At 46.2% G+C, this 288,358-nt stretch overlaps 1 protein-coding gene across 1 annotated transcript; it reads right to left on the bottom strand.

The window, feature by feature from the left end:
• Positions 1–55,465: 55,465 nt before the first annotated feature.
• Positions 55,466–274,255, bottom strand: CHMP1B (charged multivesicular body protein 1B). Its single transcript, XM_078688513.1, has 8 exons — positions 274,074–274,255; positions 201,308–201,405; positions 119,994–120,140; positions 101,200–101,268; positions 101,000–101,107; positions 95,137–95,180; positions 94,855–94,927; positions 55,466–56,798 (listed from the first exon to the last, which is right to left on the bottom strand). Exons 1-8 carry the CDS (start codon positions 274,087–274,089, stop codon positions 56,754–56,756), a joined length of 600 nt encoding a protein of 199 aa, XP_078544639.1. The 5' UTR covers positions 274,090–274,255; the 3' UTR covers positions 55,466–56,753.
• Positions 274,256–288,358: the final 14,103 nt, after the last annotated feature.

Here is a 288,358-nt window from a genome sequence, read left to right as displayed (position 1 = left end):
TTCGAGACCAGACGATCCCTGGCAAGACACGGTACAACCTAAAGCCTAGGTTGACAAAAGACAATTGAATTTTTTCCTTTTTCTACTTTCCTGGTTATGCCTTTTTTTATTTTTTGAAAAGACATTTCCTTTTCACTATCCATCAAGTTGCAGGGTCACGGTATGAGTCTTAGGCTGTGAACTGAGTAGTGACCTAGGTCAGCAGGACTTGTAGTGTCATAGGACGGCTAATGACGACAACTAAGTGATCCAGGAAGATTACCGTGAGCAACGCTTTAGAGAATGGATAATAAAATGGAAAGGAATGATAAGAAAGTTACAATGAAAATTAAGTACAAGAAGTTATTGTTTAGTCGATGTGGCATAGCATTGTGTATTTTAGTATGTTTATGTATTTTATTAGCCTGTGTGTGTTGGGGTATCCACGCTATGCAGCAAGCACCTGCTCCAACTTCTGTTTCTTCGCCTTCTTCTACCACTACCTCCCCGCATAAGTTCTATACACTCCCAGATCACGAGCAAATTAGGAGAACAGAATACTTCAACAATTCATTCATCCAGTTGCTACATCAGCATCAACTTTGCAAAACTGAATGGTTTTAGACATTGTCCTTGCAGACAGAGGAGGAGTCTGTAAATTGATTGGGTCTAGTTGCTGCATTTACATTCCTGATAATGCCCCTACAGTATACCAAGCCATTTCTAAGTTACACGTCATTTCCGAGTCCATTCACCAGGACACAGGAGATTGGTCTGTGATGGGATGGTTTTGGGGACTACTGTCCACATTGGGATGGAAAGTGTTAACTTTCCTCGGAATGATTTTGGCCATCATTTTCTCTTGCTGTCTTTGTTTGCAGTGCGGCCCCCGCCATCTGTGGTCTTTGTGCCACCTTGTGTGTCCCAAAGCCTGTGTCAAAGAAAACAGAGAACATTAAAATGATGTTGCGCCATGCCTACACCATGCCCTGAAGCGAAGAATCTAGGGATATGGATGGACCCCAAACTCTCTTTTGAAACACACATCAACCGCTTAGTAGGCAAGTGTTTTGGAGTCCTAAGGACTCTCAATAAAACCTTGGACCTCCTTCCTTTGGAGGCTCGGCGTACTATGGCCCAGGCATTGATTACGTCACGCCTCGACTATGGGAACGTCCTCTTCTTGGGAGCCTCGAGTAAAAGCATAGGACGACTCCAGATACTGCAAAATGCCGCAGCCCGCCTAGTGCCTAGACTCCCAAAAAGAGCCAACTCTAGAACCGCCCTCCACTGGCTCCCAGTGAATAAAAGAATAATGTACAAAGCCCTCCTAATATGTCATCGGATCCTTTGGAACAAAGCTCCCAGCTATCTGACAGGTCTGGTTACCTGGTATGAACCACGCAGATCGCTTAGATCGGGCGGCATGGGCAAGCTTGTAACCCACCGCTACAGGAGAGAAAAAATGGGAGGTCGGTCCTTTAGAGTGGCGGCTGCCATAGGATGGAACAAACTTCCCATCAGTCTCCGCCTTGAGCCTTCGGAAACCATCTTCCGACGTCAACTGAAAACTCACTTGTTCTCCTTATAACTTTACTTATACCCACTGCCTTATACTCTCCTCTCCTCTGGCGAGCTTTTCTTCTCTTTTTAGCGCGGGGACACGCCGAGATGGCGCAATCCATGCGCTCTATAAATGTCTTTATTATTATTATTGGTAGTCAACACTACTGACTGTTGGGTTTGTGGGCTTATGCCCCATAACACTGAGAAAGGAATGCCATATTTAGTCCTCCCGTTTTCTTATGAAGGTTCCACTTGGGCTTATTTGTCTATGTTTTCTAATGCATACCAGAATCAACTTCGACATCCTCTTGGTGGTCCATATAATGGTGGAGCAGATTTTAGTCATAGTTCTTTAATAAAGGGAATAGTGACTATGACTAAATTTGCCGAAATTGGTAAGATTCCCGTTGATGAGAAACGAGCATATGATGGTTGGAATGTGACTCGTTACGTTACTAGTCTCACTGATAAGGCTAGACAAAGAAGATATTTGCCAATTTGGACCATACCTCATAAAGGTAATTTATGTCTGCAGATAAATGGTCAGAATAATAAGAATAAACAGGAAAAGAGTTTTTGTTCCCATACATACATCTATTCACCCCTCATTTTTGTCACCGTTGGTACCATCTCAAGGTACATATTTTGTTTGTCATGATAGAGCCTATACATGGCTTCCCATCTATTTTTCAGGAACATGTTATGTGGCTTTCCTTCTTCCCCCTACATACACTGCTCCTTCAGGTCATCACAGAAAAAGATATGGCAGAGGGGTTATTGATTCTAAAGACACAGCTGGACAAGAGGGAGGAGACTTTATCAAAGGGTTTCTTCCCTTTTGGGGCCCAATGGCCAATAGCAGAAACATTAGACAACTAGTTCGTGTTGTCGAGGCTACGATAAATGTGACTTCCGGAGCCTTGAGTAATTTGACAGCCGAACTTCAGGCGGATCATCTTATGACTTTGCAAAACCGAATGGTTTTAGACATTGTCCTTGCAGACAGAGGAGGAGTCTGTAAATTGATTGGGTCTAGTTGCTGCATTTACATTCCTGATAATGCCCCTACAGTATACCAAGCCATTTCTAAGTTACACGTGATTTCCGAGTCCATTCACCAGGACACAGGAGATTGGTCTGTGATGGGATGGTTTTGGGGACTACTGTCCACATGGGGATGGAAAGTGTTAACTTTCCTCGGAATGATTGCCATCATTTTCTCTTGCTGTCTTTGTTTGCAGTGCGCCCCCGCCATCTGTGGTCTTTGTGCCACCTTGTGTGTCCCAAAGCCTGTGTCACAGAAAACAGAGAACATTAAAATGATGTTGCAGCAACAGCTCAATGACCTCATGATCATTGACATTGACTCAGACTAACTTGAGTCCTTTGTGTTTTGCCTGAGTAATGGCAAAAGGAGGGTCTGAGGTTCTGTGGTTTTCGACTACGCTACGTATTTAGCCGCCATCTTATGACCGTCGCCATTTTGTGTTGCCTTTACTCAGGCAGCACGGTGAACGCAGTGTTTTTGCTTTTCTCGCTGTTATGTGTCTCTTCTGTTAAAAAGTAACCCTATGTGCTTGTTTACGAAACCGTTGTCAGGGTCTGGCCGAGTTTGTTAATCCATGTCTAGACTGATTGATCCATGTCTTAGTTGACTGTTTGGGTCCCACCATTCTTTCTTACTTTATCTTATTTGACTGGCCTTCGCTATTCTCTCCTTGTATTCTCCTATTACACAACTATCCTTTGAGGCACGTAGATACGTCCTGCCACCTGCAAATTGGATTACATGCACTAGCATTGATTAACTTGAGGGGAGGGAAAAACACGGGGTCTGAAAGGAGGGCGTATTCGAGATACTTGATAGCTTGTTTTCAAACTTTTCCTATTTGTCAGCTTTGTATGTTTTCGGAGTAGACATTGTAAATATGTGTACTATATAAGATTGTGCGCCACGGAATTAAGTGGCAGTCTCCTAAGAATATACTTTCCTTGTACTTCTTGGATAACTGTGCGTAGCTGCAGCTAATAAACCTGATTTTTTACGCCTAACAGAGCGTCCTGTGTCTCTGTCTGACAATGAAACGTTCAAACATTATTCATTTTTATTTACGCCAACAATAACAAAAGCATTAAAGCATACCACTGTAAACTAATCACAATAGGCAAGATCTACAATATCTAAAAATATGATAACAGTGCCCCAAGAGAAAGGGGGAAGGGGAAATAGCGTGATGCTGTGAAGGAAAAAAGGAATAGATAAGGAATGATAATAGTTGTGACAAACAGATGTTTCAAAATTATTTACAAGCTAAATTGGCTTCAGATCCCTGAGCCAACATATGGAATCACAAATTTCCCAAAACTTGTCAAGAAACATCTAATTGACGCTGGCATACTATATCCAGACAAATGAGGGCGGCGTCAACTGAAAAGAAGGTAGCCGTCGACGTTTCGACCCCACGCTACGACAGTAGGTGCACTTGAGGCCTTTCATCCGGGTCTTCATCAGGACAAGGGTGTAACCAAGGGTGCACTACAATTTCTGTCAGAATATAAAGAAATAATGATACATAAATACATTGTTCTCCATAAAATTAGGAGAAATTGAGATGGCATCATCCACAACGCAAAAAGAATTAAAATGTTACCATGGTGCGTGAAGAAATTAATTTCACACGGTGGTAAGTTGGAATATTTCTGTCTTTTCAAATTCGTCAGTATCTGAAACAATAGAGATAAAGTTTCAGATCGGCTGTATTATGCCACTTCGTCAGCATCCTTAAAAATGGAATAGGGAAATTATGAACAAGATGACTAAATTTCTCTACTAGCACTCTTGCCAATTACTTGCAAAGAGTCGCTTGTCTATCCCTCGAAAACTCATAAAAAACACTTCTGTGTAGGACCAAAACAAACCAACCTCTACCAAGATAGGTTAAACTATATTAACAGGTCTATTTCACTCCTAACATAACAGTAGATCAGAGATTAGTGTGACAAAGCAATCTCTGAAATCTCATGCATACTGCGGAGTCAGACATGACTGCCAAAATATCCAATGTGCACAATCCAAAGTATTCTCTGGTAGACAAAACTCTCAAAAAAGTCACTTTTTGGTAGTGGCATGCTTCTTTCTCTTACATTTTTTTTCTTTTTTCACGTTCTTTCTCAGCTCCTCCTTCCTTGTGTGATTTTCTCTTCCCAGTACCTTTCATATCCATTGTGGAAATCTAAAATGATAGACAAGAGGGGTTTCAAGGCGGAAGCAAACTGATAACAAATTTGGAACAAGACATCCCACACCTAATGCATGGGGCTTGGTTATATGGTATCCAGAAACTGTTGTGTCAGGTCGTGTGCGTAGAGCATGCTTTGCACAATTTCATTTCCTAAACAGGGAATCCTACAGATTCAGGAAGCTAAAACATGGTAAAGGATGGGAGTGGTGGTGTCCAAGACAGAGTAAGAGGCTACTCTCCAGTGCAGTTTAAGAAATAGCATACTATAGTGAGGGATCATGTTTCACGAGTAGACTGCATAATGTTGAGTGATCATAACTCTTCAAGAGAGTGTTTCCCAGGACATACTCAGAGAAACTCTATAGAAGCTAAAATCGCAACAGAAATAGAAACTGCGTCATTGAACAGAGTCAGATGAGGTATGGTGTGAAACAGAATAAGATGACAAGCAAAGAAGAGAGTCAAAAGACCACTCCCTAGGACATGCTCAGAGATCGCACAGTACAGACAGGGTGAAATCACAACCTACAGACTCCCTGGGTAGGTGTAAAAGTGAGTAGTTTACTCACAATGCAAGAAAAAAAAAGAAGGAAAAATACAAGCCATTTATTTTATATTGTCGGACTTGCCAAACGATCACAATTTGACTTGTGTGTCTCGTCGGATCAAAGTGAATTGGCAAAAACAGGCTCACCCCTGCAGTAAGGACGGGGCATGCTGGGGTATTCATTACATGTACAAGGTTCCTTCAGATATGCGGCAGGTGCGGCAGGGAGAGAGTGGCCCCCTCCTCCTGTGCCACAATTACAGACATCGAAAGGTGGATGGGTCAGTCAGATCTCGTGCAGGCTGGAGGTTCGGCATTTTAAGCCATCTTTTGTAGTGGGCAGAGTCTGTGGCACGGGGATTTGTACTGGCAGGTGTGAGGGTGCTTGCGTTCAGTTTACACCTTTGAATGTGTCCGCAGTACCGTGTGCCAAGGAGATACGCATGACAGCAGACCTGCCAGCCTGCAGCAGGGCATGGCCCCTGCATTCCAAGGGCACTTGTGTTTCTATACATGTAGTAGGCAGTGCGAATGAGCTCCCCCTCCACCCCCTCTCCCAGTGTGCTCTTTCACCAGAAGTTTGGTTGGGCGGCGTTCACAGCAAAAAAAGCACTTGCAGCAGGTAGAAGGTAGAATGTGTAGGCGGGGCGCTGGATTTGTTGGGAAGGCAGTTCTCTCACCCATATGCCTGCCAGTCAGTAACATTTTGTGGTTTCTCTGATAGAAACGGGTACTCACAGCAAACAAGACATGTCACAAAGACTACATACATAGGCAATCACATGCATGGCCACTCTGTTATGGCATAGTTGTTCTAGAAGCAAGGATAAGTACATATGTGCAGCTGCTTTGAGTGACGAGTCATGACTGCATGTTTGGGGGCATGTCTGGCTGCTAAACGTTTTCATATCAAAATGGTGAGCACTGCATGCAGTCTCATGGAGTGCACCATGTTAGTGAACATTCTCTGGTCATTTTCACTCCTGCAGTGTGTGCATTGTCTGGTGGCACGACCTCCCAGGAAGACCCACACACATGCACTTCACATTTGGGGACTGTGGCTGTCGAAGCGTTTTATGCAGCTGTGTGTAACAATAAACAAACACTGCTTGTAGGTTCATGTGTTGCACTATTTTAAGGGTATGGCCACACTTTTCAATACCACCTGAGGCAGAATGTGGAAGGTGACATACATTCGCCGTCCTCTTTCCCTCTCATACCTTCATTTCCCTGGCCTTCTTTACTCACTCGGCTCAAACCTTGAGGCGCTATCTCTACCCTCGCGCATCTCCTCTTTCGCTTACCACTTTGACAGTTTTTTCGCTCCAGTGCCTCTTGACTAACCAGTTACCATGGTTACGGCCATGCCGGTCCCGACTACCTAGTCTTCCACACATGCGCACTACTCCCTTCTCTCCTCTAAGCACACCAACATGGTGGTCTCCTTCCCCGGGACTGCGCTAGTCATTGCTGCGCGGTCTAGATCTTTGGCAGGCAGGCCGGCATAAGTACACGCCTCACTTCCTTTCATTCCCACCCGGGTTACCCAGACGGCTCCAGTGTCTTCCGGCCTCGACCGTACCAGAGTACAGGTAAACTTCCTCACCGCAACCCATCACTTCCCTGTTCCGTTATTGCCCTTTCCATGGTTTTTGCGGCATTTATTTCCCCTCTCCTTTCCTTGTACTCATACAGGCGCACCCGCCTCTTAGTACTCATATGCTTCGTGGATCGCCACAGTTTTTCTGCTCCTGGGGTAAGTCCTTTTCCTTACATTTCCACCCGTGCCTGCCAGCTCCAGGGCCCCCCTTCCTTACGCTTCTGCCCCTTCATTTCCAGCACTCCACAGTCCACCGCCACCCATAGTTTTGACCCAGTCTCTCCGCCAGACACTGGATTCATACTTATTCAGCTTTTGGGGTGAGTCCACCTCAATTGTAGTCCAGCACCGTTAGCTTCTCGGTTTCCTCCCCCTCATCGCTTATTTACATTTTGCAGCATTATACGTCAACCCGCCGCTCCGGCGCACCTACCTTGGCCAATCTAATGGATCCCACAACGTATGTCTCAGTACTAGCCTGGTAAGGAGCTGCTTCACCTGTGCTCTCCCTGACTTACTTAGGTTGCCTTCACATCTAACCTTTTGCTCTCTCCTACAGAGGCCCCAACCACCCACTCGTATCTCCAACCCAACGCAGTGCACCTTTTAGTGCCTACCCCTCCATCACTTCGAGTCCAACTCACACCCCAGACCGGGTTGGAATTATCATTGGTTGCATGGTGAGCTTTTTCTTGTTAGATCCACCCGCCACCTCTCAGTAGAATCCTCTTACCTGGTGTCCTTGTCCTTGGACCAACCCCTGTTCCACTCATTTCTCTTTTACACAGGGGCCTGCTCTCCTTACTCCTTCAAACACGAAACAGGTAATAACTCCACCTTGTGCGCTCTGCTGACCCAGCACTTCAAGTATGCCTCGTTTTTCTGGTGGTCTCAGTATCCCATACCCATTCCTCTCCCTAGGGTCTCTCTGTCCTCCAATACAGTTCTCTTTCCACAGTAGGATCCTTTCCCTCATCGTAATGTGATGTCAATTGCTGCTGATGTGTGTTTGCATACATTGTCAACTTAGTTTTTTCCAGGAACTGACTTACCTGTTTGAGTCAGTATTAGATACCGTTCATGCCACTGTTTGCATTAGGGTTGTGTACATCATATATACGTACCACCTACCACCGCTGATCTGTGCATCTTTCTATTGTCCACTTGGTTGATTTTGGCATCTTAGTGACCACTAGACACCACTCCTGCCACTCACATACAACTGCTCACACTTGTATACCATGTCACATCACTTCATGTAACGAGTTTTACCACACTTTTTTCATGATGTCCAACCCATGAGAGTGGCACACTCACAACAGTCACTCTTCACCATACGCTGTGTGTAATGCAATTCTCTTCAGATGCACCAAGTGTGATCCCTTTCCCACTGCTACCTGTGTATGACAATGACTAGGTTACCTTCTGTCTACCCTTTTTCCCTCACCCAATGTTTTGCATCCTTCTCAGCCCTGAAGAGTCACAGGACCACTCCTAGTGACAAAACACGTGTTGGCTGGTTGTTTGGTACAATAGAGTCGTTGCTTCATGATAAAAACGTTTCAAACGTATACTGGTGTCGACCACTGCATTTATAGAACGTACAAGACTTACATTAACATTATGATATCCCCACCACGTGTGCCCAGGACTGTGCCTATTTTCCAGTGTGGATCCTTTGATTCACACAATTCCGGGGGTTATCGGGTAATTTCCCCGACCTGGCAGCACCGTACCTACACAGTTCCAGAGAAGACATCACACTAATTAGTCTGGGCGCCATTCTTCCTGACTTCACTAAAAACCCCACCCCTAGCCTTCATGTCTTAACAATAGTAAGCGGGAGACATTAAACTCTAAGGTATGTTCTGTAGCCGTATAATGCCTGTTAATGAGAAAATGACACCTTGTTGCTCGTTAATTTCCTACATTCCCTAATGCCGCACTATATTTAAGCATTGCATAACAGAGCGCCACCTTTGAAACAAATCTCACAGTTTGCCGAGAACTCACAGTGAAAAGAGGCAGCAAAAATCACACCTGCCTCAATCAGTCTGCTCGATCACTGTGCCACTTTCCCCTCTCCCACCATTCAAAACAAACCAATGAAACGGAGCAATGGTTTCTTCTCTTGGTCTCTAGTAAGCTCGTCCCGAACAAGCAGTGTCGAAGCAGTAACACTTCTTTTCTCCCCTTGGTTCAACTGCAAGCTAACTTGACTTCCTCTTCCGAGGGAGAGTCAATATAGTGCAATGTGAGAAACAGAAAATGGACCATAAAACAATGTAACGTGGCAGCCAACAATCATTGGCAATCACAACTATGTCCCAGAGACATAGACCCGGCCCTGAGAGATATGTGCTGCTACTAAGCACCGGCCCAAATTAAGCACTGAATGTATGTTTGTCTTTAGGACATAACAGTTTGGAAACCATAACGTCAGTAACAAAGCTTGGCAAACAGCTCAGACAAGGATGCCAAATTGGCCCCCGCGTTTCTTACGAAACCATGGGATAAACCTAAACAGCAACAGAAAGGTAGACAAAGTGGAAGCACCCAAACCCTGGTGTCCTCTGAAAGACAAAACGATTTTCGTGATCACATTATTAAAACAAATCGTTATCAGTCTTCTCGTAAATGTTCTCCTTGTTCCTTTAAGGAATAGCCAGACTAACATTATGACAGAGGAGGGTAATCTGGCTGCAGACAAGAAGATTATGCGAAACTAAAAAGGGAGACACAACGCTCATCTGACGGGAAGATTTTCAGAAAAAGAAAGTTGCAGCCTTAACTGCAAACTGTGCCACAGACGGTGAGAACCCCCCTCCTGAACAGGAGTTGGGCAGCGACACTTTTTGACAGCACAGCAGAACTCACCATAGTAAGCCAGATCTGCCAATTTCTGGTAGCAAAAGCAACTGAAACATTTATTACGGTTGAAACCGCGGACACCCGCGTTGTCCCTCCAGACGGATTATATCTTTTGGATATTAACATTGAAGGTGACATCAAATGCACCATTACAGCAGTATTCTGGGACAACTTAGGTACTTCCTGTGACATTCTCTTGTCAGAGGTCATTCGGCCATCACCTTTTGTTAAGGATGTCCTTCTCCCTGCTTTCTCACATCTTGTCCCCGATGGCATCAAACAGGCTTATGCATCAGAATGGGCCTTTGCATTGGCCCCTGCACTTCATCGTAATCACACTGGAGGTTATAAGGATTCTTCTTATCATGATATTACTAAAAGATCCACGCCTCAGGTACAACCACAGTATCCTTTTTACCGAGATGTAAAAGCACTCATTACATGGATTCTTTCCCAACTAGAGTACCAGGGGAAGTTGAACCCTGTGTCTGTCAAATGAATAATCCTCTTTTACCTGTTCTGAAACCAGACAATTACTATTGTATTGCCTTAGATTATAGACATGTGAATAGTCATACAAGCACATTTGCGGTGCAAAATACCCATAGCATGGCACTTAATAATAATGTGGTCTGTAAGAAATATAAAACCACTTTGGACATTTGGATAAATTACTTACCTGTAATCCTAGTTCTCTTCCAGGGGTATCCTCATCAAAGTCATAAGCACTGAATATTCCCGCCCATGTGCGAGGACCCCGGAAATATTATAAAAATATATATGTAAATTACATATAAATAGCTCCACAAATATGTATGCACATATATCATTTTTTCTCACACCAATGCAGCCCCAAAAATGAGGATAAACAATGTAAATAATCATACAATTAGCAATGAAACAAAAACACATTAGGCCAAATAGCCCTTGAACTCTGTTTTAATGAGCAAAAGACTCATAAATCTTGTAAATTGCCAATAAATATACATTGTTAGCCAAAGGCTACATTGAACAGCAATGGCATAGAAAATTAAACAATTTTCAACAAAAACTGGCACAGTGCCTTTAAGGCAGCCTTGACCCCTGGCTTCCCATCATGCCTCAGGGGTGACAGTTAGGTCAGTTGTTCTTTGCATAACCTTGAAGTCAGGGCTCAACCACAAGTCATAGAACAGACCACTCTCATTTACCTGGGGAGGCGGGTGGTGTGCTCATGACTTTGATGAGGATACCCTTGGAAGAGAACTAGGATTACCGGTAAATAACTTATCCTTCTCTTCCAGGGGATCCTCATCAATAGTCATAAGCACTGAATAGAATAACAAGCCCAAACACCACCTGCAGGTAAATGAGCAATACATGACCCAACCAAAAAAACATTTATAACAGCCGAGCACTCAGCTGCTAAACAGATTCCGCAAGGAGGCCTGGCTTACCTGGTATCTGCTGTGGTGTCAGAACCTAGACAGTAATGTCTGGTAAATGTATGGACGGACCTCCAGGTCGTCGCCTTACAGAGCTCAGACATGGGCACATTATGGAGAAAAGCCGCAGTCGCAGCTCTACCCCTGGTAGAATGCGCTTTGGGGGAAAACCCAAGAGTTTTCTGCGCCAACTGGTAAGCAAGCTTGATACACGAAATGATCCATCTCGAAATAGAACATTTCGAGGCTGCAGGGGGTCCGGTTTGGAGGTCACAACTAGGTTGACCAGCGGGTCGGGAGCGCTGAGGGCGATGTGCCAGGTCGCTCCGACCCCCTCCCGAGACCCATGGTGCTAGTAGCGCCCCTTTTGAAAGTGCAGTGACACTCCAAATTTACGGAGTATTTTTTGGAATCGAGTATTTTACTCTTCCACTAATTTTTATGCACTTTTTTCACTTCTTATTTTTTCACTTTCACGTCCCCAGGTCAGGGTGGGTGATTAGAGAGCCCATACCACCGGGGTATAGTCCTGATGAATGCCACGGTAATATACCACCCTTATGGCTGAAACATGTTGACTGGAAGGAATTGAGTATATTCTGTATTTTACCAACCTTGAACCTTGGCATATAAATACAGACACGTAATACTCTTTATTTTGTGCCTCAGGGATCATTTATTAAATATATTTTTTCGATACCCTTTTGTTAGGCACTTTTAATATTTCACTGTAAACAAGAGCACGCCCTCCATACACAAAAACCTGCTCCGCAGTCTTTCTGGCGTCGTAGCACACCGCAGAGGCATTCGGCCTCTGTCGGTGGGGCCCGATGATGAAGCATGACACTGACTAGGTCAGTGTGTGAGGGCTTTCTTTATCACCCAAATCGGATGTGATAATCTAATCTTGTGTTGACAGAATGACGTATAGCCTTGGACCTATCCAGATAGAATTTTAAAACCCTTTTCAGGTCCAAAGAGTGCAAAGGCCTCTCAGCTGGAGAAGAGGGATTGGTAAAGAAAGTGGGCAGAGAAATGGTCTGATTGACATGGAAATCTGACACCACTTTAGGAAGAAAGGACGGATGTGTCCTTAGTTGTTGTAATACTTTATTCGAAAAATATATCATAAACGTACAGACATACACAAATACATAAGACAGTTTATCAAGTATTACAATTTCATTAAAAAAGTCATCATTAGAAACAATTTAAGAGATAGAGGGGGACATTATTAAAAGTTCCTTCTTATGGTGTGTCTGGACAGGCATTGGATAGCAGCTTTGACCGGATAAACCAAGCGCTAGCCAAATATTTAGCGACCCCACAAACAATGTACATAGAGGAAGTGTTGGTTAAAATAATACGCAGAGCTGATCTATGATCCCTAACTCCTAACTCCCTGCACACAGGTTTCAACCATTTTGCTCTAGCCTGCTTATAGGCGTTGCATGCAAACAGAAAGTGGCCAAGAGATTCTTCCGGACATGTCAAGTCAAGTCAAGTCAAATAATTTATATAGCGCGCTACATACCCAGAGGGTCTCAAGGCATGAACAACATGGGCATTTTAAGTCATGATCCCTCCTGACCTTCCACCCTTCCTTGAATTTTTTGAAGGGGAGGGTGCCATATCTTAATTTCAAGAACAAGGTTCTATCACGGGGAGTCTGGATGAAGTTCAGGAATGGCTCTAACTTTCTGAAGGGCTTATGTTCAAGAAAGTTGTTCGCCAAGGGTCCCCAGCTTGAATCTTTAGGTCCTTGGCCTCTACCCAATCCCAGTATAGTTTTTTGACAATTTGTTTGGGTGGGGGGGGGGGATTGTGAGGCCCAAAACTCAGCCAAACCTATAGACTCCACCAACTTCTTTAGATTATTAAGCCACTTTATTTTGTTGGATACATTCAAACTAATTATCTCATCCAACACTAGAGCATATTTTGCTAGTTCAGGGGTCCTTCTGAGACGCACCCAAAATAGCAAAGGGCGAAGTTGAACTATTTCAGAAATCGATCTTTTACCCATGTCAAAGAATAGTGGTTTCAAAGGGGTCGGGGGGAAGCGAAACTATATCTCTCATGAACTTATTCTCTGCAACTACCAATGCCTTAGTATTCTCAGCACCCCACATTTCAGAGCCATAAACTGCCGAGGCTAAAGCTTTCCCCTCATAAACTGCCAGGGCGGGGGCTATTGGTCTGCTGATAGAGAGGCGCTGATTCTTTAGTATCGCTCCAGAGACCCTTTTAAGATTTAGAACCATTTTAGACAAGTGGGAGTCCCATCTCCTGTTGTTACAGAGCCTGACCCCAAGGTAGTCAAATTCATCCACTACCTCTAAAGGGGTCCCATTCAGAGAGAGATAAGCCTTCCTGAGCTTTCTTTTGGCAGATAATACCATCAGCTTCGTTTTCATGGTGTTAACCGTTAACCCACGGTCTTTACAGAAAACACTGAAGCGGTCAAGCAGTTTTTGCAAACCCCTAGGGGTTTTGGACATCAGGAGGGTTTCATCCGCAAAGAGGAGTGTGGGGGTTTTCTCACCGGCAAGGACAGGGGCATCCGCAGGGTCCTCCCTCAAATGATCCACCACCCCATTTATAAAGAGGGAGAACAGTGTCGGAGCCATCACACATCCCTGCCGCACCCCTCTATTGACTGGTACCCTCCCTGTCAATTGGCCCTGACTCCCCCAGCGAATCCTTGCATAATTGTCTTCGTGGAGTTTGATGATGAACTGCAACAAATAACTAGGGAAACCCATATCCAGTAGGACCTCCCAGAGTTTGGCACGTGGAATTACATCGAATGCTGTTTTCAAGTCTATGAAAGCCAGGTACAAACTACCCTTGGTGATAGACATTGACTTCCAATAGACTGCACAGAACCGAAAAACCTGATCCATCGCACCGACATTACGCCTAAACCCCGCCTGAAAGTGGGTCAAAATGTCATCATCTATAAGCCATGACTCTATTCGGTTTATGATGACCCTGCCAACTACCTTTTGGATGGTGTCGATTAAACTTATTGGTCTGTAGTTGGCAGGGTCCTCTCTATCACCTTTCTTGTATATAGTGATAACCTCCGCACCCTTCCAGGATTCAGGGACAGGGTGGCCGTGCTGGATAAATTCATTAAACAGGCTATAAGATCTGCCCATAATTTGGGGTCGTGCAGTAGCAAATCCCCCGGCAGGCCATCTGGGCCAGCCCTCTTCCCTGGTAATATTTTTAGGATGGCATCCTGGACTTCTCGCTGGGAAAACGGCTCTTCCTTGGTACCTATCTCCATGCAGGGTTCACTTTGGAGTTCCGTAGCTGGAGATGTTGTTTGACCTTCAACACTATCCTCGCAGTACAATTTTAAAAAATGGGAATACCAATGATGTTCGTTTATATGATTTAAAATTGGCTCTGCCCCCCTTCTATCAAGAGCATTAATCAATTTCCAAAAAGTAATAGAATTTTTCCCACAGGCTGCGGCCTTGAGCAGCTGCCAGTGCTCCTCCTCCCAATCTTTCTTAGCTGATGTTATACTTCTGTGATACTCCTTTCTGGCTAGTCGGACTGCTATAGGATCCTTACTTTTTATAGCTAGCGTGATAGCTTTCCTCTTTTTCCTGCAATTTGCCGTGTACCAGGGGTTACTCTAAAGGGATTTTTGGTTTAACGTGGGTATCCCCTGTGACCTCTTGGTGAAAAATTCTCCTATTTTATCTGTTAAGTTCTAATACAAGACTGGCAGGTTTGACCTGGGAGAGTTGGGTGCTGCTAGAGCGACGGCTGCAAGGCTACAAGTGTCAGCTAAAACTAGCACTTTAATGCTATTAAGTTTCTCCTCTTCACACCTAACCACATTCCATTTTAATTTCCGGTTACAATTGGTGGGATAGACCTCTTTAGTAATCATCTCTGGACTTTCACTATTGCCCATCCCATTTGCCCAGTGGATTTCCATACACAATGGATTATGATCACTATCTGTTGATTGCCTAACCTCCATGTCAACTAGGCTTGACCATGATTGACTGTCCAGAAGGATATAATCAATTCGAGATGGGCAGCCTAACCTATTATAAGTCATTGCCCCATCACGATCTGAGACAGTCCACCCATTGAGAGCCCGTAAATTGTGTTCTAGAGCCAGAGCATTCAGCTGGATTGCTCTGGCAGTCCATTTCTTAATGGGAGCAAGGACTAGGGGAGGTATAGTCTGCCTCCAATCCTCCGAATTAAAACTCAGTACCTCTTCATCATCCAGGGGTTCAAAAGTGCAATTAAAATCCCCCCCCACTAGTATTTTAGATCTAGGTGGAAGATCTGATAACTTCATATCTAACAACTCTATTGTGGGCGAGATTAAACCACCCTGTAGGCCTCTTGCGTAAACACAAAAGAGTTCAAAGATGATACCCCCAGACGGGCTCTTTAGGGAGATGTGCAAAATGTCAATAGAATCAACTTTATGGGTGGCAACAACACAATTCAAATTCACCTTTACCCAAATATGCAGGCCACCAGACGGGCGACCTTTCCCCACCGTGACTGCAGGAGTAAAATAAGTTGAGTACCCATTTTTATATTGCGGGGTCAGGCACCAGGTTTCTTGGAACATGCATATGTGGAAAGTGTTAATAAAATCGTTCCAATCGGGGTTAACGAGATTTTTTTTTTAATCCTGCTATGTTCCAAGACAAAATATTAATGGAGATAGGGGCTACGGATGATTCCTTGATTGTAACTGGAAAACTGTGTTCCTTTTCTCCTAAACCAAGACTAGTAGTTCCTAAACTGGCTATACCATTCCTACCAATTTCAGATCCTTCCCCAGGGGTAACTAACACCTCCCTCTTTCCGATTTGTCCAGAAGACTGGGTTGGAAGTCAGTCAACTCCCTCCAATCCACTGTAACGATTGTAACAGGGGATTAGGAGATAATTGAGCTGTGGACCAAGCCATTCCCCGCTAAACTGATTACCACCTGGGGTGGGCCTCCCTGCTCTTCTTCGTACTATGTTCCAACCTTCGTCGTCGCCCTCACACCAATTAAAAATATTCTGATCCCTTAAGGGCTCGAACCTCATCCCCCCCTCCCATAATTAGAAACCCTCAACCAGCTCCACCTATTGTCATGATGTTCCGTAGACATATAGAAATATGACAGGGGTTTAACCATGATCGTGGAGTTGTTGTTACATGGGGGCCCAGAGCAAATATGCTCCACCAATCACGGGTCCTCAAATGTTACCACAACACAGTCTCCCTGTAGGCTATTCTTGTTCTCTCCTACCCATGGAGCTCTCTCCACCATAAGCATTTTGTTGTTAATATTAGGAGGAGGAATATTTCTGTCTAACCAGTGGCATACTTTGTTTTTGAGTGCCCAAAAGGGTTCAGAAGTGGCAGGGGCAAGCTCAGGGACACCTGTTAAAACTATCACATATGGACAGGCGTCAGGTGGTAAACTGATGTTCCGACGTATCTTCGGTTTCTCGAAGTGGGATAAAGAGGGTTTAGAGACTAAAGTGGTAGGGCCAGCTACATACTGGGGTTTAATAGGTACGTTAGTGGCTGGCTGATTGGAACAAACTTTATTACCCTTAGGGGTGGGAGTTTTAGGAGGGCGGGACTTGGGGGTGGGGTTATCCCTTACAGCTTGATTCTTAGTCATGGGCGGAAGACTACGGGTGGGAGCCGGTGCATTGGAAACCCTTTGGACGTGGTTATTTTGCCGGGATTTTAATTCCTGGAGAAGAGCCTGGAGCTGATGCCCTGCAGTCTAGTCTCCAGGGGCCAAAGTAGAGACCTGATAAGGTCGGTTAGGGAACTTATGGGTGGAGCATTCTTGTCCTCCACAGCTTCTGAGGATTCGTCAAGGCTACTATCGTCAAGAATACTGACCAAACTACTATTCGAAACTGTATCATCTGGGATACCCATTGGTAAAGGGTGGGATACATACTGTGCCTTTTCTCTCCCTGTGTTGGGACCCGAAGGAACCCTCCCCTCCTCAGTGCTGCCACTGGCGCTAGCCACATCACTGGTGCATCCCAACATATCTTGATTGGCTATGTTGTCACCATTGACCTTGGGGGTTGTTTGTTTTGATTTGGGAATTGCACCTTCCAATATACCCCTTTCGGTATAGATGTTCTCATGGTGGACAATAGCTGGTATGGATATTAAATTATTAACCAAAGAAGTCGATGTTAAGGAGGACACAGGAGATGGGTCCAAAAAAGTTAAATGGGTACTGGTAGTAGTGTGAGTCATGGCATCAACCTGCGTAGGATGGGGATCGGAATTGCTTAAAGCTTTCATTGGGGTGCGCGCAGAGGCTATATTGCCTAATGACGACCTTTTAGCATGCGCGAGGTCCTGTGAAACCCTTCTTTCCATAAGGACTATTCCCTGGTCAATTAGGGAATTGGTATGAAGGAGAAAACTGTCCAGTGTGCCTGTCAAATTATTATTTTTTTGCACCTGCCGCAGCCTGGCTGCGGGTTTCACGGGTGGACATAGCCTTTAGCAAGAATAGCGGCTGACAATAAGATACGCAATCAGATTACTAACAAAATAAGAAACAAATAGACAAGATACTCGACGTTACTAGGACCCACAATAAGTACCAACTAGCACAAACAAAGAAAGGATAAAAACTAAAAAGGTACCAGTACAAAACTAATAAGGCACGACAATAGAGATATACTTGCTATGTGGCAGACTTTAAATAATAGGTCAATCAGGGGTCCTGGCCCAGTCCAGTCCCTGCAGGCCTCAGAGGGACCGCCCTTTGCCCGGGCTTAGCCCCGGGCTGAGTCCCGCGCGCGTCCCGCGATGCGCGTTGGGAGTTCGATTAAGTACCAAAAGAGGAGTAGGCGGAGCACGCCCGGGAAGAGGCACCAGCTGTGGATGAAAGGGAGAATGCTGGTCCTCGCAGTCCCGGGCGCCTGCACTGGCTCCTCGCAGTCTGGAACTTTCCCCGTACAATATCAGCCTCACCGTGTCCAAAGTTAGATAGCTCGAAAGGAGTTTAAAGTACCACCAGGAAGGGAAACAAAATCCAGGAATCCGGCAACTGCTGCGAGCGGCGTCCTTAGTACCACTCTATTCAAATGAAACACAGTATAGGGTTCCTTGGAACAGAGAGCTTGGATCTCGCTCACCCTACGAGCTGACGTGATTGCTACCAAAAAAGCCGCCTTCCAGGAAAGGTGCTGCAAAGTAGCTTTATGAATGGGTTCAAAGGGCGGACCCATTAACTTTGATAGTACCAGGTACAGCTGCCAGGGAGGAGAAGGCGGACGCACTGGAGGGTACACCTTTTTCAACCCCTGCAGGAAGTCCTTTACTGCCGGTAACTGGAAAAAAAGAAGGTTGTAATGGTGACCGCCTATACGCTGTTATAGCGGCTAGATGCACCTTAATAGAATTAAACTTTAAACCTGCTTTTGCCAGATATAACAAATAAGGAAGAACAACTTCTTCCTGACCCTTGATAGGATGATGACCATTTTGCATGCACCACAGATAGAAGCGCTTCCATTTAGAGGCATAAGAATGTCTCGAGGAAGGTCGTTTCGCTTCCTTCAGTATGGACATGCATTCCTGTGGCAATCCTAGATGGCCTTATTGTATGACCTCAGGAGCCATGCTGTCAAGTTCAGTGACGGAAGGTTGGTATGATGAATCCTCCCATTCATTTTGGATAACAGGTCCGGCCTGCATGGCAGTCTCTTGTGAGGAGCCACTGACAGATGAAGCAGGTCCGTGTACCACCATTGTCTCGGCCAGTCGGGGGCAATGAGGATCATTGTTGTGCACGAGTGTGTCAGCTCGCTCACCAGCTTCGGGATCAGCGGAAGTGGTGGAAAGGCGTACAAAAATTCCCCTGACCAGTCTATCAAAACGGCATTCCCTCTTGTTCCTGGACGGTAAAACCGCGAGGCGAAGTTGTGTCATTTGGTGTTTTCGTCGTCCGCGAACAGATCTAAGAAGGGACGACTCAAGACTGGAAGATTCCTTCGAGCACCTCGTCGTTTAGAACCCAGTCCTATCTGTCTTCGAAATGCCGACTCAGCACGTCCGCCCTCGCATTCTGTTCTCCTGGGAGGTGGACCGCCGTTACCGACAATTTGCGAGCCAGAAGCCAATGCCAGATGCGCTGGGCCTCCAGTGACAGAGTCCGTGAGCGCGTTCCCCCTGCTTGTTTAAGTAGTACATTGTGGTGGTGTTGTCCGTTTGTACTAATATTGATGTTTCCTGTAGCGGGGGGAGGAACGCTTTGAGAGCTAGGTGGACTGCTCTCAACTCCAGCATGTTGATCTGATACGTACATTCCTTGGGAGACCACAAACCTTGCACTTGGAGGTGCCCCATGCGCCCCCCAGCCTTGAGGAGAAGCATCGGTGATCAAGGTTTTTGCAGGAGGAGGTTGATGGAACAGAATTCCCACCTGCATGTTCTGTTTCTTTGTCCACCATGGAATGGAAGCTCGAGCAGCCTCTGACAGAATAATCCGATCGTCCCAGCGAGCTGACTGTTGGTCTCACTTGTCTTCCAGATCCTGCTGAAGAGGACGCATCCGAAGCCTGGCATTCGGGACTAGAAAGATGCATGACGCCATTGAACCTAGCAGGGAGGCAATCTTTCACACTTTCTGAACCTTGTGGCGAAGTACCAGCTGACACTTTTGGGTTATAGAACACTGTCTCTCCTACGAAGGAAACACTTTTCCTACCTCGGAGTCTAGAAGAGCTCCTAGGAAGTGAATCTTCTGGGTGGGTTGAGAGACTGATTTGCTGAAGTTGACATGTAATCCCAACCGATGACAGAGTTGGATGCAGGTTTGGAATTGATTCCTGACCGCGTCTGGCGAAGGACTTTTCAATAGCCAATCGTCCAGATACGGGTACACGAAGACTCCCTTGCGGCGTAGAGCGGCCGCTACTACTGCCACACACTTTGTGAATACCCAGGGAGCTGACTTCAACCCGAAGGGAAGGACCTTGAATTGGTAGTGAGAGGTCCCTACCTGGAACCGCAGGAATCTTCTATGTTTGTTATGCACTGGGACATGGAAGTAGGCATCTTGGAGGTCCATCGAACACATCCAATCTCCCTTCCTGAGATTCGGATATATTTGGTGAAGTGCCAACATGCCAACTTTTCTTTTTTGATGTGCAGGTTGTGCTTTCTTAAGTCGAGAATGGGCCTGAATCCTGCCTTTTGTCCCTTTTTTCTGACCAAGAAATATCGGGAGTACGTTCCCCCTCTGAGCGATTGGAACCCTCTCGATGGCTGATTTTGCGAGAAGTATCGCTACTTCCTTTTTCAAAAGGATGAGTTGAAGACTTAAGGTTGGCCTTGGAGGGACAGGTGAAGGAAGGTGTTTGAAACAAAGACTGTACCCATTCTGAAGTGTAGTCAACACCCATCTGTCCTGAGTAATGCTTTCCCACTCTGACATATGATGCGCAATGCTTCCCCCCACTGGAGTGGTCAACGGCACTGGAGGAAGGAAGTAATCATTGCTTCCGCTGGGACTTGTTGGAATTATTGCCCGGGCGTTGATTTCCACCTTGTTAGAACTGGCTATTTCTGGTAGGCTAAGGCTGACGCCAAAGCCAGGCAGAAACCACCATTCTAGTCAGGGCAAGGGAGTCACACGCCAAGATAACCCCTGCTCACCCCCTTGGTAGCTTGGCACGAGCAGTAAGGCTAAACATGGAGGCAATGTGTAAAGCATTTGCGCCAGCACACAACAGCAACAACATCCTAGGCACACCACAAAAGGAACTCCACACAAGGTTATATTAAAATAACTTTTGTATTGTCAAAACACATCAGATAGGAATCACACATGTACATTGTGCCAACTGGCACGGGCAATATTCACAAGGGATTATTCACAAGACAGGGCCACATGGGCCACTGTCAGGATCAATTCTTTTAGAAATAGAAATACTGTCAGAAATTAGAATAAAAGGATATAAAATCACTGTAGCACAAATTAGCAAGAATAGCACACAACCAGTAACTACTGGTAACAGGTAAGTACCACCTACGCAACCCTAACCACCTTAGGAAAATGTCACGCAGGGGACCAGGACCTCACTAGGACCACCTGTACTGGAAAGAACAACCACCTAAGAATAAAATACATTTAGGGGTATCAGCAAGAACACATTACACATGATGCATCACAACATTCAGAGGCGTAGGGAAAAAGGTAAACACATGATGTATAAAAACACATTCAGCGGTGTAATAATAAGGCCCATGATGCATCATAAACACATTCAGAGGTGCAGGGAAGGAAATACACATGATGCATAAATCAACACATTCAGAGGTGTAAAATCAAGGAAGACACATGATGCATATTAACATTCAGAGGTGCCAGAACATAACTCAATAGCGCAAAAACACATGATGCCCAAAAACATTCAGAGGTGTAAGATCAAGGTGCGTAATCATATTAAATGCATTACATTTCCTAGCACCACATCACATTGCGCAAAACTCACATTAGCCACTACTTGTGGCAGTCCCTAGGCCAACTGGCCTTGTTGGGGCTAGGACGCCCTGTGTCTCAATGTCTGGGCCTAAACTGTGCAGCTGCCCACTAATTGCTGGGCAGCTGGGATAAAAAGCAAACTAGGGCATGGGCTCTCACTAGCCCTTGAACAGTACTGCGCCAAACGGCAGGAGCCCCATGGGCTCTTGAACCAATATGCCCCTATGAACCTCCCTGGTTCATCTGCACCTGTATTATCAAGTTCTTGTCATCCAAGAATAGTCTCTAGTCTCTTAAATCAGTGTTAATGATAATGCTACTGATTTAGTTAAAAAATGCTCTTAATATGCTCTGCTAAAGTAATGCCCGCGTGTTGTCTACTTCAAAGGTCAGCCCCTCGGACTGAATAGCCACAACCAATACCAGCGCGCCTCACCGTCGACTTCCGCGCATTCGCGCCAAGCAGTGCAGACTTTCTCCCCGCCCAGGCCGGTCCCAGCAGCCCTCCACCCGCTCTCAGATCCTCGGGGAGCCGTGGGGAGCTGGCTCGCCGCTCCTGCGCAGGGACAACAGGCCAGTGGCAGAGAGCACACACGGCGCTCCCTCGGCGAGGTCGGGGCAGTCTCCCCCGGCTTCGGAGCGTCCCATACGGCTCTCGGCGGCTTCCGCAGAGGTCCCGGGCACGAGGACCAATCGTTGCGCGGCTCGGTAGACGAGCCCCTCGATGACGTGGCACAGCTTCCAGCAGTCAGCCACTCACAGCGCGGCTCCTGGGCCAGGCCCCTGTGACGCGTAGAGCTTGCAGGGTGACTCGGCCAATCATAGCGCGACTCTCGGGGCAGGCCGACGGCAAAGGCCAATCAGAGCGCGGCTCCTCTCGTGGCTCGGCCAATCAGGTTGCGGCCTTTTCGTGATCTTCGCCGCAGCTCTTGGAAACCACGCTGATCAATTTCAAGCCCCTGGGCCGCGGCGGTGAATTGCGGGCAGATGAATTTAACGCGCCCAGGGTCAGCAGGGCGATCTGTGTATCGTAAATCCTCACAGGGATTTCTTCGTCCTGGGGATGCCTTCGGGCTCACTGCCACCACTTCCCACGTGCCGACGAACACGTCAATAATGCGGTACAACAGCTGGTGGTCAGGCGATGCTCAGCGTGGCGCACTCAAGCCAAACAGAGGGCAGCCAGCGCTCTACACGGGGAGATGATCGACGGTCTAGGCAAACAGCACACGATCTCTGCAGCACACAGCAGAGCTTTGTAGTCCTTGGTAACCTTTCTGTCCCTGAGTTACCAAACAGGAGGCCAGCTCTTCCCAGGCCCTTGGAGATTCAATTTAGGAGACACAGCACACAGCAAAGTCTCAGGAGATCAAGTAAGCAGGGTCACAGCACACAGCAAAGTCCCTCTTCTCCTCAGCTTCAGCTGGTCAGTAGAACAGGTCAGCCCTTAGAGCACACAGCAAGGCAATCTTCCTTCAGTTCTCCAGCAGTCCTTCTTCCAGCAGAGGTTCCTCTTGATTGTAGAATCTAATCTTCTGTTGTCAGGGGTCCTTCTCTTATACCCCTAAAAGTCTTTGAAGTTCTTTGAAGTCTTTGTGCCAGTGGGCCCTGAGCCCGGTCTAAACCAGTTCTGGGTGTTGATGGAGTACTGGGGCTTTCCTGGCTTCCTTCTTCCTTTTCAGTATCAGGGACAGAGGTGACAGTCGCCCAGCGGGAGGTGTAGCCAGTATTATGGTCAGGCAGGCACAGCACTATTCACTCCTAGGTGCTATCTCCTCCCACTTCCCTGGCAGCAGATGCAGCCTTTCATCCACGGGCTGACTCAGACAACCTCCTGGGGGCTCTGCAGCCCCTGTCACCCTCAAACCAGACAGTCAATCCACAAGCAGGCCCAGGCACTCTGGGCCAGGCTCACCAGCCAATCACACGCCAGGCACAAATTACACAAATATGCCAACTTCTAGAAGTGGCACTTCTCCACTAGACACAATCATGCCGCATATACCATTGCGCAGTATTCAATCTCACGAGTTCGCACATACCAAACTCGACCCTGCACTCTCCACACATCAGGAACTACCATGGACATACATATTCCCCATTCATTCCTATGGGAGGGCAGGTCACTCTCACCACACATACACAGAGAGCTCACGCACTTTACACTGTACCACAGTGAAAAAGTGCGCAGAGGCCTAAAATCACCACCACCAGGTTCCAGAAACAGGCTAGGAAAAAGCAAAAAGTCTCGGGGTGAACCTGCCAAAAGGGCCGGGTCCAACACACCTCCTCTGAAATTTCGCTTGCCTCTGAATTGGGGCTTCTGTTGCCCCTGTTGGTCCTGATCCTTCTGCCATTGAGGGGTTTAAACCCTCCTAAACCAAGACTAGTAGTTCCTAAACTGGCTATACCATTCCTACCAATTTCAGATCCTTCCCCAGGGGTAACTAACACCTCCCTCTTTCCGATTTGTCCAGAAGACTGGGTTGGAAGTCAGTCAACTCCCTCCAATCCACTGTAACGATTGTAACAGGGGATTAGGAGATAATTGAGCTGTGGACCAAGCCATTCCCCGCTAAACTGATTACCACCTGGGGTGGGCCTCCCTGCTCTTCTTCGTACTATGTTCCAACCTCCGTCGTCGCCCTCACACCAATTAAAAATATTCTGATCCCTTAAGGGCTCGAACCTCATCCCCCCCTCCCATAATTAGAAACCCTCAACCAGCTCCACCTATTGTCATGATGTTCCGTAGACATATAGAAATATGACAGGGGTTTAACCATGATCGTGGAGTTGTTGTTACATGGGGGCCCAGAGCAAATATGCTCCACCAATCACGGGTCCTCAAATGTTACCACAACACAGTCTCCCTGTAGGCTATTCTTGTTCTCTCCTACCCATGGAGCTCTCTCCACCATAAGCATTTTGTTGTTAATATTAGGAGGAGGAATATTTCTGTCTAACCAGTGGCATACTTTGTTTTTGAGTGCCCAAAAGGGTTCAGAAGTGGCAGGGGCAAGCTCAGGGACACCTGTTAAAACTATCACATATGGACAGGCGTCAGGTGGTAAACTGATGTTCCGACGTATCTTCGGTTTCTCGAAGTGGGATAAAGAGGGTTTAGAGACTAAAGTGGTAGGGCCAGCTACATACTGGGGTTTAATAGGTACGTTAGTGGCTGGCTGATTGGAACAAACTTTATTACCCTTAGGGGTGGGAGTTTTAGGAGGGCGGGACTTGGGGGTGGGGTTATCCCTTACAGCTTGATTCTTAGTCATGGGCGGAAGACTACGGGTGGGAGCCGGTGCATTGGAAACCCTTTGGACGTGGTTATTTTGCCGGGATTTTAATTCCTGGAGAAGAGCCTGGAGCTGATGCCCTGCAGTCTAGTCTCCAGGGGCCAAAGTAGAGACCTGATAAGGTCGGTTAGGGAACTTATGGGTGGAGCATTCTTGTCCTCCACAGCTTCTGAGGATTCGTCAAGGCTACTATCGTCAAGAATACTGACCAAACTACTATTCGAAACTGTATCATCTGGGATACCCATTGGTAAAGGGTGGGATACATACTGTGCCTTTTCTCTCCCTGTGTTGGGACCCGAAGGAACCCTCCCCTCCTCAGTGCTGCCACTGGCGCTAGCCACATCACTGGTGCATCCCAACATATCTTGATTGGCTATGTTGTCACCATTGACCTTGGGGGTTGTTTGTTTTGATTTGGGAATTGCACCTTCCAATATACCCCTTTCGGTATAGATGTTCTCATGGTGGACAATAGCTGGTATGGATATTAAATTATTAACCAAAGAAGTCGATGTTAAGGAGGACACAGGAGATGGGTCCAAAAAAGTTAAATGGGTACTGGTAGTAGTGTGAGTCATGGCATCAACCTGCGTAGGATGGGGATCGGAATTGCTTAAAGCTTTCATTGGGGTGCGCGCAGAGGCTATATTGCCTAATGACGACCTTTTAGCATGCGCGAGGTCCTGTGAAACCCTTCTTTCCATAAGGACTATTCCCTGGTCAATTAGGGAATTGGTATGAAGGAGAAAACTGTCCAGTGTGCCTGTCAAATTATTATTTTTTTGCACCTGCCGCAGCCTGGCTGCGGGTTTCACGGGTGGACATAGCCTTTAGCAAGAATAGCGGCTGACAATAAGATACGCAATCAGATTACTAACAAAATAAGAAACAAATAGACAAGATACTCGACGTTACTAGGACCCACAATAAGTACCAACTAGCACAAACAAAGAAAGGATAAAAACTAAAAAGGTACCAGTACAAAACTAATAAGGCACGACAATAGAGATATACTTGCTATGTGGCAGACTTTAAATAATAGGTCAATCAGGGGTCCTGGCCCAGTCCAGTCCCTGCAGGCCTCAGAGGGACCGCCCTTTGCCCGGGCTTAGCCCCGGGCTGAGTCCCGCGCGCGTCCCGCGATGCGCGTTGGGAGTTCGATTAAGTACCAAAAGAGGAGTAGGCGGAGCACGCCCGGGAAGAGGCACCAGCTGTGGATGAAAGGGAGAATGCTGGTCCTCGCAGTCCCGGGCGCCTGCACTGGCTCCTCGCAGTCTGGAACTTTCCCCGTACAATATCAGCCTCACCGTGTCCAAAGTTAGATAGCTCGAAAGGAGTTTAAAGTACCACCAGGAAGGGAAACAAAATCCAGGAATCCGGCAACTGCTGCGAGCGGCGTCCTTAGTACCACTCTATTCAAATGAAACACAGTATAGGGTTCCTTGGAACAGAGAGCTTGGATCTCGCTCACCCTACGAGCTGACGTGATTGCTACCAAAAAAGCCGCCTTCCAGGAAAGGTGCTGCAAAGTAGCTTTATGAATGGGTTCAAAGGGCGGACCCATTAACTTTGATAGTACCAGGTACAGCTGCCAGGGAGGAGAAGGCGGACGCACTGGAGGGTACACCTTTTTCAACCCCTGCAGGAAGTCCTTTACTGCCGGTAACTGGAAAAAAAGAAGGTTGTAATGGTGACCGCCTATACGCTGTTATAGCGGCTAGATGCACCTTAATAGAATTAAACTTTAAACCTGCTTTTGCCAGATATAACAAATAAGGAAGAACAACTTCTTCCTGACCCTTGATAGGATGATGACCATTTTGCATGCACCACAGATAGAAGCGCTTCCATTTAGAGGCATAAGAATGTCTCGAGGAAGGTCGTTTCGCTTCCTTCAGTATGGACATGCATTCCTGTGGCAATCCTAGATGGCCTTATTGTATGACCTCAGGAGCCATGCTGTCAAGTTCAGTGACGGAAGGTTGGTATGATGAATCCTCCCATTCATTTTGGATAACAGGTCCGGCCTGCATGGCAGTCTCTTGTGAGGAGCCACTGACAGATGAAGCAGGTCCGTGTACCACCATTGTCTCGGCCAGTCGGGGGCAATGAGAATCATTGTTGTGCACGAGTGTGTCAGCTCGCTCACCAGCTTCGGGATCAGCGGAAGTGGTGGAAAGGCGTACAAAAATTCCCCTGACCAGTCTATCAAAACGGCATTCCCTCTTGTTCCTGGACGGTAAAACCGCGAGGCGAAGTTGTGTCATTTGGTGTTTTCGTCGTCCGCGAACAGATCTAAGAAGGGACGACTCAAGACTGGAAGATTCCTTCGAGCACCTCGTCGTTTAGAACCCAGTCCTATCTGTCTTCGAAATGCCGACTCAGCACGTCCGCCCTCGCATTCTGTTCTCCTGGGAGGTGGACCGCCGTTACCGACAATTTGCGAGCCAGAAGCCAATGCCAGATGCGCTGGGCCTCCAGTGACAGAGTCCGTGAGCGCGTTCCCCCTGCTTGTTTAAGTAGTACATTGTGGTGGTGTTGTCCGTTTGTACTAATATTGATGTTTCCTGTAGCGGGGGGAGGAACGCTTTGAGAGCTAGGTGGACTGCTCTCAACTCCAGCATGTTGATCTGATACGTACATTCCTTGGGAGACCACAAACCTTGCACTTGGAGGTGCCCCATGCGCCCCCCAGCCTTGAGGAGAAGCATCGGTGATCAAGGTTTTTGCAGGAGGAGGTTGATGGAACAGAATTCCCACCTGCATGTTCTGTTTCTTTGTCCACCATGGAATGGAAGCTCGAGCAGCCTCTGACAGAATAATCCGATCGTCCCAGCGAGCTGACTGTTGGTCTCACTTGTCTTCCAGATCCTGCTGAAGAGGACGCATCCGAAGCCTGGCATTCGGGACTAGAAAGATGCATGACGCCATTGAACCTAGCAGGGAGGCAATCTTTCACACTTTCTGAACCTTGTGGCGAAGTACCAGCTGACACTTTTGGGTTATAGAACACTGTCTCTCCTACGAAGGAAACACTTTTCCTACTTCGGAGTCTAGAAGAGCTCCTAGGAAGTGAATCTTCTGGGTGGGTTGAGAGACTGATTTGCTGAAGTTGACATGTAATCCCAACCGATGACAGAGTTGGATGCAGGTTTGGAATTGATTCCTGACCGCGTCTGGCGAAGGACTTTTCAATAGCCAATCGTCCAGATACGGGTACACGAAGACTCCCTTGCGGCGTAGAGCGGCCGCTACTACTGCCACACACTTTGTGAATACCCAGGGAGCTGACTTCAACCCGAAGGGAAGGACCTTGAATTGGTAGTGAGAGGTCCCTACCTGGAACCGCAGGAATCTTCTATGTTTGTTATGCACTGGGACATGGAAGTAGGCATCTTGGAGGTCCATCGAACACATCCAATCTCCCTTCCTGAGATTCGGATATATTTGGTGAAGTGCCAACATGCCAACTTTTCTTTTTTGATGTGCAGGTTGTGCTTTCTTAAGTCGAGAATGGGCCTGAATCCTGCCTTTTGTCCCTTTTTTCTGACCAAGAAATATCGGGAGTACGTTCCCCCTCTGAGCGATTGGAACCCTCTCGATGGCTGATTTTGCGAGAAGTATCGCTACTTCCTTTTTCAAAAGGATGAGTTGAAGACTTAAGGTTGGCCTTGGAGGGACAGGTGAAGGAAGGTGTTTGAAACAAAGACTGTACCCATTCTGAAGTGTAGTCAACACCCATCTGTCCTGAGTAATGCTTTCCCACTCTGACATATGATGCGCAATGCTTCCCCCCACTGGAGTGGTCAACGGCACTGGAGGAAGGAAGTAATCATTGCTTCCGCTGGGACTTGTTGGAATTATTGCCCGGGCGTTGATTTCCACCTTGTTAGAACTGGCTATTTCTGGTAGGCTAAGGCTGACGCCAAAGCCAGGCAGAAACCACCATTCTAGTCAGGGCAAGGGAGTCACACGCCAAGATAACCCCTGCTCACCCCCTTGGTAGCTTGGCACGAGCAGTAAGGCTAAACATGGAGGCAATGTGTAAAGCATTTGCGCCAGCACACAACAGCAACAACATCCTAGGCACACCACAAAAGGAACTCCACACAAGGTTATATTAAAATAACTTTTGTATTGTCAAAACACATCAGATAGGAATCACACATGTACATTGTGCCAACTGGCACGGGCAATATTCACAAGGGATTATTCACAAGACAGGGCCACATGGGCCACTGTCAGGATCAATTCTTTTAGAAATAGAAATACTGTCAGAAATTAGAATAAAAGGATATAAAATCACTGTAGCACAAATTAGCAAGAATAGCACACAACCAGTAACTACTGGTAACAGGTAAGTACCACCTACGCAACCCTAACCACCTTAGGAAAATGTCACGCAGGGGACCAGGACCTCACTAGGACCACCTGTACTGGAAAGAACAACCACCTAAGAATAAAATACATTTAGGGGTATCAGCAAGAACACATTACACATGATGCATCACAACATTCAGAGGCGTAGGGAAAAAGGTAAACACATGATGTATAAAAACACATTCAGCGGTGTAATAATAAGGCCCATGATGCATCATAAACACATTCAGAGGTGCAGGGAAGGAAATACACATGATGCATAAATCAACACATTCAGAGGTGTAAAATCAAGGAAGACACATGATGCATATTAACATTCAGAGGTGCCAGAACATAACTCAATAGCGCAAAAACACATGATGCCCAAAAACATTCAGAGGTGTAAGATCAAGGTGCGTAATCATATTAAATGCATTACATTTCCTAGCACCACATCACATTGCGCAAAACTCACATTAGCCACTACTTGTGGCAGTCCCTAGGCCAACTGGCCTTGTTGGGGCTAGGACGCCCTGTGTCTCAATGTCTGGGCCTAAACTGTGCAGCTGCCCACTAATTGCTGGGCAGCTGGGATAAAAAGCAAACTAGGGCATGGGCTCTCACTAGCCCTTGAACAGTACTGCGCCAAACGGCAGGAGCCCCATGGGCTCTTGAACCAATATGCCCCTATGAACCTCCCTGGTTCATCTGCACCTGTATTATCAAGTTCTTGTCATCCAAGAATAGTCTCTAGTCTCTTAAATCAGTGTTAATGATAATGCTACTGATTTAGTTAAAAAATGCTCTTAATATGCTCTGCTAAAGTAATGCCCGCGTGTTGTCTACTTCAAAGGTCAGCCCCTCGGACTGACTAGCCACAACCAATACCAGCGCGCCTCACCGTCGACTTCCGCGCATTCGCGCCAAGCAGTGCAGACTTTCTCCCCGCCCAGGCCGGTCCCAGCAGCCCTCCACCCGCTCTCAGATCCTCGGGGAGCCGTGGGGAGCTGGCTCGCCGCTCCTGCGCAGGGACAACAGGCCAGTGGCAGAGAGCACACACGGCGCTCCCTCGGCGAGGTCGGGGCAGTCTCCCCCGGCTTCGGAGCGTCCCATACGGCTCTCGGCGGCTTCCGCAGAGGTCCCGGGCACGAGGACCAATCGTTGCGCGGCTCGGTAGACGAGCCCCTCGATGACGTGGCACAGCTTCCAGCAGTCAGCCACTCACAGCGCGGCTCCTGGGCCAGGCCCCTGTGACGCGTAGAGCTTGCAGGGTGACTCGGCCAATCATAGCGCGACTCTCGGGGCAGGCCGACGGCAAAGGCCAATCAGAGCGCGGCTCCTCTCGTGGCTCGGCCAATCAGGTTGCGGCCTTTTCGTGATCTTCGCCGCAGCTCTTGGAAACCACGCTGATCAATTTCAAGCCCCTGGGCCGCGGCGGTGAATTGCGGGCAGATGAATTTAACGCGCCCAGGGTCAGCAGGGCGATCTGTGTATCGTAAATCCTCACAGGGATTTCTTCGTCCTGGGGATGCCTTCGGGCTCACTGCCACCACTTCCCACGTGCCGACGAACACGTCAATAATGCGGTACAACAGCTGGTGGTCAGGCGATGCTCAGCGTGGCGCACTCAAGCCAAACAGAGGGCAGCCAGCGCTCTACACGGGGAGATGATCGACGGTCTAGGCAAACAGCACACGATCTCTGCAGCACACAGCAGAGCTTTGTAGTCCTTGGTAACCTTTCTGTCCCTGAGTTACCAAACAGGAGGCCAGCTCTTCCCAGGCCCTTGGAGATTCAATTTAGGAGACACAGCACACAGCAAAGTCTCAGGAGATCAAGTAAGCAGGGTCACAGCACACAGCAAAGTCCCTCTTCTCCTCAGCTTCAGCTGGTCAGTAGAACAGGTCAGCCCTTAGAGCACACAGCAAGGCAATCTTCCTTCAGTTCTCCAGCAGTCCTTCTTCCAGCAGAGGTTCCTCTTGATTGTAGAATCTAATCTTCTGTTGTCAGGGGTCCTTCTCTTATACCCCTAAAAGTCTTTGAAGTTCTTTGAAGTCTTTGTGCCAGTGGGCCCTGAGCCCGGTCTAAACCAGTTCTGGGTGTTGATGGAGTACTGGGGCTTTCCTGGCTTCCTTCTTCCTTTTCAGTATCAGGGACAGAGGTGACAGTCGCCCAGCGGGAGGTGGAGCCAGTATTATGGTCAGGCAGGCACAGCACTATTCACTCCTAGGTGCTATCTCCTCCCACTTCCCTGGCAGCAGATGCAGCCTTTCATCCACGGGCTGACTCAGACAACCTCCTGGGGGCTCTGCAGCCCCTGTCACCCTCAAACCAGACAGTCAATCCACAAGCAGGCCCAGGCACTCTGGGCCAGGCTCACCAGCCAATCACACGCCAGGCACAAATTACACAAATATGCCAACTTCTAGAAGTGGCACTTCTCCACTAGACACAATCATGCCGCATATACCATTGCGCAGTATTCAATCTCACGAGTTCGCACATACCAAACTCGACCCTGCACTCTCCACACATCAGGAACTACCATGGACATACATATTCCCCATTCATTCCTATGGGAGGGCAGGTCACTCTCACCACACATACACAGAGAGCTCACGCACTTTACACTGTACCACAGTGAAAAAGTGCGCAGAGGCCTAAAATCACCACCACCAGGTTCCAGAAACAGGCTAGGAAAAAGCAAAAAGTCTCGGGGTGAACCTGCCAAAAGGGCCGGGTCCAACACACCTCCTCTGGAATTTCGCTTGCCTCTGAATTGGGGCTTCTGTTGCCCCTGTTGGTCCTGATCCTTCTGCCATTGAGGGGTTTAAACCCTCTGTTTGGAAGGGCCTTTGTTGTAGGAGCGGTACTTCCTCCGAAATTCCTTCTTTTCAAGCGCTACGGCCTTAACACTGTCCAATTCTGACTTCATGGGTTGCTTTTCCTCATCCGTGCTTTCCCCAAACAGTGATGTACCCGAAAAGGGCCAGTTCAAGATCCTAGCCTGAGCCTCAGGTTTTAAGGCTGTCAGGCGCAACCATGAAGATCTCCTCGCCGTCACTCCATGCCCATAGCCATGCGCTGCAACGGTAGCTCCATCCGCCGCGGCGCCTATGATCTGATTGGAGACCTGGCTGACCTCTAAAAGAATCTCCTCAAAATCTTTACAGTCCTCTTGAGGGAGCTTCTCAATGAACCTTTGGAGAGAATCCCACAGGGATCTGTCATACCTCCTCAAAAGGGCTTCTGCATTAGAGACTTTGAGAAAAGAGGCTGAGGTGTTGCAGACTCTTCTTCCCCACGAATCCTGTATTTTGCTATCCTTATCCGGTGGCACTGTGGATGAGAAAGCTACAGCACTGGATTTCTTCGCTGCCGCAATGATCACAGAGTCTGGTGGTGGGTTAGATCTGAGGAAGAGTGGATCCTCTTCTGGCGAGCGATACATTTTAAGAATCTTTGTTGGGGCAGCCTTTATAGTCGCTGGAGTAAGGAAGACCTCATTCACGGGATCTATGATTCCAAGTACCAAAGGCAGCAGAGGCTTGGGTACCTTTCTGAGATGTAAGGTCTCAAAGATCACAGAAATTTTGACCTGTGGAGTAGTCATGGGCACTCCCAGTTTCAAAGCACCCCTGCCCAAAATGTCCTGAAAAGTGAAAATGTCATCTATAGGGGATATTCTTGATGGAGGACTGTCCGTCAGAGTCGGAGAATAATCTCTAAGAGAACGGGTCGTAGATGAAGAAGTAGTCGGAGATCTGCGAGCCCGTCTCCTGCTCCTAGACCTCGATCTTCGCCTATTGGAGCGCACTCGGGAGCGCGATCTCTCCCTGGGTCGGGAGACTTGTTGGTCCAGATGAGCTTGCAACCTGGTTGCTGTCTCTTTGTCTGGAGCCCAGTGATGCAGAGGCATACACCATCTTGGAGATAGCCTGATGGAAGGAGACTTCTGGGTGCGCTCTCTCACTGGCAAACGCGCTGGAGGAGGCAAATCCATTTGCCCATGCTGCGAACTAGCAGGAGAATATCTGGACCTCTCACTACCCGAAGAGTAGAGGCTCACATCTGAAGATCGTCCACGGTGAGACCGGGAGCCCGAAGAGGATGATGACAACTCACCGGAGAACTATATGAATATCGTGGGGGGTTGCACCGCTTAATTTGAGACTTAATCACAAAAAGTTTTTGATTCTGAGATAGAAAAAAGTTGTTGAAGTAGGTAGGGTGCTCCTTCAGGTGACGTGTCCGCCTAGACATGTCAATAGTAATTGAATAGAACGTGCAGACACTCAACATGAAGGCATCCCTGGGTAGGGCACACCATAGGTTCTCCAAATGATGACTCCACTAGTAGTATCCTTGAGATATTGTATTTAATTTAGATAATGCTTAGTATTCTTGATATTAGATGCATATCAAAGGTTCATGTACTCAATTCTTTCATAATTCATCATCTTTTCACAAACATGTGTCACTTCCTAAATGTTCCGATGCATTTCGGGCAGACCGCCCTTTGTCCAGGAGCTCTAAAACATAAGGATAAAGCAATCAACAGCACAGCATAATATGGCATTTTATCAAATACATAGCAGTACATGTGAATGATTGTAATGTAACATGCATTCTGATGTGTCCCCATGCGATGTGAATGATGTAGCGTGATGAACGCGGTGCGAAATCGGGTGAAAAAACAAAAAGTGAAAAAACACACGGTTGAAAACACTTACAGAGTCATGCGCTCCGGCTTGTGAAAGGCAAGAACTGGAAAATAAGGGACTATCGGTTAGAGTTCCTATAAGCCATAAAGGCGTGTGAAACCCAAAATTCCTGTGCAAAAATGTCAGAACTTACTGAGAAAACGAGAAGAAGTTTGTGGCGGTTGTTCATTCCCGAAATGTGCGCGATGTTCTGTTCACTAAGAGCTGAAGATTCAACTATGGCGGCAGCGTTCGGTAGAAATAAGTGAAGGACACCAGGTGCCAAGCTTGCGGTGGCCATATTGAGTGTACCGGTTGAATTTAACGTGTGAACTCAGCCGGTGATGGTGTGACGGCGACGGAGGATGGCTCGACGTCGAACGCCGATGGCCGGGCGTCGACAGAGGATGTCTCGACGTCGAATGCCAATGACTAAGGCGTCGACGGAGGAAGGCGCAACGTCGAAGACTGGTGATGATGCTTCGACGCCGGCTTTCTCGACGTCGAGCTCCTATGCTCCAACGGAGATCTTTTTCTCAACGCTGCACACCCCATAGACTGCAGCGGAGGTACCTTGCTTCTCGACGCTGAAGTCTTCATCGTCTTCGTCGACGGCCTCTTCGACGCCGATCCCGACGCCGAAGGAGAACAAGTTGGGACTTCTCTCGACGTTGATCGCGTCCTGCGCTTCTTCTGCCTCTTAGGAGACCTACCTCTCTCAGAGAGACCATAAATATGAATTCTCTCCCTTTCTTTGAGAGTTCTCCTTGATAAAGTCTTGCAGTGTTCACAAGAACTCGCAGAATGAGAATCAGGGAGGCAGAAGATACACACAGGATGTGTGTCAGTCTTGGCCTTCTTCTTCCCACAGGAAGGGCAGTTGTCAAAGAGAGAAGGCATTTTTGACAGAAAAATTCCTTTTTTCGGATTCAAAAAAGGTAGCACTAACAATCTATGCCCAAAAGACGTTGAGTGAAAGTAAAAATTGTAGAAATTCTCTAGTATTTTTTGACAGAAAGTCAAAAAGAAAGGGAGCTGTTGAACCAGGGTCCTGACTGAAGGAGCCGGAAAGAACAACTGACCTAACTGTCACCCCTGAGCCATGATGGGAAGCCAGGGGTCATGGGTGCCTTAAAGGCACAGTGCCAGTTTTTGTTGAAAATGGTTCAATTTTCTATGCTATTGCTGTTCAATGCAGCCTGTGGCTAACAATGTATATTTATTGGCAATTTACAAGATTTATGAGTCTTTTGCTCATTAAAACACAGAGTTCAAGGGCTATTTGGCCAAATGTGTTTTTTGTTTCATTGCTAATTCAGTATATGTATGATTATTGACATTGTTTAGCCTCATTTTTGGGGCTGAATTGGTGTGAGAAGAAATGATATATGTGCATACATATTTGTGGAGCTATTTATATGTAATTTACATATATATTTTTATAATATTTCCGGGGTCCCCGCACGTGGGCAGGAATATTCAGTGCTTAGGACTATTGATGAGGATCCCCTGGAAGAGAACTAATGTTTTTTTCAGTCACAATTTAGCTCCCGAGAGCCAAGACGTGTCCACTTTTTGTACATCAGGCTTTCAAATTCGCTACACCAGCCTTGCTCAGGGCTATAAAAACAGCTCAGGAGTTTTTGCAGCTTGAACTGTCTCAATTCTTTATGAAATTGACCCTAATATGCTCTGTCCTATGCAGATGATATATACTTGATGTACAAAGAATGAAACCCTCATTTGATGAGCTGATCGCATTTTAGTACGATTGGTTTAACTTGGCTTTAAGTTTATAAAAATAATCGACCATTGCTTTTTTGAGTGTCCATTTCTTGGATTATGAACTTACAAATGAAGGTATAAATCTGGCCCCTCTCTTCATTTACTGGCGAAGTGTGCACAATTGCAATCTCCAAGTATACTTAAAAAGTTACAGTCCCTGCTGGGATGTTTTAATTATGGCAGAACATATATACCCGATTATGCACAATGTATTAAACCACTTTATGCATTAGTACGGCCTAATTTTTCTGCTTCCATCTGGACATCGTAACACACTGAAACTCTCGGATCTTTACAATCTAACTTACTTGAAATACGACACTTACACATGTCTCAATACCACAAACTTGGTCGTCGGTTCTACTGGGTGCATTGGGTTTACGTGTGCCACTTTTGATAAAGGTAAAACAGTACCTATAGCATATAAATAGCATTTATATTCGGCTGCAGAAATGTGTTTTGCTTCTACTGAAAAAATACTGGCTGCTGTACAAATGGCCATTCTAAAGGAATGTCCACTTGCTCGTGGAAGACGAATTATTGATGTTTGCCCAGTGCCAGCCTTAGAGGGTGTCACTAAACTTAGCATTCCTAACACAAAAGCCCTTCACCCTTGATGGATACAATAGGCTACATCCTTAACAGCCGTAGATGAAGACTTTGTCTTTGACCCTTCCTTGCAGACACAAGAATTTTTGCAATTTAAGCATGTTTATCCTTTACCTTCTTCGGTTCTGCCTCTTGATCAATATAAATATATAATTTAACCACCACCACCACCATCAATACCACCACCACCATCAATACCACCACCACCATCAATACCACCACCTCCATCAATACCACCACCTCCATCAATACCACCACCTCCACCAATACCACCACTGGCAATACCACCACCACCGGCAAAACCACCACCACCAATACCAAAATCCATACCACCACCACCACAACCACCACAACCAATAACAATACCACCACCAATACCAACACCACCACTACTACTACTAACACCACTACTACTACTAACACCACTACTACTACCACCACCACTACCCCCACCACAACTACCACTGCCAGCACCATCACCACCGCCTCCACCAATACCACCACCACCAATACCACCACTGGCAATACCACCAACACCACCATCACACCACCACCATCAAAACCACCAATTCCAACAGCGCCAATACCAAAAGCACCAACACCGCCAATACCACCACTACTACCACTACCACCATCACCAATACCCCCACCGTCAATACCAACACCAATACCACCATGACCACCAATACCAATACCACCACCACTACCACCAACAATACCACCACCACCAATACCACTGACAATACCAACAGCATAAATACCACCACCAATAATACCACCACCACCAATACCACCACCTCCACCAATACCACCACCACCAATACTAGTACCACCACCAATACCACCACCACCAGCAATACCACCACCACCAATACCACCACCATCAATACCACCAATACCAGTACCAATACCAATACCAATACCAGTACCAATACCAACAGCGCCAATACCACCAGCTGTCAAGGATTGTTTTATATTGAACATGATCTTGTCTTTCTGTGATTTTTGGAATTAAAATCAAAAGATTTTTACTACAAATTGGAACCTGGCCTGTCGATTGTTCTTTGGACTTGGGTCTACTACAGGCTGATATAATTAAGGATACCGGGAAGACGCTCCTTTCATTGAAATTATATGTGTATATTGTGTAATAGTGGCCTGTAGCGTTGGACCGCTGAGAGTAGAGCGCAACATCAAATATTGTATTTAACATACAATTGTGACTAGTACACATGTGCTATGCCCTCATCGCTCAAGTTATATTAGTTTACAGTTAGTTATAGATTTCTTACCTTAGAATTACCCCTAGGCGTCAGACTGGATCTGGAGAATTTTTCATCAGCAGTACCCCTGCACGTCAAAAGGTGGTGTCGGTCAGCTCCGCATTCGTCATTGGCGTCATGGTCGCCGGGATGATGTCGCAGTAGCTACTTAGTTGTCACAGTAGCTACTTAGACGCCGCCCTTGCGTGGCTGACATCAGCTCTTTTACACAAAATTCCACGCCAGAAGCGCAGAGCCTTCCAAGACACTGACCACTGGTGCAAAAAATATGGTCCTGAAAGGGATTCCCTGACCCTAGAAGTCAGTTCGCAGAATGGGGAGGATGGGTGGGGCGTTAAGGAATCTATAACTAACCTATGTTTCTTACAGATATATCGTTACCGAAGGTAAGTAACTTGTTCATCTGAAAGAAACAGTTAGTTATAGATTTCTTACCTTAGAATAGATACCCCAGCAATACCAACCCTGGAGGGGGGTCTGCGAACCAAGTTCACACCAGAAAGTCCTGGAGAAAAGAACAGCCAAAAAAGCAGTCTCTCCAGACTTGGCTGTCCAGGCAGTAGTGTCTAGTGAACGTTTGCAGAGATGCCCACATAGCTGCCCGACAGATGTCATTGAGGGCTACCCCTTGTCCCAAAGCAGTAGTAGCTGAAGTAGCCCAGGTGGAATGGGCACGCAGCGCCACTGGAGGCTCCTTCTTCGCCAAGTAATAGCAAGCCTTAATGCACAAAACGACCCACCTAGAGATGGTCCGTTTGTGCACAGCCCAACCTGTTTGGTGCAATCCAAATAATAGGAAAGGACTTCTTTTGGATCCAGACGGTGGAGCTGCTCTTCTTCTTTTGAAGGATACGGACACGGAAAGAAGGTGGGCAAAGAAATGGTTTGGCCTATGTGGAAAGAAGTAACACCTTGGGAAGAAAGGAAGGCCTGGTTCTTAGTACAACCTTTTCCGGATGAACAGCCAGGAAAGGAGGTTTTTAAGAAAGAGCCTGGAGCTCACTGACACTGCAAGCAGAGGTGATGGCAACCAGAAAGGCAGTCTTTAAAGTAAGAAGTCTGAGAGGACAGTTATCAAGCAAATCAAAGGGTGCGCACATAAGGTAAGTCAGAACCAAGTAAAGTCCCACTGAGGCATTATGAAGGGAACAGAAGGATAAAGAAGAGTAATGCCCTTGAGGAAGCGAATTACAACAGGGTACTTGAAAAGAGAAGGCTGATCAGGTACCTAAGAAAGGCTGAAATGACCGAGAGGTAGCCCTAATGAGTGCCCAGAGCAGAGCCCTGCTGGGCAAAAGAAAGAAGGAACAAGAGAACCTCAGAAAGAGGGGCACAAAGGGGACCCACAGCCTTTGGTGTGCACCATGCCACAAATGTGTTCCATCTACAGGCTGATACCATCTTAGTGGAGGGACGCCTGGCTGCCAAGTCCGGGGGCAGCGCCAGCACCAGACGCGGAACACGTGTATCCGTGCAGCCTGAGACTAGTAGTCTTTTTACCCCCGAAGCGGCAATCCTTCGTTTCAGACCGAGGTAATTTAAACCTCAAAACTAAACAAATTTGTGGATAAGAAATACCACTACTAAATACTACACAAGAGGTGTGAGTATATTTTTTATATTGTTCTGTCCTGACGAAAGCCCCACAGACCCGGCTGGGCCATAAGGGGCTGAAACATGTTGACTGTATGTATGTTTAAAGTGATATACTGAGATCGAGTAACGTGATCAAAGAGTATACCCAATTGATTTTAAATAACAAACCACACCTTTTCAGAATAAAAGTAATTATAGGTGAGGTTTGTTCCTAACAATTAACCTTCAGTGTGGTGATATCTATACCGCATCTCTGCACACTGCCACGTTGTTCCAGAGTAGCCCTCAGGTTTGAGACTGGCATAACGCACTATAGATCACCCGATGATACTTGCCACAAACGTTTATGTGGGGCGGAGAACATAATACACCGCATTTTCGAACAAACATAACGTTTATGAGGGTTTTCTATACTACTTGGCATAACGTAGTTACAAGTGTCCTAGTCTATTTTGAATTGACATACTTCTTGGGGAACCGACTAGACACATAATTCTCCTCCCTAATCCTGATTATTTCTTGCCAAGAGAACATCACAGACTTCAGGAGGCAGGTCAAAAGACGTCAACTGCAGCCGCTCATTCTCCACACAAGGAGATGGAGGCTGGACAGGTTCAGGTGGAGGACCGTCCCCAGCTGCCTCAAAAGAAGATCCTCACAAAGAGGCTATCTGATCGGAAGATCAATGGCCATGTGTAGCAGCTCGGGATGACAGACTCTTTGTGCCCAAATCCGGAGCCACAAGAATGACTTGGGGCCCAGTCATGCTTGATCTTCTTCAGCACTCTGGGCAGAAGTGGTATAGGCGGAAAGGCGAATAGAATACTGCAACTGCACTTGCGGCGAAAAGCGTCGCCTCACGAGTGCCGCCTTGGAAATTCCACCGCGCAGAATTACTGACATTGCACGTTCTCTTCGGTGGCGAATAGATTGAACCAAGACTCTCCCCACTACTGAAAGAGACCTTGCGCCACCTCAGAGTGAAGACGCCATTTGTGATCCATCATGCACCTGCGGCTGAGTTCGTTCGCCCTGGCGTTCAGGGAACCTGACAGGTGTTGAACCACCAGGAATATGCCCTGTTATTCCTGCCATGTCCATAGAAGGAGAGCCTCTTGACATAGGGTCCACGACCCCACCCCGCCCTGTCTAATGCAGTACCACATGACGGTGGTGTTGTCTGTGAACACCCCCACTACTCTTGCCTGAACAGAGGGAAGGATTGCTTTTAGTGCAATACGGATCATCCGAAGCTCCAGAAAGTTGATGTGGAGCTCGGACTCCGCCGGAGACCAGAGGCTTCTGATCTCTGCCTCCCCCATGTGACCACCCCATCCCAGAGGTGATGCATCGTCACCACTGTGAACTCTGGTTGGGGAAGGGAGAGGACCTGCCGTCAACCAAATCCTGGTTTATTAGCCACCACTGCAATTGGTGTGCAGTGCCCTTCGAGATCTGGAAGCAATTGGGCAGGTTCGCGTAATGTTGAGCCCACTGGAACTTCAGGTCCCACTGCAGAGCCTGCATATGCCATCAGGCATCGTCCACCAGCAGGATGCCATCAGGCCCAGTAGCCGGAGGGTCATCCTGACTGAAACCCAGGATAGAGGCTGAAAGGTCGGAATCATAGCCCGAATATTCCAAAATCGGATAGACCTGAAACTGCATCGTGTCCAGAACCGCTCCGATGAAGAGGAGCTTCTGAGAGGGAGTCACGTGCGACTTCGGCACGTTGATGGAGTACCCCAGCGAATGCAGGAGGTCGGCCGTAGTCTGAAGGTAGGAGACGACAGCCAGTGGCGAACCCACCTTTGACAGCCAGTCGTCGAGATAGGGGAAGACTGGGACCTCGGATCCCCGCAGATGAGCTGCGACCACCGCCATAACTTTCGTTAATACCAGAGGGGCGCTGATAAGGCCAAAGGGGAGCATGGTAAACTGAAAGTGCTTGTGGACTACCGTGAACCGCAGGTAACGCCGGTGGGCAGGCAGAACAGGGATGTGAAAATAAGCATCCTGCAAGTCCAACACTACCATCCAGTCACCAGGTTCGAGGCAGACAGGACCTGAACTAGCGTCAACATTTTGAACTTCTCCTTCCGGAGGAAGCGGTTGATGTTCCTGAGATAACAGATAGGATACAGGCCTTTGTCCTTCTTGGGCACCAGAAAGTAGTGGGAATAACAACCACGACCAACTTCTGGGACAGGAACTCGCTTGATTGCTCCCTTGCCCATGAGTGCCAAAACTTCCTGTTGGAGAAGGGCCAGATGATGCTCCGACATGCAATAGTACTGAGGTGGTATTGATGAAAGGGTAGTCTCTAATGGAGGGAGTAGCCCCTTCGGACTCTTTGCAAAACCCACCTGTCAGACGGGATGGTGTGCCAATGGGGAGGTGATGGTAACTCCTGCCAGCCACTGGCGATTGGTGGCCCTGAAAGGTCAGCCTAGGAGTGTTTGGAGGCTGCTGCAGGGGGAGCTGTGGTTGACTGGCCTGCCCGCAGACCCCGGCAGTGGTTCCCACATCCACGGGCGCGCAGGGGCTGAACAGCTTACGCAGGCATGTGGCTCTGAGCAGGACATGGCTGGGCACCCCTTTCGTAGCCACGAAAGAGGCGAAAAGCAGAGTGTGCAGGGCAAGTGGAGGAGAGGCCCAAGGACCTGGCCGTAGCCCGAGAGTCCTTAAAGTGCTCCAGCATGTTGTCTGCCTTGTCGCCGAATAGGCAACAGCCATCAAAGGGTAGGTCCATACGAGTGGATTGGACATCCCCTGAAAAAACAGTTGACCCCAACCAGGCTTAGCGTCAAAGGGCTACCGACGTGGAAATCATCCTGCCTAGTGAGTCGGCGGTATCCAGCGCACAGTGGATGGTAAACTTTGCTGCGTCTCTCACTTCGGCAACTACACAAGAGAGTACGGACCAGGCATCCTCCAGGCACTGCGGCAGCCCTTACGCCACCATATCCCACACGGAGTGGGTATAACGGCCCAACAGACAGGCAGTGTTTACTGACTGCAGTCCCAAGCTGAAGGAAGAACACATCTTCCCAAGATGGTCCAGCTTTTTGGATGTGCTATCAGGTGGTGCTTTAGGGAATGCTCCTTTGGAGGTCGGGGCTTGGACCACCAAGCTCTCAAGGGTGGGGTGTTGAGAGAGGAAAAAGGGGTCACACCGGGCCGCGCGGCGGCGTTGGGCAATCCTCCCATCCACAGGAGGACCTGTGCTGGGCCTGGACCAGGTGCCCAAAAGGATGTCGGTGAGGGCTTCATTAAACGGTAGCAGGGGCTCCAAAGAGCTTGCTGCCCGTTGAAGCACCTTCCAGGAGGTTAGTCTGGACTGCCACCATAGGTAGCTCGAGGTTGAGAGCCTCGGCCGCCCTACGCCACACCACGGCATACGACACTCCCTACAACGTAGCCATGGCAGGAGGAGACAACAAGCCAAGGTCTGGTGAGATATCCAGACAACTGGGTTCCCCCAGTTCCTCTCTCCAGTCCGGTTCATAAACCAACTGGTCAGGTAAAGGGTCTCCACCCTCCTCCCAGTCCTACTCACCCTCCTCTGGCTGCCAATCTGGTTTAAAAGATCCAGGGTAGAACAAGGGCACAAAAGTACCCATCGGCACCGGATCCTGTGTCGATTGACGCCGGTCCAGCTTTGTGTCTACATCGAGGTGGAGGCCGGGGTTAACGCCGGCTGGGGACACAACTGGCGTCGGCTGCGAACGTGATGAATGTGGATTTGGCGCCGGGTGAGGTGTAATCAGGTCAACCCACGCCGATCCTGATCCATGCCTGGATCCTAGGGGACCCTGCGCTGCTGGGGCCAGAGCCGCCAGTGTCGAAGCCCAAGGGCCCTTAGTAGTGTCCGTGGGGCCGAAGGTGCTTTTAGTGCAATACGGATCATCTGAAGCTCCAGAAAGTTGATGTGGAGCTCGGACTCCGCCGGAGACCAGAGGCCTCTGATCTCTGCCTCCCCCATGTGACCGCCCCATCCCAGAAGTGATGCATCGTCACCACTGTGAACTCTGGTTGGGGAAGGCAGAGGACCTGCCGTCAACCCAATCCTGGTTTATTAGCCACCACTGCAATTGGTGTGCAGTGCCCTTCGAGATCTGGACGCAATCGGACAGGTTTGCGTAATGTTGAGCCCACTGGAACTTCAGGTCCCACTGCAGAGCCTGCATATGCCATCTGGCGTCGTCCATCAGCAGGATGCCATCAGGCCCAGTAGCCTGAGGGTTATCCTGACTGAAACCCAGGATAGAGGCTGAAAGGTTGGAATCATAGCCCGAATATTCCAAAATCGGATAGACCTGAAACTGCATCGTGTCCAGAACCGCTCCGATGAAGAGGAGCTTCTGAGAGGGAGTCACGAGCGACTTCGGCACGTTGATGGAGTACCCCAGTGAATGCAGGAGGTCGGCCGTAGTCTGAAGGTAGGAGATGACAGCCAGTGGCGAGCCCACCTTTGACAGCCAGTCGTCGAGATAGGGGAAGACTGGGACCTCTGATCCCCGCAGATGAGCTGCGTCCACCGCCATAACTTTCGTTAATACCAGAGGGGCGCTGATAAGGCCAAAGGGGAGCATGGTAAACTGAAAGTGCTTGTGGACTACCGTGAACCGCAGGTAACGCCGGTGGGCAGGCAGGACAGGGATGTGAAAATGAGCATCCTGCAAGTCCAACACTACCATCCAGTCTCCAGGTTCGAGGGCAGACAGGACCTGAACTAGCGTCAACATTTTGAACTTCTCCTTCCGGAGGAAGCGGTTGATGTTCCTGAGATAACAGATAGGATACAGGCCTTTGTCCTTCTTGGGCACCAGAAAGTAGTGGGAATAACAACCACGACCAACTTCTGGGACAGGAACTCGCTTGATTGCTCCCTTGGCCATGAGTGCCAAAACTTCCTGTTGGAGAAGGGCCAGATGATGCTCCGACATGCAATAGTACTGAGGTGGTATTGATGAAAGGGTAGTCTCTAAGGGGAGGGAGTAGCCCCTTCGGACTATTTGCAAAACCCACCTGTCAGACGTGATGGTGTGCCAATGGGGAGGTGATGGTGACTCCTGCCAGCCACTGGCGATTGGTGGCCCTGAAAGGTCAGCCTATGAGTGTTTGGAGGCTGCTGCAGGGGGAGCTGTGGTTGACTGGCCTGCCCGCAGACCCCGGCAGTGGTTCCCACATCCCTGGGCGCGCAGGGGCTGAACAGCTCACGCAGGCCTGTGGCTCGGAGCGGGACATGGCTGGGCACCCCTTTCGTAGCCACGAAAGAGGCGAAAAGCAGACTGTGCAGGGCGGGTGGTGGAGAGGCCCAAGGACCTGGCCGTAGACCGAGAGTCCTTAAAGTGCTCCAACATGTTGCCTGCCTTGTCGCCGAATAGGCAACAGCCATCAAAGGGTATGTACATACGAGTGGATTGGACATCCCCTGTAAAAACAGTTGACCCCAACCAGGCTTAGCGTCAAAGGGCTACCAACGTGGAAATCATCCTGCCTAGTGAGTCGGCGGTATCCAGCGCACAGTGGATGGTAAACTTTGCTGCGTCTCTCACTTCGGCAACTACACAAGAGAGTACGGCCCAGGCATCCTCCAGGCACTGCGGCAGCCCTTACGCCACCATATCCCACACGGAGTGGGTGTAACGGCCCAACAGACATGCAGTATTACTGACTGCAGTCCCAAGCTGGAGGAAGAACACATCTTCCCAAGATGGTCCAGCTTTTTGGATGTGCTATCAGATGGTGCTTTAGGGAATGCTCCTTTGGAGGTGGGGGCAATCCTCCTATCCACAGGAGGACCTGTGCTGGGCCTGGACCAGGTGCCCAAAAGGATGTTGGTGAGGGCTTCATTAAACGGTAGCAGGGGCTTCGAAGAAGCGCCTTTCAGGAGGTTAGTTTGGACTGCCACCATAGGTAGCACGAGGTTGAGAGCCTCGGCCGCCCTACGCCTCACCACGGCGTACGACACTCCCTACAACGTAGCCATAGCAGGAGGAGACAACATGCCAAAGTCTGGTGAGATATCCAGACAACTGGGTTCCCCCAGTTCCTCTCTCCAGTCCGGTTCATAACCCAACTGGTCAGGTAAAGGTCTCCATACTCCTCCCAGTCCTACTCACCCTCCTCTGGCTGCCAATCTGGTTTAAAAGATCCAGGGTAGAACAAGGGCACAAACGTACCCATCAACACTGGATCCTGTGTCGATTGACGCCGGTCCAGCTTTGTGTCTACATCGAGGTGGAGGCCGGGGTTAACGCCGGCTGGGGACACAACTGGCGTCGGCTGCGAACATGATGAATGTGGATTTGGCGCCGGGGGAGGTGTAATCAGGTCAACCCACGCCGATCCCGATCCATGCCTGGATCCTAGGGGACCCTGCGGTGCTGGGGCCAGAGCCACCAGTGTCGAAGACCCAGGGCCCTCAGTAGAGTCCGCGGGGCCCGAAGGTGCGCCGGCCGAGTCGGAGTGCCCAAAGATGGCATGCATCGCTTTGTAGCTGGGCAGGGGTCGCTTCAGGTCCCTGGAAGGGAAGGAAACTCTGAGTCAACCCTACAGGCTCTGCATGCGGAGCCGCGGGAGGGGCACTTCCCGCATCCCTCATCATGTTGGCTGGCCGACCGACAGGGAGAAGTCGAAGAGCGACGATGCTTCTTCAACTTCTTCTTGTGCTTCAACTAACCTGGGGAATGTGAAGACTTGGAAGAAGACTGGTGGTGGTGGCTCAGCTACCGGTCCCTTGACCGCCCACGTGACCGGGACCTCGAACGGCACGGAGCCAACTGCCGTGCCTCGAGAAGCTTTCGGGACATTTCCAGCAAAGATTTCAGATTTCAGATTCATGGTCCGGCAGTCGGTGCACGACTTGGGGTCATGGTCATGCTGCAGGCAGAACAGGCACACGTGGTGCGGATCCGTCACCGACATCAATTGGCTACAGGGGCCGCAGGCCTTGAAACCGGGCATTCCTCATGCACCAGGAGTCGGAGACTCCAAAACGGTGTCGACAAAAGTAGCTAGAAAGTCAGTCAAGAAGTGACTGTAAATACCGCTCTCTCCAGATCTGCACTGGCTGGCGTGGAAAAAGAAGGAACTGACATCAGCGCGCAAGGGCGGCGTCTAAGTAGCTACCGCGACGTCATCCCGGGGACCACGATGCCAACGACGAATGTGGAGCCGACCGAAGCCACCTTTCGATGCGCAGGGGTACTGCGGATGAAAAATTCTCCGGATCTAGTCTGATGCCTGGAGGTAATTCTAAGGTAAGGAATCTATAACTGTTTCTTTCAGATAATACCACCACCACCAATACCAATACCACCACCTTAGCGCCTCTCGCTCATTAGTAATAGCAGAGGCACTGTAGGAGGCTGGAGCTGCAGCCAAGACCATCCCTCCCTCCCTCCCTCTCTCTCTCTCTCTCTCTCTCTCTCTCTCCAAGACTGCCATAAAGCACATCCTGCCCTGCACCAGGAGGTAAAGCCAGGCCCTACTACAACTGGAGTGCTTTTTATTAGGCCAAAAATAGCAATGACATTCTGCAATGCCCCACTGCACATTCAAATCACGGAGAGGGTAGGAACTAGCCCCCCCCCGCTCTTCCTCCTGAGCTGCGACAGAGTAATCACAGAGTGAAAAGGTGTTGGAGCGCTTTGTTAGTGTTTATAGCTCAGATCATATGTAATTCTCACTTCACACTTTGTGTCTGTAATTTACAACACTTGCACATCTTCTTTACACTATTTATCACTACTTTGAAGATGTCGCAGGCCGGTCTATTCCTCTGATATTTACAATCTAACAAGCAGTTGAGAAGGCCCGTTATTGCAAAGCAATAGGTCTCGCATTTGTGAGAGTTTTAGCTAGTAGTATTGTAAATGACAATGCCTTTTATTTATGTTTTAAATACCAAAACATAAATAAAAGGCATAGTCATTTACAATTCCAATAGCTCAAACTTGCGTCAATGCGACACCTATTGCATTGCAAATGCTTGTTTGATTAAAGTCCTTGGTGGGATTTCTGGTATTGCTTTATTGTGACAAAAGTTCTTTTGTGTCAACAAGATCTTTTCAAGCTGCCTCAGAACTGAATGTCATGTTTCTTCTTATCTATTTAAAGTTTTTCTTTTTCCTGGGTGCAACCGATGAAAAGGGGCAAAACATTTTAATATCTTGTTGGAAGGGATGGAATGCACACCAATTTAATCATTCATCAATTCCTGTGGCTGATGCTCTTTCTGGCAAAGCTGTTGTGTGCAGACTGGTTCATGCTTTTATCATTTATCACAATAACACATTTAGTGTTATTGGCCTCACCAAAGGGAGGGTGTCATGTTTCTCCCTCATGGCCTGTTGTGGTTTTCCCTATGCTAGCTAAAATGTGCACGTTGTAGACCATATTTTCTTTGGCACAAGTCTCCATGTAGACATATTGGCGTTGTACCACATTGTACTTTCACACAGAACCTGTGTATGTTTTCCTGTTCTATTCTTTGCCTGGGATTTAGTTTGAACACACTAGACAAGGTCAAACAACAATGCCCCTTGTTATGTTCTTTGGTGAGACACTAGCACCTAGCCATAGCACGAGAACGCAGCTGCGGTTTGTAAGCACACCTGTTTTGTCATATAACTGAGCACAAGCACATAAACACACACACTGAGCGAGGGTGCTGAAACAAGATGAATACTGCATTTTGGGACATGATAGTTTGAATAAATATTCTAAACTTCCCTTGTGTCTCTTGTTCATATTATTGTGGACTAGTACGAGTGAGAAGCAAAAGGGTGTGTCTTGTTACCGTGATCCCTGAGAAGATCGAGAGTGTTGTGTTCTGGGGTGCCAATTCACTTGTTTCTATGGTAAAGTTAGGAGAGCAAGTGAGGTACTAGTCGGACTCTGGCTCATGGATACTGAGGTGGTATGCGGACTCAGTCCCTACATGCTGATGTTCTATGGTCCTAAGCATAGTTCTGTTCCTGAGCAGAATCCCTGCAACCCTCCTAGCAAACTAACACCCATAATAAATAGTTGTATGGTCTACACTATGAGAGCATGGAGAAGCTAATTTGCCGCTAGATTTTCTTGGGATTCAGAGCACTGCATACCTATTCAAAGCGGAGGAGCTGTGGTTATCAGAATTCAGTTGGGAGAGTGTCCCCATGGAGGAAAACAAAAATAAGCTTGGCTCAGCTCCTCGCCTCTGAATTGGCTCTTAGCAAACAAATGGATGTTGCTGCAGTATGTCAGTCTGGCAGGACCTATTGCAATAACCTGGGGCAAAGACCTCTCTGCCTCTTGGTCACTTTATGGGGTTTTTCATAGGGTTGACCACTGACTTTTACAGTACTTTGGGGACTTTCCACCCACTTCAAGACATAACCATTATGAACCAGTATGACAAACATACTTCCATTCAGACTACATTTTTATATGGCACGTTCACTGTCAATTCTTCAAATGTAGATATCAGCGTATGTATTGAAGATGTGTACTGCCCTAAGTGTTAGTAAGTCATTATTTGGATGAATCCAAACCTATCACAAGTTCTGTGAAAGATAATGACATGCTGCATTTGGGCAAAAAGCAGACATGCTAACAAGCTACTAAGAATTAAATCTGGCTTTGGGATCTTTACGACACTAGTGCCAAAGCAACTGCTTTGAGTTCCAACACACTGATAGATATGGAAACCTCCTTCCAGGATCTACTGGATGTGTATGGAGAGCTTGTTTGCACCAGTTTTCAAGCACAATCTATAAGCCTTTTCTGCATGTTTTCAAAAGTGCTACCGCTACCAAAAAAGTCATTACCAATAGACCCTTCACTTTCTACACTGTCAGAAAAGATAATTTTTAGTATGGAGTAGGCCTGTTCGAAAATACTTGCACCCAATTACTCCATGTGATGGAAGTTTTGCTACATAGGAACGGAGTGTTCCCCCAAAAAATGTATTTATTGTGAATGCAAATAGGATTTTGGCAGACCGATACAGTACCCTAGGTTGTGAAGCAACTGTATGGTTAGACTAGTTTAATGAACAAATTACTTACCTTCGGTAACAATATATCAGTAAGAAACATTAGTAGTGATAGATTCCTTACCTTAAAAATTACCCCAGGCGTCAGACTGGATCCGGAAAGTTTTCCTCAGCAGTACCCCAGCGCATTGGTAGGTGGCGTTGTGCGGCTCCGCGTCCGTCGCTGGCGGCGTGGTTGCTGGGATGACGTCGCAGGTGCTGCTTAGATGCCGCCCACGTGCGCCGATGTCTGTTCTGTACACGACTTTCCACTACAGGAACACAGAGCCATGCAAGAAACTGACCACTGGTGCATTGAAACTAGGGCCCTGAAAGGGATGACCTTAACCCTAGAAATCAGTTTGCAGAACGGGGAGGATGGGTGGGGCGGTAAGGAATCGGTCACTACTAATGTTTCTTACAGATATATCGTTACCGAATGCGAGTAACTTGTTCATCTGAAAGAAACACATAGTGATAGATTCCTTACCTTAGAATAGATACCCCAGCAATACCAACCCCAGTGGTGGGTCTGCAAACCAAGATCACACCAGAAAGTCCCATAGAACAGAACGACCAAAGAAGCAGTCTCTCCAGGCAGTAATTCTTAGTAAACTTGTGCAGCGAGGCCCACATGGCTGCCTGACAAATGTCTTGCAGGGGGACACCACGTCCCAATGCAGTAGTGCCTGCAGTTGCTCTAGCGGAATGAGCATGCAGCTCCACTGGAGGTTCCTTGTTAGCCAAAGAACACCAGGCTTTGATACATCAGACGACCCAGCGGGAGATAGCTCTCATATTCACGCCCCGACCTTTCTTGGTGCCAACGTAGCCAACAAAGAGTTGGTCATCAACCCGGAACTGCTGTGTGCGGTTGACATAAAATGAAACCACATGTTTCGGGTCCAGACAGTGGAGCCTCTCTTCCACTCTGGAAGGATGCAGAGGCGGAAAGAAGGTGGGCAAGGTAATGGTCTGCCCAATGCGAAAGGCCGTAACAACTTTTGGCAAAAAAGAAGGATGGGGCCTGAGCACAACCTTGTCCGGATGGACTGACAGAAAAGGAGGCTTACAAGAAAGAGCCTGGAGCTCACTCACTCGCCTAGCGAAGGTGATGGCAACCAGAAATTCAGTCTTCAAGGTCAAGAGACTAAGAGGACAGTAATGAAGGGGCTCAAAAGGAACACACATGAGATAAGTAAGAACCAGATTCAAGTCCCACTGCGGCATCACAAAAGGAATAGGAGGGAAAAGGTGTGTAATGCCTTTGAGAAATCTATTTGCAACAGGGGCCTTGAAAAGAGAAGGCTGATCAGGGAGCCTGAGAAAGGCAGAAAGATAACCTTTGATAGTGCCCAGAGCACAGCCCTGCCGGGCTAAAGAGAGAAGGAACAAAAGGACCTCAGAAGGAGGAGAGGCAGAAAGGGGATCCACAGCCTTTGCTGTGCACCATGCAACAAATATGTTCCACCTGCACGCATATACCACCTTAGTGGAGGGACTCCTGGCTGCCAGAATGACATCACAAACTTCAGGAGGCAAGTTGAAAGGATTCAACTGCCGCCGCTCAATCTCCACGCAAAGAGATGAAGGCTAGACAGGTTAGAGTGGAGGACTGTCCCCTGCTGCTGCAACAGAAGATCCTCCTGAAGAGGCAGTCTGATCGGAGGATCGAACCTCATATTGAGAAGCTCGGGATACCAAACTCTTAGACCCCAGTCCGGGGCCACAAAAAAGAGGGGCCCGGTCCCGCCTAATCTTCTTCTACCCAGAGGGCTGAAGTGTGGTATAGGCGGAAAGGCCTGCAACAGTCCGCAAATCCACTTGCGACGAAAAGCGTCGCCGAGCGACTGCCGCCTTGGAAATTCCAACATGCAGAACTGATGACATTGCGCGTTCTCTTCGGTGGCGAATAGATCTAACCAAGGCTCTCCCCACTGCCGCAAGAGACCTTGCGCCATGTCCGAGTGAAGACGCCATTCGTGATTCATCATGCACCTGCATCTGAGTTTGTCCGCCCTAGCGTTCAGAGAATCTGCCAGGTGTTGAACCACCAGGAAAATGCCCTGATGTTCCAGCCATGTCCAGAGGTGAAGGGCCTCCTGACATAGGGTCCACGACCCTACCCCGCCTTGTTTGTTGCAGTACCACATGGTGGTGGTGTTGACGGTGAACACCTGCACTACTCTCCCTTTGACAGAGGAAGTAATGCCTTCAGTGCAAGTCGGATCGTCCGAAGCTCCAGAAGGTTGATATGGAGCTTGGACTCCATCGGAGACTAGAGGCCTCAGATCTCCACCTCTCCCATGTGGCCGCCCCATCACAGGAGGGACGCATCCATCACTACTGTAAACTCTGGTTGGGAGAGGGATCTGCAGTCGACCCAATGCCGGTTCGTGAGCCACAACTGCAACTATTGTGCAGTGCCCTCCGAGATCTGGATGTGATTGGACAGGTTCCCCTGATGCTGCGCCCACTGGAACTTCAGGTCCCACTGCAGAGCCTGCATATGCCATCTGGCATGATTGATCCTCAGAATGCAGGCGGCCATGAGGTCCAGCAGCCTCAGGGTAACTCTGCCCGAAACCCGGGATACAGGCTGAAAGATAGGATCATAGCCTGAATATCCCAGACTCGCTGTTCGGGAGGATAGACCCGAAACTGCGCCGTGTCCAGAACCGCTCCAATGAAGAGAAGCTTCTGAGAGGGAATCGGGTGTGACTTCGGCACATTGATGGAGAACCACAGCAAATGCAGGAGGTCGGCCGTAGTCTGGAGGTGGGAGACGACTGTCTGGGGCGAGCCCGCCTTCAACAACCGGTTGTTGAGATAGGGGAAGACTGAAACCCCTGATCTGCGCAGATAAGCTACGACCACCGCCATCACTTTCGTGAACACCCGAGGGGCGCTGGTAAGGCCAAAAGGGAGCACAGTGAACTGAAAGTGCTCGTGGCCTACCGTGAACCGCAGGTAATGCCGGTGGGCTCGCAGGACTAGGATGTGGAAGTAAGTATCCTGCAAGTCAAGCGCTACCACCCAGTCTTGTGGATCGAGAGCAGACAAGACCTTTGCCAAAGTCAGCATCTTAAACTTTTCTTTGCGGAGCAAGCAATTGACGTTCCGGAGATGTAAGATAGAATGCAGGCCCTTGTCCTTCTTTGGCACCAGAAAGTAGTGGGAATAGCAACCACGACCTACTTCTGGCGTCGGAACACGCTCGATGGCCCCCTTGGCCAAGAGGGCTGCAACTTCCTGCTGAAGAAGCACCAAGTGATCCCCCAACATGCGGTGGTATTGAGGTGGCATGACTGGAGGGGCAGTCTTGAAGGGGAGGAAGTAGTCCCTTTGGACTATTTCTAAAACCCACCTGACCGATGTGATGATGCACCAGTGGGGGAGGTGAAGGAGAAGCCTGCCACCCACTGGCGTCTGATGGGCCTGAAAGCTCGGACGAGGAAGGTTTGGAGACAGTGGTGGAGGTGGACTGACACGCCTGCTGGCCCCTTAATTCGCCACAGTGGAACCCGCGGCTGCCCTGGGATGGTTGCTGCGCAGGCTTGTGGCTCTTTTCCGAACGCTGCGGATGCCCCTTCCGGTGCCACAAAAGGAGCAAAAAGCAGCAGTCGGAGGAGGGCGGACTGCGGAGAGTCCCAAGGACTTGGCCGTAGCCCGTGAGTCCTTAAACCGCTCCAACGCATTGTCTGCTTTGTCGCTGAAGAGGCGACGGCCATCAAAGGGCATGTCCATAAGTGTGTTTTGGACATCCCCCGAGAATCTACTTGTCCTCAAGCAGGCGTGGCACCGAACCACCACCGTCGTTGCAATCGATCTGCCCAGTGAGTCGGCAGTGTCTAGGCCACAACGAATCATGAACTTCGCTGCGTCTCTCCCCTCTGCAACAGCCTGGGAGAGAGCTGTGTGGGCCTCCTTCAGACACTGAGGCAGCACTTGTGCCACCGTATCCCACAGAGAGTGGGAATAACGGCCCAAGAGGCATGCAGTGTTCACAGACAGCAGCGCAGAAGCGGTGGAAGAAAAAATCTTCTTTCCGAACTGATCTAGTTTGTTGGATTTCCTATCCGGTGGTGCAGAAGAGAAGGCAAGCTCTCTGGGGTGGGGTGTTCGGAGAGGAAAATGGGGTCACCCGGAGCAGGGCAATGGCGTCGGGCCTCGTTCCTATCCACAGGAGCCCCTGTGGTGGGCCTGGACCAAGTGCCCAAAAGAACGTCAGTAAGTGCTTTGTTGAAGGAAAGCAGGGGCTCCGCAGAGGTAGCTGCTGGCTGAAGCACTTCCGTCAGGAGGTAAGTCCTGACGGCCACAGTAGGGAGCACGAAGTGTAGGGCCTCGGCCGCCCTACGCAACACCATGGCATAACTAGCGCCCTCCTCTGTAGCCACGGTAGGAGGAGACAGCATGCCATGGTATGGTGAGATATCCAGACTACTGGTGTCCCCCAACTCCTCTGCCCAGACCTGTTCAAACTTGCAAGGAGCTGCGAGAGGGTCCTCAGACCTCTCCCAGTCCTTTCCTTTCTCCTCAGGCTGGTGTACAGGCCGAAAATAAGAAGTAGGGACATGGGGATAGAAATCTCCGAGCGGAGTCAAAAACGGCAACGAGCAACTCCGGGCCGACGCAGCGTCCACTTTAGGGGTAAAACCGGGGTTGAAGTAGTCCCGAGGAGCAGGCGACGTCGGAAGTGGTGCCGGCGGGGTGGACATCGTTGGAGGTGTTATAAGGTCTGGAGCAGACAGCAACGCCAGGGCCGGAGCCACCGGCGGTGAAAGGCGAGGACCCCCCCCTCAGGACCGTGGGGTCCAAGGGTGCACAGGCGGGACCCGACGGCCCAAAGAGGTGAGCCAATGCCGTCAGGAATTCCTGTATCTGGGCCGCCAACGAACCCAGAAAGGGCAGGTAGGCCGCCGGCGCATGCATAGGCTCCGCCGGAGTCGCACGGAAGGCACCACCCGCACCCTGAGCCGCGTCGGGCGACCATCGAGGGGAAGTCGGAGAACGATGTTGTTTCTTCGACTTCTTGTGCTACGCCTTACCTGACCCAGAGTGCGAAGACTTTGATCCCGAAGACCGATGGTGATGACTCCGAGCACGGTCCCTCAACCTCCCACGGGACCGGGACCTCGAATGGCACAGAGCAGATTGCTGGGCTTCCAGTAACTTTCGGAACTGCTCCTGCAAAGTTTTCGGCGCCATGGCCCGGCAGTCAAGCCACGACTTGGGGTTGTGGTCGTGCCCCAGAAAGAAAAGACACACTTGGTGTGGGTCCATCACCGACATCTTACGGTGACTGTCCTCGAAGGACTTAAAGCTGGGCATCCTAACTGCACCTTTGGAGTTGTAGACAAAAAGCCTGAAAAAGTCAGTCAAAAATTGACTTGGAGTTCCTGCTCTTACCGGATCTGCGCTTGCTGGCGCGGAAAAATAAAGAACTAACGTCAGCGTGCGTGGGCGGCATCCAAGTAGCACGCGCAATGTCATCTTAGCGACCACAACGCCACCGACGGACGCGGAGCCACACGACGCCACCTACCGACACGCACGGGTACTGCTGACAAAAACTTTCCGGATCCAGTCTGAAGCCTGGGGAAAATTCTAAGGTAAGGAATGTATCACTATGTGTTTCTTTCAGATACTACAACTTACTGTCTTTCCCTGTGGCGATCCCACCATTAAGAAAGAGAAACACTGGAACAGCATGACGGCACAAGTGTCCTGTTTCCACAGACCCGCTTTTATTAAAGACTATGGAGGCAGACTATTTCCCCCAAAGAGAGATTCAGTGAAGCAATACTGGTTACCTCTCACCACAAGTCCCAAGTAGTGCAGGTGTGCTGGATGCACAAATGAGTATATTTCTGGTCAAACATTACCATGAAGCCTCCTTGTGACAGGGTGATGAATTCTCACTACAGTGATAATTTAAAATGTACGGTTAATCATATAAATTGAGCATCTGGAAATTCAAAATGCATCTTCATGGTCCTTCATTATCATATGGCGAATAAGGGAAAAGGAATAAACACCTCTTCAGCTTTCTGTGTTTGGAACTTCTTTTATTGCATCCTTGCACAACAACGAGGAGGCTTCCTCCATGAGGCACAATTAATCATTATGATTGCAGTATTGACCTGTTGTGGTGGGTGGAGAAGTAGCATTTCCTTGAACTCAATGCAATAATTAAATACCACCCATTTTAGGTTGTCAAGATAAAAGAAAATAATGAAACAATTCAGAATCTTAAAAGGATAAAGCAAAATGTAGCATTTCAAATTACAAAATGTATTCCAGATTTCCATAACAAAGGGATTTTATTTTAACAAATCAATGAGGTAAGACCTTCAAAACTAATCTGCGGCAGTGCTTTTCTTCCTATGTACAGGCACTTACCATAGCGGCGAAAAAGAGATACTTTTATAAATACACATACCTACCACATGGATGCGTCATCCTGCATCCAATATGTGGTATCAAGATAGAAAACCTTTCGGAAAGGTGCAAATTTGTGGTTATTAAAAAAGAGCTTAATAGGGTGTACGCGCCCTAGTTAACCTCCAGGACCCATAGATTGCGATACGGTTTTCTCCCAAACAGAGTCTATGTACTCAGTCTTGAAGAACATTTTTTCTTTCATTGTATAAAATAACAAGAACTATTTTAACATTTTTGTGGGTGAACAAAAAACAGTTCAGAATTAGGTTAACATATTAAAGGCATATAGTGAAAAATGCTTCCTTGCTCATTAATGTTTGAAAAGTTTCTTTTGATTTTAATACAAACAGGTAAACATGCTGCAAATAAAACGTCTGCCATTACATTTTCACTGAGCTCTGTAGAAAGTACATTATACAAATGGAAACGCACAAGTTTATTATCCCGTTTAATGCTTGGTGTACAATCCCTTCAATGCGCATACATTATTTTGTTTTTTAATGCGTACATCACACACAAAACTCAAACACTGCCAAAAAAAATGAAAACACTCCAATATAAACCCTCATTCATAATTTAAAATGACACTAACTAATGAAATAAAAGAATGAGCAATTTAGAATTCTCAAACAAGGACTTGACAGGCTGTAATTAAACTACCTCTGAAAACATATTTTGCTCAATATGAAATGTAATGTACAGAATTGCAGAGTTCACGTTAGGGTTACCTTACAAAGGACTTGTGGGCATGGAAAGGGACAGAGCCCAAAAGTTAGAATTTTATATAACATATTTTGCATTCGAGGCATGATCTGTGTTACAGGTACATGTGTAGATACATACAGAGAACGGCATAGAGAGATTTGAAAGAACCGTTTACATGTTTCTTCCTTACACTTGATCACGCAGGCGAGCAAGTCTTTGTGAGAGTTCATCCTGCATAAATGAAACGGCAAATACATATGATTAGCGTAGTACATATACTTAAAAGGAAGACAGAATTTAAGTTTATTCAATAACTTGCCATTACAATATGAATTTCCTATCGATGACAGAACCATTTAATTTAAATGCAGTGTATACATGTACCTCATAAGACAGCAATGACTGTAAGCCCTCTAAACATACAATTACTCAAGGAAGAAAAGTACCGACTGCTTTTAGGAAATAACGAAGGGAATGTTTTAGTTATTAATTCTAGGAGCAATTACTTTCAATGTTTAGGATCGAGTATTCATAAAGTCCTGTTCTGTCTCTATGGCAGTACTTTGTTTGAAGACAGACAAATGTTCCCAGAGTTTACAGGCCTGGCTAACAGGTGTGGAGATGAGCTTCTGCTGAAAACAGACCAGTGTGGCTCTCAGTTAATATACACATTCAAGACGATGCATTTTGGAGTCAGTGCAAGGATTTAGGACCTTGGGAAATGCTGTCAACTTTCCTAATATTTAAGGGCAATATTACTACAAAACTCTGTACCTGTTGTGAACGGATTTAAATTGAGTTTAGTTCTCATAGATGGATATTAGCATAGCCAACTTTTTAAATGATCACGAAGTGAATGATGTATTTGTGACTATTGTATCTAGGAGGTAAAGCTTGATTTAGCGTAAACAATGCAGACTTAACTGCAGTACCACACCTATTTTAACAATTTTTCTAACGGAAAGCGGACCATAAGAGCAACATAACGCTTCACAAGTTACAGAAAGCAAAAGTAAAGAAACAGTGCCGCTTAGGGATACAATATTAACAGCATTTTTAGATGGATATGTACATTCTGAAAAGAGAAGTATTTAGGCTCGAGTCTGAAGTGTTCAGGCAGCTGGATTCATAATCTTGGCAAGAGACTACTATTAAAGTGTTTTGGTTCTTTTGATTTTAGGCATCTTCTGTAGGAGGCTAGATTTGCCTCAAGTCAATTTCGCTTATTGTCATTTACAGTACCAGTCTTAAAATATTAGCCAAAATCTACCAAAAATAAAACTTAATACAGGTTTCCGAAAAGTAAACCAATCTAACAAGAGTAAAGAATGACTTGCAACTCCTCAGCTGGCATTAGCAACAGATTCGTAAATGGTGGTAGCACCATGGCATTCAAACAGAAAAGTAAAACAAAAGTTAGTAATGGCCAATTTGCTTGACCCAATCAAATAATTTACTGCATTTTACCCCCTTTTATTCAAGTATCTCTCTCATTTTCTTACGAGCATAGGTTTTTTAGGTAGGTGGGGAGACCAATGAATCCTACTTTATGGGCAAAGCTGCCCATTTAATGGCGATCCTCGCTTAACAAGGTAAGCCAGTAAATGGTCCCTTAGAAGTAAACACGTAAGGAGAGGGTAGTGGGATATAAGTTGTGCAAGGTTAAGTGAACCTGAGATTAACACCAATGTATTCCTCCTACTAGGACAGAGCTCAAAAGGAAATTGGGCAATGACCACCCAACGTTGTCAATGGTGTAAACAAAGTCCACACACTTAGAACAGAATACAGAATTTCCTTAGCTACAGTCATTTCATTTCAGCCACAATTAGTCGAATAACTAGCCTTCTCAGTGTATTCTTTATTCCGTTTCTTGTGCAAAACAATTCGCATTTCAGTTCTTCAACAACAAAACAGATAGCCACAGATTGTGCTAACACGTGTTTCGTCCTCTGGAATTCAAATCAAAGACTTCCTCAGGAGGCCAACTGCGATATCTGCTACACAATTGGAATGGATATGCCAGGATTGGACTCGGAGCGCTCTCCATATCGAGTATGAGGTTTTTAAGGACAAATACCACTTTTATATATGCTGTTTATGATTGATGACAACAAACTGATATCCTCCCGACATCGCCTCAGATGGATGCACTTTGAACCTTGACCCTATGAAATTTGATAATGGCGATAGCCATCAATTCCAATTGTGTACTAGATATCGCAGTTGGCGCCCTGAGGAAGTCTTTGGTTATTTCTAGAGGACAAACCACGTGTTCGCACAATCTGTGGCTATCTGTTCTGTTGCGGAAGAACTGAAATGCAAATTGTTTTGCACAAGATACAGAATAAATAATAAAGAAGAAGTACACTGAGAAGACTAATGCGTGGACTAATTGTGGCTGAAATGAAATGACTGTAGCTCAGGAAATTGATTCCGTATTCTGTCTCTTAGAAGTAAGTTATGTAGTCTGAATTTAAGCGCCTTTTATTAGGTACACCCACACATGAAGAATGGCTTTAAACAGGTTTGTGAAGGCATACAAGTAAGGTATTGCCAACTACAAGGAGTGAGTGGACCAGGACCTGCATTACTTTTGGGAAGTGAGAAGTGGGTAATAGAAGGTTTAAGGTTGTTTTTAATAGAAAGTCAGATAGAGGCAGGTCTTCTCAGGTTTAGTGCTGTGAGGTAACACTTGAGAGATTCTGGCCAATAATAAAAGCCAGGTATTCAGCAATGAGATCCGGTTTTTCTGTAATATTTGGATCACAGGGTTGAAGAAGCCAATTCCAGACTGGAAAAGAGGCTTCTATGGAGCAGAGGAGAAGGAATTAAATATTTAGCTATATTCAATTTCAGGGAAAAATAACGTATTCAATGTAATACCTTTCCAAGTACAGATTTTAAAGTTAGGAAGTCCAATGAGTTGAATTCTTCATGATGAAGTGGGGGGTTTGCATAAACGTGTAAGTGACTCTCTTCTTAATGGAGCATCGAGCCAAACAGCTCCATGTTGAAAATGAATGTTATGGGGAAGTGGTAGAGCCATCAGGGACTGCACATTTTACATGAAGGGTGTTTTAATCCGATACAATCCAGTTTTACAAACTGAGACCTAGATGAGTGGAAATATATGAACTAGTTCCACACTTGTCTTCTATCCTCGTCCTGTTAAATAAGATAGTGAGAAGAGTTTGAAGGTCAATGGTATTATATACAGCAGGTTAAACAAGTAGCAGCAAGAGACTTGCATCACCAACGGCAGTTGAATGAAGAATGGCATCCATTATTTGTGGTCAAAATGAGACTGGAAGGTATTTTGGATGTCATTGTTGGGACACACAAGATTGGAGATATATTATAACCGCCATATCAATGATCTTGGCAAGCAATTCTGGAAGCTATTCTGGATGATGCCAGGTCTAGTTTCTGTTTACTAAGCGAGAGAGTTATCTGGCAAGATTTAACACAGAAGTGAATATTCCATCTTCTAGGGGGTGGAGTGATAAATTTGAAAACTAAAGGGACAACATCTTGAGTGCAAAGGAATATTAAGTTTGCTGCAATGGAAAATCTGTGCCGAATGAGATACACTAATTCAGAGTATGGATTGATTGACACGATTTTTGAACAAAGACCATGTGATGTGGGCATTAATGCTTATTTTAGAATGTAAAATGACTTGCATCCCATCTTGCAGACCAAAGAGATACAGATAAATCTCTGCATTCCCAGCCTCAAAGTGAGGTACTGGTCATATCACATTAAACACTAGCTAGCTAGAAATGATACAGGGAAGTGGAATCCGTGGAGAGTCTAAGGCAACAACCCTACCCCCAAGGGTGCTTGCTTGAAAAGAAAGAAGTTAGTTGAGACACATGGTTCTTTCCGGAATTGAATAGAAGCATCAGAGTCCAGATGCCGATATAAGTGGCTCAAGTTTTAAGAAGATCAGTAACAGGTCAACAGTGCCAATGTCAAATGCTGCGGACATTGATCACTGTTGCGTTATTCCGACTGGGAATAACGTCCCCAAATGCGCCCAGAAATGATTTCCTTAAACGTTTGTTATATTTGCAATAAAGTTTTATTGAGTTTCTGTCGAAAATCATTGATATTCCTTTGATGTTGTTTTCACATCTGTTTTATACATGATCATTATACTCGTTTTGACATAGCCCAATGCAAAAAATGTCGCAAGCGTAACGATCTCATGAACTTATAGATACATATTTGAGTATCCAAGAGATTGGAATGAAAGGTGGAAACAAAAGTAGTACCTTTTTGTAGCACATTAATTTCAGAATGTGATATTTGATATTTTGAAAGGTTAATAACTAAGTTCTTTGACGATGGTAGTGGCAATACTCCCCCCACTGGATGTGGTTGGTTGCTCACTTGATTTAGCGATTGCTTGTTTTGATGGCGGAGGCTGTCTTCTGTGTTGTGATTCGTCTGATGAGGAAGTTTCATCAGATGTTCTGTTAGAATTTGGTTTTTCCTGTCTTCTTCTAGCATAAATGTCAGCCCAGTTATAAACTTCGCCAAGCTTGTAGCGACATATTTTTTACAAATATCATTCCAGTTGCTCAAGAACCACCAAAAGACACCCTCAAGGGATTAAGAAACAAAAGCAAATGTATACCACCAGTGAGTCATAAGGTACTCGATGCATTTGAAAAGGTGATTTCCAAAGACATAGAAAAGATCTACAAACAACCAAAATCTAAAATTACCAATCTTTCAACCAAAGAACAACAAATTTTGAAAAACCTGGCTAACAATTCGGATATTGTGATTCGACAAGCAGATAAGGGTGGAGCCTTAGTTATAATGGACATTGACTTTTACAATGACCGCGTGAATGAACATGTCAACGATACCAACACATACTACAAAGTGGAACAAGATCCAACAAAGCAATTCACTAAAATTCTTTCCACCATTATTGACCAAACCATCAGTCAGGGAACAATTGGACAAAAAGAAAACCAATATCTCATCAAATCAAACCCAGCGGTACCATATATATATATATGATTCCGAAATTACACAAACATCCAACTCATCCGCCATGCAGACCAATTGTATCCACGGTCAATTCTATTCATGAACCAATCGGAAGATATTTGGACAGACATTTGCAACCCAAGGTACAATCAATGACGACTTATATCAAAGACACCACCAACTTTTTAACAATTTTGGAAGACCACAAGTCAACATTTTCGACAGAGATGATTCAATGGCGACGATTGACGTTCAATCATTATATACCTCAATCCCTCACAATCTCGGATTGGTAGCTACAGCATCTTTTTTGATGCTCACTGAAATGGAAGACCTAAAGGTATAAATAATGGAATTATTGAACTTCACATTATATCACAGCTACTCTCAGTGGCAAGACCATTATTACATTCAGAGCTCTGGTACATCAATGGGCAATTGTGCGGCTCCCGCATACGCGAATCACTTTATGTACAGGTTTGGACAAGACAACATTCTATGCAAAGACAAATGGTCCAAGAATCTTTTATTGTATAAAAGATATATCGATGATATATTTATCTTATGGAAAGGATCAAAGGATGAACTACTTCAAGCCATAGCGGATTTAAACCAAGTAAATGACAGAATCAAATTCACTCATAATATACAGACAAAGCAGATACTTTTTCTTGACGTAATGGTACAGAACATTGGAGGAAAATTGGAAACCAGTGTTTTCACAAAGAGTACAGATAGGAACAATTTGTTACATTTCCACAGCTTTCATCAGTACTCACTGAAAAAACATTTACCTTACTCCCAATTGCTGAGAATAAAGAGGATTTCCTCCACGGAAGATTCATTCAAAGAAAGTGCTCAAACCTTTATTAACAAATTTGAAGAGCAAGGATACCCGACTGGAATCCTTGAGGAAGCAGTGTTGAAAACATCAAAAATGAACCGATTATCTTTGTTGCAAACTCAAATAAAACCAGCTAGTGAAGAAAGAATGGTATTTATTTCAATATACTCGACAGAAAGTACAAAGATCAAGCGAATCATATTAAAACATTGGTCGTTATTAACATTGGAAGAACATTTTAATGGCATATATCGTAATCCTCCTAGATTCACATTTCAGCGTTCCAAGAACATCAAAGAATTACTAAACAAAAACAAAAAAGAGAAAGTAGAAACACATAAGGGTACGCTACCCTGCCATAACTGTGGGAACTGCAATGCAATAATAAAAGGAAAAGATCTTAAACATCCCAGTTGTGGTTTGACGATCACATTAAGAGTAACAGCAACATGCGACAGCCAGAATGTCATTTATTTGATTAAATGCCCTTGCGGTTTGGCATACGTGGGGATAACTGAAAGAAAAATAAAGACAAGAAATATCGAACACAAAAGCAACATATGGACAAAAAATTCCAAATCCCCACTGTCACCTCACTTCAACAATTATAATCATACCCCAAGTCAATTAAGATTCCTCGTCTTGGAACAAGTACCAATTTTACCCGGGAGAGACAATACCCAATATCTCCTGCGGAGAGAAATATTTTGGATAAACCATTTAAATACCACTCATCCTAAGGGTTTAAATGATCGGATTGATTTGAACTGCTTTTTGTAATCCAAATTGATGTGTGAACAATTTCAAGACTGTAATTATGAATTTTATTCATTTCAGCATATGTAATTTGAAATAGTTCGAATTAAGGAATTTCTGACTGTTCCTTCGACATATTAATGAGGTTGTTGCTTCTAATTATATACCTTAATCACACACCTATGACCCCCTCCCCTTTTTTAAATATATTTTCAACAAAAAAAAAGGAATTTTTGATTACGATTTACTTAGAATAAATCAGTAGGGAAGTTCACCGACCCACACAGTATTTGTTCTGTTCCCATGATTGTGGAACAGTGTATTTTTTACTTACGGTTCACTACTGTGTAAACAATAATACACGTAAATGGACGCCCGCATATCACTTCCGAGTGCAACCCGGAAGCCACACTCACCCGACCGAAGTCGCGTATCTAAACTGAACGGTAAGCCTTTTTTCTTGCATAAGCGTATGTCCGCACGATTTACTACAGCATCGCTAATCTTTGCCAGTAACTTTTGCTATATTGACATTTCCGTGACGGTTCTTTTTCTTTAGAACACGGATACCAAACCATACTGTGAACCGCAAGCTAACACGTGACCACAGCAAGGTACGCCAAACTTTTCGCAACGTATGGTGCGATATCATAGTTTGAATGTTTACATTGATTAATACATATGTTTCATAACTATTTTAAGGAAACAGAGGATCTTGATTCTATCTGTTTTTTTGAACTGTTGACATACGAACCCGCTTCCGTCTGGAAGGTAGGATACTGTTTTGACCGCGTCGGCATGTTACACGCGACACTTTTCACTCGGTGTCAAAACACCATCAAAACACGGTTATTTTTTGTGAAACACAGGTGTTTAAGTGCATCACACACCCAACGGGTCACAAACCAGCGAACAATTGCTCATCTAATACGAGTTGAGTTGTGTTGATTTAAGTAAACCCCCATGTTATATCACCAGGATAAACTCACAAGTGTATATAGGGTTATAAGGTTTTTTGAATTTAATTGCTTTTGAGATCCGAACGATGTATCAACGTTCAGAATGTTTTACAGTTGTGTATATTTTCCTCAACAGTGGCAAAATGCCCCTGATGAAGGGCGAACTGCCCGAAATGCATTGGGCTATGTCAAAACGAGTATAATGATCATGTATAAAACAGATGTGAAAACAACATCAAAGGAATATCAATGATTTTCGACAGAAAACTCAATAAAACTTTATTGCAAATATAACAAACGTTTAAGGAAATCATTTCTGTGTGCATTTGGGGACGTTATTCCCAGTTGGAATAACGCAACAGTGATCAATTTTTAACTTTCTTCACTCAGAAGTAAGCTCTCAAATAGCACCAACACACTTTGGATATACTGGAACACCATTGGATTCACTAAGGAGTGCGACCGTTCTTTTCTTTTCTTTTTCCTTTCAATGCTGCGGACAGCCAGAAGAAACAAATGTGAAATCTCCCCTTCGTGCATGGTGGCTAGGATACCATCATTTAAGGATATTAATACCACAGGCATCTTGTTCACCAAGGTCTCCTAAAAGTACTTCTTAGAACGCTCAGAAAGCACCCAGGTTTCAACCCCCAATTAAAGCCATGTTTCAGTAATTCCTCTTGGAAACTACCTCCCAGCAGTGCCATATTTATCTATTGCCAATGACTGCCCCCTAGTTTTAGGCCATGAGGTATTTCTGCTATTGGTTGTGCCTTGGCTAATAGAAGTCAAAGCAACGGCGATTCACAGAGGACTCCTTCCCTGAAGAAAAATGGCAGCTTCTTAGGTCGCCCCTTTGGGCCTGGTAGTGACTTGTATTATCAGGTTATATAGCTTGTTGCAAGTTGTTACCTTGTCCTTGACACGTGCCTTCAGCGAGTTCCATGAAGCATTCACAAAATCCTACGATTACTGTTTTTGGTGGAGTCCCTGAAGCTCTTTAGAGACTTCAAAGAGTCAGCCCACACTGCCTCAACAGAATACTTTCACTGGGAGTGTACCGTTTGTAGAGTGCCTAATCTATGGTTGAAAATTAAGACCAACTTATTTTATTTTCAGGCAAGGACTGCTATTTTCGTAATCGGTTCTTGGCCACAGCTTCTAAGTCCAAGAGTTCTTTCTTCAGATCACCCTTTTTGTCAGATCTATTTTGCCTTGCCAATCACATATCCTCCTTAGTAAACTCCTATCTTATTCCACCTTCTCTATCCAGCAACATTTTATTTATTCTGCCTCCAAACACTTTTGCCCCTCCTCTATTTCCCACTATTTTGCTTCATACAGGCACTTTCCCACATTCTGCCCAAGACCACTCTGCTAAGTGTTCTAATATTGAATTATGGTTTTGTTCTCCCAACTGGCTCTCCTATTTCACACTTTGGGGGTTTGTCAGTACATCCGATAGCTTTTTACTTCTGACAGTGCAGCTTTGTTCCGCGCTTTGGTATCCTGATTGTACATTAAACATTTAGTTATTGTATTTTATACCACTTCTAGAAGTTTAGAAGTTGTAACACTGGTACCTGTTGTGAATTACAAACAATAAACAAATACATTCTTATCCCAGCCATCACTCTTGAGTATCCTCTCATAGCACGTAATCCTGACTGATGCGACTAACAGGCCTCGCATGGTAGACAGATCTTCCTCATGTGGTTATCAATATCCATCTTATTATTATTGTTGCCAGACCTCTTAGCTGCCTTTGACACAGTCGAGCATTTCACCATTATACATACCTTCAACAATAGGATTCACCAGCAATGTCTTTCACTGGCTCTCCTTCTACCTTTCCAGATGGTACCAGTTTGTTCACATGGGCACCACAAGGTCACAAAAGATCCCTATCACATGTGAAGTCCTCTAGGGTTCTACACGGTCTCCTGTCATCTTCAACATTTAGATGGAGCCAGTTAGTGCCCAACTCGCAGATTACAGCAACACCATTCACCAATATGCAGATGATACACAACTCTACTTAAAAGTCTCCTCTACTTAAGACAAACACTGCTTGCATACCATCCAGATTTGGATGTCCAGCACCTACATGAAGATCAATCTAACCAAGACTAAATTCCTATTATTTACCAAGAACAACAAACAAGATAGAGTACAAACCTGGCTCAAAGACATAAACCTTGCTGGCTTCGAACCCCAAATCTCTATGAATACCAAATCACGTGGATTCACTCTGGACACCAACCTCTCCCCCAAGGAACACTTTGCCAACAAAACAAAGACGGCTTGGTACCAGCTTTCTCTTCTAAAGTCAAACCCTTCTAGAAAGCAACTTCAAAACTTCTTGCATCTGAATGATGTCAATGCCCTACTTAATGGCTCCTCACTGGCATCCATTTGGTGCATCCTACACGAAACAGCAATTTTCATCCAGGGCCTGAAGAAATACGATCATACCACCCCCAACCAGATGGTACTCCATTGGTTGCCCTTGCTAGGCCACACCATCTTGGAAACCAGCTACATCATTTATAAAGCCATCACAGCTGCATCCGCCCAACTTGCAGACAAGCTCACCATCTCTGGTGGTTCTTCGCACGCCTGAAGCAAGGACTGCAGAATAAGAAGTATAAAAAGGAAGAAAAAAAAGAAGCTAACAGGACATTTCCATCTATTCTCCCAGGATCTGGAAGAACATGTGTGCTGTAAATGGACATCTTTAGTTGTGTACTCCCAGATCTTTGCTTTGACTGTTTTAATGGCTAGAGAACTCTACATACTTTACCTCTGCTAACCAGCAGTACTGTGCCAGTGCTTTCCCACTAAACATAATGCCATTGGCATACCCATACTTAGTAAATTTGACTTATCAATAAGTCTCTAGCATAATTACAAAGTGTACCCCAGTCCTGTAAATTTAATGTCACCAATGAGGTGCAGGACCCTTTGTGCCACAGACTGCAGTGACAGTGCATTCATTACTGCAGGTCTACCGTTTATAGCCTTGCTCAGCAGTTTTAATACTGCAAATTCTACCTGTCAAAATAACACATTTTTACAGGCCTAAACATTAGTTTTAAATATTAATAGGTCACCCGTAAATAGGCCTTACTGCTCATAAGGCAGGTTGCATGGAATATAAAGGTAGTACATGTAAACGTTTAATGTTCAAAATAGCCTTACAGTGAAATGGCCACAATGCTATTTTCACTGTAGCCGGGTTAGCAGTTCCATATAAAATGATTAGGTTACAATATTACATTAAATAATGTTATCTCCAGCTAGAAAAAACCTATACATTTAATTCTTGGGCTTTATGAAAAATGTTTTACAAGCCCAATTCGCAGGTGTAGTTGGATTTCTAATAAATATTTTGAAAAAGGTACTTTTGGACAGTTACCTTTTCCCTGCCTAAAGCGTCTGGCGGCCTATTTGTATGAACTACTTCTGGCACACAGGAGCTGAATAGTCACTTTGGTGAGGTGTGAATTTGCTCTCAGAGCCGAGATAAAGGCCTTGGGTATGGGGAGGTGTTTTCTTCCTTTGGCAAGATGACAGTCTGGGCAGTGACCAGGATATTTCACTTCAGAAAGGCCTACCCCATCACAGGTAAACGTTAGCCAACAACTGAGCAGGGCTCTTCCTGGTTACCCAGTCAGGCAGGCACCACTCCTAGTGGGAGAGTAACTGCCCCCAGAATTGGTTTAGAGTTACAACAGACGAGGGATTGATAATTTTCCTGGTGACACCTCTGGGCTGCACAAGGGGAGAATGGTTTCAACTTCTTGAATTTAGCAAGCGAGGGGCACTGTGGAATTGTTTGCAGTAGGGCACACAGGAAGTGCTGCAAAAGAGGGCAGGATTGAGTGGGGAAACCTTTACCCCATTGGTCAAGAGGGGCTAAGAATCACACACATCTGCAGGATTATGCCAGTCATTAATGTGGCACCCACAGTACCTTCCTCAGAACACTTTCTGGAACTGTGGAAAAACAGAGGAGGGCTGAACCTGCTGTCTGTGTCTTGAGAATAGCTGCACAGACTGGACCTGCTCCTCTCTCTCCCTTGTACCCAGGAAAAAGAAGTGAACTCCAAGGGTTATAAGGCTGACCTCTTGCTAAAGCTACAAGGAGGACACAACAAGCTACAAAAGTCCCTTTTTGCAACTTCCTACCTGACCTCTTCCAACTGGACCTGCCGCTAGCCTCTGCTGGAGTAAGTCTTGTCCCACAATTGCTCTCCCCAAGTTCCTGGATCTGTAGCTGCCGTCAAAGTGTACACTTCCTAACTTTACCTTATGAGGGATTTGGAAACCTTTTGACTCCAAATACCTCTGGAGAAATGGGCTCAACCTGCCAAATAGATCCACTGATGGTGTGTTGCCATGGAACCAGTGATTTAAGAAGATCCCGCTCGGAGCATTTCTGCAGCAGCAAATCAAATTCAGGAGGACCTTGTGTACAAGGTATCCACCCTCACAGAGCCCACTTTGGCTACAGCCTGCCTCTGCTGGAAGAATCCGAGCCCCCAAAAAGTTAAAATATGGAAAGGCTGTAGCAGGCGACGGCACAAAATATATCTGGCCAGCACGGGATGTTCCTTCGGCGCAAAATTCAAATTTCTGCTAATTTGAGCTTATTTTACCAAAAGTCAATGGGTTCACCGAGACCTCATCCAGCTGATATTTGACAACATGGAGCTCTCTTTGGCCACAGGCTGCTGTCTTGCCCCATGAAGATTTTTACTTCCTTTTCAGAGACAGAAGGTAAACTTCTGTCTGGATTAAACATCATTTCTGTATCCGACCCGTGCTCCATCAAAGTTGGGCTTAACTTGTGTCTACTGACCGGTGTATTGCAACCAGATGACCTTGGTTGGCCCTTGAACTTTAAAAATTCATAACTCCAGTTTATCTTATTGGATATTTGTGGTTTTGGCGTCATTACATTTATTGAAATGTACTCTGTTTTTCTAAATTGGCTTGGATTTTTCTTGTATTTTGACTATTACTGTTTTGGTAATGTATAAATACTTTACGCCCTGCCCCTAAGTTAAGCCTGTCTGCTCTAAGCTATAGCTATGAAGGGGTGAGCTCAGATTAATTTAGTGACTTTAAGGGGTCACCCTGTTAAGACTTGTGGTCATTTCTTGAAGACGGTATTCACCACCTCCAACTAATACCCCAATTTCCTACAATCCCTGTATCCAACAGGTCCACTCCGACACTGCTCCAATTTAGGAAAGAGCTAAAGATTCACCTCTTTAAAGAGAACTAAATCACGATACAAAAATAATCCACAAATAAGCTTGCCTTTGACTATGGAGAACGCTCCTCTACTTTATATTTTTCAATAGTGCAAACGTAGCCAAAAGGCATACAAACATATATGCCGATGAAAAATAATTTTTACTCCTGAATTTGGTATAGAACTTTTAGTTCCACATTGTTAAGACTGTAAGGTAGCTACTTAGATAGGAACAATCAATGTTGAATCCTGGAATTAGTGATCTAATTTCTAAGACAAAACATGCTTTCAATGTGAAAACATGGGCTTAAGTTCTGGGAGCTTTGTCAAAAGAAGCATGCTTTTCCTCACAGGAATGCATGTCAAATATTAGAGCAACTATGAACAATATTAAAGTCAAGAAATAATCCATTAAAATTCCCAAATGATAAAAAAATAAACAAATGCACTCAACAAAGTGGCACAAAAACGGTCAAAATTGGATTAAAGGACCTGTAAAAAAAATGTCAAAAACACCCACTGGAACAATGGCATTATTAAAGGGTATTTAATGAGTGCATATTCAGTCGCTCTGAGTCTCTTTAGGCCAAACTATGATTAACCTAAGATAAAGACAAGATAGAGCTAGTCAGTAAGAGTTGGTGTATATACTTATTGTCTGCTGAAATGCCAGGTTTTTTCCAGAAGTTGAGAAGGGTGAGCGACATGCATGCACATCTCAAGAGCAATGGAATTGCAGAGTTGGGTCACTACCACTTTGAAAGCCCTTCCATCTCATTTCATTAAATTAAACCTTGGGATATTTAGCAGCATTGTGGATAGAATACAGTGTTACAAGTCAATGTTAAAAGATGTACCAAAAGTGACTCTATAACACGAAAATCAAAAAGCAGTTACCATTCTTTCTGCTTCGCAGAGGAAGATGATGGTCAAGAAGCGCCAGTTACATTGCAGGCTGAGGACGTTTTTCGGGGAATTCAGTCACAGACTGAGGGGAGTCTGACCTCTCTGCCTACTTTATACCTATACAGCCAAAAATCCTCTTTTCTTAAAGATTCAGAATAACCTTTTCCTGGCCATCCCCAAGAGTTCCAAACAGCTAGGGAGGCTTTGTGGATACTGGCTACAGTTCACCAGTGGGAGGCAGGATCAATCAAACACTCCAGCAAGGGCACTAAGAAAGTCCAGTACATCGGAGTTCAAAACCAAATTGTCAGATTCTTCTTCCATAGAGAAGTCCCTTGTTTCAGACTTTTCTGTCTGTGAGGAAACAAGAGGCTAGCTGGACTGACCGCTGAGAGCACTTTCAAAGCACGGGCACAAAGAGAAGCAAGATCTACATGTACTCAGTCCTCCACATGGTCGACTGCAAGCAGATATTTTTTTCTAGGTCTTTCGTTTTCTACCAAGGTCAGATGTGTTCAGAAGAGGTGATAGTGGCCAGCGTTCATTACAGGCCACACTAAGAAGAGATTGGTAATAAGTACTAATCCCACCAAAATTGTAATGCCCAATGAAACCTACTTTTTCAGCACTTCTTGTTGCTTTCTGGCTAGCCCAGGAACTCCTAATCTGGGTTTTTTCAAAACTGAAGAATTCTAGGTATAGTGACTAGATCGTGCAACTCATATCAAGTAGATGGAAAATGCTACATACCAGTATGCATCTGTTCTTGGCATGTAGGGCTGCTGACATTCATATCTTTGCATAGATCACTGCCTAGTGTTGGGTCCGGATGATTGCACTTTGTTGTCTTGGAAGAGTCTTCAAAGTATCACGAGATTAGGTGACACCTCCCTTGGACCATAGCGTGCATGGGCATCCACTCCATCCTCAGATTGTTTTTCGCCATTGTGGCAAAGATGGAGTATAGTAGAATAAAGATGGCCATGCAAAGAAAACCCTGCAGCTGCGTCAGGCCCCGGGGAGGAGGGTGGGCGATATGAATGTCAGCAGCCCTACATGCCAAGAACAGATGCATACTGGTAAGTAGCATTTTCTGTTCGAGGCATGTGGGCTGCTGAATTCATATCTTTGCATAGACTGTATAGCAGTACCTCCTCTAGCGGTGGACGCCTGTCCCAGCTGCAGCACTTTGAAAAAGAGTTTTGAGGACAGCTTGGCCTACAGCAGTTTGCTGCTTTGCTTGCACATCTACAAAATAGTGTTTGGTGAAAGTGTGTATTGTAGTCCATGTGGCTGCCTTACAGATGTCTTCTAGTGGGATGTTTCCCAGGAAAGCCATGGATGCCCCCATTTTGCGCATGGAGTGTGCTCTTGGGGGTACTGTTAAAGTGCGTTTAGCTTTTTGGTAGCATATTTGAATGCATTTAACTATCCATCTAGCTTTCCTGATTTAGAGATGAGGTTACCTTTATGTTGTAGTGAGAAAGCAACAAACAGTTGCTGTGTCTTTCTGAATGGTTTAGTTCTGTCAATGTAATATAACAGCGCTCTTCTCACATCTAGCGTGTATAAGGCTCTTTCAGCTACTGACTGCGGGTTTTGGAAGAAAACAGGCAGTTCAATGGACTGATTGATATGGAAAGTGGAAATGACCTTTGGCATGAATTTAGGGTTAGTACGTAGTACCACCTTATTTGCGTGTATCTGCATGTAAGGTTCCTGAATAGTTAAAGCCTGTAACTCACTTACTCGTCTGAGTGAAGTGATGGCAATTAAAAAAGCCACCTTCCATGTTAGAAATTGCAGTTCACATGAGTGTAGTGGTTCAAAAGGAGGTCCCATAAGTCTGGTAAGTACCATATTTAAATTCCAGACCGGTGAAGGTGGGTGTTTGGGAGGGATTATCCGTTTGAGCCCTTCCATGAAGGCCTTGATTGCTGGAACTCTGAACAGAGACAGGTGTTGTCTGTTTTGGAGGTAAGCTGCTATAGCTGCAACATGAAGTCTTATTGAAGAGTATGCTAGATTGCATCTTTGAAGATGCAACAGGTAACAGATAATGTTTTGTATTGAAGCGTCTAATGGATTGATTTGGTTATTGTTGCAATAAATTACAAATCTTTTCCATTTGTCTGCATAGCATGCTCTAGTGGTTGGGCGTCTTGCCTCTTTGATAATGTTCATGCAGTCAGGAGGCAGATTGAGATATCCAAATTGTAAGACTTCAGGAGCCAGATCGCTAGGTTCAGTTAATTGCGATCTGGGTGCCTGATTTCTCCATGGTTCTGAGTTAGGAGATGTGGCGATAGGCGCAGTCTTTGGTGTGGAACCACTGAGAGTTCTAGGAATGTTGTGTACCATGGTTATCTGGCCCATGTTGGAGCAACCAGGATCAGGGTCAGAGACTGCTGACGTAATTTGCGTGCCACTAGCGGAATCAGTGGGGCTGGTGGAAAAGCGTACGCAAATCTGCCTGACCAGTTCATCCATATCGCATTGCCCTGTGACAATGGATGTGGGAATCTGGCGGCAAAGTACCGGCATTTTGAGTTTTCGTTTGTGGCAAACAGATCTAACTCTGGATGCCCCCATTCTTGGAAGAATGGTTGGAGAACTTGAGGGTGAATCTCCCATTCGTGTATCTGTTGGGTGTCTGCTTAACAGATCCGCTATTTGATTGTCTTTCCCTGGCAGGTGTTCTGATAGGAGAAAGATGTTCTTTGGAATTGCCCACCTCCATATGCTCTGCGCTAGGTGAGAAAGCTGTAGAGAGTGAGTCCCTTCCTGTTTTTGGATGTAATACATGGCTGTCATGTTGTCCGTCCGGATAAACACAGCTTTGTTGTGTATGTGGTTTTGGAACGCTTTCAGTGCCAGAAAAACTGCTAGCAACTCTAATTGGTTGATATGCAGTGTCTTTTGCTTGGCTGTCCAGAGTCCCTGGACTGTGTATTGATGTAGGTGGGCTCCCCATCCTGTTAGTGATGCGTCCGCTGTCAATACAACTTGTGGAACTGGCTCTTGGAACAGTCGCTCCTTGGAAAGGTTTTGTGGATTCCACCACTGCAGAGAGCTGTATGCGCGACTGTCTATCAACACTAGGTCTTTTAGTTGTCCTTGAGCCTGGTTCCACTGCCTTGCTAGGCATTCTTGTAATGGACGCATTTGAAGTTTGGAATGGGGGACGATGAACATGCAGGAGGCCATCATGCCTATGAGTTGCATGAACACTCGAGCTGGTAAGGAGTGTCGTGGCTGAAACCTTTGGATTAGTGTCTGCATGTTGGCTATCCTGACTGGATTGGGATATGCCTTTGCTACTGATGTATCTATTGTAGCTCCCAGATATTGTTGTATGTGGGAGGGTTTTAGATGAGATTTTGGGTAATTTATTGAGAAGCCCAGACTGTGTAGCAGGTTTGAGACATATGACTTGCACATTGGACGTCTGACTTGGCTTTTATGAGCCAATCGTCGAGATAGGGAAACACGTGGATGTGTTGCCGCCTGAGGTGTGTTGCCACTACAGCTAGGCATTTGGTGAACACCCTTGGAGCTGTAGTTACTCCAAAGGGGAGAACTTTGAATTGATAGTGTTGTTCCTGTATTGTGAACCTGAGATATTTCCTGTGAGCTGGGTGTATAGGAATGTGGAAGTATGCGTCTTTGAGGTCTAATGTGGCAAGGAAGTCGCCCTGCTGAAGCAGTGGGAGAACTTGTTGTAAGGTTATCATATGGAAGTGCTCGGATAGTGTGTATTAGTTCAGAGGTCTGAGGTCCAAAATGGGTCTGAGCAACCCGTCCTTTTTGGGAATTAGGAAGTATAGAGAATATACTCCTATTCCTTGGTGTTGAAAAGGGACTGGCTCTATGGCGCCCTTTTGTAGCATGGATTGGACCTCTTGCTGTAACAGTGTTATGTGCTCTTTGGACATGGGACGGTTTTTGGGTGGTATGTTGGGTGGAGTAGAAGTGAGTTCCAGGCAATAACCATACTGGATAATTTGTGTCACCCACCTGTCTGTGGTAATTGCGTTCCAGACAGGTAGAAACTGATTGATTCTGCCTCCGACAGGTGTTGTGTGTTCTGAAGGGAGTGTGGTGAAGTCACTGTTTGGTGGCAGTGGAGGCTCTGGTGTTATTGCCTCCACGTCCTCTGCCCTTATTATTGTTTCCTCTGTAAACTCCTCTATCGATTGGTCCTCAACGGTGACGATCTCGAGATCGGAGTCGGCAGCTTCGGGAAGCTCTTGGTCGTCCTCGAAGATATTCTCCGGTTCTGGTGCCGACTTTTGCATCTCTCGTCTGGCAGCCCGTCGATTCCGGATTGTTTTCTTGGATCGAAATTGGGCACACGCCGGGCAATCCTCTTCTTTGTGTTCAGGTGACAAACACTTGTTGCATACTGTGTGTTTATCAGTATGTGGGAACTTTGAATGGCATTGTGGGAACCTTTTAAAAGGACTCCTTTCCATTGACGGAAGTCGCACGTGGCGTCGATAAGGCCCAACGGCCCGCGTCGACGACCGGAACAGATGAAATTCTGGATGGAGTCGAGGGGTACCGAGCGAAAACAATACCGTCGAGTTGGAAGGCCTTTTGGCCTTAAGGAGTAGTTAGTTTCGATTCCGAGCTGGAGTATAGGAAATAACATCCGAACCCAATGGCGGAAAAAAACAATCTGAGGATGGAGTGGATGCCCATGCACACTATAGTCCAAGGGAGGAGTCACCTATCTCGTGATACTTCGAAGACTCTTCCAAGACAACAAAGTGCAATCATCCGGACCCAACACTAGGCGGCGATCTATGCAAAGATATGAATTCAGCAGCCCACATGCCTCGAACATCTAATTACTATGACAGGACTCTCCTTCAAACCCCACCTACCGAGATCGGAGGTCAGATTCCCTCAAACTACTAGCAGAGACATGTTGGCTAGGAACAGACCATCATCAAAGGCTTTCCTCACACCAATACTCTCTTGATCATCTACAAGTAAAAGTAATGGTCCCAGTGTGTTTTTTTTTTTTTACATGTGCTGTTCTTGTACCCTCCTCTTCATTCCAAGATATGTGGCAGTAGATAACCTATAATTAATTCCCCTCTTTTTTCCTGCCAGTAAGCCAAAACTATTGCCTTATACACAAGAAATATACATATTGAAGAGGCACTCTACCCTGAAACGTTATCATTTGTTGGCATCATCAAGCTTGGCCTGAGGACATTTTGGAGCTTTACATGAACACTATAGGAAGCTAGCTCTCTATATAGTGCACTAAAACGAAGTACGCTGTATAGAGAGTCCAGACAACCCGTATTGTTTTACAGGGGCTTGCTTTAACAATCCCAATATGCTTGTTTAGTGGTAGTGTGGGCAAGCAGCTTTAGGCTTATCAGAGGGGAGTGTTGAGCATTTATTGTACACACAGTCACTAAATGGGACACATACTCAATAAAGAAATCTGACAACAATTTATAAAAATAACACAGATTTTTAAATTATTTTAAGCACCAAAATCTTCGTGGTTAGGTAAGTACTTTTTAAGATAGATTTTCAGCATTTAAATAGACAATTCTGTATTTGTATTTGTAATAATGTTAACCTATTTAAAATGACGATCTTACCGAAGGTTACATTCTTATTTAACACCATCCCCCTTTTTTTTGAACCTACAATGATAGCCAAACTCCAAAGAGATATATGTTCTTTTATTTGGAATAATCGTAACCCTAGAATTACCTGGAAGAAGATCAGGCGCCGTAGAGAGAAGGGAGGTTTAGCGGCACCCGACCTACAGCTCTATGGGTGGGCCTTTCAGATGTCCCATGCCAGGATGTTGTTAAAATCTCTGATAAACTCGGGATGTGGGCATATGTTTGCTGCATTACTCAGAGGGGAAAAGGTTGCCGATCACGAATTTTTGTTTAAGTTTGGGGATCCCAAGTTTTAAAAAAAAGTAAAACTAAAAGGTGCTGAGAGATTCATGTAGAACATGGGCTAAACTTAGGCGTACTATTAAAATTGACTATTATTCCTGTAAGGCTCCATTATGGAATTCACCTGGGTCCCCGAGCTGGCTTTTGTATAGCCTTGCAGTACCACTACGAGAGGCAGGATTAGTAGTATGGGGGGATCTCTTTGTTGATGGTAGCCTACTTCTGTGGGAGATATTGAGTTTAAAAATAGGGACTCGGTTCTCCAGCTTTAAATACCTACAAATACAAAGCTGGGCACACTCACAGATTTCTGTTAAAGGTAGATTTCAGCTACGGGGTGATAGTACATTAGTGTCCCTCTTAACAGATAAGCCTCTATCCAAGAAAGAGGTCTCACTCTGGTACAATCTCCTATTTGATGAAATCGAGGGTGAGTTCCAGTTGCCTAATCTACTGTGGATCGCACATATTACAAATACCAGTGTGGAGAACCTGTGGTTTGAATCCTTCAAGATCATGTGGAACATTGTGAAACCATCTTGGCTACGCCGAAACCACTTGTTCACACTACCTGGGGCCTACTATTCGCCCCAACGTTTATCGAAGTTTTCGGATAATTCACCTGTCTCATGCCCTAAATGCAGCTTGGTAGAAGCTTCAGATTTACACATGTTCCTAGATTGCCCACTTTTATCACTCTTTTGGAACTCAGTTTGCCTATCACTGTCCACCTCCCTGGGATCCCAAGTTACATTATGTCTTGCTCTTGTCATTTTTGGTGTTTCTCCAGAGTTTCATGGGCCGGCAAAAAATGTACTCTTCTTTGGCATTTTGCTGGCCAGGAGGGAAATATGTAGGAAATGGAAGCATCCGCTACCTCCTACCTTGCTTGACTGGCGCACCTCTGTGCTACAAACATCAAAGTTAGACCTTTTAAGATCAGGAAATTCACGCAAGAGAAACTTCTGGAGATTATTAAATTGGTAATGGTCCTTTAATCGATCTTGGTTTTTTTTGTGGTTTTTTTTTTCCCAAGGTCCAATGATTACGCTGCTTGGCACCTTCTCTCACGTTTGACTATACCCAATAAAGTTGATATTGGTATAAGAATGGGTATATGAACGCAGCATGTGTCCCTGACGGTCGTTCCATGGTAGCTTAGTTGGAGTTTGGCACCACTTACTGAGGGGCAATTTGGGCGGCCCTTCTCAGAGCCCCTACCAGTCTATCTGTGACAGTAAGTTCATCTCCACATGCTACTAGTTGGTCACCAAGGGCGAAATATGAGGACACAAAAAAAAAAAAAAAAGTAATGTTAACCTATGGGAGAAAACAAATACTGCATACGACCACTTGTCAACGACTTACAGGACTGTTCTTCAGGACTTATGATAAATAGAGGCCAAGGACCAAGGCATCACCAACAGGTCACCTCAGTCGGGTCTGGTGCATCCAGGTGCAGAGGTGCTTTTCAGTGTCGGGAGCCCTATTTACGTCAATGGGAAAAGTACCTGGAAGAAACATGCTGCAAGTGGCGACTAGGGGACCAGTAAGTTGAACACAAAGGGGGGCTCAGGTCTCTGCATCCTGGGGACACCATTGTTTCACCTGTACTCAGACTGGGGAACTTGTGTGCATTGTTGCTTTGTCTGCCAAGAGGCTGTCGGTCTCCTACAAAAGAGGCTGCAGGCAGAGACTGGGGGACCAGTCAGACTAAACCCAAAGAGAGGCTCAGCTCTTAAGTGCTTCAGGACTTCATTGGCAATGTTGGTTCACTTGGATTCGGGCTGTGGGGTGAGAGTGCAGAGGTGCCTTGATTAGTCCGGTCACGATTTTCAGAGACTCTTACTTTAGGGGTCGACAAGGAGATGGAGACCGGAAGAGGCCAGTTGGGCCACTCTCAGTGCTGGCTTTGCATATGGAATTATCACTAGCTGGTTATCCTGAGTCTAAGGGTTCCCCAAATGTGTACAGGGCTCAATGCAAACCCCAAAGGCCTCTATAAGTGGTAGTGTGGGTGAGCAGCCTCAGGTCTAACACAGAGGAGTGTAAGACAGTTATTGCTCAACACTGACCAATAATGGACACACGACTCAAGAAGGAGATCCAGACCAATTAAGAAAAAAACAATTATACTTTGTTTGTATTTTTCTTTAAGATCAAGATCTTCGCAAAAAGGCAAGTATGTTTTTAAGTAAAAATACTTTTTACTTTGAAAAATCGACACTTAGAACAGTGCAATGTTATCCTATGTGGAAAACAATATCGTGGTTAAACAGCCAAGTAATGCACTTTAAAATTCCAGTCTTTGGGACCAAAGGTCAGCATGGGGCAAGGGTAAGGTGTGGCCCAATGCTTTTCAATGGAGAGTGGGGTTGCCTGGAGCCAACTGCTAGCAGGTAAGTACATATGATGCAGGGGACAAGCTTTGGGGGTTAGACTTCACTGCACAAGGGAGCCACTCAGACTGTGCCAAGGCAGTTGTAGTCTTCAGCATTTTGTGCAGGGATGTCTTCTTGCTTCTTAGGTCATTGCAGATATAGTTTCTAGGTCTGCAGGAGCCACCTAAATACTAGATTACGGGGCATTGTAGGAGAGTTACAGGTTGGGCCAATGGGCACCTTACCTAAGATGACTACCCACTCTATTATGCGACCCTCCTGTGGGAGGGACATAAACCTAGCCCTGACTGGAGAGGTCTCTCCATCTTCAAGATGGCAGGGACTGAAAGATGTGCTTCACCTCGCCTCCTCCACCTAATGGATGGAGATTGCAGACGTGGGCACACTTACTATTCTCTTGAGTTTTGCCGTCGGTTTTCCTACCCAAAGTGAGGGTGTAAACCAGGGGATGCCATCTGCTGCTAGCAGCAGAGGCCGGGTGTCGCATTACAAATGCGGCAGGCCTTTGAAACTTCCCTTTTTCGAGTACTGGCCCATCCTGGAGGAGGCGGTTTGACACCTCTGTTCAGGTTGAGCATTGTTTCTGGTCCCAGAGAGCAGGGACTCCCTACCCAGGAGTCCAGAAACATGTCTTGTGGTGGCTAGCTGCCTACAGCCGGTCCGAGACCACACCAGGGATGTTAGGTTTTCAGGGGGCACCTCTGTGGTGCCCTCTGGGTACATGGTACAATAAATCATACACTAGCATTGCTGTGGGTTTAATGAGGAGTAGTTTAGTACCAAACATTACTGTGTTCAGTGAAGCCATCATGGTGCTGTGGAACACGAGTTGTCAAGTTTTCCGCCCATGTACTCTCTGTGGCTTCCCTGGCACCTACAGTATTAAGGAATAGACCCCAATATTGAAGGGGCATATCTGCTCATACAAATTTGCCCTCACTTGTGGTATAGTACACCCTGCCTTTGGGCTGTGAGGCCTGCTAGAGGGGTGACTTACATATACCTTCAGGCAGTGCTGGCTGGCATAGCACGCAGACTGGGTGCCATGTCGACGTAGTTGCTTTCTCCCGCACAGGGGAATGCTAGCTGCAAGGGCAGTGGTATGGTCCCAGTGAGGGGATGCCAGGGGACCCTCTCCAGTTTCCAGGCACTAGGTACCCAGAGTACCACTTACTAGGGACTTACGTGGGGTAGAAGAATACATTGAGGATATGTTTTTAGGGAAGAAGCACTGGCACAGGGGACCTGATTCTCCACGATTTGTCAGCGGCCTTTCATACTGTGCACCATGATCCTTTGCTTCAACGCCTCGAACACATAGGTGTCAAGGACCATGCCCTTGCTATAATTTCGTTGTTCTTGAAGAATAGAAAGCAGACAGTGTCCCTTGATCAATACCAGGCAACTCCCTAGGTATTGCCGGGCCGGGTCATCGTTAAGTCCTTCCTTGTTTAAAGTCTACGTTTCAGAACTTGCACCGTTAATACAGCAGTTCGGTGTTAAATTGACATTGTATGCCGATGATACTCAGATTGTTGTTGCGGCATATAAAAACACATTATCCCCGGCAATGCAGGTTCAGCACTGCATGAGGGAAATCAGCCTCTGGTTGGGAAGACACTGTCTAAAACTAAACTCTGATAAAACCGAAGTGGTGACTTTCGGTAATCTTTAACCGAAATGGGACGGACTTTGGTGGCCGGCCGAATTCGGACAGACCCCATATCCAGTAGAGTAGGCTAAAAATCTTGGAGTATTGATAGATAATAAACTTACCTATGCCCAACAAACTAATGCCACAGTCTCAGCTTTGTTCTATCTGCTAAAGAAACTTAAGAAGGTTATGCCTTACATTCCCTATGATCTTAAGAAAACAGTTGTAACAACCTTGGTGCTTTCAAAGTTAGATTACTGTAATGGATTATATCTTGGGTTACAGAAACAACATTTGAGGAAACTTCAGATGGTGCAGAATGCAGCAGCCAGGCTCTTACTGAATATACCCAAGTACTAATCAATCAAAGAAGAGATCCAGAAGCTCCACTGGTTGCCTGTGGTGCAACGTATCAAGTTTAAGGCACCCTGCCTTGCCTATAAAGCATTGAATGGGATAGGACAGGTGCCTTTGAAACATCTCTTCTCATGGTATCACCCAGGCAGACAGTTAAGGTCTACAAATGTTAGACTAATGTTGGTACCAAGGATCCGAACTAAAAGCTGGGGAGGTCGGAGTACTGCCTACTGTGCGGTCAAATCATGGAATACTGTTCCTGTTGACATGAGAGAGGACAACTCTCTACTTTCTTTCAGAAAAAAATTTGAAAACCTGCCTGTTTTTTAAGTAATCCTTCCTCTTCCATTCCTACAGGGCTTACATTTCAGTTCAGTTCAGTTTCACAAGGAGCATATAGGACCACAAAGTAGTTTTGTTCAGTACCAGTAACTACTGTGCAGTGTGTGCTTTTGAGACCAAAAACAATGTTTGCTTTTGCCAATGATTGCTTTAATGGTGAGGGCCTTGGGGCTCCCACACCAATAAGGTTTTACAAAAACCATGCCAAAACAATTCACACATTGACAAAAATAAAAAGCTGACCACCAATTTCAGACCTACTGGCTTTGCCAATGCTTGTTTATAATTGTTCCCTATAATCTTATTGAAGCTGGTTACACTGGTTTCCCATTATGAATATTTTTGGGAAATACTAGCATGCATCAACACATGTTACTAAATGATGCTGCAAAGAAATGGTACCTGAACTTTTATAGTAGTTTGGCAAAATGAATTTTTACCTGCTTTCCTTTTTTATTAACATTTTATTTTGAAAGCAAAGAATCATCAATCTTGCTTTAAAGCTGCTGCAAATATTTGCATCAAATCAGAGTATTCTGGGAACATTATACATAGCTTCAAATTGCTAAACTTTGAAAACGTGTGTACACGTTTTTATACTGGAACAGCTGGCAATAGTGCAGTCAGAGCTTACATTTACTTACAGCGTTCACCCTAATAATAAAAGCTTTCAATTAATGAACTATAAACACAAGTTTGAACAGCATTAACATACGGACACAAAAAATACCTTAACTGCAGACAGTGCCCTTCCCTGAGCCATAATGTGGTACAGAAAACTGGCAGCCATAGGGTTTGTGCTGTAGGGTATTGGGCCTACTTGTCCCAAGGACAAAATACACATGAAAACTGGTTGCCCCTGACCCCAAACAATATGTACTGGGCGTCGGGCTATAGGAATTCCACATCCCTGGCTTACTTGAATATTTACTGGAGTATTCCACCAAAGTTGGTGCAGGCTAGTGCTATAAATCTCTAGACACGTGTTTCTGGATATCATCCGTCATCAGTAGAGATAAAAACAAATTTATTCTGGGGTTGCTGAGCAGGCTGCCACAATCCTTTCAGGTCTCAGTACCTATCACAGGCATACAGGTGCATCTCCACAAGCTCGTCAGCTCAACGGCTCAAGGGAGCAATTTCAAACAGAAATGGGTGGGAACACACTGCTTCACCTCCCAGAATTATGGTAAATGCAGTTCATGGTACATGCTTTCTTGAATATTTACTGGAGTATTCCACAAATGTTGGTGCAGGTTAGTGCTGTAAATCTCTAGACACGTGTTTCTGGATATCATCCGTCATCAGTAGAGATATAAACACATTTAATCTTGCTCTGCAGGGACAAAACCATTCCCGAATGCCCAGTCTTGAAGGTGGAGGAGTATATTCTTGGTAGACAATTTTCCAGTGGCATCCATTAGTGCAATATGCCTAAAGCCAGCAGGAGAATTTCTTGGTCCCTTTTTATATAATGGGACCACAATACTTCTCTTCCAGGACAACAGAGTAGTCCACATGCATAACAGTAAGAAAATACTGGACTCAAGAATTGTGCCTATGCTGCGCCGTCCTGTTCAACTATAACAATTGGTCCGTCATCAGGGCCCATCGAACCTGAATACCATGCCCCTTTAATGAAATATTTAATTTCATTACATGAGGGGGGGGCCTAATCGTTAACCATCGAGGAATCAAGGCAAAATCTGGATTCAAACCAACCAAGGGATTTAATGCATATAGCTGAGATATGTATATGGTCCATTCCTCATCAGATATTAAAATGTGGTTTGCCTCATTTCTGCATCACAAAATTTGGCAATTAAAGCCCAATATTTACGTGTATCACCGGACTGTGCAACCTCTCTTAATTTTATAAAATTCCCATCTCCCACCCCTCTATGCTCCGATGCCAGTTTTCTTTTTCTTACCTGTTTTAATCCATTAATTTCCTTATGTCTGGACACTGAAGACTGCTTAAATTTTTCCATTTAGTTTTTTTACCTCCGATGAAATAGCCACTAAAGGATTAGTGCTGCCAACTTGCTTTTTGCTTCTGCACGCTCTAATTAGGGCCAGTATCTTCTCAAACCTATAGATGGGATTTTCCTGACTGTGGCCATGATAAGCTTTTTCAACAATCCTCCTAAGACATGGGAGGTTTTTATTAGACCAAAAAGTATGCCTATTAATTCTGTTATATAAAATGCTATCATCCCTTCGATTCCAAGGTTCCAGCAACTCAAGTTCAATGTTGACAACCAGTAACAGAACTCTATGATTGCTCATGTTTGTTGGAAGTACCTTCAATTTCGTACATGCACCAAAAAGTTGATAGGATACCACCATATGGTCAATCAGTGAGTGCCCGTGTGGACTGTGAAAGGTAAAAGAGGCAGGAGAATCATCTGGGAATCTGCTATTCAAGACCGTAAAATCACACATTCTAAGATTATGCAAAAAAGATACGCCCCGCCAATCTAATATGGCCAGGCAATGAAGATTCTGGAATGGACCATAAGTCCTCCAACTCAGAGTTAGAAAAGGCCATAGAGGAGTGGTTCGAAATTTTAGCATTATAATCACTCACAGGCAATATCAAAGTGCACTCTTCGGAGATACTTGTCTTATGCACAAAGGAAAACAAAATGTAACCAGTGAGTCAGTTGCCCAATCTGTCGGAATATATACATTTACCAGAAGAAGGAATGCATGCTAACCTCATGTCCCATTACCCAACCTATGTTTCAAACCCATACAAAACTTAAAAAGATGGACACCACCAGCGGCATTAGGATGGCCGGGTGCAGAGTGCCAATGCTAGCCAATAGGGCTAGGGGGCACCTCAGCTGGAGGCTGCTCACTGGCAAGTCACTTGGTTTTGGGAGGCAAACTCCTGGGGTTAAGGAGAGGGCAAAGGGGGTCCCAGGCTAGCACCAAGTGCACACAACAGCGGTGCAGGGGTGGCTGGGTGCAGGGTGCTTAGGGGGTGTCAGGAGCTCAATGCTTTCCTACAGAGGATGGCGGTTGAAGAAAAATATTGCAGGCTGGAGCCAGAATACAGGAAGAAGGGAACCAATAACTGGAGGATGAAGTTGAAGAGGTGCTAGACACCAGGATACCCTCAGTCGGGCACCGCACGACTCAGAGGCTGCAGGTGAAGGGGTGCCTTTTCTTGTCAGGTGATTCTCACCGGTCGGGGTCTGGGGTGTGGACCTTCAGGATGAGGCTGCAGGCGTCTAAGACGGTCGGAGGAGGTCATCCAACACTGGATCCCAGGTCAGGATCGCCGGAGCGACCTCGCTGGGGTGGTGAGCCCCTTGGACTTGGACAGTGGGTGTCGGGTGCAGAGTGGTAAGGACTTGCAGTTCCAGCTGGATTCTGGAGTCCTGGCTTGGGTTGCTATTGGACAAATCTGGTATCCACTGGAATCAGAGTCTTTTGGGAAGGCAGGGCAGGTCCCCGGGACACACCAGTTTTAGCTTGTAGGGGTTCAGAAGCAGGAGACAGCCTGGTAGGGCTGGGACCAAGGCATTCTTCTTTGTCCTCTTCTTCTGCAGCACAGGTCTTCGGTCTTCTTTTTCTTGTCACGTTTAAATCTGAATTCTGAGTTCAGGGCTGAACACTAAAAAGTATATTTAAGGGGCGTTTTAGGAGTCTTGAGGCAGCAGCCAATGATCTACTGACCTTAGGGTGAGTACACCCATTAGGGTGCTCACCTCACGTGGGCTGTGGGCACCATACCTATCCCTGACTGAAGGATGCCTGCCATCTGGAAGACTGTGGGCACTGAAGAGTGGGCTTCACTTCGTCCCCCTCCCCCCCTCCCTATTTGAGGGGTGGGGTTGACAGAGGTGGGCAAACCTTCTGGGCTATTCCACTTTTTCCGGTCTGTCTTCCCACCGAATAGTGGGTAAAACAGGAAGGGGGCCTGCTCCTGATAGCAGGAGAGGTTGGGGGTCGCTGTGTAAAGCTGGCAGGGCCTTTGAAGCTCCCTGGCCACAGATGGCTCATCCTGACCTGGGGGGAGGGGGAGGTGGGAACACCTCAGTCCAGGAAAGGCTTTGTTTCTGGGTCAAGGGAGCGGCGGCTCTCACCCCAGGGGTCCAGAACCTGTCTTGTGGTGGCAGGCTGTTGGTCACCAGTCAGAAACCCACCAGAGGCTGGTTTGATTCAGGGGTGCCTTGTAGAGGGGACCCCCTGAGTGCAGGGTATAATAAATCTTATACTGGAATCAGTGCAGGTTAATTATTCTATTATTCTGAGAAGTATGATACCAAACATCCCAGGGTTCAGTAAAGCCATTATGGTGCTAGGAAACTTTTAATGACCAGTTTCCAGACCATAGACTCAGGATGCCTTTACTGAGCACTTGTAATATCGAAGAACGGCCTTAGGTATTATAGGGGGCTGTCTGCTCTAGCAGATAGGTCCTCACATGAGACAAAGGGCTCCCTACTTTATGGGTGACTTACCTAGGCCTACCTCATGCAGTGCTGGGCAGGCATGGCACACAGGGATGTGTTCCATGCGACTCTTCACTTTTAGCTGCATCAAAACATGCAGGCTGCAGTGGCAGTGATGCATGTTTGGGGTGAGAGGTCTCGGATGGTAGCATAATACATGCTGCAGCCCTCAGATGCCTTTCCCTGGCTACCAGGCCCTTTGTGCAACAGCTACCCCTTACAAAGCACTTATAGATAGGTCAGAGCTGTGCCAATTGTGGAAATAATGGTACAGTTTAGGGAAAGAACACATGCCGTGGGTACCTGATTGGCAGGGACACAGGGCACACTCAGTCAAATTGCATCAGGTATCTGGCAAAAAAGTTTGGGGCAACCATGCAGAATAGGCACTTTCTTACAGCTACTTATTCTTGAGGTCACTACTCCCCATATATGACACTTCCTGTGAAGACTGAGCATATATCTGTCCCAGAGTTCCTAATTCCACCAAAATCAAGATGGTGGAATCCTTCTTTCGTGGGTCACATCAGGTAGCCCTCCTTAGGGGCGTGACTGGCCTGGCAGTGCACCACACTTGCCTTCATATCTAATTATCCGTCTGTACTGGTGCCAAATGGGCCTCACGGTAGGGGGTGACATCTCCCAGGTCTGGGGGAAGCCGGCTTCCTAGGCCCCGATATGCTAAATCACTAGCCATCCTGCTGGAAGATATGTGAATACCTTCTTCCAGACCAGGCATGGCTTCTGGCCTCAGAAAGTGTGAGCTCTCGCCGCAGGGGTTCAGAAACCTGTTTGTGGTGGCAGGCTGGATTACACCAGACAGCCAGCACACTAGAGGCTGGTAGGTTTTCAGGCTGCACCTCTAAGGTGCCCTGTAGGTACATGCCATATTAAATCCAATACTGGAATCAATATGGATTTATTAAGACAAAGTGTTTGATACCAAAAACCATAGGTTTCAGTGAAGCCATTATGTAGCTGGGTAACTCGTAATGACCACTGCCCAATACATACCTTACCATGGCTTCCCTGCTCCCTTGAAATTTCTAGTAATCTGGACTAGACATCAGAGAGGCATATCTGCTTATGCAGATATGTCCTCACATAGGATATAATGCACACTGCCTTAGGGCAGTACGGTCTGCTGTAGGGGTGACTGACATGTTTCATATGCAATCACTTGGGCATTGCACACAGGGATGAGTGCAATGTTGTGTTTTCACCATGGTTTGCATCATGTCATGCATCCTGCAATGGCAGTCTACATGCAATTGAATGGGGGTCCCTTAGGATGGCAAACGACATGTTGCAACCCATAGGGACCCTCTGTGGTACCCATTCCCTAGCTACCAGGGGGTACCATTTACTAGGGACTTATAGCACAAGTTACTACTTGTGTAACGATATATCTTTAAGAGACATTAGTTAGTGATAGATTCCTTACCTTAGAATATTCCCAGGCGTCAGACTGGATCCGGAATTTTTTTGCGTAGCAGTACCCTTGCGCGTCGGTAGGCGTCATCTGCGGCTCCGCGTCCGTCGTCGGCGCCGTGATGACGTCGTCGGAGTACTTAGACGCCGCCTCCGCGTGCTGACGTCAGTTCTTAGACACAGCTTTTCCGCGCCAGAAGCGCTGAGCCATGGTAAAAACCAACACTGGTGCCATTGAAACTAGGGCCCTGAAAGGGGATGACCTTAACCCTAGATATCGGTTCGCAGAACAGGGAGGATGGGTGGGTCGGTAAGGAATCTATCACTAAATAATATCTCTTACAGATATATCGTTACACAAGTAGTAACTTGTGCATCTGAAAGAGACCCGTTAGTGATAGATTCCTTACCTTAGAATAGATACCCCAGCAATACCAACCCCGGTGGTGGGTCTGCGAACCAATAATCACACCAGAAAGTCCTGGAGGACAGAACGGCCAAAGAAGCCATCCCTCCGGACTTGGCTGTCCAGGCAGTAGTGTCTTGCAAACGTGTGCAGCGATGCCCACGTAGCTGCCTGACAGATGTCTTGTAAGGGCACTCCCCGGCCCAGGGCAGTTGTAGTTGCCCTGGCTCGGGTGGAATGAGCCCGCAATCCAACAGGGGGCTACTTCTTAGCAAAGGAGTAACATGCCTGGATACACAAGATGATCCACCGGGAGATGGTCCTCTTGTGCACCGCTTTACCCTTCTTAGAGCCCACGTAACCAACAAAGAGTTGGTCATCCACCCGGAACTGGCGTGTGCGATCCAAATAGAATGAGAGCGCACGTTTTGGGTCCAGACGGTGGAGCCGCTCTTCCTCTTTAGTGGGATGCGGTGTCGGAAAGAAGGTTGGCAAGGTGATATACTGCCCGATGTGGAAGGCTGTGACAACCTTGGGCAGGAAAGATGACTTAGTACGCAACACCACTTTGTCCGGATGGACAGAAAGGAAAGGTGGAGTACAAGAAAGGGCCTGGAGCTCACTCACTCTCCTGGCAGAGGTGATGGCAACCAGGAAAGCAGTCTTCAGAGTAAGAAGGCGGAGGGGACAGTTGTGAAGTGGCTCAAAGGGAGCGCACATCAGAAACGTAAGAACAAGGTTCAAGTCCCACTGAGGCATCACAAACGGAACAGGAGGGAACGTGTGTGTGATGCCCTTTAGAAATCTATTTACAATAGGGGACTTGAACAAAGAAGGTTGATCAGGCAGCCTCAGAAAGGCTGAAAGGGCAGAAAGGTAGCCCTTGATAGTGCCCAGAGCAGAGCCCTGCTGGGCAAGAGAAAGAATGAAGAGGAGAACCTCAGAAAGAGGGGCAGAGAGAGGATCCACAGCCTTTGCTGTGCACCATGCCGCAAATCTGTTCCACCTGCAGGCGTATACCGACTTTGTGGAGGGATGCCTGGCTGCCAGAATGATATTAAAGACTTCAGGAGGCAAGTCAAATGGCCTCAACTGTCGCCGCTCAATCGCCAAGCATGGAGGTGGAGACTGGACAGGTTCGGGTGGAGGACCGTCCCCTGCTGCTGCGACAGAAGGTCCTCCCGAAGAGGCAGACGAACCGGGGGATCGACTGACATACTAAGTAGCTCTGGATACCAGTACCTTCGTGCCCAGTCCGGAGCCACAAGGATGACTTGGGCCCGGTCGCGCTGGATCTTCTTCAGCACTCTGGGCAGAAGTGGTATAGGCGGACAGGCGTACAATAGACCGCAACTCCACTCGCGACGAAAAGCGTCTCCGAGCGAGTGCCGCCTTGGAAATTCCAACGCGCAGAACTGATGACATTGCGCGTTCTCTTCGGTGGCCATTCGTGATCCATCATGCATCGACGGCTGAGCTCGTCTGCCCTGGCGTTCAGAGAACCTGCCAGGTGTTGAGCCACCAGGGTCACGCCCTGGCGTTCCAGCCACTGCCAAAGGCGCAGAGCCTCCTGGCCAAGGGTCCACGACCCCACCCCGCCCTGTTTGTTGCAGTACCACATGGCGGTGGTGTTGTCTGTGAACACCTGCACTACACTCCCCCGGACAGAGGGGAGGAATGCCTTCAGTGCTAGACGAATCGCCCGTAACTCCAAAAGGTTGATGTGGAGCCGAGCCTCCGCCGGAGACCAGAGGCATCTGATCTCCGCCTCTCCCATGTGGCCTCCCCAGCCCTGGAGGGACGCGTCCGTCACAACTACGTGCTCCGGTTGGGGAAGGGAGAGGGATCTGCCGCTGACCCAATCGGGGTCCGTGAGTCACCACTGCAGCTGTCTCGCAGTGCCCTCCGAGATCAGGACGTGGTGGGACAGGTTGCCCTGATGCTGGGCCCACTGAAACTTCAGGTCCCACTGCAGAGCACGCATCCGCCACCTGGCGTGATGCACCAGTAGGATGCAGGAGGCCATCAGCCCCAGAAGCAGCAGCGTCAACCTGACCGAGACTCAGGATAACGGCTGAAAGATGGGGATCAGAGCCTGAATATCCCGGACCCGCTGTTCGGGTGGATAAACCCGAAACCGCGCCGAGTCGAGAACCGCTCCGATGAAGAGGAGCTTCTGGGAGGGGCACAGGTGTGACTTTGGCACATTGATGGAGAACCCCAGCTGGTGCAGGAGATCTGCCGTAGTCTGGAGGTGGCTGAAGACTGTCTGGGGCATGCCCGCCTTCAACAACCAGTCGTCAAGGTTGGGGAAAACTGAAACCCCTAACCTGCGCAGATGAGCTGCGACCACCGCCATCACCTTTATGAACACCCGTGGAGCGCTGGTAAGGCCGAAGGGGAGCACGGTATACTGAAAGTGCTCGTGGCCAACCGTGAACCGCAGGTAGCGCCGGTGGGCCGGCAGGACGGGGATGTGGAAATAAGCGTCCTGCAAGTCCAACGCTACCATCCAGTCTCCTGGGTCCAGGGCAGCTAAGACCTGAGCCAGAGTCAGCATTTTGAACTTCTCCTTCCGAAGGAAGCCGTTGACGTTCCGTAGGTCCAAGATAGGGCGTAGGCCCCCTTTGCCCTTCTTGGGTACCAGAAAGTAGTGGGAGTAGCAACCACACCCTACTTCTGGCCCATGAACGCGCTCAATGGCCCCCTTGGCCAAGAGGGCCGTAACTTCCTCCTGCAGAAGTCGCAAATGATCCCCCGATAAACGGTGGTTCTGCGGTGGCATGGCTGGAGGAGTCGCCTCGAAGGGGAGGGAGTAGCCCCTTCGGACGATCTGCAGCACCCACCTGTCCGACGTGACTGTGCACCAGTGGAGGAAGTGATGGCGAACCCTGCCCCTCACTGGCGTCACATGGGCCTGAAAACACGGACTAGGAGGGTTTTGCGGCGGATGCTGCGGTCACCTGATATTGCAATAGGACTGGCTCTATGGCACCTTTTTGGAGCATGGAGAGCACCTCTTGTTGTAACAGCGTAATGTGTTCTTTGGACAAGGACGGTGTCTGGACGGTATGCTGGGTGGTGTAGAAGTGAGTTCCAGGCAGTAACCATACTGGATAATTTGTCTCACCCACTTGTCGGTAGTGATAGCGTTCCAGACTGGTAGGAATTGTGTTAAACTGCCTCCGACTGGTGTTAAATGGTCTGGAGGGAGTGTGAGCGTTCAGAGGACTGGTTTCTGGCATTACAGCCGTCTTCAGCCCGGCTTGCTTGAATCCAGTGGCAAAGTGAGATTCAGAGTGGGCTTTTGGCCGCCATAAGTGTGGCAGGGTATGCTCAGACGTGAGTCCCTTGCTCACTTTGCCACTGGATTCAAGCAAGCCGGGCTGAAGACGGCTGTAATGCCAGAAACCGGTCCTCGGAAGCTTGTTTCTGGTCCAGGGAAGGCATGGCTTGGCAGTTCGGGCTGGACTGTTCCCATGAGGCACAGGGTCAGACTGATTTGCATATAGCTATGTCTGAACTGGGGTGGCAGAGTGGGCTAAAGAACGGTGATGGATTAAACCCAGATCTTTTGACTGGGTGTGAGTGTTTGATTGATTCAGATGCTCCGTCCATCACCACCCCCTTTTGTACCGCATACTGATTATACTCAGCACATGCCATGCCTTGATCACCATGCTCCCCATTCCAAAGCTAACAGCATCATGGTCTGTCTTTTGCGCATAATGTACACACCCATTATAAGCTTCAAGGCAATTCCTAAAGGTGACTAGAATAATGTTGTGGTTTTCAAAACATGACAAAAACTTTCTTTTGAATGGGGCTGCCACACTTTACACATACAAAACTTATGTAAGACATTCTGAGGAGCAAAACTTCATATTTTCATGTGCCCTGAGCCAGAACATATACATGATCCAGACTGTCTACGTGCCATATGGGAACCAATTAACTCGAGTGTCAGCACCTCTGAGAGGGAACAGAGATAGTCGGGTGTTGGCCCACCATTACCCAGGAAATTAAACAGCTCTGGGTTCTGTGCATACCTCAGTTTCTCGAGGAGCCACCTGAGCTTAACATAAACACAATCCTAACATTGTTGAGCTTGGTCAGCCTTTGTGGATTGGATGTTGGTGGTGTCCACCCTTTCGTTATTGAGCCCTTCTCGGATGACCCACATTAGGACTAAATTAAATATCAATGAAATGGGTGTGTGAAGAAACATATTTACACCTTGTTGCAAAGTCACTCCTTCTTGGATGGTCACCTCACTTCGGGTGGTCAAGTACAGTTTTCTGTTTTTTTTGGGACTCATATGCTGGTAAATTTGAACTTTAACACCGCGACACTGCTATCCAGTGCATAATGTATGTGTTCTGACCTTCAAATCAAAGTCGAAATTGGCTTAAAACCACATTTGGCATGTTTAATTTTTACTATAAGGCCATTGTTTTTGGTGTAACAACTACACATATGTATGTAAAATTATATGCCACATGTGGATTGAAACAATATATTGTGCCATCAACTTTGCAACCCTGAAAACATGCCAAAGGCATTCACTGAGGCCTGGAAAATTTACAGAACGACTTGTGAAAATAAACTCTTTCACAGGCCTAAAAAAACGCTTCTAAACGCTAAATAAGTCAACCCTAAAATTACCTTATTGCCCATAAGGAAGGGTTCATAGTGCTTAGAAGTTCGGTTTATGTAAATTAATCGCAGCAGGCACCTTAAGTGAATAAATCATCAAAACCGATTTTCACTTCATTGGGGCTAGCGGTTTGTAAAGGAAATACCATTAAAGCAGAGTAAGTCACTATTCTTGCATCATCCAGTGGGAAATAGCTACTGTAAAAGTTCAACTACTTTTCCAGTTTAAAAAAAATCATTGGTAAAGTCAGATTTTTTTTTCTAACATGTTAGGAAATATAATTGCCTAAGCACCTACAGGCCTTAGTCCAAAGTCCAAAGCAGCTGCTCTACCTGTAATTAGATGTGCAACCCCTTCCACGCACCACACAATGGACAACTCTGACAGGTCTTACTGAATGGAAAGAGATGATTAATCTGAGCTTAGCAGTGTCAAATCCTGCATAACAGGTCGGTCTGAGGCAAATGTAAAACGTTTGCGCCTTTGAAAGAGATGAAACTGGTCTAAATCACAATTCTTGTGTATCCCATGTATGGTTATTGTAGGACCCAGCTTTATCTCACTAGACGTCGGGCACATTATTGGATGTGGGTTTAGGGACTGCTTCAAACTGGCTTTTAGTGTTAGCTGTGGGCGGACATAATGAATGTTTCCAGAGCATCCCCCTGCCCCCCACCCTCCCAACTCTAAGAGTCCATGTTTACTGTGGCTAAACATTTTGCCCATCTTGAATTTGCCCCAACACATTGCATTTTGAGCCTGTTTGCAGTAAGGCAAACAGGAAGTACTGAAACAATAGGGAGGCCTGGGAACATTTATTCTATTGGTCAGGGATGGTCTAGGATTGTATAAGGGTGTCCACCACACACATGTTGGTGACCGCTACCAAGCTGGATCTTCACTCAGTCTTCCTAAGAACATTGCTGGACTTGTGAAAGGATACCAGGCAGATTAAAACTGCTGATCTTGGCACCTGTGAGAGAGACCCAAGGAGGTTCAACCCCCTTCCACATGAAATCAAAGGACAAAAAGGTCTTCTAGTATCAGACCGATGACCCCCTGGGTGGTGACAGGAACATAAAAAGAAGTTTAAGAGGGAATTACTGTGAACAATCCCAGTGGACTACTGGCAGCTGTACTGGGACTGGACTTTGCTGTTGGCCTCTACTGCCTGACACCCTAAGAATCTCTAAGTGCCTTCCCCTGAGGTTCTGGGGCTTAGTGTATTTGTGTGTTTGTTTAAGCACTTATAAAATGTTTCCCCCAGAGCTTCAGCAGGACCCGCTGGAAAAAGTATCTCACCAGCAGTTCCACATCATTAGAATGAATTTCAGCTTCATCTCGCAATGAGCTCTCTATACCTCTGAAAAATGACCAAGTCAGTCTGAGATGAGAATTAGAAAATTTCAGTGAGAAACCTAGAAAAGCTCCAGAGCACCAGTGGGACCAACATGCATCATGTATCAAGCCTTCGGTTCCATTGCAGCAGCTACAGTTTTAGTGGCTTTTACATGGAGGGGATTTTTCTTGTCAGAAAGTGACAAAGTCCCATTCTACTTTGGAACTTACAGTAACATTCAATATTTTTCATAAAAAAAGTGACAAAGTAAATTTCCTGAAGTGGAAATTAGAAACCTTTTCTAACTTTCTGACTTAGTCTTTCACCAAGACACATCCACCTGGCGTATACAACTAGGGCTCTATTGCAGTCAGCCTAAAATGTACATCTTTCTCCTGGTCTACAGTGACTATTGACTTAGTGCTTTTTCCTGGGTGCTTTTTCACGTTAATTTATTTTAAAAAATCCTATCTCGGATTTCCCTAATTTGATATCTGTTACTTTGGACTTCTTCTACTCAACTTTTTCTTTTTACTTTAACATTGGTTGTGGAGTATTATTATGTTTTGTGACACTTTTTCAACAGCTTATGGCAGGACAGGACAAGCTTGCATTTGCTAGGAGGGAGCACTATCAGCTTCCCCTGAAGTGCTGCAGGAGTTGGGAGGCCGCTGGGCTGTGATTCTGCCCGCAGCATATGCCACTAGAGCAATAAAGACAATATATACAAGTCTGCTATGATCATGTTTGGAGTTTCCAGATCAGAGAATTCCAGCCTAGAGAGTCTTGGAACTGCAGATGACATAATTCCACCCACAGTTGTTGCTCCAGGCAAAACTGTCACTCGTAATAGAGCCCAAGTGCTAAAACTTGCAGGAATAGCAAGCCCTGATAACTGGTGGTACCAATATACCTTGGATAGGTATTGGAATCCAATGACCCAAGAAGTGCAACATCAGCTGTGAACTCCACCTTCAATAAATGAATCCTTCAGGAAGACTTCCTTCAATTGGAAAAAAAGTGTTAAGATGGACTGAGAAATAAAAAAAAGTCGAAAAATAGAAAGGGGAGAGGGGGGGAATGTACGTGCTCCGAGTGGATCAAAAGAGCTATTCCACAGACATTCACCCCCTGTGTAGAGGTTGAGCGACTGATCTGGGGGAAAGCTTTATGGCTATGCAGGGGATGTGAAATGAGTGACACTTGTGTTTGAACTTCAAATACGTAGCAATCGGCAAAAAGAAAAATTCCTTTCTGCTGTAAACCGTCATAAATAAAGAGTAGGATGGAGATAAACAACTTTTTGTAGAGGAAAGTAAATTGCCTATATAGTTCAAATAGGTTTTCACTAGTAACTTTGCCAGCTTCAACACCATTGAACCATACAGCAGAACTTGCCATTCATAATGCATGAAATTGAGAGCATCCTCACAAGCAACAAATTCTAATAACAGGAGGGGAGCCAATGGCAGTAGATGAGCAAAGACTGAAGCGCTGAAAGGCAAAATGAAATCAATCATTGAAACTAGTATGTGAAAAATGATCAGTGGCTCTACCTGTTCTGTAGAGGCAACACTTGCACCAAGAGAACCAGTCTGCCCTTGTGGTAGTTCCATGTTCAGATCAAGGCTGCAATTAAAATTAGGTTTCTTTAAATATCAACCAGAAAACAGATGTGTGCACATGCAATTCCAGTTCCACATTCTGATAAGGTATAACAAGCCTTTGAAAACAGAAACAAGTCGGAAATTGGACACCAGAATTGTAGCAGAAATACACAGCAAGTGTAAAAGGGATACATGCTTCCGACCTTTCGAAGTCAATTTAATTCCACTTACCCAGCCTCATCGGCCATTTCGTGCAACAGATTATCCACTTGACTCTAGAAGAAGAAAACAAATTTTATTAATTAAAACATCCTGCAAATATTTAACATCGAAGCTACAACAAACAAGTATTAACTTCTGCTACTTTTATGTAGCAAATGCAAAGTTTTCGGAAATTGTTTTAATCAAGTTCACACCATGTGCGAGTGGGTGGGGATCAAGGGGGAAGGGAGTGATAGGAAAGGTCTATGTCAAGATCATATTAAATGATGATGAACGCCATTGTAGGATTCAAACTTAATACCAAAATCAAAGCTTACATATTTCAAGTCTATTGGCAGTCAATAACTTTTAAATGTATGTTAACAAAAATCGACCAGTCAAAGGATAAATTAACAATTAAAGCTAGAGAAATACCAGAGAGGTTGGCAAAAATAAATGATTTATTTGCACTCTTGGGTACATCAATGCGAAATAATTCGTTCTTATGAGGTGTCAAAATGAAACTAGATTGTTCCACTATCATTCCTCTATTCCTAGAAACCTATGTGGAGATGTGGTTGAGGGGGGTGGGGGGGCGGAGGCTACTAGTGAGTAGCTCAGCATAACTGAGGAATTTCTGTGTATTTTAGGTTTTGGGTTATTCCTGTTATGTCCCTTTTACTGAAACTTTATCTAGCATTTAAAAAATAAAATTGTATTACACCAGACAGTATTTTAGCACAGTAGGAAACATTAGTTCACGTACTGCATTGCAGTGAATTTTCGATGTTCTGTGGGGATACATTTTTACATAAATCTTGAAATTTCCTATACTGTTGCCCCTCAAGCCTCTATTATTGACTTAGGTAATATCCAGTGCGCTCTGGCGCTTACTTTTGATCATGCACCACATTTAGTGCCCATGCCCATAGGGCACAGCCTTCAGCCATGCCCTTTGAACAGTACCAATGCCAGTGAAGCCTCCTGGGTACCTCCTCTGGTCATGTCTAGCAGGTTATGGCACAAAGTATGGCCATTGGCCACAACCTATTTATTTATTTATTTGTGCATCTTGTACCGCGCAAACTAAAACCCGAAGGTGTCAAGGCGCCTAACAAAGGAATCAGAAAAGCATGGCATGACTACTCATACGCTTGTACAAAAAGGCGTGTTTTAAGGGCAGCTCTGAAGGTTTGAAGAGAAGGGAGGGACCTAAGCTCAAGTGGGAGGTCGTTCCACCATTTAGGAGCCAGAAGGGAGAAGGCCTTACCACCCCATCTGGCTTTCCGGACGCGAGGGACGTGGAGAAGAAGGTGATTAGAAGAGCGGAGAATCCTACCGGGATTGTAGTAAGTCAGGATGGGTCCTACACCTTCTCCCATGGTGTCATGTCTGACCCTGATGTTGGTACAGGGCAGGCGGAGGCGGAAGGGGAGGGGCCGGAAGTACAGAGGGAAAAAGTGGTATGGCGATGGCAGAGCTAGAATAAAGAAGCTGCCATAAGAGCTCTGAGGTGCGAGTCTTCCTTGGGGGGGCCAGAGTATATTACACAGGCGACGAGGGTGGGATATTGGCAACCCACCACTTCTGCTCCCTCGCTGCGAGCGTGCAGCCGAAGACCAGCCTGATAAGCGCGTTGGCGCGAAAAGAGTGCGCGCTGCCTGAGCGCTGTGCCAAAGACTGAAGACACGAAAAAGGGTGAGTCCAGAGCAGCGACTACCCTTGTGAGAGGCAGTGAGAGAGACTGAGGCAGATATTAAGGATAAAGACCCACGTCCTCCCCGGCGGCCATCTTTGAGTCAGGCACCGTCTATAGGATAACACTGGCTCTCACCTCGGTGGCCATTTTGAAGTCAGGCAGTTCCATAAAACTTCACACACAAAAAAACTGTGAATTCCAGCAAATAAAGCCTCGCCCGGCCTGGGGAGCCTGCACCCCTGCCCAGGATGTCAGTAGAAGCTGACACTTCACGTCCAGCAGCCTTGGGATCCGCCCAGCAAGCCCCGCAACCGCGTCCATTGTTGCTAGGAGTGTCATATCTGCGCCAGAACCCCTAGAGCTGACGTCCGGGAACAGCATGGGGCCCAAATGGAAAAGCTGGGTTGAGGATTTCAAGGACTTCATGACGGGGTCTCAAGTGCAAGACTCCAAGCAAAAACTGATAGCTCTGCGAAACCTGATAGGGAAAGATATCGCACAGATCATCAAAGAATTGCCTGCTGCCAGTGCCGCCTCATACGAAGATGTTAAAGGAGCTCTAGATCGGAAGTTTCTCCACAAACTAAACTTAGACTACGAGCTGTATACGTTCAACCTTGCGTCGCAAGAAAAGGACGAACCAATGTGTGACTTCATTGCTCGCATTCGGCACCTAGCCCAATATTATGAATTCGACACGTTCAACACCGAAGACGCGCTGCGACTGCGCATTATTGAAGGGTGCCAGTCAGAATCACTACGCTGCCGACTGCTAAAGAAACATTACACGCTTGAAGAAATAGAGGAACTCACTCGCATCAATGATCGAGCGGAAGACCATGCCAAGAAAATGGAAGCCAGCAAGTCTGAGAAAAAGGAGCATGCTTTCCGAATGCAGTCTCACACAGACTCGAAGCGCCATTCCGACCACCGCAAGTCGGGAAGACCGACACAGACCTTCCGTGCAACCTCCTCGAGCACCGGAACCCGAAGCAGTCGGACAAGCAGGCCAGCCTCAAAATGCTACAGATGCGGACAAGATTACCCACACTCAGGACAGTGTCCTGCCATAGGACAGCAGTGTCACCGCTGTGGAAGAGAAAACCCCTTCAAAGTAGTCTGTCAAACACGAAGGTCGGAAATGAAGACAGCCAAGTCAAGCTCAGAAACCCGCCACCATGCAAGAGCAGTGAGGGGAAGGAAAAGCCGCTCATCCAGCTCATCAAGGTCGAGCGCCCAGTCAGTTAACTCATACAGATCCCAGAGGTCGACGTCCCGGGGGTCGTCGTCTCCCACACCTGTCTCGCAGGACAACGATGAATACGTTTGCATGGTATCAGACCCTGACAGATTGAAGAAATACCAAAGATTGAACATCCAAATAGGGAGTCACCCCGCCAAGTTTGTACTAGAATCAGGAGCGTCCTTGAACTACATATGTGCCATGGAATGCCAAAGCATGAAACCTCAGCCAAAACTGGAACTGGCCGCTGTTTGAGTCTACACCTGGATGTCCAGGGAACCACTACCATGCCTGGGACAATTCCGCACAACTCTGACCTATAAGGATCGACAGATCCAAGCTCACATCCACGTGATCGAGGGTCAAGACGCAGCGGATTGCCTTCTCAGTTTGTCGACAGCAGAACACCTCAAACTTGTCGAACTTTTATACACAGTAGATGACTCCCCAGACATTTCCAACAAGTTCCCAAATCTCTTCAAAGGCCTTAGGAAGCTTAATCAGTTCAAAGTCAAACTGCACATCAACGAGAAAATATCACCGATGGCGCAACACCACAGGAAGGTGCGGTTTCATCTGCAACAGGCAGTAGATGACGAGCTACAGGACTTGCTGAGGACAGATATCATTGAACGATCCACAGGGCCCACTCCCTGGGTATCACCAGTAGTGGTAGAGCCCAAGAAGGGACAAGACAACAAAGTACGCTTGTGTGTGGACATGGGGTCTACTCCCGTCACAGCACCGAAGGTATTCTTGGCGGACCCCCACCATTCAACCACTCTCCATAGTGGGTGAGCCCATCTGTAACTAGACGTTGGAGCGGGAGGCCCTCCCTTCATCAGGCAGCTCGCAGCTTCCCATATGCTAGACACTTTCAGGGGGTGTTGATACCTGAGAAGGCTGCGACTGGCAGGGGCACTCGTGGGGGGCCATGTAATATTCTTAGTGTGCACCTAAGGCCAATGTAACACTGTGGCTTGAGAAAATCCGGGTGCTCCTGTCATACTATCTGGTTGGCAAAGCCGATGGCTCCTGTGGTTGAACATACCGAGATGGGTAAGTCAAAACCAAAGGGGATGATGGACGGAGTGTTGAACATTGCAAGCACTGACCCCCGGACAACTGATCTAGGTTTAATCCATCATCATTCTTTAGCTCACTCCGCTACCCCAGTTCAGACATGGCCATATGCAAATCAGTCTGACCCAGTGCCTCATGGGAACAGTCCAGCCCGAACTGCCAAGCCATGTCTTCCCTGGACCGGAAACAAGCATCCTAGGACCGGTTTCTGGCTAATCAGCCGTCATCAGCCAGGCTAGCTTGAATGCAGTGGCAAAGTGGGCAAGGGACTCACATCGGGGCATACCCTGCCAACTTAGGGCGAACAAAGCAAAAACCAAAGGGGATGAGGGACAGAGTGTTGAATATTGCAAGCACTCACCCCCAGTCAACTGATCTAGGTTTAATCCATCATCATTCTTTAGCTCACTCCACCACTCCAGTTCAGACATGGCCATATGCAAATCAGTCTGACCCTGTGCCTCATGGGAACAGCCCAGCACAGAACTGCCAAGCCATGTCTTCCCTGGACCAGATACCAGCATCCTGGGACCGGTGTCTGGCTAATCAGCCGTCATCAGCCAGGCTAGCTTGAGTACAGTGGCAAAGTGAGCAAGGGACTCATGTCTGGGCATACCCTGCCAACTTAGGGCAAACAAAGCAAAACCAAAGGGATGATGGACGGAGTGTGGGACATTGCATTGCACCTTTCCATGAACCATTGCACTCAGCACACACATATTCATTGCACACTGTTCAGCACTGAAGCTTTTCTATCTTTAATCAGTGTGTGCTTATTTTGAAAACACATGCACTGCCAGCAAGCACATTCACTATGTGTGCACTACACAACTCTTCAACAATTATGTACTGTACTACAGGCAAGCACACATGCACCCAGCACCTGCGGCCCTCAACTGCGCGCGCACAGCATCTCTCATGTAATGTATTCCTCTCAGACATACATATACCCAGTGCACCAGTGCACGTACTAACCACACATGCACTGCACAGTACTGCTTCACCCTTGTACTGTACCTTTCCAAGGCACACATACATCCAACGCAGAGTCACTACTCCTGCGCTGCGCAGCACTCCACATCTACCTGATGTAGGCCAAGGGTGAGTTAAACCACACAGCAGCTGGACTTTTAAAAAAGTGAGTGAGCCCGTCTGGCTCATTCCAGTGACACGGTAAAAATGTTCTGTTCACTACTATGATCACTACACTGTATGCTGCCACCACCACGCGTGTGCTGCTTAACTCAAGGTCAAGGGGATAGCCTTCCACCACTATTAATGTATCGATTTGAGTACCCCTCCTGGTCCAGCATGACCGCAACCCATGAGACAGGCCTATGTCATGGTGCACATGCATGATTAGTTTTCACCTATAGCAAAAGCAACAAAAAAAACAAAAAGAAATCAGCATTCAGAATCCAGAGTACAGTTGGGGACTCAGGGCAGGGGTAAGCGCCTTTACTATGCAGAGGACTTTTACATCCCAAAAGAATGCTTGCACATTCAGGGCTGCAAAAAGTTTAAAACTGAGAAGCTTTTCCAGACTTGACTGCTGATGCAGCCAATTCCCAGTTGACAAAGAAAGAAACAAGCATGACAGAGTAAAAAGTGCTCCTAGGGTTATAAATGCATCTAAAGAGGGTCCCTTCTTCACTAGCACCTTAATAAGAAACACGGCTGAGAGCATGCTGAAAAACAACTGAGCTAAAATAAGAATAATTTAATAAAATGAGAATACGGTCACATACTCAATCTAAGCTATATCCTCTTCTTCCAATGAGTCAATAACGCAGACTCGCAGAAAAACAAGGTCAACATGAGACTCTATGTTGATAAATTGAGAGGAGTTTGAATTAAAGGACACTTACTTGTGGTGTTGTTAATGTAGTAGTGCTGCTCATCGTGTCTTCCATTTGCTGTGTTTGAACATCAAGTGTTTCAAACTGGTTCTCAAATTTGTCCATTAAGGCAGAAATCTAAATAAAAATAAATGCATTTAGATTAATCAAATTAAACGAACCCAATGACATTTCACAGAAAACCTCAAAGTAGGCAAACTCTGACAAACCTTCTCTAGGTTCATGCTTTTCAATGTAGCATCCATAGACTTTACTACGCCTGCCATCGATTTTGTCACCTGCAGGGTGGAATCAAACCAGAAAGATAATTAAATCAACTATTTAAATGAACACCTTATTTAAAATGTTGTAGTGAATCTTCAATTTTGTAATCTTCATCGAAGTATACACACTCAGATTAACAGTGAAAATCCTAAACTTGTGTTTAATTCTGTAACCATTCACAAGAATACAAGGGAGAAAATGGCACAATTGGAGTCACAAATCTTTTACAATAATGCCTATATTCATAACAAACGTAATTTCTTTAAAGATAATGGATGTTTGGGGAGTAGAATGTTTGAAACAATGAGGTCTAAGTGGAATTCCTGGACTGGTAATTTAGGAAATAAACATCTAAACTGTGCAGTTAGTCCTCGTTTTATTTTGAGAAATTCTTCACCTTGTATCGGATACCGAGAGAGGGCGGATAAGAGAAGGACCAATTCTAAAGGGGTCATAAAATATCAAATATTTGGAATGTACAGATCTACTATTCGATATGAACAATCTCCCAGTTTAGAAGTTAGTAAAAAAGAATTGCAGGCGACAGACACAGCTCACCAGCCACATCTTGGAAGAAGGTTTTTCTTAAGCGCTAAAGTCTTACCAAGATTCCTAGCAGCGGGAAAGAAGAAAAAAGCAAAACATGACTTGCGAAATGGAGTCGAGACCAAATTGTGCAGGTAATGCAACAGGCATGAGTTGGTTATGGTGACAAGCCAATTATAAAGGCTATTGGCTTAACTGGTGTATTGGAAAACGTTAGGTCAGAGGCCACATGTCTGATCTGTTTATTATGAAATGTTAAAACAAAGGCAATACGTAGGACTTATTTCTTTCAAGAAGAAACATGTGAAAGCCAAAAGTCTTTTACAGATGGATTGTTATTACACTGTGTAAAGTCTGCTGGTGTTACCCAGAATCTCAGATTACCGTAGTATTGAAGATATGTTAACGGTTATCTCTCTTGCATGCCATGAGGGTAAAAGATTTGCATTCTAATAATCTTTCTTAGGTCCTCTTAGGATAACTTGTAAATTGTTTTGCCAGCTGTAATTTTGTACTCATTTGCTTTTTTATGACTATTGCCTTGTGGCAAAGATTGTGCTCAATAACGTAGGCCTGAGTTGGTTATTTTGAGAAACCAGTGAGAAAGATCGATAAATATGATCTTTAATGTGCGGTTAATTACACTCATTACAATCAAAGTCCAAACTACGTGGAAAAACAATACACAAAAAAATGAGCAATAGAAAAAGAAGAACAGTTATAAATGGTGTAAAAGGAAAAATGATGTATTAAAATCAACATTTTAAAAAGTTTCTAAGAAATGGGGAGCCCTTGTCACCACAGTCTGGGGGGCTCCGATTTTGACCTCCTTCGGTGGCTTCATCTAAATCAGGGCCTGATTAGTTGAAAAACGTTCCCAACCCTGGCGGGTAAGTCATAGTGTAGGAGTGATTCAGGAAGAGACATGGTGAGGTTATATGTGGGGGGGGGGGGGGGGGGCGAAGCGGGGTCGGGTCGACCCACTGTTCTGGACTGCATAAACAGCATGTCGATAAAGTACTTTCAGGGGCAGGTATCATCTGGACTGGTGTTGCTGCAGGTATAGAAATTCCTGGGGCGCCAAAAGAACTTTCAGGGCCCATTTTCATGTCAAATGAAGCTGCCATGGGTGTAGGTTCTTATAAGGAGCAATATAGTCTTGGACTTTGATACCCTCAGGGCCAGGCCGCAGTAGGGGCTATTACCCGTTATCCAGTACCCCATACAGGTCGTTAAGAGTATATATTGTGCAGAGTGATCAAGCGTCAAATGTTAACAGCATTGTAAAGGTTCAAGGACATGAGGGGGTGGTGGACGGTGCAGCTACCGATTTCACACATTTCACAAAACAAGCAGATAGATGCGCTGAAGCGGCACACAGGCAGGCTTCTAAAGGGCCTAGACAGGTCCGGACATTTAAAATGTGCCATACTGGTCAAACCCAATATTTCCTACCAGGCGCAACTTATAACAGATGCAGGGAACATGTATCAATGATTCCTCTCCTTTGGCACAGACGCGCTATTATCTGTCATAGTTATCCAGATAGTGGAGTCCATACCAATAGGATTTTAGAGGTATTAATCCAAATTGCAAGCCCATCAACTGTCGCTGCATGCTCGAGTTAAAGGACGAGAGAGATAAGATGGAAGGACCCCTGACTCATACAGAGTTGAGGTCCAACCTCCGTTTGCCAAATTGTTCATGGCCTGCACGTCATGATCCGTTGATTTGAGCCTTGCTTGCCTGATCAGCAATTTGGCAGTCGAGGGTACCAGCAGGTCACTTGACAAAATATCGCTTGTCTCTACTGTCTCTAGGGCATAATTTAGATACTTGTGCCAATTTATCGCCAGATTGCTTATCACTCTCCAAATTATCTTTAACGTATTGTTCTTCACCAGCTTGGCTTTAAGGCTGTAAGCAGCAAACTTCGCCTTTACTAACCAGTGCTGGGAGGATAACCTCAAACTCTTGTCGAATTTGGGCAGGAGATGTGCAATTAGCGAGCGAAAATACTCTTTGGTTGGACAGAGCGCTGTTCTTCTGTTACTAATTAGCCATTTTTATCTCTGAATGTCATTGCCCCAAAGGCGATGGTAGGGTGGAATTTGCACCCCAATACCTTTAAGTGTGGGGTGGGGGGGGGTTATAGATCTGGATTCATTCGTGATTTTTGCAACTTGCAGCAATTATCATAACCTTCATTTTAGTTATGTTTATCTTCAGGTTATTGGTCCTACAGTAGATGGCGAGTGCATTAAAAACTCTCTGGAGGACAATCAGCATTAGGTCAAGGAGGTCAGTTTAGTCCGCATACTGGAGCGATTGAACTTTGAGGTCGGCCATCTTTGGTGGAAGTGCTCTCACCGTTCTCACCATCGCCAGATCATCTGGCAGGTCGGCTAAGTAAGGGTTGAATAATCGAGGCTGCAATATGCAACCTTGCTTAAAGCCTTTATTTGCCCATATTTTATCTGTGGTGGTTCGCCTGGTGCAAACTCTTATTTTCACCCTGGTGTCAGAATATAGGGCAATAATGGCTTACAGTTAATTTTCGGGGATGCCCCAGGTATTCAGTTTTAGACAGAGTTTTGATCTTGAGACACTGTCAAATGCCGTTTGGGAATCAATAAACCCTGCATAAAGGGTCTTGCCCTTTGAAGCTACGGTAACTTCACTCAAGTGGGAGATGCAGAAAAGATTATCTTTGATATGGAAGCCCTTTTGAAAGCCAGTTTGAGTCAAGTGAATCAACTTCTTTTCCTCCACCCAGACTTGGTGCTTCCGGTGTAAAATGCTGGCAAAGCACTTCTGTGTTGAGGAGACGAAAGTTCACAGTAAATGATCAGGAGGAGCCCCTCCATGATTCTGGGATGGTTGCCCCCAGTAGAAATTCCTGCAATAGGGGCGCCTTTACTGAGGCTTATCGAGGCGGGTCCATTTATATACTATAGCTAGGATGCCGCTTGGTCTTGGGCACCCCTGGTAGGCATTGACTTGATGGCTGTCACCACTTGGCCCAGGCTTATTGATGACATGCCTGAAGGGGCTGTACTTAGTGATGCTGTTTCCCTTTTGGATCTCTCTTCAGGACCCTTAAGCTCAGACGGCCAGGTGGTCTACATATAGGTCTTAAATGTGGGACTACCATTCTGAGAGGATAATGTTGGCAGCAGGTGCCTGGTATTGTAAGTTGAGCATTTATCTATCCATAGCCAGAATTTTCTCTGATCTTTAGGTTTTATAATCTCATGCTATTCAGCCCATCTTTGGGTCTCCTCTTCCTTCCTTTGCACGTAGAGGGGTTTCCTATATTCTAGTCATATAGTGGCAACCCTGGTTCGCAGCCATTTATTCACCCCTCCCCCTCCCCCGTCCTGGCTAAGCTTTTCAAAACTTTATTTAAACTTTGTTATAGGGCCGCTATTTGGCTATTGCCATTTGCTACAGATTTAATGTGCCCGAGTCCGCGCCTCTCACATGCCATCACAAATTTCCAAGGTGCTTGCTTAAGTAGGCAGACAAGGATCCCCAGGGGTTTGAATTGATGCCTTAATAGCTTACTCAGTGTCTTGTTTAGAAATCAGTCCACAATTGCTCCTTGCACGTCGTGATTTCCCACAAACCACTTTATTTTATTAATGGGCTCAATGTCTTCTTGGTTGCAAATGAGTCTTACTTGTGGACGGTTAAGTGTTAAGACCTGTGCTTCACATGTGAGGATTGCGTGGTACTGGCCATGGTCGGGGTGACTTCAAATTTACTTATGCACTGGAAAAGAGCCAGAGACACCCAGATGTAATCGAGAGTAGCCATCCTAAAGCGAGATATGTGCTTGTAGGCCGCAGGTGAGTCTGATGTGAGTCTACCATTTAATATGTGCAGGCCTAACTGATTTTGGAAGGTAGCTTTGCTACCTTTCTAAGGCAAAGGATGTAGACCTGACTGGTTCACCAGGAAACGTCATTTTCAGTGCCATAGGTCTTACCTGTTTATAATGAAAGCTTACAAAAAAGGCAGGGGGCCAGACTTATTATTATTATTTTTTTTAATGATTTGTTAGAAACAATAGGTCCTCAAGGCCAGATTGATATCACAGGTGTTTAATCCTGAAAATACGTAATTTGTCATATAGCGTCTTAGAGATTTCATGTATGTTAAAACCTGTAGCTGGAATGTTGCTGCATGGAATCTGACAGATTACTTTAGCAGGCAAAGGTTCTGTTATTTGCCACCCCTATGGGGCAGGTCTTGCATTTAAAAAAACTTGTTAAGCCTATTAGAAGGGGCTGTATATTGTTTTGCCAACTATACATTTAGGTTTAAATCCTTTTTTATTGATTTAACAACTGGCAGATCAGTTTGCTTTGCAGGCGGTATCCAATCGTGGGCTACGCAGAGCCCAGGCTGTTGACTTACCAAAAGGTTCAAACAAGTAATGTAAAATAAAGGAAATGGGGTCTCACCACCCCTCCCTCTACCCCCCTCCCCTCCTGCGTTCACTGCCAGTTAAGAGTCGTGTTTGTTGCTTCGTGGTCTGCTGAGTGGTAGTGTTGGATGAGGTAAGGTATAAGAGACGTAAATACCTGGGGCATGTGAGGTCTTGGAACTCCTGAGCAAGTATGGTTAAGCATGGTTGCCATAGGTCTCCAAAGGTCGAGCCTTACCCGGCCAGTGCAAGGTTATCTTCTCCATCCCCAATACATGCCACAAGCGCTGGAGTCCGCTCGTGTGTGGGGGAATGCTAGGAGTTTTCCAGTGGATCAAATTGTTTTGAGTGGCCGTTCCCAAGGCTGTCCCTGTCTGGCATCCTCTTTTGGGCTTGAGGGGGTATGTTGGGGGATGTGGTACTCCCAGAAGGGTGTATGCTGGGAATCTTGGCAGCTCAGTATCAAGGTGTTTGTCGACTTCGTCTAGAATCTGAGACCCATACTGTTGAACATGCTCACATTCCCACAAAAGGTGGACCAATGTTCTGGTTTTCCTGCATCCCCTCCAGCAGTCCGGGCTTTGTGTGGGGTCGACTCGGTGAATGCGCTCTGGGATGTAGTACCATTAAGTGACTATTTTGGTTAGTGTTTCGGTTAGGCCCATGTTACTGGGTGTGTGCCGCGCCCTAAAATATACACCCTCCCACTCCTCACTACTAAGTTCTCGTCCTAGATCCTTCTACCAGCGTGTGCGGCTTGCGTTATATGTGTGCGTATATCGAGTGAACAGCACCTTATAGAGGTCCGACATTAGATTCTTATCTGATGTTCTTGTGATAAGCCAATGTTCATAAGGGGTAAGGTATCTCTGTGCTTGTGGCCTACTGTAAGGGTGTAGTGCCCAGTGTCTAAGTTGCAGATAGTGCAGCCTTTCTGACTCAGGAATTCCATAGTCAGATCTAATCTGTGGGAAAGAGATCATTCCCCGTTTATCAAATAGGTGTCCCAAGGCGCGGCATTCCGTAGCGCGCCAGTGTGTGAAGCAAGTCTCCCCCAACCCTGGGCTAAATTCCGGGTTATCGAAAAGTGGGGTCAGAGGAGAGGGAACTGTAGTCAGCTCATGTCTCGTGTTGGTCTGATCCCACGTTGTTAGTGTGGTTCGTGTAATGTGGGAAGCATATTGATTAGGAGGTCTATGCAGTTTCTTTAGGAAGGCGATCTTCCGGACTGATGTGCCTGCCACCGCTCGGTACTGGAATAGCCTGTGTTTCTCCGACTCAGTGCGGTTCCATTCTACTAGGTGTCGTAAATGAGCGGCTTTGTAATAGAGGTGGATATCAGGGATCCCCAGTCCGCCCTGATTAGGTGGGAAGGTGCTAATGAGTTTCTTCATTTGTGGTTTACAACCCTGCCATATAAAGAGGGAGAGCTCAGACTGTACTCTGTTTAACCATCCTACTGGGGGTCGTAGAGGAAGTGTCTGAAACAGGTATAAGATCTTTGGTAGAATGGTCATTTTAATGGCCGCTATCCTCCTTAGCCATGAAACAGGATAGTTGTTTCACCACTGCAGGTCAGAGCGGAACTGAGTGTGCAATTTGGTGTAGTTGACCGCCGCCGTGGTTTGTTAAGTAGGCGCCAATTGAATTCCCAAGTATGGGGCCGTGTCTCCAGTCCACTGCATTGGGTGCTGGTTCTGGAGGCATATCTGCGTGTGTGGTGACAAGGAGAGGTTGAGAGCAACTGACTTCTCAATATTGACCTTGAACCCTGAGGCCCTCGTGAAGGAGTCTAGCCCCCAGAGCTACAGCTGGGTCCGATAGGATGACTAGCACATCATTCGCGTATAAGCTTATGGTGTGTACATCCCCTCCAAATCGAATTCCTGTGACTTGTGGGTGCTCCCGGACTCTCTGGGCCATATGCTCCATATACAGTGCAAAGAGCAAGGGTGACTGGGGGCACCTCTGCCTTGTTATGTTATGTTATTTTTTATTTGTTAAGCGCACATACGCCCGAAGGCTTCTTGGCGCTGGAGAGAATCAAACATAACAGTACATAAAAGACACAAATCACTACTTACAATAAACCTGAGAAAAAAGAAAAGTTTTGAATGTCTTCCTTGTACCTCTGCCTATGGGGAATGGTGTTGAGGTATGTCCATTAACTCTAACTGACGCCGTAGGGAGTGGTAACAGTTCTCACCCAAGCAGACGCGGGTCATTGCCTGCTTCAAGTAAGGCCAGTGGACCCTATCAAAGGCCTTTTCCGGGTCGACTAGGAGGAGCATAAATTCTCCCGGATCCATGAGTCTTCTTAATAAGATGTAAGACCCTCTTAGTATTGTCGCTAGTCTGCCTGTGAGGGATAAATCCCACTTGGTCGGGATAGATTAGTTCTTGGCATATGGATAGCTAATCTACGCACCAAGATCCCGTTGTACAATTTTAGGTCTATGTTCAGGAGAGAAATGGGGCGGTATGCACCGCAGCTAGTTTTATCTTTGCCGGGCTTGTGAATAACCCCTATTGCAGCCTCAAACATAGACTTGGGGATCGCCCCTGGGGACGCAGAGGTTTTAAAGATCCTGGTTAAGAGGGGTGCCAGCGTAGGACAGAATTGTTTGTAAAAGGCTGCAGTGTAGCCGTCCGGTCCAGGGGATTTGGCTAATTTACGTCTTGAGATGGCCACTGTGACTTCTACTCGTATGTCCGCCTCTAATTGCTCTGAGTGTTCCGGGGTTAGGGTGGGGAGGTGTGCCTCTGTTAGGTAAGCATCCCGATCTGCGTCCTCCAACCTCTGCTCCGCGTATAGTTTGGTGCAAAAATCCCGGAAGGTCTGTGACTAGTCTCCCCATCAGATCTCGTATTTCTTGTACCCCCTGCGACTGTCAGGCATTGCGTAGTTTGTGCACTAACAAATGCCCACATCTATCCCCCCCCCCCCCCCCCCGCCCCCCCAATGTAAAACAAGTGGCGCAGAGGTAGCGCTACATATTCCGCTCTGTGCTTGTCGAAGGCTGCTAATTGTGCCCAGGCTGCAGTCAATTGTCACCAGATTGTAGGTGCCCCTGTCCGCTGGTGGATTTGTTCCAATTCCCTTGTTTTCTTCGTGAGGTCATCTCTCTTTCATCTACGCTTTGCATTATCTGCCGTCGAGATGGCCATTAGCTCGCCCCTAACTACGGTTTTGAGTGCTTCCCATTGTGTTGACATGAGTGTGTCAGGATTTTCATTGTGTGAAAGATAGTCATTAAAAGCGTGCTGTACTTGCTCGACCACGGCTGGGTGTTGCAAAAGGGTGTCTTGATGATGCCAATGTCGCATGGGTCGTTGAGTGGGTGGAAGGGTTAATGTGGCCACTACGGGAGCGTGATCGAACAGCGATCACGCAGAGCCTCAGATCCTATCAGATAGTCGAGTCTGGGTTAGGTTTTATGAGCATTAGAGTAATAGGAATATTCTCTAAGGTGGGAATGGTGACACCTCCAGAGGTCCGCTATGCATAGTTCCTTCAGTCAGGTCAATCCTGCTGCGGAGAACGCGCCTATCAGACCAAAAGCACAAGTTACTTACCTTCGGTAACGATATATCTGTAAGAAACAGTAGTTAGTGTTAGATTCCTTACCTTAGAATATCACCAGGCGTCAGACTGGATCCGGAAAGTTTTGCGTAGCAGTACCCCTGTGCGTCGGTAGGCGTTGTCTGCGGCTCCGAGTCGGTCGTCGGCGCCGGGATGACGTCGCCGGAGTACTTCGACACCGCCCTCGCGGGCTGACGTAAGTTCTTATACACAGCTTTTCCACGCCAGGAACGCAGAGTCATGATAAAAACCGGCACTGGTGCCATAAAACTAGGGCCCTCAAAGGTTTGTACCTTAGCCCTAGATATCGGTTTGCAAAACGGGGAGGATGGGTGGGGCGGTAAGGAATCTAACACCAACTACTGTTTCTTAAAAGATATTTCGTTACCGAAGGTAAGTAATTTGTGCATCTGAAAGAAACAGGTTAGGGTTAGATTCCTTACCTTAGAATAGATACCCCAGCAATACCAACCCGGGTGGTGGGTCTGCGAACCAAAAATCACACAAGAAAGTCCTGGAGAACAGAACAACCGAAAAAGCCGTCTCTCTGGACTTGACTGTTTAGGCAGTAGAGTCCCACGTAGCTGCCCGACAGATGTCCTGCAAGGGGACTCCCAGACCCAGGGCAGTAGTAGCCGCTGTGGCCCGAGTGGAATGGGCCCTCAGCCCAACAGGAGGCTCCTTTTTAGCCAAAGAGTAGCATACCTTGATGCACAACACGACCCACCGAGAGATGGTCCGTTTGTGCACCGCCCGTCCCTTCTTAGCACCCACGTAACCAACAAAGAGCTGGTAGTCCACCCGGAACTGGGGTGTGCGGTCCAGATAGAATGAGGGCACACGTTTTGGGTCCAGAAGGTGGAGCCTCTCTTCCTCTTTCGAGGGATGCGGAGGCGGAAAGAAGGTGGGCAAAGAGATGGTCTGCCCGATGCTGAAGGCTGTGACTACCTTGGGCAGGAAAGAGGGACGCGTTCTCAAGACAACTTTGTCCGGATGGACAGAAAGGAAAAGAGGTTTGGAAGAAAGTGCCTGGAGCTCACTCACTCTCCTGGCAGAGGTGATGGCAACCAGGAAGGCAGTCTTAAGAGTGAGAAGACGAAGAGGGCAATTGTGAAGTGGCTCGAAAGGAGCGCACATCAAATAAGTAAGAACAAGGTTCAAGTCCCACTGAGCCATCACGAAAGGAACAGGAGGAAACATGTGAGTGATGCCCTTCAAGAATCTATTTACAACAGGGGACTTGAAAAGAGAAGGCTAATCAGGTAGCCTTAAAAAGGCTGAAATGGCAGAGAGGTAGCCCTTGATAGTGCCCAGAGCAGAGCCCTGCTGCGCAAGAGAAAGAAGAAATAGGAGAACCTCTGAAAGGGGGGCAGAAAGAGGATCCATAGCCTTTGCTGTGCACCATGCCACAAATTTGTTCCACCTGCAGGCGTATACTGATTTTGTGAAGGGACGCCTGGCTACCAGAATCACATCACAGACTTCAGGAGGCAAGTCAAATGGCCTCAACTGTCCCCGCTCAATCTCCACGCATGGATGTGGAGACTGGACAGGTTTGGGTGGAGGACCGTCCCCTGCTGCTGAGACAGAAGGTCCTCCTGAAGAGGCAGACGAATCGGGGGATCATGCTGAGTAGCTCGGGATACCAGTATCTTCGTGCCGAGTCCGGAGCCACCAGGATGACTTGGGCCCGGTCCCGCCTGATCTTCTTCAGCACTCTGGGCAGAAGTGGTATAGGCGGAAAGGCGTACAATAGACCGCAGCTCCATTCGCGACGAAAAGCGTCTCCGAGCGAGTGCCGCCTTGGAAATTCCAACGCGCAGAACTGATGACATTGCGCATTCTCTTCTGAGGCGAATAGATCTAACCAAGGCTCTCCCCACTGCTGAAAGAGCACTTGCGCCATGTCCGAGTTCAGACGCCATTCGTGATCCATCATGCACCGACGGCTGAGTTCGTCCGCCCTGGCGTTCAGTGAACCTGCCAGGTGTTGAACCACCAGCGTCAAGCCCTAATGTTCCAGCCATTGTCAGAGGCGCAGAGCCTCCTGATACAGGGTCCACGACACCAACCCGCCCTGTTTGTTGGAGTACCACATGGCGGTGGTGTTGTCCGTCAAAACACCTGCACTACACTCCCCCAGACAGAGGGGAAGAATGCTTTTAGTGCAAGTCGGATCGCCCGCAGCTCCAGAAGGTTGATGTGGAGCCGGGACTCCGCCGGAGACCAGATGCCTCTGATCTCCAACTCTCCCATGTGGCATACCTCCCCCCCCCCCAGCCCAGGAGGGACGCATCCGTCAAGACTACGTGCTCCGGGTGGGGTAGAGAGAGGGATCTGCCGCTGACCCAATCGCGGTCCGTGAGCCACCACTGCAACTGTCTTGCAGTGCCCTCCCGAGATCAGGACGGGGTCGGACAGGTTGCCTTGATGCTGTGCCCACTGAAACTTCAGGTCCCACTGCAGAGCCCGCATCAAAGGCTGAAAGATCGGAATCAAAGCCTGAATATCCCGAACCCGCTGGAGGACAAACCCGAAACCGCGCAGAGTGCAGAACCGCTCCGATGAAGAGGAGCTTCTGAGAGGGACACAGGTGTGACTTCGGCACATTGATGGAGGTGCAGGAGGTCGGCCGTAGTCTGTAGGTGGCTGACGATTGTCTGGGGCGAGACTGCCTTCAACAACCAGTCGTCGAGATAGGGGAAGACTGGCACCCCCAATCTGCGCAGGTGAGCTGCGACCACAGCCATCACTTTCGTTAACACCCGAGGGGCGCTGGTAAGGCCGAAGGGGATCACGATAAACTGAAAGTGCTCATGGCCTACCGTGAACCGCAGGTAGCGCCGGTGGGTAGGCAGGACGGGGATGTGAAAATAAGCGTCCTGCAAGTCCAACGCCACCATCCAGTCTCCAGGGTCTAGGGCAGCTGAGACCTGAGCCAAAGTTAGCATCTTGAAATTCTCCTTCCGGAGGAAGCAGTTGACATTCTGCAGGTTCAAGATAGGATGTAGGCCCCCTTTGTCCTTTTTGGGAACCAGAAAGTAGTGGGAGTAAAACCCACACCCTATTTCTGGCCCAGGAACGCGCTCGATGGCCCCCTTGGCCAAGAGGGCCGTATCTTCCTCTTGCAGAAGTTGCAAGTGATCCCCCGACATGCGGTGGTACCGCGGTGGCATGGCTGGAGGGGTCGCCTCGAAGGGGCGGGAGTAGCCCCTTCGGACGATTTGCAGCACCCACCTGTCCGATGTGATAGTGCGCCAGTGGAGGAGGTGATGGCAAACCCTGCCCCCCACTGGCGTCGAATGGGCCTGAAAGCTCGGACTAGGAAGGCTTTGAGGCGGATGCTGCGGGGGTGGATGTGGACTGGCCTCACCGCTGTCCCCTGGCACCGCCACGGTGGTTACCACGTTGGCCGCCGCGCTGGATGTTAGTCTGCGGCCAGTGGCTGGCAGGACGTGAGGGGGCGCCCCTTCCTTGGCTACGAAAGGAGCGAAAGGCAGAAGATTGCTGGCGCTGGCCCGACAGGCCCAAGGACTTGGCCGTAGCCCTGGAGTCCTTGAAAACGCTCAAGCGCACTGTCTGCCTTGTCGCCAAAGAGGCGACGGCCATCAAACGGCATGTCCATGAGGGAATTATGGACATCAGCCGAAAAGTTGGCGGACCTGAGCCAGGCGTGGCGGCGAACCGCCACCGTCGTGGAAATCGCCCTGCCCAGCGAGTCCGTGGTATCCAGCCCACATCGGATAGAATACAGTGCTGCATCTCGCCCTTCCGCAAGGGCTTGAGCGAGTTTGACCCAGGCCTCCTCCGGGCAACCTGGCAGCACTTCCGTGACCGTGTCCCACAGAGAGTGGGTATAACGGCCCAAAAGGCAAGCAGTGTTAACAGACCGCAATCCAAACTGAGTGAGGAGAACAGCTTCTTTCCGAACTGCTCATACCTTTTGGATTTGCGATCAGGTGGAGCAGTCGGGAATGCAGTCTGGGAGTTAGAGGCCTGGATAACCAGGCTCTCGGGGTGGGGTTGGTGGACAGGATGCTAGGGTCACCCAGGGCCAGGCGGTGGCGCCTGGCCACGTTCCGATCTACAGGGGGACCTGTAGCGGGCCTGGACCAAGTGCCCAACAGAACGTCAGTAAGGGCCTCATTAAACGGCAGTAGAGGCTCCGAAGAGCTTTCCTGGGGTTTAAGGACGTCGGTGAGGAGGTTAGTCCTAACGGCCGCGGCGGGGAGTTCAAGAGCCAAGGTCTTGGCCGCCCTCGTCAGCACCACGCTGAAAGCAGCCCCCTCCTCCGTAGCCACGGTAGGAGGGGAGACAAAGCCAGTGTCGGGCGAAGTGTCCAAACCACTGGCCTCCCCTAGATCAACTGCCCAGTCCTGATAAGACTGTCACTTCCGTGCCAGAGGGTCCTCAGACCCCTCCCAATCTCCCTCGCCTCCCATCTCCTGATACTCGGGTTCAAAGGATGGGGCCGGATCATAGAAGAATTGCTCTTCTCTCTGCATCGAAAGCAGCGTCTAGCGACGTCGGTCCGAAGCCGGATCCGGACCGGAGGAAGGACCGGGGACGTCGTCGTCTGGGGACGGCGTCGGGGGCGACACCCTGGGAGTCGGCGGAGGGGTCGTAAGGTTGACCAGCGGCAACCCGGATCCAGAGCCGGATCCGGTGGGGCCCTGCGGCGTCGGGACCGAAGGCGTCGACGGCACCGGGGCCGAAGCACCCGGCCCGCTTGGGCTCCCAGTCGGGGACGCGGGACCCAAAGGCGCCACAGCGAGACCCGACGGAGGAGAGAGCGACCTCATGGCCATGAGGAAGGCATCGATCTCCTTCGGCGTCGCGTTCAGTTCAGGGACCGGCAGGTATGGAGCTGGCAGCGGCGCTTGCGGCTCCAGCGGAGCTACGTGGGCGATGTCACCCGGACCCCCGGCCGCATCGCGCGAGCGTCGAGGGAGTCGGAAGAGCGATGTAGTCTCTTTGACTTCTTGTGCCTCTTACCTGAGGACTTGGAGCCTGACGAATGGTGTCGACTCGCCGAGCTTCGATGACTGTGGTCCCGCGACCTGTCCTTCGACCTTCTCCTCGACCTGGACTGTGAACGGCGCGGAGCCGACTGCCAGAGCTCGAGGCACTTACGGGACCGCTCCCGCCTAGCCTTCGACGTCAAGGCCCGGCAGTCTGGGCACGACTTGTCATCATGGTCGGCCTCAAGGAAACCCAGGCACCGGCGATGGGGGTCGGTAACCGACATCAGTCGGTTGCAATCGGCACAGGGCTTGAACCCGGGCATCCCTGCCGGCACCGATAGTCTTATGACTCGAAAATAGAATAAAAAAGATCGAAAAGTTAGTCGAAAAGTGACTAAGGAGTACTGCGTTTTCCGGATCTGCGCTTGGTGGAGCGGAAAAAAGAATAACTGACGTCAGCGCGCGAGGGATGCGTCTAAGTATTCCGGCGACGTCATCCCGGCGCCAACGATGCCGACGACGGACGCGGAGCCGCAGACAATGCCTGCCGACGCGGAGGGGTACTGCTACGCAAAACTTTCCGGATCCAGTCTGACGCCTGGGGATATTCTAAGGTAAGGAATCTAACACTAACCGGTTTCTTTCGGATCGCTGAGCCGACCTGTTCAGGGAGTTATTAAATACTAAGTTGAGTACACCTCCCAGAAGTATCTTGCGCTTGACTGTTGCAGCGGACTTCTTCAGAGCCTCATGGAGAAACCTTTCCTGGCCCTCATTTGGTGCGTACAGAGACCCAATAACCAGAGTGTGCCCCCGATTGTGAACTGATAAGTCAGTAGCCTTCCCCTGATCTCCGCCACCTTCTGCGCTACTTTCACCTGGAAGGCCCTGGAGACTAAATTCGCCACCCCAGCTGTCTTAGAAGGACCGGATGAAAAAAATTGTGTGGGGAACATACAGGATTTAAGTCGATGACAGTCACGTGAGAGCAGGTGTGTCTCTTGTCGCAGGCATATTTCAGCTCTGGTACTCTCCAGGTATGAGAGGATCGCCCTGTGCTTGATGGGGTTGTTAAGACCTCTCACATTTAGCGTGAGGATCTTGAGATTAGTGAGGGGCATCTAATGGTCTAGGACCAGGTAATATGTACAGGGAACCAGGGTTGGGTCTGTGTGTTCGGACCAGCATGTGAGTGTGAGTTGGGCTCTGCACTGTGTTACAAAGCCCTTGTGCGCCGAGGAACAGTGAACGGGGGACCCTATAACAAAAATGATCCTAGAAATACATTTATGAACAGAGAATAAGAGTTCAGGATACAGTCCATCATCCAAGGATTACCAGTAAAGAGTCTGTTTGGGGTCCATAGTGTGGCCAAGTTTGCCCCACTGTCTGGCCCGCCGCCTGTCCAAATGCAATGAAAGAGGGGTGGGGGGGGGGGAACCAAACAGACGTCACATGGTATGCTCACGAAGTTTGTGCCAGCGCCCCTGGGAGGGTCTGTAGGATCACCTGCTCTCCCTTCGTGATCTCTGTTGGGACAGGTAGTTTTGGTTGGCATCTGCGGCCCTGCTGCCTCCATCTCGGTTGCGAGTCCCCGGCCCCAGGGGTAGGACTGCGACTCCCATCGTCCTCCACGGGAACGACAACGCCTAGCAGCTGGAAGGCCTCGGAGAGGGAGCAGAGTTGGTGAAGTTTGCCATCCAGACGGAAGAGAAGCCGAAATGGGTGGACCCAGCAGTATGAGATGTCGCGCTGATGTAGATGCATAGTGATGGGTCGAAAGGTTTTACGTTGCTGTAGAGTGAGCGCGCCAAGATCCTGGTACAGGGTTGGTGTTTGATCATTAAAAGTGACCGGGTGCATGGAACTGGCCTAACGGAGAATCTCTTCTTTCGTACGAAAGTCCTGTACACAGACCAGTATATCCGCAGATGGGGCTTAATCAGAGCGGGGTGGGCCCACTCTGTGTGCTCTGTCTATTTTAATGTCCATGCCAGGTGGACTGCCAAGAATATGATTGAAGAGGTCTCTCATGTAGGCGAAGATGTCCCTGGCTTCCTAATAGGTTCTCCCCCCTCTAATCCGGATGTTATGTCGGCGGGAGCGGTTTTCTAGATCTTGCAGGTCCAACTTTTGTTCATGGATGCGGATGACTTCTTGCTGTAAGGCCGTCATTTCAGTGTCCTTATTGTCGCCCCGGTCTTCCACTGTAGCGACACGCTCCCCTATTTCATCCACATCTTTTCTGATGTCTTTAATTTCTGATGCGAGGTCGCGCTTAACTGTTTACAGGTCCTCGCGAAGAGGGACTCGAGGAAGGCTTGTGTCACTGGTTCCTCTTTGGCGCCGTCCACCTGCATTTGGGCGGGCACTGGGCTCGCTGAGTTTAATAGCGACCACTGGGCCACCTCTACAGCGCGCTCGTTGAGGTAAAGGGTAAAGTCCACCCAGCTTTGCCAGTCACTTTCCAGACCGGAGATAACGAGTCGACCTACCGAGCAGGCCCTCTCTTCTCCTTTAATGCTTGGCCTGGTCATACCACCACCCTGGGTGTTATAGTGCTGCTCCACTTCGGACCCGTAAAGTGGACTCCCCAAACGCAGGATGGGGCTCACCTCATCGAAGTTCCCTTTGAGTCAGCGTTCTCTTGTGCCTTTATGCCTCTGTGCTTAGCGGTGAGGCTAGGTCCCCGATAGCGGGTGCAGCCAGCAGCGGAGGTGTTGTGAAGATTCGGCCGGGATGCTAGGCCAAAGCTAGGAGTTGAGCGGGGAACTACACGGGCCTAGCCCGGCCGCCTCCGCAGGTCACAGGGCTCCACTCTAAGCAACAGACTCTAATGGCGGCCGCGCTCACGTCCTCCTATAGCATGTCTCTCACTGCTCACGGCTGTGCCACTCGCTCTTGACTGCCAGACATTGCCTAAGGGGGAGCCAGGGTCCGATCCACAATGCAGTGGCTTCCGTCTAGGCGCACCGCTGCGGCCTAGTAGCCTGTCTCCGCATCTGCGTATCTTGGCGCTGTACCTCTTGATGTGGGGGTTGTCGACTCTTCGCCTCTTGGGAAGTCAGGCCTACGGTGCTTATGGCCTCCAGTCTGTACTCCTCCCTGCGGTTTGTCGCTTTTCCTGGCCAGGCCTGGCTTCACTGCTCCACTAGGCGTGGTTGGGCCGTGAGTGATTTCAGCGCAATCCGCGCCTCCGGCGGTCTGCACAAGGCCGGTGCTGCCTCCCCGATCCCCTCTGTGGTGCCTCTGTCGGCCTCACTGGTGCTGCCGTCGCTGCCGGCGCAGGATGGCGCTCGGTCTCAGAGCCTCACCCCCTTCGATGGATCCGGCTGTGCTCGTCCGTTTCCACGCTCTCCTCCGTCGCGGCCCACATTACAGTCTGTTCATGGTCGCGGTCCGCGGTCTTTTCACCCGATAGCCTCGAACCTCGGGCCACTAGCATAAGTCCAGTGCTTCCCTGGAACAAGCCCGGGCCGATTCTGCACTCGGGGCCAGGCCTGGGCTCCGGGAGGTGCTATACTTGGGCGACAAAGGGCGGGAGCAGAGAAACACCATCCTGTCTCGCCGCCATCTTGGCCACGCCAACTTTAACTTTATGCAATTTTATACATAACATTTAGCAGTGTGTGCATTACAGTACTTTTTAGATAAAGCCTGGCAGCTTTAGTTGCATAACAGGCTCTTGTAATTAAAAAAAGAAATATAATAAAAAAAAGCATAAAAATACAAGCACACATATATACATACAGAGTGGGGCTCTCTTTTATCACTGGTCTGGTTTCCCCTTCTGTGTCTGCTTACTATAACATATAGCAATGGGTCAGTCTACTTCAGTCACTGGCTCTATTGTCTTCTGGGTGATGGCATTTTGCCGGACCACATGTCCACATCCACTTGAAACAGATTGTGCTTCAGTGCCAGGACGTCATTCACTATTTTTGTGTGATTTCTCCTTTTATAAGTCACACTGTTTTTCTTTCCCTCTCTTTTTTTAAATGCATGTATTTATAAGCAGTCATCAGCTCCCTAGATATTGCTACCGGGTGACTAATTTATTGCTTATTTCTGGAGTGCACCGCATTCCACCTGGCTACTGCTTCCAAACACAGCACCCATCCTGAAGGCCATTGTCCATAGTGTATCATTGTTTCACCATTCAAATATGACTTCCACATTTAAAACATGGCAGTCTTCTTGGATAGCTTCAGCAATTAGTCAAATTAGTCACTGTGCACAATATGGCTCCAAGATAGCCACTCACTGCTATGTTTAAGTTTTGACTTATTCTTCACTGCAAGCACATTCGCAGTGTGTATATATTCTGTCGCATTGTTCTTTTTGCTACTGTTATTCTTTTAATTTATCTTGCATATGCTTGTTGAGTTTGAGGGTGTGTTTTATCATGGAGGAGTGGATAAGTGTATGAATGATCTGTGGGTGGATGAACGGATGCTTGAATGCACAAATGTGTGACAGTGTATGGACTATAAGGTCTTGATAATAAGGTAATAAGTATCTAAACTCCCCAGTAATTGAAAAAAAGCACCTTCAGGTATATACAAGACCTAGTGGCATTGTCAATCCTTGTTCTATTGTGGGTCACAGAAAGCCATCAGATTCCAGACGTAAACTGATGCTACAATCTAAGCATAAAGGGTAAAATCGAGCAAACTACCTGAAGAAGTAAAGCATTAACCAAGACACTATGAAATACATCAATTCAGATACAGTATATGCACCAACAGTCAAAAATACTAGACCACACCTACTGATTTCATGCAACAGGACATTCACTGCTTACGAAATTAAGTAATGGAATCACTAACGTGAAAACTAGCTCTTGGTTACTCTTTTGTATCGTGAATGATACAGCTCATTTCAAGAGTGCAGATCAAAGATTTACAAATGCACAGTTCAACGGCATCTAATCAACCTATGAACCCTAATATGAAATGAATCTTATAATAAACACATGAATATGCACAATTTAGTTTGACCTACAATTCAGTAGCCAAGACCTGTAATCCCAGTTACCTTAATCGTATGACTCTTAGGTGGTTTATTTTAAAAGACAATTGACACACAAAATACATTTCTGGTCATCTGATATTGTACACTCCTGTTATATTTGTATAGGTTTATAGGTTTTTTTAAATGACGCAATCTCTTGAACACAAAGCTCACTGCGTGTCAGAAACAAATGTCATGTACCTTGCCCATTGTTACAGCGGTTTGCACCCTAGCAGCAACAGCATCCACTCGAGCACTCATGCGCAAGAAGTTGATGGCTTGATTCTTTTGTCTGATGGCATTTTCAGCGTGTATTCTTGCCACTTCTGTATTGCCCTTCTGAATTGCCTGAAATCCGTTAAAGATACATATAAGACAACAGTTTATACCATGTGCTGTGCAGTAAGTTGGTGCTAAATATAAATGCTTGGAATTAACATGAATAGCAACAAACACTGTTAACTCACTGGAACATTTAAAAGAAGATATTATTGTTATGACAAGAAAAGAGAGTAGAAGAGCAGGCCATAGAGCAGGACAGAGCAGGGATTTAAAGTCAGGCAAGGTAATATATTTCCAAATGCACAGAGGAATATCAATTCATATATTTCTCTACACTAGACTTGCATTGTCTCTAATCTTACAAAAACTAATCATAAGCCAATGCACTTTCGCCTGCATCAGTCCAGCAATGTTAATGAGCTAAAGGCAACATTAAAACACATACCACAACGTAATGGAGAGATGAAATGTTTTAACTTTACACATTCCATTCCAAGCAAGCAAACACTTTCTCTCTTCAACCCCTTTCCCCCATTCCTTTTTTGCATAAATGTTTTGAGGAGCAAAATAAAACAATTATATTTTCAGAAAATACGTTAAGTTTCAACTACAGACGTTATGTTCACAAACCTTTTCCAATATTACAAATGGCATAACATACAAATGTACATAAACAAATGGCTGTCACTCTTTCAAAGCAATTGTAACAGCTTTCACACACCTACGAGGGGAGTATTGATACATTGCATCGCCTACCTCTGAACGTGTGCAGCGATGTAAACTGAAAACCTTCTTCAACAATAGACCGGAACACTTTCATCGGCTCGAACCTAAAGATAATTAGAACATTGGAATTTGGAGCACTCCATTGTAGGCAGTGGAGTGCTCCATGCTACGGGCCGGTAAAGGCCAGCAGAGCAACATTCCAATGTTGTTTAAACAAAGACCTCTCGGAGCTCGAGGGGATTTCAATCCCCTGGGGCTCCGAGAGGCCTTTGCTTAATTTGTTAGAACATTCTACCATCTAGTGGCAGAATGTTTTAATTGCCTTATAGCCCTTCTTAGCTGGGTTATACCAGCTATTAAAGTCCTGCGCCAAAACGTTGGAGCGGGCCGCTAATATAGCCTTATAGCCCGCTGTAGAGGGCTATACCGGCTAATAAAGGTCCTCTCCAGCATTAAAGGCCCCGAGCTGAAGGAGAGGGCCTTTAACAAGGGAGAGGGACTTTAATAGCGGTATAGCCCATCTACGAAGGGCTACAAGGCTATTAGAACATTCTGTCACTAGAGGACAGAATGTTCTAACAAAAAAAACCAAGCCTTTTGGGAGCGCGAGGGGATTGGAATCCCCTCAGGCTCCCTGAACTCTTTGTTCACAACCAGAGCTGTGAACAAAGAAACATTGGAATGTTGGAGCTCCAGGCTTATACCAGCCATTATAAGCCCAGAGCACTCCATTGTTTTCAATGGAGCTCCCAACATTCCAATGTTCCAACAGCCAGTATAGCCAACTACAGCTGGTTATAAAGCTATATTAGAACACTGGAAAGTTGAGAGCTCCATTGAAGACAATGGAGTAGCTCCGGGCCTATAATGGCTAGTATAAGCCCAGAGCTCCAACACTCTAGTGTTTGTTTTTATGTTTCTCCCTTTTTAGTTTAGAACATTCTACCCCTAGTCTGTAGAATGTTCTTATGGCCTTATAGCCCTTCTGCCTCGGGATATACTGGTTCTTAAAGGCCCTCTCCCTCATTATAACTCGGCCTCAGGGTCTTTAACAACTGCTATAGGCCTCTCCAGCGGGCTATAAGGCTATAGCAAAACCTAATGCATTTGTGAAGCTATTCACAGTTATCAACCTAAATTATATAGACCTTTCAGAGCTCTGGGAAAGGGAAGAAGGCTGTGAAACACATGTTGGCTCCTTTTCTCAAATTAGCTTTGTTAGTATCCTCCATATTGTAGCATGCATAAATGTTTCAAATTAAAAACTGCTCCACTATAAGAACAGCAAATGAGCTCTATTAACTACAGGATTATATTGGTCTAACTCCCAACAAATTTGAGAAGTAAGGATATATTATATTGAAGGTGAGATTTTAATATGAGAATATTATTTTTGAGACTAAGTGATAAAGAAAGGTGTACGTAATTAAACATTAGGTTATAATAACTTAATTTGAAGTGGGCTCCCCTAATGCTGTATTGTGTACTACAAAACACGCCCGTTTACTGGCTTACAGAGTTTGAGCATTAGCACAAAGCCGGAATACCGGCAAATAGGTGGCAATGCCGGTCTGATGTACAAAGGTCCTACGTTTTTTATTTGTGGAAGAAGTACTAATTAGAGGTCTAGCTTGGTAGATATGGTTTTAATGGTCACTGAAAGGGAGGGGTTATGCAAAATAAAAAAGATTTTTATGAACTACCACAGTGGTGAGGCTAATCCTGTTCTGCAGGCTATATCACTCAAAGAGTAATAAATGGTTGGTGATTGCCCAGACTTCCTTTAATTAAAATAATTGGAGAGTCTGTAAAGGGCAAACAGTGGGTCTGGACGTATGTGCTCTATAGCCTGTGATCAAGGGCTCTTGGCAACCAGCCAGATTTGACAAGCCATCTGGGCATAAAGTAGAGCTATCAGCTAGATTTGACAAGTCAGCTGGGCATAAAGAATACTCTAGGAGAACCTAAACATTTTAAAAGGCGCAAAAATGCAAGTTTCACTGAAATGGTGAAAGGGTTGTGTTTCTTCTCGAACAGAGACAATCTCCTTGCCTTTGTTGTCCAAAACGAGGTGTTAGGGCTACAAAATATACCCATGTACACTTTTGTCCTGTTTTCACTTTCATGAAAAGCTATGACACTTTCAATTTGTATCTTCTCTAATGCTATACAAGACTAGGAGTTTTTTTTAATGGACCCTTTCTAGGGATCCTTGAGTGATTTATTCATTAACAAAAGATCGTTTGGTGTTCCACTGCTGTCCTTGAACTTATCTTATATGACAGGTCATAAGCAGGAAACACTTCCTACACAAGATTCCAGAGTATGTTGTGTCTGTCTCACAATCCAAATGGCTTACTTACTCATGTTGAGGCATTGAAATAAGCTACTGAACCAGGAAGTTTGAAACCTCCCAAACCCGCCGGACATCTACACCCCCCAGAATTTGTGACAATACAGTGCTGTCAACTGGAGACACTAGAAGTGGAACTCTGGGGCTCAATGTAAAAAACATATTATTTGCACTTAATGTAACTTGAATTTTGGAGTTTACTTAAGTCTTTCTAAAATGTTATCTGTTGGACTTTACCTTTTATATGGATTCTTGTCCCAGCTGGTTGCACTGAGGAGATTTTTCCTTTTAATGGGCATTATGAGTAAGCCACTTTCTAGGTGCCATTTTGGGTTGGTTGGCAGTCTCGTGGTTTCAAGGGAGGCAGGATTGGAGAAGAAGACTGGACATACAAAGAGACGCGTGACAAAAGTGCATCAAAGGCAAGCTGGTCTGCACTCGTCAGCGTCTGTTCCGCATCCAGCTCCAGCCAGGGATCAAAAATTCCTCATTGTTTGCTTACTTTCTCTCCCAGTATGGGTAACACTGATATTGCAGTAGCTCCCCCGCCAGGCTTCTACATTCTCCTATGTGATAGAACGGAGGCTAAAGATCGGGCCTGGCTATTATTTTCCATGAATCAAACATTTGAAGTCGACAGTATCAAAGGGAGCAGAGAGCCTTTTTAGGTTTTGCCTGGCGAAAGCTGCGCTCTGCGCAGCTTTTTCGCGCAGGCGAAAACCTAATGAGTATGGTATGGGAGACAGGAACGGCCCCAGTCTTTCATTGGCTAGCTCCATAAATGGAGGCTAGCCATTGGAAGACGGGCCTGTCCGTCAATGCCGGAACAGATTCGGGGGCGTTCCCGAGAATTTTTGGCTTTTGGCTACGTCACGCTACGTCAGCCAAAAGCCGGGAACGCCCCCGAATCTGGTCCGGCATTGCCGGCACCTGCCTTCCTGTCTCACGCGGCGCCCGGCGGCGCCTGCCGCGTTGATTTCTCTTTTGCGGACCCAGGGGGTCTGGCCGCTCTGGGACCCCGGTTTCACATTTAGGAAACATCCCAGAGCCTGGTGGTCTCATTGGCGGCAGCAATAACGGCCTGAGGGAGACTTGGGGAGGGTTCAAGAATACGCTGTCTGACCCCCAACATGGCGGCATGAGGAGCTCGGCGAGCCGGACCGATCTGCGGGAAAGGGCATGAAGGTCAAACCAAGCTGCAGGGCTGCTGCCATTGGAATTTCGTGTCTTTAAGGGATGCCTTCGTGGTGTTGTGCTTTTTTGCTTCCGAGGCGAGCACTGTTGGATGTAACTGAAATCGTTACATTACCTTCTATTCTTTCCGTTCGCTGGAGGATTTTAACTCCCTTTAGCTGACAAGCATGCCTTTCATTGAATAGCAGAGGCATTCAAGTTTGTTACGCAGCGAGCCCCGGGGGAAGCAGGGCAGATGCAGGGGAGAGGGAAATGGAAGGCAGCCTCTGCTTGCACGAAATGTGGTTTTGAGCGCAGGGCGTTAGGTTCCCGCCCACCCTCCCGCTGTCTGTTGCCCCCCCTCCCGCTGTCTGTTGCCCCCCTCCCGCTGTCTGTTGCCCCCCCTCCCGCTGTCCGTTCCCGCCCCTCCCGCTGTCCGTTCCCGCCTCCCCCTCCCGCTGTCCGTGTCCACATATAATTTTAGGCAAAGCTCTGAAGTTAGGCCGGTTCAGTCGCCAACAGCTAATCCAGCCCTGTCCTCGATTTATTTTTCTCTCCACCTTCACGTCATTGGTCTACTTTTGTCATAATAAACTACAAGTCCCAGCGTGCTAAGCGGTTTGGTGAGCAACGCATTCTTCTCGAGTTACAAATCATGCTCTCTAAATGTTCTGATGCTTATACTAGTATTAAAGATGTTTTTTCAGGCAGTACCTTGACCCGGTGTTGCACTTTCTGTTTTTAGATCGGTGGCCGCGGGGCGGGTCACAGACAAAGCACACGGTAGCACATCTGCACTCATCCTGAAAGCCAGAATTATCACCAATATCGGGAACAAAACTGGAGAAGATGAGGCATTACGATAGAGCTATTGAGAACTGTGGAGCCAGCCAGGCTTGAGTCTCGGCGCCGGCTCTACAGCCCGTGATTCTGGGCACATCATTTAATTTCCCCGTTACCTTTAAAACAAACACTGGCCTGGTGTAGGCACATGCACAGAGCGCTCTAATACCGCGGAGTTCGCGCTATATAAAACTGAAAAAATACAAATAAATGGAGAACTGAGAGGAGGGTTTTCTGGCTCCCGTGAGTGTGTACAAGTAGCACCTCAGGGGCGGGAAGGCGTCGAGAGCCAGCTGAGAGGGCCGGGGGTGCAGGAGGGAGGGGGAGTGAAGTTTGACAAGCTGCGGCTCCAGCTGAGATGCATACACTTCAGGGAGGGGGGGCAGCAGGCGGGGAGGGGCCCCACAGACGCCCACCCCCAGCACCACTGCAATCCGCGATCCCTCACACTGGGGAGCAGCCCTGCTCTGGGTAATGTGAGCCACAGGGAAACCAATCATGAGGCGAGGGACCGCGTGTGATCTTCGGCAGCCCGTCACTCACTCTTCCCTTTCACCACAATCTCCTTCTCTCACTGACTCTCTCTCTTCTGCTCATGCTCTCATCCCGTCACTCACTCTTCCCTTCCACCACACTCTCCTTCTCTCACTGACTCTCTCTCTTCTGCTCATACTCTCATCCCGTCACTCACTCTTCCCTTTCACCACACTCTCACCTTGTTTTACATGACAAGTTTAAACAGTATGCAGCATTCGGCAAAAAGGTCTGTTTTATTAAACCTGCCAATGCTCTGTTGACCTCACTGTCTATGCTACTTCCCTTGATAACTCATCCGGGTGTCCGAGCAGTGTCCCAGTAATCATTTAATAATACATAATAGACTAACTATGGGGTACACTTGTGAGGCATGGCAACCATGAAGCACGCAGATGAACAAGATCGAGTGAGAAAGAGATTGTGAAAATGTTGGCATTATTATAGTAAAACATATATAAAAAGGCAGTTTAAGCAGATAAATGTATCTATCGATCTCTCTCCCTTCCATATCCCCCCCCCCCCCCCCAGCACGTCAGGCAGGGGGTTCGGCGCCCAGCAGCACACAGCTTAAGCCCCGCAACCAACCCCCTCCTTTTTTTTTCTCTCTTCAGCCTTGTGGCTCTAACTAACGCAATTCTGCAAGGGGCCACACTTCGGGTGGATCTGCAGGTCACCGAAGTGGCAGAAAATCAATATAAGCAGCCTGTCCCCTCCCTGCCCTTTCCCAGCCTGTCCTCTCCCAGCCTGTCCACTTCCAGCCTGCCCTTTCCCAGCCTGTCCTCTCCCAGCCTGTCCTCTCCCAGCCTGTCCACTTCCAGCCTGTCCACTTCCAGCCTGCCCTCTCCAAACCTGCCCTCTCCCAACCTGCCCTCTCTCAACCTGCCCTCTCCCAGACTGTCCCCTCCCTGCCCTCTCCCAGCCTGCCCTCTCCCAGCCTGTCCCCTCCCTGCCCTCTCCCAGCCTGCCCTCTCCCAGCCTGTCCTCTCCCTGCCTGTTGTTGTGTCCCGGCGGCAGCAGGCAGCAGCGTGCACTGCGTCCCCGAAGTAACAGCCCTAAAGCAAGCAAGAAGTACGCCCCCCTCCCACCAATCCCTGTTAGGTAGTGGAAACTGTCCAAACTGGGGTGCAGACAGCCCCTCTCACCTTTCGGCCTGGTACCACTGCACCAGCCGCACTACTTCCCTACTGACCGTTCTCCACTTCAGCCCCGTCTAAATTACAATTCATGCTTGTGACCCTTTTGCCTGCTTGTGCTTGTTTTCATGACCATGTTGCCTGCTTGTGCCTCCGTGTGCCCTTGTTGCCTGCTTGTGCCTCTGTGTGCCCCTGTTGCCTGCTTGTGCCTCCATGTGCCCCTGTTGCCTGCTTGTGCCTCCGTGTGCCCCTGTTGCCTGCTTGTGCCTCCGTGTGCCCCTGTTGCCTGCTTGTGCCTCCGTGTGTACCTGTCGCCTGCTTGTGCCTCAGTTTTCGTGCCCCTGTTGCCTGCTTGTGCCTCAGTTTTTCGTGCCCCTGTTGCCTGCTTGTGCCTCTGTGTGCCCCTGTTGCCTGCTTGTGCCTCCGTGTGCCCCTGTTGCCTGCGTGTGCCTCCGTGTGCCCCTGTTGCCTGCGTGTGCCTCCGTGTGCCCCTGTTGCCTGCTTGTGCCTCCGTGTGCCCCTATTGCCTGCTTGTGCCTCCGTGTGCCCCTGTTGCCTGCTTGTGCCTCCGTGTGCCCCTGTTGCCTGCTTGTGCCTCCGTGTGCCCCTGTTGCCTGCTTGTGCTGTGTGGGTGTGTGTGGAAGGCTCTGTGTGGGTGTGTGGAGGGCTCTGTGTGGCTGTGTGTGTGGGGAGCTTTGTGTGGGGGGGGCTTTGTGTGGCCGTGTGTGTGGGGGGCTCTGTGTGGCTGTGTGTGTGGGGGGCTCTGTGTGGGTGTGTGTGTGGGGGGGGCTCTGTGTGTGTCATTTGCGAGAGATAAAGCGAGTGGCATTGTAAATGACAATGCCATTTATTTATGTTAAAAAAAACATAAATAAAAATAATGTCAAGAGCAATGCCAATAGCTCTAACTTTAACAAAGGCAAAACCATTGCATTGTAAATGCTTGTTTTAAGTTAGTTCAGTCTTGCTCTTTTGCTGGAGGTCTGGTGTATCGTTCTCTAGGACCATGTACACATTACCTGAAACGGAGGCTCCCCATGTGCCACATAACTCTAACCTCACAGTACTGGGGGATTATAACTGTCATACTGAAGATACCTATGACTTAGATGGCTAGAATCTTATTGGTAACTTAGAGCTTTTTTTAACTTTCTCAAAGTGTAGTGGACCCTACTAATTTCTCTAGGCCAAAGAGAAGCTACTTTGCAAAGAGTTTGAAAGAAAGTGGAGGGCTCATTACAGATCTGATAAAATAACAAGATATATATCCGCTCTAAAAAAGTTTCATACATTGCTATAAAACCCTTTTTTACTTTACAAACTGGATCAGTAAATAAAAGAGGAACTTTCAGATCATTAAGGTTTTTCTTCAACCCAACCCTATATTAGAGATGTTTTACCATCTTAAAATGTTATGTGCTAATTTTTCCAACTTTTTTTGAGGAGACATTTAATATGATTCAGATAGGCTTTGTTAACAACACTGCCAGGCTAAATGGTTCTCTAAGCCCATCATAGGGTATTTCTTCCCTGAAGTCTATTATGGCAGATGTTCAGCCAGTTTCCTTTCAAAAATCAGAATATACTATTTTACTATGGAAATCTGGGTCACCAATGGTTCTATGCCCTCTGGCTATTCTAAAAAATAAATAAAATAAAAAAGCCACTGAGACCATTAATCCTGAGATTAATCATATTTTAAACACTTCTCTTTCTTTGTGTGAGGTGCCAGAGGTTTGTAAATTGGTTGTTAAACCTCTATTGAAAAAAAAACATCCGATCCATGGAACTGTCCAATTTTAGGCTTTCTCTGTGCTCTTGCTAAAATGTTAGAAAAATAGTTAACAATCAATTAATGGATTTTCATGAATCTTAAAATATTCTTCATCCCTCACAATCTGGGTTTAGGCCCAGGCATCCCAGTATATCCGTTCTTGTGGAAGTGTTGGAAACAATGAAAGTCACTCTGGATAAGGGTCAGAATGCTGTGCTAATCCTTTTTGGATTGTCAGCAGCATTCGACACTGTCGCGCACAGTACTCCTTCAGCATCTCAGGGAAATTGGCATCTGTGGCCCAGTTTGGTCCGGGTTCCAGTATTTTCTTGCAAATAGAAGGCAGGTGGTGTTCATTGGTTAGTACCTTGGAAGAGAAATCCATAAGACATGGTGTTCTGAAGGGCTTGTCTTTTAGGCCGTGTGTGATCTGAGGAGTTTGGTCCCTTGGTCTTGCACACCTCAGAGAGGGATCGGAGGTCCAGCATTGGCAACAGCATCGTCCCCTCAGTTGGGACCAGCTGAGTGCATGACACTGGTGGCATATTTGGGTAGTGGTCAGATGGTTGCCTTCCTCATGCTGGCTACTTCTATTGTGTCCTGAGCAGAGGGATGATTCAGGCACAAGCACTTGCAATCCCTCTGTGAGGTAAAGCATAGAGGTTATGCTGCAGTGGCAGCCGATAACCATTACACTTTTCAAGACATTAGGGTGAATGTACAAGAGAGGGGGTGCTTTTGTTTTGAAACTCCTTGACAGAATTCAACCATCCTGGGATCCACTGGGTTCCTAGAGCAGAAGAGGTTCAATAGCCTTCGTAGCACTGTTCCGTTCACAGGTTTCAGTCTACCTCCTGGGTCACTGTACCAGTTCCCTGATGCGTTTGTGAACCAGGGTAGGATGCACAACATGTGCTAAAAAAAGTCTCATTTTACACCTATAACAGAAGAAGCACCATTTGGACATCGAAAGCAAAGCTTCTCAAACAAATTAACAAACATTTGAAGTTTGAGATGCCAAAGCACAAATCTGCATTGATTTTGATACAAGCTATTTCAAACTTTGGCATCAATGCTATATTTACTATTGCATTTATGCCTTCACTGGGTCTTGGAGATTCTTTCTCACAGTTCGCCTCCTCCATCATGGTCTAAAAATATTATGATTCAAAGAGGATTACAGTGCATCATTTTTTTTTACATAGATTTAGAACTATCTGCCTTTTGATGAATGTGAAAAGGTTTCCCTAACTGGCATTCAATACATGCGTTCGAGTCAGCATTTCTTTGACCACAGTATTTGCAAATATCCTAATGTGAGCTGTGGGTGTTAAAATTCTAGTTTTCAGCATGTAGCAATACATGGTGATGATGGTTCTTCAACAAGCAATCCTTATTAGTGTTCGTAACTTTACAGTAGCTCTGCATATGCAGGATCCCAGCAAAAAATAAAAATAAATCAACCATACCATTAAATGAAGAATCTAGCAATAATAGTTTCTTTTCTTTCTTCAATGCAATTTTACTTTTAATAAAGCTGCAACAGTTTTCTGCTTCTGATATTATAAAGTTATTGAACTCGCAAGTTTCTTCATTAGAGGAAGAAAGAAAGCTGAATCACTTAGCATATATGGCCAAAACTACAAATGGTTCGTTCAGGATTCCATTTGGATAGTTTTTTTAAGGCACTGGCAAAGCAGGAATAATAGAATACCTTTCCCACAAAACAGGATACTTTACGGAGCCTGATCTTCAATCCAATTTTGAAGAGCCAAAGAAAATACAAAGTGGCCAATGATACAGATTCCTTTTTTGACCTCAGAAGTATAAACAATTTTTTACACTTAAGAAACTGTTCCATAAGTTTTTTCAAGGCTGAGTTCATCCGCACTGACAAAGCCCTTGGTCAACATGGAGTCATCCTTAATAGAGCAATCCATGATTACTTCAGCAGACTCCGTATACATTCTTAGCCACCAAAGGCACACAAAAAATAAAAACCTTTCATATGTCTAGAAATCTTATTGGCTTGGTCAGTCATTGCTACCGTAGTCCTGGGAAAGTCTAGGTCAAGGCATGCAAAGGCCAGGATAAAATCCACTTTAAAAATGTAGTTGAAAATATATATAAGAAAAAGAATGTATAAGTATTGTTTTATACTCTCTGGCTGAGTTTGTGGATCCTCAGGCACAAGGGCTACTGATGGAGATGTATGAATCTGCTGTCATTAAGAAAAGCTGCTTGGATTCTGTCCATTTGCCTTGTACTGGTGCTCCTGCAATAAGTGGTTTGTCAAATTTTTATGTATTTTTGGGGACAACCCCTAGCTACATAAACCAGTTGCTCTCTACTCATGCACCAATCCAGACCATTTTTCAATATCAATCGAGGATGGAGTGTCTGCTTTCCATTGACAAGAAATATCCCTTTTAGCTGCCATCAGACCAAACCATAGCAATTGTTTTAGAACGGTCCTCTTCAACATAAATGACAAAATGCAAAAGTCAGTTTGGGGTCCTGCGGTATGGGCCGCTCTAGCAGGCAGCCCAAACAGGAGAGTATTCCAACCTAGTAAGCATGTATTTTAATGCAACCCCATATATTATGCATGAAGGACAAGTTACTCACCTTCCGTAACGCCTTATCGGTAGAGATATGATCTATCCGCAGATTCCTTACATTTGGAATTCTAGGCATCAGGCTGGATCCGGAAGATTTTTCTTAGCAGTACCCCTGCGTGCTGGTAAGTGGAGTCGGATGACTCCGGGTGACGTCGTTGGTGTCGTGACATCCAAGTCGTCAGCCCCCTGGAGTGTTGGTTATATTGACGTCAGTACTTTTCACGACTTTCCACACCAGAAGCGCGAAGCCATGAAATGACTGACCATGGAGTGTTAAAAAATGAACAGCTAGGGCCCAGAAGGGGAACATCCCGGACACTAAAACCAATTCCGCAGTGCAGGGCGGATGAGTATGTTGGTAATGAATCTGCGACTAGATCATGTCTCTACCAGATAAGGCGTCACCGAAGGTAAGGAACTTGTCCATCTGATAGAGACATTTAGTCGCAGATTCCTTACGTTTCAACAGATACCCAAGCAATATCTTCCCTGGAGGAGGGACTGCAGAAAGTTTGGACCAGGAAGTCCTGCAAGACAGAGCGCCCAAACAGGCCTTCTCTGCGAACTTGGGAATCCAGGCAGTAGTGTCTGGCAAACGTGAACAGCGACGCCCACGTGGCTGCTTGGCAGATATCAGAAACTGGGGCACCACGCTGGAGAGCTGTGGTGGCCGCTTTTGTCCTTGTGGAATGAGCTATGAGCCGTTCAGGGGGATATTTTCTCACTAAGGCACGGCAGATTTTGATACAGAGGATGACCTAGTGGGATATAGTCCTCTTTTGGACAGCAAGTCCTTGCTTTGCCCCCATGTACCCTATAAAGAGTTGGTCGTCCACCCGGAACTCTTTGGTTCGATCGAGATAGAACGATAATGCTTTTTGTGGGTCCGGACGATGGAGACGCTCATCTTCCTTGGAAGGGTGCAGGGTGCATAGAAGGTAGGCAGAAAACTGACTGTCTCAGATGGGTGTTAGCACCGTAGGCAGAAAAGATGTCCTAGTCGCCCACCTGGCAGAGGTTATTGCCACTAAAAAGGCAGTTTTGATAGTGAGCAGCCATAGAGGGCAGTTGTGCAGCAGCTCAAACGGTGCACACATCAGAAAGGTGAGAACCAAGTTAAGGTCCCACCGTGGCATAATGAAGAGAGAAGGGGGTGGGGGAACAAGTGGGTTAACCCCTTCAAGAACCTCTCCACCAGAGGTGATTTGAAAAGAGAATGCAGGTCAGGCAGCCGAAGAACAGCCTTCAAGGTGCCCAGAGCAGGGCCCTGCTGGGCTAGTAAAAGAATAAACAGGAGGACATCAGATAAAGATGCAGATAGAGGGTCAGTAGACCAGTCTGTACAATATTTACAACACTTGATCCACCAGCAGGTGTATACAGATTTCGTGGAGGGACGTCTCACTGCCAGAATAACATCAAAGACTTCGGGAGGAAGGTCAAAAGCTGTCAACTGTCGCCGCTCAATCTCCACGCAAGGAGGTGGTGAGTTGGCAAGTTTGGGTGGAGGACCCTCTACTGCTGCTCTGACAAACAATCCTCCCGAAGGGGTAACCTGATCGGAGGAGCTGTGCTCATGACTGGAAGCGTGGGATAGCAAACTCTCTGTGCATAGTCCGGAGCTACAAGAATGACTGATGCCCAGCCGCTCATGTTCTTCTTGAGCACTTTGGGCAGGAGTGGCAAGTCTGGAGGTGGGAGACAACCGTTTGGGGTGAGCCCGCATTTAACAACCAGTTGTCAAGATAGGGGAAGACTGGAACCCTTGATCTCCGCAGATGGGCGGCGACCACCGCCATCACCTTTGGGTACATCCGAGGGGCGCTGGTGTGGCTGACGAAAAGCACTGTAAATTGAAAGTTTCTCGTGGCCCACAGTAAACCGCAGGTAGCGACTATGGGCAGGCAAGATGGGGATAGGAAAATAGGTATCCTGCAAGTCCAGCGCTACCATCCAGTCTCCCGGGTCCAAGGAAGACTGGACCTGAGCTAGGGTGAGCATCTTGAACTTCTCCTTTTTGAGGAAGTAGTTGAGGGCTTTGAGTCTGTGATAGGACGAAGGCCTCCATACTTCTTTGGGACCAGAAAGTAGCAGGAATAACAACCACTCCCTACTTATGGCCCAGGAACCCTCTCTATAGCTCCCTTGGTAAAGAGAGTCTTGACTTCCTCATGGACTAAGGCAAGGTGATACTCCGTAAGTCAATCGTACACTGGAGGCATAGATAGAGGAGTATTCTCGAAGGGGAGGGAATAGCCCCTTCGGACTATCTGCAATACCCTCTTGTCCGATGTGATGTTTCGTCAGTGGTGGAGATGATGGTGTACTCTGCAACCAACTGGCAGAGTTATCCTGGGTGATCGGACTAGGAAGGTTTTGTGGTGGAGGAGGGGTTCAGGGCTTGGCTTGACTTCTGGTTTCCTTGACCCACGGGGCTGGGGTGAACCGCGTCCACGCCCCTTCAGAGGTTGCCGAACTTGCGGGCCTGCTGGCCGGAATAAGACTGACGCGATTGATAGCCCCTTCCATTGCCACAAAAGGAGCGAAAATCAGATGAGGCCCCAAGGAGTTGTGATGAGGCCCAAATACTTGACCGTGGCCTGAAAGTCTTTGAAACGTTCAAGGGCAGTATCTGCCCTCAAAAGCCATCAAAGGGCAATTCCATGAGGTTAGCCTTGACATCCACTGAAAAAACAGATGCTCTCAGCCAGGCGTGGCGACGAATGGCCACAGTTGTGGAAATCGCTCTGCCTAGCGAGTCTGTTGTGTCAAAGCCACATCCGATGGTGAACTTAGCAGTGTCTCTCCTGTATGAAATAGTTTGGAAGAGTAGAGCCCGGTCCTCCTCGGAGACTCTGGGCAGCACTTGCACAATCAGTCCAGCAATGTTAATGAGCTAAAGGCAACATTAAAACACATACCACAACGTAATGGAGAGATGAAATGTTTTAACTTTACACATTCCATTCCAAGCAAGCAAACACTTTCTCTCTTCAACCCCTTTCCCCCATTCCTTTTTTGCATAAATGTTTTGAGGAGCAAAATAAAACAATTATATTTTCAGAAAATACGTTAAGTTTCAACTACAGACGTTATGTTCACAAACCTTTTCCAATATTACAAATGGCATAACATACAAATGTACATAAACAAATGGCTGTCACTCTTTCAAAGCAATTGTAACCGCTTTCACACACCTACGAGGGGAGTATTGATACATTGCATCGCCTACCTCTGAACGTGTGCAGCGATGTAAACTGAAAACCTTCTTCAACAATAGACCGGAACACTTTCATCGGCTCGAACCTAAAGATAATTAGAACATTGGAATTTGGAGCACTCCATTGTAGGCAGTGGAGTGCTCCATGCTACGGGCCGGTAAAGGCCAGCAGAGCAACATTCCAATGTTGTTTAAACAAAGACCTCTCGGAGCTCGAGGGGATTTCAATCCCCTGGGGCTCCGAGAGGCCTTTGCTTAATTTGTTAGAACATTCTACCATCTAGTGGCAGAATGTTTTAATTGCCTTATAGCCCTTCTTAGCTGGGTTATACCAGCTATTAAAGTCCTGCGCCAAAACGTTGGAGCGGGCCGCTAATATAGCCTTATAGCCCGCTGTAGAGGGCTATACCGGCTAATAAAGGTCCTCTCCAGCATTAAAGGCCCCGAGCTGAAGGAGAGGGCCTTTAACAAGGGAGAGGGACTTTAATAGCGGTATAGCCCATCTACGAAGGGCTACAAGGCTATTAGAACATTCTGTCACTAGAGGACAGAATGTTCTAACAAAAAAAACCAAGCCTTTTGGGAGCGCGAGGGGATTGGAATCCCCTCAGGCTCCCTGAACTCTTTGTTCACAACCAGAGCTGTGAACAAAGAAACATTGGAATGTTGGAGCTCCAGGCTTATACCAGCCATTATAAGCCCAGAGCACTCCATTGTTTTCAATGGAGCTCCCAACATTCCAATGTTCCAACAGCCAGTATAGCCAACTACAGCTGGTTATAAAGCTATATTAGAACACTGGAAAGTTGAGAGCTCCATTGAAGACAATGGAGTAGCTCCGGGCCTATAATGGCTAGTATAAGCCCAGAGCTCCAACACTCTAGTGTTTGTTTTTATGTTTCTCCCTTTTTAGTTTAGAACATTCTACCCCTAGTCTGTAGAATGTTCTTATGGCCTTATAGCCCTTCTGCCTCGGGATATACTGGTTCTTAAAGGCCCTCTCCCTCATTATAACTCGGCCTCAGGGTCTTTAACAACTGCTATAGGCCTCTCCAGCGGGCTATAAGGCTATAGCAAAACCTAATGCATTTGTGAAGCTATTCACAGTTATCAACCTAAATTATATAGACCTTTCAGAGCTCTGGGAAAGGGAAGAAGGCTGTGAAACACATGTTGGCTCCTTTTCTCAAATTAGCTTTGTTAGTATCCTCCATATTGTAGCATGCATAAATGTTTCAAATTAAAAACTGCTCCACTATAAGAACAGCAAATGAGCTCTATTAACTACAGGATTATATTGGTCTAACTCCCAACAAATTTGAGAAGTAAGGATATATTATATTGAAGGTGAGATTTTAATATGAGAATATTATTTTTGAGACTAAGTGATAAAGAAAGGTGTACGTAATTAAACATTAGGTTATAATAACTTAATTTGAAGTGGGCTCCCCTAATGCTGTATTGTGTACTACAAAACACGCCCGTTTACTGGCTTACAGAGTTTGAGCATTAGCACAAAGCCGGAATACCGGCAAATAGGTGGCAATGCCGGTCTGATGTACAAAGGTCCTACGTTTTTTATTTGTGGAAGAAGTACTAATTAGAGGTCTAGCTTGGTAGATATGGTTTTAATGGTCACTGAAAGGGAGGGGTTATGCAAAATAAAAAAGATTTTTATGAACTACCACAGTGGTGAGGCTAATCCTGTTCTGCAGGCTATATCACTCAAAGAGTAATAAATGGTTGGTGATTGCCCAGACTTCCTTTAATTAAAATAATTGGAGAGTCTGTAAAGGGCAAACAGTGGGTCTGGACGTATGTGCTCTATAGCCTGTGATCAAGGGCTCTTGGCAACCAGCCAGATTTGACAAGCCATCTGGGCATAAAGTAGAGCTATCAGCTAGATTTGACAAGTCAGCTGGGCATAAAGAATACTCTAGGAGAACCTAAACATTTTAAAAGGCGCAAAAATGCAAGTTTCACTGAAATGGTGAAAGGGTTGTGTTTCTTCTCGAACAGAGACAATCTCCTTGCCTTTGTTGTCCAAAACGAGGTGTTAGGGCTACAAAATATACCCATGTACACTTTTGTCCTGTTTTCACTTTCATGAAAAGCTATGACACTTTCAATTTGTATCTTCTCTAATGCTATACAAGACTAGGAGTTTTTTTTAATGGACCCTTTCTAGGGATCCTTGAGTGATTTATTCATTAACAAAAGATCGTTTGGTGTTCCACTGCTGTCCTTGAACTTATCTTATATGACAGGTCATAAGCAGGAAACACTTCCTACACAAGATTCCAGAGTATGTTGTGTCTGTCTCACAATCCAAATGGCTTACTTACTCATGTTGAGGCATTGAAATAAGCTACTGAACCAGGAAGTTTGAAACCTCCCAAACCCGCCGGACATCTACACCCCCCAGAATTTGTGACAATACAGTGCTGTCAACTGGAGACACTAGAAGTGGAACTCTGGGGCTCAATGTAAAAAACATATTATTTGCACTTAATGTAACTTGAATTTTGGAGTTTACTTAAGTCTTTCTAAAATGTTATCTGTTGGACTTTACCTTTTATATGGATTCTTGTCCCAGCTGGTTGCACTGAGGAGATTTTTCCTTTTAATGGGCATTATGAGTAAGCCACTTTCTAGGTGCCATTTTGGGTTGGTTGGCAGTCTCGTGGTTTCAAGGGAGGCAGGATTGGAGAAGAAGACTGGACATACAAAGAGACGCGTGACAAAAGTGCATCAAAGGCAAGCTGGTCTGCACTCGTCAGCGTCTGTTCCGCATCCAGCTCCAGCCAGGGATCAAAAATTCCTCATTGTTTGCTTACTTTCTCTCCCAGTATGGGTAACACTGATATTGCAGTAGCTCCCCCGCCAGGCTTCTACATTCTCCTATGTGATAGAACGGAGGCTAAAGATCGGGCCTGGCTATTATTTTCCATGAATCAAACATTTGAAGTCGACAGTATCAAAGGGAGCAGAGAGCCTTTTTAGGTTTTGCCTGGCGAAAGCTGCGCTCTGCGCAGCTTTTTCGCGCAGGCGAAAACCTAATGAGTATGGTATGGGAGACAGGAACGGCCCCAGTCTTTCATTGGCTAGCTCCATAAATGGAGGCTAGCCATTGGAAGACGGGCCTGTCAGTCAATGCCGGAACAGATTCGGGGGCGTTCCCGAGAATTTTTGGCTTTTGGCTACGTCACGCTACGTCAGCCAAAAGCCGGGAACGCCCCCGAATCTGGTCCGGCATTGCCGGCACCTGCCTTCCTGTCTCACGCGGCGCCCGGCGGCGCCTGCCGCGTTGATTTCTCTTTTGCGGACCCAGGGGGTCTGGCCGCTCTGGGACCCCGGTTTCACATTTAGGAAACATCCCAGAGCCTGGTGGTCTCATTGGCGGCAGCAATAACGGCCTGAGGGAGACTTGGGGAGGGTTCAAGAATACGCTGTCTGACCCCCAACATGGCGGCATGAGGAGCTCGGCGAGCCGGACCGATCTGCGGGAAAGGGCATGAAGGTCAAACCAAGCTGCAGGGCTGCTGCCATTGGAATTTCGTGTCTTTAAGGGATGCCTTCGTGGTGTTGTGCTTTTTTGCTTCCGAGGCGAGCACTGTTGGATGTAACTGAAATCGTTACATTACCTTCTATTCTTTCCGTTCGCTGGAGGATTTTAACTCCCTTTAGCTGACAAGCATGCCTTTCATTGAATAGCAGAGGCATTCAAGTTTGTTACGCAGCGAGCCCCGGGGGAAGCAGGGCAGATGCAGGGGAGAGGGAAATGGAAGGCAGCCTCTGCTTGCACGAAATGTGGTTTTGAGCGCAGGGCGTTAGGTTCCCGCCCACCCTCCCGCTGTCTGTTGCCCCCCCTCCCGCTGTCTGTTGCCCCCCTCCCGCTGTCTGTTGCCCCCCCTCCCGCTGTCCGTTCCCGCCCCTCCTGCTGTCCGTTCCCGCCTCCCCCTCCCGCTGTCCGTGTCCACATATAATTTTAGGCAAAGCTCTGAAGTTAGGCCGGTTCAGTCGCCAACAGCTAATCCAGCCCTGTCCTCGATTTATTTTTCTCTCCACCTTCACGTCATTGGTCTACTTTTGTCATAATAAACTACAAGTCCCAGCGTGCTAAGCGGTTTGGTGAGCAACGCATTCTTCTCGAGTTACAAATCATGCTCTCTAAATGTTCTGATGCTTATACTAGTATTAAAGATGTTTTTTCAGGCAGTACCTTGACCCGGTGTTGCACTTTCTGTTTTTAGATCGGTGGCCGCGGGGCGGGTCACAGACAAAGCACACGGTAGCACATCTGCACTCATCCTGAAAGCCAGAATTATCACCAATATCGGGAACAAAACTGGAGAAGATGAGGCATTACGATAGAGCTATTGAGAACTGTGGAGCCAGCCAGGCTTGAGTCTCGGCGCCGGCTCTACAGCCCGTGATTCTGGGCACATCATTTAATTTCCCCGTTACCTTTAAAACAAACACTGGCCTGGTGTAGGCACATGCACAGAGCGCTCTAATACCGCGGAGTTCGCGCTATATAAAACTGAAAAAATACAAATAAATGGAGAACTGAGAGGAGGGTTTTCTGGCTCCCGTGAGTGTGTACAAGTAGCACCTCAGGGGCGGGAAGGCGTCGAGAGCCAGCTGAGAGGGCCTGGGGCGGGGGTGCAGGAGGGAGGGGGAGTGAAGTTTGACAAGCTGCGGCTCCAGCTGAGATGCATACACTTCAGGGAGGGGGGGCAGCAGGCGGGGAGGGGCCCCACAGACGCCCACCCCCAGCACCACTGCAATCCGCGATCCCTCACACTGGGGAGCAGCCCTGCTCTGGGTAATGTGAGCCACAGGGAAACCAATCATGAGGCGAGGGACCGCGTGTGATCTTCGGCAGCCCGTCACTCACTCTTCCCATTCACCACAATCTCCTTCTCTCACTGACTCTCTCTCTTCTGCTCATACTCTCATCCCGTCATTCACTCTTCCCTTTCACCACACTCTCCTTCTCTCACTGCCTCTCTCTCTTCTGCTCATACTCTCATCCCGTCACTCACTCTTCCCTTTCACCACACTCTCCTTCTCTCACTGACTCTCTCTTCTGCTCATGCTCTCATCCCGTCACTCACTCTTCCCTTCCACCACACTCTCCTTCTCTCACTGACTCTCTCTCTTCTGCTCATACTCTCATCCCGTCACTCACTCTTCCCTTTCACCACACTCTCACCTTGTTTTACATGACAAGTTTAAACAGTATGCAGCATTCGGCAAAAAGGTCTGTTTTATTAAACCTGCCAATGCTCTGTTGACCTCACTGTCTATGCTACTTCCCTTGATAACTCATCCGGGTGTCCGAGCAGTGTCCCAGTAATCATTTAATAATACATAATAGACTAACTATGGGGTACACTTGTGAGGCATGGCAACCATGAAGCACGCAGATGAACAAGATCGAGTGAGAAAGAGATTGTGAAAATGTTGGCATTATTATAGTAAAACATATATAAAAAGGCAGTTTAAGCAGATAAATGTATCTATCGATCTCTCTCCCTTCCTGCATATCCCCCCCCCCCCCCCCAGCACGTCAGGCAGGGGGTTCGGCGCCCAGCAGCACACAGCTTAAGCCCCGCAACCAACCCCCTCCTTTTTTTTTCTCTCTTCAGCCTTGTGGCTCTAACTAACGCAATTCTGCAAGGGGCCACACTTCGGGTGGATCTGCAGGTCACCGAAGTGGCAGAAAATCAATATAAGCAGCCTGTCCCCTCCCTGCCCTTTCCCAGCCTGTCCTCTCCCAGCCTGTCCACTTCCAGCCTGCCCTTTCCCAGCCTGTCCTCTCCCAGCCTGTCCTCTCCCAGCCTGTCCACTTCCAGCCTGTCCACTTCCAGCCTGCCCTCTCCAAACCTGCCCTCTCCCAACCTGCCCTCTCTCAACCTGCCCTCTCCCAGACTGTCCCCTCCCTGCCCTCTCCCAGCCTGCCCTCTCCCAGCCTGTCCCCTCCCTGCCCTCTCCCAGCCTGCCCTCTCCCAGCCTGTCCTCTCCCTGCCTGTTGTTGTGTCCCGGCGGCAGCAGGCAGCAGCGTGCACTGCGTCCCCGAAGTAACAGCCCTAAAGCAAGCAAGAAGTACGCCCCCCTCCCACCAATCCCTGTTAGGTAGTGGAAACTGTCCAAACTGGGGTGCAGACAGCCCCTCTCACCTTTCGGCCTGGTACCACTGCACCAGCCGCACTACTTCCCTACTGACCGTTCTCCACTTCAGCCCCGTCTAAATTACAATTCATGCTTGTGACCCTTTTGCCTGCTTGTGCTTGTTTTCATGACCATGTTGCCTGCTTGTGCCTCCGTGTGCCCTTGTTGCCTGCTTGTGCCTCTGTGTGCCCCTGTTGCCTGCTTGTGCCTCCATGTGCCCCTGTTGCCTGCTTGTGCCTCCGTGTGCCCCTGTTGCCTGCTTGTGCCTCCGTGTGCCCCTGTTGCCTGCTTGTGCCTCCGTGTGTACCTGTCGCCTGCTTGTGCCTCAGTTTTCGTGCCCCTGTTGCCTGCTTGTGCCTCAGTTTTTCGTGCCCCTGTTGCCTGCTTGTGCCTCTGTGTGCCCCTGTTGCCTGCTTGTGCCTCCGTGTGCCCCTGTTGCCTGCGTGTGCCTCCGTGTGCCCCTGTTGCCTGCGTGTGCCTCCGTGTGCCCCTGTTGCCTGCTTGTGCCTCCGTGTGCCCCTATTGCCTGCTTGTGCCTCCGTGTGCCCCTGTTGCCTGCTTGTGCCTCCGTGTGCCCCTGTTGCCTGCTTGTGCCTCCGTGTGCCCCTGTTGCCTGCTTGTGCTGTGTGGGTGTGTGTGGAAGGCTCTGTGTGGGTGTGTGGAGGGCTCTGTGTGGCTGTGTGTGTGGGGAGCTTTGTGTGGGGGGGGCTTTGTGTGGCCGTGTGTGTGGGGGGCTCTGTGTGGCTGTGTGTGTGGGGGGCTCTGTGTGGGTGTGTGTGTGGGGGGGGCTCTGTGTGTGTCATTTGCGAGAGATAAAGCGAGTGGCATTGTAAATGACAATGCCATTTATTTATGTTAAAAAAAACATAAATAAAAATAATGTCAAGAGCAATGCCAATAGCTCTAACTTTAACAAAGGCAAAACCATTGCATTGTAAATGCTTGTTTTAAGTTAGTTCAGTCTTGCTCTTTTGCTGGAGGTCTGGTGTATCGTTCTCTAGGACCATGTACACATTACCTGAAACGGAGGCTCCCCATGTGCCACATAACTCTAACCTCACAGTACTGGGGGATTATAACTGTCATACTGAAGATACCTATGACTTAGATGGCTAGAATCTTATTGGTAACTTAGAGCTTTTTTTAACTTTCTCAAAGTGTAGTGGACCCTACTAATTTCTCTAGGCCAAAGAGAAGCTACTTTGCAAAGAGTTTGAAAGAAAGTGGAGGGCTCATTACAGATCTGATAAAATAACAAGATATATATCCGCTCTAAAAAAGTTTCATACATTGCTATAAAACCCTTTTTTACTTTACAAACTGGATCAGTAAATAAAAGAGGAACTTTCAGATCATTAAGGTTTTTCTTCAACCCAACCCTATATTAGAGATGTTTTACCATCTTAAAATGTTATGTGCTAATTTTTCCAACTTTTTTTGAGGAGACATTTAATATGATTCAGATAGGCTTTGTTAACAACACTGCCAGGCTAAATGGTTCTCTAAGCCCATCATAGGGTATTTCTTCCCTGAAGTCTATTATGGCAGATGTTCAGCCAGTTTCCTTTCAAAAATCAGAATATACTATTTTACTATGGAAATCTGGGTCACCAATGGTTCTATGCCCTCTGGCTATTCTAAAAAATAAATAAAATAAAAAAGCCACTGAGACCATTAATCCTGAGATTAATCATATTTTAAACACTTCTCTTTCTTTGTGTGAGGTGCCAGAGGTTTGTAAATTGGTTGTTAAACCTCTATTGAAAAAAAAACATCCGATCCATGGAACTGTCCAATTTTAGGCTTTCTCTGTGCTCTTGCTAAAATGTTAGAAAAATAGTTAACAATCAATTAATGGATTTTCATGAATCTTAAAATATTCTTCATCCCTCACAATCTGGGTTTAGGCCCAGGCATCCCAGTATATCCGTTCTTGTGGAAGTGTTGGAAACAATGAAAGTCACTCTGGATAAGGGTCAGAATGCTGTGCTAATCCTTTTTGGATTGTCAGCAGCATTCGACACTGTCGCGCACAGTACTCCTTCAGCATCTCAGGGAAATTGGCATCTGTGGCCCAGTTTGGTCCGGGTTCCAGTATTTTCTTGCAAATAGAAGGCAGGTGGTGTTCATTGGTTAGTACCTTGGAAGAGAAATCCATAAGACATGGTGTTCTGAAGGGCTTGTCTTTTAGGCCGTGTGTGATCTGAGGAGTTTGGTCCCTTGGTCTTGCACACCTCAGAGAGGGATCGGAGGTCCAGCATTGGCAACAGCATCGTCCCCTCAGTTGGGACCAGCTGAGTGCATGACACTGGTGGCATATTTGGGTAGTGGTCAGATGGTTGCCTTCCTCATGCTGGCTACTTCTATTGTGTCCTGAGCAGAGGGATGATTCAGGCACAAGCACTTGCAATCCCTCTGTGAGGTAAAGCATAGAGGTTATGCTGCAGTGGCAGCCGATAACCATTACACTTTTCAAGACATTAGGGTGAATGTACAAGAGAGGGGGTGCTTTTGTTTTGAAACTCCTTGACAGAATTCAACCATCCTGGGATCCACTGGGTTCCTAGAGCAGAAGAGGTTCAATAGCCTTCGTAGCACTGTTCCGTTCACAGGTTTCAGTCTACCTCCTGGGTCACTGTACCAGTTCCCTGATGCGTTTGTGAACCAGGGTAGGATGCACAACATGTGCTAAAAAAAGTCTCATTTTACACCTATAACAGAAGAAGCACCATTTGGACATCGAAAGCAAAGCTTCTCAAACAAATTAACAAACATTTGAAGTTTGAGATGCCAAAGCACAAATCTGCATTGATTTTGATACAAGCTATTTCAAACTTTGGCATCAATGCTATATTTACTATTGCATTTATGCCTTCACTGGGTCTTGGAGATTCTTTCTCACAGTTCGCCTCCTCCATCATGGTCTAAAAATATTATGATTCAAAGAGGATTACAGTGCATCATTTTTTTTTACATAGATTTAGAACTATCTGCCTTTTGATGAATGTGAAAAGGTTTCCCTAACTGGCATTCAATACATGCGTTCGAGTCAGCATTTCTTTGACCACAGTATTTGCAAATATCCTAATGTGAGCTGTGGGTGTTAAAATTCTAGTTTTCAGCATGTAGCAATACATGGTGATGATGGTTCTTCAACAAGCAATCCTTATTAGTGTTCGTAACTTTACAGTAGCTCTGCATATGCAGGATCCCAGCAAAAAATAAAAATAAATCAACCATACCATTAAATGAAGAATCTAGCAATAATAGTTTCTTTTCTTTCTTCAATGCAATTTTACTTTTAATAAAGCTGCAACAGTTTTCTGCTTCTGATATTATAAAGTTATTGAACTCGCAAGTTTCTTCATTAGAGGAAGAAAGAAAGCTGAATCACTTAGCATATATGGCCAAAACTACAAATGGTTCGTTCAGGATTCCATTTGGATAGTTTTTTTAAGGCACTGGCAAAGCAGGAATAATAGAATACCTTTCCCACAAAACAGGATACTTTACGGAGCCTGATCTTCAATCCAATTTTGAAGAGCCAAAGAAAATACAAAGTGGCCAATGATACAGATTCCTTTTTTGACCTCAGAAGTATAAACAATTTTTTACACTTAAGAAACTGTTCCATAAGTTTTTTCAAGGCTGAGTTCATCCGCACTGACAAAGCCCTTGGTCAACATGGAGTCATCCTTAATAGAGCAATCCATGATTACTTCAGCAGACTCCGTATACATTCTTAGCCACCAAAGGCACACAAAAAATAAAAACCTTTCATATGTCTAGAAATCTTATTGGCTTGGTCAGTCATTGCTACCGTAGTCCTGGGAAAGTCTAGGTCAAGGCATGCAAAGGCCAGGATAAAATCCACTTTAAAAATGTAGTTGAAAATATATATAAGAAAAAGAATGTATAAGTATTGTTTTATACTCTCTGGCTGAGTTTGTGGATCCTCAGGCACAAGGGCTACTGATGGAGATGTATGAATCTGCTGTCATTAAGAAAAGCTGCTTGGATTCTGTCCATTTGCCTTGTACTGGTGCTCCTGCAATAAGTGGTTTGTCAAATTTTTATGTATTTTTGGGGACAACCCCTAGCTACATAAACCAGTTGCTCTCTACTCATGCACCAATCCAGACCATTTTTCAATATCAATCGAGGATGGAGTGTCTGCTTTCCATTGACAAGAAATATCCCTTTTAGCTGCCATCAGACCAAACCATAGCAATTGTTTTAGAACGGTCCTCTTCAACATAAATGACAAAATGCAAAAGTCAGTTTGGGGTCCTGCGGTATGGGCCGCTCTAGCAGGCGGCCCAAACAGGAGAGTATTCCAACCTAGTAAGCATGTATTTTAATGCAACCCCATATATTATGCATGAAGGACAAGTTACTCACCTTCCGTAACGCCTTATCGGTAGAGATATGATCTATCCGCAGATTCCTTACATTTGGAATTCTAGGCATCAGGCTGGATCCGGAAGATTTTTCTTAGCAGTACCCCTGCGTGCTGGTAAGTGGAGTCGGATGACTCCGGGTGACGTCGTTGGTGTCGTGACATCCAAGTCGTCAGCCCCCTGGAGTGTTGGTTATATTGACGTCAGTACTTTTCACGACTTTCCACACCAGAAGCGCGAAGCCATGAAATGACTGACCATGGAGTGTTAAAAAATGAACAGCTAGGGCCCAGAAGGGGAACATCCCGGACACTAAAACCAATTCCGCAGTGCAGGGCGGATGAGTATGTTGGTAATGAATCTGCGACTAGATCATGTCTCTACCAGATAAGGCGTCACCGAAGGTAAGGAACTTGTCCATCTGATAGAGACATTTAGTCGCAGATTCCTTACGTTTCAACAGATACCCAAGCAATATCTTCCCTGGAGGAGGGACTGCAGAAAGTTTGGACCAGGAAGTCCTGCAAGACAGAGCGCCCAAACAGGCCTTCTCTGCGAACTTGGGAATCCAGGCAGTAGTGTCTGGCAAACGTGAACAGCGACGCCCACGTGGCTGCTTGGCAGATATCAGAAACTGGGGCACCACGCTGGAGAGCTGTGGTGGCCGCTTTTGTCCTTGTGGAATGAGCTATGAGCCGTTCAGGGGGATATTTTCTCACTAAGGCACGGCAGATTTTGATACAGAGGATGACCTAGTGGGATATAGTCCTCTTTTGGACAGCAAGTCCTTGCTTTGCCCCCATGTACCCTATAAAGAGTTGGTCGTCCACCCGGAACTCTTTGGTTCGATCGAGATAGAACGATAATGCTTTTTGTGGGTCCGGACGATGGAGACGCTCATCTTCCTTGGAAGGGTGCAGGGTGCATAGAAGGTAGGCAGAAAACTGACTGTCTCAGATGGGTGTTAGCACCGTAGGCAGAAAAGATGTCCTAGTCGCCCACCTGGCAGAGGTTATTGCCACTAAAAAGGCAGTTTTGATAGTGAGCAGCCATAGAGGGCAGTTGTGCAGCAGCTCAAACGGTGCACACATCAGAAAGGTGAGAACCAAGTTAAGGTCCCACCGTGGCATAATGAAGAGAGAAGGGGGTGGGGGAACAAGTGGGTTAACCCCTTCAAGAACCTCTCCACCAGAGGTGATTTGAAAAGAGAATGCAGGTCAGGCAGCCGAAGAACAGCCTTCAAGGTGCCCAGAGCAGGGCCCTGCTGGGCTAGTAAAAGAATAAACAGGAGGACATCAGATAAAGATGCAGATAGAGGGTCAGTAGACCAGTCTGTACAATATTTACAACACTTGATCCACCAGCAGGTGTATACAGATTTCGTGGAGGGACGTCTCACTGCCAGAATAACATCAAAGACTTCGGGAGGAAGGTCAAAAGCTGTCAACTGTCGCCGCTCAATCTCCACGCAAGGAGGTGGTGAGTTGGCAAGTTTGGGTGGAGGACCCTCTACTGCTGCTCTGACAAACAATCCTCCCGAAGGGGTAACCTGATCGGAGGAGCTGTGCTCATGACTGGAAGCGTGGGATAGCAAACTCTCTGTGCATAGTCCGGAGCTACAAGAATGACTGATGCCCAGCCGCTCATGTTCTTCTTGAGCACTTTGGGCAGGAGTGGCAAGTCTGGAGGTGGGAGACAACCGTTTGGGGTGAGCCCGCATTTAACAACCAGTTGTCAAGATAGGGGAAGACTGGAACCCTTGATCTCCGCAGATGGGCGGCGACCACCGCCATCACCTTTGGGTACATCCGAGGGGCGCTGGTGTGGCTGACGAAAAGCACTGTAAATTGAAAGTTTCTCGTGGCCCACAGTAAACCGCAGGTAGCGACTATGGGCAGGCAAGATGGGGATAGGAAAATAGGTATCCTGCAAGTCCAGCGCTACCATCCAGTCTCCCGGGTCCAAGGAAGACTGGACCTGAGCTAGGGTGAGCATCTTGAACTTCTCCTTTTTGAGGAAGTAGTTGAGGGCTTTGAGTCTGTGATAGGACGAAGGCCTCCATACTTCTTTGGGACCAGAAAGTAGCAGGAATAACAACCACTCCCTACTTATGGCCCAGGAACCCTCTCTATAGCTCCCTTGGTAAAGAGAGTCTTGACTTCCTCATGGACTAAGGCAAGGTGATACTCCGTAAGTCAATCGTACACTGGAGGCATAGATAGAGGAGTATTCTCGAAGGGGAGGGAATAGCCCCTTCGGACTATCTGCAATACCCTCTTGTCCGATGTGATGTTTCGTCAGTGGTGGAGATGATGGTGTACTCTGCAACCAACTGGCAGAGTTATCCTGGGTGATCGGACTAGGAAGGTTTTGTGGTGGAGGAGGGGTTCAGGGCTTGGCTTGACTTCTGGTTTCCTTGACCCACGGGGCTGGGGTGAACCGCGTCCACGCCCCTTCAGAGGTTGCCGAACTTGCGGGCCTGCTGGCCGGAATAAGACTGACGCGATTGATAGCCCCTTCCATTGCCACAAAAGGAGCGAAAATCAGATGAGGCCCCAAGGAGTTGTGATGAGGCCCAAATACTTGACCGTGGCCTGAAAGTCTTTGAAACGTTCAAGGGCAGTATCTGCCCTCAAAAGCCATCAAAGGGCAATTCCATGAGGTTAGCCTTGACATCCACTGAAAAAACAGATGCTCTCAGCCAGGCGTGGCGACGAATGGCCACAGTTGTGGAAATCGCTCTGCCTAGCGAGTCTGTTGTGTCAAAGCCACATCCGATGGTGAACTTAGCAGTGTCTCTCCTGTATGAAATAGTTTGGAAGAGTAGAGCCCGGTCCTCCTCGGAGACTCTGGGCAGCACTTGCACAATCAGTCCAGCAATGTTAATGAGCTAAAGGCAACATTAAAACACATACCACAACGTAATGGAGAGATGAAATGTTTTAACTTTACACATTCCATTCCAAGCAAGCAAACACTTTCTCTCTTCAACCCCTTTCCCCCATTCCTTTTTTGCATAAATGTTTTGAGGAGCAAAATAAAACAATTATATTTTCAGAAAATACGTTAAGTTTCAACTACAGACGTTATGTTCACAAACCTTTTCCAATATTACAAATGGCATAACATACAAATGTACATAAACAAATGGCTGTCACTCTTTCAAAGCAATTGTAACCGCTTTCACACACCTACGAGGGGAGTATTGATACATTGCATCGCCTACCTCTGAACGTGTGCAGCGATGTAAACTGAAAACCTTCTTCAACAATAGACCGGAACACTTTCATCGGCTCGAACCTAAAGATAATTAGAACATTGGAATTTGGAGCACTCCATTGTAGGCAGTGGAGTGCTCCATGCTACGGGCCGGTAAAGGCCAGCAGAGCAACATTCCAATGTTGTTTAAACAAAGACCTCTCGGAGCTCGAGGGGATTTCAATCCCCTGGGGCTCCGAGAGGCCTTTGCTTAATTTGTTAGAACATTCTACCATCTAGTGGCAGAATGTTTTAATTGCCTTATAGCCCTTCTTAGCTGGGTTATACCAGCTATTAAAGTCCTGCGCCAAAACGTTGGAGCGGGCCGCTAATATAGCCTTATAGCCCGCTGTAGAGGGCTATACCGGCTAATAAAGGTCCTCTCCAGCATTAAAGGCCCCGAGCTGAAGGAGAGGGCCTTTAACAAGGGAGAGGGACTTTAATAGCGGTATAGCCCATCTACGAAGGGCTACAAGGCTATTAGAACATTCTGTCACTAGAGGACAGAATGTTCTAACAAAAAAAACCAAGCCTTTTGGGAGCGCGAGGGGATTGGAATCCCCTCAGGCTCCCTGAACTCTTTGTTCACAACCAGAGCTGTGAACAAAGAAACATTGGAATGTTGGAGCTCCAGGCTTATACCAGCCATTATAAGCCCAGAGCACTCCATTGTTTTCAATGGAGCTCCCAACATTCCAATGTTCCAACAGCCAGTATAGCCAACTACAGCTGGTTATAAAGCTATATTAGAACACTGGAAAGTTGAGAGCTCCATTGAAGACAATGGAGTAGCTCCGGGCCTATAATGGCTAGTATAAGCCCAGAGCTCCAACACTCTAGTGTTTGTTTTTATGTTTCTCCCTTTTTAGTTTAGAACATTCTACCCCTAGTCTGTAGAATGTTCTTATGGCCTTATAGCCCTTCTGCCTCGGGATATACTGGTTCTTAAAGGCCCTCTCCCTCATTATAACTCGGCCTCAGGGTCTTTAACAACTGCTATAGGCCTCTCCAGCGGGCTATAAGGCTATAGCAAAACCTAATGCATTTGTGAAGCTATTCACAGTTATCAACCTAAATTATATAGACCTTTCAGAGCTCTGGGAAAGGGAAGAAGGCTGTGAAACACATGTTGGCTCCTTTTCTCAAATTAGCTTTGTTAGTATCCTCCATATTGTAGCATGCATAAATGTTTCAAATTAAAAACTGCTCCACTATAAGAACAGCAAATGAGCTCTATTAACTACAGGATTATATTGGTCTAACTCCCAACAAATTTGAGAAGTAAGGATATATTATATTGAAGGTGAGATTTTAATATGAGAATATTATTTTTGAGACTAAGTGATAAAGAAAGGTGTACGTAATTAAACATTAGGTTATAATAACGTCCACGCCCCTTCAGAGGTTGCCGAACTTGCGGGCCTGCTGGCCGGAATAAGACTGACGCGATTGATAGCCCCTTCCATTGCCACAAAAGGAGCGAAAATCAGATGAGGCCCCAAGGAGTTGTGATGAGGCCCAAATACTTGACCGTGGCCTGAAAGTCTTTGAAACGTTCAAGGGCAGTATCTGCCCTCAAAAGCCATCAAAGGGCAATTCCATGAGGTTAGCCTTGACATCCACTGAAAAAACAGATGCTCTCAGCCAGGCGTGGCGACGAATGGCCACAGTTGTGGAAATCGCTCTGCCTAGCGAGTCTGTTGTGTCAAAGCCACATCTGATGGTGAACTTAGCAGTGTCTCTCCTGTATGAAATAGTTTGGAAGAGTAGAGCCCGGTCCTCCTCGGAGACTCTGGGCAGCACTTGCACAATCGTGTTCCATAGCGAATGGTGTTCACCAATCGCAATGCCAGACTGGCAGAAGAAAATCTTTTCTTTCCGAAACTCTCCAGTCTCTTGGATTCCCTGTCCTGGGGTGCGGAAGTAAACGCGCCTTGGGAAATGGAAGCCTGGACCACCAAGCTTTGTGGAGTGGGGTGGATGGTGAGAAAAAGTGGGTCGTCCGGTGCAGGGCAATGGTGATGGGCAAACGCCCTATTCACAGAAGCCCCTGTGCTGGGTTTGAACTAAGTGCCCAGAAGGACGTCTGTTAAGGCCTCATTAAGAGGCAATAGAGGTTCCAAACTGGAGACCCCAGGCTGCAGGACCTCTGTCAAGACGTTAGTCTTGGCCACCACTGTAGGAAGCTGCAGGTCCAGGACTTACGCAGCCCTACTCACCACCATGACAAACGATGCTCCCTTCTCGGTAGCCAGGGTAGGAGGGGAAAGCATGCCAGAGTCTGGGAAGGTGTCCAAACCACTGGCATCACCCAAATCCTCTTACCAGTCCACCTCTTGCTGGTGCAGGATTTCTAAGGGATCCTGCTCCCCGTCCCAATACCAATCCTCTTTCTCCATCTCTAACCCTTCAGAATAGGGCTGGGTGAACAGCATGGAGCCGTCTGGCTCCATTGGTACCGGTCACGGCGTCGGAGGGCGCTCAGCCGGCTCTTTGTCGTCTGGAATGAGGATCGGGGAGGTGCCGCCGGTGGGTGCCGGAAACGCGGAAGACCTCCGTGTCATGTGCGATGATGGGGAAGGTCGCTGTGGAGGTGGGACCAGAGTCAGTCTTGATCCGGGAACTGGTCCAATCTGAGGCCGGAGCAGCAGGCTTGAGAACCACTGGGGCCCCTCCATCCTTGAAGCCTGCGGGCCTCAAAGGTGCTCCGGCAAGGTCAGGCCACCCAAATATGGCTCAAATGGCGTAACAGACTCCTTCAGTTAGGAGGGCGTCGGAAAGGCAGGGAAACACAGAGCAGACCCAAGCACCCGGTCCTCAGAGCAGGCCTCAAATGCTAAGGTTCCTCAGCTGCGTTGCGAGACGGGAGGGGCAAAATTGAAGCGCGCTTCAAATTCTTGTGTTTTTTGTCGTGCCTCTTACCTGATTTTGACGAAGAGGACTTCGATTTACCGGAGCGGTGCTCGGACCTTTCTCTCGACCGAGACCTGGACTGGGATTGAGACCAATGAGCCAACCACCGCGGTGCCGGGCGCAGGCCACGAGTAGCTTCAGGGACTGCTCCCTCAAAGCCTTCGGCACCATGGCCCACCGGTCGGAGCATGACTTCGAGTCGTGGTCGCGCTGCAGATACATACCAAGTAGGGGTCAGTGACCAACATGGCATGGTGACATGTGCCACAGAGCTTGAACTCCAAAGTCTTCTTACTCAACATAACCTAAACACACCATCAAAGTCGACAAAAGTTGAAAAAAGTCTGTCAAAAATTGACAGGGGGTAGCTCTATTCAACAGATTGGCACTGGCTGACACGGAAAGAAAAGAACTGACGTCAGTGCGCCGGAGTGGTGGTTACATTGACGACGCAGACGTCATGACACCGTTGATGTCACTGGGAGTCGACCAGGGCCCCTACAGGCACTCAGGGGTACTGCTAAGAAAATCTTCTGGATCCAGCCGGACACCTGGAAGCTCAAAGGTAATAAATTTGCGGCTAGATGTCCATCAGATGTCATCCACCTGAGTTGCACATCGAAGGCAGTCACGAGTTTACATCACGTAAGATGCACTCTATGGAGATATTTCAGTTGTATAAGGCGGAATCATGTTGCGATGACAGAGTGCCTTGGGGATGCCCTGGCTTCTTTTCCTCATCTTCAAGGGTCCCTAGGTCCCGCTCCAAGGCCGTACATTGTATAACAAAGGAGTCAGGCTGGTGGTGTATCACTGAACCATGAATGTGTGTTATCTTGTAATCTCCTAACTCCCCCAGGAGTAGTTTGGCGTCCTGGGGATTATATTTAGGGAGTTCCTCCAACCCCAGAATGTGTGGTGTCAAATCATGTTGCAGCTGGAGATATCTACAGAATTGGCTAGGATATAGATTGAATTTAATATGCAAGGCTGAACAGGATTTCAGTGTGGTGCCCTTCATTACATCCCCCAAAGTAGAGATACCTATGATGATGTCGCCGCATGGTGCAGCGGTGACCCAACCCACAGTGGAGGCTGCTCCATGAGTCTCCGTTTCCAGTCCATTGCCTTTAAGGCAGTTTCCTGTGTTTTTGAAGTACCACATTCCTCGTAGGGGGAAGTGGAGAGTGCATGTTCCACCCATACAATAAGTGCTTAATAGGGGTGCCCTAAGCACCCACTTTTTGGAGGTGTGGACCAGATTGCCCTGCGTGTCATACCACCATTAATTAGTAATTATTTGGTGGAAAACTCGGTAGTATGATTTGATATCAGCCACTGCAATACCCCCTTCATATGGGGGCCTAAAAAACTTGGTAAGAACTATGATGGGGAGACCTGGATTCTATCAAAATACTACACAACATCGAATGTACTGTGCAGAAAAATTAGCGGGGCAGAGGGTATGGAAAGTATGGATAGTTTTGTAGTTGATATAGATAGAGGGGGGAGTGAGCCCACTTTGAATATGACCAATCGGCTTTAAGGAATAGGGGGAGAACAGACTACGCTTTAATGTCATCCACAAGCGAGCCCAAGAGCAGTTGAATTTAATCTCTCAGGCCGAGGCATTGTGGGGGATATGGACTCCCAGATATCGGAAGCTATGCATGACCTTTTGAAAGTCATATGCCCATTCTAGGTTATTGGGGTGAGAGGGAATCAGAATGGACTTAACTAGGTTAATGGGGAGGCCTGATGTCTCAGCAAAATTCAAAAGGATTTGAAGAAACCGAGGTCTCAGGATCAGTCAAAAAGATCAATGTATCATCAGCAGATTGAGTGATCCGATCAGAGATCTTTCTCCTCCCACTAAAACCCCCTTACTTGCACATTGATACAAATCCATTCTGCCTGGGTGTTAGACCTGCCTGCCCTTTGAGTAGTCCCTCTTACTTGTTTATTAATTTTTGTCCCCTTTTTGCCCCTCAATCTTTTTCTTTTTAAGTCCACTAAACTTTTCAGGTGTTGACCTAGGGGTTAGGTGCTCTTTGCCCTGATAGTCCTTTTCCTGAGGCCTAGGTGCCTTTCTGACTGAAGTTACCAAAACCCACAAAATGGTGGCCAGTAACTGCCATAAGGGACACTGAAGGAGAGGGGCCCATAGGATAGCACAGGGGTGCTCTAGAACCTTCTAGCTGGTTCTGGTAGCCTGAGACCTGCATATATATAAGGCCAGTGGGTGGGCGGACATTTTGTACTGTACTGACCAGAGAGTAGAGGAGTGAGGCAGTGGTTTGGGGAGGTAGGCGCACAGGAAGTGGTTAGATCGTCCCCTAAGTCGTCAGCTTCTTCTTTGAGGACGTCTCCCCCTAGCCATTGACCAAGCCCTTACACTGGACCATTGACGTTATTGGCCAAGACTCCTGAAGAGATCCCTGTGGGAAGCGACTTCGAACCCCCCCCCCCCTCCCCCTCCTCCCTTTATGGGGAGCAGTCGTTCGCTGGCAGGGAGCAGCTGAAGTGACAGAGACTGTTCCACGATAACCTTCACCCCCTACCTCTGGTATAAGGGAAACTTCACCTGGTAGTCGTGTCCACAGCTGCCCCGCCATCGCGTGCCTGACTTGTGGACGCGGGCCCCCGGTGGGGAGATCTGGTGAAAAAGGACCCGGTTCCTGATGCTAGCGCAGTGACTTGGGAGGAGCTGTAGAGAAGGGGTGGGAACCAGACCAGCCCCCTCCGCTCCCTTCTTCTCCGTCAAGCCAGGAGAGGGCGGGTCGCGGATCCAGAGGCGTCATCAAGGGAGCTCCAGGAAAGCTTCGACTTCACCAGCTACGGAGAGCCGGCAGCGTCGCAGCAGTGTGTGGAGACGGATCTCGAGGGTATGACCAGTAGAGGCGGCGCGAGCAGACCATCTGTCCGTGAGGAAGTCAAAAGAGCCCGGTAAGACGGTCGGAGTGCGCGGGACCTCCCCTTGGAGACGAGGAGAGTCCCACTTTTGTTCGTGACTTTGCGCTGGGTGAGGGGGGAAGAAAAGAGGAGTTTTGCTCATTAGAAAGTGCTGACAGCACGGAGGAAGTCGGGCGAGTGGGTCAAATCGAGACGCTAGTCTCGTACGAACTACCTGAAAGTCTGGAGAAATTAGCAAACCGGCAGTATAAAGTGAAAAGGGAGTGACCCAAAGGGGAACTTTAAGACCTGCAAGACTGAAACAGAATCGGCAGTAGAAAGAGCCTGAACCGAACCCCCCCCCCCCCACCACCAAGGGAGCATTTGAACTACTTTAGTTCAATGAAGGAGAACTGTTGTGGATGGTAGAACAGGACTGAGGCAGGGACTTACATCAGCCATAGGAGCTAACCTGCCTCCATGTGAAATCACCATTAAAAATTAGAATTACACTAAGAGAGGGGGATAGTACCGATGTGAAATGTAAAGTACTACTATGATGCTATTGAAAAATTAGTGTGCCTTCTTTTACAGGTTGGAATCGAGTTAGACAACTCAGGGGGGTTGGTGTAGAAAACCCCTTCTGATCCAGATTGATGAAGAAGTCCCTAATTGATTGAAAGTAACCTAATGTGCTAAATGAAACCTTGGAATTGAAAACGCTTTACTAAAGTAACTATGTAACTATGAAGGTGACAAAACTTACATAAGTGGGAAAAGTTATTGTACTGTGATGAATGTGTATAAGTAACCGTCCTTGAAACTAAGGGAACTAAGAAACTAACTTAAGGAAAGATTAAGCTTTTCTACTTTTATAAAAAAAAAAGAATTATGGTGTAGTGTCATTTTTGGGATGGATGGACACGGAGTTACTGGGAGGGTGGGACGCACGCTTAATACTTTGCCTCTAGATTTGGCCCTCCTGTTCGGTACCAGGCTACCCGATGTGACTGGGAAACCCCCAGCTCCAACATAATTGGTGTCCAGCGGTGGGATGAGAACTGTGCTTGCGTCCACTCTATAGTAACTTGGTGTACTCCATAGGCCTAACCTGGAGTTTTCTCCTTACGGACTCCCAAATTATATTTTGTTTTCCAAATTTACTCCTGGTGGTGGGTGGAGGTAGCTTCTAATTACCCTCTAAACCAATTCCTTCCAAGTGGCTGTCCCGAACTCCCATTGACAAAATTGAGTTTGCTCTGGGAGAGCTAGAGACATATACAGTGGCTCAACTCCGAGAGTTTTGTCAGAATATGGGAGTGTTTTTCAAGCGTGGTGCTAAGAAGGGGGAACTTCAAACCAGCTTGAGAGCGTGGGTGGCAGCTCACCCAGATGGGAAGCAGGAGGAGGAAACAGACAGGGAAACTGTCATTGGGGTAGATGTGCTGTTCCAATCTGAGAGGGAGAACTTATTGACAGGGCCCAGAACACTCTCAAGAGAGGGCAGCAGTGTCTCAGCAAGAAGCTTAACTGAAGCCGAACTAGCGGACAGGAGGGAAAAAAGACAACTAAAATGGGAGTTAGCCAGGTTGGAGAAGGAGAAGCAGAGGATGGCTCACGAGTTGAAACTCAGAGAGTTAGATCTCAAGGTCCTACTGTGGTATATAAATAAATAATACCGGATCTAGGTTTGACTAGGCATAGCAATAACAGATAGCTCAATAAATAAGAGTCAAGATTCGAGGTAGTAGGAGTTTGCAGGTTTAATACAGCATAAGGACAGGAACAGGACAACCTGCACAGGAATAGGATGGCAGCGCTTGACAGGGGGGCCCCCGACAGCTGCCGGGCAGGATCTGGGATGAGCGCGCTCTGGGGAAAGGACTGGCGTAACATTTAATAACAATACACAAGCATATATAGTAAAACAGTTGCATTACAGTACATATGATAGGCGGAGCAGTGGGTGTGGTCAATAGCAGTCGCGAAAGATAAGGGTGAAAATGGGTGTAACAGGGGCGTATACATAGACATGTGATGCAAACGTAACAGAATATGTCATAAATGGGGCGGAAACATGGAGGGGGCTACCTAAGGAGCCGGGACCTCTAACCTAATGGTGCGCGCAAACTGACAATGACGTGTTACTAGGAGAAGCTGGGGGCTATGAACTCTGTGCTAGGAGCAGAGACTGAAGTCTGGAGAGTCAGGGCGACATGTACCTAAACAGTATCTAGTATCTGATGTTTAGAGAACATGTTGATATAAACTAAGAGTCAGGAGGGGAGAGGCTAACGGACTCCAAGACTGGAGCATGCATTATTCTACATGTAGTGCGTGATGAAGAATATTAAATGACCATTAAATGCAGTATTTCTCTTACATGGAGACGTAAAGGCTAGACAATGACGGAAACTATTGATGCGATTCAGTAGCTTAGGAATGCAGAGAAGGAGGGCTGGACTGATAACTAGAATCATAACATACTCTTGGCAGACTCAGAGGCAGAGCCAGGCTGAGCCGGGCACTGCGAGGCAGGAAGTAAGTGAAGGGTCGAGGATACAGGTGGGGGCTGTATCGCTCCTCAGCGAGGCTCAGGAGACAGGAGCTGAATCTAGTGTCCGGGCCCTTTTGAGGCCTAGAAACGGGGACTTTACAATGAAATAACGTGCACACTGAGAAACGTGGCAACGTAGCTTTACATAGGCCGGATATTCGTAGTAGTCACGAGAACTGGAAACTGGCATACTAGAGATGGACACAACTGTAATTGCGTCTTTAATCGAACATGGGGAATACATATGCATATTAATCATGCACAGATAACATATGATGGAGGACGCGTAGGGACACAGAACATGGCAAAATTTACTTTTCCACATTCCCTCCTTGTCACTACGTTTCCATCAGGAAACATCAATATTCATGATACCATCTATCATTTCATACAGTATCATTTGCTCGTCTCGAATTTTCTTGGAACGGGATTTAGAACGGGGCTTGGGACTAGGAATACAAGAGGTAGCACAAATGCCGCAAATCGCAGGGCCACATTGTATACAGAGGCAGCAACTGAATATGATTGCTACTGTAATACCTAGAAAGGACAAGACTTTCCATCCCCAGGCGGAAATTATATTCCAGAACCAACCGGACCATGACCAGGTGCCTGGATCTTGGTGTAACAGATGGGCAATTTTATGAAGTCTGGTTATAGCTGAATAAACAGACGGCGCGTTATTAGGAATGAAAATGCAGCAACTAGATCCGATGACTCTACATGCCCCGCCCCTATCGGCCAGTATGACGTCAAGGACGAGACGATTTTGGAGCACGACAAATCTCATAGCAGATTGCTCTTCAGTTAAATTACCTAGGGCAGAGGCAGTCTCATTCACTACGGCTTCGAGGGTTCTGGTTAACCTACGAATTAACTTACTATTCTGGATAGGTCCTATAAAGAAGAAGAAACCTCTATTGAAATCTGTATATTGTTCTAGAGCAGTTTCAGTATAATCGACAATCGGGGACTCCCTTCTATGTCTAATGTGTACTAGACGTGTGTTTCTGTGATAATCAGATGGAGCTAGGAAAACAGGTGGCAGTAGGAAGGCAATGTAACAGGTTCCCTCCCAATCGAGGGGCAGACGAACATATGCATTTTGACCACAAATAAAATAAGAATGACGTGAAGCTTTGAAAATAGATTTCCCACTGTCACTATATTTGACAATAGTAGTACAATCACTATGTCCTACATGTATGGAACCATAATTTCTAACACATAATTCGCCTTTGACTGGTAGTACTGAAATAGCAGGTAAGTCTGGAGTAGTATCAGACTGAACATTCAGGACCATGAAATTCGAAGAATAATTTCCTAAATTGTAAACTTCGTTTTCGAGATCTAACCCTGTTCTGTGGGGAAGACCTTGCTTGTCTGGGAAACATGTACTGTTAAGAAAAGACATATCTGTTGAGGATGATGTTAACGTGGACCATGCTCCACACGAACCATTATGTGAAAAGGGATACGGAAAGAGTGGTAGAACTCCCTTCGGTGTCTGGAAAGGGGGGAGTCGACCACACACCCAACAATTAGTGGCATTGCTGGTCTGGTGTGAATAATGTAACATGCGGATAAAAGAATTGTTACGCATAGCGAGGCGATAAGAGAGTTCATGAGGAGGCAGATCACTAAACGTGTGCTCTACTGTAACATTAGAAGACTTATTTACATGAGAAACTGGAAAATACAGATAAAACGCATAACTGGTGCAGGAAATCATAACACTGAGAAATAATATGAAACTTAGAAAAACGATACATCGGATTGAGTTTTGACTAACTCTCTCACTATGGGGGTCTATTTTATACATGTCAGAAACCGGTCTAACCGTTTCACCTAGGGGAGGACTTAGACAATCAAACTGGCTGACTTATTTTACTAGACCTTAACTTAAGTTTATACTCCTGTTGCGGAGTTTTCTCTAACAGGGAAGGGTTCGTAGCAATGTCTTTTGCGGGACAGTCCTTAAGAATAGTACTTTGGCAGTCTTTTAAATGTTCGGAAATGTTCTTTGAAACTGGTTTCAATCCATAAAATTTTTTGATGTGCGAAAGATGCACCCAGCCTTTTCGTCCCTCCAACTTCACGGCTGTACGGGTTGCCAAGAGGACCTGTCGGGGCTCCTTCCAGCGAGGCTCCAGCGGACTTGAACGATCAAAATTTCGCACTAGGACCATGGATCCGGGAACGATTTCATGCGGTGCCACCTCGGTATTGTCTGGAAATGTGGCAGCAACCTGTGAACGACAAGAGTTGAGGGCAGACATCAAGGAAGCTAGGTAATCTGTCAGCATATTACTTGAAACATCGGTAATACTTCGGGGTCTAGGTGTACCCCACATGTTAGGGGGGCGGCCGAATACGACCTCGTACGGGGACAGACCTGATCTGGAATGTGCGACCATGCGCATGTAGAACAGAGCAACTGGCAGAGCTACTAGCCAGTCCACACCTTTCTCTTGACAAACTTTTGCAATTCGGATTTTCAGGGTCTGATTATGTCTCTCTACGAGACCAGCTGCTTCAGGATGGCGTACACAATGGAACTTCCACTGGTACCCTAACAATAGGGAAACATGCTTCATCAACTCAGATGAGAATGGCTGGCCGTTATCAGAATATACGACTCTAGGGAGTCCATAACGGGGGAAGAACTCACGAACCAACTGCTTGGCAGTGGTCGCGGCTGTGTAATCTGGGACTGGATATGCTTCTGTCCACCTGGACAAAGCGCATACAACTACAAGGACATACTTGAAACCTCGACATCGCTCCATCTGAATATAATCCATTTGGAGGACTTCAAAAGGGTGGTCAGGAGGTTGGAATCCACCTTGTTCCACCGGGACACTTTTACCTGGATTAAACTGGCAACATATCATACAGGTACGGACTTTCTGCTTGGCTGCAGCTCGTAAATGCTTGTTGAACCAAATGTTCTGGATACTATCTAACATAGCTTTTTCTCCTAAATGTGCTGGACTATGTGCGGTATTGATAATGACTTGAACCATAGAGTCGGGGAGAAACCATGTGGTTCTACCCTTCGTTAACCATCCTTGATCTGTCTGGACCCCTCCTTGTTCGGACCATTTCTTGATTTCATCGGGAGTAGCATGTAACTGGATGTCTATGACATCTTGAGTAGGGTCTTTAACTGTCATACAGGTAGTCAGATCTGGAGTGTATGTCGGTGTCTTATTAACTGGAATGTCTGGTGTCTGTGCTGTAAGCTTGGCTGTGCGATCTGCTAGATCATTACCTTGGGAAATAATGTCAGTAACTTTCGTATGTGCTTTGCACTTCATGATAGCAATAGATGTCGGTAAATGTATAGCATCTAACAGAGCCTGAATAAGGAGACCATGCTGAATCTTGGTTCCATGAGAAGTCATGAAACCTCTCTCCTGCCAGAGCACTCCAAAGTCGTGTACGACTCCAAATGCGTAACGTGAATCTGTGTAAACATTAACTTTCAGATTCTTGGCGTGTATGCAGGCTTGTGTCAGAGCAACTAGCTCTGCTGCTTGAGCAGACAGGGTGTCAATACGGTGTGTTTCAATAACTTCAGTGTCAGTAGTCACTGCATACGCGGCTACTAGTTCTCCTGTACTTGTTCTCATACATGAACCATCCACATAAAGTGTCAGGTCTGGATCTGGTAATGGAATATCTGTCAGATCTTGTCTTGGTTTTGTCGTAATGTTGACTACTTCCACACAGTCGTGTGTGGCAGGATTTGAATTAACTGACGGTAACAGTGTAGCAGGATTTAGAACGTTGCAGCGTCTGATTTCTATGTGTGGCTGGAACAGTGTCAATTCATAACCTGTTAAACGTGCAATCGTCAAGTGCTGAGTTTGTGTTCGGTTCAAAAGAACTTCCACGGAGTGTGGAACTTGTACTGTCAGGGAGTGTCCTAACACTATGGAATCACTTTGTCTGATAGCTAGTGCTGTGGCTGCAACTGACTTGAGGCACGCAGGCAGAGCCTGGGCTACAGGATCTAATGTGCTCGAAAAATAAGCACAGGGCTTATATTGTCCTGCTTGATCTTGTGTAAGAACAGATAATGCTGTACCTTCGCGTTCTGTGACGAAAAGTGTAAAAGGCTTACTGTAGTTCGGTGTTGCTAGAACTGGAGCTTGACATAAAGCTTTCTTTAACTCATTGAAACTAAGTGTATGTTCAGATGTCCAAGGGAGGACAGTCGATACGGCTGCCTCCTGTGTCGTTAACTGTATCAGTGGTTTAGCTAGAAATGCATACTGAGGAATCCATTGTCTGCAATAAGAAGTAAGGCCGATAAAAGCACGTACCTCCTTCTGGGTCTTGGGCTGAGGAAGACTCGCTATTAACTGGATACGGTCGGGTGTCAACTGCCTACCCCTCTTGGACAGTAAGTGGCCTAAATAGATCACTTGCTGGACACAGAATTGAAGCTTAGAAGGGGACACCTTGTGCCCCATCTCGGCTAGGAAATACAAGACTGTAAGGGATGCTCGCTCGCAAGCACGTTCAGAACGGGCTGTGATCAGTAGATCATCGACATACTGGAGTAGGGCAGTGTCAGTTGGCATGTGAATATTGTCTAGTTGTCTCTTAAGTGCTTGACTGTAAATACTTGGACTTTCTGTGAAACCTTGAGGAGCGCGTGTGAACATATAGCTCCTTCCATTTAAACAAAAACCGAAAAGGAACTGGCTGTCTGGATGAATGGGGACACTGAAAAATGCGTTCTTGAGGTCTATGACTGTGAAAAATGAAGCTTCTGAATCAATGGCTGTCAATAGGGAAGAGATATCTGGGACAACTGGGTACTGGGGAATAATACATTTATTGAGTTCTCGTAGGTCAATCACTAATCGATATACTGGGGGTGCATTCGGATCAGTACGTTTCATGACAGGAATGATCGGAGAATTACATACATTGGAGTCAGTTTCTACAACTACTCCTTGAGCGATGAGCTCGTCAATAATTTTGGATAAGGCTGCTACAGCCTCAGGTGGCAATCTGTACTGTCTGATTCGTGGTAACACTACACCTGGCTTGAGAGTCACACGATGGGGTGTGATTTGCATATAACCAACATCAGTTGGACCTTGCGCCCATAGATGCTGCGGAACATTAGACAATCTCTGATCAAAATCTCGTAATACATAGTGACCCTTGAAGTCACGTAGGAACAATCGTATTCCCTCTGGGGAACAGCAAATAACTGCACCTAATTCTTTCAGTGTTTTAATGCCCAACAAATTTTCTGGACAGGACTTAGTAAGTAACAGATCAGTAGTGCGGGACAATGGACCTACTTCTAGAGTAACTGGCTTTGATATTTCATTTACAATAGGTTTTCCTGAAAATCCAAGGGAAACATTTCTAGAGCCTGAGAGTGGAGCCCCTGGAACTTCGGCGTGACTGATGGTGGTCCTACTTGCCCCTGTATCAATCAAAAACTTTCTATCTTTCCCTAATACTTGACTATGAACATAGGGACCTTCTTGATCTACAGGTATCTCGATGAGAGGCAAACCTACCTCCCTCTCTAGGCTGTTTCATGAATACGGTTGATACTCTGGATACTCGGACTGTGCATACTGGTACATCTGCTGTGTAACATGCTGTGTTGCAGCAATAGGCTGCGGTGCTGTAACTGTCTGTTGTGCATTCTGTGGTTGAGGAGTCTGTGTAACTTGTTCTTGTCTAGGCGGACGTGGTCTTTCTTTAGTCTTACCGGTAGCTATGTTGTGTTTCAGAACTGCACACTCGTTTATAAAATGACCTGGCTGTTTGCAATAATTGCAGTTTCCTTTAACGGGAGCTGCAGGGTGACTGGCTTGATTCGGACCCCTCTTCTGACTGTCTTGAGGAACAGATTGTGCAACTAGTACTTTCATTTTCGTGTCTTTCATACGTTTTCTCTCGTGTTCTTGCTCTTCTCTGATTCTATTCTGGTGATATTGAAGCATCTGTAACATCTGGGATGGGGTATTAGCTTGCCAGGTACTTTCGACTTTCAAAACTCGATTCTTAACTTGTGGACTTGAATTCTCGACTAATTTAGTAACAAAAAGGTGAGGGTATGACTCGCTACTTGTCTTGAGGCCACTGTTTATGGTAAAACATTTTTCAAATCTAGAATAATAATCACTAATATCTTCGTCTTGTTTCTGTTTACAGGCTGAGATTGCATCCCAGTCTTCTTTTCTAGTTGTCAATAATCTAGGCAAAACTTGTATTAACAATTCTGGTAATTCTTTACATTTATCTCCAAGACCGGTACCTGGTACTCGTGCCTTGTCTTCAGCTTCTAGGACTGTCCAATCGATCTTTTTCTCTCCCACCTCCCAATCTTTTTCCTTGAGTTTTTCGTATACCCCTGCGGGCAATAAGACTTTTAACATTTTAATTATATCTGGATACGTGTATTCTCCCATACGGAGCATGTCTTTTAATTCTCGGTGGAACCCTGCTGGATCTTTATCATGACAGGGAATTAACTTTTTCATCTCTAAGAGTTCCATCTTTGTAATCGGAGTGTAAACAAACACTCGTTGCATTTCACCATCTGTTGTCCTAACTGGGTGTACTTCTCGTAACGGATTCTGTCTGTCTATGTAAAACGGTTTACTTTCTGGAGGTGAGACATGAACAAAATGCGGGTTCAAAAACATACTATATTTGTGGCGCTGTTCTAGAATGACACTAATTAAATCGGTACCTAAACCTTTCCATCTATACTGGAGTAACTCGTTCAGGACATCGTGTAACGGACCTGGATCAGAATGTTGACCCTCATACAAAGTAATGAGGTGCTGGATCATATACATACCCACCAGTCGTTGCTCGGCTGGGGGCAATTTCAGAAACATTTGTGCCACTATTTCGTCTGGAAAAGTGGTAGAATCAGTAATCCATCGGATTGCTGATCGAGCTAGTTCTTGTTCATGCATAGTGCTTAACTCACTATAACCGATTCGTGACTTCAGAATGTGATCGGTAGCTTGAAATACTTGTTCTAGAGAACCTTGTTCTGGTGCTGGATGGTGGAAAGTTGGCTTGTGTTCTAGGCGTAAATGGCGATCTGGAAATCTAGATTTTCCTACATACGCTATTCTGGCGGAATTCTCGTCCTCTACCTCTTCCGCAGAGTCATTTTCTTTTTCGCTTACTTGTGCTGCCTTACGTTGATCGTGTAACCTTATTATTTCCTTACGGATTTTCTTGTACATACTCTCTATACTACTGATAGTCTTGTGTTTACCCTCGGCTATATTATCACTCCACCTTGTCAGGATTTTCATTTCGGCCTGATCTTTAGTCGGGGAATCTTGTTCTCTTATTAGACAATTAATCAAGAACTTTAATAACATGAGCTGGATCTCAACTTTTCTTTGAGACATGACGTCACTAATACTTTCTGGATCATTCCCTGTACGGATGAAACGATATATTCTGTCTAGATCTTCTTTCATATCTGGTAGGGTGACTAGATACTCGGTCACCTTTCTTACGCGTAATGAATATAAAACCATATTATCCTCGCCTGGGACTGGGTCATAGCCACATTCGGTAAGGGCTTTTCTTATTTCTGCAACAGACTGATGTCTGGGCGTACGCTGTGACGCTTGTGCATGTAATTCGACTAACGTTAAACGCTTGTGTGGCGGCGGGGTTCCAGGAGGACCTCCCCCTGCGGCCCCTAAACTAGAGTCGTCAACTGATGCTCTTCGTGCTGGCAAAGTGGGAAATTGAAATGCAGGCTGGACTTGTATGGCGGGCTGGACCGGGGGTACCGTAACAGGTACTCCGGTGTCTGGAGGAGCGGGAAGTGCCTGATTTACAGGGACTGGCGGAGCAGGAACAGGATTCGCATAGTTCGGGACTGTGTCGTCCAAATAGGACGAAATGAAAATATCAGCTGCGGTCGGTTTGTGACGTAGCTTGGTCGGAACTAGTGGTGGCGGAAAATTACTGGATGCCTCCGGGGTCGCTTTTGGCAAGCCCTCGGCAAGAAGAGGATACATACCCTTAATAAGGGCATGCCTCTGTCTGTCTGACTGTTCTGTTTTAACTCGTTCACCTATCTCGATTAGTTCCCTTTCTTGGGCTCGTTCTAAGGATTCTCTACTTAGTTCTGACTTTCTGATTTCTTTTTCGGTTCTTTTATGAGATTCTTTGCGCCATAGCTCGATGGCATCTTTCTGTGACTGTCTGGCTTTCTTTTTCCATAATGCTTCTTCTACTCGCATGATGCACTCGGCATCCCATGTGCCTGATACAGGCCATCTATACTTTTCTTCTAACTCTTTGGTATACTCTACCCATAAATCTAGATATAATATGGCACTTATGCCATGCTTTTGATACATAAAATGACCTGGACTGTCCCTAGGCGGGACAGGAACTGCTTCTTCTAGCAGACCTTTTCTAGTTTTTAACTGACGTAATTTCGAGAATAAGGGCATGACTGAACTGTAATCTAGACACAATACAATACACAATGAACACGATAATTACTTCACATTCATACCACGACATTAAAATACATGAAGAATATTTAAAATAACAGTTCGAACAGAATACTACCTGGAATACTGGAAACAGAATACATGAATTTCTCGAGAACAGAATGGGCTAGAACAGAAACTAGATGCACTGCTGAAACAGTACGAAACTTACCGGTCTCATAAAGAGACACGTCAGGACCCGCATCCACCGAAGTGGACACTTCGTTTGGGGGTCTGTGTACCACCAACCCACGGACCAGAGTCAATTAGATTGACCCTGTCTAGATACTACCCCAGCAATGGTACTCACCGGGCAGCAAGAACGGAAGGCCTCGGACTGGACTGGACTGCTTCGACGCCGGACGGACGAACTTCGGACTTCTGTTACGGGTGGGCCTCCGGATACCTCGGACCTTGGACTCTCGGCTTGGGCTCTGGTCGGGACTCGCCGCGTTCCTCCACCGCCTCGTCTGGATGCTGGACCGCCACCTCCATCTCCTCCGTGGGCCTGAGGGATACTTGAAGCAGAAATATCTGCACGTGACCGGTATGGTTCCGTCACGGCTGCAGAGGGTCAGGGGGCCGGCGTGGCTTCACCGGCGCGTGGGGAAAGGGCAAGTCCCTATTCGGGCGCCATTATGTGGTATATAAATAAATAATACCGGATCTAGGTTTGACTAGGCATAGCAATAACAGATAGCTCAATAAATAAGAGTCAAGATTCGAGGTAGTAGGAGTTTGCAGGTTTAATACAGCATAAGGACAGGAACAGGACAACCTGCACAGGAATAGGATGGCAGCGCTTGACAGGGGGGCCCGACAGCTGCCGGGCAGGATCTGGGATGAGCGCGCTCTGGGGAAAGGACTGGCGTAACATTTAATAACAATACACAAGCATATATAGTAAAACAGTTGCATTACAGTACATATGATAGGCGGAGCAGTGGGTGTGGTCAATAGCAGTCGCGAAAGATAAGGGTGAAAATGGGTGTAACAGGGGCGTATACATAGACATGTGATGCAAACATAACAGAATATGTCATAAATGGGGCGGAAACATGGAGGGGGCTACCTAAGGAGCCGGGACCTCTAACCTAATGGTGCGCGCAAACTGACAATGACGTGTTACTAGGAGAAGCTGGGGGCTATGAACTCTGTGCTAGGAGCAGAGACTGAAGTCTGGAGAGTCAGGGCGACATGTACCTAAACAGTATCTAGTATCTGATGTTTAGAGAACATGTTGATATAAACTAAGAGTCAGGAGGGGAGAGGCTAACGGACTCCAAGACTGGAGCATGCATTATTCTACATGTAGTGCGTGATGAAGAATATTAAATGACCATTAAATGCAGTATTTCTCTTACATGGAGACGTAAAGGCTAGACAATGACGGAAACTATTGATGCGATTCAGTAGCTTAGGAATGCAGAGAAGGAGGGCTGGACTGATAACTAGAATCATAACATACTCTTGGCAGACTCAGAGGCAGAGCCAGGCTGAGCCGGGCACTGCGAGGCAGGAAGTAAGTGAAGGGTCGAGGATACAGGTGGGGGCTGTATCGCTCCTCAGCGAGGCTCAGGAGACAGGAGCTGAATCTAGTGTCCGGGCCCTTTTGAGGCCTAGAAACGGGGACTTTACAATGAAATAACGTGCACACTGAGAAACGTGGCAACGTAGCTTTACATAGGCCGGATATTCGTAGTAGTCACGAGAACTGGAAACTGGCATACTAGAGATGGACACAACTGTAATTGCGTCTTTAATCGAACATGGGGAATACATATGCATATTAATCATGCACAGATAACATATGATGGAGGACGCGTAGGGACACAGAACATGGCAAAATTTACTTTTCCACACTACAGGCAGGGACTCCCAGTTCTCCAAATGGTGGCAGCGAATCTAAGGATGTGACCAGGGAACCTAGACCTTACCTACATAAGGACGTAGTCGCCAGCTACAGTACAGGAGATGATATCGCCAAGTGGCTGGCCGCCTATGAGGTCTCCTTAAGAGCCCATGGGATACTGGAAAAACACTGGGGGGTGGCTTGTACAAATACATGCCTCCTGCAGGGAGGGATACACTTTTGGCCCTAGAGCAGGAAGTGCAGACCCACTACCCCACTATGAAAGTGGCGCTGATCAAGAAGTTTGGACTGACTCCAGAAAAATACCGTCAAAAGTTTAGGGGTAGTCACAAGCTAGGCACACAGAATTGGGTGGATTTCTTGGACTACGCAAAGAAGGCATTAGAGGGCTGGGTGCAGGGCAGCGAGGTAGGAGACTATGAGGGGTTGTACGACCTTATTCTCAAGGAGCACCTACTCGAGAAATGTTTTCCCGAGCTGCGTCAACACCTGGTGGACAGCAAGCTGACCAACTATAGAGCTCCCCCGCCAGACTGAGTCAGTAGTCCGAAAAATAGCTGTCCTGATAAATTCTGACCCGCCTTAGCGAGTGGGCGAGTAGATTTCTTGAGGCCTGAAGACTCTTAGAATAGCAAGGGCGAGCAGTCAAAGGCATCTCAGGGAGATTTTGTGGGGGGATAAGAGCTCAAAACTCAACATCAGACACAGTATCATAATTCTCCAGCCCAGTACGTGTCTTTTAGTAAAAGCAAGCACTTTACACAACAGAGCTAAATACTACACAGTCAAATTATGCTCAAGAATACTGTGTTGAAGCTCTGATTGCCTTCTTCAGGCAGTGCTACTGTCTCCTGCTCTAATGAAATCTCCAAACCCAGGTGATACCTAGGCATTATTGTCCCCAGTATCTAGTGGCACTAATTAGACACATGTGCAGATTATCACAGTCATACCTGTGGGCCTTACATGTGCATATCAGTGACTCACTCTTATCCTTGGTTTACTTCGGGTAGAACATCGCAAGTTCATACTCTTGTCTTCCTTCTAGTGTGCGAAACTGATGCTTGTAAAACCCTCTCTAGTGTTGATGTAGGTGTGTGGTTGCAGAACAGGTACAGATATCATAGTATAGCCTGATTGGCAGAGTTGACCTCTCCAGTTGGTTAGGTTCACATTGGTAATATGAAGGTACAGCCCTGCAGGCCAACTGGGTTGACCAGGGTAATATGCTGTTATGGCCTCCCAGGCCGATCAGACTTAATGCAGGGAGCTGCAGTTGTAGCTCTTAGGCATATCTAGCTTACAGCAGTGAGGTGCTGCTACATCTTCTCAGAATGATCAGGTTCACAGAGGTGATGTGCAGTGGTGGCTGTATGGAGCCACAGCCGAGTAGGTAGCAGATATTGCCACAATTCGTTGATATGTCTTTGGTAGGTAGGTAGGAACCGCACCAGGGTCACTGCTCTAAGACATGGATGTGAGTTCAATGTCTTAAACTTCAGAACCTGTTTGGGGCGGTTCCTTTTTAAATGCAATTCTCAGGCTTCTCTCCAGACACAGCCTTTGAGTAAAGTAATGCTTCTCACAGCAGGTATCACTAGAGCTGGCTCCACGCAGGAGTACCCACAACAAGGGCACAATGTAGTGTGAAACCTCTGCACTAGGTGCCATCAGCCTTCCAGAAGCTACAACAAGGGAAGACAAAAGGATATAGGTCTGGGCTAGAAACTTACTCATCTTGAACAACACAAACGGTAGTCTCACCTTTCACCTCTATAATCCACCAAATGGCATTACTTCAGGAAGAATAAATCATCGAGCCTCTTGTTAAGGTCTTCACAGATACAGACAGACTTCTAATTGTAGCCCTGTCTCCATCCTCTTCATTCCATTGTCTCGATCTCCCCCTCCAGCCACAGGAAAGCATAGAATACACTTCCACTGTGTTGGGAACTGCCCTGAACCTCCACCATGTGCCACGGTAAACCACGGGCATTCAAAATCATCACAAGGTTCTGGGGTACACATAACAGCTGAACTTTACACAAGAGAGACCAGAAGGCCTCATTCCTACTGACACAGATAACAAGGTCTGGTCATACTATAAATAAAAAAAACATGGTATGCTGCCACCACTGCTTCATGCACTACATCTAGGATAGGGAGAGTAGTCGTCTGGACACTATGAATGGATGCCTGGTGTGTCACAGGCAGGTCTTTAACTTCACATTTTCAGGGATAAGCCAAGGCCTCTGTGCACACACTGCATTAGTGTGGCACTAGGGCCAAAATAAAAATACCAGATTCACATGCAGTCTGGCACTCTAAGTTCTGGAACAGACATGGCTTATGTATTCCACATTTCTTGTCCTGTAACAGTTTGAAGACAGTTCCTTCACTGAGAAATGGGCAACTCGCAAGCAATACTGGAAACTACTTCATGGATTCATGGACTTCATGAAAATGGTACTCAAGATGCATTGAACTTGGCTCTGGATTGTTGTCAGGGATAGCACTTGAGTGCCTCTTCTTAGGATCCATCATCATTGAATGGACTACCCATCTGAAAAGGGTGACGATAACTGTGCACCAGAGATTAAGGTAAGAAGGAGAGTGACAGCGCAATCTGGTCACTGTTGAATCTCATCTCTGGGGACTAGAGAATTTCTAAAGGGATAGTTGGTATTGGGTTTCTTGCTGTGGAATCTACCTGGCTATCTTGATGCTGTTAGTGGCCTGTGGTTAAGGGTTTCATACTGCATTTTTCCTTTGGTCTGTGAGTGAAAAGTGTCTCATATCATCGAGATCAAGTGTGGTCACAAAACTTAGATATCACACAATTTTTAATCTCCCCTTGCACCTGGTCAGATCATCACCTGATAACTTTTTTGATTTCAAATATTCACGTTGCCACGATCACACGATCTGGCAGCATGAAAGCCAGAAACTTGAATAGGGCAAACATCGAGTCATTCCACACACTTCTTTTAACCACGGCCCCCCCAGGTCACGATATTCCCCTATCTACCCAAGTAGAAAATCTAACATCCTGGCTTGAGTCAGCTAGCGATACGACTGCCCCCTTGAAAACGATCAAAACCAAAAGAGCCCATGATGCCCAACAATGGTTTTCACCAACCCTGAAAGAACAAAAACTTAGACTCCGACAAGCCGAGCGCAAATGGCGAAGGAACTATCTGCCGGAAAATAAAATCATTTATACGTCTCTCCTTAAAGTCTATAAGACTTCTATTCTCTCTTGCAAAGCAGAGTATTTTTCATCAAAAATCCTGAACTCCGCAAATAAAACCAGAGGCCTCTTCTCAATTGTTGACGACTGGTCAACCCCAAGAGAGTCTCTGTAAAACCAGTGCACTCACAGCTCCTATGCGACTCTCTCAAAATTAATTTTTTTGACAAAATTGCTTCCATCAAAGCTAGTATTCCAGGCGATAGGACAATGAACATACCTGGTCTATCATGTCATAATTTGGCATCTTTGGATCAAATTCCACCCATCAATAAAGATGCCTTTGTAACACTTATTGCAAAAGTCAAATCAGGGTCCCCCCTGGATTGTTGTCCTCCACACATTCTTTGCGAAGCTTTCCGCGTCTGCCCCGACCCCCCAATAGCTCTTCTTAACACATCTCTCAGAACGGGAACGGTCCCAGACTCCTTAAAAAAATGCAGAAATCTTAGCCATTCTAAAGAAACCCGGGGCCGATCCTCAAATACGGAGCAATTATCGCCAGATTTCTCTTCTGCCTTACTTAAGCAAGATCTTGGAGGCACATGTGGCAGACTGCATCAGCTCCTTCATAGAGGAGTCAATGTTTCTTGACCCTCACCAGGCTGGCTTTAGGCCAGCTCACTCAACAGAAGCTGTCATTCTGACAGTGATGGACGAGCTCAGAAAGGGGGCTGATCACGACTCCCCTCAGGCTCTGATTCTTCTGGACCTGTCTGCAGCTTTTGACACGGTCGATCACACTATCTTGATCGACCGTGTCCACAGCTCAGGCATCAAGGGCCCAGCATTAGGGTGGATACAGTCCTTTCTCAAGGACAGATATCAATCAGTCCGCCTGGGAAACTTTGGCTCAAGCGAAGGAAAACTCCAATGTGGAGTCCCACAGGGATCCTCTCTATCCCCCCCTTTTATTTAATTTGTATTTGCAGCCCCTAATCCGCGCTTTGAAAGACTGGGAACTTTTGACGTTTAATTATGCAGACGATCTGCAACTAATATTCAACATCCAAGCGACCAGGTCGTCTGAGATAAACCTACAATCCATAATGACATTTATCAGTAAATGGATGAACGACAATCAATTAAAGCTAAATCCCAACAAAATGGAGTTTGTTTTGACAGGCGGCCCCTCAAACCTTTGGAACATAAATTTTTGGCCCATCTCTCTGGGTCCTCCCCCCATGCTGGCGACCGTTGCAAAAAGCCTGGGGGTTCTGATTAGTAGTGACTTATCAATGAAAACTCAGATCAACTCCGTGGTCTCGTCTGCTTCATCTTTTTACGCAAAATTAAAAAAATCAGAAGATTCTTATCCGTCGAAGCCCTCACCTTAGTTGTACTGGCGCTCATCATCTCACGATTGGATTACGCCAATTCCCTCTATGCTGGCATCCCTGCATATCAAGTGAGACGCCTGCAACTAATTCAGAATCACGCTGCCCGGCTTATTTTCCAAACTCCTGCTCGTCAGCACATTAAACCTTTGTTGAAACAACTTCATTGGTTGCCGGTGGCTCAACGCAGCGCCTTTAAACTTGGATGCATTACACACAAGGCGCTGCAAAAAAAAGGCCCAAAGTTCATAGCTGAAAAAGTCCAGAAATATACTCCCACTCGTACCCTTCGATCTTCCAGTCACAACCTTTTAGTCATTCCTAGGTTTAGGCGCATTAAGCACGGGGGACTTAGGTTCTCTATATTAGCTCCTAAACTTTGGAATTCTATTCCTCCACTAACACGCTCCACAGATGCTCATTTTCTGTTTAGAAAACAATTAAAAACCTGGTTATTCCTAAAAGCTTACGATGAATAGCCCACTGACTTAGCTTGGTCCTGCCGTGTCTCCAAAGCGCCAAGAAACCTATCCGGTGAACGTTGCGCTATATAAGCATTTTTAACATAACATTTAGCATAACATAACATCTGTAGGTCAGGTGGGCCCCCCAACTTTAATGTTGGTGTTTAAAAGGGCAAGACCCTTACCCTGAGAAGTCTCCTCCGCCTCTGGCTAACGTTGGTAGATGGGATATTTTAATAAGATGGGAGATGGATTCTTATGTTATCAAAAATATCTCCAAGAGGAATTACTCCTTTATTGACATCTGGGGCCACTTTGCCTGGTGTGAAAGGTACTGCCTGGGGTAAATACAACGCCCCTTTAAACTTCTCCATCAATAAGCGGATGCTGATATCGGCTAGCCTGACTTTCAGGAACTTTACCGTGACCTGGGTCCAAGAGTGGAGACTCTGTATCAAGGATATGGACTCTTTGGGTGGACTTTTTGTACAAGATGAGTCCAGGCAGTTCATTTTGATATGCTTTGCACTTTGGCCAAGCTGGGGTTAAGGCTGATCAGTTCATCTGTAGATGCAAGGATTTGAAGAACCGTTCCCAGAGATTTTGAAGATGCTTATGGTTTTATGGTGGATCTTTTCTCCTTCATCCTTGTAGATGGCTATTCGGAGATTGGTCTGGAGAGGATTTTAAAAGCTGGCCCAAACCTTACCATTCACTTCCAGGATCCAAGAAACATTTTAGGTAAGATCCCTATGTTCAGGAGAAATAAGAAGAGGTCCTGACTGGGGGTGAAGAGGTTCTGATAACTATCCTTTCATGTACAATATCGCTCATTGTACCAGTGTGTTTCATGACACTAGAGAAGAGTCCGCTTTAGATCAGCATCTTCTAAAACCGAGACAGGAAGGTGTGCCCTTTAGGTGCCTTATGATTTAGATAATAACACATACCATTACCACTTCTGAAGGACACTGAGGGGGGAGAGAGAGAGAGAGAGACAGGGAATGCCACTGGACTTCCTGCCTGTGCTGGGTCCTCAAAAGATTTCTGGTAGCACCCCAGATCAAATTAATCACCTGAAGTGAGTTGCTTTGGGAAGTCATGTACACCAAACTTGAAAGTAGGCCACTAGTTGGGTGACACACAGCTTCAATGGCTATGAGAAGGGACTGAAAGGTATTGTTAGGTTAACGTTGGAGGCCCGCTGCTTTCCTGCAATAGCAACACACTATCTATCTATTCATATTTTTTATCATTTTCAGGGACTGGTGATGCCTCAGAGGCGAGGTAGGCATGGTTCCACCTTTTCACTTACAGTTTTGTTCTACTTATGAAAATGGCTGACTCATAGGGGCCTAGTGTTGTTGCCCTTGAATGGACTGTTCATTCCCTTACTGTGTGTTTTCCCCTTCTTACAAAGGCTCAGGGTCTGAACAGATTCACAGTTTTTTTTTAGGTCGAGCTGGCTGCTCCCGCCAGCGAGTTCTATAGTCGCCGTGTTCACTGGCAAGGGAGTCTAGAGCTGTGCACGAGCCGCTACTGGCCTGTGCACGAGCCGACTCAGCTCTGTGGACGCGCACATCTCCGGAAGACGTGCTGCGCCCGAGCTGCCTCCCGCTTGTTCTTTCAGCAAATATTCTCGGAGCCGTAGGGCAAAGTTACCGAACAGCACAACAGGTAGGCTTTTTACATTTATGAAGACAGTATGATAGGCCTCGTACACACACCTCCCCTTCCAGTGCCATACTAAATCAATCTAGCAGTGTACCCTAGGTATTGTTGGGTACAGAGTATTTGAGATCTTGCTGTTGGCTATGGGCTATTAACGATGAAAGTATTCTCAAGCTTTGTCTGCGCAATTACATATTTTGTGATGATCATCGTGATTTACTGTTTGGGTTTTTCGGATCCAAGAGAGGTGTTAACAGTCGATAAAGTTGATGTTTATAAAACTGTAATAAAGCGTCCTGTCTCTTTTTTGTGTTAAGCTTTTTTTTGTTTTCTACACGTAGTATATATATATATATCTATATATATATAGTCCAGGGCAGACAACCAAAGGAAGAAAATAATTTCACGAAAGGCGTGTATTGTATTGTAGCTGAATGTATATAGTGCTTCTTACCTCTGACGAAGTGCACTAGAAGAGGGGTAAGCACACTTACAGAGTGCAGATTGAGAGTGCAGATTGAGAGTGCAGATTGAGAGTGCAGATTCAGAGTGCAGATTCAGAGTGCAGATTGAGAGTGCAGATTCAGAGTGCAGATTCAGAGTGCAGATTCAGAGTGCAGATTCAGAGTGCAGATTCAGAGTGCAGATTCAGAGTGCAGATTCAGAGTGCAGAGTGCAGAGTGCAGATTCAGAGTGCAGATTCAGAGTGCAGATTCAGAGTGCAGAGTGCAGATTCAGAGTGCAGAGTGCAGATTCAGAGTGCAGATTCAGAGTGCAGATTCAGAGTGCAGAGTGCAGATTCAGAGTGCAGAGTGCAGAGTGCAGAGTGCAGATTGTGAGTGCAGATTGTGAGTGCAGAGTGCAGAGTGCAGATTCAGAGTGCAGAGTGCAGAGTGCAGATTCAGAGTGCAGATTCAGAGTGCAGATTCAGAGTGCAGATTCAGAGTGCAGATTCAGAGTGCAGATTCAGAGTGCAGATTCAGAGTGCAGATTCAGAGTGCAGAGTGCAGATTCAGAGTGCAGAGTGCAGATTCAGAGTGCAGAGTGCAGATTCAGAGTGCAGATTCAGAGTGCAGATTCAGAGTGCAGATTCAGAGTGCAGATTCAGAGTGCAGATTGTGAGTGCAGAGTGCAGATTGTGAGTGCAGAGTGCAGATTGTGAGTGCAGAGTGCAGATTCAGAGTGCAGAGTGCAGATTCAGAGTGCAGATTCAGAGTGCAGATTCAGAGCGCAGAGTGCAGAGTGCAGATTCAGAGTGCAGATTCAGAGTGCAGATTCAGAGTGCAGATTCAGAGTGCAGATTCAGAGTGCAGAGTGCAGATTCACAGTGCAGAGTGCAGAGTGCAGATTCAGAGTGCAGATTCAGAGTGCAGATTCAGAGTGCAGAGTGCAGATTCAGAGTGCAGATTGTGAGTGCAGAGTGCAGATTGTGAGTGCAGAGTGCAGATTCAGAGTGCAGAGTGCAGATTCAGAGTGCAGATTCAGAGTGCAGATTCAGAGTGCAGAGTGCAGAGTGCAGAGTGCAGAGTGCAGATTCAGAGTGCAGATTCAGAGTGCAGAGTGCAGAGTGCAGAGTGCAGAGTGCAGAGTGCAGAGTGCAGAGTGCAGAGTGCAGAGTGCAGAGTGCAGAGTGCAGAGTGCAGATTCAGAGTGCAGATTCAGAGTGCAGAGTGCAGAGTGCAGAGTGCAGAGTGCAGAGTGCAGAGTGCAGATTCAGAGTGCAGATTCAGAGTGCAGAGTGCAGATTCAGAGTGCAGATTTAGAGTGCAGAGTGCAGATTCAGAGTGCAGATTCAGAGTGCAGATTCAGAGTGCAGATTCAGAGTGCAGATTGTGAGTGCAGATTGTGAGTGCAGAGTGCAGATTCAGAGTGCAGATTCAGAGTGCAGATTCAGAGTGCAGATTCAGAGTGCAGATTCAGAGTGCAGATTCAGAGTGCAGATTCAGAGTGCAGATTCAGAGTGCAGATTCAGAGTGCAGATTGTGAGTGCAGATTGTGAGTGCAGAGTGCAGATTCAGAGTGCAGAGTGCAGAGTGCAGATTGTGAGTGCAGAGTGCAGATTCAGAGTGCAGATTCAGAGTGCAGATTCAGAGTGCAGATTCAGAGTGCAGATTCAGAGTGCAGAGTGCAGATTCAGAGTGCAGAGTGCAGAGTGCAGATTCAGAGTGCAGAGTGCAGAGTGCAGATTGTGAGTGCAGATTGTGAGTGCAGAGTGCAGATTGTGAGTGCAGATTGTGAGTGCAGAGTGCAGATTCAGAGTGCAGATTCAGAGTGCAGATTCAGAGTGCAGATTCAGAGTGCAGATTCAGAGTGCAGATTCAGAGTGCAGATTCAGAGTGCAGATTCAGAGTGCAGATTCAGAGTGCAGATTCAGAGTGCAGATTCAGAGTGCAGATTCAGAGTGCAGATTCAGAGTGCAGATTGTGAGTGCAGAGTGCAGATTCAGAGTGCAGATTCAGAGTGCAGATTGTGAGTGCAGAGTGCAGATTGTGAGTGCAGATTGTGAGTGCAGAGTGCAGATTCAGAGTGCAGATTCAGAGTGCAGATTCAGAGTGCAGATTCAGAGTGCAGATTCAGAGTGCAGATTCAGAGTGCAGATTCAGAGTGCAGATTCAGAGTGCAGATTCAGAGTGCAGATTCAGAGTGCAGATTGTGAGTGCAGAGTGCAGATTCAGAGTGCAGATTCAGAGTGCAGATTCAGAGTGCAGATTCAGAGTGCAGATTCAGAGTGCAGATTCAGAGTGCAGATTCAGAGTGCAGATTGTGAGTGCAGAGTGCAGATTCAGAGTGCAGATTCAGAGTGCAGATTCAGAGTGCAGATTCAGAGTGCAGATTCAGAGTGCAGAGTGCAGATTGTGAGTGCAGAGTGCAGATTCAGAGTGCAGATTCAGAGTGCAGATTGTGAGTGCAGAGTGCAGATTCAGAGTGCAGATTCAGAGTGCAGATTCAGAGTGCAGATTCAGAGTGCAGATTCAGAGTGCAGATTCAGAGTGCAGATTCAGAGTGCAGATTCAGAGTGCAGATTCAGAGTGCAGATTCAGAGTGCAGATTCAGAGTGCAGATTGTGAGTGCAGAGTGCAGATTCAGAGTGCAGATTCAGAGCGCAGATTCAGAGTGCAGATTCAGAGTGCAGATTCAGAGTGCAGAGTGCAGAGTGCAGATTCAGAGTGCAGAGTGCAGAGTGCAGAGTGCAGATTGTGAGTGCAGAGTGCAGAGTGCAGAGTGCAGATTGTGAGTGCAGAGTGCAGATTCAGAGTGCAGATTCAGAGTGCAGATTCAGAGTGCAGATTCAGAGTGCAGATTCAGAGTGCAGATTCAGAGTGCAGATTCAGAGTGCAGATTCAGAGTGCAGATTCAGAGTGCAGATTCAGAGTGCAGATTCAGAGTGCAGATTCAGAGTGCAGATGCAGAGTGCAGATGCAGAGTGCAGAGTGCAGAGTGCAGAGTGCAGATTGTGAGTGCAGAGTGCAGATTCAGAGTGCAGATTCAGAGTGCAGATTCAGAGTGCAGATTCAGAGTGCAGATTCAGAGTGCAGATTCAGAGTGCAGATGCAGAGTGCAGATGCAGAGTGCAGATTCAGAGTGCAGATTCAGAGTGCAGATTCAGAGTGCAGATTCAGAGTGCAGATTCAGAGTGCAGATTCAGAGTGCAGATTCAGAGTGCAGATTCAGAGTGCAGATTCAGAGTGCAGATTCAGAGTGCAGATTCAGAGTGCAGATTCAGAGTGCAGATTCAGAGTGCAGATTCAGAGTGCAGATTCAGAGTGCAGATTCAGAGTGCAGATTCAGAGTGCAGATTCAGAGTGCAGATTCAGAGTGCAGATTGTGAGTGCAGAGTGCAGATTCAGAGTGCAGATTCAGAGTGCAGATTGTGAGTGCAGATTGTGAGTGCAGATTGTGAGTGCAGAGTGCAGATTCAGAGTGCAGATTCAGAGTGCAGATTCAGAGTGCAGATTCAGAGTGCAGATTGTGAGTGCAGATTGCGAGTGCAGATTGTGAGTTCAGAGTGCAGATTCAGAGTGCAGATTCAGAGTGCAGATTCAGAGTGCAGATTCAGAGTGCAGATTCAGAGTGCAGATTCAGAGTGCAGATTCAGAGTGCAGATTCAGAGTGCAGATTCAGAGTGCAGATTCAGAGTGCAGATTCAGAGTGCAGATTGTGAGTGGTGAGTGCAGAGTGCAGATTCAGAGTGCAGATTCAGAGTGCAGATTCAGAGTGCAGATTCAGAGTGCAGATTCAGAGTGCAGATTGTGAGTGCAGATTGTGAGTGCAGAGTGCAGATTCAGAGTGCAGATTCAGAGTGCAGATTCAGAGTGCAGATTGTGAGTGCAGATTGTGAGTGCAGATTGTGAGTTCAGAGTGCAGATTCAGAGTGCAGACTCAGAGTGCAGACTCAGAGTGCAGACTCAGAGTGCAGACTCAGAGTGCAGACTCAGAGTGCAGACTCAGAGTGCAGACTCAGAGTGCAGACTCAGAGTGCAGATTCAGAGTGCAGACTCAGAGTGCAGATTCAGAGTGCAGACTCAGAGTGCAGATTCAGAGTGCAGATTCAGAGTGCAGATTCAGAGTGCAGACTCAGAGTGCAGACTCAGAGTGCAGACTCAGAGTGCAGACTCAGAGTGCAGACTCAGAGTGCAGACTCAGAGTGCAGACTCAGAGTGCAGACTCAGAGTGCAGACTCAGAGTGCAGACTCAGAGTGCAGATTCAGAGTGCAGACTCAGAGTGCAGATTCAGAGTGCAGATTCAGAGTGCAGATTCAGAGTGCAGATTCAGAGTGCAGAGTGCAGAGTGCAGATTCAGAGTGCAGATTCAGAGTGCAGAGTGCAGAGTGCAGATTGTGAGTGCAGATTGTGAGTGCAGAGTGCAGATTCAGAGTGCAGATTCAGAGTGCAGATTCAGAGTGCAGATTCAGAGTGCAGATTCAGAGTGCAGATTCAGAGTGCAGATTCAGGGTGCAGATTCAGAGTGCAGATTCAGAGTGCAGATTCAGAGTGCAGACTCAGAGTGCAGACTCAGAGTGCAGACTCAGAGTGCAGACTCAGAGTGCAGACTCAGAGTGCAGACTCAGAGTGCAGACTCAGAGTGCAGACTCAGAGTGCAGATTCAGAGTGCAGATTCAGAGTGCAGATTCAGAGTGCAGATTGTGAGTGCAGATTGTGAGTGCAGAGTGCAGATTCAGAGTGCAGAGTGCAGAGTGCAGATTGTGAGTGCAGAGTGCAGATTCAGAGTGCAGATTCAGAGTGCAGATTCAGAGTGCAGATTCAGAGTGCAGATTCAGAGTGCAGAGTGCAGATTCAGAGTGCAGAGTGCAGAGTGCAGATTCAGAGTGCAGAGTGCAGAGTGCAGAGTGCAGAGTGCAGATTGTGAGTGCAGATTGTGAGTGCAGAGTGCAGATTGTGAGTGCAGATTGTGAGTGCAGAGTGCAGATTCAGAGTGCAGATTCAGAGTGCAGATTCAGAGTGCAGATTCAGAGTGCAGATTCAGAGTGCAGATTCAGAGTGCAGATTCAGAGTGCAGATTCAGAGTGCAGATTCAGAGTGCAGATTCAGAGTGCAGATTCAGAGTGCAGATTCAGAGTGCAGATTGTGAGTGCAGAGTGCAGATTCAGAGTGCAGATTCAGAGTGCAGATTGTGAGTGCAGAGTGCAGATTGTGAGTGCAGATTGTGAGTGCAGAGTGCAGATTCAGAGTGCAGATTCAGAGTGCAGATTCAGAGTGCAGATTCAGAGTGCAGATTCAGAGTGCAGATTCAGAGTGCAGATTCAGAGTGCAGATTCAGAGTGCAGATTCAGAGTGCAGATTCAGAGTGCAGATTCAGAGTGCAGATTGTGAGTGCAGAGTGCAGATTCAGAGTGCAGATTCAGAGTGCAGATTCAGAGTGCAGATTCAGAGTGCAGATTCAGAGTGCAGATTCAGAGTGCAGATTCAGAGTGCAGATTGTGAGTGCAGAGTGCAGATTCAGAGTGCAGATTCAGAGTGCAGATTCAGAGTGCAGATTCAGAGTGCAGATTCAGAGTGCAGATTCAGAGTGCAGATTCAGAGTGCAGAGTGCAGATTGTGAGTGCAGAGTGCAGATTCAGAGTGCAGATTCAGAGTGCAGATTGTGAGTGCAGAGTGCAGATTCAGAGTGCAGATTCAGAGTGCAGATTCAGAGTGCAGATTCAGAGTGCAGATTCAGAGTGCAGATTCAGAGTGCAGATTCAGAGTGCAGATTCAGAGTGCAGATTCAGAGTGCAGATTGTGAGTGCAGAGTGCAGATTCAGAGTGCAGATTCAGAGCGCAGATTCAGAGTGCAGATTCAGAGTGCAGATTCAGAGTGCAGAGTGCAGAGTGCAGAGTGCAGATTCAGAGTGCAGAGTGCAGAGTGCAGAGTGCAGATTGTGAGTGCAGAGTGCAGAGTGCAGAGTGCAGATTGTGAGTGCAGAGTGCAGATTCAGAGTGCAGATTCAGAGTGCAGATTCAGAGTGCAGATTCAGAGTGCAGATTCAGAGTGCAGATTCAGAGTGCAGATTCAGAGTGCAGATTCAGAGTGCAGATTCAGAGTGCAGATTCAGAGTGCAGATGCAGAGTGCAGATGCAGAGTGCAGAGTGCAGAGTGCAGAGTGCAGATTGTGAGTGCAGAGTGCAGATTCAGAGTGCAGATTCAGAGTGCAGATTCAGAGTGCAGATTCAGAGTGCAGATTCAGAGTGCAGATGCAGAGTGCAGATGCAGAGTGCAGATTCAGAGTGCAGATTCAGAGTGCAGATTCAGAGTGCAGATTCAGAGTGCAGATTCAGAGTGCAGATTCAGAGTGCAGATTCAGAGTGCAGATTCAGAGTGCAGATTCAGAGTGCAGATTCAGAGTGCAGATTCAGAGTGCAGATTCAGAGTGCAGATTCAGAGTGCAGATTCAGAGTGCAGATTCAGAGTGCAGATTCAGAGTGCAGATTCAGAGTGCAGATTCAGAGTGCAGATTGTGAGTGCAGAGTGCAGATTCAGAGTGCAGATTGTGAGTGCAGATTGTGAGTGCAGATTGTGAGTGCAGATTGTGAGTGCAGAGTGCAGATTCAGAGTGCAGATTCAGAGTGCAGATTCAGAGTGCAGATTCAGAGTGCAGATTCAGAGTGCAGATTCAGAGTGCAGATTCAGAGTGCAGATTCAGAGTGCAGATTCAGAGTGCAGATTCAGAGTGCAGATTCAGAGTGCAGATTCAGAGTGCAGATTCAGAGTGCAGATTCAGAGTGCAGATTGTGAGTGCAGAGTGCAGATTCAGAGTGCAGATTGTGAGTGCAGATTCAGAGTGCAGATTGTGAGTGCAGATTGTGAGTGCAGATTGTGAGTGCAGATTGTGAGTGCAGAGTGCAGATGCAGAGTGCAGATTCAGAGTGCAGATTCAGAGTGCAGATTCAGAGTGCAGATTCAGAGTGCAGATTCAGAGTGCAGATTGTGAGTGCAGATTGTGAGTGCAGATTGTGAGTTCAGAGTGCAGATTCAGAGTGCAGACTCAGAGTGCAGACTCAGAGTGCAGACTCAGAGTGCAGACTCAGAGTGCAGACTCAGAGTGCAGACTCAGAGTGCAGACTCAGAGTGCAGATTCAGAGTGCAGATTCAGAGTGCAGATTCAGAGTGCAGACTCAGAGTGCAGATTCAGAGTGCAGATTCAGAGTGCAGATTCAGAGTGCAGATTCAGAGTGCAGATTCAGAGTGCAGATTCAGAGTGCAGAGTGCAGAGTGCAGATTGTGAGTGCAGATTGTGAGTGCAGAGTGCAGATTGTGAGTGCAGAGTGCAGATTCAGAGTGCAGATTCAGAGTGCAGATTCAGAGTGCAGATTCAGAGTGCAGATTCAGAGTGCAGATTCAGAGTGCAGATTCAGGGTGCAGATTCAGAGTGCAGACTCAGAGTGCAGACTCAGAGTGCAGACTCAGAGTGCAGACTCAGAGTGCAGACTCAGAGTGCAGACTCAGAGTGCAGACTCAGAGTGCAGACTCAGAGTGCAGACTCAGAGTGCAGACTCAGAGTGCAGACTCAGAGTGCAGACTCAGAGTGCAGACTCAGAGTGCAGACTCAGAGTGCAGACTCAGAGTGCAGACTCAGAGTGCAGACTCAGAGTGCAGACTCAGAGTGCAGACTCAGAGTGCAGACTCAGAGTGCAGACTCAGAGTGCAGACTCAGAGTGCAGACTCAGAGTGCAGACTCAGAGTGCAGACTCAGAGTGCAGACTCAGAGTGCAGACTCAGAGTGCAGACTCAGAGTGCAGATTCAGAGTGCAGATTGTGAGTGCAGATTGTGAGTGCAGATTGTGAGTGCAGATTGTGAGTGCAGAGTGCAGATGCAGAGTGCAGATTCAGAGTGCAGATTCAGAGTGCAGATTCAGAGTGCAGATTCAGAGTGCAGATTCAGAGTGCAGATTCAGAGTGCAGATTCAGAGTGCAGATTCAGAGTGCAGATTCAGAGTGCAGATTCAGAGTGCAGATTCAGAGTGCAGATTCAGAGTGCAGATTCAGAGTGCAGATTCAGAGTGCAGATTCAGAGTGCAGATTGTGAGTGCAGAGTGCAGATTCAGAGTGCAGAGTGCAGATTCAGAGTGCAGAGTGCAGATTCAGAGTGCAGAGTGCAGATTCAGAGTGCAGAGTGCAGATTCAGAGTGCAGATTCAGAGTGCAGAGTGCAGATTCAGAGTGCAGAGTGCAGGTTCAGAGTGCAGATTCAGAGTGCAGAGTGCAGATTCAGAGTGCAGATTCAGAGTGCAGAGTGCAGATTCAGAGTGCAGAGTGCAGATTCAGAGTGCAGAGTCAGAGTGCAGAGTGCAGAGTGCAGAGTCAGAGTGCAGAGTGCAGAGTCAGAGTGCAGAGTGCAGAGTCAGAGTGCAGAGTGCAGATTCAGAGTGCAGAGTGCAGATTCAGAGTGCAGATTCAGAGTGCAGATTCAGAGTGCAGATTCAGAGTGCAGATTCAGAGTGCAGATTCAGAGTGCAGAGTGCAGAGTGCAGAGTGCAGAGTGCAGAGTGCAGAGTGCAGATTCAGAGTTCAGAGTGCAGAGTGCAGATTCAGAGTGCAGAGTGCAGAGTGCAGATTCAGAGTGCAGACTCAGAGTGCAGACTCAGAGTGCAGACTCAGAGTGCAGACTCAGAGTGCAGACTCAGAGTGCAGATTCAGAGTGCAGATTGTGAGTGCAGATTGTGAGTGCAGATTGTGAGTGCAGAGTGCAGATGCAGAGTGCAGATTCAGAGTGCAGATTCAGAGTGCAGATTCAGAGTGCAGATTCAGAGTGCAGATTCAGAGTGCAGATTCAGAGTGCAGATTCAGAGTGCAGATTCAGAGTGCAGATTCAGAGTGCAGATTCAGAGTGCAGATTCAGAGTGCAGATTCAGAGTGCAGATTCAGAGTGCAGATTCAGAGTGCAGATTCAGAGTGCAGATTGTGAGTGCAGAGTGCAGATTCAGAGTGCAGAGTGCAGATTCAGAGTGCAGAGTGCAGATTCAGAGTGCAGAGTGCAGATTCAGAGTGCAGAGTGCAGATTCAGAGTGCAGAGTGCAGATTCAGAGTGCAGAGTGCAGATTCAGAGTGCAGAGTGCAGGTTCAGAGTGCAGATTCAGAGTGCAGAGTGCAGATTCAGAGTGCAGATTCAGAGTGCAGATTCAGAGTGCAGAGTGCAGATTCAGAGTGCAGAGTGCAGATTCAGAGTGCAGAGTCAGAGTGCAGAGTGCAGAGTGCAGAGTGCAGAGTCAGAGTGCAGAGTGCAGAGTCAGAGTGCAGAGTGCAGATTCAGAGTGCAGAGTGCAGATTCAGAGTGCAGATTCAGAGTGCAGATTCAGAGTGCAGATTCAGAGTGCAGATTCAGAGTGCAGATTCAGAGTGCAGATTCAGAGTGCAGAGTGCAGAGTGCAGAGTGAAGAGTGCAGAGTGCAGAGTGCAGATTCAGAGTTCAGAGTGCAGAGTGCAGATTCAGAGTGCAGAGTGCAGAGTGCAGATTCAGAGTGCAGAGTGCAGAGTGCAGATTCAGAGTGCAGATTCAGAGTGCAGATTCAGAGTGCAGATTCAGAGTGCAGATTCAGAGTGCAGATTCAGAGTGCAGATTCAGAGTGCAGATTCAGAGTGCAGATTCAGAGTGCAGATTCAGAGTGCAGATTCAGAGTGCAGATTCAGAGTGCAGATTGTGAGTGCAGAGTGCAGATGCAGAGTGCAGATGCAGAGTGCAGATGCAGAGTGCAGATGCAGAGTGCAGATGCAGAGTGCAGATTCAGAGTGCAGATTCAGAGTGCAGATTCAGAGTGCAGATTCAGAGTGCAGATTCAGAGTGCAGATTCAGAGTGCAGATTCAGAGTGCAGATTCAGAGTGCAGATTGTGAGTTCAGAGTGCAGATTGTGAGTGCAGATTGTGAGTGCAGATTGTGAGTGCAGATTGTGAGTGCAGATTGTGAGTGCAGATTGTGAGTGCAGATTGTGAGTGCAGAGTGCAGATTCAGAGTGCAGATTCAGAGTGCAGATTCAGAGTGCAGATTCAGAGTGCAGATTCAGAGTGCAGATTCAGAGTGCAGATTCAGAGTGCAGATTCAGAGTGCAGATTCAGAGTGCAGATTCAGAGTGCAGAGTGCAGATTCAGAGTGCAGAGTGCAGATTCAGAGTGCAGAGTGCAGAGTGCAGAGTGCAGAGTGCAGAGTCAGAATACAGATTCAGAGTGCAGATTCAGAGTGCAGAGTGCAGATTCAGAATACAGATTCAGAGTGCAGATTCAGAGTGCAGATTCAGAGTGCAGATTCAGAATACAGAGTGCAGATTCAGAGTGCAGATTCAGAGTGCAGATTCAGAGTGCAGAGTGCAGAGTGCAGATTCAGAGTGCAGAGTGCAGAGTGCAGATTCAGAGTGCAGAGTGCAGAGTGCAGATTCAGAGTGCAGAGTGCAGAGTGCAGATTGTGAGTGCAGAGTGCAGATTCAGAGTGCAGATTCAGAGTGCAGATTCAGAGTGCAGATTCAGAGTGCAGATTCAGAGTGCAGATTCAGAGTGCAGATTCAGAGTGCAGATTCAGAGTGCAGATTCAGAGTGCAGATTCAGAGTGCAGATTCAGAGTGCAGATTCAGAGTGCAGATTCAGAGTGCAGATTCAGAGTGCAGATTCAGAGTGCAGATTCAGAGTGCAGATTCAGAATACAGATTCAGAGTGCAGATTCAGAGTGCAGAGTGCAGAGTGCAGATTCAGAGTGCAGAGTGCAGAGTGCAGAGTGCAGAGTGCAGAGTGCAGATTCAGAATACAGATTCAGAGTGCAGATTCAGAGTGCAGAGTGCAGATTCAGAGTGCAGATTCAGAATACAGAGTGCAGATTCAGAGTGCAGATTCAGAGTGCAGATTCAGAGTGCAGAGTGCAGATTCAGAGTGCAGAGTGCAGAGTGCAGAGTGCAGAGTGCAGATTCAGAATACAGAGTGCAGATTCAGAGTGCAGATTCAGAGTGCAGATTCAGAGTGCAGATTCAGAGTGCAGATTCAGAGTGCAGATTCAGAGTGCAGAGTGCAGAGTGCAGAGTGCAGAGTGCAGATTCAGAGTGCAGATTCAGAGTGCAGATTCAGAGTGCAGATTCAGAGTGCAGATTCAGAGTGCAGATTCAGAGTGCAGATTCAGAGTGCAGATTCAGAGTGCAGATTCAGAGTGCAGATTCAGAGTGCAGATTCAGAGTGCAGATTGTGAGTGCAGAGTGCAGATTGTGAGTGCAGATTGTGAGTGCAGAGTGCAGATTCAGAGTGCAGATTCAGAGTGCAGATTCAGAGTGCAGATTCAGAGTGCAGATTCAGAGTGCAGATTCAGAGTGCAGATTCAGAGTGCAGATTCAGAGTGCAGATTCAGAGTGCAGATTCAGAGTGCAGATTCAGAGTGCAGATTCAGAGTGCAGATTCAGAGTGCAGATTCAGAGTGCAGATTCAGAGTGCAGATTCAGAGTGCAGATTCAGAGTGCAGATTCAGAGTGCAGAGTGCAGATTCAGAGTGCAGAGTGCAGATTCAGAGTGCAGAGTGCAGATTCAGAGTGCAGATTCAGAGTGCAGAGTGCAGATTCAGAGTGCAGAGTGCAGATTCAGAGTGCAGAGTGCAGATTCAGAGTGCAGAGTGCAGATTCAGAGTGCAGATTCAGAGTGCAGATTCAGAGTGCAGATTCAGAGTGCAGATTCAGAGTGCAGATTCAGAGTGCAGATTCAGAGTGCAGATTCAGAGTGCAGATTCAGAGTGCAGATTCAGAGTGCAGATTCAGAGTGCAGATTCAGAGTGCAGATTCAGAGTGCAGATTCAGAGTGCAGATTCAGAGTGCAGATTCAGAGTGCAGATTCAGAGTGCAGATTCAGAGTGCAGATTCAGAGTGCAGATTCAGAGTGCAGATTCAGAGTGCAGATTCAGAGTGCAGATTCAGAGTGCAGATTCAGAGTGCAGATTCAGAGTGCAGATTCAGAGTGCAGATTCAGGGTGCAGATTCAGGGTGCAGATTCAGGGTGCAGATTCAGGGTGCAGATTCAGGGTGCAGATTCAGGGTGCAGATTCAGAGTGCAGATTCAGAGTGCAGATTCAGAGTGCAGATTCAGAGTGCAGATTCAGAGTGCAGATTCAGAGTGCAGATTCAGAGTGCAGATTCAGAGTGCAGATTCAGAGTGCAGATTCAGAGTGCAGATTCAGAGTGCAGATTGTGAGTGCAGAGTGCAGATTCAGAGTGCAGAGTGCAGATTCAGAGTGCAGATTCAGAGTGCAGATTCAGAGTGCAGATTCAGAGTGCAGATTCAGAGTGCAGATTCAGAGTGCAGATTCAGAGTGCAGATTCAGAGTGCAGATTCAGAGTGCAGAGTGCAGATTCAGAGTGCAGATTCAGAGTGCAGATTCAGAGTGTGAGTGCAGAGTGTGAGTGCAGAGTGTGAGTGCAGATTCAGAGTGCAGAGTGTGAGTGCAGCGTGTGAGTGCAGCGTACAGATTCAAGATTCAGAGTGCAGATTTAGAGTGCAGATGCAGAGTGCAGTTAAAATGTTGCTAGGCTAGGGCTTTAAAGACACCCCAACGTGGAAAAGACTGCCGTTTTTCTTTGGTTTTGTCCAATCTTGTCCAGAAGGTCACGCCTAGTATTTTTTTGCAACTATCTTTTCTCCTAAAACATTAATATGCAGGATTGCTGAGGGGTCTCCCCTGTCAGTCCTCGTGGTTGTTTTTTTGTGAAGCCCCTGCAAGAAATGGCCATAAAACAATTGGCTGTTTCAGTTGTCTAGAAACACCACAGATTCTGCTTGACCTGGGCGTGCTCCATGACTTGCAAGTGGAACTTCACAGACAACTACATAAAAAAAAAGCATTTGCAATGCAATAGGTCTCGCATTTGCGAGAGTTTAACCTATTGGCATTGTAAATGACAATGCATTTTATTTATGTTTTAAAAACCAACACATAAATAAAAGACATTGCCATTTACAATGCCAATAGCTCAAACTCTAACAACTGCGAGACCTATTGCATTGTAAATGCTTGTTTAACGAGGGACTTGCATCTCTGGTTTCCTCACCCCACTACACAGTTTCATTCCTTTGTGGATACCAAAGAGTATAAACCAGCCTGATTTTGTATTGCAGTTGAAAACCGTGCCAAAATTTCAGAGCTTTGCAATTTCGATGTACTGGGATTTCTTCTACAAGGTGAACGCACTAACATAGTGGCTTACTCGGGTGAAAACCCTGTTGCCTGGGCTAATCCATTCTGCCCATTTCAGATCTGCGTTGGCCAGGACAATTCTAGATAGCATTTACAAGTGTGTTTTATTTTGTGTTTGTGTTTTATTTTGTGTTTTATTTTGTAGAAAACAAGAAGAAGAATTCAGTCTGACAGGTGCTTCACTCACTCACTGGGTTTAAGCCTACATGTGAGTGGCTTTTGACCAACTATGTTTAAACTTTGGCGAGACTATGTTAATAGCCTGATCTCCATAGAATTAAGAGGGTTCCTCTCTGTGGTGGAGCAAGGCAGGGTTGCTGACGCGCTCACGTTGTGTACACTTAATTTTTGAGTGGAACATAACCAACATCAATGAAATCCAGGGAATTACATTTTGGAAGGAAATTACTATATGCTGATCATTTTAGCAGACATTATCCTGCTGCTGAACTTCCCCAATTAATTTGCTCCTTGCTTTGATAGAGAAGCTGAACGAGTTTGAAATATTATCAGGCTTTAAGGTTAATACGAGTAAATTTGAAGTTTATGACCTATGGGGTTCGATGGTGGATCTGCCATACAATCAAGATTTCTTTATGAATGATTTTCAAAAATAAGGTTGATTTCAGATCTGAAGAAAGGCAATTTTCTGCCCTAAATCACACTTTGTTGATGTGGACGTGGAACCTACTGTTTCCACCCTGCCTGAGCATGACAGCGGATATCAAGATGACTTTGAGTACTACATATGTTTCAGGCTAGTTTTTTAACTGTTGCAGGTTATGGTCAATGCATTTATCTGGAAAAGGAAACATCTTCGGCTACCAGTTAACACTTCATCAGAGGTCAAAATAGTAAGCATGCCTCGTCCCAACTTCAAGACTCATTATCGTGCAGCAGAGTGTGTTTGCAGAATGGTTTATGGCAGAGGCTGACATTGTCGGGTCTCAAACGGGTCAAGAGGAGAAAGTAAAATATTGTGGGACATTTCTTGGCTACTTTCTTTTGAAGCGGCTTCCTGTTCATGTGCAAGTACCCCAATGGATTTGATTCTCTCTGTATGGGATACAATAGTGACTAGAAGCAAGCTAGCCTCATTAATTTCTCTGCCAGCACTATTCTAGGGGATATTTACACTCGCTAGACTTCAGGGACCAAGTCACAAGCAGAAAATGGGAGGGAGCAGGGCTATATCTGAAATTTGGAAAAGGGAGCAGCAAAATCCAGTCAAATAACAGGATGAGATACAGATGGCTGAAACACTAAGTGTTCCAGCTTTAAGTTATGCTGGTGGCATTGGGAATTAATTGCGGACATACGACTAGAGGTGCTCTAGTTGTATCCCATGGTTGGCACTCATCATTAGTTGTCTTTCCTTAGGGTAAGAAAACGACTTCCATTCAATGTTTTCAAACTTTGATCATTTATTATTTACTTCGTTCAAATATTTCATCTTTGAAAACTCAGTTCGATTTCAATACAGATCATATTGATTCTTTACACAAGTGTGGACATTGTCATTCATGTGGGTCCAATGCATTTCGGGCATAGATGAAAAGCCCTTCGTCAGGGAATTGACACTACAAATGATAATAACGACATGTTTTAGTCTGAAATCAAAAAGTAAATATATACAGACAACCATACAAAACGGAAGCCAACATTAGTCAACACAACGTGATCCTATTCAAACTCATGCCGTTTGAAAAACTTTTGAATGCGCAGCATGCAAATAATGGCTCAAAGTGACAATGTGGGGATCAGACAAAATAAGTAAAGGACAGACTGTGTGGGATTACGTTTAAACCGGGTCTGTGGTGGAGTTGCCATTCAATCAACGTGAATATGCCATAATGTTACCATTGCACTTACATGTCGATTGTTTGATCGAGCTCGTACGATCTGAAAAAAGAAAATGAACAGAGAACCGTCAGCGCCTCTGGGCGTGCGGATTCCAAAAAGGCTCGCATCTAATAGTAGTGGATTTGTAACCACTCACCTGGAAAGAAATTCGGTTGCGAGTATTATCGGCCGGTGATTTTCTGTTTGGAAACGCCGGTGAACGCAAAGGGTTCCCGCGTCAGTTTCGAGTAGATACCGCGATCACATGACTAGTCACGTGTAAACAAGGTAGAGAACAGACTGGACAATGGCAATGGTTGAGGAGTATATTGGAAAAAAAGACTCCCATATATTGGTGATAATACAGACCAAGGGGATATGAATAAAAATGGACCGAAAAAAGAAGGAAATCAGTGTGTTAGATGTTTATAAATCAGGGATGTGAATGGTGGGTGGTAATTCAAAAAACGGAGAGGGGTAGGGTTTGGAGAAATGATGTGTGTCAATGGTATGGGGAACATACACATTATCAATCAGCTCGGTGTTCAGAGCAAAACACTTTACAGGTAGCATGCAAATTCTATTCTCTCGTTCAATCCCGAGGGATTCTGGGTCGATAGTTTCTGAATCCAATAGTTTTCCCTTCTTAGTAGGAATTTGTTATTGTCTCTCCCTTCTTGTTTAGTTACGGTCTCAAGTACAATAAATTTGATTTGAGAAACATTATGGGATTTCTCAACAAAATGGGCTGATAGTGCTGACTTGGAATTTCTTAATCGAATGTTCGATTTATGTTCTGTGAGACGGACTTTAATTCGGCGTTCGGTTTTCCCAATGTACATTTTCCCACATGGGCACTTTATTCCATAAATTAAATTTGCAGTATCACATGTTGCGTTCACTTTGAGTTTGATGGTGTGACCTTGACTTGGGTGGTTGATGGTGTTGCCCTTGATTATATTATTGCAGTTGCCGCAATTTAGGCAAGGTTTGGTACCTGTATAGGTTGTCTTTTCCTCTGGTTTCTGTGAAAGGATTTCTCCCAAGTTTTTAGCCCTGGTATATGCAAATATTGGAGGTTGGATAAATGCATTTTTGAAATCTGGTTCCATATTGAGTATAGCCCAATGTTTCATGATGGTTTGTTTGTATTTATAGCTGCTCGTGGAATATTTTGAGACCACTACTATGCGTGTTTGTTCAGTTTTCGTAGTAGGTGTCAACAGTTTGGGTCTATCCTGTTTGTCAATTCTCAATTTGGTTTCCTCGATGAGGGTCTCGGGGTATCCTCTCTTTGTGAACTTTTGTGACATTTCCATGAGTCTCTGATTGAGTGTAGTTGTGTCCGAGGTGATCCTTTTCACTCTTGCCATTTGTGAATAAGGTAAATTACGTATTAAGTTCAGATCATGAAAACTGGAATGTAACAGTAGGTTGTTCCTATCCGTGGCTTTTACATGGAGGTCTGTGGTAAATCCGTTCGGTGTTCTTGTAACTTTCACATCTAGAAAGTTAACCGATGTTGTCGAAATGTCCCAGGTCAGTTGAATCCTCTGGTCAATGGTATTGAATTTAATGAGTTCCGTTCTCAGTGATTCCTCAGTGTCCGCCCATATGATGAAATAGTCGTCAATGTATCGGGTTAGCATTTTCAAATGATTGGTCCAGTTTGTGTTCGTCAGGATATGTTGTGTTTCATACCAATGCATGAATAGATTCGCATATACGGGTGCAGCGGAATTGCCCATAGCCATCCCGGTTAGTTGTTGGTACCAGTGTTCTTGGGATTTGAAGTAGCTGTGGTATAAAGTGAAATGCATGAGTTCCATTAGAAATACTTGGAAATCGTGGTCTAAATCAGTGTTCAACAACGCAGATTCCAAAGCTTCTATCCCCATGTTGTGGGGTATGCTTGTATAAAGACTGCAAACGTCTGCAGTGCATAGGGTTACTATCTCAGTGGAATGGAGTTTGATTTGTTCAAGTTTGAGAAGAAACTGTGTCGTGTCTTTGATGTATGTATCCATAGCTTGAACTGATGGTTGTAAATACCTGTCGATCAGTTGGCCGATAGGTTGATGTAGGCTACCTACTGTGGAGACGATCGGTCTCATGGGTGGGTTAGTGAGATTCTTGTGAATCTTAGGTACCATTTTAAGGATTGGACTTCTCGGATTAGTGGTAATGAGGAAGTTTTTAGTTCTATCTGTAATGGTCCCTTGTTTGTACGCCTGATCGATGATATTTTTTAGAATATTCAAATATTCCATGGTAGGATTGGAATCCAATTGTTTATAGGTTGCTGTATCCGTCACATGTTCGGTGATTTTATCCTTGTACATTACTGTGTTCATGATAACGATCGCTCCTCCTTTATCAGCTTTGGTGAAGATGATCTTCTTGTTCTTTGCCATTCTTTTCAATGTATCCCAATCTTTTTGTGTCATATTTTTGTTTTTGGGTTTCACATGTTTGATCTTCATGAGGTCTTGCTTGACCAAATTTTCAAACAAATCGAGTGTTTTGTGGCTGGTAGGAGCTTGAAATGAACTTTGTGGATGTAGTCCCAGTAATTGATCTTTGTCCTGCTGTGGGCGTTCTGGTACTATGTTGTCGAAAAAATGACGTAGTTTAAGTTTTCTCATCAACTTAAAAAAACTAACTTCCAATTCCAGGTGGTCTGTAGAGGTAGTGGGAACAAATGAAGTACCTTTCTCCAATAACTTCATTTCGTATGCATTAAACTTTTGGTCACTGATGTTGATTACTAGATGTTCTGAGGTTAGTTTTTCTTTGGTTTCTTCTCCTTCTCTTTGGTTGAAATCGTTGCACTTCTGGTACTCGGAGGGTCCCTTTCTTTCTCTTTTTCCTTTTCTTTTCCCTCTCCTGGGTCTCCTTTTTGGGCTTGGCCCTGGTCTAAAAAAGGACTGCTTTCATGTGTTCGACTGGTGGTTGGTTCCACTGTGGGTGTGGGCTCTTGTGGGGTTCGTGTACCTTGTGGTTTCCGTGGTCTTTGACTTGCCTCGCTGTCGGTAGATGAGGTATCCGTGTTAGAGGTATAGGGACGGTTTCGTCTTTTTTGGGCATAAACATCAGCCCAGGTATAGACCTCTCCCAGTCTATAGTCCAAGGTATCTCGTTTAAATTTTCTAACTTTGCGTTCATTGATCTCTCTGGTGTGACGGTCAATTTGGTTTTTAATATCTTCTAAGGTAGTTTTGAGTTCATCCTCGGACATCATTTTTGATAATTCTGTCGATGTCTCCTCTATTTCGTTGGAAATTTCTTCCAAGATGGAAGAAAGCTCTTGGATGATTAGAAGGATGAGATCCAATGAGCACTTATTCAGTATTTCGTACCAGCGTTCCTGGAATTTCTTTGAGTGCTTACATAGTGATGGTTTGAGTGCAATTCGTAGTCCCCGGGGTATGCGTTGGTTTCTGTGATATTTGATGAGGGTGCTTGCATGTAATTGTTGATTAGTTTTTCTTTTTGACAGGTAAAGTAATTGTTTTATGTTTTGCTCTTTCGATCGAATTGATGTTTCCTGTGTTAGTTCCTCCCTGATGAGGGAATATATTTGGTCCACATCTTTGGCTTCGAAAGCGAATGTGGAGGCTCTGGCCTCAGTACTTTTCGAAATGTCCTCATAGTTGCTCATTATGAAGGGTTTGTTAGGTGCGTGCTATCACTCCAATGGACACTGAAGAGGTAATATTGTTATGTTGCGGAAGATGCACTGCTAGTTTGATGTGGTTGCTCGATAGTTTAAACGTTAATGAAATTTAGTGGTGCTCAGCCTGGAGGCGTCGAGGGTCCGACGGCGCCAATAGAAATAATTGCGGACGTACGACTAGAGGTGCTCTAGTTGTATCCCATGGTTGGCACTCATCATTAGTTGTCTTTCCTTAGGGTAAGAAAACGACTTCCATTCAATGTTTTCAAACTTTGATCATTTATTATTTACTTCGTTCAAATATTTCATCTTTGAAAACTCAGTTCGATTTCAATACAGATCATATTGATTCTTTACACAAGTGTGGACATTGTCATTCATGTGGGTCCAATGCATTTCGGGCATAGATGAAAAGCCCTTCGTCAGGGAATTGACACTACAAATGATAATAACGACATGTTTTAGTCTGAAATCAAAAAGTAAATATATACAGACAACCATACAAAACGGAAGCCAACATTAGTCAACACAACGTGATCCTATTCAAACTCATGCCGTTTGAAAAACTTTTGTGTGCGCAGCATGCAAATAATGGCTCAAAGTGACAATGTGGGGATCAGACAAAATAAGTAAAGGACAGACTGTGTGGGATTACGTTTAAACCGGGTCTGTGGTGGAGTTGCCATTCAATCAACGTGAATATGCCATAATGTTACCATTGCACTTACATGTCGATTGTTTGATCGAGCTCGTACGATCTGAAAAAAGAAAATGAACAGAGAACCGTCAGCGCCTCTGGGCGTGCGGATTCCAAAAAGGCTCGCATCTAATAGTAGTGGATTTGTAACCACTCACCTGGAAAGAAATTCGGTTGCGAGTATTATCGGCCGGTGATTTTCTGTTTGGAAACGCCGGTGAACGCAAAGGGTTCCCGCGTCAGTTTCGAGTAGATACCGCGATCACATGACTAGTCACGTGTAAACAAGGTAGAGAACAGACTGGACAATGGCAATGGTTGAGGAGTATATTGGAAAAAAGACTCCCATATATTGGTGATAATACAGACCAAGGGGATATGAATAAAAATGGACCGAAAAAAGAAGGAAATCAGTGTGTTAGATGTTTATAAATCAGGGATGTGAATGGTGGGTGGTAATTCAAAAAACGGAGAGGGGTAGGGTTTGGAGAAATGATGTGTGTCAATGGTATGGGGAACATACACATTATCAATCAGCTCGGTGTTCAGAGCAAAACACTTTACAGGTAGCATGCAAATTCTATTCTCTCGTTCAATCCCGAGGGATTCTGGGTCGATAGTTTCTGAATCCAATAGTTTTCCCTTCTTAGTAGGAATTTGTTATTGTCTCTCCCTTCTTGTTTAGTTACGGTCTCAAGTACAATAAATTTGATTTGAGAAACATTATGGGATTTCTCAACAAAATGGGCTGATAGTGCTGACTTGGAATTTCTTAATCGAATGTTCGATTTATGTTCTGTGAGACGGACTTTAATTCGGCGTTCGGTTTTCCCAATGTACATTTTCCCACATGGGCACTTTATTCCATAAATTAAATTTGCAGTATCACATGTTGCGTTCACTTTGAGTTTGATGGTGTGACCTTGACTTGGGTGGTTGATGGTGTTGCCCTTGATTATATTATTGCAGTTGCCGCAATTTAGGCAAGGTTTGGTACCTGTATAGGTTGTCTTTTCCTCTGGTTTCTGTGAAAGGATTTCTCCCAAGTTTTTAGCCCTGGTATATGCAAATATTGGAGGTTGGATAAATGCATTTTTGAAATCTGGTTCCATATTGAGTATAGCCCAATGTTTCATGATGGTTTGTTTGTATTTATAGCTGCTCGTGGAATATTTTGAGACCACTACTATGCGTGTTTGTTCAGTTTTCGTAGTAGGTGTCAACAGTTTGGGTCTATCCTGTTTGTCAATTCTCAATTTGGTTTCCTCGATGAGGGTCTCGGGGTATCCTCTCTTTGTGAACTTTTGTGACATTTCCATGAGTCTCTGATTGAGTGTAGTTGTGTCCGAGGTGATCCTTTTCACTCTTGCCATTTGTGAATAAGGTAAATTACGTATTAAGTTCGGTTCATGAAAACTGGAATGTAACAGTAGGTTGTTCCTATCCGTGGCTTTTACATGGAGGTCTGTGGTAAATCCGTTCGGTGTTCTTGTAACTTTCACATCTAGAAAGTTAACCGATGTTGTCGAAATGTCCCAGGTCAGTTGAATCCTCTGGTCAATGGTATTGAATTTAATGAGTTCCGTTCTCAGTGATTCCTCAGTGTCCGCCCATATGTACAAGGATAAAATCACCGAACATGTGACGGATACAGCAACCTATAAACAATTGGATTCCAATCCTACCATGGAATATTTGAATATTTGAATATTCTAAAAAATATCATCGATCAGGCGTACAAACAAGGGACCATTACAGATAGAACTAAAAACTTCCTCATTACCACTAATCCGAGAAGTCCAATCCTTAAAATGGTACCTAAGATTCACAAGAATCTCACTAACCCACCCATGAGACCGATCGTCTCCACAGTAGGTAGCCTACATCAACCTATCGGCCAACTGATCGACAGGTATTTACAACCATCAGTTCAAGCTATGGATACATACATCAAAGACACGACACAGTTTCTTCTCAAACTTGAACAAATCAAACTCCATTCCACTGAGATAGTAACCCTATGCACTGCAGACGTTTGCAGTCTTTATACAAGCATACCCCACAACATGGGGATAGAAGCTTTGGAATCTGCGTTGTTGAACACTGATTTAGACCACGATTTCCAAGTATTTCTAATGGAACTCATGCATTTCACTTTATACCACAGCTACTTCAAATCCCAAGAACACTGGTACCAACAACTAACCGGGATGGCTATGGGCAATTCCGCTGCACCCGTATATGCGAATCTATTCATGCATTGGTATGAAACACAACATATCCTGACGAACACAAACTGGACCAATCATTTGAAAATGCTAACCCGATACATTGACGACTATTTCATCATATGGGCGGACACTGAGGAATCACTGAGAACGGAACTCATTAAATTCAATACCATTGACCAGAGGATTCAACTGACCTGGGACATTTCGACAACATCGGTTAACTTTCTAGATGTGAAAGTTACAAGAACACCGAACGGATTTACCACAGACCTCCATGTAAAAGCCACGGATAGGAACAACCTACTGTTACATTCCAGTTTTCATGAACCGAACTTAATACGTAATTTACCTTATTCACAAATGGCAAGAGTGAAAAGGATCACCTCGGACACAACTACACTCAATCAGAGACTCATGGAAATGTCACAAAAGTTCACAAAGAGAGGATACCCCGAGACCCTCATCGAGGAAACCAAATTGAGAATTGACAAACAGGATAGACCCAAACTGTTGACACCTACTACGAAAACTGAACAAACACGCATAGTAGTGGTCTCAAAATATTCCACGAGCAGCTATAAATACAAACAAACCATCATGAAACATTGGGCTATACTCAATATGGAACCAGATTTCAAAAATGCATTTATCCAACCTCCAATATTTGCATATACCAGGGCTAAAAACTTGGGAGAAATCCTTTCACAGAAACCAGAGGAAAAGACAACCTATACAGGTACCGAACCTTGCCTAAATTGCGGCAACTGCAATAATATAATCAAGGGCAACACCATCAACCACCCAAGTCAAGGTCACACCATCAAACTCAAAGTGAACGCAACATGTGATACTGCAAATTTAATTTATGGAATAAAGTGCCCATGTGGGAAAATGTACATTGGGAAAACCGAACGCCGAATTAAAGTCCGTCTCACAGAACATAAATCGAACATTCGATTAAGAAATTCCAAGTCAGCACTATCAGCCCATTTTGTTGAGAAATCCCATAATGTTTCTCAAATCAAATTTATTGTACTTGAGACCGTAACTAAACAAGAAGGGAGAGACAATAACAAATTCCTACTAAGAAGGGAAAACTATTGGATTCAGAAACTATCGACCCAGAATCCCTCGGGATTGAACGAGAGAATAGAATTTGCATGCTACCTGTAAAGTGTTTTGCTCTGAACACCGAGCTGATTGATAATGTGTATGTTCCCCATACCATTGACACACATCATTTCTCCAAACCCTACCCCTCTCCGTTTTTTGAATTACCACCCACCATTCACATCCCTGATTTATAAACATCTAACACACTGATTTCCTTCTTTTTTCGGTCCATTTTTATTCATATCCCCTTGGTCTGTATTATCACCAATATATGGGAGTCTTTTTTCCAATATACTCCTCAACCATTGCCATTGTCCAGTCTGTTCTCTACCTTGTTTTCACGTGACTAGTCATGTGATCGCGGTATCTACTCGAAACTGACGCGGGAACCCTTTGCGTTCACCGGCGTTTCCAAACAGAAAATCACCGGCCGATAATACTCGCAACCGAATTTCTTTCCAGGTGAGTGGTTACAAATCCACTACTATTAGATGCAAGCCTTTTTGGAATCCGCACGCCCAGAGGCGCTGACGGTTCTCTGTTCATTTTCTTTTTTCAGATCGTACGAGCTCGATCAAACAATCGACATGTAAGTGCAATGGTAACATTATGGCATATTCACGTTGATTGAATGGCAACTCCACCACAGACCCGGTTTAAACGTAATCCCACACAGTCTGTCCTTTACTTATTTTGTCTGATCCCCACATTGTCACTTTGAGCCATCATTTGCATGCTGCGCACACAAAAGTTTTTCAAACGGCATGAGTTTGAATAGGATCACGTTGTGTTGACTAATGTTGGCTTCCGTTTTGTATGGTTGTCTGTATATATTTACTTTTTGATTTCAGACTAAAACATGTCGTTATTATCATTTGTAGTGTCAATTCCCTGACGAAGGGCTTTTCATCTATGCCCGAAATGCATTGGACCCACATGAATGACAATGTCCACACTTGTGTAAAGAATCAATATGATCTGTATTGAAATCGAACTGAGTTTTCAAAGATGAAATATTTGAACGAAGTAAATAATAAATGATCAAAGTTTGAAAACATTGAATGGAAGTCGTTTTCTTACCCTAAGGAAAGACAACTAATGATGAGTGCCAACCATGGGATACAACTAGAGCACCTCTAGTCGTACGTCCGCAATTATTTCTATTGGCGCCGTCGGACCCTCGACGCCTCCAGGCTGAGCACCACTAAATTTCATTAACGTTTAAACTATCGAGTAACCACATCAAACTAGCAGTGCATCTTCCGCAACATAACGGCATTGGGAATTACACACACTTTGATAAATGTGTGGCCTCGTAACAAGGCATGGGGCACTGTACTCCAGATTTAAACCATTCTGATCATCAAAACACCCATACACTAATGGGTTCAAATGAAGAGCAGGGAGACCTCATTGGGAAGAGAGTTTGATTATCTGTGCGAGGATATAACTAAAAGCACTAAGAATGTGAAACATAGGGACCTTCACTAGAAAGTTAACATCATTGGTAACTCCTGTTAAACTGCATCATATGTTCCCCTTTGTGGGCTCAATGAGCATGATAATCTGTTGAATGACTGATGATGCCACAATATATAGTTGTGATGCCCTAAGCTAACCATATTTTCTAGGGAGATCTGCAGGACATGAAAAATATACCAGACTACTCTATTCCTGCCACCACTGAATGAGTGATATTGGGGATGCCCCATAGTATCCAGGATAACAAACAATGGCAGTCGCTTGATCAGGAGGTGACTTTCTGCTACAAAACATTCAATTGTTTCTTAATGGAAGAAAGCAGACTTACCGACATTGGTGCCTACTGAATTTTCTTGCAATTGAATGGCTTGCTTTTACTTTGCAGGGAAAGTAGTTAAATGTTTACCATTTGGAAGCTGCTATTATTACAAGATGCAAAGTGTTTTGGGCATTTGCGTGCTCTGGCATGTTGAAAAGGTTGGGATTGGTTTTCATGAAGGCTGTTGATCAAGGGGTGGAGGGAAATACTGGATAGAATGGCATTCTCGATGTTCTGGAGCGCTAGAGGAAGGTGTGTCCCTAGAGTAGTGTAGATGTTGCTTTTTGGTCATGTAGGAATGTGTGCGTTTCATATTCAATTAGAAAGCAAGAGGTTTCATTTTGTTTTGTAGGTGGAGGCATTTTGAGGGTAACGTTTCGAATGTTGCACGTTAAGAAGCTGTACATTGCCACAGTAAACTAACTTTGGCTGAGACACAATATTTTTGCTTGTCTCTTTATAAAATCTAACAACATTCCTTAACGGAACATACATTATACAGACTATGCCAACATGAAGCATAAAGCATTTTTATGTCTCTTTTGTGTGACAAGAGAAATGAACAAGAAAACGAATGAGAGACAGGAACAGGTAGGTGGGTGTACTTTGTCATAACTGATAAAGAAGGAAGCACAGATCAATCAAGGCTGCCCAACTGTTATCGTCATCAGCCCTCACCACTTTCACTCTACTGTACTTCTGTTCTGATTCTCCCATGGATCTCACCCCTTTCTTAATTAGCCAATCCATAATGCAGGACAACCAACCCTCCTGTCCCCAAACCATTTCATAAGGTGTTCCTCCAAAGTACTTCTCTAACCAACTTCACTTTTCAATCAATCCCTCTTAACTGGCATCTAGCTGCAATGTTTCACATCAGTTGTGGCACTTGCACTGGGACCCATTGACCCCATTTATCACAGAGTATTACTTATTTCTTTTCTACCCTATGCCAACAGAACGCCTAGTTTTCAAGTGACTTGGCACATTTCTCTTTTAACCCTTTCCAATCTGGCTTCTGTGTCATTCTTTCAATCGAATTAGCACTCTATTGTACCAAAGTTATTTCCTCTACTTAGCAAAATTCAACAATCCTCTTCTTCTTGACTGTCAGATCACCTAACATTAATCTCTTCCTTCCGAACTATGGGCATCAACACCCTCGCTCTTCCATGGTTTTTCCCCATCTATAACTGACCTCTTTCTCAGTAAAGTGGACCTCAACTGCCTCATCAACATCGACCACTTTACCTGCTGGAGTACCTACAGAATCAGTTCTAGGTCCTCTCTACACAATTAGGAACATCATTTTCTCTTTTGATTTTTTCCTACTATCCTCTGCATCAATCACATGCAGATATTCTTTGGTTTTACAACATTCTCTCCCTTCCTCCAACAACAAATCTCTGTCTCACTGCAATTTGACACTGGTTGGCCCCCTGGTCCCTCTTGCTGACCTCCTTTACCGAGGAGGTTCTCTACTTTCACTCAACAGCTTCCTTCACCACACCTACCTCTATCCACGGTTGAAATCTAGGTGTACTTTTTCACTCTTCGACACATGGAAAAGCTTATTCTATAATGTCACAGAAGAAAGGTACCAATCAATCAAGAGTTTTGATTTGCGCAACTACTCACCCGTTAGGGTCTCAAGGCGCCAACCCCAAGGGTTACCAAGTGATGAGCAATCAAAAAATATGCCCTGGTCTACCATTCCACACCACTAAGGAGCTAATTAATTCTCTAGTTGTTAGCAAATTATTTTATTGCAACAAAGATGTTTTAAGAACTCCCTCAAAATTCCTTCTACCTAATGGGCAAGCTACTTAACTTTACTACCAAGCACTTATTATAAACATGCCCAGACAAACTCCCACCACTCCCTTTCCCCACAACGTTGGGTGGCTCACATCTAAAACCACAAACCTCCACATACTGTTGAGAATAGTTATCAAAGTTGCTCATGGCATTTTCCCAAATTATCTTGCCAACATTATGATCTGATGTCAAATGTCAAAACTTTCTGATATCCAATCCTTTGGCACATCCAGATTATCAAAAACGAGCTTGAAGGCCATCTCATAATATTGGTGAAAGAGAATACCTCAAGACTCAATGCTTTTCTAAACTGTAAGGTCTATCGCGAAACTGTATTGTGTAACCTGTCTGTATGTTGAATGTATTTATTTGATCACTTCTCAAATCAGTATCCTTCACAATGCCTCAATCAACTACTCTGGTGTGTGTTCTCTATGCCTAAGTGCCAAACATGCAACACACCGACTATGTCCTCTGCCTAGCATTTCTCCTCATAATTTCAGGCAGCCTGTGTCAAATAAATAAGAAATAAAAAATAATGCAAGTGCAGATAAGAATAAAGCAAATCAAGAATAGAGGAAAACTAGATTGAATAAGAAGGAAAGAGGTAATATACATGAGGAGTAATATTACTGCCTTATTGGAAAGGCGTTATCAGTGAACATTTCCAAAAATAATTCACATTCCACTCACAACCCATTGGTAAACCTACCTTCTTAATCTTTGCTTTTTCAATCTTTTCTTCTTTGTCACATTTTTTTGCATTCCTGCTCAGCTCTTTTGCAGCGAACTTCAAGTTAAACAATTGCTCTGCATTGTGTGTTAAGGATATTGTAACACAAATAGAATTTACAACATTGCAAGAAGTACAGAAAAAACAATTCCATAAATCAATACTTTTTTTTCAAACCCCACATTAAAATCCAGAAAGCCTGTGGGTTCAACTTTCTATGTCTCCCTGGAGGAAATTCTGATATCATAAGAGCAGAGAGCTGTTATGCTTTTAATTCTCCTTACAACTATCCTCAGCAAAATCAAAACACTTAGGAACAAAGTTCCCAATGAAAAATAGAGTTAAGTTAGCATCTCGAATCACATGGTTTAATACACGAATAGAATTCCCTATGCAATGTATAAGTACCCACATTTATGACGGAACTGCCACGTACTCTGCTGCTGGCACAGTCAGAGGTCTGTGTGAGAGAATTACTATTCCAACAGTTTACTTTATTTAATACTTTCATTGTGGTTTCGAGGACTGGGGTTCCCAAAGAATGTCACTTTATCACAGCTGGTCACAGGAAGTATTTTGAGCTTTTGGAGGCACTGACACTCAAAGAGAATCAGTGCAAGGTATTGTAAACTAGCTGCTGGTAGCCCAGTGGACACGGACATAATTCCGCCTATCTTCTTGTACTAGCTCCTTCTGGCCCGGGGCTCCAATGTCCAGCCCATTGTATCTTAAAGTACCTGTGGCGAGGCCCTGCAGACCTTGGTGCTTTCTCTCAGCATGCCTTCCAGAAGAGCAGGCAGGGATGTAAAGCTGACATCCCTGTGCAGGGCAGTTTGCTCAGGTACAGTGTAGCCAGAACTGTACTCTGATCAATTGCTGATTGATGAAAAGCCACTGGGTGGCTCTGGGAAGGGCCTCCTTAGCACTGGTCTCAGAAAGCATGGCCACTCTGGTCATTGGCTATTGTGGGCCTGGGCACTCTGGTCTCGTGAGTAGCTGGACAACAAATGAGTGGAGCACAAGATGGTGCGACTAAATGTAAATGTATTTGAGCTTGTAAAGCGCACTGCTACCCGTCCATAGGTCTCCTGGCGCTGTATAACTCTGGGGAACCCGTCCTGGCTTTCCCTGTGGGATGGTCCCTGCTGGGAGTCCCCAAGGTGGAGCCAGGCATCCCCGGAATTGATGGGGCCGTTGTGTAGATTAGGCAAGCTAATGCCCTGAGTTTGCCGAGTGGAACCCTTGATTAGAGTAAGCACCGAAGCGAGAATTATCGAGTCCACTGACCAAGGTCCACGACCCTGCCGCGTCGGGAATTGAACCCTGGTCCCGGGCCGACTTCTGCTCTCGGGTCTGCCGCCTCTAACCAGTGAGCCACACTACTCCGCAGACTATCTGCAGCTTATTGCTCCCCCAGCATGCCATAATGCCCACTATGTATGGGGTTAGTAGTACAAAAAGGCTACTTTGCTAGGCCCAGAGGGGGTTTAACAACCTGGCTAACAAGGGCCGAGTTTCAAAATGGTGGACTGCACTCCTGGCATCTAGAGTAGGCAGCAGCCAGTCATTAGAGGATAAGATCTTCCCGTCCAAGGGTAGAGAAGTGTCAGACCAGGGAGAATCTGGGGCTCCTCCGAGCCAACAGGCTAAAAGATTAAAATAGTGAGAGTGGTAGAAGTCATGGCTTTCACCATGTAGGTCTGATCTCCGCAATCTAGGGCTCCAGCCACGAAGCAGAGCTGCCTAGCCTACCCCATGCGGGATGGCATCAGACCGGGGAGGAGTTTGGGGCTCCTCCCAGCTGAACAGTTCCATTAAAACCCAATGAGAGGTGGGTGAAGCCAAGGCTTTCATCTGGGAGGTCCTGTCCCAGTTCCGGGGTTTCGGCTACCATGCAGAGCCACCTAGCCTGCCCGGGTGACGTTTGCATCAGACTGAGGAGGAGTTTGGGGGCCACTCCATGCTGAAATGTTACAGTATGCAAAAAGAACAATTGATGGACAGAATGCAGAACAAGGTCATACATTCACCCCAGAACAGAGATCTGGGCCTAAATCCATAGTGTTTTTGCTCACCATGCCATTCCAGTTTGGACGCAGCCATATGCAAATCAGTCTTGACCCTGCGCCCAATGGGAACAGTCCAGCCTAAACTGCCAGGCCAGGTCCTCCCTGGACTGGAAACAAGCATCCTAGGACCAGTTTCCGGGTTTCACCCCTCATCAGCCAGGATAGCTTGACTCTAGTGGCATGGAGAGTATGAGACCCACGTCTGGGCATACCCGTCTCACTCCGGGTGACAAATGCAAAAAGAACAATTGATGGACAGAATGAAGAACAAAGTCATACATTCTCCCAGTACAGAGATCTGGGCCGAAGTCCATTGTTTTTTTGCTCACCATGCCATTCCAGTTTGGACACAGTCATATGCAAATCAGTCTTGACCCTGCGCCCAATGGGAACAGTACAGACTAAACTGCCAGGCCAGGTCCTCCCTGGACTGGAAACAAGCATCCTAGGACCGGTTTCTGGGTTTCATCCCTCATCAGCTAGGACAGCTTGACTTGCCACTGGATTCAAGCTATCCTGGCAGATGAGGGGAGAAACCCCGAAACCGGGTTCTAAGATGCTTGCTTCCGGTCCAGGGAGGACCTGACTTGGCAGTTCGGGCTGGACTGTTCCCATGAGGTACAGGGCCAAGAATGATTTGCATATGACTGGGGTAGCATGGTGAGTAAAAGAATGATGGATTTAACCCAGATCTCTTGACTGGGGGTGAATGTTTTGATTTGTTCTGCATTCCGTCCATCACTTGTGTGTCTTTTGCTTCCTCACCCTAAGTGCGCCAGGTATGCCAAGACGTGGGTCCCGGGCTCACTGTGACACTGGATTCAAGCTGTCCTGGCAGATAATGGTGAAACCCCGAAACCGGTCTTAGGATGCTTGTTTCCGGTCCAGGGAGGACCTAGCATGGCAGTTCGGGTTGGACTGTTCCCATGAGGTACAGGGACAAGACTGATTTGCATATGGCCAGGTCTAAACTGGGGTGACATTGTGAGCAAAAGAATGATGGATTTAACCCAGATCTCTTGACTGGGGGTGAATATTTTGATTTGTTCTGTATTCCGTCCATCAAATCTGTGTCTTTTGCTTCCCCACCCGAAATGTTACAGTAATCATCAGTGGGAGGTGGGTAAAGCCATTGCTTCCTCCTTGGAGGTCAAATCTCCCACAGAGTAGGGTTGCAGGGCCATCTTCCCTACCCTGTGGAGGAGCAGAAGACAGCCACTGGACCTCTCTCTAAAAATGGGATTTAGTCATTAATTGAATGACATATGAGACACTCGAAAATGCTGTGAGAGCTACAACAAAAAGTTTAATGAGATACTACTGTTTGAGGGCACCAAAGAAAAGATTCAATGCTCGATTGACCGCAGGCTGTCATGTAGGCAGGGGTTTAATTACTATGAGTTTTTACCATCTGTAAGCATATGTATGCTGTAATACCACTGAACTAAAAAAAACAAAAGAAAATACTGTTTGTAAAACTTGATCAATTGAGATTGTTGAAGCATACAGGATGAACCATGCACTATTAATCTTTTATACAAAAGTACGGTCTGCTTATAGCATCACACATTATACAAAAACATACAAAGGTTGCATAATGCTACTTTTACCACGAGCTTTGACTAATACAAAGTGTCATCCAATACATCGAAGCAAGCAAAAACCTGAAAAGGTTATTTGAAACATTAACTGCACAAAGCATCACCATCAACTTCAGGCTGCTATATGATAGCAGTAGATTCGGTTTCAATTTCAAAAGCTTTTACCTACAAATAAGAGCAAAACATTTCTAATTGTGGACTACCTAAAACAAGAATGGAGCAATGAGCTGGTCATGAGAACTGGGGCATTGAGTTATATTGTTCACATGTGAAAGAGGTGTTCCATTCAGAGCAATCTCTTCCTATTCAGAGCAATCTCTTCCTATAGCTGGCAGTAAAGTCTAAATATAATTTTAGAATGCGCTCTAGTTTCACTCCTCCTTAAAAAACATTTTTTCTTTCATCACAAACTTATGTATTTTAAAAAATGAGATGCATCAATTAGAAATTTCCCACATGAAGCGGGATAAGAATTCAACATTGATTATACTCATAAATAATGAGACCGACCAGTCTTCACAGTAAAATTGTTACGGTCAGTCCTGAAAGAGTAGTTATTCAGATATGTGCCCAATATTAAAATAAAAACAATTATGTGGATATTGTTACAAAGTAAATAAATGAAAATTACAGCTAAACGTCTGTTTAGAATCATGAAACACTGGAGTGCCTGATGTTATTCCAGCCTATCAAACATCACTGCATCATTATTGTTTCTATTACATATTTTCATTGGAGGAATTAATTGTCCGCCTATGATGGTCTACCTTAGCTGGAACATTGGTCTCCCATTCCCAGCGAAGTTGGTGTGACACCCATGGCACGTAGTTGTTTGTACATGACTGAATTACATTTCCTTTCTTGACTAGCACAATTCTCCTTTGTGACATTTCGAAAGCACTCCAAAAACGTGTGGGCATAATTCACACAAGCAATTTGTAACTTATGGATTTCCCGAACTATTGCAAGACACAACAAGCATTGGCATAGCCAATAGGTATCACCTTTGGGACCATACAAGTGGTTAGCTATGCAGCACACAAGCTGCGAGTTTACAAATATTAGAAAGAAGACAGAAGTGCTGCACTTACTTAATGGGCCGGATGTGCTTGGAAAACTGGCTTTGTGACCAATCCTTTAAAAGGTGGTGTTGCTACTTTAGTTAGAGCTTGCTTTTGGAGCGCTTATATTACACAGCTCGGCAGCGTCGATGAAGGCGAGCAGGGGGAGGAGAGAGACGTAGAAAGTGCCCCAAACAAAGGAAGTTTGGAAACAGTACAGACAAAGAAGTGAGAACTAACTAGAGTGAGGCACGACAGAAACCTAAAGGCAGGTTAATGAGGTACGACTTGGTGTTAGTAACAGGAACTTAAAACACGCAGTGACTTGAGGTCCTGGACCTTGGAAGATAGAAGCGCATCGCCGCTTGAGACTATTAAGAAAGAGAGGCTTGGTCATTGGGAGAACGCCCGAGTGACATGGATGAGAGCACCGTGCTAACACTGCCTTAAAGCGTGGTCGAAGCGGACCGCACAAGTGAATTTGCAGCGAGCGATGACGGCCCCCCCCCCGGGCTCAGTAAAAAAACAAACAGGAAGCATATAGCCGTTTGAGACCATTGAGAAATCGAGGCTTGGTCATTGGGGGAACGCCTGAGGGACATGGATGAGGGCACTGTGCCAACGCCCCCTTATTGAAGTCGCAATAAAAGCCGCTTTATCAGAAGCGAGAGCGCGCGTGCTTATTAATGGAAGCAAAGATAGCGTTGGCCTGACCAAATGGGTCGTCCTAAAAGTGGAAAAGGAAGTGCCCGAAAAGCCCGATTTTCAATCACGCGCCTGCGTTTTAACATAAACGATGACGCGTGCCAATTTAAAACAAGGGTGGGGCTTAAAGTCCTTACTGAAACTGGATTGATTCCAAAAGGCTGTCGCATGGCGAGAGCTGCGCATGTGTGTTGCGAACGCCAGGCGAGACCTAAATAACGCCTGCCCATTGTGCAAGGCCCAATTCACAATAATTAATTATGGGTGGACATTTACATATAGCTCGTGCAGACAGCACTAGGATGGCATACATTCCTCTACAAGCTGGTGAAGGTAGGGCTTTGGAAAAGCACATACACATGGAAAGGGATGCACACCAAAATGCGCACAAGCAGCACCTATATCCCCCCCGGCCTAGGAACGTCTAGTGTTTTTTCAAACTCACCAGCTTTTTCGGTCTGGCATTAGCCTAGAACTTTTGATATAGATATTACCTACTGGCGGTTGCCAGTAGGTAGTTATAGTTAGGACCTATTTTCCATAGGAAATCCGCAACATTCTATTCCCAATAACTTTGGCGCCGGTTGACGAATCTTCATGAAATTTTCACAACTCGTGGGCGCTCCGGTCCGCTCCTATCCTGAAAAACTCGGGCGATTCTTCATGCGGGGGCCGAGAAAAAACGGGGGTCCCAAAACGTGTTTTCCCCATACAATTTTCCATAGGAACCTTTAGTCGCAGCTACAGCCCGAACTGCTGAACAGAATTACACCACATTTGGCAAAAATGTAGCCCTTGGTTCAGAGGTGTGCTTTTTGGTTAAATGGTGTAAATCCATTCAGAAGTTCCTAATAAATCTAAAGTAAAATCACATATATATCTATGGGCGCGGTGGGTCCGCGCACCCTCCTGATCACAAGCTGCATGTCAACTGGCTGTCAACACTTCAAATCAATAAGTGTTGGCAGCCATTTTGAGCCTCGGTAGAACCGAGGCACAAGAAATCCTTGAAAAAAAGTGCACAAAACGCAAAAAGGGGGCAGGGTAGAAACACCCCTACCCCCCCTAGGCCTGCTTAGGGGGTCCCACCAGGACCCCCTGTGCCCCAAAAGTAATATTTTTTTTTTTTTTTTTAAACAGAAAGATGCGCGCAGGGTGCATGGATCCTGCCGTTAAATAGAAAAAAAAAAAAAAAAACGGGGACCGCCACCCCACCGGGCCATCTTTAGAATATATGCGGGGGGCTCACGGCCCCCCCAGAACCCCGGGGACCGCCACCCCCGGGTTTAAAAAAAAAACAGTATGGGGAGCGCTTGAGCCCCTCCCCACACGCCCCGGGGACCGCCACCTCCCCGGGGCACTAAGTATTCTAATTAGGGGGTCTGTCACAGACCCCCCAAGCCCCAGGGACCACCACCTCCAGGGGCTTTGTATGTGGTGGGAGGGGTGCTGCGCGGCCCCCGTCCTGGAGCCTGTCATGGCCCTGGGGACTGCCACCTCCCAGGGCCGGCTCCTGCAGTGTCCCGGGGTGCCCACCCCTGGGACACTGCTGTTTGCTATGGCAGGCTGGGAGCCGAGGCTCCCGTCCTGTCATAGCAAACTTGGTTTGGATTTTGAAAGACAGAGCAGGGAAACCAGCTCTCTCTTTCAAAATGCAAACCAGATTGCTTTTCCACACTGGGAGCTGCACGTCAAGTGGAAGCGTGCGAGTGCCACTTAACGTAATATGTATGTGTCGCGTATGCACTTGGAGTCGCGTACCGGTCGCATATCGATAGCACAGGAAAATACGCACCCGTCGCACACCCTGCGCGGATCCTACACAAAAATCCTAAAATGGCAGCTAGATTTCTCGCAGTGATCGAGAAAGGTACGTAACAATAAAGTAAATACTACAAATATATTAAAAAAATATATAAAACAAAAAAACAGTTTCAATATTTTTAAAAACATTTTTTTCCATGTAGATTAGAAATATATAATGTAATTTTAAAAATAACATATGAAAAAATAAATAGTAAAAAAAAATGTAGAAAATCAGTATAAAAAAAATATAACTTATTACATTTAAAAATTGTAGTTTAAAAAATCTTTGAGATTCACTGCAAAAGCCATTGGTTTCAGACATGTTATAGTTAGGAATTGGCATTTAAAAAACACCTTAGAAATTCACTGAAAAAACCATAGGTTTCAGGGGTGTTATAGTTAGCTGAACATTTCACTCGTACAAAGCCATTGAAATTCCTCTGTTATAGTTAGTTCTACTAACTATGACTCGTATGCCCGTAATACACTGCTGATGATGTCACATATTACATCTTTCATGACATGATCAGTGACATCAGTGATGACATCACTGATGACATCTCAAATGACATCACTGATGACATCATCCACGTGACAATCTGATACACCTTATCACACACTAGTATAACCTTTAATCACTCAGTATAAAATACAAAGTACCATTTTTGAAACCATTGACACACCAATACAAGTTTCTAAAAACCCACACAGTGATTCCTAGATCTACACACACATCTAAACACTTACCTATAGATTCACTTATACCTGCTGACAAAGATCAATAGTACACTATCAAATATACTTATACACCTATTTATATATTACACACCAGCATACATCCTATTCACGTATGCAGTCATCCTACGCACTTATGCAAAAAATGTATCATACTTACATTTACTCAGCTACACACTTGTACAAACACCACTTCATTTATTTATAAAGATAGTAACTCCTCTTAGTGTGTTATAAAAGCACTATTACAAGTATACAAATATCATACAATCACCGAGTCTTATGTATACTTATTTATATGCAACTACTGTCACATACACTGCCTTTTATATTTCTACTTTGTTGGACTTGTATCATTGAGAAATATATTTACTCATTACTACACCCATAAAGACATTCACTCACCCAAACAACTGTTTCCACATGCAGTCTTAACCTCTTATACCTACTAAATCAACTATTTACAAATCTTTGAACAGTCACACAACTTCCACCCAAACACACACACATTCACTCTCCCATACAAAATACCCAATTAACTAATAAATAACTAATATACTTTCACATAGCTAGTAACCAACGTATGCAGTAGTTTACACAACAGATATTCACACAGTTTAATCACTATCCCATGTATTTAGTAGCACACTTTAAATTAGTCACTTAAACAGTCAATCACACTGCTAGTAAATCCTTCATCCAGACACTTATACTCCCACTCATTCTTCAATGCAAATTACCATATTTTTAATACATATTTAAATATTGAACCAAACCACATTAACTGGATGTCATCAGTGATGTCATCAGTGATGTCATTTGAGATGTCATCAGTGATGTCACTGAGCACGTTATGAAAGATGTAATATGTGACATCATCAGCGGTGTATTGCAGGCGCACGAGTTATAGTTAGCAGAACTAACTATAACGGAGGAATTTGAATGGTTTTTTATGAGTGAAATGTCCAGCTAAATATAACACCCCTGAAACCTATGATTTTTTCAGTGAATATATATATATATATATATATATATATATATATATATATATATACACACATACATACATACATACATACACACACTTACACACATATACACCAGTTCTCTACAAATGACGTTTTGGAGGAGTTCAACCGTAAATCATGCCAACAACTTCTCCATACAAAGAAAGCTACTGCACACACTTGGATATTTCATGACAATTCAACATCTTGAGAAGAAAGGAAGCGATAGACTAACTAGCTCTGGAAATGGAAACCATAGATTCAACATTGGAATCAGAGTCAAGCGATGGGGGAAGGGAACATCAAAACAGAACAAGCATTGGCATAGCCAATAGGTTTCACCTTTGGGACCGCATATGTGTTTAGCCGGGTGCCGCTCGCAGCCGTGGACATAAACGCTTTGTGACCCTGTCCCCCTGCCTGTATTCTTTAACCCTGGGACTTTGTTTTTAATTGATTTTACCAGATCCCTTGCCGATTGAAGGGTCTGCGGACCGGAGGAACTACTGCCAAACTTGCCGTGGGAGCGGGACTGCGAGGACCAGCAGTCTGTGCGGGAGCACATCGGCCGCACCTGCTTCTTCTTCCCGCCCCCTCTAGCAACTATATATTAAACTACTGATCCGCGTATCGCGGTACGCGCGCGGGACAGGCGCCGGGCAAAGCCCGGGCCAAGGGCGGGCCCGTTTTAGCCCGTTAGAGCCCGGAAGAGACTGGACCGGGCCACCCCTCTGGCCCCTTCTTGTTGGAAAAGCTTACTTAGACTCTGAGATTTCCAAGTGCTCTGCTTCTCGGGAGATTTAGACATGTGGAAAATTAGTGCGTTTTGGTGAACATTATCTGCGCCATCTTGCCTCTTCCCTGATGCCACACTTTTGTCGTGCGCGCCCGCCATTTTAAGATGCCCCGATCAGAACAAACCCTTTTGCATGCCGCTGGCCCCTGACATAGCCCTTTGCCTTCGCTAAGCCTGCACGCTGACCACCCCCTGCTTGCACCTGCCTTGAGCCATAAACCCCTCTTCGGCGCTGCTCTGCCCCAGGCCCTCATCCTGTTCCCAGCGCGACACCTCCCTGCTTTCCTTTCATGATCTCCGGCCCTTAGATGCAAACCCCCCTTTTTTTCCCCGTGTGCCCGTTTTTCCTCCCCGTTCCCAAGCCGACACCCAGCTCTGCCGATACCATCCTTGCCCCTCCCCGTACAATAGAAAGCTTCCCCCATCAAAGAATCCCCGGGTTGATCAAAGCCCCCCACCCCATGAGATCCGATCAGACTCCCCACATTCCGTGAATCGGCGGATTATCCAGCTGCGCGATGCTCATCACCTGTTGTGACTAGGGTGGGGACTTCAACTGTAAATGTGTGTGGGAACTGGCCCCAAAGGGGGATTCCGGGTATGTCTTTCCGTACATCAAAGTATCAACGAGAATGTGTTACATGTAATAAAGTCATAAATGTGGATATAAGAGGCCAGGCCTCAGAAATACAGTTAGAGCACCTCAGAACGATACCTTCTGTCCGTTTCGGTGTGTTCTCCTCCGGAGAGAATAAAAAAACCTTGTTTCCTGCTTTTCAGTCTCCAGCGCCTGCCTCTTCATTGATTTAAATAACTAGAGGGTCACAGAGGCAATACCGCCGGGCAAATATCGATTGTCCCCGACCCGATTGAACTTTTTACAATTGGCGTCCCAAGCGTGGGGCCCATCAGCGACTCGTGGATCCAGTGGGAGAGGTCCCGACGACAGAGTGAACGACTGCAACGATCGGGAGAGCTCTTGCCCAATAGACCCTCGTCTGGCAGCCGATCATCCGAACTTCACTAGTTCCGAACAGACCTCTCTCGAGTGATCTACGGTCCTGACTGGGAACCATCAGGAGTGCCGTGAGAAATACGAGAAAAAGAGGACGATCGGGCGCTGGATTCGGAAGACAAGAAACTGTCCACATGGTCCGGGTAAGGTCGTGTTGCCACGACAAGTTGCGAAAGAATTTGTTTTGATTGCTTGATTGTTCAAAATACTAGTATTGCTTTGTTTATTTTTATTTAGAGATTCACTGTCTGCAAACGGAGAAGCAACAGGCTCTCTCTCCCTTTGCAAGCAGTGGAGGATAGGTAGGGTAGCAGCCGTGCTTGTTCTTTTTCTCCCCCACTCAATAATTGCTTGAAACTGAACTGTTGTTCACAAACTATTGTTTCCTGGAGATTCCCTGTCTGCAAGCAGGGAAGAGACCACCCTTTTTGCAGATAGTGAAAAGGGTAGGTAACGCAGATCTTTGCGGTCCTACTCATTCTCCCCATTGTTATTTTGTTGGTCTTTTGGTTTTTTTTGATCCATGAGGTATTCACTACCTGCAAACAACGTAGAATAGAAATATTCTGTCTAGTCTTTGCACCTAGTGATAAGATAGGCAGTGCCGACTTTTTAGTCCCTCGTTACGAGCCGTCATGTCTGTCTTCTCCCCATTGATAAATAGCCTGTTTAGCCCGGACCGGGTGCTAGAGGTGGACCATATAGCTCCACTAGAAGGCACCCCTAATAAGGACATGTTCATAAACTATGGGTTAGTCACCATAGCTTATAATAAATTATGGCACAGGTATACCGAAGATAGCCAAGACAAACAGTGGCCACTGGCAGGGTCCTTTGACCTTGATAAAATAGAAACGTTAGAAATAGCCCTTCGAAATAATAAGACGACGCCAATTATGCTCGACAGTCTCGGTATGTGGCGCAGAGAGGCTACGAAACGACAGAGAAAAGACGAGGATAAACCAAGTAGGGAAATATACCGACAGGACAACCCCAGGACACCGCTACCCACAACTTATCCCCTGACACTATGCAAAGGACGACCAGACTTAGGGTCAGACCAATGCGCTTTTTGTAGGTATGTCGGACACTGGAAAGCCCAATGCCCGACTCTACTGAGCGTGAGTAAAGGCAAAGGGCCGACAAGAACGACAGACCGACAGTACGAGAAAAGGCGCGAGACAGAGAAGAACCCGACTTACATAGACAGACCAGACAGAACCACCACGTTTGATTATGCCCGATGGCACAGATTTCGCCAGGAAAATCTCAGCGGCATGATCAAGTTCTCCTAGGTCGGGCAATGTCAAGACGGGAACCCAGCCTCGTTTAAAATTCACAGACGGAAAGAGATAATTATGACCAATAACTGTTTTTATATTTGTCTTGGGTCTTTGTATGTCGTACTTGTACTGCCCCCCGTCTGAGTTCGTGTGTATGTAATGTACAAATCTGCGTCATCCCTCTACACGTGTTTCCGTGTTTACTCGACCCCTGTTAGCAGAAACTTAGCATAAAAGCAACCTGGAAAGAAAGAAATGATAAAACAAAAAAATCCGTAGACCATTAATAAACTTGAACTTTTAATTTAACACAACAAACAAGGAATAATAACGATAAACTGTAGAAAATGAAAGTCAAACAGAACATTCGCCCCCCCCCCCATTCTGGAACCTTCCAAAGTAGGGCAGGGTTACGGCTACGCCCAACCAACGGCAACCCATATAAGGCGAGCCCCGCCGCCAACTCTTGGTCAGGAAATCTTAACGTATGGGGGAGCCGGAGGAGAGGCAGGAGCCCGCAGCCTGGGCATTTGCAGGTAGTCCCGCCACATGTCTCCTTGGCCGGCCGCAACGGGCCTGGAAAGACTAAGGTAGTCCCGCCACATGTCAAGAGGAGAGCGAGGCACCTCTTCCTTTTCTCTTCCGTCACAGCCGCAGCAGTCCTGGACGGCGGGATGTCCTGCACGTACCTCCACAACAATTTGTCCAAGTTGGGCTGGGAGGGAGAGGCGACGCGGACGAGCCTCTCCCACCTCCACCGGTAGGAGGTTTCCCAGCCCCCAGCCCGACGCCGAACACCCCCCAGTCAGGCGATGGTGCCCATACTTCCACAGCACCGGACACACCATGGTGGCACCCCAGTACTTGCGCAGCACCGAACGTACAATGGTGGCACCCCAGTATTTGCGCAGCACCGAACGTACAATGGTGGCACTTGGGGAACACCGGATGTGGAGAGGCCTTCATGCGGGGCGATGAAAAGGAGCGGCATGGAGTGCACCGGGAGAAGGAGACGATGTGAACGAGTCTCCCTCGCCCCCCCAGGTGGGGGCATCACAGCTGTACCCCAGCTGGACGTCCCGTTCTCACAAAACAGGGACCTCTTCCTTTCACTCCGAAGGGTCTCTTCCATTCTTGCAAACTCGACGAGAGTGGCCCCTGTAGGGCCTCAAAATGGCGTCTGGATCCGCTGGAAGGCGGGCCCCGGCCACTAGAGTAACTTTGGCCAGCCGTATAACTCGAACAGTTTGTCCCATGGAGCACGAGCCCCCATCTCCGACAGCATCTCCGCAGCCTTGAAGATCATACAAAGATCCCCGGCGGAGCCTTCGGCCTTTGCAGGTTTCCGGTAAGGGACGGCTGCCTCGATCGCCAACGAAACAAACATGACATTGCCACACCTTCTGTTAGCGTGAATTCTAGAACTGCCGAAAAGGACTCTGGTCCAAACTGCCAGTAATGGAAACATTTCCCCCTGATGCTGCTTCCGGACTGTGCCGGCCCCGCCCAAAAATGGCGCTGGTATCAATCGGAACTTACGAACACCTCGTGGTGTTCCTTCGCACTAATATAAACTTGATGTTCTGAGATTTTTGTGATCCTTTGTACACTTGGCTAGAAAAGACAAGGAGAGCTCACTCGACGAACAGTATGAAAAAATCCCCATTACAAATGTTGATTACAAATGTACACTGTATTATATTTTTATAACCGATGTAAACCCCATTTACGACGCACACGTACGGTATGCATATAGGAAATCTGATTACTACTATTGTGATTATGCTTCTGAATTATGAAATATATGCCCCCGAACCCCCCAGCCAATTAATAGACGTTTTAGTCTCTTACAAATGAATGAGTAAAACTTTCCGATGTTTTTATTGTTGCAAACGACACCCCCCTCTGTACGCACTTTAGCCATTGCCACGACCGACCAAATACGACCACACCCTCCTAATCCATATGCTGAAATGAATTTGCAAAATAAAGTCTTTGAAACTATGGACGGGTATTGCATGCTTTATTTTAAAACAATATGGGATGGGTAGGAAAGTTCTTTTTCTGTGCACCCTACTCTGCTCTCTCTTTAAGGTTAAAGGAAGATGGTTGCCCAGCCCTGGAGGACGGATCGGATCGACAACACGACACTCCGTCTTAAAAGTACGCGACTGACTCATGAACTCTCGCGTAGAGGAAGACCGTGACTTCCAAGGATGGGTAAAACGAATGGTGTAAATGAGGGAATGTAAAAGGAGGGTGAAATGAAATAATGTAAATATTGTAAAGTACAACGTTCCAAAGTAGCAGGGACCCAAGAACCGAAGAACTTTAGAACGCCACGGCGTTGAAAGAGGTTTAAGGATCCCGATAGTGAGATATATCCTTTGACTAGATACCTCGCACTAGGCACCTCTGGTTTCCTTTTTATGTTTCCCCGCACACGCCCTACATGAACACACTACCCCCCCTCGACTCCGAAAACCATATCCCCGGGGACCCCGCCCCAAGGAGGAAAGACGAGTAAGAGGTAAGTAAAGGACTTATGAATCCATGTATTTGAATGCGCGCGAATGCTGTCTCCCCCACCCCCCCCCTTTTTTCCTTCCTCTGCAGGTTACATCAGAGATTACAGCCAAGGTGTGGCGAAGATCTGAGACCTTGCCATGTCTAAATACACGAAACGGACTAGCGCCGCAGGGTGGTGTCTAAGCACGCCTGCAAACTACTCACGTATCGAACAAACCCGAAAAATTAGCACAACCTGATAAAAAGTGATCACCCTTAAACCAGACCGGATGAATGAACCCATGTCACGTATGATGCGAAACTGTGAGGGAACGTGTGTGTGTGACTGAGGCGTTGACCCAACTGGTCAAAGGACCGAGAATGCGAGAAAGTGCGACAAAATGGTACCTCCTTTTTTCTTCTTTCCTTTTCTCAAAGCACGTCCCCTCTACCCTGTCTAATGCTCAAACTGCATGATTACAAGATTCTAACGCGGACTCGTGAATACCCTTTACTGTGTAATGCACTAAATAGCCTTTCTTGAATGCACTGCCGCCCTCTCTGTTGCACGTGTACTATTTGGCCTGCCGTTGCACACTCTCTCTCTCTCTCTCTCTCTCTCTCTCTCTCTCTCTCTCTCTCTCTCTCTCTCTCTCTCTCTCTCTCTCTCTCTCTCTATTTTTGCACTACCACTCTTCCGAGTGGTTAGCCCCGAAATTGGCAGATTGCCACCCCTAGCACACCACCTAATTGGCTTCAAATACCGTCAGTATTTGCACAAACGCTTGTCTTTAATACAATCATCCTGAGGCCGCGTCATTACCTCTCCTTTTCCGCTAGAAGTCAATGAACCCAGGTTGGGCCGTAAGGGAAAGGACAGGTAAGACGACAGAGGTTCCCTAATCTGGCCCGAAATAAGGGAACTACATGTCAACGGCTCCTATAGTATAAAACAAGGACCTCAGAATACGCGACCCTCCCCTCCCCGAATCGTCGCAATACCCAAACCAGAAAAACGATCACCCCCGTTACCTCCCCTGTCTATGTCCCTGGTTGTTTCCCATAAAACCCCTGTCCTTCCTAGTTAAGTAACCAGGCTGTAAAAGGTTACGTAGGACCCAGAATGATGATTTACAAGGTTAACAGACTAGACCAAGGTAAAGAAATCATCAAAATGAACCCCGCAGTAGTTGAAAAACAGGATGCACCGATAGAAAGGAAATGTTTAGCCATGTTCGTCTCTCAGCAAAATACCTGTGTAGCACCATGTTGACGACTCACTGTACCCTTTTGTAAATGTGAAACTCTAGAGAACGGCATATCTTTGCCAGATTTGTCTCCCGAAGGTGGGTTACCATCAGATGAACTGTCATGCCTGTAATAAATGATTATGAAGGAAAGTCATAGTAAATCCAACAGGTCCGCCACCGGTCATTCATATGCCAGTTGTGAACGTTAAATATAACGGACATTTTCATTCTTTGCCTGGAGCTGGGAGAGAAATAGACCTTTTTGATTATCTTCATCTGCAAATTTTCTAAAGACTGTCTTTTCAAACTTGTTTAAGGGTACTGCTGTTGGAGGGGAGAAGGACCGGATGTGGGAGCACGAGGCCCGACTGCAGACTAAGGGACACCTGCGACATTAGCCAAGGCGAGACCACGACTGAAAGGAGCTGCAGGACGAGGCACTGTTTTCGACAGCATGAAAAGAAAGGGTCGACCTGATGCCCCTGCTCGACGTCCAGTGCCTTTCGACAACGTCCCGCTCTCTGAATTCCGTCGCACGCCCGCCATTTGAAGTCTCTCGTTCCCCTAGTTTGTTCCCAATTTGGCCTTGCTCCATCCCCCTTTTTCCTCTGACCTACCCTGTGGACTGTTTTGAACGCTCCTCTTCCATCGGAACTTTCTGACAATCACCTCAAAGGACACAGGGCGAAAAGGACCTTTCCGACCAGAAACGCGAGGAAAGGGTCGTGCCCTGCAACGCAGAACTTAGAACAGAGCTGGACTTGTAGCTCCACCGCCGGTGCTCAACAGCGCCAACGAAAGACCACAAAGAACAATGAGAACTCATAAAACTTCGAACATTCGACATCTTCAACCACCGTTTTGCTACGCCTCATTTCTCTCCCAGCCGCCATTGTATTGAATTTGCTCCAATCCGAATCTGAAACATGTACTAACCTGCCAGTTCACGTTATGATATGTATTTGCTGCTCGCCGTTTTTGTATTTCATTCCTATGACTTTCCTGCTTTATCAAATAGGTGCACCTCCTAAAAAAAAAAAAAAAAAAACTAGAAACCTCAAAATGTATTGTTTACAACTCTTTTCCATCTAGGGTTCCTACCGTTTTCTTTCTCATGCTCACCACAGTAGAACCGAATAGAAAATGAACCAGCAAGATGTCTTGAATATGTTAAAGGGAGGACTGTGGAAAATTAGTGCGTTTTGGTGAACATTATCTGCGCCATCTTGCCTCTTCCCTGATGCCACACTTTTGTCGTGCGCGCCCGCCATTTTAAGATGCCCCGATCAGAACAAACCCTTTTGCATGCCGCTGGCCCCTGACATAGCCCTTTGCCTTCGCTAAGCCTGCACGCTGACCACCCCCTGCTTGCACCTGCCTTGAGCCATAAACCCCTCTTCGGCGCTGCTCTGCCCCAGGCCCTCATCCTGTTCCCAGCGCGACACCTCCCTGCTTTCCTTTCATGATCTCCGGCCCTTAGATGCAAACCCCCCTTTTTTTCCCCGTGTGCCCGTTTTTCCTCCCCGTTCCCAAGCCGACACCCAGCTCTGCCGATACCATCCTTGCCCCTCCCCGTACAATAGAAAGCTTCCCCCATCAAAGAATCCCCGGGTTGATCAAAGCCCCCCACCCCATGAGATCCGATCAGACTCCCCACATTCCGTGAATCGGCGGATTATCCAGCTGCGCGATGCTCATCACCTGTTGTGACTAGGGTGGGGACTTCAACTGTAAATGTGTGTGGGAACGGGCCCCAAAGGGGGATTCCGGGTATGTCTTTCCGTACATCAAAGTATCAACGAGAATGTGTTACATGTAATAAAGTCATAAATGTGGATATAAGAGGCCAGGCCTCAGAAATACAGTTAGAGCACCTCAGAACGATACCTTCTGTCCGTTTCGGTGTGTTCTCCTCCGGAGAGAATAAAAAAACCTTGTTTCCTGCTTTTCAGTCTCCAGCGCCTGCCTCTTCATTGATTTAAATAACTAGAGGGTCACAGAGGCAATACCGCCGGGCAAATATCGATTGTCCCCGACCCGATTGAACTTTTTACAGACACCCCAGGATTAACGGACCATGACAACAAGGGAGACACGGAGTAAAGCAACGGCCATGTCCACCATGGCCACAGGTACTTTGGATAGTTTCTTTATCAGAGCGAATACTGTTGTAAATAATGAACTGTCGGCCCTAGAAAGACAGATAGCAGACGGCATTGAATGTATTAGCCACCCCCAAACTCTAACTCTAAATACTGCACCCCCAGAGTTAATGGAAGCCTCTCACCTATCCCTTTTGGATAGCATTGACCAAACTATTGATGCTGTCTTACAACAGCTAAGCTCTTCCTCAACCTCTCAACACGACTTTCAACAATCTTTACTCGAAGTCACCCCGCCTCCAACATCTGATCCAGCTCTGAACCAGAATGAAGGGAGTGAAACAAACCTACATCATGTACGGAGCCTTCGAGAGGGTGCTATTCCTAAAAGGAAAATAACTAGACAATCTAAGGCGGTTAAAAGGGCAAAACTGGATCATGCCTCTAGTACTGTTGTTAATATCCTCTTCTCTTCTCTCACGACTGTTAATGAAATTGTGACTCCAATACAGCCTTCCCAATTGCCTGTGTTTGGGGAGGCGGGTCCATTCATTTTTGGTGAGGGGTCTTGTGGAGGGGGGGGGGGGAACAGTCTACATCACTTATTGCCAATGTTATGCGGAAGCTTTTAGAACCCATCCTTGTGCGATTCGATTGTATTGACATCAGATTGCAAGCAATTGAAAATGGCACTGGGGCATTGAAGGAACAACTAAGAACACTGGGTAATAGCTCTGATGTAACATTAACGAATGTGGGGAGTTTTCCTCACTCTTATTCAGCTTCTATCCCAGCCACAGGACTTACTACATCACCTATGACAATAGCTGTACCTATAGTTAGTCCTCCCACCTCTGTCCCTGTTCCCCCTCTGAGGCAAGTCCCACCAGTGCCCCTAGTGCGGAAATCTAAGCTACCCGTGACAACAATCCCGCCAAGGCAAGAAAAAACTCAAACCAAGATCGCCGACCGCCCTGCTCAGAATGCCCCCTCTTTAGATCGCTCACACATAGTTAATCTCCCTCCAGAGGCGGTAGCCCATACAGTAATCCTGGCCGGAGTACCGGAACTCTCCACCTCTGTACCAGAACCCTTTGATTCCTTAAGAAACAAGGTGATTAGCTGGCTAAACATCCACAGACCTTTGCCACCAAATTTAAGAGGGGAAGTACTAATGGTCAGGCGGGTTCCCTGGGTCGGGCATACAAGAAAGGAGATTAACGGTGATTGTATTCTGGTAACTTTTAGGGGTTCTCTGATTGCTCCGCATATTACTAACTGGCTGGGCAGTTCGGGAAATACCATGATCCAATTGCTACCACTGTCCTTCTTTTACCCACCTAGAAATCATAACCAGCATCCATGGGGCATTGATGGTTGGACTAGGGTGGGTTTTGCCATTGTTGGTACTAGGTATAGGTCCACACGGCATGAGATGCCAATGCAGAGTCACTATCTCCACCCCAATAGGTACAGTTGTTTCGAAGAGGTGGATTGACTGCATCGAGATGTATCTAAGGGAGGAAGCGATAGGGCGATGCCTTCTGCAGCAGTACTAGAGATTGCTCCGGACATCACTTACACTGAAAATTCCCCTGTTGTCTCTGTCCTTAACGGTCCGACGACTATCATTATTTCAGAATCCCGTACAGATTCTTCTAAAATCGCCCCTGGTTCCCATCTATTAAAAATTCTTTCCTGGAACATAGCGGGCCTAACTAATAAATTGTCGTGCCCAGACTGGGGTTCATACATTGATTTCAATGACATATGCTTGTTCCAAGAAACATGGGCACGGGAGGAACAACATCGTTTGGGATTCACTTCATTTTCGGTTGCTGCTAAATGGGCGGGTAATGGTCGCCCATCTGGGGGGCTAACAATTTGGGTGGCAACTCATTTGGGCTGTAGTGTTAAAACCATGGACACATCCACAGATGATGTCCAGTGTCTAATCTTGGAATGGTTGAATGGTTTTAGATTGGCAGTGGTTAATGTCTACTCAAGACCTGTGAGTGTCTCGTCCGAGTCTGGAACCATTGAGGAACTATCCTCCTTTTTATCTAGCATACCCGAGGGTCTTATGTATGTGGTGTGAGGTGATTTTAACTCTCAGTTTGAACCACTCGACGGTCTGTTAGATGCTATAAATCAGGAGGAGGATGATGTCTGGGAAACCCCACAAGTATCAGGTCCCCCAGTAAGAGCATGGACCCCTCTAGCTCTACAAATTACTTCACTGATGTTGACTCATTCCTTAAGGGCGTGCAACGGGCGTTTAAAGTCTGATATACCACCTGACTTCACTTTCAATCAGTTAGGGAGGAGGGCACGCCTTGATTACATTTTTGTGGAGTGCAGAGCTTGGAAAAGAATCCTAGATTTTAGGGTCATACAGAGGGGGAGAGCGACCACAACCCATTAATCCTAGATTTTATAATCCCGGGTCCCGATAGGGCCACTCTATTGCCCCAACCTGACATTCCTAACACGTCCACCCTTTCAAGTAACAGACGCAGGATAAAATGGGAAACGTTGGTTAAAAATCCCAACGGTTTGGCCAATTTGTATACCCAGATAATCCCAGTATTGGAGGACGTTGCTGTACTTAAGGTAGAGCACCCCCTGGACTCTTTCTATGAAAAATTGGGAGAACTACACTCTGCATTATTAAGCACAATAAAAGAAATTTTAAATCCCATAGGACCAACCAACGGAGGGCCCCATAGGAACCCATCCTGGTACAATAAGGCATGTAGGCAGGCGAAAGCTGACCTCCTAGAGGCTCTAAAGCAGAATAACAATAGGGACCTCATAAAAACCAGGAGACAAGTATATAGGAACCTCATACGTCATGCCAAGGAGGAATGGGAAAGTGAGAAATGGGTAAATTTAACCACTGCACTCGCGGTCAAAGATGCGTGTAAGTTCTGGTTAATTGTGAGTACTGGATCATCTGACCCAGATCAGGCAGTAACATCTAACATCGCTCCTGAGGTATGGGAACAACATTTTTCTGAGCTTTATAAGGAGGATACCCACGGCACACATGCCCATACGATGGACATAGTAAGCACTCTGGTCCCTGATCCCCATGACCTTAAGTTTTCTCTAGCTGAGGTCCATGCGGCCATAGTTAAGGTCCCAATGGGAAAAGCCCCAGGATTGGATAAGGTCCCGGGGGACCTTTATAAACAGGCACCTGAAATATGGGCCCCCTACCTTCAAAAAATGTTCAATGCAGTCCTCGGGAGAATGCCACCACCCAATACTTGGTTGGGAGCCGAGCTGGTCCCAATCTTCAAGAAGTGGTCACCTCTCCTTCCAATCAACTATAGGCCAATCAGCCTAATAGATGTAGTATCTCAAAAACTTTTCTCAAGGCTGATTTTGGACCGTCTTTTAGATTGGGTTGAGGAGGCAGAAATCCTGAGTGATTTTCAGGCAGGTTTCAGAAGGAAAGTGTCCACAACTGACCAGATCTTTAGATTAAACATGCTCCACTGGAAAACGGTCAAAGTCCACGGCGGCTCGCTTTATACTGTTTTCGTTGACCTCCGTGCGGCCTTCGATTTGGTCCCACGGGGGAAACTCTGGAGCGTACTGAGGGATTTAGGCATTCCAACCCCCCTCTTAAACATGTTAATTCGTCTCCACGCTCAGAACTTCGTGAGGGTAAGGTGTGGGAGACATGGCATTTTGTCATCTAGCTTCTCCGTTGGCAGGGTTGCGTTTTGGCACCAACCCTGTTTTGCCTCTTTGTCAACGGAGTAATCAGCCACCTCAACTCGGTCCCCAATAGAGACGCTCCAAGGCTCGCTGGTGAGGGGATCTCTGCGATTATGTTCGTGGATGATACCCTGTTGCTGGCTAAGACACCAATGGGCATACAGCGAATCTTGGATGCATGTGTCTCATTTTGTCATGATCGGGGACTGGAAATAAATAAATCCAAAACGAAGTTCATGATTTTTAACTCACCGAAAACAACCCGCCCGAATGCTGCTATAGGAGGTGTTCGTTTAGAGAAAGTCCAAACATTTGAATATTTGGGACTAACCCTAAATGAGGATATGACTTGGGTACAACACCAGATCAAAACCCAATTAAAACTCTCCCAAAAAGAAGGTAGGATTCTTAAACTTCTGAAGCAATCAGTCTCAAAACCTATTTCTCCCCCCCCCCCTTGAAATCTATAAGATGCAGGCACGGGGAGTGGTGATCTATGGTGGTGAGCTATGGGGCTATAACTGCAACCCCGAAATCAACACCATAGAAAACAGGTTTCTCAGGCAGCTGGTCTCCTTGCCAGCCAGCACGCCCCTACTTCCCCTCAGGATGGATTTGGGTTTCAGACCCCTTAAAGAAGAATTGGGACCTCTTACCTTCTGGAGACGTCTTTGGGTAACACCAGAACTTGCCAGCTACAGGCAAGAGCTCGCAGAACTTTTAAAAACACCAAATGTCTGGAACCTGCCCTGGTTGAAATACATTAGGCAAGAATTTGATAGTTTGGGATGTTCTCTACTATAGATGAACCCTGAAGAAGCGTGCAGTGGTCTATTCAGACGGGAATTGGTTAGCCTGTATTATGAATATGTCTGCTTGTCTAACCAATGCCAAAACTGGAACATTGACGAGATCATTTTTGGGTCAAAAGGACTACTATAAACTCGAGACTGTTTTTGACATTATTAGCCCTAATGGCCAAAGGAAGCTATATCTCCAATGGAGGCACGACTCCCTACCGATAAGGGCCCTGACCTCACGCTGGCATCCCAATGCGCCTAGAAACTGCCCTGCGTGTGCTGCCGAAACAGAGTCCGAATTACACATACTATTCTTTTGTCCTTCCTATAAGTACTCTAGGAAGAAGTGGATCATCCCTATCTGCAAAAATTCGGGTATTAGGCAGTGTTCTCACTCCTATCGAATACTAAAAACAGATTTGTCCCCAATTATTGTTTTTACGGTCACGAAATTTCTGGCTGCCATGTGGAACACTAGAAGGAAAATTTTGGAAAAATGAGATGTACTATATTTGTGTAATTTCCTTAAGGAGTTCCGTGGTCTGTGATGATCTGAGGCCTTCTTCGAGGGATAGTCCTATGATCTGTGGTCTGACAATGTACTTTAAATAATTTTAACACCGGACCATATTTTCTTTTAACAATTATACTGATATACGTTTTATTGTGCACTCTTTTATGACATTGCCTTTGTGGAAATAAAGATGAATTGATTGATTGATTGTTTAGCCATGCAGCACATTATCTTGGTTACTACAGTTACTTCACGTGCCACTGGTGAACAGCCAAACACCCACGGATGGGCTTTCGGGCTATTTAATGAATACTGTAAATGCAATTCATGCTTAGATGGTGCAATTCTGCAACCTGACGTAATTTAAAAGATGAATAAAAAAAATGTTATTTCAATAATGCCTTCAATAACTGGGAGGGTGTACTGTGTGGAGATCAGTCCATCAAAGTGTGTAAGGCCCTGGTAATTCAGCATGAATCCCAGCTGCTCTTTATAACAGCTAGATTTATTATGGCACTCACATGATTATAAACAACTTGGAAGCACTTATATCCACTTTATATCCAGTTCTAAGGAATGGGAGCGTTTCAGCACTTCTCAGTTGCACACAGATACTCTTGGGCAAGGAGTACCCACACTTCTTTAATTCCATTTCAACCACTGTTACCAACCAAGTTTGCATACTTTCGTGTTGTTTGTGTTGCTTAATTAGGCATAGTTTTCACCCAAAATTTGAGGGCGGGGCAGATAAACATCGTACACCACTAGAATGTAAGCGGCTGCTTGCAGCACTTCTTTGCATTTCACATAATTGTTTTCAAAATTTTACATAATTAGGCAAATGCAAAATCTGCATACCCATAATAATGATACAAGCTCAGGCTGATAAATTAAACACCTTTAAATACAGGTAGGTAGCAGCACCCATTATTTATAGCAGATGTCTTAAAACTGTGGGGCGCGCCCCCCTGGGGGGGTGTGCATGGGTTCCCAGGGGGGCGCAAATACCTCTGAAAGTACATGTAAATGGAGATGGCCTGGAAGTGCGGCGATGTTTATTTGTTGCATTTCTAGGCTGGTTTAATTTACTCCGAAGCCCTTGAATTGAGATCAGAGTGCCATGGGGCCGGAGGTCAGTGAGTGTGCTGCTGTGGGCTGGCTGGGCAGTGTCTGGAGTCTTATCTCCAACACACCCAAGTTTTTCACAGGTCTTTAAAGGCCATTTGCATATTTACATAACTTTGTAAACTGGTTACTAAGGAAGGCTTAGTTTTTTTCAGGTTCCCGTACCCCCTGGGCTCCCACTCTGCCCCTTCCCTACATTTGTATTTTACATTTACTAGTGTGAGAATGCATTTCATGAAAAGGAATATAACGTAGGGTTGCCAAAAGAAAAATGCCAGCCATGTATTGTCGAAAGAGCCTGCAAAGACCCAGTCTTGACACTAAATAGGGTTATAAATAAAAAATATATATTCATTTGTAATGTGACTTTTCTGTCTTTGTTCCCTTTAAATATCAGGCACGAATCATTCAGGCCGCCCTAGAACACAATTAAAAGTGCTTTCTATTCATATTTGCTGTAAGAAGTACGCACAGATATGTGCTGAAAATACAGCTTTAGGGGACTGTTTATTTTTGTTCAGTCGCCAACATCGAAATAATGAGCTGGCAACCCCAATCATAAGACTGGAAGTTTGTTGCAGGATGAGCACATTATTTATTTCCTCCACCCGTGATCCCTGATTAATGCCATAATAGCAATAGTTTAACTTATATCTGAAACCCTATGCAGCCTGCAATAACATGCTGATTTACTTCAAGTGTCTGTGAATGCACCCTGCAGTCAGACAACTCTCCTCATTCTCACCCTTCACTTTCACGCTCACCCTGCACTCAAAGCGATCACAATGCACTCACACTGATCACCATGCACTCACTCAATTCACCTGTTCACCCTGCACTCACAGCGATCACTCTGCACTCACAATGCACTTGTGCTGTTCACCCTGTACCTCACCCTGCAGTCACACGAGCACACTACTCACCCTGCAGTCACATGAGCACACTACTCACCCTTCACTCATGTGACACTTCACATACCTGTCCCCCTCAATGCTCAATCTGGAATCTCACTCAAACAAGCCCATCACTAACCATGCATTCATTCGGCCCACTCTGCACTTATATCCGCACCCAAAATCATAAGGTCACCTCACTCACACTCTAGTCACTCCTCTTACCCTACTCTGACAGAGTTGCATCGCTTACCGTGTACTCACATGGGCACTCTTGCCACCCACACAGCGCAGAGGGTTAATGTGCCAGCTACAAGAAACGTGTACCATACAGATCACATAACTGAGTGTGAGTAAACTATGATTAGTGCTTTAAATTAATGAAATGTTTGTCTGAAAGGTGCTATAGAGAAATGAGGTGCATTGTTGGTGAGTGGTAGTGAGGAAATTCATGGAGATGTGCTGGCAAGGTCAAAGAAGGTGCTGACAAAAAAAAAAGCCTAAGTGTTTTGTGTTTTCACAGTCATGCAAGTGTGTATAAAATAATACAATAACAGCTTAATTGGATAGTAAATGCAAGTTAAACTAACTGGATAAATCACCGTATGGTTATGAAACCTCAGTTAGCGACTACCATCACTACAGATGTCTGTGTGTGTTAAAGCTGAGCAACAGCTAATGTTATGTTAGGAGATTTGTAAAGCGCAATTGTTACCCCAAGGTGTCCTGGTACTAGCTACAGTCCTCCAAAGAAGCACAGAATAAAAACCAGGATGAGCGATCAGTTAAAAAGCCAAGTATTTAAGGCCCTCTTGAATTCAAGTAAATCCAAGCTATTCCTCAGGTGGAAAGGAAGGTCATTACAAGCCTTGGCTGCACAGACGCTAAAGCTTTTACCTCCCCACCTGGCTTTTTTTGTAGGAGGTACTATCACCAATTGTGCTCCAAGAGAGCGCAGTGGTCTGTTGGGCACATACCACTGAGACTGCAGCTTCAAATGGTCTGGTCCTATGCCTTGTAGAGCCTGAAAAGCCATGCAGAGTGATTTAAACTGCACTCATTTCTTGACAGATAGCCAATGGAGTCCACGGATTTCACCGGAGACAGTAGCAAATTTGGGTATATCTGAAAGCAATCTAGCCGCCACCTTCTGCAAGAGGTGGAGTTTATGCATAAAACGCTCCTGAATGTTCAGATATAGACTGTTGCAATAGTCTAGCCTTGACGTAATCAGTAAGGTGATCACCAAGCGCTGGCTGTCCTTTGGCAGGAAAGGCAATATTTTCTTGCATGTCCTTAGGACATAAGACGTGGCAGAGGCCACTGCATTGACTAGAACCCCAAAATTAAGTCTGTCATCTATTAACACTCCCAGGTTTTTTACTTTCCCAGTGGGAGTTGAAAGAGAACCCATAGCGTCTGGCCAGCAGCCTGGGTTCCAGAAACCAGGATCATTCCCAAACAGGACAACTTCCGTCTTGCTTGAGTTAAGCTTAAGACAAGTTTGGGACATCCACCTCCCCACCGCTTCCATGCAAACTTGGAACCGTTTACCTGTTCCAATCTCATACCCTGGCAGCAATGACACCACGATTTGGGTGTCGTCGGCATAAGTAGTGAGGAAGAAGCTGAAAGAGTTGATAAGAGTGGCCAGGGATGACACCTACACGTTGAAGAGTGTGGGACTGAACGATGACCCCTGTGGAACACCGCAAGGCAGACTGAACGGAGTGGCGTAGAATTCCCCCAATGAAACAATTTGGAAGGAATTCAATAGTATCCAGGCTTTTCCCTGAACTCCGCATTCCCGCAACTTGCCCATCAACAAACCGTAATTGAACCCTAGTTGTTGCAGAGGAATAGTGACCTTTGTCAGGGCCAATGAATTTATGTAATTGTGCGGTTTTGGCATTTTGGGCATAGCTATGGATTTCCCGCATAAATCACATAATCCATCATCTGCTGCATAATTTGCAGATTTAAAAAAAAAGAAAATTCTAGCTCAAACGGTTCAAAAGTTACTAAAAATGCAGCAACATGTTACCTCGCAGTGGAAGGCCCTTTCTAAAGGTTGACTGATCACCTTTCTGCTGCTTATTGCTATATGTGGGTGGTAATGTGGTACTTTTGAGGGGCAATAAAAGCCAGGACAGTGTAACAAGTGTAAAAATTGCAAAATAATGTATTAATGCCATCACAAAATATGCAGCATTATTCGCCTTTGCTTGCTGCAGAATTTAGTCAACCCTTCTGCATAATTTGGCCTTCTCCTGTCGCATAATTCCAGTGGCCCGGTTTATAGTGCTAGGAGGTCCCAGCCTGTGGCAGAAAGCACTGTGAATATGTAAGTTATTATTTTAAAACAATATTTACATACTCTGAGCTAGGCTGCCTCAAAATGATGCAGTGATTGAGATAATGCAGTGATTGAGATAAAACAAGTTTTTACAAAATATACTTTTTTGTAATAACTAAGTCTGTATCTAATACAGACATTTTTGTGTCTCCTCTATTCCAGATTTCAGCTGATAACACCCTCACATTACATCTCAAAAAGAATAAATCACTGCCACCATGAAGCTTTAAGCAGAGCCACTGGAATTAGTCAGCAGAAAAGGACCACATTATGTGGCAGGTTTGACTAAATTATACAGCAAGAAAAGGTTAAATTATGCTGCACAATGCGCCACATTTTGTGGTTAGCATTACTTCATTATTTTGTAATTTTAACTCAAGGTAACGATGGCAGGGGAAATATTTCACCTCATTAGTACTAGTTTAACAACCAAATACAGCAGTAAGCAATTACAAGATTACCAGTCAATCTTTGCAAAGGGCCTTCCACTGCCCCGGAACACTTTGTCATGCTTTAAGTAACTTTGGTTCGGTTTGAGCTAGAATCAAGGTTTTTTTTAAATTGAAATCTGCTGATTATGTAGCAAAAGCAGTAAACTGAAAATTAAGTGGAAAACGCTGCTGCCGCAGAAACTCATAATACCAGAGGCCATGGCTCTAAGTGGTTAAATCAGTTAATGGCTGGTAAGAAGGCTGGTTTCTTTTTTTAACTTTCTGCACTACCACCACACCCTTCACTTTCAGGCAGAGGCACCTCAAAGTCAGTATTACCATTCAGGGGCATTTTTTTGTGAAAGCAGAGTCCATGGGGTGGCAGGTAGAAGGCCAGCAGGGTCGCATTCAAATGCAGAGCTCTAATCCTCTCGATCCCTGGGGCCTCACAGTAATGGCCTAGGAGACAGAGTAAAGGAGCAAGATTCATACATATTGGCAAAGTGAAGTCCCAGAATAGGGAGCACTGTAAGGGTCTCATTTTTAGGTTTACAAATGTCAGTCAGTCAAAATACTTTATTGCGATAACTTAATATCATACAAAGACAATGGCAAAATACAAATTACATTAAGACAAATAGAAAAATTACGTACATTAAAAACAGTTAAAATACAACAGGATAAAAGTCATCATAGACGATAATACAGTTCATATCAAGTACGAAGTATAAAGTGCAAAGTGCTAATGTGCAAAAAGCTTCGAAAAAGAAAAGGTTACGAATAAAATCCCCAGCAAAGTAATCGTTACCAACACCAATGTCCTTGTTACAATGGTTTTTATAATTACAGTCCCAATATGATTACAAATAGCCTAATTAAAGTGCACGATCCGTGCTACAAAGGGAGGTAGACACATTCTTTAATCTAATATTCCTGCTCCTAATAGCTCTCACCAGAAAACTAGCCACATGAAACATAATCCTGGGAGTCTGTAGCAGTTGTAAAAAAATAAGGGCAGGTTTAACTAGGATAAATCCAGCTTCCTTAAGTATAGGCACAAGGAACATTCTCCGAGCATCAATGTAGTGACTGCAAAACATTACAAAGTGCATAGTATTTTGTTCAGAGAAATGATCGCAAGAACATGGTGGCGCCTTTTCTGGGGTACTCCATACAGGATAAAAACCAAGATTAAAATGTATCAGATTAAAACGAAAACGAGTTAAAATAAACCTGTGGTATGGATGAGTCACGATATTCAGGTAACTTTCTGGGCCATTAGGTATGGACAGTATTAAACTAGCCCTGACACAGGGTTTTTTCAATTCAGATTCTTCCCTCTCCAGGGATAGGAGCTCCTTCATTGCGTGTTTTATAGTCACAATATCTTTAGATGTTATAGAATCAGTTACAGTATAAAGCTCAGGCCTTCCCAACCTCAAAAAAGTTTCCTTGATGTAAGTCAACCACCTAATATTATTAGCTTTGTCCAAAGACAAGCAGTCTCTCAATATAATATGGTTTAGAGGAATTTCTTTATTGAGCCACAGCCTCAACCAAGCAACTAAAGGTGCTATTTTTATCAGGTCTGTGATGTAGCTTACCCCCAATTCCAAATGGACGGTGTAAGACGGGGTTGACTGTGGGACGCCAAGAATAGATCTAAAAAATTTGTTTTCTTTTGTCTGTAAAGGTTCCACTCCCCTATATCCCCATAATGAACCACCATATGATGCCACTGAGATACATTTGGCATTATAGATTTTAATAACAGCAGCAATTGGCCTACCCCCAAGTTTTTTAGAGAACCCCTGAAGGGCTGCAGATGTCCTAGCCAACATGGTTACTCTATTATTAACGTGGGGACCCAGTTACCCTTCTCGTCAAAGGTAATCCCTAAATAGGGAAAGGAGGTTACGCGAACAAGCTTTTCCTGTCCGCAAAGAAAGATTTTGTGAAAAGGTCTCCTAGCAGCCCTGCCCATAAGCATAACCTGAGATTTTTTAGCATTTATTTTCAGGTCAAGTGAACCCATGAAAAAGTTAAAAGCATCCAGGAGTCGGTGAAGCCCCACCCCGGTGCGTGCCAGAAGAACTGCGTCATCCGCGTAAAGGAGAACAGGAACCCCTGTTCCCCCGCACGCGGAATGTCGCGGGTCACGCCCCTAAGAGCAGGCTCCAGCGCGTTCACGTATAATGTGAACAACAGGGGTGCCAATATGCACCCCTGTCTGACTCCTTTTTCAGAAGCAAAAGCGTCGGTACACCTTCCACTCGAGGAAACTCTAATTTTTGCAGTGAGGCCAGAATGGAGGTCAGCCAATAAGTTAACTATGGTCCTATCCAGGCCCATTTCAAGTAATTTTGACCATAACTTTGATCTGTTAACCAAATCAAAGGCAGAGGAGAGGTCCATGAAACCTAAGTACATGGACCCCTCCTTGGCCCTGGTATATTTTTCGATCAGCAAGTGGAGATTAAGGCATTGATCCAGGGTACTTTTTTTAGGTCTAAAACCATATTGCACATTCGTCAAAATACTATTCTCTGTAACCCACTCATTCAGTTTAACTAGTATAACTCTCCCTAATATCTTGACTGAAGAATCAATCAGTGACATTGGTCTGTAACATGCAGGATCCTGCCTATTTCCCTTTTTGAAGACAGGGATAATTATAGATGTTTTCCATGTTTCGGGAATATTATCATGGTTTAAGGCGTTAAAGACCCTGCAAAGTAATCTTGACCAAAAATTAGGGAAGCATTTAAAGGCGTCTGCAGGAACACCGTCAGGTCCTGGCGCCTTTTTCTTCAGAGTACAGTCTATAGCATGTAATACTTCCTTTACTTCAATGTGCAGTTGGTTCCCTATGGTGTTGACATCATCCTCCTGCACCCTGGATTTTTCATTAGTATGGCCTGAATAGATGTCACTAAAGTATTTAATCCAACCTTCGTCAGGGATGTTAGTTTCAAGGGGGGAATTTTCCTCCCCCGTAAATAGAGGTTGGTTGACAATCTTCCAAAATTCTCCACTATTTTTTAGTATTGCTGGATCTGAAAGTTGCATCCAGGCTTCATCTTTAATCTGTTTTTTCCTGTCTGAAATGGCCTTTTTTATACAGGGCTCTAATGGTGATAAGTTCACGATTCTTCGGAACAGTTTTTAAAGCATTGAGCAATGCAGAATGTGTTTCTGAGCACCTGCGATCAAACCATCTTTTAGTAGGCATCAACTTTGATTTAGAAGTCACAGAAAGCCTACAGTTTATCTTACTACATATGCTACCAAATGCAAGTATCACCTCCCTATCATTGGACACACTGGAAAGACACACACCGACCTCGTCCTCAACCTCAGAAAGTACCTCTTGTACGAAGGGTTCCGGGATTATGCTCTCCCATTTCAGTCTGCGTCCCTGGTCCTTAACTTTAAGTATTGATTTATTATTGCATGGACCACATTTACGGCCTATAAAATCCAAAGATACTAGGTCCAGGGAGACAGGGTTGTGATCACTGAAAGCAGAAACCACAGTTTTATACATTAAAACCTTAGCTAAAAAACATGCTGAAATAAAAATGTAATCAATAATATAGCCATTGTCTGTTCCCTTAAAAGTAGGGGTCCTTTCCCCCCCTCCCCACAACTAGATTCATATAAGTTCCATCTTGCTAGAAAGTTCTCTAAACAACCCCCCTGTTTGTTATGTTCAAGATGGACGGGTGCACAATTAGGAGGGGATTCTGAGTCATCGCAGACACACGTTAGTGAACAAGGGTGTATATTGAAATCACCCATAAATATAATTTCAAAAGAATTAACATCTTCACTATAGACTGACAAAAAGTGATCCAATTTATCTAGGCTATATGAAGTACAGTCTGATGCATTGGAATTATAAAAATTTATGAATAAAATATTGGGAGATTCTACTGAAGAAAGTTCAACAATTAAACATTGCTCTAATCCTGAGTCACATTTTTTGAGGCTACCTTTGATGTCTAGTTTAAAGAGACTTAACAATCCTCCCTTAGCTCTTCCCGCTGCGCTAGACACTGCGGGAATACAAAAGTAACTATAGCCATCTAGAGAAAAACTATTATTTGTATCCCAGGTTTCCTGCAGTGCAATAATATCGAACTTAGTCATAAAATCTGTCCATGCCACATTGTCTACTTTAGCCCTAATACCCGCAATATTCCAAGTAAGCATACTGAGTACTGACACATTATTCTCTACTCGACTTATATGTTCAGGCGAAATATGTTCAGGGAAAAGTCAATCGTTTTGATCCAAAGAGGATAGGGGGGCATATCGGTTGGACAACAAAAGAGATTGCGCAAAAGGATTCTGATGAACTGAATGAGCTGGGTGGTTTACAATGTTTTGATGTTGATCACAGCCCCATCTTTTATTTGAGTCCCAATTATTATCCCATCCAAAGGCTGGAGTCTTAGGGTAGGTAACATTCTGCTGTTCTCCATAAAAGAATTTTAAAGTTAATGGGACAACAGAACCCTGCCTGCGTTGGGGTGGGAGTAAATTAGTGAGGATGTTTGGCAGAACGCCAGTATGTGAAAAACTTACTGCCACACAATCCCCTTTAAATTTTTTGGGGCGATTTCCTAACCAGGAAACCCTTTTAGCTGTCTTAATCTCTTGGGCCAACTGTTGCCCCCCCCCCTGGGGCTAACCTCATATTATTGGTAAGCCATTGTAAAGCCTTATTAGACAAAGAGGAGGGAGATTCTGCTATACCAGCTTCTAGGGGCGGTACATTAGCTAATACTAGGACAACCGGTGAGGCTTCAACTATGAATTGTAGGGGGTCAATTAGCTGAACTTGTGCAGGGGGAATCTCAACTGTTAGAGGAGTATCCCCTCTACCGTTTGTTTCATTGGCTGTCAAGGCCGATATCTGGGTTGGGGGATTATTAAGTAATAAGTCGTCTGTGTCCTCACCCTCCAGATCGTCATGCTCACCAATATTATTGTCCAAGTTTGCTACCAGTGTTGTGACGTTATCAACACCCTCCATTATTTTATTCAGCTGGCCACCTAACTTTTTAACCTCAGTTTTTAATTTGTCTATTTTAGTAATTAAAGGTTTAACAAGGACTTTCATTTTACTTTCAATTAACTCAGCAATTCTGACAAACAGTTCATCATCAGCAATTACGTTGGACTTAGCTCTTCCCTCTCCGTTTTCCTTCAGATTAGCCTTTGGGGTATTTACCCTCTTCCTTCTTGTCCCCGACCTTAAGCCTCCCCGTTTTGGCTGAATTTTTGCCTTAGAAAAATCTGACCGGGAAGCTTGATCCGAAATAGATTGATCATCTTCTGAGGGATCAACATGTATGTCCTGATCCAAATCACTGGGTATGTTATTCACAGAGTCTACGATAAGTACAGGCAGAGTATTTTCATTTAAAGTACCAATGTCCTGGATAATAGAACAATTAGAACGAACTTCGGGATGAGTCTGTAGGGCTACAATATCATCAGATGAAGGATGTAAGGTAGGAGTCAAACATCGTAGATCAGGTGATTGGCTCAGCCCCAAAGATTCTCTCCTCTGTGAGTTAATTTTTTTCACTGTTTGAACCATGTAATTTTCCATCGTATTTACTAAAGGAGCAGTACCTTTTTTTGACATCCTGTCAGCACAACCAAGGAACTAACTCCTCAGACTCACTATTAAGTATAAATTATATGCGGCAATGTCTTACTTGAATAGTTGAAGATCTCTCGAGCTTCAAGCAGGGTTTCTGGCCCTGTCCCTGTCGCCTCCTGCCGCTGAGGGCCGTAGAGGGCCCGCCCTTTGCCCGGGCCTAGCCCCGGGAGTCCCGCTCGCGTCCCGCGACGCGGGGGTGTCAGGGGCTTTATGGGGCCGGCGGCGCTCTCCTGCCGCGTCAATTACGCGCCGCCGCGAGGCCTGCCGGGTGTTGTGGTTCCCGGAGCGGCGGCGCGAAGCTTTGTGGCAAAATGACTCTCGGCGGTGGCGGCTTGGTCTCCTGGCTGCCCCTGTCGCTGTCGGCGTGTGGCGTGGCAAGGTAAGTTTGTGCGGTTTACAAATGGCCAGAGGTAGTTTCTTCAGAGAGATACCCCAAAGAAGGGGACAATACAAGTTTTTTTTTTTTAAGGGACATTCATTAGAGAAGCTGGTATTTCTGCCAAGTGTTTAAGTGGCAACTGCTGGTTATCATTAAGGAAGCAGATGCAGCAGGACTGGGGCCCTGGGATTTGAGGGGCCCACTGCATCACAGTTATGACTGTCTACCTTTAAAAAGGGGGCCTCTGAGCTTATTTTTCTTTCAAGCATTAGGACCGAGGTGATTATCCGTCATGGTGGGGCAGATGCAGAGGAGATTGCCTGCTACTCAAGACTGGAGTGATCATTTGTGCAGAAGGTGTTGTTGCATTAGGGTCAAAGAGTGTAAGGGGCTCACAACACTCCAATTATGGGGAGCAGTTTGTTTGGGATAATATCTGTTTTTATTTGATGCATTTGTATTATATTCAGCCTCCTATTTAGTGCGGTTCATAAGCTATAGAAAAAGTATTCTTGAAATCATTTCTTAAGCCTCGCTCCCTGCTCGCAGCCAAGTCCCTCCCGATCTCCAAATTCTTGCCATAAAGTTTTGGAGGGGGGCCCTACCTCAAAAATTTTACTTAAGGGGGGCTCATAGTAAAAAAGTTTGAAGACCACTGGTTTACAGTGCTATGAGGCTACAAGACTGTGAGAGAGAGCTATAAAAATAAAGATATTAATCATGTTTTCTTCCTTTTTTCCTCCCCTATACAGAGAACAAAGAATAGGGCGGCGTCCTCAGTACTTGCAAGAGGGGTACCAGACCAGACACCTCAAGGATGACCTAGGCAAGCAGGTTTCTAATGTTTCATAAATTCCTTTTCAATGCAGTCAGTCTTTGGCGTGTGATTCTCAGACAGAGCGCAGTGACAGGAGCCAGCCCCTGCACCAGCCCTGGTCACCACAGACCTGTCTACATCCTGTCCTCGCCAGCTGACCGCAGTGTCCAGAATTCAGCTTGAACCAAAAATGTATAACATTTCCGCCCTCTTCGTGGAGCTACCAGGTCTAGAAGACGGGTGAAATTATCCCAAAATGTGCAAAAAAAGACCTAAAAGAGATAGGTGAAAAGCGGCGCATGTGCAAACATGTGGCACCTCAGACAAGGGTACCACAAGCCCTACTGAAGCTCTTTGTGCAAGCACAACACCCCTTCTGCCTCCTGGGGCGCATTCATGATTTGCAGGGTTTCTGGCCTAGGGACACCTTGTATAATTTTTTAGCTTACATTTTTGTGGCAGTCCGGAGACAAGACTACTAAGAAGGTGTTAAGAAAGATAAAAATATTTACAAAATATAACCACAGCTGTGCTTATAGGGTGCTGCTAAAGGCGGGAAGAGACTGTCAGGGATGGGAAGAAGCCGCTGCCAGACTAGAGTAGGAGAGAGTCAGTGGTGAGAAGTCTGACTCAACGGTATATGAGGCAGCCGGGTTAGAAGAGGAGGCAGCCCTTGGTGAAGAGAGGACTGAGTCTGTAGTTAAAACCATATAGGAGGATCAACAGTGAAAGCAGCGTGCATAAATAAAGAAAAGCATGCAGCCATGCTGTGTGACTAAACCGAGTAAGTCAATATAATTACACATCAGAAACAAAGCGGGCGTCCCTGAAGCGGCCACCGTGCTTCTACACAGCTGAGACAAAATAGAAAAGAGTGCACAAAGGAACTTAAATTTAAAAAAAGAGGAGCACCACAGTAACAGGGTCAGTCACCTGGGAGGGTGGGAAACACGAAAAGGAGGAACCAACTAAACATATCCACCAACCAAATGCAGACCTTTATGAAGGGCACTAACAGGAGCCAATGGAAAACATGGGCGGTGCTTCAAGCTCATATTCAGATATCACATGCCTATCAGCGCCTTGGCCTAGGCTCAATCTAACAACAGAGAAGAAACCAGGTTTTATTTTACTATTTTTTTTTAGACGAAATTTGCTTGATCCATTAAAAGGACAAGAAAAAGGGGAGGAAATAAGAGGACCAGCAAGAAGAGAGACAGAGGATCAAAAAACAAGGCACGAGGAAAAAAGCAATATGAATAAAGAACATAACATAACTAATACAATGAATGTGATAAATATTTTGAATGTTTATTTAAGGAAAACTGAGAGCATATTATTCATATATTTAATGTTTTCCATGCCACGCAGTTTGACTATGCACAGAAAAGAAATGATTTATACAAACATAAGTGAGCTCTAATTAGCAAAATGTATTTGCAACAAAAGTGACGAAAATACATCTAGTGTCATAAAAGAACGCCCTGAAAGAATTTAAGAGTTGGAAACATACTAAACACTGAATGAGATGGAGAATGTGAAAATTAATACAGAAACACAAAATCTGAAAACATTGTTAGAAAATCATATCACCCAAAAGGTAGCAGGCAAAAGCAAAGTTACAGTACCGTCCCACACACACCCAGGTAACAAAAATGACACCATTTATGACTTAGCAATAATTTACTTTGCACAGTTCGAGCAACTACATTAGTGGGACATTTAAATACAGCTATCTGTGAACGTTGATAAAAAGACAAATTAAAAAGTAGTAAGGAACATTGCACAGTTAGCATAACCAATTTGTATTTTGTATATTGCTAGGTAGCTTTTCCAACAATAAACTTTTACAAAACTAAGATGCAGATATCAATTAAACTCTGATTGAATGAACACTGTGTACAACCATGTCAATCACATAGCTTCTGTCCTCTTTCAGCCTTTACCTAAAATACAATCTCCATGTTGGAGCAGTGCCATTTAACATGATGGTCATGCTTTATTATTTGCAGATATTGATATGCCTGCCTATCACAGTTGATGAAAATGTCTCCATCCTCAAACGATCAAAGGAGCAGCCAGTGGAAGCACCAGCAGTGTCTCAACAGATGCATTCTTTTGCCTGTCTATGCTGCCTTGCCCATCTGCATCAAGGTAATACTCCAGTTACTTACTGGCAATAAATATTACCAGTAAGTAACAGGGGCATTTCCTTTACGTTCCTCACCATAGTCATTATTTATCAAGTATACCAAAGCGGACATCCTTTGACCCATTCATTAAACAAGTTACAAATATATATTAAGAAATAAGCAACACCCTCATTTTTAATTCATATAAGAAAATTAAATCAGGTCCATACTTCACACATTACAATGCAGAAATTAAGACCTGTTGCAAGATTCAATGGCAAGTCTGGTACAGAATTTAGACGAATATGTTCGGAGGACCAAGTAGCCGAAATTGAAAACTGCCTGGATATATAGTTCCTGGATTTCTGCCAAGAGGTAGCCATCCCTATTGTGCATCTTCCCTGAAACTGGTTTCCCAAATTGTCCTGTCCTGCTAGAAGAATGGTCAATTCAATCCACCAGCTGAGAGTCATTGATGTTCCTTCATACCCATTCCAGACTGACCAAACATCACAAACAAGTGACCAGCCTTTCTGTAATGCTGAGACCAGTGAATATATCAAAAGAGCTTTTTCACATACAAGGTACTCAACAATACTTCTTCAGTATTGGAAGGTGAAGCAAGAATTAACTCTTGAGATCTGTGGAAAGACCTAATTAACTTTTGGAATAAGGTAGGGTCAGGTTTTAGATTCGAACCATCCGCCATAAACCTGATAAAAAGAGGATGACATATCAAGGCCTCCAATTCAACTATCCTAAATTTTAGATCAACAGTTCCCAAAGGTTTAAACGGGTGACCTTGTAACACACTCAGCAACAGAGGAGAACCCTATATAGGAGAAACAGAAGTTGGAAGAGGTGCTGCAAACTTCTAAATATTTTGGAAAGATTGCTTTTAAAAAGTCACCTTTGCCCTGCCTGAAGTTCCTGGAAACTAAGTCTGCATATTGCTCTCCCAATTCTGCAAGCCAGTAATTAAGTATTTAAATGGGAATGAATGAGGTGTGAACTTGCTTTCAGGACATGGAAAAAATGCCTTCGGTATGGGGAGGTGTTGTTGGGCCCTTGACAGGATAGCCTGTGGGCTGGGCCCAAGGACATAATTAACTTAAAGGAGGTATAGGTAGATGTAGCTAACACAGAAGCTTGCACTCTTCCTTTGTACCAGCAGCCAGGCCTTCTTCCTTCCCAGCGGGACTCTTGTTGACATCAGTGTCGGATCCTGCTGGAGTCCCAAGACCTGTACGACAGGTCTGCTGGAGTTTTCATATAACATTTCAGGTGCACTTCAGAGAGAAACATAATGCCAAAACACTTTTTGTGTTTCCACGATCTGGTTGCTAAAAGTACAGCCTTGTCCTACCAAACTTGTCTCTGCATTTACTGGGGTGGAGGGATGCTATAATTACTTTGTACACTCTCCACACACACCTCTAGTCCTCAGAGTCCACGTTTAGAATGGCAGAAGACTCCTGCCATCTTGAAAATGTTCAAAGTGAGTAGGGTTAGCCCTGGGAATGTTTAGCCCATTGGTTAGGGTGCCCCAGGGGTCATGCTGACCCACTAGCTCATGCCAGTCATAAATGTGACACCTGCAGACACCTTTTTCAGAATACTTTCTGGACCTACAGAAGATCAGAAGAGGACTGAATCTGCTGTCTGATACCTGAAAAGATGCTAAAATCCTGCCCCTGTTCAATCTCTTGTACCCAAAACAAAGAAGTGGACTCCAGGGATCAAAAGGCTGACCTACTGTTATAGTTACAGGGACACAACAAGCTATAAGAGGCCTTTTCCTGCAATGGTTCCGCAGACCAGTGAGCACTGGAACTGGACTTAATCCTCCTGTTGACCTCTGCCTGCCACCCTGAAAGTCTCTATGTGCCTTCCCTGAGGTATTGGGGAGCTTTAGAAGTATACTACCGTGGTGAATTGGGACTTAAAGGACTAAAGTCAGAAAGTAAAATCTTTCACTTGGACAAATCTGGTTAGTGTATCCAACCCATGCTCCCTCACCAACTGCGTCAAATTGTACCTAGGTCCCATTTTACGGCGACCATTGACACTTTGTGCTGCCCTATTGACACTTTGTGCTGCCCTATTTCTACTTAAAATGCCCTATTTCTACTTAAAACTTAAAAAAATCATGTCTCCAATTCCCCTTATAGTATTTTTGTCATTTTGTTTATTAAACTGTTCTCATTTTTTGGGGACTTTTATTGTTTTCATTTTGCCTTTATTACAGTTTTGGTACTGCATTAATACTTTACATATTGCCTCCAAGTTAAGCGTGTTTGCTGTGTGCCGTAGCTGCCACGGGGTTGAGCTTAGCTTTATTTAGTGGTTCACCTTGATAAGGACTGTGATTATTACTCGAGGTGGGTACTCAGCCCCCTCAATTAATAACCCAATTTCTTACAGATATACATCCATAAGATCCAAGGTTAGAAGAAATGGTTGTATGGAATCAATAGAATGATCCTCTGCAAGGTTTTGATCTCGAACCTGATATTTTGAATAAATGTGTTGACATTTTTCAAGTCTATCCCTAGATGGAACTCTCCCTTAGACTTTGGAAGCAGAAAGACAATGGGGGTATACTCCCGCACTCCTCGCTTTCTCTAATTACTGGAACAATGACTTCCTTTGTCTGCAGAACAGAAACTCCATTTAAAAGAGCTTCGCTTTTGATCTCGTGTTAGGGAAGCGGAGTATGAATGGTGCCAGTCGGAACTGGTTGACATAGGAACTCTATTGAGTACCCCTTGCTGACCTCCTGAATAACCTATCGATTCGTTGTGATTCTTTGCCATTCAGAAATGAAATCATGAATCCAATCTCTAACCCCTAATAGTGAGTCCGCTGTCTTGGTGTAGTCAGGGGTGCTGACTTTTCATACCAGTGTCCTGTTTTTGTTTCTTACAGGATTTGATGAAAGATGCTTTTACTACAAATTTAGAAGACTGATCTTCAGACTGTTGTCTCCTTGATGGCTGTTGAAATGAAGATTTTGACATAGATTAACTTGATCCTCTAGTCAACTGGCACTGAAAAGAGGAAGAATATTTTTCTTCTTTAAAGATATGATGGAGTTTCTCCTCAACAGCAAGCATTTTAGAACCCTAGAATGGCATTTTCAATGCTGTTCCTCTCTGAGCAGCTCCAGTATTTAAGTACTTGAGGTATAGATTTCTTTTGGTTGCAACAAAGACCCCCTTGCCAATGCAGCCGACCTTACCACATCAAATGAAATGTCCGATAGAAAATCCATCTGGTATTCCATGTCTCACAGCAAAGGTAAACCATCTGATTCATTCTGGGTAGCAGAGAATAGAATTCAACAATCTAAAATCAAGGATCATGACCTGTAAGCTCCATTAATTCCTTGCCACATGGGACCCTGAGAAGACTTTCCTTAATGCAGAATCTCCTTTCTTATCTGCTCGATACTGCAATATGTTTCATCCACCATAGAAGAGCAGGCTACCAGAGTAGCCACAACAGAGTCCATATGTATGATGTCTGACAATACATTATACATGTCTTCCAGGGGATAAAAGCTTTGCCATGAACTTTGGGAAGATAATCCTACCTAGATCCTTCCACTCCTGTATAACTAAATCTAAGGCAAACTAGTGAGTTGGCAAACCCCCATTAGATGGCTTCTGGAAATAAATGAGAAGAGAATATGAACTTCCCTTTTAACAGGAGGGAAGCTCATATCTTTCCAAATGTGGTCTGAACGTTCTGGCATAACATCCTTTAAAATAGACTTAGCCTTTTTCTCAATAATGGCAGAAGGATCTTCACTACTAACACAGTCCCCAGAGGCTGAAGGAACTACCAGTCTCTTCTTATCACTGGCATCCTACCCCTTAAGGGCAGAGAAATTGTTTGTAACATAATCCTGCATAATTAAAAAAAGAGTAAAGAGCTTATGTCGGGTGCAGGATGCTCTCTATATGGTAGTTATCCTACCAACATTATACATGTAACTATTATTAAAAAAAAATCATAAATCATAAATCATAAATGAGGCAGAATCGGGTTTCTGGGTGTTTGATCAAATTTTCTGGCATATGAGTAGACCCGTGCCACTCTGTAATCTAGTTCATCATGTCTAAATACGTTTGCTTTTCTAGTCTTAACTTAATCTTGAAATCTGAAGAGAATATCCTCCAATATTTCATAATTTTTCCTTTTTCCCTCCAAAAGTTTTAAATCAGCAATCTCAGTTCTCTATAACTAAGAAGCATATAACAAGCATTGGCATAGCCAATAGGTCTCACCTTGGGGACCTTATCAGTGTTTAGCCATGCAGCACATTATCCTGGGTGCTGTGCTGCCAGTGATTGAAGTGCTATACAATTACTACACACAGGGTCATGCAGTATGATACAGGAATATATTCTAGCCACGGGAAACATTTTTGGACACATTCCAAAGGGTTTTTTATGCACAGACAGAAAGACAAGTGTCTTCATGCAATTCAATAGCGCTAGAGCATTCTGTGTGCAACTGCATCAGTAGAGTATTGAACAGCCAATGAAAAAAAGAAGTGTAGTACTTTACAATGGCAGAGACATCACGCCCCTCCTCCCCCAGGCCTCTATTTAACAGGCACCCTTCTCCAGAGTTTTCCATTGAAAACACTGCTTACACCATTCGTTTACCAGCAAGCCCCTGACCCCACCCTCTGTCCCAGACCCCTAGGTATAGGAGCACTGGGCATTTCAACAAAAACAAAATGTTCCCATTTGTCAGGTAGTGGGAAAATAATGAACAAACAGGGACAATGTCGGCATCACTTAATCTCCATGCACCTAAAAACAATAAAAACTAACTGGACCTTGTGTAAGGTAACTGGTGCTTTTCTAAAGCGATTCCATACCTTTGGGTCTGTTGAGTTCACCCTCAATAAAAAATGCCCCTAAAACGTATTCTGAAATTGTATAATGTAACTAATGCTCATGTAAAGCACTCCAACACCTCCGGGTCGCTTGAGTTCACTTTAAACAAGCTTCAGAGAAAATGTGACAGGAGTTGCCCACGCCTTGCCCTTAACTGTGCTGCAAGGTTGGGTTGCTGAAAGTCTGGTGACCGAGGCTCGCTAAAGCAACAAGCAACAAAGTGGGCGGTACTTGGGGGGGAAATCCTCATACTTTGAAGCCAGAGAACATTTTGAAAACAGCATCTGACATTTCATTTCTGGATTTGGACGGGAAGGTGAGATTAAGTGATGGGTGCCAAAGCTGAACCACCGAAGACAGGCAAACACTGACACAAGCAAGAATCAAAGAAAAAATATAGTCCCTCTAATTAACACATAAACACAAAAGCGTTATGTTAACAGTAATTGGTCAGTGTTCTGTGGGAGGAAACCAAACACAAAAAGGAGGGACAAAGAGGAAGGATTAACCACTGATAAGCAAGTATTTTTGAACGAAAATCTAAGGGACAAATAAAAAGGCATTGGGCGGGCTGTAAGCCCGCAGAGTAAATGCAGCATGTCCAAGTTCCAGAGTAAACAAGAGGAACTTGCTAAGAATATTTCTAACACTAACTTGGGGTCATCAAAAGCAGGCAAAGAGAAAGCTGAGAATCAACCAAAAGGTCTTAGAGAAATATTTCTCAAACTGGAGAATCTGCTGAAAAAAGAATCGTCAAAATGGTGGGTTTTGACCACTCTGATACAATATTTGGAGGTAGATAGGATACCGAGAGGTCTTCGTATCAATATTTTTCCAGTGGTAGAGGGCATCAGGGCAGAACAAGCTGGAAAATGGAAAAATAGCATTAGAGAAGCTTCTCAAAAACTGATAAAAACAACTTATAGAACAAGCAAAGCACAAGATGAATGAGGTACAAATAAAAATTGATCAAACCAAGACTGAGATTGTAGATTTAAAACCGGAGGAAAAAACAAGGAAAAACTATGAAATATTGGAGGACAACCTCTTCAACTATCAAGATGAAGACAAGGAAAGTGAACAACTTTAGATGTGATGAACAAGATTACAAAGTGGGATGGGTATGCTCATATGTCCAAAAAATGTTATCAAACATGTGAAAACGATTCAGCTTTGCTTGTGATTTAGATAGGACTACCTTGATGTGGGGGTACAGAGCATATAGATATAATGAAAATAAAGAGTGTATCGGACTTGAAAGCATAAACTTAATAATTAGTAAGGACAGTGCAGATCATGAGTGTGCGCCATGGCATTTGCCTGTCTCAGAGATTGCAGTCTTGTTGGACCTGAAGAGGTACCCAAAGTACTACCCTCCAAGTTGGCACAGGCTATCGCCTTCACCAGGCGTTAAGCAGCGCTGTGGTGGCAGCATACTCTATAGTAATCAGTAGCATATTCTATAGTAATCAGTAGGTGTGATCAGGTCCTTTTAAACCTGTGTCACTGGAGTGTGGCCTAAAGGCTTACTCATGCAAAGTTTTTCTGTTGTGCGCTTAACTCACCCTTGGCTGACATCAGGTTGATGTGGAGTGCAGCACAGTGCAGGGGTGCTGTATCTGCGCTGGGTGTATGCCTGCTTGGGATGGGTACAATACAAGGATTTTGCAATGCTGTACATGGCATGCATGTTGAGTGCATTTGCTGGATGTATTTGTGCCAGTGAGTGGTAACGTACATGATGGATGTAGTGCTGTGCAGTGTGTGCTTGTTGAATGCATGTGCAGGAAGTATGTGTGCCAAGGAGGGCTACAATATATAAAGGATGCAGTGCTGCGCGGTGTGTACATGTCAAATGTATGTGCCGAGTGCGTGGGTGTGCCTATTTGGGGTTCAATACATAAACGACACAGTACTGTGCAGTGTGCGAATGCTGAAAACATGCACTGGGTGTATGTGTACTTGTGAATGGTGCAATGCATGGAGGACACTGGCTTCCCTTTTGGTAGACCCAGCCCAGCATGGTGAAAACATGATGAGGTAGAGAAATCCCCCCCAGACAGATTTGTATATTGCTGCCTTCCTGTAATCTGGGTGGCACCACACTGTAGAGGGGAAAAGTCAGGCTTCCCCTGTAAGATTCAACAAGTGCTCTTCGATTCAGTGAGAGGACACAAGGAAGGGGCTTGGGCACATCTCAGGAAGGAGATGGGGCTGATAAGGGAACCATAAAAGGATAGGACAGGGGTCCTTTAATAACCTTTTGAAGCAAATATCGTTGAAGCTGACATCCAGGTGTGAACTCTAGTCATTCCTGCGGCCTGAAATGTGTGGCTATTAGCTTTGGAGTCACTACTGCTGTGACATACTGCTTTTCAAGAGGAAGAGAGGGCAGCAGGCACTTCAAATGAAGTGGCCACAAACAGCAACTTCAAGGACTCAGATCCTAAATCACATTTGGTGCCTGGAAATTGGCTATAAGAATGGGAGTCTGACACCCTGAAAATTGTCATCTATAAGCAGCCAGATGGGCTGGGTGAGGAGGAGAAGCTGTGCAAGGCTGCGACTGGGGGCCAAGGTCTGATAGTCTCCCTGCTGTTTGAGAGGAGATCACACAGGGAAACCAAAACTGCCCTGGAGCACCATCGCCTGCCTGCCAGACTGCCAAGACCAGTGTGCCCTGTGAGGAAGAGGGGAGTGTTGGTGGGAGCATGGTCCAGTGGGGAATCAGATCAATTGGACTCACATTGAGAGGTTTGAGGGTGCAAGACAAAGTCGGCGACCCCATATGCCAGGGTAGGGGCGCCATTAAGTGAGCTGCGGTGAGCACTGTATCAGTCAGGTTGAAGCCTGTGTGCAGCTAAAGGTTTGGCAACCCCATATGCCATAAGGGGCAGATGCAACATGATTTGCTTAACGGTGTGCCGATCAGTCTGGGCCTGATGCATCTAAGAATTTTCAACCTTGTATTTATTTATTTATTTATTTATTTATTTATTAACTTTAGCCATTTGTATAGCGCACAAATACCCGTAGGTGTCTCTGCGCTATTTGCTGGGAGAGTACGCAGGGACCAGGTGGAGACCTATTGCTTAAAGAGCCAAGTTTTTATGTTTTCTAAAAGGTAGCAGTGTGGGACTAGCCTCAAATCTGCGAAGGGAGTTCCACAGTTGGGTGGCAACAATGAAGCTTCTATCACCCCAATTGGCTTTCTTGGTTCTAGAAACGGTCAGAAGATTGGCATTTGCTGAGCGAAGAGATCTACTGGGCGAGTAAGCCCGAAAAGCTTTCTTCAGGCATTTCGGTCCTATATTATGAATTGCCTTATAAGCAATGCAGAGGGCTTTAAACTTTGTTCTGCTTCTTATGGGCAACCAATGAAGCTGGTGCACGAAATTAGAGATGGGCTTGAACTTAGGGGTACCCGACAGTATCCTGGCGGCTGTGTTCTGTACCAGTTGCAGCCTACCCAGAACCTTTTCTTGGGCATTAAGTAGCAGGCTGTTGCAATAGTCAACTTTAGACATGACCAGAGCACAGATCAACTGTCTTCCTGTGCTAACTGGGACAAAAGGTAATAATTTATTTAACATTCGCAAAGCATAGAAAGAGGAGGAGACCACTGTGTTAGCATGGTGAATGAGTCAGTCTATCGTCAAAAATAACACCTAAATTCCTGGCCTTTTTGAACGGGATCGGGGGTAATCCTAAATCTGCTGGCCACCAGGTTGGAGACCATCCTGAGGCAAGGTTTCCAAAGACCATTTCTTTTGTTTTGTCTGAATTTAACTTGAGACAGTGATGCGACATGCAGGAACTAAATCGCCATCATGGAAACTTGCCGAGACTGCGTTTCCATCTTTATGCATGGCGAGCACCAGTTGAGTGTCAACCGCGTAAGACCCACCCTGAATGATTTAATTACTTGTGCTAAGTCTGTCACATAAATGTTAAACTAAGTCTGACTTAGCGAGGATCCTTGTGGAACTTCACACAGGAGTGAGAAAACTGGTGAGTTGAAGTCACCTAGACTAACTGACTGGGTGCGATTGGCTAAGAACGAGGACAAAAAATCTTTGTCCTTGTGTTTGATACCTATGGTTGAGACACGATTGATAAGTATGGCATGATCAACCATGTCGAATGCTGCCGAAAGATCAAATAGCACCAGTACCGCAGCCCCATCTTTGTCAAGCACAAATCTAATTTCATCTGATGCTTTAATGAGTGCGTCTCAGTGCAATAGCCGGAGAGCCCGATTTAACCGTGTTAGCCAGTTCCAACATGTGTTCCACTGAAACTGGCCTAAATTCCATGAATTTAGGTCTGTCTCTACTTCCGCTATTTCCAACCAGCTGATTCCAGTCCACCGCAGGGGCAGTGGAGTTAGAATAGATTTGCCCCACCTGGTCTTGAAAGTAGCTGGCTAGAGAGTAGCACAGTGACTGGGATGCCAACTTAGGCAAATTCTCTGCTGGCCTTGCCAGTTTGATGACTACCTGGAACAACTGTTTGGAAGAATCTTGTGCAGTTTCTATTTTCTTGATGTAGTAACTACTTTTTTCTATAATTATAAGACGTTTATAATTTGACAGTGCAGTCTTGTAGCAAACTTTCTCCACGTAGACATATTCTTGGCGCCAGCGCCTTTCTTGTTTCCTACAGCGTTGCTTCTCCAATCGAAGTGCTTCAGAGAATCAAGGGGCAGAAGGCACCTTCCAATTTTTGGAGACCGTTTTGACCGGTACTAATCTACTTAAAGCATTTTGGAGCCATTCTGTGTAGTTTGTGGAGGCTAAATCTGGATCTGGGACATCTTCCGGCTGGGTATCAGTTAGATGCTGTGTAAGAAGGGCCTGATCTATGCCACTTCAAACCTTAAACTGTTTAGAGGTAAGTGAGTCGGGGTGTGTGGAAGTAGGGTGCAGTAAATCTAATTTCAAATGATACTGCAGAGTGATCAGACCATGTGGAAATGTGTAATATTTTACTTAGCATAAGCTACAGCCATTTTGGCTGTGGTGTCCATTTAGTTTCCTTCTTAATTCTTCTGTCCTCTGCTGCTCGTCTTTTCACTCTGCTTATGTAATCTATTTTAGTTGACCTCCTGACATGGCTAAGCAATGTAAGTGCTGGGGATTTGTAGCTGCCAATACACCTGGTCTCAGATATTAACTTTAGACCATTTACTGCTGCCATAAGCATTCCTGCTCCCCTCCCACTTTGCTGACCACGTAGTCATTCATCTGCCCTTGTTTGCTGTTCTTTCTATTTCTGTTCACATGCTTACATTGCAACAAAATAGTATAAACGGGACAATGGTTTGTGAATTCAGTGTACTACCTCCTGCAACACTTGAGAGTGTTGTGTGGACGTGGTCCCACTCATGAGTGATTAATAAACGTGGTATTTTATTTAAACTCCAGTGCCGATCTCTTTTTGTTAGTCTTTGGAACCCGTGGACGAGAGGGTGACCGCGCACCAGTGTACCCCTAAAAAGGTACATTTCCAAAACCATGTCAGAGGGAGGATCTTATTTATTGAGATCTGCTCTTTATTCGTGAACAGGCCATCCAGAGTGTGTCCAGCCGAGTGTGTAGGACTCATGACTCTTTGAGAGAGTCCAAACACCTCTAAATCAGAGATAAGAGCTATGGAATCTTTGTCATCAGGAGCTTCCAGATGAAAATTAAAATCTCTAAGAACGGTAAAATTAGACTCTCCTGCCGCGGGTTCCAATAAGTTTCCCATAGCTGCTAGAAAATCTCCCCTGGGGCCCGGTGGATGGTATACTAGGGTCCCCTTAAACGATTGACGATTGGTGAGCATTATATTAAAGTTAAATGCCTCACAAGCCATGGGGGAATCGCCTCTATCTTAACTGAAAAATCATCTTGGTGTATAAGAGCCAGACCTCCCCCTCTCTTATTCACTCTATCAGATCTATATGCAGAATACCTGTCTGGGGTAGCAATACAGAAATCTGGGCCTGCTGAGGAGTCAGACCAAGTTTCTGTAATAAATTAGAGATCAAGATGGTGAGTATCTACGAATTCCACTATTTCATATTTGTGCTTTGGAAGAGAGCGGGCATTAATCAGTGCAGAGTAAATCCTGTACTTTTTCTTGTATTTGGTAGTGTGTTGTTAAGTTCAGTTGCCGCCTGATTGGTCTGTACCCGGTCATGTGCCTCCAATCTAAGCCCACAAGTAGGACACAGAACTGCAGCCCCGATAGGGAGGTTTGCCAGATTTAAGTGGGCACAACACTGTTTGGCCCGATTACCTTCTGTATTGATGGTCCTTAGTTGTAAACTGGTGTATGACATTACACTACACTGCGATCCTGCCAAGAGAGGCTGTTGTGCAGATTCTCGCTGTGTCGAAAGGGTCTGTGCCTGCGTACAGTAGGAACGGGGTGACCCCAAATGCCAGAGGGTATCACCAGAACCAGCCAGAGATGTGTACTGACATGTAACACAGGGGGAGCGAAGCTGCAGTGGGAACTCCCACGCATCTAACCCACGACAATTCACCCGATCAGCACCGGACCTTCTCATCACTTCTTCCCACCTTCTTCTACCTCCTGTCATGGAAGAGATTGACAGAATTACCTGCTTTGAGGATCTACAAGACGAGCCTCTGGTCACTGTGGGTGCATGAGTAAGGCGAATGGGGACGAGGTAGTGTAACCTGCCTGGCCCGCGTGCTGTGAACTCACCTAGAATTAGCCTCCGACGCCTGCAGAAAGGGCAGCCAGGAACTCCAAATCCTCCGAGCCTGCTGTAGCAGCTAAGACTGGTTTGAGGCAAAGTCGGACCCGGGGCAACAGTCTGCTAGATAGCGCTGTATGCTGGTACACTGTTCATTTCAAAATAAGAATCAGATTGCCTTCCGAGACTCGGACTGTTAGTGGGGCTTACCCTGAATGTTGCTTATGGTGAATAGTGAATAACCACCATCACTTGGAGCGTGGAGGGAGTGGGACTAGTCTAAAGCATGGGTACTCACAAACATTGTCACAGGGGCCACACAAAGTATGGCCTGTGGTGTGACCGAGGCAGTACTGATACCAGCAGTATTGTGGTCAAGAGTTATGGGGTTTGTAAGCTGGGTGTAGGGAAAGCGAAGCATGTACATGTAGAGGCTGAATTGCACAATACGAAACCAGAAAATCTGGGATTAATCCAGACTTCCCCAATTGACCAAATTTTGTGTTCCTAGGTAGGCAAATGCTTTTTTCCCCACTTCCCCTCCTTTTCCTTCTTGTGTTTGATTTAATAAACTATGATGTTGCCCATTTATAATAACCACCCAGAGGGCCACATGACAGCTGACTTGCCTATTAGTTCACTATTGGCATTCTTGTAAGGGTCAGTGGAAGCATGAATATTTCTAAAATCATGTTTGAAAACGATCATTTAAGAAAAGAAAAGAAACTTGCATTGCAGTTGTTAGAATCCCCGGATACCTGGTTGGCTGAGGTAGGTGCCATAGGCCAAATAGGGACCCACGAGCCCCCAATGTTAGGGAAAGAGAGGTCGCCTCTAGAGATAGCCCCGCTCCACCCCCTTGGTAGCTTGGCACGAGCAGCCAGGCTTAACTTCAAGGCCAATGTGTAAAGTATTTGCAATCACGCCCACAGCCCCAATGATGATGCCACAAATAAACTCAACACGAGTTTCATAGAAAAACAAGTATATGTTTATAAAAAGATATACGAAGTGTCCACACAATACTAAACCATCATATGCGTCGGTAGAATGATTCCCCTGGCCCATTACTATTGAGCTAAACTAAACGATCCTATGTAATCCTAATATCTTAATATGCAGTTTGTTATGCAACAATCAGATACTTCATAACATAAGAATAATGCAGATCGTAATATCTGGAGATTTGTACTGTTACGAAATGCATAATGCAACAACGTTGTAAACTGTTATGCCTCCGTAATGCAATGCGTATGGTCCCCTTCAGATACTCTGTTAGGAAAAAGCAATGCAACGTGTATGACAGTGCGGCAGGCATTTAATACTCTTCATTTGGACTACATGCTCCGTGCCCTCTCTCTATTTGGCATCCCACTGAAATACATTGAATGGGTCTGCGTATTATATACAGATCCCACAGCCCGGGCCCGGACAGGTGCTTATATTTCGCTACCCTACGCAGTAGCCAGAGGGACGAGACAGGGGTGTCCATTATCGCCTCTACTGTTTGTGTTGGCTTTAGAACCACTTGCCATAGACATCCGGCCAGTTGAGGGTAACAGGGGTATCCAGCTGGGGTCCACCACCCATTTTCTCTCTGCCTACGATGATGACATCATACTCAACCTCAACAATCTCCAGGACCCCAACGACCCCCTTCCTGTGGTGTTCTGACACTTCCAAACGCCATCTGATCTGACTATTAACGAATCTAAGTCTAATGCCTATTATTTTCAGAACACTGCACATACTGAATCAGTTGACTTTGGACACTGGTCGTTTGCGGTCGCACCCGTTACTTTTAAATATCTGGGAATATATATTTATAGACAACCGCAGTATCAACTGGAGGGTAATTTGGGCCGAGCAATTAAATCGCTCAAGTCTCAGATTTCCTTTTGGGTTTTGCTACCGCTCTCGGTGGCAGGGAGAGTCGCCATATCCAAAATGGTAGTTCTTCCCAGGCTGCTATATTTTTTCACTAATCTGCCAATAATAATCCCGTCACACATATTCAAAATGCTCAACACATTATTAATCGAATTAATATCGGGTGATGGGCGAAGACGGATAGGGCTTTCAAAACTGCAGCTGGGTACTGACAGGGGAGGACTGGGAGTTCCTGACTTTCAAGCATACTGCTATGCTAGTAAACTGCAATGGCTATCCTACTGGATAGCTGGCCGAAACCTGCAGGAAATAAGCATGTCACAAGCAATGTGGAAAAAGTGTGTGTTACATACATTGTTGTTGCCCAAAAGCAAACCCTTTCAAAATACACCCCCTTTACTAAAGATAGCTTTGGCCTACTGGAAGAAGGCTATCCAATATACTAAAGGTCTGCGACCCTATGCACCAAATATCCATCTGATGGGGATCCCTACACCGACTGAGATAATCTCCACTAGGCAATTGCATTAACGGACAGATGAGGGGGTAACCCCGGTGGGAATGTTCTATGTGGACAAACAGCTTATGAACCACAACACATTTGCTACCGAGCAGGGTGTTCCAAATTCACTCTAGCTACTACACACTACAATCAGCAAATATATAAAAGGGGTCTGGTCACCAGACAATACGGAACCCCAAACGCATGAACTAATTCATATGACATACCTAATGGGACATGGGAGACACTTAACGAGATGGATATACAGGGGCATTCGAACACACGCAGAAGTCCCACTCCAAGAGCTCAGAGAGAAGTGGCAATGACCTGGGCCACGAACTAACAGATAAGGACTGGAAGAAACTGTTAGAATATCCCAAGAAAGTGTTGCGTAACCCTAACTTTAAACTGATTCATCTCATGTTATTATATCTGACCCCTTTTTGGAAAAGGGGGGTGGTGATGGACAGAGTTTCTGAATGATGCAGAATACTCTTACCAAGTCAAGAGATCATGGTTTTATTCCATCACCGTTTTTTAGCTCACTGCACCATCCCAGCTCAGAAATTGGCTATATGCAAATTAGTCTGTTCCTGTCCCAGTGCATGATGGGAACAGGGCAAACCAAACTACCAAGCCAATTCTTATACTGGGAAGGAAACAAGCTTCCGGGGACCGGTTTCTGGCATCACAGCCTTCTTCGGCCCGGCTTGCTTGAATCCTGATGGTGCAATGAGCAAGGGACCCCCACATAAGCTGAGCGAAATGTTCCCAGAATCGACAGACGTATGCCCCAGATGCCACTCACAACCGGCAGGGCTATTACACATGATTTGGGGATGCACAAAGTTGATACCCTTCTGGGAGACGGTATACACACTCCTCAATGAAAAGACTCCAGGAATAGGCAACAACACAGTGGAATTTGGTATACTGGGGCTTTGCAAAATACGCAAATCACAAAAAACACAGTACAGATTTGCGAAAATGGTACTTATATTGGCGAAACATTCAATTACTACGAGATGGAAATCTGCACAATCACCAGCAGTGTTGAAATGGCATAATGAAGTGGTACGATGGGGGAGGGCGGAAGTAATGGAGATATACAGAGAAGAAAACCGTGGTATGAGGAAAGTCCCGATATCATTGGAGTGGAATGCGCTGGTAGAAAAATGTGTGTCTCTTGAATCTTCCTTACACTGCATACATAAAATGACACAGCCAACCATACATAATATGGGCCCACTGTGGAGCAAACCCTAATAATCATATAACCAAATTGAGTTGCTGTACTTGGGAGTCTTGGACGGCGTAACCCGAAAAACATTTTTTTTAAATAAAAACACATGTAATACAGATATCAGGCAGTTTGTTATGCGAAACTAATGCAATGCGGAACACATATATCAGGCAGTTCAGTATGCAACACTAATGCAATGTGTAATACGACAATCCAGCAGTTCGTGATACACGACTAAGACAAGGCGTAGCACATCTATCAGGCAGTTCGTTATGCAAACCTAGTGCAATGCGTAACACATCTATCAGGCAGTTCATTATGCAAAACTAATACAATGGGCAAAACGACAAACGGGCAGTTCGTTGTGTAGAAATAAGGCACTGCGTCACAATCATCAGATACTTCGTTATGCAGGAATAATGCAATACGTAATTTACTCCAGCACCGTTCACTGTGGTTCCGGCGGTCTCTCCGCAACTCGTGCTGGCTTGCGGTTAGTCTAAGGCCACAGCTGCTGTCCCCCCCCCCCCACACGGGCAAGATATAGCACAGTGAATGCCGCTTCGCACTCCGGCCCCGGTGCTGCCACTCCCTAGGCACACGGGCCACAATCCAAGCCAAAGCAGAGGCTCACGCTGCAGGATAGAGAAAGAGGCAGAGAGCTTCTCCCACAGAGCCCACACCCCACCCCAGGAGTCCACACGTCGGGGGCGCGAACCCACTCTCCTCTCCTCATCCAGCGACTTGGGCCTCAGATGCTATCTCTCTTGAATTTCAAGGCATTGGGAAGATCCCAGATTGCACACTACTCCCGCACACAGTCAGTGAGACTCACTGGACTCCGGGTGTACGATAACCAGACAGCGCCTCACGAGGGTTTCAGCCTGCGCACGCACAATCGCTGAGACACACCTGAACTTCTGGCGCCCATTATCACAGGGCACAACTTGCGCAGGTCTCAGGCTGTAGAAAGCACACGCACACAGCGTTGCTCGAGACACACTTGATCTTCGGGTGCCCCAGATCACAGGGCACCTCTGGCGAGGGTCTCAGGCTGCAAACAGCACACGCACATAGCGTCGCTGAGACACACTTGCCCTTCTGGTGTGCACAATCACGGGCCAATCCACGCGAAAGTCTCAGGCTGCACCAAGCACACGCACACTGTGTCACTGAGACTTACTTGGCTTCCCAGTGCACACGTTCACAGGACAATCCTCTTGAAGGACTCAGGCTGCACCAAGCACATGCACACTGCATCACTGAGTCTCGTTTTGAACTCCACGTGCCCAAGATCAAAGGGCACAATTTACGATGGTCTCAGGCTAGACAGAGCACACGTACACAGCGTCCGACAGTCTTCTCTGGAAACTTTTGTGTTCCTGTGTTTCCGAACAGGGTGCCAGTTCACCTCAGGCCCTTGGGGACAGTTACTTCAAGACACAGCACACCGCAAAGTCCTTGAAGCAGGGGGACACAGCAAAATCCCTTTAGCCTTTCCTTGGTTGAAACAGCAAACTGCAGGCCAGCCCCAGATCATACAGCAAGAGCAGTCCTATCCATCAGTCTCTTCAGTTGTTTCTTCCTTGGCAAAGGTTCTCTTCACCACGAAGTTGCTCCAGTCTTGTTCACGCTTGATCAAGTCATTCTCCAAAGTTCAGGGGCTTCAGCTCGCATAGTTATACCCCTCAATAGCTTTGATGTCTTTGTTTTACAGGGGGCACTGACCCCTGCTCAAACCAGTTCTGGGTGTCTCCCTACCAGTGACACCTTCTTCCTTTGATCAGTGGGAGTCTGGATTCTCAATCACTGAGCAGGAGTTTGGACAATTGTTTTACAGCAACAGTCTCTAGGGGCTTCTCCTCCCCCTACACTCCAGATGCAGGTCAGCCTGTGCTTTCTCACCTCCTCCCCTGGGTCAAGATATTGCCCAGTTCCTATCGCTTTCAAATCCAGCCAGTCAATCCACAACCAGGTGGAGACGCACAGAAATGTTCAAGGCACAAAAAACACAGCCACTCCTGAAAGAGTGGCTTACAAACAGAGAATGCAAAAAACATCTTCATAAAAAGATGTGTTATTGCAGGGTGAGTTCAGGCATACTAAACGTCACCATTCCATCTTAAGCCTTTGGGAAGATAGGCTGGAAAACATATTACACAGCCTTCCTATTCTATTCTAATGGGCAAGATGGCTTTTCAACAGGCAAAACAAAATGGTGATTATTTCACTATCAGGACAGGACACACACATTAGTACATGTCCTACCTTTCACGTGCCCTACACCCTGTCCAGGGACGACCCTAAACCTACCATAGGGGTGTCTTACGTGCACAGAAAGGGATGGGTAAGCTCTGGCAAGTGAGTGCACTTGACAGAACAACATGGCAGTTTAACAAACTGCACGCAGGCCCTGCAATGGCAGGCCTGAGTTCCCTTTTCAAGACTACTTGAGTGGGTGACACAAATACTGCAGCAGGCCCACTAGTAGCATTGCATTACCAGCCTGGCACACATAGTGCACTTTACTAGGGACTTCACTAGTAATACAACATACCAACTATGGACAACCAATTACCATTACACTGTACACTGGGAGCACTTGCACTTTGACAATGTTTAGCAGCAGCAAAGTGTCCAAAACATCTAAGTTGGCAACACTTGTCAGAAAAAAAGTCTAGGGGAAAACCAAATAATTTAGGGAACTTCAGCCAAAAAGGGCCAAGTCCCACAGCAGTGATAGTATTGGAGGCACTAATGTGAAAAGGTTCTGCATGTTAACTAAATACATGTGTTCGAATATAGAAGAGACGTTATCATATTTGTACATATTTGTTGTAAAATGTTTTTTCGTTTTTTTAATGAAAGTGTTTTTAAAGTTAAGTGGTGCAGAACTTCCATTCTGAATATTAGTGCTGAGTCGTGGTAAACAGCATACCAGTGCTGCTGCATGGAAATTTCAGGAGGGACACAAGCGCCACCGGGCCGTACATAGATCGGATTGTGCTTAGTGAATGCGGAGCCAGTGGAGCTCCTGGAGGACTGTGTAGTTGTTTGTGAATGTTGTAGTTCCCTTTGTGTAAGTGAGCAGTAAAAAATAAAATACTTCTTTCATCACAAAAGAAGCCTGTGGCTGGACAGTCATTTATTGCTTATTGCTGTTGCGTACACATTGAGTTCTGAGCCAGGGATCACCCCCGTGCATCTACAACTCCCCCCACCCCCAAGGAACCCTTGGGCTGCTTGACAACGTTATTAGTGAGAGTGAAGTTCTGAAGGGGTACTTGGCCCAGTTGCTCAGAATCCATAGTAGGTTGGGCCCCAGGTCATGAGGAGTAAAAGACCTCAACCCCGACAGTTGGGCCCAGTAACCCCAGCTTGCCCTGTGGCCCTCTGAACTTGGTTCTGACAGTATGAGTTGCAGGTTACTTGTATAAATATTTCCCAATTATTCATATCATTAAGGAAAAAACAACGTAGCGTTAATTCAATTGCCGAAGATGAAATATGTTGTAAATAAATGCCTTTTCTGACTTTTAGGTTGCCTGGACACTTGTGTGGATCTTATGACTGACCATTTTGTTATTGAATAGTGTTGCTTTTCCCGACTAATTGACAAGACTGCTATATATTAAAGTTTTGATATTCATTTCACTATATGGTAAGAATGTCTAAACATAGAGGCCCAAAGATACTTAACAAAGAAATAAATTGTGTTTAAAAATTATAAACAGTCTATTTAGGAACTCCAAACAGGTATTTTTATATTTTTATATTACTTTTCTATATAATGGTGTTTTTGATGGGTCTGATCTCTTTGTTTGGGAGCAGTATTTGTTTTTGGTGACAAACTAATTTTGCTGCATTGATGTCTTTGTTTTCTGTTTTACTACAATCTTGAAAAAGTGTCAGGGGTTGAGAAACACGTATTGGCTGTGTTTTTTTGTCTGTTCATTTCATGATCTATGTACAGTATTGTTATTTTCTTCATCAAATTAATACATGTAATGGTGCTCTAAGTATAGCAATAAATGGGATTCATATATGTTGATGATAAGACAAACGATGTTTTGGTAATGGTAGTCAAAGAATAATTATAATTCAAATATTTATTGTATGTTGAGTATTACACAAACATTAGTATGCTGTTATTCAGATTAATATATTGTGAGCAATACAATACATTTTAAGAATATTGAAGTGCATTCTCAATTTTCTTAGGTGCCTTTTGCAGGACTTTTTTAAAAAATCCAATGAATTCTCTGTTCCTCATTTTAGGAAGCTGGCTTTTTATGCAGTAGTGCCAATGTAAGGGCAAGACACTTTTTGGTTCACATGGCTTACTTTAATAATGGCATGTGCTCGTTTGTGGTAGTGTGGTCAAGCAGTTTAGGCTTATTAGAAGGGAGGGGAGTGTTAAGGTTGTGTTGCACACATAGTCAATAAATGGTACACACACTAAAGAAGATATCCAAGAACAATTTACAAGAAGAGAGTCGATTTTTTGAATATTTTAGACAGCAAAATTGCTCAATTAACCTTCATACTTTTGGAGATATGGATTGAACAAACCAAAAGCAAAAACACTTGAATATTGGTTTTGTGGTATGAGCCTCCAAAGCAGTAATGTTATCCTATGGGAAGAAAAATATGCACAGCAAAACAGTATTTGCCGTCGAAGTTCAGGGGTGCTCTTTTGGACTTAAGGTGCTAGGGGGCCATGCTCCAAAGAACCAACAGCAGCATTAGTTTACCTGCCCTGGTGTGTCCGGGTGCAGAGTTGATGGTCGGGTTGGTAGCCTCAAGCGCTACTCCGTTATAGTCAATTGTACCTGAAACAAAGAGGCTGTAATGGGGCGAGGGGGGAAAGGGGTTACTTGTAGACAAGCCTGGTGGAACCCAATGGTGGGTTCAGGTCGTGAGCAGTACTAGGCCAAGGGGACGCAGTCAGGAGTCATGAACTTGGGCTGTGGGTTGCAGAAGTACTTGCAGGCTGCCCACATGTGTTTGAGGCTCCCACAGTTCTCGGTCGGTTCTGCAAAAAGAATGGAAACAAGACAGCAAGGCCACTCTCAGTGTGGGTCTCATCGGTCCTGAAGTCCCGCTTCGTGCAGGTCGATTTCCACGGTGGTGTTGTCCAGACTGGACACAAAACAAGCCTTGGCTGATGCAAATGCTTTGGTACACAGGGTATTGGTGCAGGGGGCTCCTGGAAGGTCGAAACTCGGTAGAGAGACAGGGCTGACCTCCTAGAGCCACGAAGACATCTTCTTGGTGCGCTGCTCTCTCAGTGGGCCCAATGGTCAACAACGCGGTGTACAGGTCAAGCGCAGTCGGTGACCGCCCAAGTGCGGTCGGTGACTGCAGATGGAGAGGGATACCTCCTCCACTCAAAGGGAGATGCTAGATGGTTGCGAAGTGCTGGACAGTCCTTCATGGGTTGGCGAGGAAGCACAGCTTTTGCACAAGTCAGGTCTTTGCAATTGTCGAGATACCAGCAGCTAGGCAGGGTTTGTTGCCAATTTCAGAGCAGGTTCTCTTTTCTTGCGGTGTTGGCTCTTCTTTGTTCATCTTCTGTTCCCAGGTTGTCGAATCTGTTGGTCTGGTGTCCGGTGGACCCCTAAATACCCAATTTAGGGGAGTTTACAGGAGTATAGGGTAGTAGCCAATGGGCGACCTACCCCTGGGGTGACTACAACCTTTATATGACCACTTCCTGCGAGGAGTGGGCATAACCCTGACTCAAAAGAATCTATTTTCACCAAAATGAAAGACGGTGAAACCTTTCTTTGGCTGTTCACTTCAGGTATCCCACCTTAGAGGTGTGAGTAGCCTGTAAGTGAAACACACCGCCTGACTATTTTCCGCCTACTCTAGTGTCAAAAGGGCCCCAAGGCAATGGGTGGCATTCCCAAGGTCTGGGGAAGCCAGGGTTGCATATCAAAGGCGGCAAAGGCTTTAAAGCCTCTGGCCTCGACATGCTAAATCCACTAGCCATCCAGCTGTAGGAGGTGTGATCACCTTCCTCCAGGCAGGCATTGTTCCTGGTCTCCGAGAGCTCGGGTTCTAATTATAGCAGTCAGTCAACACACTAAGGGCCTAATTTAATTCTTAGTGTATTAGTGTATTACCAATGATATCCTATAGAGTTCATAAGACGGCGGACGGGATATCGGTACTTTTTGTGATGGAGTATTCCATCCGCCGAGAACTAACTAAGGCCCTAAGAGACTAGTAAGGGTACAGGGGGCACCTCTAATATGCAATCTGGGTGCATGTCACAATAAATCTGACACGGAGATTAGTAAAGGGTTTATTGAGATGACGTGTTTGAGACAAAACACCATTATTTTCAGTGAAGCCATTATGTAGCTGGGTAACTCATAATGACCAGTACATACCTTTAAAAATGGCTTCCTGATCACTTGACATGTCTAGCAATTGAACTAGACATCATTGGGGCACATCTGCTCATGCAGAAGTGCCTTCACATGTAATATAATGCACACTACCGTAGGGGTCTACGGTCTGATGTAGGGGTAGTGCTTTGGAGACGAACGAGACCATTTGGTACGCCGTTCATCTTTCAGTGGTGAGAAGGCATTTTTTTTAGCATGTAATTTATCGCCATGTCAGCTGACGCGTTAAAGGGCAGAGAGGAGGCGGCACTTGACTTATTTGATGACTCCCCGGCTGGGGAGCAAATTTGTACCGGTGATTCTGTGACTGTGCAGGGAGGAGGCAACAGCCTTCGTGACACCTATAAAAAATTAGAAAAGGCCATGAAGAGGGAGCAATCCAAGTGGTGGGAGCATCGCTCATTAAGCAGGTACCTCGAGGTGGGACGAATCCCTCGTGGGTTACGAATCATGCTGGCACCTAGTTATGAGCAACCCGATCCAAACATGCTCAACGAATGGGCGGAGTGCAATTTGGACTCCTCCCGCAAATTGGTTACAATTCTGGTAAAATACGCGGAGAGTGGCCTCGTTTTGCTGCAACAACAGGTTGATGCTCTTAACAAGGATATTCGTGACATGGAGAAAGGAGTGGAAGCCGAATCCATGAAACTTAGAGATGAAATGTTGGCCAGATTGCGTAAAGAGGAAGACATAATCAAACAAGCATTTACAATGCAACGGTTTCGCCTTTGGAAAAGTTTGAGCTATTGGCATTGTAAATGACAACATTTTATTTATGTGTTGGTTTTGAAAACAGATAAATAAATGGCATTGTCATTTAGATTGCCAATAGCTCTAACTTTTCCAAAGGCGAAACCGTTGCATTGTAAATGCTTGTTCTAAGAAGAAGTCAATTTTTCCAAATGTTTGTGTTTTCAATCTATTTGCTGTTCATGGTGGAAACAAGTGCAACACCCATTGGTGAACCCGGATCTATACATTTCTGAAAAGCAGACAAAAATCTGAATTCAGCAAGGTGCTATTTGTGTTGATGCCTGAACTTTTTCCCAAACACGCTGATCTTTTGAAAAAAAAGAAAAATGGGAAAAAAATAGCGACGGGGACAATGTTTTTACCTGTATTTTACATAAATTTACAAGACTGTAGTGCACTTCTTAGAACAAGATTAAGCACTTTCTATTGCATTTGCACTTTAGCGGAGATAAAAATGTTATCTGGTTAGAGTATATGAGTTGTCTCAGATAGTTTTGGCTATAAGTATATATTGCACTTTAGGAGAAAGGTTAGTTTTACCCTCCTTTGCTGGTGATTTTGTATGCAGTGGCTGCTCTAGTCTATACTGATACATACAATAATAATTGGTTTTACTTGTGTTTTTAGCACTGCATTATGTCAGATGTTAATTACAATGCAAAATGTTAGAAATGGAAAATATTGTTGCTAGCCCAAGCATATAAAAAACAACACTAAGTGGATCCTCGCATCTTTGCATTATACAGACTCATCATAAACTGCCAGACGTACGTTTTGGAGCACAAAGTCCTACCCATGGAACAGCCTCACTGCGCGAACAGCTTTAAACATTGTTTGTGACCCTCTCTGAAGGGCAAAGTCTCGGTTTATTGTCATATGATGTGATTTTACATCATGAGTTTGCCCCGCCTTTTTGTTTACTGTGACCAAACCGTTACTGTAACGGAAAAGGCCTACATCTTTTTAGCCGTAGAATGCTGGCAAGAAGAGACATCAAGTCTCATTCTTTGCGAATGAGACACACATTTCGGGGTTGGATTTACCTCTCACAAAAAAAGACCTGGTGAGAAGGGCTAGAGCTTGAACTCTAAATGGGACTATTCAAATAGCTGGTGTCTGAAATAGCAACTTCTGCGAGAAATCCTAACGCTCTTCCAACCACTACACGAGGTCCCCATACAGACTGCTTCAGTTGACAGAAACGGGATCACTTTGGACACATTAGAGAGCTGACTTACTACTTTGCGAAGTCACTCCTTTTTAAGTTATTGATAATTTCTTGTATATTTTTATACTGTCACGGTGGGTGGCAGCGTTTTCTCTGGCGTCATTAAATATATCTCACTCCCCTGTGATTCATCAAAACTTGTGAGATCTGCATTTACGAGGCAGGGCCACTAACCGGTAAGCACTGCAGGGCGCTGGAGTGCTCTCCATCGGCAGTGCACTCTTGCACGACTGATGCATCCTGGCTGCGTGTCCTCCTCACACTCGGCAGGTAGAGGTCCCTGTAGTGTCGAAAGCTGCTGAGGACAGCGGACTCCAGTCGACTCCTCCACTCGCTAGGGTGGTCCTCATTCTCTGCCATGGGCAGCCCAAGATCTGTTTGCTGCTAGCGAGGACCTTCAATAAGTCAACAGTGCCGAGGGTTAAACTTTTGCAAGTGCGCCGGTGTTCTGATAATGTATTTGGATATACCAGGAAGCGCAGGTTGTAGTGGGCAGAACCATCACTAGCACCGCCCTTGCGTTGACACGCCACTTTACAACACAAAAGAAACAGGAAATATTCTCATCTCCTGACTCAGCTTCCACGTTTGCGGGCTTTACATCTTTAAGTAGTTCAGTGCGGAAGTTGTCGGGACTACGACCTGCGCGAACTAGGGGGTGGGGGCGGGTATTAATTGACAGTGACAACGGCCATCTTATAGTAGGAATATTTCCTTCGCGTCTGTTAGCATACTGTAACAAGCACTCACCTGGGGAACAACGGAGGCCCAGCACGGAGCGGGCATTTCGGCAACCCCGCCCACGGCCGCGGTAATGTGCGCGAAAAACATGAAGCACAGGGGGGGGGCGGGAACGGACAGCGGGAGGGTGATGTGCGCTCGAAAAACATGAAGCACCGGGGGGGCGGGAACGGACAGCGGGAGGGGGATGTGCGCTCGAAAAACATGAAGCACGGGGGGGGGCGGGAACGGACAGCGGGAGGGGGATGTGCGCTCGAAAAACATGAAGCACAGGGGGGGCGGGAACGGACAGCGGGAGGGGGATGTGCGCTCCAAAAACATGAAGCACGGGGGGCGGGAGGGGGATGTGCGCTCGAAAAACATGAAGCACAGGGGGGGCGGGAACGGACAGCGGGAGGGGGATGTGCGCTCCAAAAACATGAAGCACGGGGGGGCGGGAACGGATAGCGGGAGGGGGGTCGGGAAGGCTTTCTCCATTGGCGGTCGGCCGCGGAATGGCCAAAAAAACCTAGTCAACAAAAAAAAAGAAACCCTGCCCACAGCCGCATGACTACACAGACGGCACGCCCAGGGAAAAAATCTCAGGAACGCCCCCGAATCTGGTCCGGCCTTGACGGACAGATCTCTGTTCCAATGGCTAGCCTCCATTTATGGAGCTAGCCAATGGAACAGAGGGCGTATTCCAAGAGTCCCTTACTGAAGACTAGAGATTTCTCCTGGAGGCGGAGCTAACGCTCCGTGCTCCAGGCGAAACCTAAAAACGTAAGGCGTACAAATTTCAGCGTGACAAGGTCGACTACCAACAAGGCCGTGTCTTTACGTTTGCCAGAAAATTTGATGCTATTAAAGCTTCTAGCAACAAAAATAATTCCAGCACAACCTTGGCAGTGGCAGGTGGTAAGTCAGCCTCTGGTGCGCAATCTTCGGCGTCTGATGCTAGCTCAATGCTAGATAGCGGGTCGGATACTGACAGCATGAGAACAGACCCGAGGTTGGGGTTTATAAAATTCTCGCTCGCGCAGGAGGTAGATTGCCTGCGGCAAGATCGGCGGGAGACTCTCCGACCAAGAAAACCGAACCAAACCGCAAACAAAAACTCAACTTCAAGCGGCAACAACGACGGAAAGCAGGCCGGGGCAGAGCAGCCAAAGAAGAAGTTTTATTCAAAAAAGAAATGGAACCAAAGGAAATAAATCCAATGCTAAAAGAAAATCTGACATTAGCAGGGGGTCCATCAGTCATCAACCCGACTTCCACAGTTCTCAGCAAATCTGATGTCAAGGTTCTGTCACTTGGGCTTACATACAGCCCAACAAGCAATTTCAACTATGCTATCACCAGGGTTGATATATTCAAATACACCCGTAAACTCAAATTAAAGAAGCATTTTTTGAGCAGTCAGTATCAATCAAAGTCACAGAAAATGCCTCGGGGTCAAACAATACCGGGATCGGTTGCCAGTGAAGTAGGATTGCTCCAAGATTTAATGGCATTGCATGATGAAGCTTCACCTTCATGTTCATTGGAGGAACAGCCGGTTTTGAATGCACCAAGTTTGACTGAGTTTAAACCCAAATCGACATTTACACCATTAATAGTCCACGACAACATAGACATTTTTCACGAATTAACAACAGCTGGGATCAAAAAATTGCACATTTCAACACTGAAAGAGAAGCACAAATTTGAGGCCCATATTATCCAATACAACAACTTGGTTAAAAAAACTACAGGCGGATAACACGATCATTGTCTGCCAGGCCGACAAAGGGGGAAATGTCGTGCTCTGGTCATGTGCATTATATTTGGAGGAGGCATACCTCCAATTGAATGATGCTTCTTGCTATAAACGCTGTGACCTCACTACCATCAAACAGGCACAGAATGAACTCAACAGTTTATTATGGAGTTGGAAGAGCGCTGGTCTTCTGAGCCTTAACGAATTTAAATTTCTCAAGAAAAGCTTCCCTGTAATGCCAGTGTATTATTTGATCCCTAAGGTACATAAAGACATCATCAAACCCCCTGGCAGACTAATCATTTCGGCCAGGGAGGGTTTGTTGGAAAATGTCACCAAATACATTGATTTCTTTCTTCAGGATTTCGTCAAAACATTACCATCATTTGTACAAGATTCGAGTGATTTCTTGAGAAAGTTGGATGTTGTTCAGTGCGAACCCGGGTACTGGTTAATCACGCTTGATGTTTCAGCGCTGTATACTAGTATTCGACATCTGGACGGTTTGAGGGCAATTCAGTTTTACTTGGGTAATAGACCAATGCAATATTTTGAACACAACAAAATGTTGATTACAATGATATCCTTTTGCTTGAATAACAACTTCTTCCAGTTTAACAGCCAATTTTTCCAGCAGATCAGGGGTGTGGCTATGGGGGCCTGCTTCTCTCCCAGTTATGCCTATTTGCATATGGGCTACTGGGAGAGGCAGGTCCTCCATGGCACACACCTTGCGGTGGTTGCTGAACATGTGGTACATTGGTACCGTTATATCAATGACATTTTTGATATGGCGGGGTACCCAGCAGGAGGCATTGGATTTCATTGCTCAGCTGAATGTTAATTCGTTCAATCTTGCCTTTACCCACAACATGAGTCAGGAGAATATCTGCTTCTTAGATGTGGAGGTGTCTATTAGCCAGAACAGGTTACAGACTACACTATATCGAAAGCCCATGGTTGGAAATACGGTGCTTCATGCCAAGAGCCACCATCCGGCACATCTGATCCGCAGTATCCCCTATGGGGAGATGCTGCGTATCAGACGTATTTGAAGCACTGAAGCTCAATGTGGGCTTGCTCAAAAGGAAAGTAAAGCTTGTTTCCTGGCCAGAGGGTACACTGAAGCTGCCGTGGACATAGCCATCCGGAAGGTTAATGTCATCCCGAGAGAAGAGGCCCTGCTGCTGAGGAAATCAAAAGCAGCAGAGGTTGAGAACGCCAACCAGCCAGTCAGACTAGTTCTGACGTACAATCGGCAATTTCAGGCGTTACGCAAGATTGTCACCAGAAACTGGAATCTGATTAACAATGATCCAGTTATAGGCCACCTCATGCCATCCAGGCCAGATATTTCGTGCAGAAAGGCACGGTCTCTCAGTGATGCTTTGGTTAAATCCAGTCCGGAGGTTGTAGCAAATATCCCTTGGTTTAAATCTATCAAGGGATTCAGAAAATGTCCCACGTGCAAAGCGTGTAAACATGGGGTGAACAAAACGGAATATCTAACCCCATTTTCTGAGCTCCCCCGGCCGATTCAAAAACAATTGACGTGCAAGACGGAGTACGTGGTTTATGTGCTGGAGTGTCCCTGTGGCCTGCGCTATGTGGGCAGCACTAAGCTGCAGGCACACAAGCGGATACTCCAGCACATAAGGGCCATCAACACCGGCGATGCCGCTTATCCCGTCGCACGCCATTTTAAAGAGCACCATGGAAACGAGAGTCAATTGCTGAAATTTTATAATTGAAGCGGTTCCACCCCTGCGTAGAGGTGGTAATCGCGAAGCAATCCTTAGAGCCCTTGAAACCAGGTATATAATTGACCTAGATTGTAGTGCGGGCGAGACCAAATCCCGTAGTAGCTCCACCCACTCAAGAACATCACATTGGCAGTCAGGGGGCAGGGATCTTACTCAGTAATAGGTTCTCCACCTTTTCCACCGACTCCCCCGTGGATTCCCCCTTGGATTCCAACGATTGACAACCACCCATCACGCCGCCCACCATGGAGGCCACCCTGCTCTTAGGAATTGCCACATATCAGTGGTAAGTTGGAATATCGCAGGGCTAGGGAAGAAAGCCATGGACGTTGGTTGGTTAAATTTTGTGTCCCAATATGAGATTCTGGGTTTCCAAGAAACATGGGATTCCAGTGATAATTTTTTCTTGGATGGGTTCCGGAGTTTTTCAGTCAAGGCAACCCCCGGGGAGGGTGGTAGGCACAAAGGAGGGCTCCACATACTTTTCTCTTTAAAACTGGCGGGAGTCACAACTAAGATCGATTGTACTTCTGATAACATTTTATGTATTGAGTGGGCCAGGCCAAATTCTCCGCTAACCTTGATAGTTAATTTCTATAATGCCCCAACAAGGGATAAAAACTGTTCTCACCTAAAGTCTCTATCTCTGTTTTTATTATCATATAAGTCAAAGCAACATGCTTAATTCGATATCCTGTTAATGGGAGATTTTAACGTTCACCCATGTGGCTGGGGTTGTTTAGCCAAAGAGGTACTGGGCCCCCCGGGAGCTGTTAGTACTCACTTTGAGCACACTGCTCAGGGGGTGGACCTGGAAGACCTACTCGCTAATTTAAACTTATACGAGGCTGAAGGGTCATGGGGTGAAGAGCGGGAACCGACTTTTGTAGGCAGGGATGCCAGTACAATCATCGATTACACTTTCATTACCCCTGGGTTAATTAACATGGTGGTAGCCTATGAAGTATGTACTTCCCCCTTCAGTGACCATAATCCTGTAGTCTTGACCCTGGACATGGGTAGCAACTCTGTCACCCAGGTTGAGCGTCTGGGGGACGGTGGAGACACCCTTGTCCCTAGGGAGCAGGGCGGCAGATTAAATTGGGCAAAGGTTGTCCCGGAGAACTTTATGGACAACCTTCTATATAACAGACAAGCTGACATTACAATTTGCACGGACAGCACTTCGGAGGGCACTGCCATCATTACTTCCTTCACCTCTATATGTACACAAATTAGCCATGACCTGACGACCACAAAGAAACGAGTCGATTCATCCAGCCCTAGATGGTTTGACAGGGAGTGTTCAAAAAAACATAATGCTCTACTTCTGGCACTCAAACATCAGCCTAGAGATAGGGAGTTGGTGGGCCGGTTAAGAAAAGAATATAGGCAGGCCATCGAGACACGCAAAAAAACAATTAAAAGTGAGGCCTGGGATAGTTTAACATCGGTTAGTGTACGGAGAGACAGTTCCCAATTCTGGATGATTTTAAATCACCCTTACTTTGCCTCCTCTAACAACACCGTCTTAGATTGCGTGATACCTGAGGATGCCTGGGTGAATCACTTTAGCAAAATATATAATAGTGTAGATCTGCCAGCTACACCCCATCCCCATCAACCTCTTACTGAATCATCTCCTTTGTCCTTTTTCGAATTTGAGGTCATCAGGGCGATTGAAGAAATGACTAAACACAAGGCCCCGGGACCAGATGGAGTCCCTGCAGACCTATATAGCTCCCAGTCACTATTCTGGGCAAAAATCTTAACTAATGTTTTTAACTCAACTGTTAATGTGGGGTTCCCAATAACATGGTCCACCTCAACCATTGTCCCTATATTTAAGAAGGGTTCAAGATCTGATCCGGCCTGTTACAGGCCGATCTCGTTAATCGACTCTGCCGTAAAGATACTTGGCAGAGTCATTCTACACAGATTAGGCGACATTATTAAGGAGAAGGGGGTGCTCTCTGACCTACAATATGGTTTCAGGGAGAAACAAGGTACAATAGAGCAGTGTTTGAACCTCCACATGCTGGTCAGTAAATACACTTAAGCGAAGGAGGGCCACTTATACTTGGCTTTTATGGACCTCTCTTCGGCCTTTGACTTGGTCAATAGGGCCAAGTTATGGGCCATACTGGCTGGTATTGGGATTGATCCCCCCTTAGTAGATTTCCTGGCCGCCTTCACGCTGACCTATCAGCTACTATTAGAACTAACCGTGAAGGCAGCACCACCAGACCATTTAGCTCCAGAAGAGGTGTGAGGCAGGGCTGTATTTTAGCCCCACTCCTGTTTACTATTTATATTAACTCCCTAGACAAAGCCTTGGAGGGGTCTACACTTGATATCCCTTATGTGGGGGGGTCCGCAGTACCCGTACTCCTTTACGCGGATGATGCGGTGCTCCTAGCCCGCACAGGGGTGGGGTTACAGAGGCTTCTTGATGCATTTGGTCACTTTATGTCCTCGTTAGACCTTTTGGTTAATAATAAAAAATCACACATCATGCTGGTAGGGAAGCGACAAAGACCAAAAAATTTGAAATCTTTTAGCTGCTGCGAAGAGGGGATCTCGAGGGTACAAGTGTTTACCTACCTGGGTGTGATATTCGAAGAGAAGGGCTCATGGACCCCACAGGTGGATGCAAAATCTTTAGCTGTCACTAGATCCACCTCCGCACTTTTGAGCTTTGCCAAGCGTCTTGGGTCTCGACCGATGGAGGCATTATTGAAGGTTTACAAAACCAAATGTTTATCTATAGCCTCCTACGGAGCTCCATTGTGGGGCCACTCACACTGCGGCAAACTACAGACAGCAGAAAATCATTTTCTTAGGTCCTTATTGGGCGTTCCACAATTCACACCAGTCTTATCAATACACACTGAGTTAGGATTGGGACATATCACTGATTTGCTCCAATTAGCGCCCCTAGTATGCTGGACCAAAATTTGGCTTAACAAGGACATTATATTGAACCATAAAATTCTCAGGGACTGTATGTCCTTGGATAATGCCTCAAAAATCCCGTGGTTGGAATACATAAAGGGGGAGATGGGTAGACTTGGCAGACCAAACCTCTTCAGTCACCCAAACACTATACTTAAGGAAGACCTGAAATGGATTAAAGAAAACTTTATGAGGAGGGCAGTTCAAACACGGGAGGAGAAAGAACTAACTAAACCTAGAGTTAGAGCCAACTTTCTCCTTCTGACCACGCCCCAAATTGAACCCTATCTAAAAATCGTGAGCAGACCATTCCATCGCCATTTGCTCATTAGATTTAGGTTCAACATAATCCAATACTCCCTGGGTGATTTTCCTGCGTGGGGTGTTCCTGATGAGTCTACCTCGTGTAGCTGTGATAACTTTTCTGAGCAAACCCTCATGCATTTTGTCATGTTTTGTAGCCACTACAAAGAGAGTAGATTGAGGTTCTTAGCACCCATTTTAAGAGATGCAGGTTTCGTCCAGGTACGGCCTGCTCTACTTTATCTCCAGTTATTAGGTAGTACCAGGACAATTTTCGGGGTTGTTAGCTTCCTGGTCGCAGCCATGCGTACAAGGACCAGGACGCTATCCCCGAGACAACTGGAAGGGTGACCTTATCATCCGGCATTCCTGCTATTGACTTTTTAACCATTTTTAACTTTTTAAACTGTGTATGATTTATACCGATGTGAACCTTTATACGTATGTACAGTGGATACCTTGACAGATTTGAACCCTCGATTGTTTTTTAACTTCATGAACTTTGTTAAAATTGTAATCAATTTTTTACTATATGTCGTTTGTTGCTTTTAAATGCAATCGAATAAAGCTTGTTCTGACTGACCTAGATTGTAAGTCACCTTTAGGTCTCAACACTAGTGTAGATTTCCACACCTATTTATAGCCTCCTAATTTAGAACATCAGAATTAGTTAAATAAGGGATAACACACCTCATCACCACTTATGAATCATAAGAGTTGAAAAGGGTTTAAAACTAACTCATTGATGAGATAATGAAATTTGGTGTGTTGCTCTCTCAACATTCCGTATGCACAGTCCAATAATCCCGGTTAGAATGGTCTTGTAGGTTGCTAAACATCAATTTTAAATCATGAAACTGTTTTTTTGTTTATAAACCAGTAATTCACATTGTAATTTTTTTTGCACCTTTCTCTCTTTTTTTATAGAATGTTGCATGTTTAGGTAATTGTGTAGCCATATAGCTTAGAAATATGAGCATTAAGCACTTTACTGGTAGTTTCATAATGACATAAAGGAGGACTTTCCAACATTGTATTGGCACTGATTTTACCCACTAGGGTTATATTATCGTATGCGAGCTCCATGGTGGGCATACGTAGATCAAGGAAAATAATGCATACTTTTACAGAGGTATGTAGCGGAAGGTGTTGCATCGCATTTGCCCCATGCTTTTTTCCTTATGTCTTGTTTAAATGCTATCTTACATAGATTGTATTTTAAATAGTGTCATTTTAGTGTAAAGGTTGTTATGAAACACTTTTTGTGCATTTATGTTATGCAGAGACAATGTTTATTTCATCTTGTATGTCTTCTATGTCTACACGTACTCCCTTGTAAATCTACCAATCATGTTACAATTGCACTTTAAAAATTAAATGCCCCTCCTATGGCGTCATGTGATCAAGGCTTCTGGGCAGGCCGAAACGTTATGGACGGGTCCTTGAAACGTGCTCCTGGCAGGCACGTAAAAATGCGAAGAAAGACCACTTTGATAAAAGTAGACCAAGGACACTAGGGGAATCCGTCCGAAATCTTTAATTCTCACTCTGTGGCGCTGCGTGATGCATTTCAGCTACATTAGCCTTCCTCAGACGCCTTACGCCACCGGATTGTACCTTCTCCCTCCTCAAGCAGTTCGTAGGCCCTCCCATAAGTAAGGGAGCAGCTGACCCTGTTAACTCATGGCAGCTGTGCTCCAGTATGGGACCACAGTTACCAGCATGCAGCAGGAAAATGTCAACGTAACAGGGTAAGTGATGCGCTTCAAATGCGCGCTTGAAATGCCTTGTGAGGGGGGCCATGTAGTGGCGGGTGCCGTCCGTAGGTTGCGTGTGAAAGATTTCCTCAGACCCCCAACGCCCAAGCCACAATCACAGTTCAGGCCGGGCCGTGGAGAGCAACTGCAGTGAGCACTACCCCCCGTGAAGTCACAGGCTGCCTACTGACAGCAGCCGCTTGCATGGCCTGTTCTCGTGGCGGTCTCGGGGTAATCAATTCCTTGATAAAAACAGAGTTTGTTGCCAGCTGAAACCCGAGACTCTTTGCTGGACGGGTCCTTGAAACGTGCTCCTGGCAGGCACGTAAAAATGCGAAGAAAGACCACTTTGATAAAAGTAGACCAAGGACACTAGGGGAATCCGTCAGAAATCTTTAATTCTCACTCTGTGGCGCTGCGTGATGCATTTCAGCTACATTAGCCTTCCTCAGACACCTTACGCCACCGGATTGTACCTTCTCCCTCCTCAAGCAGTTCGTAGGCCCTCCCATAAGTAAGGGAGCAGCTGAACCTGTTAACTCATGGCAGCTGTGCTCCAGTATGGGACCACAGTTACCAGCATGCAGCAGGAAAATGTCAACGTAACAGGGTAAGTGATGCGCTTCAAATGCGCGCTTGAAATGCCTTGTGAGGGGGGGCCATGTAGTGGCAGGTGCCGTCCGTATGTTGCGTGTGAAAGATTTCCTCAGACCCCCAACGCCCAAGCCACAATCACAGGCCGGGCCGTGGAGAGCAACTGCAGTGAGCACTGCTGGTGGCGATATTAAAAGAATATTTATTCACCACAAGCCTGGGTCGGCTCTCGTTTCCTGTGCTGGCAGTATCCTGGTGGAGCAAGGATTGCTAGTGCGAGTGGCGAGTGGTTGCTGTATATATATATATATATATATATAAAAATAAACACATGTAGAGTACTTTTGCATTGCTCACAGGGAGTGGGCAATGTTAAGTTTTCAGAATGGCATGCGCCATTTCTCACATCCTGCAATGGCAGTTTGCATGCAGATTCCTTCGGATGGCATTATACATGCTGCTGCCCGTAGGGACCATCTTTAGTGCCCATGCCCTTGGTACCATTTACCAGGGTGCTAAAGGCCTTGCCAACTGGGTTACAATTAAATATGTTGCAATTTGTGGGAAAGATCACTGGGGCCTGGGAAGCGGAACCCAGTGCAAATTACGTCAAGAACATCAGTACCAGTCAGTGGCAAAAAGTGGGGGTGACCATGTCACCAGGAGGCACTTTCCTACACTCATCTTCCCTCCCATGCCTGCAGTGCTTGGGCGAAGGAGACTGATCAGGAGAGTGAGATGAGACAAACAAAGTCAATGGGGGGACATTTTCTCGCTTGCTGGAATGTTTACCCGCGAGGTCAGGGTTACCAAGATGACAAATTGCCCCAAAACAATAAATCTGCAGTAATATCTATATATAGACTGATAAGGGCGCACCTGCCGCATTTAAATATTCCCCCGACACACTACCAAAGTGAATGCGAAATGAAAGGAAGGGCATGCAGTTGGAAGAGACTCTATTGCACAAGCATGAGTCAAAACACAACGCACATATGCTGAAGACAGATGCTTTCCCCCTGTCAGTTTCACAAGAAATAGCATGGGAAGTGACATTTTCAACGGCCTGATAGCCCCACCAGTAAAACAGGAGGAAAAGAACAATCAGAAACAGTAAAGAAGCAGTGCCATGGTTCCAGCTCCTTTACCTTGAGGTAGCACAACAGAGGCTTGCCCACTCTCTGGCACAGCGAGGCAAGTAACAACCTCAAGTATGGTGGTTTTAAGCCCAGCAGAGACCTTCAGCGTTCCTCATCCTAGCTTCAGGGAAACAAAACAGGAGAAGCCAAGAGTGCAAACCCCTCTATGGCACTAAGGTTTGGTGGATGGGGCTAGGATTCTATTCTCCTCCTGCTTTGATCCCTGTTGCGAGGTGACAGACAGCTCATTAGTAATGACGAGGCCAAGGGATCCGAGGGGTGATGCACGCACACCAGTGTAGAGACAGTGCATCTGTGGGCTGACCCAAAATATGAAAGCAACTTTCATCCAGTAATGGCGGAAAGGGCTACCCCATAGAAATCGATGGCTGAAAAGAGCCAACGTAGATATTTTTGTTTAGGACAAAATCTCCACCAGAAAGCTAAAAGTATATTTGGCCAACCCAAAAAAAAACGATCGCAAGGGCTGTGGAAAATCGGTCATCGGCTTAGGTCAAAAAGATAGTCTTAAGCAAAACTTTTCGGGGGTGGGTTCACAGGGCATTGCTTAAACTTCTGAAATCATTATAACCAATCAAACTCTATCTGTACCCAAAGACTGAGCACCCGAGAGTGTTTAAGAACTTTGATGCTTCTTGGTCTACTACACTGGAACACTCTCCACAACTAAATGTGCCCCCCTCCCTTTTTGTTTCCTTTAAGGGACCCTTTAAAGGGGAGCTCTTTCAATTAAACACTACCATTACCCTGCCCATCCCTACGATACGGAACATTTTAGGTCTACTTGAAGCGTCTTTAAATGTCAGTAGAAACACATAATAGAAAATCTAAAATAATAACGGTGACGATGTTTGGAAAATAAAGCCTTGGTACACTAATAATCATAACAAATCATTCATAATAATTTTCCTAAAATTCACTATATCTTAGCTATAAAGAGAAAGTGACAATAGCTACCGCAGAACCAAAAAAATACTAAGAAAAACGGAAAACCAGTGCCATTGAACAAAAAAACTCAGATATTTCACATAAAATGTTACTTTTTTCTAAGAACCATCATACATACAACACCAAGCTGTCCCCAGTCTTCCGACCACAACCCATTGCTACACCTCTAACACCAATGCCCTATTACATATCCCTGTCCGTAATCAAGACTATCCCCACCCCATTCTAACCTCTCTGTCCCTGTTCGCCAGACTGCACATCTCCAGTCATTCGTCCTCACAATACACCCTTTACAGCTCTACCACCCATGAACCCGGCTCAGTAGAGGATACTTTCCATGTTTGACATGTCTGTGACGCTTGTTGATCTCCACAGGCAGTGACGGGATGCTTGGCAAAAAGGTCCTTTGGTGGTACTTCACAACAGCACTGTCTTAGTGGCACTCTTGTCTTATTTCCTGGTCTCTCCAGTTTGTTTTTTGATCAGCCGCTTCCTGCTTCTGGGTGACGACAGCGTCACGCGCCGATAGGACGTCAGTGTAATAAAAGTAGAAAGAGGACTTCCGAGCGGTGACGGCGAATCACTGTGTTATTGTCTTTCACCACCACGGATAGTTTAAAACCTCCCACTGTAGGCAGGTATCTCGTAATATGCCCGTGTCACGGAATGTAACTTAGCCTGTAAAACGAGTGTGTGACGAACTGTGGAGTAAATTACATTAGTTCCATGACGCTACTCAACAGGCCAGGGTTTCAGTGAGACAGCCATGTTGAATGCGGTAACTTACACCAGTTTCACTGTAATTTTCATGCCCGAGGTGGCCGTGTTGAAGGTGTAAAGCTTGACATCTCTGCAGTAGCAGGCGTCGTTGTTCCCTGCACGTTATTTATTTGTATAGGAAAGCAGTCTAGTGTTTTTGGGTATCGATTGGTGTCACTAGGGTTGGAACAAATAGCCTATGAAGGGAACGCCTGTTCTTTTTTTTAGGTCGAGCTTAGGCAGCGCGTGCGCTGTTTCTCCGAGACATGCAGTAATTAGTATGTGTTGACACTCAACCTATTGGCTTATTGGTTAGTTCGCTTGTCCGCTAAAATATCTTTGTTTTGACTGGTTAATATGTGTTTTAGTGCCTCATTTTCTTTGTTTGGGAATGTCTACGCAGTACCGTCTAACAACGGTAACAATGCTACCAGCGGGATGAGTAAGATAAATTATTTGTGTTTTTTTCATATTGTTTGGACCAGTAGGATGAAGTTTTTTTTTTGTTTCTTTGTTGATATTTTTTCTATTAAGGAGAGTGTTTTTGGGGTGCTTTTCGTTGCGTAATTTAAACATGCATGCAGTTTGCCTTGCTGGCTTTTGCAGTGATTTGCATTTTGTTCCGATCGCGCATGGATTTATTTATTTTTTTGACCGGTGAGCTAAAGTGTTTGTTTTTTGCCTTGCTAATATATTGTTTGGACAAGTACCAGTAGGATGAAGTGTTTGTTTTGGGCAATATTTCTTTTTCTAGTAAGGAGCGTGTTTTTTGGGGTGCTTTTCGTTGCTTAATTTAAACGTGCATGCAGTTTAGTTTTCCAACTTTAGCAATGATTAGCAGTTTTTTTTTTACCTTTAATATTTTGCTGTTTCTTTTAATTGTGTTTCTGTGTATCCCAAAGATCCTATAAACCGAAAGATATCAATGTTTACTAGAAGGCTGATTTGTACATTATTAGCTCTTCTCTGTTTTCTTTCCCAGCAAGTGTAGAAAACATGCTTATGTTTCACAATACAGCTACTGGGGTAGGCAGAGCTTGCATGGTCCGACTAAGTGGAATTCCGCTGAGTTATCTAACTACTCAGTGGGATTCAGCAGAGTTCTGCGTGGGGCAGAATACCGCCCATTAAGTATACCTGCCACTCGCTCTACATCTGCAGCAGAGTCGGGAGGACCTCAGCACTAAGGAGGCAAGACCAAGCTAAATCAAAAAAAAGAGAGAAGACCCCACGAGTTCCAGGGAACAGGGTACTAAAGACAATGAAAAGTGGGGACCCTTGCTGATCTGCTGTTTGTGCCTACCGGGATTAACGTTGTGCACGCTGCTCTGGTGTGTCTTGCTGGGCGGAGGCGGCTCTTCATTGACGACTCGCCGGACCCGCTTCGCGGGTCCCGCAGCGCGCCTGTGGTGGAGGAGGCTGCTGATCACAGGCTGCAGGTGTTTGCTGGGAGGAGCGCGGGTGTGGCGTTGGGACCAGCGGGGCTGCGAGTGCCAAGCAGGGACTCCAGTCTCCAGGAGCCCCTGCGCGCCCAATCAGCAACACCTGGGCTGCTCTCCCCGCTGGCCACGCCCCCCGCCGAGGAAGTGAAAAGCGGCATTCTCCCGCTCCCACCCGGGACCCTTGCTGATCTGCTGTTTGTGCATACCGGGATTAATGTTGTGCACGCTGCTCTGGTGTGTCTTGCTGGGCGGAGGCGGCTCTTCATTGACGACTCGCCGGACCCGCTTCGCAGGTCCCGCAGCGCGCCTGTGGTGGAGGAGGCTGCTGATCACAGGCTGCAGGTGTTTGCTGGGAGGAGCGCGGGAGTGGCGTTGGGACCAGCGGGGCTGCGAGTGCCAAGCAGGGACTCAGTCTCCAGGAGCCCCTGCGCGCCCAATCAGCAACACCTGGGCTGCTCTCCCAGCTGGCCACGCCCCCCCGCCGAGGAAGTGAAAAGCGGCATTCTCCCGCTCCCACCCGGGACCCTTGCTGATCTGCTGTTTGTGCCTACCGGGATTAACGTTGTGCACGCTGCTCTGGTGTGTCTTGCTGGGCGGAGGCGGCTCTTCATTGACGACTCGCCGGACCCGCTTCGCAGGTCCCGCAGCGCGCCTGTGGTGGAGGAGGCTGCTGATCACAGGCTGCAGGTGTTTGCTGGGAGGAGCGCGGGAGTGGCGTTGGGACCAGCGGGGCTGCGAGTGCCAAGCAGGGACTCCAGTCTCCAGGAGCCCCTGCGCGCCCAATCAGCAACACCTGGGCTGCTCTCCCCGCTGGCCACGCCCCCCCGCCGAGGAAGTGAAAAGCGGCATTCTCCCGCTCCCACCCGGGACCCTTGCTGATCTGCTGTTTGTGCCTACCGGGATTAACGTTGTGCACGCTGCTCTGGTGTGTCTTGCTGGGCGGAGGCGGCTCTTCATTGACGACTCGCCGGACCCGCTTCGCGGGTCCCGCAGCGCGCCTGTGGTGGAGGAGGCTGCTGATCACAGGCTGCAGGTGTTTGCTGGGAGGAGCGCGGGAGTGGCGTTGGGACCAGCGGGGCTGCGAGTGCCAAGCAGGGACTCCAGTCTCCAGGAGCCCCTGCGCGCCCAATCAGCAACACCTGGGCTGCTCTCCCCGCTGGCCACGCCCCCCCGCCGAGGAAGTGAAAAGCGGCATTCTCCCGCTCCCACCCGGGACCCTTGCTGATCTGCTGTTTGTGCATACCGGGATTAACGTTGTGCACGCTGCTCTGGTGTGTCTTGCTGGGCGGAGGCGGCTCTTCATTGACGACTCGCCGGACCCGCTTCGCAGGTCCCGCAGCGCGCCTGTGGTGGAGGAGGCTGCTGATTACAGGCTGCAGGTGTTTGCTGGGAGGAGCGCGGGAGTGGCGTTGGGACCAGCGGGGCTGCGAGTGCCAAGCAGGGACTCAGTCTCCAGGAGCCCCTGCGCGCCCAATCAGCAACACCTGGGCTGCTCTCCCAGCTGGCCACGCCCCCCCGCCGAGGAAGTGAAAAGCGGCATTCTCCCGCTCCCACCCGGGACCCTTGCTGATCTGCTGTTTGTGCATACCGGGATTAATGTTGTGCACGCTGCTCTGGTGTGTCTTGCTGGGCGGAGGCGGCTCTTCATTGACGACTCGCCGGACCCGCTTCGCAGGTCCCGCAGCGCGCCTGTGGTGGAGGAGGCTGCTGATCACAGGCTGCAGGTGTTTGCTGGGAGGAGCGCGGGAGTGGCGTTGGGACCAGCGGGGCTGCGAGTGCCAAGCAGGGACTCAGTCTCCAGGAGCCCCTGCGCGCCCAATCAGCAACACCTGGGCTGCTCTCCCAGCTGGCCACGCCCCCCCGCCGAGGAAGTGAAAAGCGGCATTCTCCCGCTCCCACCCGGGACCCTTGCTGATCTGCTGTTTGTGCCTACCGGGATTAACGTTGTGCACGCTGCTCTGGTGTGTCTTGCTGGGCGGAGGCGGCTCTTCATTGACGACTCGCCGGACCCGCTTCGCAGGTCCCGCAGCGCGCCTGTGGTGGAGGAGGCTGCTGATCACAGGCTGCAGGTGTTTGCTGGGAGGAGCGCGGGAGTGGCGTTGGGACCAGCGGGGCTGCGAGTGCCAAGCAGGGACTCCAGTCTCCAGGAGCCCCTGCGCGCCCAATCAGCAACACCTGGGCTGCTCTCCCCGCTGGCCACGCCCCCCCGCCGAGGAAGTGAAAAGCGGCATTCTCCCGCTCCCACCCGGGACCCTTGCTGATCTGCTGTTTGTGCCTACCGGGATTAACGTTGTGCACGCTGCTCTGGTGTGTCTTGCTGGGCGGAGGCGGCTCTTCATTGACGACTCGCCGGACCCGCTTCGCGGGTCCCGCAGCGCGCCTGTGGTGGAGGAGGCTGCTGATCACAGGCTGCAGGTGTTTGCTGGGAGGAGCGCGGGAGTGGCGTTGGGACCAGCGGGGCTGCGAGTGCCAAGCAGGGACTCCAGTCTCCAGGAGCCCCTGCGCGCCCAATCAGCAACACCTGGGCTGCTCTCCCCGCTGGCCACGCCCCCCCGCCGAGGAAGTGAAAAGCGGCATTCTCCCGCTCCCACCCGGGACCCTTGCTGATCTGCTGTTTGTGCATACCGGGATTAACGTTGTGCACGCTGCTCTGGTGTGTCTTGCTGGGCGGAGGCGGCTCTTCATTGACGACTCGCCGGACCCGCTTCGCAGGTCCCGCAGCGCGCCTGTGGTGGAGGAGGCTGCTGATTACAGGCTGCAGGTGTTTGCTGGGAGGAGCGCGGGAGTGGCGTTGGGACCAGCGGGGCTGCGAGTGCCAAGCAGGGACTCCAGTCTCCAGGAGCCCCTGCGCGCCCAATCAGCAACACCTGGGCTGCTCTCCCCGCTGGCCACGCCCCCCTGCCTGTCAGCCAACTATCAAACAGGTCCCGTATACTTAGGTTTGCGGAGTTCCCGCTACGCGGGAGCGTGCGGGAGCGCGCCGGGAGAAGCCCGGGACAAGGGCGGGACCGTCTGTGGCCGTCCGGGGCCGCTGGAGGCCGGGCTGGGCCTCGTCCTCTTTCTCCCCAACGGCGGTGCACTTACACGGCCTGGGTGCGGCCCAACGGTGATCTGCAAATTCAAATCATGTCCACCCGCTCTGGCAAACTCCTCAGGAGTGAAGGCGAAAAAGGGTCCTTCGCTGGGAGCCCTGTGATTGGAACAATGGACCGCTTCATTACCAGGGTAGCTGCGGTGATAGATAAGGAGATAGCGATGTCCGAGCGGCGCCTATCCGAGGTCTACCTCCCCTCAAGACGTTTATCATTGGGGGTTGCTGCCCAGTCCCTCACACCTGCTAGTGAGAAGGTTCACTCCGCCCCCCTACCCGGTGCTTCTGGCGATCCTATAGACTCGCCTCAGTTGGTGGAAATAGGGCAAAATATAGCTAGGTTGGAAACCCTGGCCTCGTCAATCCCCACGGCTTTTGTAGAAGATGGTGAACTTAGTACCCTGTTCCCAACTGTAACATCTAAATCCCTAAGTGAAGCCATTAGTGTCCCTCCTTCACCAAAATCACCTATCCCCACAATAGTTACATCAGATGGGGATCTTGAAGGTGTGTCTCCAAACATCCAACCTCCCGAAACTAGGCAGGACAATAGGCTTAAAAGTAAAAAGGCAAGGAAACGCAAAAAGGGGAGGCTAGTTAGGCAGGCTGCTCTCTACCTGAGAGCAAAAAGGTATTCTGGACAAGGTATGAGAAATACAAGGGCCCGGTCGCCAGACAGTGAAGTCGACACGGATGGGGTTGTTGCGGTCTCCCTTATGGGGCCTTGCACAGACGATAACGCCACTAATGTCCCTAAACTCACTGACCCTGTAACCATTGAAAACATCCTAGAGAAGGTAAATAGCCTCCTGAGGCCCCTACTAATACAGGTTAAGGGTCTGGGGGCGAGGATAGATAAATTAGAGCAATCAACCCTTGACGGGCTTCACTCACTCAAAACTACAATTAAGCAACTAGCTAGAGTGGGTGAAAACCGGGACATGGGTGCAAAGGGGAATGAACCACCACCCCAGAGAGACCCTAAGCCCCCAAACTGTTTAAATAAGGTTGGCCCAAATAATATGTTAATTCCAGCCTCCAAACCTTCTCCCGCCCCAAAAACAGGGCCAATTCCTAAGGAGTCTCCAGTACGCCCAGTGCCGGTCATAAATAAACCCAAGCCTATCCCACAAAAGCAGCCACAGACAGCCAGTGGTAAAGGGAAAGATACCCAAACGGCTGGTACATGTAATAAATCTCAAGGTTCAGAGATAGGGAAAACCTTTAGACCTATGTCCCAATCTACAGTCCCAGCTTCCACTCTATCGGTCCCTAGAAAACCTGTGCGTCGGATTCCGCCTGTAAACCTTCCGCCAGACTGCCAACCTTTTGTTGCAGTTATGGTAAATGTCCCCCCTCTAAAGGAAGGCCAGATGGAAAATCACCAATCACTTAAGAACAAGTGTATCCATTGGCTGAAGGCAAACAAGCCTATTCCCTTGGAAGTAGATGGGATTATTTTAAGCGTCCGTAGAGTTGGGTGGGTAGGGCAGGGGAAAAAAACTCAGGAAGGGGATTGCATAATCATAAATTTCCAAGACCCTAGAGTAGTGCCCTCTATCTGTACTCCTATTAAAAATATGGGGGCCCCAGGGGTTAAAGTGGTAGACTTATCCTATTTTTACCCTAGGCAAGCCGTTAGCTTAACTGGAGAAAGCCTAATCTCCCCTGATTCTGGTCAAACTGGGGAGTCACCTTGGGCAGGGGCAATGGGAGGCATAAGGGCGAATCAAGTGTGGGCACCTAGCCCTCACTGACTGGAATTGGGGAGTAGAGTTGACCCAATAGGAGAATTGCCCACCCCAATCCTCTCGACTAGTGGGACGCTAGCCGCTAAAGCTAGTCTCCGAGGCCCCCGCTCCCCTAAGATATCTTTGACGAGGCCCATAGGCGGGGATATTCTTGCACCCAGAGACATTCCAGCTGTGACGGACCTAGCCTTTAAGGTTTTCAGCTGGAATGTCGCAGGGATTGCAAGAAAGCTGGCTCTACCGGATTTTGCTGCTTGGGTTGATGAGCACTCTGTGTGTATTTTTCAAGAGACATGGAGCATGGTGCCGGTCCATAGGGTGGGATACTCTTCTCATGCTGTCCCCGCTCAAACTTCGGAAACAGGGAGAGGGCGTTCTTTGGGCGGTCTCCTCATCTGGGTTGCTGCCTCTCTAGACTGCAGAGTAGCGGAGTTTCCTACAGGCTGCCCGGATATCCAAAACATCACCTTAACAGACCTAAGGGGGAGACTGGTTTTAAACATCTATAATGTTTATGCTCGTGGGACTAAGGGTGGACGAAAGTCTTCTGTAATATCTCTCCTTGAGACCATTCTAAAAAATTCCCCACACAAGATGCGTACATTGGTTACAGGCGACATGAATTGTACTTTCGAGCCCTTGGGCTCGGACGTTGCCCTTGACCAAGACGAGGAGGACGCTAGGTTGGGGATTCCTATATTGGAAATCTCTCCGATCAGGAGGTGGTCAGAAGTGGCGCTCCAGCTATATTCCCTGTGTCTCGAATTTAATTTAAGGGCAGCCAACGGGAGGACAAACTCGGACAGGGGCGGGGCCCACACGTATAATAGACCTGGACACACATCGAGGATCGATTATCTGTTAGTAGACGTATACCTATGGGCCCACGTAAAGGACATGCTGGTGGTCCCTGCGAGTGAAAGCGATCACAACTCGCTTTCCCTGAGCATGGACCAGTGGTGGTGCCCTAGAGGGAAGGGAAATATTGTCCCGGTACCTGCACCCCCTGACGAGTCTGAAGTCTCCCTCTGCGGTAGAAGAATAAAATGGGCGAAATTGGTCCTCTCTGAGGCAAGGGTAGGGGAAATCTCATCTCTCCTAAATCATGCAGTGACAACCCTTGGGTCCTCCCTAGAAGGGGTGGGTAGAGCGAGTGGGCTCTTTGTCACCCTGGTTGAGGCCTTGACCAATGTGTTCACCCTACACTCTAGTAAGCCGGGTAACAAAAGATCTATAAAACTCGACGATGGTTGGTATACCCAATCATGTAGGGTTTATAAAGCAAAACTAGTTGAGGCAGTAAAGCACAAATCCTCCAGTGAGATACAGGATGCAAGGAAGGCCTATAATAAATCCCTTAAAACTGCTAGGAGGGAGTGGGAAGACAAGTTCTGGGAAGACCTGCTCCAAGCTAGTAAAAGTAGGGATACAAGGGCTTTCTGGAATCTTATAGGCACACGGAATAAACCCGTTGCAGCTATGAGACCCTGCAATATCCCGCCCCAAAACTGGGTAAAACATTTTGGGGCTTTATACCTCCCTCCAGACGGGGACCTGAATGCTGGGGCGAATCTCGCACTAGTAACTGAACCTCACGCTTATGATCTCTTCACTCCCTTAGAAATTGAAGGAGTCATAGGGTGGGTAGCTCCCCGCAAGGCAGCGGGCCCAGACGGCCTCCCGGGGGACCTTATGAGGGCATACCCAGTAGAATGGGGAAGGGTGATTGCTGCTCTCCTTAATGACATCATGATGGGAGGAGCAGTGCCAGAATCTTGGAAAGGGGCAGTGGTGGTCCCTATTCATAAAAAAGGGTGTAGGGAAATCCCGGGGAACTACCGCCCAATAAGTTTGATAGACTCCACCCAAAAGATAGCTGGTAAAGCTATACTCGGAAGGATCCTCCATTGGGTGGACGAGAATAAAATTCTATCAGATTTCCAGGCAGGTTTTCGGGCAGGAATGGGGACTATAGAGCAGGTGTTTAGGTTGGCACTTCTGGGCTGGAAGGTGGTGGAACTAGGCAAGGGTAGTCTTTACTTGGCCTTTATAGACCTGAAGACTGCCTTTGACCTAGTCCCCCGGGAAGAACTATGGAGGGTACTTCACAAATTGGGATTACCCCCTTATATCTTGTCCCTCCTCATTAGCCTCCATGCCAATACCTTTGCACAGGTCCGCTGGGGTAAAAACGGAGAGGTCACTGAGAAAATACCGGTGTCTAGGGGTGTAAGACAGGGCTGCGTCTTGGCGCCCACCCTATTTTCACTTTATGTAAATGGGGTGGTAGAACATCTCCAACAAGAACCAGCCGATGCCCCCTGTCTCGGAGGAGTCCGGATCCCCACTCTGCTTTTTGCGGATGACACGCTTTTGATCTCGAAGACTCCCCAAGGCCTCCAGAAACTGTTAACGCGCTTCCAGGACTTTTGTGCTGCAAAAGGGTTAATAATAAATGTGGACAAAACCAAATACCTAGTCCTAAACCCACCACGGAAATTGGGCCGCCCACCTATGCTTAACTCTGTTGCCCTAGAGAAAGTATCCGAATTCGATTATCTCGGAATTCGGATAACGGACAGAATGTCCTGGGCAAACCATATAGACAAAATGGTCCTTAATCATAAGAGAGTAGGAGGAGCTCTCATGAGGGAGTACCGGGCCTCACCGAGGAGATCGCTCACCCCGGTAATTGAAATTTATAAGACCAAGGTAGTGACATCAGCCTTGTATGGGGCAGAACTGTGGGGCCACTGCCGATTGGATGCTCTGGTGACAGCTGAGAGTAAGCTTTTGAAATCAATTATTGCCATCCCCCTGAGCACTCCATCTGTACCAGTGCTGTTGGACACAGGCTGCAAAAGCATTAAAGACCAAGCCCTGCTTCGCCCTCTCCTTTTATGGACTCGAATTTGGAGGGGTGAAGACTTAAAATCTTACGCTGATGGCCTGAGGGAAATAATGAGCCTGGGGGGTTGGGCAAAAATAAGATGGCTAAGAGACACTAAAAATCTTATGATGAAAATTGGTTTGGGGGACTATTGGTCATCACGCTCAGCCCCCCCGAAAGATGTTGTAAAGGCCCTTTTCTGGAAATGGGCCGCGGAGCACCTAATTACAAACTCGAACCATTGTAAGTCTACTGCCGCCTTCTTACTAGTCAAAGACATTGTGGCATTTGAACCCTATTTGGATTTAATTACCCTTCCCTTTGACCGTGCCCTTTACTTTAAATTTAGAGTTGGTTGCCTTCCTCTTGGTGCTCTGGTATCAAACTGGAGTTCAGCGGCCCGTAAGTCCCCAAATTGTGCTTGTTGTCCAAGCAAGATAGAGTCCGTTGCGCATGTTTTGTTTGAATGCCCGGATTATGTAAGGCCCAGGAGTACTTGGTTGAAGCCTCTTTGCCGAAACATGGGTACACGTAGCCATTTAATAGCTCTACGCATCCTAACCACGGACACATCCCCCCCGATTGTATGTGGAATTGCAAAATTTTTAAAACAGTTTTGGCTCATTCGTTGCAAGAGAATGTCAGTAGCGATTTAATTCTTTTTAGCTAATTTATCAGCGGACATTCTGTGTCCTTTTATCTTTTTAAATGTGTTTTTTATACTGACTTCTTAAGTGATGCTCTTTGTAAATTGAAAATGAATGTATTGTAAGTGTGCTTATAAGATATCTTGCATATCGAATAAAAGCTTATGACTGACAATGAAAAGTCAAAAGGCTATCCCTGGAAGAGTTAGTCTAAAGGAATGCTATCTCACTCACTCACAATATGTACTAGGGTTACTGTTCAAATCACTGGTCATAAACTAATTCATAACGTTCACAGTCTTTTTATTAAAAAACACATTGGTTAAATTTTCAGTATAGAGTCAATTGGATTCTACTGAACGCATGTAAAATAAAAACATCTCATATTGTACAATAGATTAAAAAGAAACGAAAACATTTTCACATTTATACAACATATCAAGGATGAAGAAAAAACAATTTCTAGATTATCAACATGATCCTACCACTAATCACAAGAAAATTATTTGAAGCAAAGAATGAGAAAAACCCCCTGAAAATAAAACACCTCTTGTTGCTACAGATTGTCAGATTCAACAGCCTTTACATGAATTCATTCGGATTTCCAGTATTACAATGTGCAAGATATCAGGAATCTCCTAGGCTTGAATTCTATTGAAAAAAGCGCCGACGCGTTTCGGTGTATCGGCCCGTGGATATGGTCACACCTTAATCAGGACAAATCAAATTCGTTTGGGGTCATCTGATGCATTAAACAGGTTTTCTTTCTGTGTATTAGAGAAGTATCAATCAATATATTGTAACTTTTATGAATTGACATCATCTTCTAACTATGCTACAGGAAGTCTATAGACTGATTTATAGCTCTTTATTTAATACAGGTGAGCATTCAGATATGCATTTCTCTTACAATATTACCCTACTAATTCAAATAATTTCATCACATTTCTTTTCTTTACCTTGACTTGTTCCATTCTCAGTGGGTCCTATAATATATTACCCATGTTTGATTACTGATCCCTCCGTTATGATATAGTTAGTGACCAGTTATACTATAACAGTCATACCATTCCCTTGGGTATACTGACCTTTTATGCAGGGTTCTAACTTTCCCGTATTAATTTTGGACAGTTTCCATATGGAGTGGTGTGGCTCACTGGTTAGAGGCGGCAGACCCGGAAGCAGAGAACGGCGCGGGACCAGGGTTCAATTACCGACACGGCAGGGTCGTGGACCGGGGTCAGCGGACTCGATAATTCTCGTCTCGGTGCCTACTCTAACCAGGGATCACACTCGGCAACTCTGGGCATTAGCTTGCCTCATCTCTACAACGGCCCCCCACATTCGCCGAGGATGCCTGGTTTCACCTTGGAGATACCCAATAGGGACCATCTCACAGGGATAGCCAGGACGGGTTCCCCAGCGGTCTACAGCGCCCCGACGCCTCAGGGCAGCAGTGCGCTTTACAAGACACATACATACATACATACATGTATGACCAGACACCGGACTTGATCTGTTAAATACTTGCTCTGTTGGATCTAGTGGCAAAATATATAGAATTATAGGTAACTGTATATTTTTTGGCCCCATATTGTCTAAATTTTATATAAATATGTACATGTTTTAAAGATTTTACATTACCGTTGTTTCTGGTTTATAAGCGTTCTTTCTTCGGTTTATGTTCGCCCTTTGTTTCATTAGTTAAAAGCCGGTTATTGAGCTTCTGGATTATATCCTCACTCTATCACTTGGATGAGACCCCTGATGAAAAGCAATATGGGCGAACATCTTAGATTGTCATTCATAGTTTCAACCCTTTATCAGCCCTAGACGTTTATTCCGTTCTATACATACCTCCTGTTATATAGGGTATTCCCTTCCCCGTGGTTTTCCTTCTTTAACTGGGCCCCTAATCGCCTCTTGATAACGATTTGTGGGCACTCAGATGAGTCTGTGGGAAAAGCGAGTCACATTGTTTACCATTTCCGGGGGGTCATTTTGTCCCCATATAAGAACCATCTCTTACTCCTCTCATAGGTCATCTAATCTTGAAGGGTTCCCGTTTTAAGTATATTAGTTAAAGGTTAACTAGTTCTACTTAAACAATTTTCTGGCCACATCATTTTTTCCTTCCCTGGTTCTTATTAGCTTCAGGGTCGGTTTTATCTTGCCTTTCTGCTGGCCTTATAAAATTAACGTTTTTGTCTTTTCCCTCTTCTTAAGTTAAGTGCATTTCATTTATATTACTACGTTATTACTGAGGAGTTAGGATTTATGCCACAAAATCGCACGTACCCCTTTTACTAGTCCTGATCTTTTAGCGCTAGGTCCCCTTCGTATGGCACTCGATATTTAGGCATTGAATTTAACTTCCCACACGACTGCCCAGGAACCTGTTCTAGTATTATTTTATTAAATTAGTCCCCATTTTTTCTCATTCTTTGCTTCAAATAATGTTCTTGTGATTAGTGGTAGGATCATGTTGATAATCTAGAAATTGTTTTTTCTTCATCCTTGATATGTTGTATAAATGTGAAAATGTTTTAGTTTCTTTTTAATCTATTGTACAATATGAGATGTTTTTATTTTACATGTTTTCAGTATAATCCAATTGACTCTATACTGAAATTTTAACCAATATGATTTTTAATAAAAAGACTGTGAACGTTATGAATTAGTTTATGACCAGTGATTTGAACAGTACCCCTAGTACATATTGTGAGTGAGTGAGATAGCATTCCTTTAGACTAACTCTTCCAGGGATAGCCTTTTGACTTTTCAAGACCAAGCTAAAGCCTGGTTGCGCTAAAGGTTGTGTTATGTTTGCAGTTGAGGAGCAGAGAAGCTATCAAAGCCATAAAGAATAGTCGAGTTCAGCTCTGGCTCTACATTTAATGCCAGGCGTTTGCTAATAAAACAGCATCCTGCAAATAATAGTGCAAGATGTGAAGTAGACACATGAAAAGAGCTGGCATCTCCTCACCCTATGAATGGAGCTATTCGAGAAACTGCCATAGTTAGGAAGACACTTGATCAAACAATAGGCATGGTGCTCCCTTCAGAAAGCATTTAAAGACACTGTCACTCACGGGTTTCCCGCTCTTACCTCCCAATTTGCACCTTTTTCCTCTGTCATTCGCCTCGATTTCCTCCCCCAGAATCTTGCTTCTGTGAAGTTTCAGAGTCCCAGTTTCATTTAAGCTACTTACGGTTCTCTTATGTCTTCTTGTTTGAGCTTCTATACTCCTGTAATTTCATTGCGATGGCCGCAAGTTTGGGAATTGGAATACAACATGGTACGGTTTTGTGCTGCAATGGGGAGTTTTTTAAGTAATTTTGGGGAGTGGATGGATTTCACAAGAGTAGAACCTACTACACTACAAGCGGCAATGGATAGTTACAAAGTGTGCTGGAGAACTCCGCTCCACCGGCGGCTATTGGAGTTTTTTTTGCATAACTTTGCACTCCGCTTGGAGCGCAGAGTGCCAAAACTCCATGAACTCTGCCAGTGGAGCGGAGTTCACTGCTCACCCCTACTCTTAGATCCTGGGTTCAACAGATGCAAGTCCAGTCCTTCTCACACAGACAAGAGGGCAGCAGGTCAGCACAGCATGATAGCAGTCCTTCAGAGTAGCAGTCTAGCAGAGTGGCAGTCCTTTCAGCAGCAGCACAGCAGTCCTTCTTCTTGGCAGAGTCCACAGGTCCAGAAGTGTACTGAAGAATTTTGTCTAAAGGTCCAATATTCATACCTGGTGCCCATGCTAAGGTGGAGGAAGCTTCTAGAAGTTTCCACCACCTTCAGGAATAAGCATCCCCTTCCTCCCTGTCCTGGCCCCAGCTTGTCTGGGGTCAGACTAGACCTCTGTCAAACCCTTTTGGAGGGTGCTCAGGCAGATCCTTTGTGATGTGCAAGTGTGGTAGGTGACAGGTCCTCTCCCTCTTTAACTCACCATCTATATTCCCTTAATCTTACTATCTTGGAGCAATACACAAAGATCAACTGATAGCTACACCTAGTCTGTTCTAATGTAGGA

Source organism: Lissotriton helveticus, chromosome 4_1 (genome assembly GCF_964261635.1).
Source record: "Lissotriton helveticus chromosome 4_1, aLisHel1.1, whole genome shotgun sequence".
Taxonomy (NCBI): Eukaryota; Metazoa; Chordata; class Amphibia; order Caudata; family Salamandridae; genus Lissotriton; species Lissotriton helveticus.
Note: the sequence above shows the minus strand (reverse complement) of the source record. Positions and strands in the feature narration are given on the sequence as shown.

Excerpts from the sequence above, each read along its gene's own strand:
- CHMP1B (XM_078688513.1), bottom strand. Across the intron at positions 120,141-201,307 it reads AAAAAGCAAAGATTAAGAAG|GCAATTCAGAAGGGCAATAC; the intron begins GTAGGTTTACCA and ends AACGGATTTCAG. Across the intron at positions 56,799-94,854 it reads GTGTTGCCTCTACAGAACAG|GATGAACTCTCACAAAGACT; the intron begins GTAGAGCCACTG and ends TCATTTATGCAG.